Source organism: Rhinolophus sinicus, chromosome 4, assembly GCF_057876585.1.
Source record: "Rhinolophus sinicus isolate RSI-liver-muscle chromosome 4, RSI-T2T, whole genome shotgun sequence".
NCBI classification, from domain to species: domain Eukaryota; kingdom Metazoa; phylum Chordata; class Mammalia; order Chiroptera; family Rhinolophidae; genus Rhinolophus; species Rhinolophus sinicus.
This window is the reverse complement of record NC_142504.1, coordinates 28,913,306-29,183,579: the sequence shown is the minus strand read 5'-3', so window position 1 is coordinate 29,183,579 and position 270,274 is coordinate 28,913,306. Positions and strand designations below refer to the sequence as shown.

Genomic DNA, 270,274 nt, shown 5'->3' with positions numbered 1-270,274 from the left:
ACAAGAGTGGGGGTATGAAGATTTCTTGCTTTTCTGTGAATTTTCTTTTTAAACCAGAGGTTATAGTCTACCTTAATACTTAGTTCTAGCTAAGTTGGTCATAATTAGGACTAGAGTAGATGTTTACTAGTTTAAGAAATGAAATTGACAGCTAAGTTTTTTACGTGTTCTTTTTGCAAAATTTGACTCTGGTAATTGAAATTACTACCTAATTAATAGGTGAAGTATATGCTTCTATTTTGATGGAATGTCTAAAGATAGTCTTTATTAGCTGTTATAGGTTTCTTCTGTCTTTCCATAAGTAAGATGTAATGCTAAGTTCTAACATTTTCCTTTCCTATCTGGCCACCAAATAGAATTGGGAAAACTGGACTTCAGATTGATGCCTATGGCATCATTGGGGGTAGAGACTTTCTCTACTTTTTTCATCTTGTGAAGTTAAGGAAGATATGCTGGACATGGCGAAAAGTATTCTGTGAAAACCCAAAGCAAGCATTGGCGAAATGTCGAATGTCACAGCTGCCAGGGAAAATAGAGTTTTAGGAAAAGTCTTACTGAGAAGAAATTAAAGTTCTTATTGAGAAAAAAATCTAAAGTAAATTTAAGGAACAGAAATTGTTGCTTTTCACTATGGCCTAAGGTCATACAAAAGAAGAACATGTTTGGCTTGGTTTTTGTTTTTTCCTGTTTAATTTTTAAGATGATAAAAGTATGTTTTGACTGAGTGCAAGCGACAGGTTTAACTTTCAGATCAGTAGATATACAAAGACAGCATCTCAGTTCACAGTTCATTGCTAGATATGAAGGACCATGCTTGGTATTATTTTAAATGTGATTAAGCAGTTTTAGTGTGCATTTGGATTAGATAGTAAACTTTTGTGAACCCAAAAGTTGTAATTGTTGGGACAGAGTACTCACATCACTTTTCACTGCATTCAACCAGGAAAGTGAATTATCTGCTCTTGGGTTTTTAAACTTCAATAAGAGAGCACAACACATTCCTGGCCAGATATAATGATACATACAAGTAATATTTCTGTCATTAGTAGAGGCCAGCTTAAAGTAATTTAATAGAGCCGCCATCAGTTATTTTATCTGTATCCTCACTAGGAGCCAGCTTTTGGCAAAAAGGAGGCCTATTTTTTCTGTGTGACTCATAGTCACATTACCTAGAATTATATGGTTTATCCAGGAAATTTTAAAACAACTGAAATAATCCATGTTTTCTTCTTAGGGTTCTCCTTTAGATGTTCTTAAAGATGAAAGAGTTCAGTACTGGATTGAGAATTACAGAAATTTATTAGATGCCTGGAGGTTTTGGCACAAACGAGCTGAATTTGATATTCACAGGAGTAAATTGGATCCCAGTTCTAAGCCTTTAGCACAGGTAAGTACATTGTTTTGGAGAGAAATAAATTGTAACGTACCTAGTAGTCCAGCAAAAGTAGAAATGTTTACTGTATGTTATATAGGATAAATTTAGAGTTCAATTTAATAAATTGATATTAGTTGATTCTTTTGCTTATATTTAGCTCCCATTGATGTCTTTATCTATCCCAGTCTGCACTTTGTCCTTGATCTTCCTGATTTTTTTCTTTTTTTTTTTTTTTTTTGGTCCTGCCACTTCCTAACAATTGTCTCAGTGACTTGAGCTTTTCTCTGAGACACAGCACAACACAGCACCTAGAGCATCTTAGGCAAATCTAAGTGAATCCTGGGGCTGTGTGAGCTTTTCCAGTATATTCCAAGCCCTTTCAGAATCTAAACTATTATAGGGTCTTCACACATTCCACTTAGGTATCATTTTTCTGCACTGTTTATATGTAATAAGGCAGGATTTTTTAACAGTGTGTGTGTGTGTGTGTGTGTGTGTAGTATACATAAACATATACATATATGTCTGATTACACATGGAAATTTTAAATTTTTTCTTTCAGCATTAATTTAATGCTCATCCATCTCATAAAGCACATGATGTGTGATCATTGTCTAAGTTCAGATATTAAATACCAGGTATATCCTCAGTGTGAGCACTGGATGGTGCTATTTTCTTATTTTAGAAAGTGGAGATATTAGTCCTTCTATTAAAACAACCTGAATATTAGTAAAATAACATTACATTAATATTTGTTACTGATCTATATAAGTGTTTAAGAGCCTAGGAGTTTTCAAAGTAAAATGAACAGTGTCTATTACCATTCTAAAATTAATAACCATTGCAGGATACTTAACTCTTTTTATCTTAGGAAATGAGTGTTTTCTTTACAAGAAAATTTTGTTCAGGCGATTATACCATGGAAATTTGGATCAGAAGTCATATTAAGATATTTTTTAATGTCTCATGGTGAAGTCTAAAGTCCTTACTATTTCTAAAATGTTGGGAATCTGGTGTTACCAAGTTTATCCGTTGTATGTCAGTGATACTAGGAGGAATACAATTAAACAAAGGTGACAGAAATAATGTAACTGCTAAGTGGAAATAAAATGAGAACTAGTTAAATTTAGCAGATAACAAATTATTTTACAATTTAAAATAAGTTTAAAAATGATTTTAAAATAATTTGTTAGGATCAAACTTTGAATTATTTATTAATTTTATTTATAAAGTTTGCATTATATTTTAACTCATTTCATTTGTTTTATAGGTGTTTGTGAGTTGCAATTTCTGTGGCAAGTCTATCTCCTACAGCTGTTCAACTGTGCCTCATCAGGGCAGAGGTTTTAGTCAGTATGGTGTCAGTGGCTCACCAACAAAGTCGAAAGTCACGAGTTGCCCTGGCTGTCGAAAACCCCTTCCTCGGTGTGCACTTTGTCTCATTAATATGGGAACACCTGTCTCTAGCTGTCCTGGTATGACATAATTCTATAATACACTTTTCTGAGCTGAGATTGTTCCTACATAATTGATTTAATGTTGTAAATAAAAGGCATACTAGCTTGATTTTATATTATTTCTAAGAGTGAGCTACTTTGCTGGCTTGTGTTCCCTATAGTTTATAAAATTTACACATTAAAAGTAAATTTATATCCATGATATCTCAGGTAATCTCCCAAATTCAGGCCAATTGGAAGTTAGTGAGGAGAGCTTGAATATTAAGTAATCTTAAAATTTTACCATTTTTCAATATATACATTTCAGAGATTTTTCATTTTATACATTGCTTGAACAAGGACGCAAATTATAGCGTAAATAAGTTCTGTGTGAACTGAGATATGTTGAAATAGTTACATTTAATACATCTTTTGAACCATAAGCCTCAGGAAGCTCTAATGGCCCAAGTGCTATTCCCTTTTGCTAGATAATAGGTTTTCAATCTTTTCTATTTTTGAAATAGGTAAGAAAAGATAAAAACAATTTTCTAGAATTTGAAGAAAATTAAATCTTAAAACATTTTAAACTCTCTATTATGGAAACTTAATTTAATGAAAGTTCACTCAGGTTTATCAAATATTAACATTTGTTTCATATTTGCTTGAGAAATATTTTTCTAAATTTGCTTCAGAAATAATTTCTTTATATAATACATGTTTGAGCACTTGTTTAATACACTAAGATAAGGTTCGTGTGCTGAAATGAATCAAAATCTTAGTGGAGCTTAGGTTATACAATGAGCACGGATAACTTACATAAAAATGAGAAATGCTATGTTCTAGAAAATAAATACTACTCCAGTCTCCCTTATTTGTCTTTCCAAATCCCTGAAAAGATCTGAAAATCCAAGGTTTTTAAAATAAATTTACAATCTTATTTGGCACACAGACAAAAACCTGTTCAGAATTGATATGAGGCTATTACGGTCTTTATTTCTCTTATTTATTTGTGAATATTCATGTTTCACTGCAGAAATACTTATGTGAGATGACAGGATGATGCTTCAGACTGGAGGTGTTATATAATATTTGCTCATTATTTTTCTAAAATCCCAACACATTTTGAATTCTGAACCATATCTAGCTCCCTGAGGTGAATAAGGGATATTATATAAAGAAAGTGTTAGGAATTTTGAAAGTGGGAAACATTACTTCTATCTGAAGGATATGCAGAAAACTTCAGAAGGAAAGTACCATTTAAGCTAGTCCTTTAGAGTTTGATAGATTTAAATGGTGAAGATTTTAGAGGTTGTAGACAAGGAGTAAACAGCATGAACAAGGGTAAAGAGATTGGTGAGTATGGTAAGTACAGAGAGTGTATGGGAACTAGCATGTGCGTCATTGTGAAAGGACCTGGGAAGTGGACTGATAGGAAATAGTGTAAGAAAATTAGGGGAGCCTGAATATGATCTTTAAAGGCACTACTGAGCTGATTACAAAATACTAGTAAGTCTATTCTTTTTCGGTACGTAAAATGAGACGAATCTGAGTTCCAAAAATAAAACAGACCTAATTGAAATTGGTCTATGGGAGTTTAAAGATTCAGGTGTACAACACCTGCCCTACAGTTAGCATCCATTTCTCATGCTTCATGATCCTAATGGCCAGGATTTCCATAAGCTTAGTTTACCTGAGGGTTGCATATTTTTACATTGCACTCAGTTGTGCTTTGAAGATTGGAACTGTTGAAACTGTTTCAGTAGAATTCATAATTATAAATGTTTATAATTATGTGTCTGTAATTATAGTTGACCCTGGAACAACATGGTTTGAACTGCATAAGGTCCACTTATTCTCAGATTTTTTTTTTTAGTCAATATGCAGTTGGTCCTCCCCGTATCCCCGGGTTTCGCAACTACAAATTAAACCAACTGCGGATCAAAACAGTATTAAAAACAGCATTTTCAATCTGCAGTTGGGAATCTGTGGATGTGGAGGGCTGACTGCATTGTTCTATACCATTTTATGTAAGCGACTTGAGCATCCACGAATTTGCTAGAACCAATCTTCCATGGATACTGAGGGATAATTGTAGTTAAGATTTGGGCAGTCAAAAGTTATGCTTGGATTTTTTACTGCACTGGGTCAGCGCTTCTAACCTCCATAGTGTTCAAGGGTCAACTGTATTTATAAATATTTATAATTATAATGGTTATAAATTATAAGCATGATGAATTATAAATGTTATTTATTCAGTTGTTTATTTAGTACCTATGTTCTAATTGCCATTAATATTACATGAAACAAAATAGACAGAATCTGTCCTTACAGAGTTTAACTTCTAGGTATGATACATTTTTTTGAGTTAGATTATATGCTGGTTTTCTTCTTACTCTTCTGTTATTATTATTGTTGTTATTTAGTCCCTGAATGAAGCTATAGTTCCCTCAACTATTCTGTAGCATTTATCTTCATCATTCACTACAAATCTCTTAAAATTTAAAGTTATTTGATTTTAAAAAGCCTTTTCATAGCACAGCCAGCTTTATTCATGAAACAAGGAGGTAAAGGCTTACTTCTCTTAAAAAAAATAAAAAAAATAAACCTCCCTTTTAAATAAACCTCCCTTTTCATACAACAGGGAGGCAGACCTTAATATTTTTAGCTCTCATCAGAGAAACATAAGGATTAATCTGTTCTGGATTCAGTTTGTGTTCTGGATGTGTTAGAATTTACAGAAACAAAGTGAAAATCGCTAATGAGAGCTATACACAAAGGTATAAAATAATTTATCTTTAAAGGTCTGTATTTTTTCTTTTTCTCTTCCCTCATTCCTCTCCCCCTCCCTTCATTGTTAATTGTTTTCATGAAATTTTTAGGAAGAGTTTCAGTGTTTTACATCTTAAATCCTTGAACCACTTGTATATACCACCTTCATATCATTAGCAAAAGCAGATGGATATTTTTTAAAACTACTTGCAAGACTATCCCTGTGGTCATTAAAGTGTGACCAGCATTGGTCCAGGGGAAATTTTGAACTTGGTATCATGTCTTAAAAGGTGTACACACACGATTGCTTAATTAAGCTTAATATTTCTACTTACTCATTTTCTATTCTTATCTCTAATTATATAAGATCTTAAAATATTTTAATTTGATTTGTTGTTTTAGAACAAAAGAAAACATTAAGGTGGTCAAAATTAATAAAATGAGCATGTTTTTGAGCACTAAATGTTTTGTAAATATGTGTATGAAGCTGTACATGGATAACCATGCATGTGTAATGACACATTTTTCTTCACTTTCTTATGAACTGTTACACATAGGAATGTATATATCGTGAGTGTATATATCGAGTCCCCCACCCTGCTTAACATAACATTGTCTGTACTGATGCCTTTGCTCACTTCTCCTTGCCTGCTCTCACCTCTTTCCTTCTCCCCAGAGGTAACCACTGTCCTAAGTTGTGTGTTATCCAGTCTTTAACTTGTCTGTATAGTTTTATCACATGTTTAATTTTGTTTGTTCTTTAAATTCTATGCAAATGAATCTTATACAGTATATATTCTTTGCCTTACCTTTTTTGCTCAAAATTGGGGCTTGTTTTATTTTATTTTATTTTTTTCAGTTTCAATTATGCTAATGAATGTAGCAGTAGTTTATTCACTTTGCATTACTATTTAGTATTCCATTCATGATTGTAACAGTTTTTCCACTCTATTATTGATGGACACTTTGGTTGTTTCCAGATTTTTACTATTACGAACAATGCTGCTATGAATATTCCTGCAATGTCTCCTTTTAGCGTGTACAAAAATTCCTCTAGTGTATTTACATAGGAGTAGAATTGCTAAATCGTACTGTTTACTAATGCGTTACTTAGGAATTTTATGTGTCTGTTCAGGAAGGAGACTGGCCTGTAATCTTCCTTTCTCATACTGTGTTTGTCTGGTTGTATTAGCAAAGTTATGCCAGCTTCATGAAGTACTTTGGGAAATTGCCCTGTTTTTTCCTGTTCTTTCAAAGACTTTGTATAAATGAAAATAACCTGCTCCTTTACTGTTTGGTAGAACTCACCTGTAAACTGGGCTTGGTATTTTCTTTGTGGGAAGATTATTTCTCTAAAGTTGTTGATTCAGACTGCTTCTTAGTGGGTTTGATATTTATATTTTTCAATTTTTTATTGGCTATTAAAGATGTAAGGAAACTTCTGTTATTTGGTGTTTTTCAATCTAAACTAGATCCTAGCTTTAAAATTACTACTTCAGTATGATGCATGATTTATGTTTTGACATCATTTTAGAAATATCTTTAAGAAACCTGGAATAAAATAATGTAGTTAATGAAGATCATTTTCTTTAACTCATAGGAGGATCCAAATCAGATGAAAAAGTAGACTTGAGCAAGGACAAAAAATTAGCTCAATTTAACAACTGGTTTACATGGTGTCATAATTGCAGGCACGGTGGTCATGCTGGACATATGCTTAGTTGGTTCAGGTAATCAGCACATTTCTTCTTTAATAGGCTTGGAGTTAGAGGAGATACAACAAATGGCCTTTTAAAAAGTTCAGGTTTATACAGCCAAAGGATGAATTTCTTCTTTACTGTTGCCTGAGTTAACAAAAGTGGTGTCAGCATTTCTGTCATTAGATATCCTATGTAATCTTAAACTACAAAATTAAAACTTCGATAAGAAATAGTTTAAATATGATGTATGGGTTAAGTGTTTGAATAGCATCATTTAAATTTATTTGGGGACAGGATATGGTTACTTTTTTTACAACTGACTGAATATTCTGTCATATGTAATATGTAATTGAATTATAAATTAAAAATGATAGAGTACGTATCAAACTATTGCATCTCCTATCTTCTAAATAAGTTTGTTATGTAGCAAGCACCTAATGCAATGGGAGACTCTCAAGACCATATGTAACTTTTCCTTTGAACAGTGCCAGTGGCCCTGTCCTCCTAATTGCTGTTGGTTTTACACCCAGTTTGTCACACTGGCTTTCATTTGAACTCTTAAGCACTTCCCTGACACCTTCATAACTGTAAATGAGTGATCTTATTATATATTTAGAAAGTAAAGCTATTAATTTTTCAGTAACTTTCCAAGTTCAGCTTGGCAGTCATTTCTAATTTAATGCTTTTAATGCTTTTTGTCCTTGGGTTTTAATTCCTATATTTTTCCAAATGCCATTTTGAAAAATTGTATTATAGATATAGATAGGTATATAGATAAATAAATATAGTATGTATATGTATGTATAATTTAGATTTTTAACTGTTTCTTGACCTATCATTTTAGGGACCATGCAGAGTGTCCCGTGTCTGCATGCACGTGTAAATGTATGCAGTTGGATACCACAGGGAATCTGGTACCTGCAGAGACTGTCCAGCCATAAATGTTATCACCTAAAGAGAAACCTTCAAGTGTGGAGCTTTCTAATAGATGTCCTTCATAGCTCAAAAACATACCTCAGAACAAGTCACTCATGACTTTCCTGTAATGGGAAAATAAATCATTCTATCAAATCAGCAATTTGATGTTTGAGTGATTTTGATGTGCTTCACAGAGACAAATGCTGCTGAAATGAACATGAGACTGTGGGCATGGATTCTGTTCAGTTGGTTGATAAAGTTCATTTTGGAAGAATTTTGTAGGGTTTTGTTGAAATTATAAACACTGTGCAAGCAGAGTTTCTGGAATAGCCAAGAACAGACCTTAAATCTGTATCTTCCAAGCTGAAAGTGGATATCTTTCAGTAAAATCTGTACACTTTTAAAATAGAATAAAATGAGCAGTTCGGTGTTTCAGGTGATAGTTTAAGCTCATCCATGCTTACATTCCTTTCAGATAAAATTAAAACTATGGATTTTCACTTTGAATTGGAGAGCCCGTACCCCACAGAATAAATTTGATCAAGGTATGGTTGATATATATATTGTATATACATTTTTTTTTAAGGAGTCTTTTTGCCTCGTACACTTTCATTTTACGGTAAGAAGTCTTTTGGCACAGACCTTTACTGTCTTCCTAGAAAAAACAAAATTAAGATATCTTACAAATTTTCTCTTCTGAAGAGAAAAATATGGATCATTTCAGGGGAATGTGTTACAGAAATTTTAGTTTCAATGTCCTTATTTGTCTTCAAAGATTTCTCTCCCTGTTAATTCATCATCTGATGCTCATTTTCTGGGAGGATTTCACTGAACACAGAATCTATGCAAGATTATATGGGACCAGCCATTCAACATACTCCATGTCAATGTGTCCTACTGTCCAATTCCCTTCTGTTTTGAAATACCTTTTTTTCCCTAAGATAAACTAGGCGATGAAGGGGAAAACAGTCACTTTGGAGACAATTTCACTTTAAATGTAAATTTCTGAAAGTAAGTATATTTGTGCCAGTTCAGGGCCTTTACTTTAAATATTTATTTTTTTCCCTTTTCACAGGTAGATAGTTGGAAGAGAAATACAAAGGAATTGTAGCATGCTTCTCTGTCATCTGACGTGCAGAGGACTGAACTGAATTTCATAGTTGAAGTTGTATTCATAGATAAAGCATAAGCTTAAAAATTAATTTTATAGATTTTTTAAAGAAAGAAATATCTTAAACTAAAGAATTTTAAGAGCTTTCATGTTAGCACTTTTACCTGGTGAAACTAAGATAGATTAGTTTGAGGTGTGACCTAAATATTGAACAATAGTGGATTAAAATATTTTTTTACTTTGAGATGCGATACAAAAAATCCTTTTGTAGGCAAACATTGCATATTTACTCTAAACATCTCTCTTAGATGACAGTCTTCTTTCAAAATGAAAGAATTGGGAATAGATATAAATAGATAGACATCTATCTAAATACTTATAGATAGCTAGCTAGCTAGATTTTTTTTTTACAGAGATTGCTATTAAGGGTCTTTTCCAATGTTAAGTAAGTCTGATTTCATTTTGCTAAAACATAACCTTTACCTTTAAAAGTGCTTTAGTTGAAGTGTTCCTTTCAAATTTACTATGTCCTAATTATGAAACGTCAGCTTTAAGTAATATCAAACTATCTGATACATTTTCAATTTTTTTTAGCTAAAATAAGGTACAATTATTGAATGTATATTTAGAATAGAGGTATATCTAAAATATCATTTTTGGAAATATTTAATTAGGCACACATAAAGTCTATTATATAAATAATCTGCTTGTCTATAATCATAGAGTGACATTTTTAAGATTATTTATGCCTGTGTGTCAACTTCCTAATATTTTCTGTGAAGCCTAAATATTCATATGAGATGTCTATAATGTTTCGCATTTTAGTGTATGTGGACCATGACATGAAAATAGATTCAAATTATTTTTCTGTTTTTATTACTAGGTCATTGATGTTTGGGTTTATAAACTCAACAATATATTTTACCTAAACATGTTCAATCAAAGTGTTTAATAAAAGTGTTTTTATTACTTTTCTTAGAAAAATAAATCTGGGTTGAAGTCAACATGTCTAATCTACAAATTATGAATCCTCTACAAATAATTCAATAAAGTGACATTAGTACCTAATTTGATGGCAAATTCAGTACTTAATCTTAGAAGCAACTTTTTTTTAGACTTTGTTTTTCAGTTTAATATACTTTCCAGAGTGGTTATATGCTTTAAAATTGTCTATTCAAAAAATAGCTTTCCATTGTCAGTGCTACACATGGTAAGTATTAGAGTTATAATATAGTTTTGCATTTAAGAGCATGGCTAAATTTAATTTCACTCATTTGACTCCAAATATTTAAAGTATGGGCTTTGAGATTTAAATGATAATCCTAGCCTTTGTACTGTGGCCAACTGACGATCATTTTGAGCTTCAAATTCCTCATGTTAAAAGCAAGGTACAGAAATACGTACCTCATAGGGTGATGGGAGTGTTAGGTGATAAAAGAAGCATGGTAAAAGAAGTGTTAGGTGATGAAAGAAGTACTACTGTATCCCTGTCACATAGTAAATGCTCTATAAAAGGTAGTGATTAACAGTCATTGTTACCTTAATCTTTATGGGTTACTCATGTGTCAGTATCATTTAAGTGAAGGATCTACATTTGTCTGGAAATTTCACACTTGTTTTCCCAAATCTGAATCAAGTACGGCATTTTCTTTGGAGGTAGGACTTAGCTATTTTTGTTTATCCGGTATTTATTATGTTACTTTTTGCTGTATGAAGAAATGCTCTAAATAACCACCTAGGAGTTTAATGTTATATGTGAGTGAACCCAGGGATGAAAATTTTGGCAAATCTGGACAGTTGACCAGTAACTGTTAAAAACTTGAGGTTTTCATATCTGTATTCAACTCTTAAATCCTGGTCTTCATGGGAGAAAGTATCCAGTATTATCTTGGTATAATCCTTCCTTTTTTGCCATTCTACTACACTTGATGTACATTTAAGTTAAAATGTTGGGGTGGCAGTGGTAATAAAAAGGAAGTACCCTGTTAGATTTGCTCTCCCTTGGAATACCCATAATTAAAGCAAGTAGGTACTTGCTTTAATTTAAGAATAATTAGTTGTACATGACTAACAGCTGCTCAGGTCGAGGCATCAGAGAGGTGGGAGAGATGTGTTACATGTTAGTTCAGCACCCTCATATTGAGTGCTTGTGATGCACGTGGCCATGGCAGAAGTGGGCCAGCTGGACAGTGCTCTCCTATCTAGTACTCTAGCTCCTTCCATTACATGATCTGCTTATTTTCCCTCGTGCCTCTGAATTTTATAAGTTACCTTGCTGATTATAAAAGGCAGCAGTTTACAAAATATTATTTTTTATAAAATGTTAATTATTCCAGAGTATAGAGACAAAAGAAAGCTTCCCAAATGATTTTTAAAGTTAACATAACCCAGATGTCAAATTATCATAGATTACCAAAACGGAACCAATTTCACTTAGGGATATATATGATAAATTTATAAGTCAAAAAATATCAAATCTAACAGCATTTAATGAGAATAATAGTTACTGTTGGTGCTTATGATATGCAGGTTCCATGCACATTATCCTGTTTGACCCTCACTGTAGTCCGGTGAGGTGGGTATACTGTTACTGTTCCATTGTGTATGTGAGGCAATTAAGGTGTAGGGACAGTAGGTCACTTGTCCTAGGTTACACAGCTAGTAAGTTGCAGAACCAAGATTTAGACACCAGTAGTCTGACTTCCCCAATCTGCAGTTTTAATTCCTATTTTATATTCCTATGTAGTACTTTATGGGCTGTGTATAAGAGAATGCTATGACAAAGAAGGTATTATTATATTTAGTATGAATATGTCAAAATAAAAATGTCAATAGTCCTTGAGATGTAAAAGGCACTTGATAAAATTAAAAAATTGACTCCTAATTTATTTTTGAAATATAGTTTTTTCAAAAGGGAAATGTTTTTTCTTCATTTTTTCCAGCCACCTATTTTACTATGTAAAACAGCTGGCATCATGCCTAGTGGACCAATTTTAGAATCCTTCCCGTTGTAGACAGGAGTAAAACAAGAATCCACTTGTTACCTCCAGTTCTGCATAGAGTGGTGCAGAAGAGGAAGGTGAAAGGAGGCACACATTTGCTGCTTTTTCATCTCCTTAATGTTGGTATGGCAAAAATGCCATCAGCAGTTAAAAGGCAAGTAAGCTGATAGAGTACAACATGCAAGACAAATTTAATACCCTAAATTCACAAATCCAAATGCGTTCTGAAATCCATAAAGAAAAGACCCAACCAATTGATAGTGATCAAGGACTTGTACAGGCAAAATAAATTAAAATGGCCAATAAATGGAAATATTAAATCAGTAACGAAGTAATGCTGATTAAAACAATAGGACACCATTCACCTGAAAAAGAAGAATATTTTCATGGATGTAGGAAAGGAACATTATCTGGTAACAGCTGGTGAGAGTTTATATTAGTACAAGTGTTCTTGAGGACAGGTGAACAATATGTATCAAAAGCCTTAAAAAGATTTGTACCCTTTGACATATTGGGAATATTTTCTGAGGGATTGACTGGATATGTGCACAGAAATACATGTTTATTTGAAGTGATTATTCACAGTATTTATAATAACCTAGAAACCTAAATGTCCAGTAATGGAAGGAAAGAAATTGTTGTAGCCATATAGTGGAATACTAACAAACTATTCAGATAGAATATTTTTATTGACAAAAGAAGATTCATATGTTGATAAATGGAGAGAAAGGCAAGTTATAGGATTAAATGTATAGCATATAAGTATATTTGCATGGAACATGTGAAGTATATTTACAAAAATATTGGGATTTTAAATGACATTTTTCTTGCTTATCTATATCTTCTAGTTTTTCTACAATAATGATGAATGTGCATGTCACACACACACACACACACACACACACACACACGACTGGCTTATAAGTTACCCATGAAGTAGTATCTTGTTATTACCATAATGAACAGTCAGATATTGGAAATTATTCTGTGAGGTAAAGAAACTTGATTAAGATATTATGGAAATTAGTACTGAGAGCTAATTGGAAAGCATTTTTCTACATTTCATATTCTGTAGTAATATATAGAAATAAGAAAAGGATGTGGTCCTCTTCATCATCGCACTCAATGATATTTGAAAAGAGTGCATTTTGTTCTCCCATAAGCACATTGGTATATGGATCCGCAAAAGACTTCTGATTTCCCTGAGGTTAGTGGCATATACGAGTCATAATTAATGACTTTATTTTAATCTTCTCTGTTTTAGATCTTCTTCATGAGATTTCCTGACTCCTCTGTTTTGTCTCTGGGCCTGTGGTGGAAAACCTGTGCTCTGTGTTTAGAATTTAGTTGATTATTGTCCAGTCCAATCTAGAGTACATTTTACTTAACTCATTTCCAATAATGTAACAAGTTACTTCTGTTGAAGCACTGAATTCTAAACATGCAGGCATGTCCATGCTTCCAACAAAAAACCAACACTTGCATGCCTAGGTGGGCCAGGCACAGTTCAAGGTTATGATCTCAGAGAATGGATGGCACTAGAGTTGCCCTGGAGGAGTCATGTGTCTGTGGAAGACATAAACATAGTTTTCAGCAGACTTAAATCCATTCAGATTAATATCTATAATTGCTGCAAGTATCATTTTAGCATCTTGTCTCTGCAAGCCAAAAAAAAAAAGAAGTATTTTATTTCATTTTCTCATTTTGTACTTCTGAGCATTATTTTCTAATTAGAAATAATTTGAGGCAGTAGAGGCCCATACATTTTTCAAAAATGTAATTTTCTTACTGATCTACTGTTAATAGTATGGTGTTTGAGATGCTCTGCTAAAAAGGTAACTGGGATTAAAGGGTAATTTATGTAATGTCAGAAATAGCAGCAATAATAGTAATTCATGCAGTCCATCATTCAATTTATGAAAAGCATGTTGTCAACATAATTTCATAACTGTAAATTCAGATATAGGAATCTAATTATTTGGGTTCTTAAACTATAAAGTCATAAAGACAGGGTAGTCTGGAAGAACATTGGAAGGGATTAATGTCTCAAACTTGAAACAGGCATTTTTTGTAAGAATTCATGCAAAGTTTTGGTTTTACGTCTTTATTTGGGAAATATTAGCTCCCCTTATAGATACATACTTGGGGGTGGGTGCAAGAAAGTCTCGAGTTTGAAGTAGCAAATGTCAAAATTTATGCACATCCAGATTTCTGTCATATTGCAGTCACATATTTTGCTGATGACTGTTTAAGAAGTTGACACTGTCCAACATGTGGTAAAACTTAAGTATTCTTTTTAGCAGCAAGTGATTTGACAACTGATTATTTCAAAGTAAAAAATTGAACAGTACAAAGTTCCTGTGCTACATATATTAGGTATGTCAAAGAAAAAAATTTTCCCCATCAATTTGGAAATTTGTGTTATGCATTAAGCAGGTATACTTAATATTTTTACAACTATGGGTGTGCATCTTTATGGTGCATAAATATTCCCCAAATAAATGAAGATACATAATTTGTGGAGCAAGATATTCAGCAACTTGGTAAATGTGGGAGGGATTTCTCTTGCAAAAATACTACATTTTCTCATCTTAAATCTTCTGACCTTTTCCTCCCATTCCTCAAAAATAGAATGTAGCCTGAGTTGTGACTGTAAAAACAAATTACCATTTTTTGAGATAGATTTCTTAAATACATTAAATTCTTTTCGGAAAAGTGAACATAACTCAGTTATTGCTGGCTTCCAAAAGAGAATATTCCTCCCGACAGGAAACATTATTTTCCACTGGAAGGATGAGACACAAATTGGAGGTAACTACTCTTTTGGTTACATTGTTCACCTAATTTGATGAACAAATAATTTTTAAGTCTATTTTATTGAATTCTGTTATCTCTACAGAAAATGTTACATGAATTATAGACTGTGTCTGTTCCTTCTGGGGACCTGAGAAATTAAAAACATGTATCATCCTTGCTGGTAAAACGTATCTTGTGGGGGAAAATTAGCCTAAAAGTTATTCATTATTCAGTAACTTTCCTGGTTTGCCTCTTTATTCTTTCAGGATTCACTCCCAATATATGGAATTCTACAGATTTCTAAATAACTTTTCAAATATCTTATGCTAGCCTTTGAGTGGTATATGTTTGTTCAAGCAGAGACATCTGAGCAGAATAAAAACGAATTCTCATACAACAAATTGCCAAGCATATGTGACAGAACTATAGGGAAAAAGAGCATCACTTTAATCTTCAAAGATGCTTAAAAATAGCTCCACCATTATGCATGAGGCTTGACAATTGACATTTCTCATTTTGGCAGCATTCACCTACAGTCCCCTATCAGCAACTGAACTCATTCATCTCTGGGATAAATGATTACTGAGCTGCCTATCACTTCCAGTCCTTTCGTAGCAAATGGGGGAAGCTTCAGTTGATCATATTGCAGCCATTAGCATCATTACTGAAATTGATTCTGCCACCAGAAGGTTGTGGTAAGAAATTGAATAGCATTTAAATAAAAAAGTTATAGTATTAAAAATAACACAAAATAATCTCTTTTGAGTTGCTCTGTCACACCTGCTAAGGTTGTTTTGCTTATCAGCCAGCATCATAAAGCCTTAAATCGAGGAAGGACGAATGGAAGGCATGGAAGTGAAGTTGTTCTTGTTTTGAGTACAACCTACTAAGTTTTCCAAACTCCCCATTCTCTTCATTAATCACTGTTGTGTTGTATGAAATACAAATTTATGAAACTGCAACTTGCATGCAATGGTGAAAATGAAGTTGCCGAATTATTATTGCCTTTAGAGAAAAAAGGAAAGAATAGAGTTAGACATTTGCGATAGGCCAGAATTAATCCAGAAAGGAGAGAAGTTAGAGGATCTAGATTGACCAATGATACTCAGATACACTGAGATGAAACTTATCTTATTTTTCAGCAAGATGTGTCAATGAGATAAGAACATCATCATTTAGATGTGCTGGTGATGGGGACTGCATTTCTAAAACAGATGGCAGAGAATGAGGGTCTGCATAGGACTACAAAAAAGTGACAAATTGTAGTTTTGGTAGTGATACACCCAAGGACAATGATTAACTTCGAACTTGTGTTATAGCATCTCTCTCTGCTCATGGCGTTTCCGTCTGCCAGTTCTGTGTTACTGCACTAGAGTCATTCCTCATCTACTTTTGTCTTCCAGCATATGACACTTTTTTGTACATTCCCCTTACATTTTCTCGTCGTTTCCTGTCTCTGCTCTCTGAATCTGTGAGACCAACTGTTTAATTCACCTCGGAGGTAAGACAGCTACCTGACCTACGTGATATTGGTCACCCAGAGCCGAGACTTGGTATACGTACAATGAAATGGAGCCATCGTAGGTGTTTCTCAATCCAGCTGCTTCTGCCCTATATTTGATTAATATTCTTTCCAGAGTCTCGTAGTTAGGTTGTTAGTGATGGCATTATGAATTTTCATCTTTTCCTGGTTTGTGTGTATTTTAACAAGCTAGTAAAGACTGCTTTGAGGACTGCTAAGTAGAGGACATTTTTACCCAACAATGATTGATGTAGTAAATGAGACCTATATTTTGGAAAGTAGTCTGATAATGGTTAGAGTAAGAGGAAACACTGTGGTGATATAAAAAACAACAACACATGGGAACATGAGTTCTACAAGTGGACCAATAACAAATGTCCTTCATATGTTGACACTCTCCATTGACAAATAACTTTAGTCACCATGAGACGAACAGGTTAGGCCAAGGCGAGCTTGATCTGGTGGGAGTGAACAACCATACCCTTCCTTCCCCTGACACAGGCTGCATGTCAATCCCGAGGTTTCCCTCAGAACCCTTTTCAGTGTAGCATTCCAGGCAGCAACTACCAACTGGTCCACATTCGCCTGTTAGCCATTTTTAGCTAACCACTGATTTGGAAAATGACTCATGAAATATTTAAAATTATGAGTTGTTAGAACTGGAAGAAAGCTACAGGACCATTCAGGAAGTTACTCTGTGTAGTAAAGCTGGAATTAGATCTCAGGTCTCTTGATGGAAGTCTAGTGCTTTTCTGTTTCATAGATAAACTGGACCAGATGGATTTTTCGTTGTTAGTACAATGTATATTACATGACATTCAGTGATTATTTTTTAAAAAGCTGGTGGTTTATTATAAAAATAATCCAGGGTCATGGTTAAAAAAAAAAAAAGTTACAAAAAGTATGAAGTGGAAGTAAATGTCTCAGCCCTTTGCTTCAATATCCTCATGCTCTATGCTCCACTTCCCCAAATTGCAACTCTCACTTCCCAGGGGAAACTGCTTTAAAGTTGTGTACACATAAGGAAACGTTCTGTATGTAGAATACATCTCTCTGTGTCTCTGTCAGTCTTTGCCTTTCTACCTTTGTATGGATATGAGCATATAATACAAATTCCCCTTCAAATTGTTTTTTTTTTTTCACCTAAAATATATCTTATAAAGTTTTCCTCATTAGCCCACATACACCTACTTTAAAAAAAAAAGCTGGTATGTGACTATATGGCTATCTTCCTAGTGATGGAAATGTAGGGTATTTTAATTGTTTTTGCCAACAATGCTGCAGTGAACATTCTTGCATATACATCTTTAGGTACTTGTGAGAAAGCATATCTGTCAGGTAAGTTATAGAGGTGGAATTGTGGAGTCAAAAACTACAGTAGTCCGCTCCTTACCTGTGGTTTTGCTTTCTGCGGTTTCAGTTACCTACGGTCAGTCCTAATGGCTCCATCAAGGGTCACCTGAAGCAGATGATCGTCCTTCTGACGTATCATCAGAAGGTGAATAGTAGCGTAATGTTATGTCACAGTGCCTGCGTCATTCACCTCGTGTCATCTCATCACATAGACATTTTATCTCACTTTATCACAAGGGTGAGTACAGTAAGATATTTTGAGAGCGGGATAGACCACATTCGCATAACTTTTGTTACAGTGTATTGTTATAATTGTTCTATTAGTGACTGTTGATAACCTCTTACTGTGCCTAATTTATAAGTTAAATTTTATCATAGGTATGTATGTATAGGAAAAAGCAGTATATATAGGGTTCGGTACTATCCATATTTCAGACATCCACTGGGGTCTTGAAACATATTCTCCATGAATAAGGGAGGAACTACGGTGCCTGTGTTTTACATTTTGATACCCATTGCCAACTAGACCTCCCACCAAAGGTTGAACCAACTATTTCCCTATAAACTATATGAGCCTCAACATCTTCAACACCAGGCATTATACAAATTCTATGATGGCCCTCTGGGAGGTGAAAGTCATTAAAATGCCTTATTTTTATTTTGGTTTATTCAATTCTGAGTGAGGTTAAGCATAGATTTTGTTGGGCTAGCCACTGTTTGTATTTATTTTTGCCTATTCATTTCCATGCTCAATCATAGTATTTACCTTTGAGAAGAAAAAAAAAGAAAAGAAAACCAGTGTTGGAAAGCCCTGAATTAGATATAATTCTCTCCTTATTCATCTTTTCTGCTAAAATTTCAAAATTACCTTTGATGCATTTCTCCATTGTCAGCATTTTAATGTTCTTCCTCTGTATTGATCAGTCCTCTATGTCCCCCACCCCAAAGAGAAAAACAAAAACCCTCTGTTACCTTTTATTTTGCTTCAGTTAGGAAGATTCTAGCATTGGTCACACTAAAGTAGCTGTATAAACTACACCTTTGTCAAGGGATGAAAAGTATGTAATAATAGACATCATATTTTGAAGTCAAATAGAAGTGGTTTTGACTATGATTTAGTAGCTGTGCAACCTTAGCTAAATTAGGTAATAGTGTCCAGCTTTGATTTTTCTCACCTGGGAAAGGGGAGGGGTTTGATATGTTAAAGGGCAAACATAGCCCTAAGAAGCCTTCAAAAATGGTATCTATAGTCATTATTGTTAAGTAATATGGAGGATGTATTTCATATAATTTATTCAGTTCAAAATAAGAAACACAATATTCTCAGAGTGTTTTCAAGTTTAAGTATGTTGCTTTTAAGATAATCATTTCTCTTTCAAAGTTGAACCAGATTCTCCACACTTCTCCTGGGTTCATGAGACATTGATTGCAGTTAGGGTGAAGAGGACTAACAGTACTGCCAAAATCTCTGATGGTTCAGAGATCCTTTTTGTCAGAATGTTGCTCCTTAGCACATTGGACTCTATCATCTTGTTTGCCACCTAGTGTGGGTCCTTGATGTTCATCTTGTATCTCAGTGCTTTCCACTATAGGTAAGTCATGCATTCAGGGATAGCAAAATGTCTGGTTCCCTGTTTTGAGGATACCGTCATATACTGACAGGCCAAACTGATTGAACTTGGCAGATTTAGTTAGAGTAAAAAATAAATCCTGTTTACCTAAGGGCTAACTATTTAGGAACAAGTCTCTATTGTGAAGACTTTTTCATTAACTTTTGAATAGCAACTTTTATTCACATGATTCATTTGGTTTATTTCTCCCTCATCCACTATCTTTGAGTTTCCCCCACCCTATCCTTAGTCTCATGGAGTTAGCAGTACATTGGATAGGCAGACAAACAAGAAATTCTAGTAAAGTCCACACAAGGTCTTCTCATTATCAATGATTCTTGGTGAGGTTTCAGGGTTCTGGGAGGAGGGCATTTCAGAATACTCTCTGGGAAGCTTCAGTCATGAAATTTCAGTATTTATCAAAGGGAGGTTTTAAAAGATTGAGAAACACTCAGTTAAGGGAATAAAATGCTATAGACAAAGTAGTTCTTTGGCCTACTTCTTGGAATCTCTATTGCAATAATCACTCATGTGTGGCAACTTCCTAAGAGTTACTTATATGAAAATGTATTGTGAAATAGTCCAAATTTGGTATGCTCTGGCCATGTCTTAGTAAAATGTGTGGGTTAAAACTAACAGTATTACTTTTATCTGTGTACTGACTTCAGCTAAATAGAAATTATCCATTTTCAGGTTGTAATATATTGTATATTGTTACAATTATATATGTAGTATATTGTGGACTAAAAAGAGGCCATATACTAAACCTGATGCGCTCAGGGGAGGCCTGCAAACTCACAGACCGAAATTAACCACATGGTTAATCTTTACCTTAAGTGAGCCTGTCTGTTGTCTTTTTGCATCTAAGATAACATACACTTGGAATGTCAGCGTAGTCCCTTTTCTAGACCCTTCAGGGCACAACCCACTGCACTAGGAGACCATAGAACCCCTCATTATTATCTTATTCTCCAAATACCATCTCTATGTGCTGTAAATGTTAATTATTAACTATCTTGTACCCACCAGTGTAAAAGAAGTATGTCTTTCTGTTTTACTTTTTATCCAATCCCAGAGATTCCCCCCCCCCTTTACTTTTCCGACCCCCTTAATCTAACACCAGTGGATTTCACATAACCCTTCTTATGTCTCCTCCTTTGAGTCTAGTGTGTAAAATAAGTTTCAAAACTGCCAATTTTTGGAGCATTTTCTTAATCCATTGAGATTTTGCTTCCCAGCAGTAGTCATCAGTTTGGCTCAAATGAACTCGTTAAAATTCTCTGTAGGTTTGCATGTTTCTTACATGGACAAGATAAATGTAATACATTGTCTATAATATTCCATAAAGGCACAATATTTGTTATACAATATTATTGTGCAATGTATATTATAATGTTGTAATATATCAAAGGCCTACATAAATAAAACTCTTATTTGCATGCCTACATTATTATGAATATTGTGGAAATGAATAAATTCATTTCCTAGTAACATCAATTTTCATAGCCCATAAACTTAAATATCAGTATCTAAATTTTCTCATCAGTGCTTTATAAGTTTTCCCCTAAACAAAGTAATCTGCCTTTTTATTTTTCATGAAACTGTTTTTCTATTTTAGGATACATCCTTTTTTCATTTTAAAGTCTGTAATCTTCATTATATAACCTGCAGGCTATATGAGTGAGGTAATTTACTCTCTCCCGCTGCTGGAAGGGGGAATGTGCCACCATATAATTTGCTTTGCAACAATTATTGCTGTTTGTAACCAGATCTTGTGATCACAAGACACATGTAGCTGAATTTAGAATCTGTTGAGAACGCAGAAGGCATATGAGTTTCTAAATGTCATTGACTTAATGATTTTAACTCAGAAACATTTTTAAAGTTCAAATACATCAATCCAAATCATTCATTTCTGAAACGTACATTAGATAAAACCCTTAGTGTTCTGTTGTTGCAAATGGCTGTCTTTATGCGTCATACTTCCCCAAATCCCTGCAGTTTCCTAACCTCATTTATGAGATAATTTATCAAATGACTTATCTCTAGATCCCATTTTTTAAATTATAGAAGCCAAATGTCATGTATTCCAGACTGTTTAGGGAGTCATACCTGGAGGCATATGGTGCCTTATAATCCTTTCCAGCTTTGATTAAGAAATCATAGATGTAATGTTATTTGTATCTTTTACCAGTTATTGTAGATGAAATTGACAAATGTTTCTGTGGCTTTTTGGGGGTGGGGTGGGGAAGGCTATTTTTCCTTTAAATAAGTAGTGACAAAACAAACCTTGAATCACAGATTAAACAGGGAAGCATTACTTTTGTGTATGTTCTCTTAGGTGTAGTTTTTGAATTCTTATGTACTGATAATGTATTTTCCCTGTATTGCTTAAAATATGTTCTTAAATTTGTACTTTGAATAGGTTTAGGTTGTAAATTAGGAGATAAAGGAAGAAAAGCAACATAGAACATATTTTATTAATGTTGAAATGTTATTTGAAAGTTTCCCTTAAGAAGGAATAAAGCAGGATACTAGGGCCAGTTTGAGCCCATGAATGTTCCTGTGACAAATGACAGTAATCAATTGACTGTCCCATTCTACTACCTCCACTGGTAACTCAAGTTTACATTTGGAAAAGTCACATTGCATGAATTTATGATGAGAAAACATGAGAAAGGATAGAAGGCTTTGCAGCTGTCTTAAATTTTTTTTTTGGGGGGGGGCGGAACAAGTGAGATAGAAAGAAATATCATATCTCATCCTGAATTGTTTTCATGACTTAATCATACTGCTGAGAGTAGAGGAAATTGTCAAATGGGTCAATTCCTCTAGGTCAACAGGTTCCAAAAGGAAAAGAAGTCTACAAATAGTGCTGGTTTGGAGGCATTGATTTCTAATCCCTCGTTCCTCCCTTGGTCACAGTGTGTTCATCTGGAAAGCATTTAGTTATTTTTGAAGAGATTCCAAAATGACGCAGCCCCTGGTCCACTGTCTGCCTTTCATAAGAGGTCAAATACATGGCTAACTAAGGCATAATATTTCTGAGCCATATGGAAGAAATAATTGACTCAATGGAATCCTGATCACTTAGAAGAGATGCAGCTCTTAAAAAGAAATAAATGTACTTTCTCATTAAGCCCAATGTTTTCATAATACTTAAAGCTTCTCAAAACCTAAAGAACAGTTTAATGTTTAAGAGAAACATTATACTATTTCTGATTTTCTGTAGGGTTATGCTAAATTTATTTGATGCAGTTTGGCCTTGCATGTTTATTAAGTGGATCTGAATGAAAATTAATGTTAGGATGTAAGTAATACTTATTTCCCAAATGAATATCGATGGTAAAAATAATATTAAATTATCTAGATTTTTAATTAATTATTCAGTAGAATTTCAAGATTCAGGGTGACGTGATAGATACCATGGTCTTTCAATGAAATCATCTAATCCTATTATTATTAAATAAACTTTATTACCTTAACATGAAATTTTATGGTGAGAGATTCTTAACCGCCAAAATAATTGGCTTACTTTCCTGGGTAATATTTCAAACTCCTGTGAAAAACAGTGTTTTAAAAAGGGGGACTAATTAAATCACAATGTCATCTATGGCATTACCGAAAATTATTACGCTGATCATATATTTTTCTTTCCTCCAACTTAATGACATTCAATTTTTTGAGAAGTGCTTCAAAGTTTTGTCAATTTTTCATCATAAATACTACATTATATAGAATCCACAGATTGTTGTTCTTTAGCTGCCCACGTACAGAAATAATCATGTTGAAAAATATCTTTTTGTATGTGAAAGCCACTATATTTCAGTCTAAATCTTTAAAAAATAGGAGGAAATACTACAGAACATAGTGCACTGCTTCTGACATTCTATAATATGTAAAGAAGAAATAATGGAATGCTAATGACGAATTTAATCCTTGCAGTCAAGATGAATATATTACACTATAATTTGTTCACAGTCTATACCTCTGGTCTTAATTAGCCATCTCAAAACCCTATGCTGTATGTCAGATGGAGTCATAAAGAACATAAGTGGCTTACCTCAAACCAACATCACAATTAGAAAGTAACATAAAACATATGCTTTATTAGTATTCTAGATTTAGCATCAGCTTTTTAGGAAAAATAACCTGTGGTACCAGGATTATTAATTTTCTTTCAGCAACAGATCAGACTCAAATTCCATGTGAATTAAGTAAGTGAGGGAATCAAATTGGAGTTTTTCACTAAGTAGAACCTACAGAATTTGATTGTTCTTAATCATGGTGGATTTCTTTGAAACTTTAGACAAATTAATTATTAAATAAATCTAAATTGAGACATCTAAATCTCTTTAGAGATTATGTGAAACTGTCATAGATTGAGATTTCAGATAGCAGGGACTTTGTTTATATGTATGAACATATACATAATTATATGTTTATTTATTGATATACTTAAATAAAAATAATTAGCTCAGGACTTGATACAAAATGTTTGTTGAGTGACTTAATACGTATCAAATTAACACTATTAAAGACCTAAAAATTCCGTAAAGTTAGTAATACCAATTTATCACTTAAAGCATTTAACCAACCCTATGAAGAGATGCTTTCAGAGTTATCATAGTTTTGTCAGATGAAAATAAAAACAATCATTTGAAAAACATCTGTAAAATTACTACTGAAGACAACCATTTGGTAGTTCAACCTTCACGTTAGATTCTGTATGATACTGCTTTTAGAACTTAGTATTAGGGAAAGTTTGATTGTCCTAATGAATCTAAGGGTATTATAAGGCTATTATAATTCTATAGCCTATTGTTCTTTTTCCTAGCTTCCCAGGGACATGTGGAGTTAAATTTAATGCCTAATTATATTCCCTACTGAGTGTTTTTATAGTTGTCATCTCCTGTTTTCCACACATTTCCCTTTTCATTTTTGTAGCCCAGTCCTTTTTAGAAGTGTGATATATGTTAGGAATGTCTGTTTGATCCTCAATCCTTATCTTCAATTTGTCTCTGAGCTGTCAACATTATTGACTACTTTTTGAAACTCTACTTCCTTATCTTTCATAATCATTTATTTCTTTCAGTAAATAAATACTTATGGATTGCTTAACAAGTGTCAGGTGCTGTTGGGGTTCTTCTGACTCAGTCACTCTCTCACTGTTCCCTAAGTGCAGTTCCCCAGGTTTTAACATTGGTTCTGTGGTTTTCTTACCCTGTGTTTGTCCCTTGATTTAGGAAAACAATCCCTTACTTGAAGCTCTTGGGGCCAGATGTGCTTCAGAGTTCAGAATTTTTGGATTTTTATTAGTCATAGGTATATCTACTGTATATTCTGTAATGCCTTCCCCAGAGGGGCAGCATCCTCTAATCAAATATATTAATATTTCTGCAGTGAAGCATATCAGTATTGACACTAAGTGGGGTGAAGACTGTAAGTAGCTTCATTGTATTTCTTATCGGGTTTTGTTGCCAAATGAGTTTTGAAATTGCAGATAAAGAATTGGTACATCTCTTAAACTCTACTTTAAATATTTTAGGCAGGTTGTCTGTCAAATCTCCATCTGGCCCTACATTTCCAATACTTTCTGGATGTCTTCACTAAAGGGCCTATCAGCTACTTAAATTTGTATTGAAGCGAATTTATTGCCGCCTCACATTTTGTCCTCATCCTTGGTTCTTATTTTGTTTAGCTCCTGGCAACATTACGTGTGTCCTGTGGAATCCAGTATGATATATTCTGAAATCCTTGCCTCCTATCCTTTGTCACTGCACCTGTTATATAGTTCCGGCCTTCACCCCTCGGGTCGGCCTTATGGCTTCTCAAACCAGGCTGGATGGACTAATTTACTCATACAGTATGTTAGCCATTGGGAAATTCCAATACAACAGATTTTTAAACTACCGGCTCTTTATCTATAAGCACCTCTCCTTAGTGTGGAAGACTAATTAGAGGACTGGTTAAACAGATCAGGGAACATGGTGCAATGGATATTCTGCAACCATTAAAAAGGATGAGATAGTATATTGGGGTCCTATAGACAATTCTGGAAAGCAATCGTGCAGTTCATAGCACTGTCTCTGGGGAGACACCAGGAACTTTACTTTCTGACTTTTGTAGTGTTTAAATTAAAAAAAAAAAAAAAAAAATCTGAAACAAAAGGTTATCGCAAGTTAAGTGTGATGAGAGTTATAAAGAAAGGAACATAACAAAGTAACTGCTTGCTTAAGTTAGGGAAAGCTTAGAGAATATTTTCCTTGGGGCACAGAAACAGGCATTTCAATCAGAGCAAACACCAGATTCAGTGGCACCCAGATCTTAAAGGGTCTGGTGTGTCCTGGGATAGACAGCTCAGTGCTGGAGGGTAGCTTCAAAGGGAGAGTAGAATGTGGGACTAAGGTGAATATGGTCAGATTGTGAAAGCCTTCAACTACTAATTAGAAATACAGACCTGATCTAGTCAGTGGGGAGTCTCTGGGGGTTGTTAATTTCTTTTAAATATATTTTTCATTTTGGAGTAACTTTAGATTACTCCAAACGGAAAAATTACAAAGATAACGGAGTTCTTATATAACCCCTCACTGTTTCTCCTTTTGTGTTATCTTGCATTACTGTGGTACATTTGTCAAAACTAAGAAAACACTAGTTTCATTAACTAAACTCTGGTCTTTATTCTGATTTCACCAGTTTTTCCATCAATGTCCTTATTTTGTCATGTCTCCTAAGTCATCTCTGAGTTTTTTTTCTATGACCTTGACAATTCTAAGGGGTAGTGATCAGTTTGTTATATGTCCAGGAATTTGAGTTTGTCTGATGTTTTCTCATGATTAGACTGGTGTTAAGGGTTTTGAAAAAAATATCACAGAGGTATAGTGCCTTTCTTATCACAGCACACACGTCATTACTACCGTGTTACCCCGAAAATAAGACCTAGCCAGACAATCAGTTCTAATGCATCTTTTGGAGCAAAAATCAACATAAGACCTGGTCTTATTTTACTATAAGACCCGGTCTTATACAATATAATATAACATAAGACCGGGTCTTACATTAAGTTTTGCTCCAAAAGATGCATTAGAGCTGATTGTCCGGCTAGGTCTTATTTTCGGGGAAACACGGTAGTGTTTCTCTTTGTTAAGGTAACATTGACCAGGTTTCTCCACTGTAAGCTTCCTAGGAAGTTTTCCCCTTGCCACACTTCTCTGGTTTTTAAACTTTATAGTATAATGATTACAGCTGACGTTTGATGCAGCTTTGATGGCTGGGTGACAGGCACAAGCTGGAAACAGGTAGGCCAGTGACATAGTTAGGGCTGTGGCAGATGACAGCTGCCTGAACTTATAGTGGCAATGGCAGTGAGAAGGATTGGTGATACTCAAGCTTTCTGGGCAGTGAAGATGGCTTATGGTAGTTTTAAAAGACCATGATACCACTTCATGCCGATTATGATGGCTGTTAATCAAAAAGTCAAATATATGCTGGTGAGGACATGGAGAAATTAGAATTCTCAAACACTGCTGCTGGGAATGTAAAATGGTACAAACATTTTAGAAAACAGTTCAGCAGTTCCTCAAAAAGTTAAACATATTTACCATTTGATGCAGCAGTTCTACTCCTAGGTATATACCCAAGATAGATAAAAACATACATACACACAAAAACTTACACGTGAATGCTCATAACATTATTCATTGTAGCCAAATGATGGAAACTACTCAAATATCCAACAACTGATAGTTAGAGACGTGGCATATCCATACAATGGAATATTATTTGCCATTAAAAGGGAAGAAGCCCTGATATATGCTACAACACAGATGAACCTTGAAAACAGTATGCTAAGAGCAAGAAGTCAGTCACAAGACTACATTATGATTCTATTTATATGAAATGTCCAGAATAGGCAAATCTATAGACAGAAGGCAGATCTGTGGTTTCTTAGAGTTGACAGGGTGCTGGTGGTGGTGGAAGGATTTGGCCATGATACATAAATAGTGCAGGGTTTCTTCTGGGGTAGATGTTACTAAAATTGGTTGTGGTGGTGGTTGTATAACTCCATGAATATACTAAAAGTCACTGAATTTTACTTAAAATAGGTGAATTGAATATGTAAATTATATCTTAATAAAATTACCCCCAAATCAGGGAACATATTTGAGGGCAGCTATACTCATTCCACCTATACTTGCTCCGGCTAACGTGCTGGTGGTCCATCCACATGCAGATGCTGCAGATCCAGGTTGAGCACCTCAGGAGTGAGGTTGGGGCTAGAGATACGGCACCATAAATCATTAGTATAAAGGAGTCATTTGACGGAAAGTGAGATACCATATTCATTTAATCCAATTTATTGAACATAGTAGCTCAAGGGATGGTTTCAAGCCTTTAACATTTAATAGCACTGAGTTTTCAGAGATTAACACAATTGAGGATTAACCCTGTCTCTAGCACTCAAGACAACAGTTATTGAGATTTATGTCCCTCGATGTCAACTAAAATTCTTTTACTTCCTGTAATCCCTTATCAGAAGTGGCTATGGCAATGTCCCTTAACTAATTTGGGATAAAAGTAGAATACTTGGGGATAAAAGTTGAAATTGAAGATGATATCAAGTTAAAGTATTTTTGGTATAATTTATAATCCAAATAGATTTAGATTATTTCCTTAGTGAAGAGAATGGTTCAAGCCATGACTGACTGGTCATGTAAGTCACCAGTTATTCTGCATTACTTTCTATCCTACACTTGCCACACGCCTACTTCTCTACCCCCCAGTTACTTGGCGATACAAAATACAAGTAAACAGGAATTTCATACTAAAGATAATGACAGTTGAAAGGAAGCAAAAAATCATGATCCCACCAACTGTTTTAATGATCTGGTATCCCTTATTTTGCACTAATAAATGCTCAGTTTTAAAATCCTAAGAGGTACTGTGGTGGTGAATTTAGTGTTGACTGGGCTAAGGGATGCCCAGATAACTGGTGAAACATTTCTGGGTGTCTGTGAAGGTATTTATGGACGAGATTAACATCTGCATCAGTAGACTAAGTAAAGAAGATGGCCCTTACCAAAGTAGGTGGGCATCATCCAGTCCTTTGAGAGCCCAAACAGAACAGAAAGGCAGAGGAAGCGTGAATTTGCTCTTTTGAGCTGGGATGTCCATCTTCTTCTGCACTCAGACATTGGAGCTTTTGGTTCTTGGGCCTTTGGACTCTGGGGCTTACACCAGTGGCCTCCAGTTCTCAGGTCTTCAACCTTGGACTGTGAGTTACACCATCAAATCCGATTCTCAGGCCTTCGGACTTGGAGCACATTACTCTACTGGCTTTCCTAGTTCTCCAGCTTGCAGATGATGCATTGTAGGACTTCTCGGGCTCCATAACTATGTAAGCCATTCCTGTAACAAATCTCTATCTAATCCATCCATCCATCCATCCACCCACCCATCCACCCCCCCCACCCCCCCCACCCATCCACCCATCCATCTATGGGTTCTGATTCTCTGGAGAAAGCTTATATAGATTCTCACAAATTATAGAAGATGTAGGATTCTGTTTGCTCTTTTAATAAATCTAAAACATTTTTTTCAGTCTGTCAAGGAAATAATTAACATGGTATACTTCATGAGGTAGCAAGAAAATTCTTAACACAGTTGGCCCAGGGTTTCATTTGGTAGGTCTAATTTCTGTCTGACTTTACAGCTATGAAATTCCAAGTTTGTGCTTAAATACCTGACTAAAAGAAAAAAAATGAAACAACCAATAGTATGTAGCATTTAAACTTTTATTAATTAAACAGAAAACTAAACTCAGGCAGACAACTGCTCTGTTCTTTCATCTGATCTGACCATATGCCAGAGAAGTGATTCTATATGAGCATACAGGTGAGAACTTTCAATATACCAGTTCTATAAAAAATGGCATATTGGAATACCTAATAAAGTTAAGTAAATGAAATGAAAAAGAAAACAAATTAAATATTAAAAAATAACAGAACCTCTTCCTCAAATATCAGGGGCCTTAATAGTCTTCACTGTAGCTCATTTGTAATCAAGATCAATCATATTGCGCAACTCCCCAAGGAAAATACTGAGGGAACTCATGGATAATTTTCACAGCTTCATTGTAAAGTTCAAGATCTGAAAGAAACATTTTAGCAAACATTTAATTTACAGTGAAAAGTTGTAACATTAATTATCTAAAAGATTTCTACCTCTTTCTCTTTCCTCTCCCTTTTAGAGGTCAACTTATTTTCACAACCTATCTTCTAAAACTGAGATATGGATCATCATATTTATTTATTTTGTGGCTCCAACAAATAAAAGACATGGAGGTATAGGAGACTATTCATTGTATGGGCAGTTCTTGCCCGGTTGTGTTTTAGGTGTTATGCATTATTTGATGCCTTTAAACCATATAGTAAAACAAAACAAGATTAACACATTTTTGTTTGCCCTATTTTAAAATTTCTTTCCACAAATATTGATTAATGTCTACTGAGTTCCTCCATACGAGTATATACATACATGCACTACTTAGAAGCAGCCTAAAATGTCCTCCCATTTTCATTTGGGATCAGAAAATTCTACAGAAATTGAAAATATAGCAGGACTGAGATTCAAGACCAAGACATGTTGAGTTAAGAATAAAATTGTTTCCCTCCTAATACATGAAACTAGAATGCTTTATTTACCGAAAGGACAGATATCTTCTTTAAACTGGATATAAGATGCACACATAATGGTTGCCTTGGCTGTTACTCTTCCAACTACTTCCACGATTCCAGAGAGTTCTTCATCAAGCTAAAACAAAGAATGCAATGTCAACTTCATGTTACCACGTTTTCAATTGATAATTGTAAATTGTTATACAGCCTAGTATCATTTCATATAATTTTAAAATTTACCAATGCAAAAATTGAATTGTAATTTTAAAAAAAATGTTTGCATACTTACTATCAGCATGTCACAAGTCCTGTATCTGTAACACTAGCTTTAGGTCCACAGATACAATTAAAGTTTAAGATGAAGATAAAATCACTTAAAGATACTGAGAATGTCCAGCATTTCTACAGGAGTAATTCATTTAAAAGACCCATTGAAAGGAAACTTCTATTATGGATTTGTCTTAAAAGACCATGAAAATGTAAACATAAAATGTAAAAACAAATTGACAATTGAAAATGTATATAAACAAAAATAGAAAACAATTTAAAAATGTAAAACTCGTTAAGGAAAGTGATTTAAATGGGAGAATTTTCTTACGAAATAAGAATTGTCACCCAGTATCTAAGGGATATAATAAAATAAAAAAAATCACAGCCCAAAGAATCATTGGTTAGACACGTAAAGGGAAATACAATGTTAAGAAGAGAACAAAATTTAATTTTAGAGCCAGGGAAGTTTTATAAGCTGGTCCTTTATACATCCACTTCAAGAATCAGAAATACCAGCAACAAACCAAAACAATATCTAGAATTAACTATATTACACTTGAATTAATACTTAAACATACGGGCTCCATCAACTCAATGGTTCCACTTTTTCCTTCTCCGTCTGAAAGAATAAACATTTTTCCACTGGGATGAACCTAAAAAAACATTAAAAAATACCACAAAAACAAAACCTTAACATCTCATTAAACATATTAAAAGTTTGATAAAAGATGGGCAGATTGACCCGAACTTAGTAGATGCACACAAAGTAACTGTCTTTGAAGTTTATTTGGTTCAAATTACAATCTTGTGTTACTCTATCAAAGGACGCCCAGTTAAATTTCAATTTCAGAAAACTACTTTAGTACAAATATATATTTCTATTTGCTAAAGCTGCAACGCTACACTAAGAACAAATCAAAGGAGTCTATCTAAAAGTGAGATCTACTGGCACCTATGACTTAAATAGTACATATCCCCCTGAGGGTATGTTTTAGGAGTAAAAATTAGGCATGGTGAAGTAAAGAGAGATCTGGTTGTCAGAAGACCTGGGTTCTACTCCTGTGAGGCTGCTGCCAAGAGTACAGTCGAATCCGGTTTGAATGCCAGCTTTGTAACTTGCTGCGGCCTTGAGCATTTTAACCCTACGCCACTCCTACCCAGTTTTCTCACCCGTTAAGTCAGAATAAAAAACCAGTTTCACAAAGAGGATGTGTGGCTGAAATAACTACTAAATAAGCCTGTATGTAATACTTGTTTTTCTTTCAGCTTGCTCAGTGCAGTGATTACGAGGTTTTGTGCCTGTTTCTCACCAGTAGAATGAAGGGGCTGCACTCTAACACTGGGGCAAGATAAGTGACTGCTATGGGATCTGGAAGGGACAACTGAATGTTTTATGGAGAAGTGACTTCAACGAGAAAACGAGATTTGAGAAGAATTGCAGAAGAGAAGGAAAGAAGAGAAGACTAGCTGTCAAGTGTGGCGAACCTAAAATGTCAGGAGAGGAATGTGGGAGTCACGTCTACAATCTCTTCTACGTAAACACAAACAACGGAGGTGGGGGGACTAGAATTTAGAACGGAGAGCATTCGAAAACATTATTTCGCGCCATAAAAGAGGCGCCAAAACGGGGCTGCAATAGCTAAAGTGTGCAATTAGTCCCCTAGTACAAAATAAAACTATCGGGCGTGCAGTGATGCTATGAAAGCCTTCTGTCTTCCTTCAACCCTCAGTTACCCGCCCTGAGGCCTCAACCCAGGCGGTCACGGGGTCCCTCCACCCGGACCGGGGAGCCCCGGGAGGCAAGCTCGCGCACCTTTTCCAGCCTCCCTACGAAGCAGACAGGCCGGTCGATGTACTGAGCCAGCATGCTGGCGTTGATGCGGGACTTAGGCAAGTCCATCACCTCCACCATGATTGCGGTGTTAATTCTGAAGCCGGCGGAAAACAAGCAGAAGAGTGAAAATGAGCGCCCCGCGGGAGTCTATGGGACGGATTTCCCCGGCACCAATCGGCGGAGACTAGCACTCTGGCTCCACCAATCAAACGCGCGGAAATTTTGATGGCCATGCTCGGTGAAAGAAACCGCGAAAGAAGGGATGCGTCCGGAAGTGGAGATTTACTACTTGGTGACGCGCGGCGTCCCGGAAGTTGCCCGGGTCCTCCGCTAAGTGCCCAGTGGAGGCGGGGCTTGGATGGGGCGGGGCCTGAGGCTTCCTCTCCAGATTTTGGGCCTCCCCGCGGCGATTTGACCCCCGGAAGCTGGGTGTTGGATCCTGTGCAGATGCGGCGGGGGACTGCGGCCAGAGCCTCAGGTACCTCTTCTCGCGGGAGGCACCGCAGCCTTACTTTTTCCCCTTCTTCCCACCGACGGATGCTGAAGAGAGAGGCGGAAGTCGGTGCCTGGCCCGCCCTAGCATTCTCGGTGCTGTGTAACAGCTGTTCACATTTCTCTGCTTCCCCCTCTTCCAGTTTCTCCGTGGGAAGTGCGTGATTCTTGCTGAATGAAATCTAGGGATCGGTTTCTTTTTTTTTTTTGACACCCACTCTCCCGGAGACGGAAAGTGGGGTCGCCAGTGATCTTCACCGCCTTTGTCGGGTTCCTGATGCTGGGTGGCAGAGGGTTGGTGATTGACCGCCCAAGATGCGTCACTTTCCCTTGTCAGTTTCCCCACCTCTAGTAAGAGGAGTTACTCAACTTCTACGACCCTTTCTTACCCTGACACTCTGGCCTCACTGCGGAGGTGCGGGTTTTCTCACCTCTGTTAGCAACGAATTGAGGCGTTTGGGAGTGGGTGGGAGGAAGTACCACAGAGCTAGGGTAGGAGACGGATTTAAACAGATGTTAGATCCTGAGCAGGTGGGCTTCTCTCTTGAGACACAATTTCCCCATTCGCAAAATTTAAGAGGTTAAGTAAGTTAATGTTTAGCAAGGTCCCAACTGACTAACTTTTGTGCATATGATTCACGGACTCTTTTTAAATCCCCAGCGATCGTTCTTTCCCCCCATTGCTCTCCGCACCCCAGGACTGTGGAGGGGAAATCCGGAAGTGTGGAAGATAACCTGTTTCAGGGAAATTTGGGGGGATTCTCAAATCTGTCACTGGGTTACATGGCAGTTAATTTTCGGAGTTTTACCTCCCAGAATGAGTGCTCATAAAACTAACTGCCAGCGGTGCTGCGGAAATTGGAAAACACCTTTTATTGAGAGATTATTATATTGAAATGAATTTGCCTAAAACCACCTAGTTGTCACCGTTCAAATTCAAGTACCCGTGCCTTATGCCAATAAGATACTTTTGAGACTTCACGTGGCAACTTAAGGTGGAAGTCTGATGTACCATAATTAAATGATAGCTTCTCTCAGTGTTTACGTGGCACTTAATATATTTGTCTGAATGTTGCTGTCACTGAAACAAATGTAAAGGATCTCATTAACAGATGCAGGGTGCATGTCAGTTGGTGTGTAAAAAAATGGTTGTATTGGTGCAAGTCAATAAATAAAATCCATGTTGTATTTTTGTGCAAAATCTTAACATCTTTAGCACTTGAGTGTTGCTTTGGAAAACAAGTTGATGTGCGTTATATAGGGTAGTGTATGCATGAATATCTTCAATAGCAATTTTTTAAAAAAGCAGCCCTTAAAGTAACAGATGCTACTATCATTGTTTTATTGCAGTTAAAAGACCACTTTTATGTACCCATGACATTTTTTTAAACAGGAAGATGAGTAAGAAGATAATTTAAAACAGCTTTTTGGCTGTCTTTTGAGTCACCTAAAATTTATTATGTAATATATTAATACAAGGCACAGAGAGGAGTATATATAACTGATATTTACACAGTACTTTCCAGAGAGATTAAGTGAACCCATGTGGGCCTCTCATTCAGCTTAAGAAATGGAACTTTACCTATTAGTTGTACTTTCTCAATTAAGTCCTCCCTACCAGCCAGAAATAAACATCTTGAAATTTGTATTAGGCCCCCTAAGCTTTTCTAGTTTTACCACACATGTAGGCATTGCTAAGTGGTATGTTGTTTAATTTTGCCAATTTTGACCTTTATATCCTTTATATAAATGGAATCATACCATATATAGAGGGTGCCAAAAAATGCATACACATTTTAAGAAAGGAAAAAACTATATTAATTGTAATACTCAATGTACACCGATAACAAAAGGTGAATACCAGTCACATTTGACTTCTGCAATTATAATAGGTGCTCAAAGTGGTTACCATCAGCGTCCAGACACTTCTGATTATGGCAAACTACTGCTTGAGCATAGATAACATCTCTTAAAATGTGTATACATTGTTTTGGCAACCCGGTTTATGTTCTGACTTGTTTTTTTGCTTGTTTTTGAGATTGATCCATGTTGACGCATGTAGGCGGTGTTCATTCTTTTCACTGTTATTTTGCTGTTATTATTGATTGACATTTTGATTCTTTGCAGTTTTCTATTGTATACAGGGCTTCTGTGAATATTTTTGTCCCTATTTGTTGGTGCATGTGTGCAAAGATTTATCAGTAGAATTGCTGAAACATAGGGTGTGCATCTTCAGCTTTACTAGTAAAACCAAATTTTTCCCCAAAGAGTGGTACCAATTTATTCTCTTATCAGGAATGTGGGAGAGTTCCACATCTTTGGCAACTCTTTAATGTTTTTTCCCCCAAATTGGATGGATTTGAGATGATTTATTATTGTGGTCTTAATTTGCTTTCTCTGATTACTAATAAGGTTAAACAACTTTTAAAGTATTTATTGGTTAGTTGTGTTTACTATTTTTTGTTTTTTGCTGATTTTTCTTATTGATTTTTGAGAGCAATTTGTATTAGTATGGATAGTAATGCCGCATTTCTTAGTTTTTGGCCTATTTTTCCTTTCTTTTCATCTTCCTTTCTTTCCTTTTATTCTTTCTTTCTTTCATTGGAAAGAGCTCCTACTTTTAATATAGTTAAAATGTTTTTTCCTTAAGTTTAATAAAATTGAAAGGTCAATTAAAAAAATTAAGAGTCCTTTCTTAAAATAAACTCTTAAAGCCATTCTATTTTAAAATGTTTTGAATAGTTTTGTCTTTCATATTTAAAAAATATTCCATCATTTAGAATTGAGTTTTTATGTGTGTTGTCAGATAGGTATCCAATTCTTTGTTTTCATTTTAATTGTCCCAGCATCATTTATTGCTATATCATCATTTGCCACTGACCTTAAGTTTCCATATATGTGTGAGTCTGTTCCTGGCCTCTCAATTCTGTTCCATTGGTTTATTTTTCTGTTCCTGAACTAGTACCCACTGTCTTTAATACTGTGGCCTTATGAAAATTTTGGGTGTTTGGGGAACAAGTCCTTAGATCTTGCTATCTTCTTCAGGAATGTTGGCTCTTTGCTGTTCCATATAAAATTTAGCTTGTCAAGTTTCATGATAAAATGTGTTGGGATTTGATCACAGTTGCATTTGAATCCTTGGATTGATTTAAGGAGAAGTAACATCTTAATGACAACTCTTTATTCTTGAACTATTTTCGTCTTCTTAAAATCTTTTCAAAAATTTCTTAGTTTTTTTACGTAAAAGTTTTGACTTTTAGATTAGATTTATTCATAGGTGTCTTATTTTTGTTCCTACTATAAATGGTATGTTTTTTAATTAAAGATTTTTAACCAATTTTTGCTGATATCTAGAAATGCATTGACTTCTTTTTTTTTTTTTTTGCCGTCCTGCTAAACTCTTATTTATATTAATTTTCTGTAAGATTAATTTGGGTTTTCCATTCATATGTGAATAATTATAATTTTGTTTAACAATTCTTACATGTTTTATTTTTCTTGCCTTTGTACAGGTTAGACCTTCCAGTACCGTTTTGAATAGAAATGATGTTTCAGTTAAGATTGGTGTTTTACTGCATAAATAAAAGTGTCTTAAATATACAAAGGCTTAGTTTTACATGTCAAAGACATCCAGGGATGCAACTCAGCATGCAACTGTGTGGTAGTGTCTCCCCAGACATCAGGGACCCAGCTTCCTTCTTTCTCACTCTTCCTCTATGCTCACTATCTGTTTCCATCCGTACGATCACCTCGTAGGCCAGGATAAGAGCATCAGCCGAGAATCTAGTCCCCATTCCAGGCAGCAGAGATGTGGGCAGGCAAAAGGGTGGGCTTCGCGGGATTCAACTCCCTTTAAGGAGTCTTCCCAGAGGTCCTCACAACTTGAAGTTCTACTTGCTGGGTTAAGGGCCTTAGAGTTTTCTGAGTGGTTATTATTATTTTTCTTTAACCTTAATTAAGATGATTGATAAGACTATATTTTCCAGTATTGAACCATACTCGTATTCCTGGAAGAAACACAACTTGGTTATGATATGTTATCTTTTATTATATATTCCTGGATTTGATTTGCTATTGTTTTGCTTAGGATTTTTGCATCCATGTTCACAAGTAAGGTTGACCTGTAATTCTTCTTTCTTGTTAGGTTCTGGTATTATTAGGATTATACTAGTTTCATGAAATGAGTTGTGGAATGTTTCCTCTATTCTCTAGGATTCTGTGTAAAATTGAAATGATCTGTTCGTTTACTGTTGGGTAGTACTCACCTCGAAAACATCTCGGCCTGGTATATAGGCATACTGTGTTTTATTGTACTTGGCTTAATAGCACTTCATAGGTGTTGCATTTTTTACAAACTGAAGGCAAGACCCTCCACAAGCAAAAATATTATGACTTGCTTTATTGCAATACTTGATTTATTCCAGGGGTCTGGAAATGAACCCACAATATCTCCGAGGTATGCCTATAGTTACCTGTATCTACTGGTTTTTCACTCTTGTTATATTTACTTTTCTTTTAAATTGTGATTCTGTTGTAAGGTTTCAGGTCTCTTTATCTGCTTGATCCTCAACTTGTCTTTGGTGTTCTATAATTCTACTGGGTTTCTCGTATTTAGTTTGCCGATGAATATGTTGTGCTTTGTGAATCTGATAATTCTCATTTTTATCAGTATTGAGACATTTTCAATCATTATCCCTTTAAATATTGCCTTTGATAAGACAAAAATTCTGAGATGTCCTGAATTAAATTACAACAGGCTGCAGGGCAGGAGGAAGAGACAAGAGAAGTTAATCAGTTTACAGCCTAGGGCCAAAACCAACAGAAGACTGCTCACATTCCTGAATGTATGTTGAAACTTTGAATGAACTTCCAGGTCCGTTTCAGCTCTTACCTAGAAAGGATAGCCAACCACTGCACACCACAGAATATTGCTTAGGTATGAAGTTTTTGGACTGTTGCCCACAACAATCCAGAAGCATCAAATACTTCTTCCTTATGGACTATTCACCTATCCCAGAACTGTCCCTGCCTCACCTTTTCCCCCCACACCCTTTATCTACCACCAGTGTAATTCTTTCCTCTCCAAATCCGTAGTATACAATAGCCCTTTCAACCCACCCAGGTTTGTATTCTCCATCTGGCTGCTGCTGGTAATTTAGAGGGTGTGGTCCTTTTCTGGCTAGCATATGGCTCAATAAAGCTTTCAGCCTTGGAGGTTTTCTGTTTTTTGGGTTTTTTTTTAACTTTTATTTATTTAAGTGTGTTTTTCCAGGATCCATCAGCTCCAAATCACATAGTTGTTTCAATCTACCTTGTTTCCCCAAAAATAAGACCTAGACGGATAATCAGCTCTAATGTGTCTTTTGGAGCAAACATTAATATAAGACCCGGTCTTATATTATACTATATTATATAAGACCCAGTATTGTATTATATTGTATTGTATTGTATTATATTATATAATATTATAAAGATCAGGTCTTATATAAGACCTGGTATTATATTATATATTATGTTTATTATATTATATTATATTATATTATATTATATTATATTATATTATATCCGGTATTATATGTTATATTATATTATATTAATTATATTATATTATATTATATTATATTATATTATATTATATTATATTATACCGGGTCTTATAATAAAATAAGACCGGGTCTTATATTAATTTTTGCTCCAAAAGACACATTAGAGCTGATTGTCTGGCTAGGTCTTATTTCCAGGAAAACACTGTAGTTTTGGAGGGCGCAGCTCACAGTGGCCCATGCAGGGAAGAACCGGCAATCTTGTTAAGAGCACCGCCTTCTAACCAACTGAGCTAACCTGCCGCCGCCCCCCCCCCTTTTTTTTTTAAGCACCTCTCTCCTATTCTCTAACTCTCTCTGGAATTCTAATTAGATGTAAGAACCTTCTCATGTGCTCTTGACCTCTGTTTTATAATTCAATGATTTTCATTCTTTGTTCTGAATTCTAGATTATTTATATCTTTTAGTTTACTAATTCTTTATGCAGTTGTCACTCTGTTTCTAGAAGTTCTGTTTGGTTCTTTTTTACAAATCTTAGTAGTTGTTATATATATATATATATATATATATATATATATATATATATATATTCTCATAGTTTTAGGTTTCCCTTTGTCATGTTACAGAATATAAAGTATATTTATAGTCTAGTTTTGATACCCACATTGATACCCACAGTCTTTGTGGGTCTGATTCTGTACTGTTTTTTGATTTTGCTTACTCTTCCTTGTTGTGGCTCATTGCTTCATTTATGTAGTAAGTTTTGATTACCAATTCATTTTCTTGTTGTTGATTTCTCTGAGGTTTAGACTGGGAGTGCTTTGCCAGAGAAGATTGTGTTTTCTTCTCACCAAGATGTTAGGGCTCCATATTTGTCCTTGTTCCCTGTGAAATATGGATCATTAAAACCCAGGCTTTTAGCTATTAGAAATCAGCAGTGGCCACAGGGAAAATGTGAGCTCTAGTACTTGCATATACCCTTGTGGATTTGTAAACTTTTGTCCTTTCTGTGTTCTATAGAATTTCTTTATTACTGGCTTAGCCATACATAAAAAATAAAATAAAAGACTTTCATATTTAAGACATTGGCACAAATGCTCTTTTAGAGTGCCGGTGTGGGGATTTTGTTAGTTGTTGAGGATAACACGGTCTGGTGAAGGTATCGTAGGGTAGTGGCAAGAATGAAGGGTATAGCTTAGTAGAGACGAGAACTTGGAATATCTTCCTTATATGCCATCCCAAGGAGTTTAGTTTAATAGTGATTCTGGGGGAGAGCGTTGGATGGGGCGGGAAATGATCACTTGACATTTCAGGTAGAGGATTTAGGGTTCAGGATAAAGCATGGCTTGGGACATCCTAATCAAGGTTCTTTTGGTACAAGTGACATGACCACTTTAAACCAGCTTAAACTTTAGTTTGATTGGTTGATGTGGTAAACTATACTCACATACAATTTGCCATTTTAATAATTTTTGAGTGTACAACTCAGTGGCATTAGGTCCCTTCATATTGTTGTGCCACCATCACTACTATCCCTTTCTAGAATTTTGTCACCATCTCGTACTGACACTCTGCATGCATTAAACAAGCTATGAATTTGACTACTCTAGCTACCTCATAAGTAGATGCAAACGATATTTGTCCCTTTGTGTCTGGCTTATTTCACTTAGCATTATGTCTTTAACTTTCTTTCGTGTGGTAGCATGCATCAGAGTTTCATGCCTTTTTAATGTGGAATACTACCCCATTGTATGTATATACCACATCTTGTTTATTCATTCTTCCATTGATGTACGTCTGGGTTGTTTCCACCTTCCAGCTTAAACTTTTAAGTCAGGAGGAAACTGATTAGATCATTTTGGGTTAGCTTGACTAGCCCAAGGTTTACTGACCTCACGAGAGACCGGAGCCGTGAACAGGAAAGCCTTTAGAATCCAAAGCTGTCATTCTGTATTTCTGTGAGACCACCTTCTCTTCAGCTAAGCATCTGTTGCTTCATTGTTTACATAGACCTACGGGGTTATCCCAGGCTTTGTGATCAGCTCTTGGGAGAATCTAATTTGCCAGCTCTAGTCATTTGACCATACCTCTTCCAAACAGCTATGATGTGGAAAGGGACTTGGTGAGGATTGGGTACAAACATGGCTACTGGGAGTCCACTGTGTTGAAAAGGTGCCCAAGGAGGTTGTCATAAGCCATACCAAAAATCCAGGCAAGCTGAACTAGTGGTAGAATGAATAGAATGAAGCCAAAAGTTTCATGAGCTATCATGAGTTACAGGACTGAATGGTTGATGGACGGGGTGAAAGGGAGAGGGTGAAATCAAGGTAGCACTTAAGGTTCTATCTCTAGCAGCTGTTTGGAACATCATGCTTTTTTTTCTGAGATGGAAAATAGAGTAGGGACAGTTGTGCCGGGAAGATGAGTCAGGCTTGGACATTGAGGCAGTGGAGCACAGAGTGAAGAACGCAGACTTTGGAGCGGACAGCTTAGGCTAAATCCTGATACTTTCACTTCAGTGACTTTTAGACGTGTTATCCTTTCACAATTGCAATTTCTGTACTAACATGGGAGATAAGGTTAGCGGTAAGCATTAAGTAAGACTGTGTTTATACAGCCCTGAGTACAATGCCGTGTTATGCTATGCACTTAACTAATAATTTGCAACTTATAACTGTTACTGGCATGACCACATTTTCCTTAACTATCTGTTGGACATCTTAGTGGTGATGAATAGTGAGATAGAGAGAAGAGGGAAGAAAACCCCCGGTGCTTCCCCAGAAGGGAGGGAGGATGTGGGCTTGTCTGAGACTGGAGATCCCGGATCCACCTGGTTTTACCCAGCTCTGCTCAGGAGCCTGGATGTAAGTAAGTAAGAGCCTGGATGTAACCAAGATCCTTTCTCTACCTTTCAACAGTTACTTGTGGAAAATTACCATCAGAGAGCTCTTCTTCCTGTTAGTCTAAAGCAGGGGTGTCCAAACTTTTTTCAACGTTTTTCACCACGGGCCATATGCGGTAAAATACACAAACAGCCAGGCCACTCACTCGAGGTGCAGTACGTATTGCCTCACCTGGTTTATTTAAGCAAACTAAATATATTTTTGGAATTTGCTGCGGGCCAATAAAAAGTAGATTGCGGGCCGCAGTTGGCCCTCGGGCCGCAGTTTGGACACCCCTGGTCTAAAGGTCCATGTTTTCCCTTCTTTATGTTGTTCTTAGTCTGTTGATCTCTTACTGAAGGAGAGACTGGGGGGGGGGGGGGGGGTGAGATTACCTTAGTCTCCGACTTTCTTGCAGGCAACTTCTTGTTTCCTTCTGTGTCTAGTCCTGAAACACAAGATGGATGCACATACTCCACGGCTTGTGCAGTCCCCACCGGCTGACCAGCTCTCGTGTGCAGGGCTGCTGGCCTGAGATGGAGTGGCTCAGCCTAACTTAGTTAGAGAGGAGGAGCAGTGTGTAGTTCTTCAAACATGAAGACCTCCTTCCTCTGCTCTGCTCATGAAGCATTTTCTGTCTGGGACCCTGTTTTGCGAAGTCTTCTTGGGCCGTTACAAACCACTGACCTTCTCACCCCTCCCTATTGCTCACCCAGGCCAAAAGCTGTCCTCTCTGAATGGAGGTGGAAGGTCTCCAGGGAGTGGTGTTGGGGTGGGAGGGGTAGGGATAGGGGAGAGAATCTAGTTCTGCCAGATTTTAGAACAAGTTCCCATGCAGTGGATATCCAGCAGCCTATTTCTTCCAGTAGGTATAGGTCCTGAATTTTAGAATTATGTTTAGGCAATGGGAATGGATGAAATGCTTTCCCCATCTTTATGTTTCACTCTCCTGTTTCAGTTTGCTTGTTTATCTGCTTACTTATTCATTCATTCCTTGGATGGAAGATGTACCATGTGGCAGAAAGTACAGTAATGAACTCTTGGTCTATCTCCATGGAAATTTGACTCAGCTTTGGCATGTGGTTGACAGAGTTATTGCCAGTTTTTGTCTTGTGTATCTTATGTGCATTTTGATGAAACATTGGGAGGAGGTAAAACAGCCAGCTTTCATGTTTACTCTGGAGTCTAAAACAAGTTTTCTGACAGAGAGCAATACTTCTTGACTACAGTGTTAGCCACATGTTAGCTACTTGCATGGTGGGGCTGGGTTTACAGAGCACTCAGCGCGGTGCTTTGTGCCCGCTGGCATGTGAGTGGTGGTACAGAGCAGGCCAGGAGGCAGCAGATCGATTGGGTCGTTCCTTGAATTTGGAGAAAGTGCCTTGTCTGGTTTTGTTTCTCTAGGGCCTAGTACTGTGCCTGGCTGGTATTTGGCTTTCAAAACATGTTGGTTGAATGAATTAAAAATGAAGAAATGACTGATCTTAGTTTGTTTGTTTTTTCGAGGAGGAAGTAAAAACTTTTGATGTTACAGTTAGGTTGCGTTAAAAGTCAGTGATACAGATTTTTGGTGGGCAGTTTCGGGAGTGAGTCCTCTTGCAAGTTGAATGTGATGGTTCCTCTTGTGTTAAATGCATGTAAAAGTGAGCAAATAGAGCAACTGAAAGAACCACACTAAATAATGTTTTGTTTTTTCTTATTCATTCTAGGTTTCCCTGTGCTATAGAGAGTTGTAAAGAGGTGTGACCTCACATCGATGACTTCTTCTCCCTTAAGACATTATTTAAATGTGTTGACTCTCCTACGATATTTGTTTTATGTGAAGGGATGCTTTTTGTGAGAGATGTCTGGAGACTTTTTGGGGATTTTTTTTTCATTTCAGAGTTGCAACATTGAATGCAGGGGGTAAAAATTAGTATTGTATTGGTAGGTTCAGTGTTATTTAAGCCAAAATTTTTTTGGTGACATTTTTGTAGAATTATGTTTGTAACTGTTTTAAAGCATAAAAATACATGTATTGTTGCATCATTAGTTTAGAAGAATCAGGATAACACTAAAGTCTCTCAATTACCTACTTGGTCAGTGAATGAGACTTAAATGATATAAATTATAAGTACAGTTTGTTTATGAGCTCCCAAGTGGCAGCAACTTTATCTTCTAAATTTCTATATCTCCCCACATTATTTAGAAAAAAAAAAAAAAGTATGGTTTTCACATGTACTGCATTAAAAAGAGGGAAATTGTTGTTTTCGTTTTTTAAATAAAATTTCTTGAAATTAAGATGTCGTCTGACTACAGTGCATCGTATACTAGATTATCACACCCGACTACAGAGGAGTAGATTACAACAAAGAATTATGTGGACAAAATGCTAAGAATGAAGAGATTGGGAAACCTGGGTATTCTGTAACGGGACATTCCCCCTGCCCCAGATTAGTGGAATCAGAGGAGACTTTATTATACAGCTGTATTTTTCTTTTTATGAATAAGGAACAGTAGAGGGAAAAAGTAGTCAGTTGCTGTCACTGCCAGGCTGTCATCTTGATTCTGAAAATAATAGGGTAATTAAAAGGAAAACAAACAAACAAATTCCCCAAATCCAACAACAAAACTACACACAACTTCCTGATGATTCTAATAGAGACTTTGGAGGTCACATTTATTTACAAAGTAATGAAAGAGAGTAAAATTCTATGAGGTCTGTTTGACCTTAGTGAGACTTTCTGTATTCAGTGATGGAAATAGGATCTGAGAAGAAGGAAGCCTTTGTTCTAATATTTTCTTAGGTCAACTTGTGACTTTTCAAGATGACTATCATACACTTGAAAAGGAATTCTGCTGGAGAAAATTCCAGAAAATTAATAATTCCAGATAATGCAATGCTTCCATGATAGCAGGATTTTATTATTATAGTGATATGATAGCTAATGCTTGCAAACACTTCTTGGTGATAGGTATTTTACATGCTGGTGATGTGTAGCTGGCAGTTGAGATTATCAAATGAAGTCTCTGTGTTGCTCTCCATGGCAGATAAAGCCAACTGTTAAAATTCATCAAGTTGTAGTGATAAACTAGGATCCCCCCACACAGTATTCTTTTAACCTAGGATTTCCTATGTTGTGTTTAAGGATTTCATGTTTGAATCCTATGTGTCCTGTTTCTGAAAAGCTTTTCCTGCTTTTAATTAATATGAAGTAAAACAGGGAAGGATTTAAACTATAAGGATAAAAATAAAAGAACTATAAAATCAAGAAAAAAAGGCTCGGCTGGGCCCTGTTGAAATCTACACTGTGAAGTTCTTGAGAGCTCCTTTGCACTCTTCCAGAATCTTCCATTGCCTGATGAGTTACTATCATAAATGAGCTTGAGGCCTCTGACTTTCTAAGTATTTTAGATATTTTGTTGGGGCTAAAAATGATACGTGCTTAATTTCTCAATTTGCTAAAAGCAACTATACGGTCATATTAGGGAAGTGGGTCTTATTAAATCATGGAAGTTCAATTTTTAGTGGCTGTTACATATGTGCATTTTGTTGCTTTCCGATTAGGTGACAAGTGCAAGGTTAGGAGTGTTAAATTAGAGAAGAGGCTCTCTTAGAAATGAGGTTGCCACCACCACTTTATATTCATCTGGATTGTGGGAAAAGCTCCACTATTGTGTTCCCAGGGCATCTCCAAGCTGCTCCATACTCCAGACCAGTGGAAATGGAATGGAAGTAAGAATTCAAGGAGGAAAAAGAACAATGTGCAATTTCCTGCTGTTAGAAAAGAACTTGTTCATCTTTTTAAAAAAATGGTTGATGGTGGATATGAAGATGTTATGGTGCTTAGATTCCATTGAGTAAATGTGGAAGAATAATGTAATGGTTTTCTTTCAACATACAAATATTTATAGTATGCTAGAAACTAAATCCTTTATAATTTTCAATGGCAAATTTTAGATGTCAACTTAAAAAGTGCAATGAGGTGCATAATTTTTCAAAATTATCTTAGGAAGTATGTGAACCCAAAGTATGATTAGTGGCTTTGGAAACTTTTTGCTTGTAACCCAAACTAAGAAATACATTTCATATCATGACCTAGCATATGCACCCAAAAGCAAAAGTTCATAAAACATTACTTACCATATATGATGCTCTCTGAGAATGTTTTTGCTTCCCCTTCTCTTCTTTATTTCTCCTATTTCATTCTGTTAAAATCTGTGGTCATGACGTATTAAAATGAGTTTCTTTCCAATAAAGTATTGGGACCTACAGTTTGAAAACCAGCTATAGATCCAAGATTCAGTTCTTTATTGTGTTTCATGGGTGTTTTTTTCTTCCTTCCTTCCTTTCTTTTCTTTTTTTTTTTTTTTTTTTTGGTGGGGGTGGCTGAGCATAAGTCAGAGAGGCGGAAATAAAATTTATGTTCTGTGGAGCTCATTTGGGACATCAGTTTAAAGGTCTTTCCCTGCTCCCCTCTTGCTTACCCTTCCAGATATCTGGAATTACATCAATATCACAAGCCTTCAAAAATGAAAAAACCTAGGTTGGGTGGAAAAATGGGAGAATCTATAGGTAATCCTTACTGGTCGTCTAAAGTTATATAAATATATAATCTATCAAAGACTTTACTTGTTAATTAAGGAAGAAACTAGTAAGATATTATAAATGGTTCAAAAGATTACTCAAAGTATCATTTAAAGTATTATTTATAGTCAAATGAGGCAATGATGATTTTATAAATAGATGCAAAACTGGTCCCTCCCCTAGGACAGTAATTAATACATTCTACCAGATACATTTTTGTGGACCAGGGATTAACTGCAGGACTGTCAATTTTCTACGTATTATCTCCTACAGGGTTGTAATATAACCTAGTCAAAGATAAAAGATGGAGATAACCTGGATGAATGAGCTAAACCAGAATATCCACTAAATTCCAAAGTCTTTCACAATTTTTCTTTATGCTGATTAGATTTAGGCTATTAAACACATTCCTATCCTAAGTAAAATTTTGCCACCTGAAGGCCAAATCCAGTTTTTAGAGGATTTAGCCAATCTGCAGAGTATTTTTAAACAGTTTGAATGTGTTGCTATCATCTAAAAATTAGATTTTTACGTAACAGTTGGATTTCCAGATTGTCTCAAAATATCAGACTTGGTGACACTGGGCCCATATTCCTTCATAGAACAGTGGTTGGAGCTGTCAAAGGTGCCTTCTGTTTTTTGTTTTTCTTTCCAATTTTAAAAAGTCTTTATTTTTTATTGTAAAATAATGTATGGTATTTGGCTTAGAAAAAGCAAATACACAAAAGACCCATAAAGTGAATGACTATAAACCGGTCGTGCATCCTGCTCACAATAAGTATTAGGTTTGGGGTGTATGTTTCAATATTTTTTTTCTAAGGCTATGCAAACTTACTCTCTTTCACACACAAAATCAAAGTTACTTTTACGATTAGAAAGCCTTACTAGTTTCATTTGAAAAAAAACGAATTAGAAAAACTACTGGAAAGGATAAAATAGTATAAAAGAAATATGCCAACTAAAGGTCACCTCTCCAAAAGAACTGGGTGACAATAACAGCAGCAGTTCTGAGCCCAAGCTTCATAGTCCCACACACAGGCATTAAAGGGGAGAGACCTTCCCACACAGGCAGCTTCAGACCTCCAAGCTCCATGTCACAAAGGCTCTTCGATGCCTTTACCTTAGCTTCAGCCTGGGCCTGTTTTTTTGTTGTTGTTTTATTGTGGCCACAGCCTAAGTGCAAATATGACTCCAGGCCTTCCCAGATCAACATCTTCAAAAACTCTCACTGGCTCCTGAATCGACTTGTTTGGGGTGAGGGCTCCCTCTGTCGGCTCCGTGGGTGTCTCTGTCTTTCCCTAAAGATGCCTTTAAACCAGGCCTGCACTCTCCCTCACTCTTTCTGTTTCACACTCTGCTGGTGTCACCGAGTTTACCTGCCTGGCATTTGAATCTACCACCCCTGAATTCTGCTGCAAAGGTCACTTGTTTCTGAAGTTTTAAAATATGAAACTATAATGGAGTAAATAGTTTAGTCTTGGTACGGCAACCAAGTATAATGTTTCTGAAAATTTTGAAGAAATGGGAGTATACGTATCACTTTGGTGATATTTAAGGGGATGTATATATGTTTTCTGTGAAATACCACTGATGTTCATGATCTCATCTATCGCTTATATGCTAACAACTCCCAAATTCCAACTTACTCCTTTCAGTGGAGCACTAGCTTCTATTTTTCCAACTGTGTTTTACATATTTCCATTTGGACCAGTCGCTGTTTCTCTACATCTATCTTGTCTGAAATGGAATTCATTTTTTTTCTTCTCTTGAAATAAACTACCCTCCTTCCCTTTTCTAATTCATAATATCACTTTCTTTGGTCCCTTGGGCTTGAAACTTCAGCCATTTTTTATTCCTTTCATCAGTATTTTGTAGAGTTGAGAGTCACTAGATCCTACTCCCTATTTCTGTACATCCCTTCTTTTTCATTCAAACTTCTCCCATCTTAATCCAATCCCTTTCACCACCTTCTGACTTCTTGACTTCCTACTTTCAATCAACTTCTCCAGCATATTACTTTAAATTTTAATCTTTCTGAAACACTCCTCTCTTCAAGATGCCAGACTATACAATAATGTCAAACAAATTCTGATATGCCACTCTGGATATTCTAAGTTTCTTAACTTTTCAGCTCTTTCGATAATTTCTGTGTCTACCTTTCTTTTGCAGACTTACTTTCTCCTGCTTCTCTACATGCCTCTAGTGAGCTCAGCCCGGTGGCTGTCCTGTAAACACTGCTCTTCGTTCATACTGATCCTTTTTACAGGAAAGGCCTTCCTTCTCTTTTGTGTTTAGGTCTATACCCTACCCATCAGATGAAGTTAAACTCAAGATACCTATTTGTGAAGTCTACCAGGGCTCTTCTAATTCTCATTGATCCTTCTGGAATGTTTTATACTGTTTAATGCTGTTTTGGGTAATAAAATCTTGTCTCTGAAGATTAGAACTACCAAAAGCATGGACCATTGTCTGTTTGGGTATCTCTCAGAATAAGTTAGCAAACTTGTTATCTAAATTGGTATTATTCTTGCATAACTGTGTAATTCATAATCCACCATACAGAAGAAGAGGAGGAAGATTAAAACATTGTTCAGGATTTTAATTTTTCAGCAGCATGAAATTTACATATATATTGGATTTGGGCACAAATGTGAAGAAAAGATGTGTATATATATTATACTTACTGTAATTAAGTGGCTGCTGTTTGTGTATCACACATAGAAATTTCAGTTTATTTGATATATTTACATTATGTAGTAGTTTGTTGAAATTGAAAGAAGATAATCAAGTTGAGAAAAGCAGGTTGCCTTAATCATTTAATCCTTCTGTAATGGGTAACATTACGTAAAAGGTGAGCCTTAGAATAACAGGAAAAGAAGACTTATATTACTTGCCCTACACTTCTCTCCTTTAGAGCAATAGGATCTGCTCTGCTTAGCAATCAGCCTTCCCCTTTTATATGCTGCTCCTGGGAAGAAGCTGTCATTTTATTTTTCAGTTTTGTGTGAATGCTTACAGAAAAGAAGCATTTTGTTTTACATACAAAGACTCTATCTGTAACACACCCTAAACATGGTTTAAGATTTGAGATAATTTTCTGAATGATTGTGAACTAAAGCATTTGTACAACACAGCATCTAGAATATCGTGCTAATGAATTTTAAAAATAGCTTTACTGAGATATTATCAACATACGATAAATTACACATATTGAAAGTGTTCAATTTGATGAGTTTTGACGTGTGTTTATACTCCTGAAACCATCACCACAATCAAGATAATGAACGTATCCATCACCCCCACAAGTTTCCTGGCGCTCCTTTGTCATCCCTCCCTCCTCTCCTCCCTTTGCACTTCCCCATTCCCCAGGCAAACACTGATCTGCTTTCTGTCACTGTACATTAGTTTGCATTATCTAGAAGTTCATATAAATGGAATCATACAGTGTAAACTCTTTTTAGTCTGGCTTCTTTCACTCAGCTTAATTTTGTTGACATTCACGCATGTTGTAACATATCTTAGGACTTCGTTCCTTTTTCTTGCTGAATAGTATTATGGATATGCCACAGTTTGTTTATCCATTTTTCTGTTGTTGGACATTTGGCTTGTTTCCAGTTTGGGGCTATTACAAAAAAAGGCTGCATAACATTTGTGTAGAAGCGTGGACATATGCTTTCAGTTTTCTTAGGTAAATACCTAGAGGGAGAAGGTCTGGGTCATATAGTAGGTGTATGTTTTACGTTTTTAAGAAACTGCCAAACTGTTATCCAGAGTGGTTGTGCCACAGTGTACAAGAGTTCCAGTTGCTCCACATTTTTGCCAGCACTTTGCATGGCAAAGCCTTTTTAATTTTAAATATTTTAATAGGTATGTCGTGGAATTTTAATTTGCTAATGATGTTGAGCATCTTTTACATGTTATTTTTTTCCATTCATATGTCTTCTTTGGCAAAATGTCTGTTTATATCTTTTGCCCAGTTTTCATTTATTTGTTTTTTCGTTATTGAGTTTTAAGAGTTTTTCAATATATTTTATATACATGTCCTTTATTGGATATGTGAATTCTAAGTGTTTTCTCCCTGCCTGTGGCTTTGGCAGGTGAATTCTTCATCCTCCATCTATTATCAGGGCAGCTCCAGGATTCTCATATTTGAGAATTAGGAAATATTCCATGTTGGATCCCAGCTCAAACAGGCAAGAGCATTCCTGCTAGCTGATACTGTATGTTTAAGAATGAATTTTGGTATTTTTTTTTCTGTTTATAAATGTAAAATTTGCTCTTTGTAGGCAATGTTAAAAATTCTTAAAATTGTAGATAAGGAAACAAGACTGGAATATGCTTGAGAACTTCAAGCAGAAGAAGACCAACTGTCAAGGCCATGCACATCAGAAGCATGAGTGCTTGGGGCTTAGCATACACTAGGATTGGGGCAGCAGGACTATTATTTTAATAGGGCTCCTCCACTCTGGGTTTGGGGCTCCTCAGTTATTCTTAGTTTTTCTAAGGAATGCCTCAGCATTATGGGAGGCTCAGTTTGCAGTTTGTTCCCTCGAAATATAAGTCGAGTGCTGCATTTGCAGTGCTCAGTCACTAGCTGGCCTATGCACTTCATAAATGTTTATAAAATACAAGTATCAAATAAGTGAAGGTCTTGTTATAGAATTCACAAATGTTTTCAGAACCTACAGCTGAGCAAAGCTTGGAAAGTAGGGATTGATAAAGAGAAACATGAAATTAATCAACTGTATTTGACTAATATTGGGAAATAGTATATTAAAGTTCAACACAACTGTCTTAAGTGTCAAGGGCTCCTTTTCTCTGGTGCTTTGTTGATGAAAAGCATCCAGTTTTGGTGCCCAAAGGACCAGGTTTAAGATTCTAGCTCTGCTGTTCACCGGCCTCATGAATTTGGACCAATACTTCACCTACTTCAATTCTTTTGCTTACACATTGGGACTAATGTGTGCCTGACGGGTGATTGTAAGATCATAGGAGACAGTACATAAAGCATTTTGATATAGTGCCTGACACATTGTAGTGGGGTTTGCAGTTACTCTGCTTTTCCTTCCCAGTTTCTAGTCTGAGAGTAACCAAATCTGCCTGCTGCGGCGGTGACCTAACCATGCAGCTTTCCCACTGTGAGAAGTAGCTCCTAGCGGGGAGATGTTAGAATAGTGTTTACCAGCCCTGCCAGGATAAATTTTTCTACCACTGTGTTTTTCAGTGATATGAAAAAAAATATATATCATGGGATAAAGGTAATTTGATTATAGATTTTATTGCCTCAGGACATAGTCTTTTCATGCGTGGAGCAATTACTGTAAAGATATATGGTGAGACTGACTTGAGGTACCTGGCGGAATGAGTCTCTGATGTCGGCAGCAGGACTGATTGTACAAGGAAATCCTGAGACTTGTAAAATTGGAACCATGTTCCCATGGGAAAACGTCTTGAGGTGGACCACTGTGGAGGAAGGAGTTAAGGTGATGGGCAGATTGGCAGAATGCTCGAATGAGGGTGACTGGTACCAATTGTACCAATCGGTACCCAAATTGTACCAATTTTAGAGCTGTTTCCAATGGATATGGGTAGTAAACTTGTCCTTCCGAATTCTCTTATACTGTCTCTGCTACTTTTCTCTTATTCCTGACCTGTGTCTTCCATGCCTGCAAGTTTCTTGACTCTTAGAGCCTAAATTATCCCTCCTTCTCTAAATACGTCTGGAATTTTATGATGTTCTTACTGGCATTGCCAGTAAGTCATACTACCAACAAACTGCTGCAGCCTGTAGATTAAGTTTTATGTTTTAGGTCATGAAAAACTTACATGCATTGCTTAGTTACTTAAGTTATAAATTCTGTACAAAATACTTACATTAAGAAGAGATTCTTGCACGACAGCTACGTTTGGTCTGGCTTTTGTAACAACATATCTAAAAGATTGGAGCTTGATAATGACGTATCAGAACCACTTTATGATTTCCATGTTTGTTCCATTTCTGTTTTGTGGCCAGACATGAAAAGATATTGGAAATTCGAGTCCTTCTATTAAAAGGCTTTTCTTTATATGTTAGAACAGGAACCACTGTTTTTTGTTTTTTGTTTAAATTTTATTGGGGAAGGGGAACAGGACTTTATTGGGGAATAGTGTGTACTTCCAGGACTTTTTTTTTTCCAAGTCAAGTTGTTGTCCTTTCAATCTTAGTTGTGGAGGGTGCCGTTCAGCTTCAAGTTGTTGTCCTTTCAGTCTTAGTTGTGGAGGGCGCAGCTCAGCTCCAGGTCCAGTTGCCGATGCTAGTTGCAGGGGGCACAGCCCACCAACCCTTGCGGGAGTCGAGGAGTTGAACCGGCAGTCTTGTGGTTGAGAGCCCACTGGCCCATGTGGGAATCGAACCGGCAGCCTTCGGAGTTAGGAGCACGGAGCTCCAACCGCCTGAGCCACCAGGCCAGCCCAGGAACCACTTTTTAAAGGGCCTCTTTTTCTCTGTGTCCACAAGGCTCCTTGTTATAGCATTCTAATGGCATGTGACACAGTGAATTAAGTAAGCCACATGGCCATACCTACCTCATGGGGGTAAACAGCTGCAGTCCTGATGTGTCTCTATAAGGCAGAGTGCCAGAGAGCAGTCCTCATGATTCCATGATTTTCGTTCATGGTCACCATAGACTCAGCTCTCTTCCTGCTGTAGGCAAAAATGACTCATGCCTCCTCAAGAGCAATAACCCAAATTGCCCCATTCAGCTATAGCATCACGTTCCAAGTTCAGTATCTCTTCATCAGGTTTCAGATGTGTTATCTCTTGGTCTGGAGACTTCAAGTAGTCTTTCCCTTCTGTCCACTCCTGCCCTAGTGGAGTTGGGAAAGATAACTGACAAAACCATTCCCACTCAGAATGGGAAGGACTGGGAGCTAGCTAGCAGTCACTGAGTGGTAGCAATTCTGAAATCCCACTGAGCAGGCATTTTGGGGGACCCTCACCTTGGGTTGGAAAATGTTTATTCCCAGAGCCTGCTTCCTGGAAGAAGCCCCCCAATCTGTTGTTCTCCATGTCCATTGGCTCTACCCTCTTGGAGTTCCTTCCTTTTCCAGTAACTTTCTTGGCTACCACTGAAGTGGGCGTTGGAGAACAGGCCTTCTGAACAGTTTTCTCTGGCAGCTTCCTGTCTGTAGGGTGGTTTTTCATATCTGACACTCGTAATCCTCTTAATCTAGGCTGGTAGTTATTTTGGTTAGTACAACTCTTCAAAAATTTTGTTGACTTCTTATCTGATTGTAGTCAGCTTCATGTATCAATAGCCAGATCTACAATTTTGGATAGGTGTAACTCTTAGATTTGCTGTATTTCTCATCTTTTTCACCCCTACCTGTGCCCCCTCTCTCTTTATTTATTTGAGGGTATCTTTTCTCTATCAGGCTTCATTCAGCTGGAGGCCTACCTCCTTTGTCTTTTTTTTCCTGAACCATTTTATCCGAAGTGAAAGAATTTACCGAGTGCCACATTAATGCATGCTGAGGTTTTAATATCAGGTGTGATGGCTATTCCCCTGGTTTGAGCCTTACCTGAGGCTGAGTTTTAATCAGCTTTTGTTCTTTCAAAGGCCTTCTCCATTTTACTTTTAACCGTTTGGGCTTGAGAAGTTAGTTGCCTCTTTCAATCTTTTAAGTCTTTGAACTTGAACTTTATTTTCTTACATTGCTTCTTATACACCAACCATTTTTTTTTTTTTATATTTCTTTCTTGCATGGGTTTCTGTTTATCTGATTCAGTAATAATAATAATAATATTATTATTTTGTCTCGTTCTTTGTCCTTTTGTATTTTCCTTTTGCTTTTTTACCTAAACTTGTTTTTCACCAGTTTCACAGAGCCTGTGTCTTCTGTACTCTATCCAGTGTGCCAAACTATTTCCACATTTTTCTTTTGGATCCATCACTACGTCCTGTAAATTCTTTCTTTGAGAATTTCAGAGGCTATTCCTTTCCTTTATTGGAATATTTTCTTTTTTACATGGCTTGTGTTTTTCTTCATTTTTCATTCCTTTAAAAAGTGAAATCTGCCAGATTGTATTTATCAATAAATAGGCTCTTTTACCATCCACTGGGATCTACAGATCAGGGCAGGTTGACCTACACAAATCCCAGGTCAGTTCTCAGTTTCTAGAAGGCTTTTTACTCAGGTAGAATTTTTACTTACCCTCCCCGCTTGATTTTCTGGTACGGGTGGAATATATTAAATAAAAAATATGGAGCTCTAGCTGCCGCCAGGAGTTTTCCTTTTTTTGCTGTCTCTTACATTGCTTTGCTTATAGGGACTGTCCCCAGAATGTAATGTGCTCTTGCAAGTTCACTCCAACTTCCTTCCCAGCTATTTTCTAGGAGTTGTTGCCCTGCGTGAATGTACAAAGATGGGAGGAGAAAGAGGGTGTGTGTGTGTGTGTGTGTGTGTGTGTGTGTGGTTTGGCGGAAGTATATAATAATCTCACCAACACAAAGATCTGCACTGAGGGGAATTTAAAGTTGGCTGCAATTTTACAATGGATACAGTTCTTAAGAGTCTGAATCAGATAACCAACTGCAGAGAATGTTTGAAGTGCCTTCTTTTTTCAGATGGCGTCATGCGGAGCGGCCTGCGGGGCCTCTGGTCCCGCTCCCCACATAAGAAAGCAGGATATGGCTAGGCCAAAAAGGACCACCCCCAACCATAGATAAGGGAGTCATACCACTATATTCTCTCTGGTGGCCCTTTGCGACACACGCAGTAGTAGCCACATGATCCGCAGTCCGCCATTCACCTCTCTGCCTGCCAACCAACCAACCAATCAACCCAGCCCCACAGTTACATCAGTAGCCAGTTGGCTAACCAGTTACAGTTGATGGCCAACCAATCACAGTTGATGGTCATTCACTACCTGAGCCAGCACCTCCCCACGCTAGGCTGAGAGCCTGGAAACCACACTCCTGGCTCTGTCCCCACAGATGGTCTCAGTTTTATGAGGCATAAGCTAGTTATGGCATGACAGGTCTTTCTGTTTTTTGGTTTTATTTTCGTTTCCTCCATTGAGTGTCTGATTTACCGTTAGCGAGATCCTTCCAGGTTCTTGGATTATATGTTGATTTTAGTGTTACATGCAGTGATTTCTTGGGTTATTCCTGCATGTTCAGAAATCAAGAGGTTGCATGATTCAAGGCACACATGATTTTCAGCTGGAAGTCCATGTCCACTAGCTTCTGGCTTTGTCTTCTGACCCTTAGAGAGAAAAGCTCATGTTTTTAAGTCTGGTTATAGAATTCCTATTATAATAAAAAGTAATTCTTGTGATATCTTTATATTCGGCTTTTTACTAGAAAGGGTAAGAGTTTTATAGTTTCATTTGACATTATGTGGTATTTCTATTTCAGATCACAGCAGCAGCAATGTTTCACTTCTTCAGAAAACCCCCGGAATCAAAAAAGCCCTCGGTACCAGAGAAAGAAGCAGATGGATTTGTCCTTTTAGGTGAGTCTTTGTAAGCAAGAAAATCATAATTAGATGAATTATTTTTCTTTTAAAAAATTACTTGAAATATGATTGATTTTTAAATTATTTCCTACCAATGCCACAATTTACGTATATGAAATCTATAAAAATAAAGTTCATCGATCACTTAGAATATTGTCATCAAGTTGGACTCTTATATAGTGGTGTGGCTATGTTTTTCAAATTAAATTTGTAAAACCATCCCATTTTTTGAAATCTCCGCTATGCTAGTCAGTGTTTTTAATTGTGAAAAACCAAAAGTCTTGAAGAATCCTTGATAATTTCACATTCTGTTTTATAAATAGCACCAAGCCTTGTTTCTTAAATTAGCATCTGAAATTAAATGAGGCATCCAATACATATTTGCTAAAGGAATACACTTTTAAATCTAAATAATGTTAAATAGTGTCTCCTAAATGTTTAAGCCCAGTTTATTTCCTATTATAAAATTAATACTGCCAATTATTAAGATCTTAGTGGTTTTAAAAAATATTGCTTTCATCCAAATACTGTGCTTTTCCCCAAGGGGAAATCTGAAAAATAGCATTTTCTTCAAGTCACTGTGTCTTTCCCTGAGGAAGAGATTTACAGTCTGGTGAGGAGGAGCCAAAACCCATTGTCCCCTTGTGGTACAAATCATCTTCCACCCTGGACTTCCCCCGCCAAATTCGGACTCTTTCTCCAAGGGGATTTGTATGAATTCATAGGATGTTTCCTCCCTGGGATGTTTCTCAGATGTCATCCCTTCCAGAGTCTGGTTTCATACCTCTTCCTTTACCTTGGCCCAGTCAGACTGGCATGGGTAGGCTTTAATGATAATCCTGAATTTTCAGCGTCGGCCCTCTCCGAGCCAGGGCTCACTCCATGCCTCTGACCCCACACATTCAGAAGTATGGTGGGTGGGTCTGCCTCTTCAGCCTTTCTCTTTAAAATCTGGTCTCTTGCAAAAAGGACACAGGGCTTTTACCTCTCTAGCCCTCTTCCACTTCCTGGCCTTAATCTCTGGGACATCAGAGTAGAGGTTTTCTCATAGCCAAACGTGACTGTAGAATATGCCATCTTTTCCACAGTCAAGTTCTGGCCGGCCTATGTGTTTTCTGAATCTGCTTCATGTGGCCTTGGACAAGGGCAGTGGCTGCGGTAGTCAGAGTTGTCTTCTCTCTGACCAGATCTTCTACCACTCAGGCAAAATGGTGGGGCATAGTCTGGTGAGGGCTGGTGATTTTTTCGGGAGCTGTCTGTCCGGGATAAAGTGGGGTGCTGTGGACATGACCGCTTATCTGGTCTTTCTTACCGTGTGTGAGGAATTTGTACCTTGGTTTCTAAGTCAGAACTGGCTGTCAACCCCAACTTCTGTTCTTTGAAAGCTGCCAGTGTTGCTTCCCTCTCAAAATTATTCTTTCTATTAGCAAATAGCTGTTTAAAGGATGTGAGTTTAGTGTACAGATAATTAAATAGACATAGGCAGATTAACAGGAAAAAAGCATGCAGATTTTTAAATGTATATGGGAATCCTCATAGAAAATAAAGACCAAAACAAGTGGCAAAGCCTAAGTGCTTATAGACCCGGTTGAATAAAGAGGCAATTGTGGAAAAGTAACTGAAACATGTGGGGAGACTAATGGAAGATAAGAGTTATTTTAACAAGGTCTGCTTGTATAGTTTCTTGGCTTCCACTCTGCATCTCTGGTGATAAGCATGTTTCTTTCCTCCTGATATCTTTCATATGGGGGTTTTTATCTCCTGCTTTCAGCTCAAAATAATCTTATGCCAAAGTGGCATATTTTAAGGGTGGTATATGTGCCACCCTTCACCATTTTGGGCAAATTATATAATCTCCCGGGTGTCATTTAGCTTATCTAGAAAATAAACATGCTAACAGTACCAACCCCATAGGGTTACTGAGAGGATTAAATGCGTTAATGTGTGTAAAATGCTTCGAACAACGCTGTGAGTGAAGTGGTGCTATTACATCTCCATATACAGGTAAGGACTTAACTTGTCTAAGTTTCTCCAGCTAACAACACAGAGCACATCTGGAATCAGCCCCGGCAGTCTGACTGCAGAGCTGTCCCCTTAACCACTATGCTAACCATTTTTAAATGTCATTATCATTTTTAATTTTGAGACATCAGTGACATTTTAATCTCTTTTTAAAAAATTTAAATTGTGGTCCTTATTTGTTTAAACGAGAAAGTTTTGAGTTTATTTTTAATAAAAGAGGGTTGGTTGTTATATGACTGTTCATAAAGTTTGGCTTTAATTTTGGCTACTCCAAACTTTTCACTATTTAATATATTAAATATTTAAAAATATTGCATAAAACTGTAATCTCCTTAATGAAGTTGAGATTGGAAGATGGTATACATTGTTTAGTTGGTAAAAAAAAAAAATCCTTCAACAGTTAAGTACTTAACTGAATTGACTGGTAAAAGTCAGAACAGATTATTAGGAATATAATTAATCTCATTTAAAAATAAGATGGTAACCTCTTTTTTAAAAAACTGATTTTGTTCTGCTGAGTTGCTCTTTCTAGCATATGGTTCTATAGTGACGTATATAATATCTACTTTAGTCTCAGAGCATACTGTGTAAAATATTTTGGAAAATGTCAAATAGGTCAAATGGTAGATATGAAAAGCCATTACTAACATGGCCCCATACTTGCACACATGTACTTTGGTTATCATGTATACACATAACTTTCTTTGTCCTCATGCGCAATTGATACATTGCAGGAAAATAAATGTATATGATTGTGTGTTTATTAACCTCTAAATGATACAACGAACTAAAAACTTAGAAACGTGATTATATTTATGGCAACAACTTCTTGTTCATATATATTTCACAGAATTTTTTAGATGACCATCTTATGCCTCTGTAACTTGTTTCTAATTAAAGGTATAAATTATCAATTTTTTCCCCACTTGAGAATACCTTTTCCCCGAGTCCAGCCTTCCCACTTAACACAAATAGGCTTTAGGTCACATTTATTAGATGGCATTACTGAGTTGCTAAAGTAAGCTCCTCGTGACTTGAAATTCAGGGTCCAGGCAGAGCCTAAGCACTTTTGTTGATGATAAGAATATCTGGGCTGTTCATGTACAATCAGCTCACTTTTGATCGGACAACTTTTTCCGTGTTAAGGTTTCCAAAACATTTAGCCTTTGTAAAATGTTGAGTGTGTTGAATAGGAGTAAGGAGGGGATGAAGGCCGAGTAGAAAAACATCCTTTCTCTTGTATCCAGTTCCTATTCACATAAGAAGGTAATAGCTATTCATTCATTCAGTAATGAAGTTGAAGTAATCCTCCAGGGTACTCATTTTACACAAAAACAAATTGCAGTTTTCATTTGCATCACTGGGTGGCGAGTTTTCTTAGCCTTTTACTGCTGTTTGAAAATCCCCAGCAAGCATGGTACTATTTGTAATTACCAAGGTTTCCTTCTGTTATGACATATTTAATTGTACTTTTAAGACATTATCTTTAAATTGATTACCAATTTGCTGTAGTGTGCAACCTCATAGTTATTTTAAATTAGGAAAAAGGGTATCTGTTGCTTGTATGTTAGCATATAATTCCTTCCAAAACTAAGACAAAGGCATGGATTAGTTTATTATGCTATAGCAAAAAGAAAGAAAAATAACAACAACAAAAAAACCCCACAGAATAGAAAATGAAAAGGAATAATTTATATTACTGTATAGACCAGATATTAAACATAACTCTGGAGCAGGCAGAATGAATTGGGCAAGCGCTATTTCAGAGATTAAAGGAATTGGGTTACATCATGTTTTTCAGACTATGCAGGTGCTTCTTAAAGTAGGGCATAAGAACTTCTAGTTTCCATTAAGCTAATTATTTTGTAAAACTCGTTGAATTTAGAATCAGAGCTTAATAATTCACAGCAGCTTAGATGTCATCTTTTAAGTATTGCTATTGAAATGTGTAATTTAGTCTCCCGTTTTCCAGTTTAAATGATAAATCAGATTTTGAAAAGTAGTGGGTTATTTTTAAGATTGTCTCCAACTGAATTCCTCATACTGGGAATTATTCAAACCATGTGCACACACTAAAGGTAAACTACCACATTTTTATATGGAGCTAAATTTAGGTCATTTCTTCCTCTCTGTATTCTTTCCTTTATTTAAAAGTGGAAATTTGCTGTGTATAATAAAATTTTATATTCCAAGGAATAAGGGACAGTAAGTCATTTTGATAATGTCTAGGATTGAAGGGTTAATTAGAACAATGACAAAAACCAAACAGATTTTCAGCACGTGCTTCCTATTTTTACTCCGTTCTTATAACAGAATTATACCAAATCTTAAAAAGAAAAATAGTGTTTATGGATTTTAAAAGCGACTTACCCTATTAATATCTCTTTACCCATGTGTGGTGATATCCAGAAAGAATCCAAGAATAATTAATTTACTTGGCAATCCTCGTGTGTTTACTCTTGACCTTTCAATTCTAAAGCAAAGTGAGCCAGGATTTTTCAACCAACTTCATTATTCAATTGCTTGTTTTCCCATTAGGAAATGCGGAGTTGTACGTCTGTGATAGAATTAACGGAACTTGCATACTCGTTGGTTCGTAATTCTGGTTCACCTGTTGACCTCGTGGCACTTCAGAGGTGAAAACGTTCAGGCCACACTGTCCCATGAGGGGCGTACCTGCCTTATCTCCTTGAATGTGCAGAGAGAAGGGAACTTCATGGGCAGAGAGAGGTGCCAACTGTACGGAGAGGCAGAACTGAGCCCTCTGTTTCATGCAATTAATTATGAGAAAGTCATTCATTCTTACAGGGGCTGAGTGGACTTAGCTGACTCAAACGTAAGTTAGGGCTGTGTCTCCCTAACTCCAGGGCTCTAACCTTCTTGAGCAGTAGGGGGCGCTTTGAATATATACTGGTACTGGGGCCTCATCCCTAAATTCTGATTAGATGGGCCTGGAGGTTGGCTTGGATTTTCTTTTTTTTTTTTTCTCAGAGTTTGGTTCTATTGTGCATGGAGGGCTGAGAAACTCTGTAGTTCACTCTCTATAATTTTGTAATTGAACACCATCCAATAATGTGTTACTTTGAAAAAGACCTCATAAAAATACAAAGTTATAGTTTTTCTTCCACTGTTGTTGAGCCATAAACAAACAAAAAGCAAATAAAACCACAGAATTCTAGGTTAAACATACTTCCTCTCGGACATTAAATAGACAAAGAATAGAAAGCTTCAAAATTCTAAGAAATGAAATCCGTTTGTAAGAGCAATATATTCAGAACCTTAAGTGTGTGTTTGTGTGTGTTTAAATCAGTTACAGCAATTAGGAAGTATTTTATTAAATTAATTATACGATTGTGAATTCCAAGTAGCCTATGACTTTTTGTCTTAGCAATAGTACATCTGTTAGGTTGGTGCAAAAGTAATTGCAGTTTAAAAGGTTAAAAATAATTGTGAAAAACGCAATTACTTTTGCACCAACCTAAGAGATTGACTTGAGGTAAAACTATTTGACAGATGAACACCCATAAACTTTTCAGAGGAACTCTGACATTCTTTTTCTTTGAACTAAAACCTTCAGGCAGTCATATTTTTAATATAGCTATTTAGGGGTAATTGACTGGTTTACTATGGTGCTGTTTCCCTTAGTAGAGAAAAAATTGAAGTATGCACACAATATTACCTAAATGGAGTTTCCTTTAGTATTTCCTTAGAGGCTTGCATAATGCTGTATCTTCTACATCTGAGACTATTTTACTGAAAAATTGTGATGCATAGCTTTTATAGTTTAACAAAGTTTATTCTTATTTCCTTCTGTTGAGGAAATAAATGATGAGGATGAGAATCTGAGTAAAGCGTACACAGTGTGAGCGTTGTACTTCGTACTAGTAATTCAGAGAGCGTAGGGAGACCTAAATATTGTCTTTCTGGTCATCTTAATACTACAGTATTGTTTTATATTTAAGTGGTCATGTTATTAACCTTCTGTTTTTGTTTGTTTGTTTGTTTGTTTGTTTCCCTTTGAGTGCAACCAAAGCATTTTATGAAGGGAAGAATCCTTACTGGGGTTCTAATCTTTACGTACTAATCTAATCACATACTAATCTTTATAAATGTGAACTTATAAAAATCTAAGCATCTTCTTTATTATATCATGATACAGTTATGATGTTAGACCAGAATAGCATTATCTAGTAAACTAAGCCAGAAGGAAAACATCTTGAATTAGTGTGATGCAGTCTTTTCTTATTGTAGAAATTCATCATCAAGGGAACATTCTAGATGTTTACCTTCTCTGTCCCAGGCGCTCTGCTCCTTGTTAAAGAAGCTACAGGTTCCTGGGCCTGGCCCATACCTAGTGAAGTAGCAGAAGTGATGGAGCTATAGCTTGAGAATTAGCATTTTTGAAAAAAAAAACAGCAATGCACGTGATTCTTATGTGTGCTGGTATTTGGGAATTGTTGGAATAATTATATTATAATGTGGTAGAAGAAAAGCTTCCAGGTGGTGACAGACTCGATAAAATATGTAGATTCAGAAGGATTGGGGACATTTAAGCCACTTGTAGAAAGGCTTCTGTTACTTGTAGGAAAATGTCTAGACTGATGTTTGATAGGTATGCTTGTAATGCTACATCTTCCTGGATAATCTTTTCTTGGCAAAGACCCTTTTAGTTTTTAATATCCAGACTTCATGGAATATCTATCTATCTATCTATCTATCTATCTATCTATCTATCTATCTATCTATCTATCATCTATCAGCTGTCTATCTCAATAAAGTTCTTCAGTTGATGTTTGTATAGGGAAAGTTTATTTTATGTCCTCTAAAACTCAATTTTTAACAAACAATGTATGGAGATAGTTACACTTCAAATGAAATGAATAGATTGTCAGAATCACATGGGAACATTTTGAAAGGTGTGCCTGGTGGCATCGAAAAGGATGTGAAAGGGGATCAAGTATATGGTGATGGAAGGAGAACTGACTCTAGGTGGTGAACACACTATGGGATTTATAGATGATGTAGTACAGAATCATACACCTGAAATCTATGTAACTTTACTAACAATTGTCACCCCAGTAAACTTTAATTAAAAAAAGAAAAGAAAAGGATGTGCATCTTGGCTCTTGCTGGCACCGAGGGAGGCCATGTCACTGCTGCAAAGCAACCGGTGGTGAAGAACCATATTAGTTGTTGGGTGATCAACATACTAACAGAATAGTTTGCTACTTGTACACAGGCATTTTACTGTGTTACAAGAAATTGGTGGGTAGGTTTAGATTGATGTACAACACATTGTAATTTTTCCCATCTTAAGTAATGGGAAATAGGCTCCTGCTGCATTTTTCTAAATGTCCAATTTTCGTGCATGGATTACTGATGTTAAGCAAGAGATTCCTCTACTAATCTCAACCAGCTATTTTATTAAGTTAACAATCCTGCTACCGCTAATATAGTGTTACACTTAATACAGTTTTAAGATAATATAGTCTTAAAGCAACTCACCAATTTGATTCATATGTCTTTATGAGTTACATATTTAGAAATGTACCATTTCCAAAAATGCTGAAGGCAAATTATAATCCTTTTTTTAAACATGGAAATTTGGGAGAAAAATTGAAATGTATATGTTTACCTTTATCATCCCCAATGTATAGCTCTAAAATCCCTTTTTAAAGTTCAAAACCAATTATATTTTATGTTTTTGTTTTAATTGCATGTTAATCATGCTCAATATGTCAAATTTTAAAGAAGAGTTTTTAAAGGCCATGATAAAAATTACATTAATCTCTTTGTTAAATGTTTACAATTTTTATTATAAATTGAACTATGATTCATAACATTCTGCCATTAAAGGGTGGGAGTAATACAGTATACAGTTTTTAGGGCTGGAAGGACATCTTAGGGATAATTCTAAACAGCTTCATATGTGTCTATTTCTGATTGAGAGTTGTATATATTCAGAATACAGTGTGTAAATTCTTTTGTTTGCTAAGGAGAGAATGAAAGGTATATATAGTATAGAAGCTACGTTGTGTAAAATACCAAGTTATGGTATGAGCCAATTATATTAAAAGCATTCCCTTTGCAGTGAGATATAAATGCCTTTCTAGCCTGTGGGCATCTTTTTATTGCTAAAGTTGGGTTAAATTTACCACCACAAAAATTCAATTATGATTTCTGCCTGTTATGAAAATATGCTAATGCACCCACATATATTTTGATATTCTCAGGTCAGATATACATAAACGTTTCCATTCCCTAAAGGAATGTAATTTCTTTCAGGTCTCTGTAGGTCTCTAAGGTTATAGGACCTTGGAGCATGTAGAGCTCAGTGAGATACAGACCTGTGTTTCTCAAGTTATGTTCTATGTGTACTTTCCTAGAACTGGGCAGAGGTGTTACACTGCCAAAATTGAGTAATAGTGGTGTTTTCACACTTTGTAGGAAAAAATAAGCTTATGGAATTTCAGGCTTTTCCTTCTGAAATTTCCCTTAAATTCTAGAGAAAGCCAACATTAATTTTACAAGCAGGTATTAGGTAGGTAACATATATGAATGAGGAGCAAATGGTTAGTTAAGGAACAGCTTGTAGACAGACAATCACATTTACTTGTATGGCTGTTTTGTTCTTTGAAAGTTTGTAGTCATAGTCCTGATTTTATGTTCTATTTTGTAACCTGTAAAATAAAATAAATTGAACATTAAAAGCAATTTAAACTTAGAATAACAAAACATACAATTTTATCTAAAATTATAGTTTGTATGACAGAATTTAAAATACCAGTATTTCATAATGTTCTGCAAAGAGCATTTTGACTTCCAGGCACTTGATGACATTCACTGTGTGATGAGATTACATTTTGAGGAAGATGGAGTCTCCGTTGCTTATTTTTTTTCTCATTTTCTACAGCTCAAATCACTTTACTGGGGCACAGAGTCCTCATTTGGTGAATGAGAGATTAAATTAGATTTTTATTTCTAAGATTTGGTTTGTTTTTATAGCTGAACATTTTAGTAATACTATTTTTGTTCTAGATATTTAAAAATATGGACAGATCGCTCAATTTATTCTAATCTCTATTGGAATAAATTGATGGTACTAATGTGTTTTCTGTTACACTGAGTTCTTTTTCAGGAGGGCAAGAAATCTGTCTACCGGCTGCCAAACAAAAGTCAGTTTGAAGATTTTTTTAGTTAAAATTTTATCTGGCTTGTAGCCTCAGTTTAGCTCTAACTAATCCTTTATTAAAATACTCGTGATAACAGAGGGAAACTTTTGTAACCATACCAAAACTTAAGTGTGATAGCTTACTGCCAGAATCAGCGGTGCAGTTAGACTGAGGAAAAACGCACTCATCTGCGCATGGTACAGTAGGGATGTTGAGGGTTCCATCTTAAACACCTAGAACTTGGCAGCACTCCCTCTCTACCCCTGGGGTTCTGTTCTGTGAAGGGAGCACAGGACTTTGTTTCCTATTCCTGTACTGCCCTCACATACTTCACCATGTTTCTCCATTTTGGAAAATTGCTGGTCAGCAAATAGACGAGGGACCGGTGGTGATGGAGGACCCATGAGGGAGGCGTAGCTCCCGCCCGTAAAACAATGTAGGCGGGACCAGAGATAAAACGGGTGGTAGTACCAGTAACTTGGGACATTTTTATTTTAGCTTTTAATATACTCTGGAGGAAAAGGTGGTAGCAAGGAAAGGAAAAAGACGTCCCAGAGAGAAGAGTTACACTGGGTGAACGCCTAGGAAAGACAAATGGATTGAGTGCTCCCTGCAGCAGCCTGCCTCCAGCTGGTGGGGATTTTTTTTTAAAATGGAAGTATGTATTAGATCTGAATAACTGAGCAAAGTAAACAGAAATAGTCTCAGAAATATAGAGGAAAAACTGATGGTTGCTAGAAGAGAAGAGGGTGGGGATAAGGAAGAAAGGGAAGGGATTAGACAGCATAAATTGGTAACTACAATATTGCCATGGGGATATGAAAGTCAGTTTGGGGAATATAATCAATAATGTTGTAAAGATTTTGTAGGGTGTCAGGTGGGAACATGTCTTATTAGAGAGACCACTTCAGGGACGGTGTAGATGCTTGACCACTGCGCTGTACAGCTGAAGGTGAAGTTGAATAATATTGTATGTCAACTATAATTTAATATATATAGTCGTGGGATATGGAGTATAGCATAGGGCATAGAGTCAATGGAATTATAATGTCTACCATGTCAGAGGAGCAATAGATTGGGGAGGGCGGTTATCACTTTGTGAGGGGTGAAATGTCTATTGCATTGTTTTGTATACCTGAAACTAATAAAAAACAAAATTTCAGGTATAAAACAAATAAGTCATGAGGATGTAATATGTAGCATGGGTCAATAATATCATAGTCAATAATATCGTGATAACGTGGTATGGTGTCAGATGGTTACTAAACTTATCATGGTGACCACTTCTTTAGTTGGGTGTTGAATAACTATCTGTACACCTGAAACTAATATAATATTGTATGTTAGCTATACGTTTTTTTTTTAAAAGGGAACAGGACTTTATTGAGGAACAATATGTACTTCCAGGATTTTTTCCAAGTCAAGTTGTTGTCCTTTGAATCATAGTTGTGGAGGGCGCATTTCAGCTCCAGGTCCCGTTGTCATTGTTAGTTGTAGGGGATGGAGCCCACCATCCCTTGCGGGACTCGAGGAATTGAACCAGCAACCTTGTGGTTGAGAGCCCACTGGCCCATGTGGGAATCGAACCGGCAGCCTTAGGCGTTAGGAGCAGGGAGCTCTAACCGCCTGAGCCACTGGGCCAGCCCCATGTTAGCTATATTTTAATAAAAATCTTTAAAAAAACTGAAGTATAATTATCATATAATATCCTGTTAGTTTCAGGTGTACTTCATAGGGACTCAATATGTATATACATTATGAAATGGTCACCACAGTAAGTCTAGTTACCATCTGTCACCATATAAAGTTATTATAATATTATTGACTATATTCCCTATAGTATATATTACATTCCCATGACTTACTTATTTTGTAACTAGAAGTTTGTACCTCCGCCAGTTGGAATTTATATTTACACAATCTGTTTGGAAGATAAATTGGTATTTTATAAATCAGAAACTTTAAAGAAGTAGATCCTTTTTGCCTTATAAATTCTACTTTTAATAATTTATCATCAAAATATAAACACATGCAGTTTATAAGATGGTATGTTTAGCAAGAACCTTTTTGTTATATATATTTTATATGCTTAAAAGTCTCTGAAAGGAAAACCACTTATTTACCTATAGAGCTTACGATTACAGATGATTTGATTTTTTCTTCCTTTTGGAGAGGGAGAAATATTTACCTAATTTGATTAGTTATACTTACTGTAATGAACGTGTAGTACATGTGTAATCCCAAGGCCAAAAGGAGCCCCAAAAAGATATGTCCCCAAACCCTTGATTCTCTCATGAACACTGTAGTTCTTCCAAAAGCAGAAGTGCATTTTACTTTTACTACCGAATTTGCATTGTACTTCCTGTTTTCCGCATGTAGTTCAGTTCACCAAACATTTATTGAGTAAATATAAATACTGTTAGTTTCTCTTAAATACTGGGGGTGCCCAAAGAATGTATACAAGTGGACACTTTGGTCAAGGTTGCTCAAGCAGCAGTTCACCGTAATCAGAAGTGTCTGGACGCTGATGGTAACCACTTTGAGCACCTTTTGTAATTGCAGAAGTCACACGTGACTTGTATTCATCTTTTGTTGTCAGTGTATATTGAATATTATAATTTTAATACAGTTTTCCTTTCTTAAAATGTGTATACATTTGTTTGGCACCCTTTGTATTTATATTCATAATTATAAATATTGATAGATTCCAGGCTCAAGTATATAACACAGGAAAATCTCATCTTAAACTTTTCATTCATTTTGCAATAACTTTAATAATTTATAGCATTTTTCAGAGGAAAAAATGGCTTGGGGAAAGAAGTTAACCAACTCTTCCTTAAGTTTCTCTGTCATTTTTTCCTGGATGTTGACAATCTTTTTATTCCGTAAATACCTAGAACTTCCAGTATATCAGGAGGCATCCTGTAAATATTAAGGCCAATTTTAAGAGGAAAGTTCACTGTATTTAAGAAACTGTTTATGTAAACTATCATTTTTAATGGATTACACAAGTGTGTATCCTGTTTACTATAGTCTATCTACTTCTTAGCAATTTTAGTAATATGAATGTGGTTTTATATTCCTCTTAAATTACTTTGCATGATGTTTCTTTTGAAATTTTAAGTTTAAAATTTTAAACTCTAATCATACTGTGAATATACTCATATATAAAAATTTTTCCTCTACAGTGGGTTTTTGCATTGATTGTTTAGTTAAGAAAGTTAAAAATCACATGTTATTTTAAATGGCGATTATTTAAAAAAAGGTCTTTCTGAGGAATGAGATCTCTTTTTGTTACCATTGTTGTCAGTTGATCTGGAATGTCTGTGGCTGAAGGCAACTGAGTTTTTATTTCAATTGAGTGATTATCTACTTAAAGCAAATATATCAGAAACTTTAAAAAAAAACAAAAAACCAAAGCACCAAACCTTTGGTTTTTCTCTATACATATAGAGGGGCTATTAAGTACCTTATTAAGTAGTTGGAAGTTTATCTCTAAGTTCTATTTGAACATTTGGAAGAAGGAATTAAGCTATTTTCCAAGTAGAGGAAAGCACCATTGCTCCCCACCAGGTAGGTAAGCATACAAAAGTTTGTTTACTTGCCATCAACGTTTTCCCCACCATAGTTTATCTCAGACAAAATTTTCAAGCCCAGCCAACTTTAGGATTTGATTTATAATAATGGTTATGTTCTATTAGATAAGAAAGGATAGGGAGAGAGAAAAATCCGCTAACTTTGTCCCTCCATCTTTTTCTAGATCTAGTAAGTTGATTTTTACTCTGATTCTTTAATTTTTGTTACATGTGCTTCTCCACCATGCACTTTCCTTGCTGCTTTGAGGCATAGAACTTCCTAAATATTTAGTCTCAGCGCAAGAACACTCAGGCTTTTCATGTTCTTTGGCATTAGCGGCTGTAACACATTGAATTTTTGGCAGTGGAATTTCTCCTGACAGAATCTGACCCCTTGCACTATGGCCCTGAATAAAGAAACCTTGCTTCTGAGCATGTGTACCTCAGCACGGACCTTCAACTCTTGTGCTAAGTAGACCCAGCATCTTTTATGTCTATGCGTGTTGGGAATTATCAGTCAAGTATCGCTTTTAGGTTCTTTATTTTTCCGTATCTGTCTTCTCACATGATTATAAATGTTGATTACAAATTAAGCAGCATTATTCACATTATATTTTATGCACTCAGAGTTGGATTTAGTAAGGTGTGGGTGTGAAAGAGATGGATTATCAACCTTTATCTACACGAGGCTCTTTTAAACGCTACTGTATCTCCATGTGTTTCTAACAAAACTATTAGCAGTAAAATTTCTTTTCTGCCTGAGTGTATGTGAGACTCATTCTTTTAGAGCCGAAACGGATAGGAATAATTTGGTAGGTTAAAAAAATATATGGTCTGATTGGTGAAGTATCATCATAATTTGGAAAACTACATGGAATCATATTAGATGTGTCTTAGTATAAACCTTTATTTTCTAGAAAAAATATTTTTTAGAAGACCCGAGTTTAGCCACTGAAATTTTCAGGCCATGAGTCCTACTGAGGAATTGCAAAACTTGTGGTATGAATTTGGTAAGTATAATTGTGGAAATTCACATCCCATTTGATCATGGGGAAGAGTATTTTTCTCCAGCTATTAACTGATGTCAACTGCCTGAAATTTATCGATCTCAAGGCTCTTCCTCATTTGTTGCCAGTAACTCTCCCTCATACAGAACAGATGACTCACAAATTCAAGCTAAATAAAACACTCTGTAAAGATTTTCTGCTTCTCAAACTGCTCAAAGTGGGCATTGAGTTGTGGGCACTGATCCTTGCCAACTGGTTTACCCTTAATAATTCCATGGGTAGGGCCCTGTCAGACCAGACTCAGATGTAGACACTCCCATTTTTTTTTTTTTTAAACTGCCTTTTTCAGACATTCCATCTGAAATCTGTTAAGAACAACATAAGACTGGTCACAGATTTATTGATTTTTCCTGGTCATTTGACTATGTGAAGTGGAACCAGCTATGACCTAAGCTTAGTGAGCTCAGTAAACACCCACTACTTGCTCCAAGTTCTATAGAAGTTCAGTTTTACTAAGTGTTCCAAGCAGAGTCAGTAGGAATGGTCTTGTGGTAGATCAGATCATTTTTAGTAACAGTAAATTGAACTGTTTTGCTCTTCCTTTTATTTTTAAAAATTCTCCTTTTTTCACCCATTAAAATCTTGATGAACAGATGGCTCTTCTCAGTGAACTGGGTACCTGACTGAAGAGAGAGATTGACATCTACAACAATGTTGATTGCGTAATTTTTTTGACAGGTCCTTCACTGTCTCGTGCTTCTGTCTGATTTTTCTCTAAAAGAAGTGCCTAATAGTTATTGCTTTCACATCAGAATCATCAGGTTTGCCAGACAAGTTGCAATATTTAATTTGCTTATCTCTAAAAGACCTATGGAACAGATAACTTATCCATTTCATCTTTTTAAAATTAAATTTATCGGGTTAACATTGGTTAATAACATTATATAAATTTCACGTGTACAGCTTTATAATACAACTCTGTATACTACTTTGGGCGCTCACCACCCAAAGTCCAGTCTTCTTCTGTCACCATATATTTGACCCCCTTTAAGTGTTCCTTGAAGTTATCTGCTTAAAACATATCTTATGGGTACCTTTTAGAGACTTTAAGAAATGGCTAACATAAAATACAATTTTAAAAAGTATTGTGGCCTCTCTGTAGCAGTTCTACTCAAACTTTTCTTTCAAAGTACCCCAGTGATGAAGGAGCATAAACATATACCCCCTAAAAGCCTTTGGGTCAGGCACTTGGCTTCGAGAAAAAAGTTTTTCCCCCCGGAGCTGGTGTTATCTTAAACTCATCTGAATTTTTCACTCAGTGCCTAATGTAGCTGTGATTATTTTAACACAAAATGCTTTAAATTATGTAGCATCAAACAGTAAACTAGATGCTAGTAGATTACTGTGTTTTCCCTTTGTCATCATGTATCTTCTCACCTGCTGCATATACTCCTGGGGTACCCGTCTTCCAATGGGAGAGTTTACATCAGAGTTCCTCAGTTGCTTAAATGACTCTGTTTAATGAGACCTGAAGTGTTTTCGGGGGCAATTTTGGTATCCCTTCAGCCCACTTCATAAGGGCTGTTAAGTGACCTTTTCTTTGGGGGAGTTGCTTGGAGTAGATTCCTTGTCAGGCTGACCCTCTGCTCATTCAACTGTCAGAGTGTACAATTCTGCTTTTAATCAGCGGTAGAGAATTTCTGCATGTCAGGGTCTAGCCAGAAAATATGTTATCTGGATCTTTTTATTGTCAAATTCTTATCAAAATCTCAGTAACAAGCAATATTAATAGTAGACTGCCTGAAAGATAACTAATTCATCCATTACTCAAAATATGTCTTGTCCTTTTTTGAATATGGACTGTATGAGAATCTGATGAAAAATGCTATGTACCCATGGGCCAAGTATTTTGCCTCTAAGTTTAGGAGACTTATAGAATCCTTATGAACCATTCATGGACTTCCAGTAAGTTAATCATTTATTCAGTAAGTATTTATTGAGTGCCCTTGGGTTAGACACCGTGCTGGTAAGTACTAAAAATTAAACATCTCTGTTTCTGAAGGGATTTTACTTACTAGGAATTGCTGGGAGCTTCATCAATTTTTGTGTGTATGTGTGTGAAATTAATGAAGTAGGATAGAGGTGGGTCAAATTTCTGTGAGAATGTTGCAAAATATAACAATTGTCACTTTTAACGTAGCTGTGGAGCATTTTCTTTAGTGTTTTTTTGTGTGTGTGTTATATGAGTGCATTTCCCCCCTCACCTCTGCCATCAATTTCATCCCACTTGGCAGAAGTTTTGATTAAGTGAGAAATGACCGTAAGGTGACTGGCTTTCAGTGTTTTTAGAACTTTGCCTTTTCCTTCGAAATCACTTCTTGAACCAGACCCACCTGACTTAACAAAAAGTGTTTGAGTTTGAGTCATTGCAGACTTGATTCTGTCTGAATATTTTTCCTATTTTGGGGTATATCATATGCCTGGAGATCCTGTTAGGGCTATTCAGTCCAAACTTTTGACTATCAAGTAACCAAGATTTACTATGGGTGGTGCAGCTTTAACTTCTCAAGTCCTGTTTCACCTTTCCTTCTCCAGCCCTCTTTAGTATTGCCAACCCCTCTTCCTTAATAATTGTTGAACAGTAAAGGGAATGAGAATCTTGTCTTAAAACGAACTCATCTCAAGGTAATTTGGAGCCCAAGATCCTGATTTTTCTTGCAGCATATAAATAATGGGTTCTGTGGATATCGGTTTCCCCAACATACCAGCACTGACTTCACCGATTATGGGAACAGCAGATCTTGCTTGGAATGGTTTTGTGTTTTTCCATCTTAGGTAATTTTTTAAAGATAATAGAATGAGATTTTTTTTTAAGGCAATAGAATGAGATTTTAGGTCTCTCAGGTCCCTTTTTCCAATTGATGATTTGAAAATTAAGTATGTTTATTCTTTCACCATTCATAAACTTGGGTCTCAAGTTAAAGTTTTAATTTCCTTAGTTCCTTAGAATTTTATAAGAATTTATGATTTAGAAGTAAGTGCGGATTTATTTTATTTTTCTTACATTAAAATAGAAATCATTAAACTGTTTAAAAATAGTGGCACCAGGCTGAAAACTAAACAGGAGTACTGGAAAGTTTCCCTTTAGAAACTCTGTTAAGAGAAGCAAATCCCTAGGGTGGTCCAAGATGTGATGTTCCAATCTGTAAGGTCATCTTGGAAATAGATTTAGTTCTAAGTTTAGGACCAGAAAAACTACTTCCTTCCTCCAGGCTTTTCACATTTAGCCCCAAAGTTATATTCAGTGAGGGCAGATACATTTTTAATTCCACAACTGCTGGGGATTACAAAGCTTATGAGGCTTTGTAATCTTAGTGCTCATATAATGCCTTACAAACATTATTAGGTGGTCAGTAAATATTTGTTGAGTGGGAGAGAGTGGATGAATTTGCATGGTAAGACCTCTAAACTGAGCTCTGGGTTATAAATAATACTGTTTATGTGAGTGGAAATAAGTCTTTTGTTTATTTGTAGTCAGATTATACTCAGAAAACAATATTTAAAAATAGGGGAAGTTCTGAAGAAAAGTGAAACTAAAAAGTAGTAAAGTATTTTCTTCTCATGAAGTGTGGTGATATTTTACCCACTTATAACCCATTTAAATATTTAGAGATGCTCACGCAAGTAACTAATTTTTTTTGGGAGGGGAGGGCCCAAATTCAAAAATTTATGGTAAGAAAAAATCATTTAAGTATAATTCACATTTGGATTTCTACAGAGATTTGGTTAATATTTCAGTTGTGTATCACGCATTCAACAAGCATGTTCTGTATCCTCAGAGAAAAATGTGTGAGTTAGAATGGAACCTATTGGTACCCTTTTAATATACTCATATACATCTACCTTTAAAGGGATGAACCATATAGTTTCCTCACTAACTGTTGGAGTTAGGGCCCTGAAAACTCTTGTAAAGATGAAATTGTAGCCGACAACTGAAAACCTTAAGGGGAAACTAAGGTTGGGGCCTTATTTGGACGTGTTTCTGTGACAGTTTTTGTGTTTGCTAAAGGAAAACAGTAAAGCAACTAAACTAAAAACAATCTACATGACATTTTTCACATGTTAAATTAGAGATACTGGAAACTATCCTGAGCGATTCCACTTACCATTCCTTTGTTTGCTAGAGACTTTCCCAGAACTCTCTCCCACACTTGTAAATTTGTGTTGAGAAAAAAATATTTATAAAGAAGCATTTTTCTGAGCCTCCCCTTTCAAATAAATGTGCTGCATCTTTCTGCTTTTCTGATTCAAAGTTGACTTTCGTCCCCTGCCGTACAGGTCCTGCCTAGTCGTGGTCTTAGAGAAGTATGATAAGATGCTGATTAATTATTAGGATGATTAAGGGAACAAGTGTGGGTGTTTACCTGTGGTTACTGCCCTATCTGTTCATCTGCTCCCTTCATTATCTCTCGGTTTTGCAGTTGTAGGCTTTTCCCCATGTTTATTTAACGATAAAGCCTTTTACCACTTCTCTGATCCTTTGCTCTTAGAGGATACCTGAGTGTATTACTTCCTGCTATCTCTCTGTAGCTTTTCTATGATTTCACTGTAACCATTTCTGCTCTTTTGGCCGTCAGCTATACTTTTCTTTTCTATTTCTGACCTCTTTAATCTTCTTTTATGAATTTTCCCAACAAAAGGGGGTCATGATTTATAAAAGGTAGAACTGAAATTCTTATTGAAATTTAGGCAGAAAAGATACATGGAAATACAGAGGGTGCCAAAAAAATGTCTACACATTTTAAGAAAGGAAAAAAAAAAAACATTAAAATTGTAATACTCAATATGTACTGATAACAAAAGATGAATACATGTCACGTGTATACATTTTTTTGGGCACCCTTGGTATAATTACATATAGTTGAATTCTGTGGAAAGGATCTCAAGGTAGAGAAGTGATTACTATATAGATGTCTAATCATCTCCCTTTTTCCATTATTTTTGTGATTGAAATGTAGATTTTATAGAATTATTCATAGCTTGGCTTTAAAGATAAGGCATTTGATAATATCAGTACAGTAATAGCAGGCTATTTCACATTTTAAAATTCTAAATCTCTATTAACTAGCTCTTTCACAAGTTGGTAATATATTTGATATTTTCCTTCAGGGCCTGGAGTTCCCATGCTTCCCAAACTGACTTTACAAGGAAGAAATAGTTCAGAACAGTTTTAATGTGATATATTTTATTAGATTTTATTTTGAAAACATATTTTATTTATGAAGTAAGATAGAGAGAATTCTGGTCTGGGAAACAGGAAGCCTGGCTTTCAGTCACACTTAAGTGGCTTCTAGATAAAACTTGGGTGTTCTTTTCTGTAATACTGTATTCTCATTTAAATTCTTATTCCCTGTCTTTTTCTTGATGCTTTTAAACTTTTGTTTCATTTCCAAATGAACAGCCCTCAAGGATGAAAATAAAAGCAACTATTTCTTAATACATTAAGCAAATACTTCTAAATAAATTATTTTAAGTGATTTTCCTTAAATTGAGTCTTATTTTTTTTCCACTGACCTCTATTATAAGCTCTGAAATGTGTTCCCAGGAGTAAAATATGATCATAAGTCAAGCTGCTCGGTACCCTTTTTCATTTTTGTAAAAAATGCTGTGAAATAAGCCAACTAGTTTGTGTATTGAGAAACAGATGCTATGCCCACCTGTACAACTTCATTGTCCTAACTTTTACTTCTATCATTCTTCAGTCCCATTATAATATGAATTTATTATGTGTTCTTTGAAACCATAAGACCAGCCACAACAGAATTTCATAGAGAAAACCATCAGCCAGTCTTCTGGAAGCAGTAGGCTCACTGAATTTACTTCCTGCTTTTAAAATTCCTGCTTGCCAAACTTTCACTGAATGGCTCTTCATGTAATTGAGTACAGCTATAGTTTTGTTTTGTTTTGTTTTTTTGCCAAAAATAATTACTGTTGCCCACTAAAATGGCGATAAAATCCTCTAGATGTTTGTAACTCTTTTTGCTAAGATTTTGAAAATGTGCTTAAAATGTGACTTCTACAATAACAATCATGTCAGTTTCTTGAGTTATTGAATTTGTATGTTTTTGTTTACAGCTGCTGTTTAAACTGATCTTTTATCAAAATTTACAGTGAAGAATAAATTCATTCCCATTTATTTTAACTATAGAATTTTAACCTTTTTTTAATATGGAGTACCATTTTGATATTACTCTGATTTTTTTCATTTATTAAATAAAAATAAAAAGAAACTCTGTCCGTTGTGTAGCTGTAACAGCACACATGGCAGGAGTATCTTATTAATTTAGAAAACATTTTTTCTAACCTATATTGAATCCCAGAGGCCCTGACTCAGGTGTTAAACCACCTCTGAATACAAGTGCCTACAATGCAGGGGATACCAACAATTTGTCCTAATCAGCTCAGAGGCTGAAGTTGAGTCCCTGCGTTTTTTCACTTCTTTCTTCTTTGGCCAGTGAGATGTTTTAATTGTGAAATACCTTAGAGCGGCAGTTCTTAAAGAGATGCTTTCATGGGGTCCATGAAGTCTTCCCTTTCCAACTACATATCTCTGTGACCCTGGGTTTTCTTTGATATACTTCAACCACACAACATGTCACAACAGCCTGAATGTAGAAGCAGCAAGGAGAACCTAGCTGCCCACGCCTAAGTGAAAAATTAAGGGAGATTTATGAAAATAATGCAAATGAGACAATGCCTCTCTATTCAGTACATGTTTGTGTTTTTAAATATAGCTATTTTTCATAAAACATGATATTTATGTTAACATTTAAAACAATTTTAAATGAATTACTAAGTAGATTTAAAACTTCTCAGTTTTGATTTCTACTATGATAAAGTATGAATAGATATAACTGATATAAATAAAAGCCCTTTGAGGTCCTCAATCATTTTTGAGAGTGGAAGTTAGCTCACAAAGAACTGCTGCCTTAGAGAATCGCTTCTGTACCAAAATGTCAGTTTGACTTACAGTTTTGAATCACAAAAGGCTTATCAACAGGAAAAGATTATGATGTGTTTTATTTGGGTGGAAGTAAAAAGGCAGAGAAGATGGGGCAGATCGTAAATACTATTCATTATCTGGAAAGGGATTCTGGAGTAACTCAGCATGTACAGAAGACGAGTGACACACAGGGCCCATGATGCTCCTTGGCATCTGTGAGTGACACGGCTGCCGAAGCTCTTGCTGATATGGTCATTATTCTCAATTCTCACATGTTGTGAACCAGCCTTTGTTTTTTAAAACTTTTTATGCTCTGGTGAAAAGAGAATTCACCTTAGATCCGCTCAGCTCTTACTGAACTGCATAGCATGAGAAATGAATATAGGAACGAACTTCCAAGGTGATTGTAATGAAGTTTGTATAACTGATGCACTACAGTTTAGTTTTTGTCATTATTGAGACTGTGTTTGAAAAAATAACTGGTTTATAAAAACAGAATTTTCACAGTTTTTAATTATAATAACCACTTACATTATTAGAGTGTTTTGAAGTACTCCAATGAATGAAAAGTAACTAAGTAACTTTATGTGTTCTAAGAAGGTACTCAGATGTAATGTCAGCATAATAAAGTAACTATGTAGGACTAGGTAAGTATAAGAGGATTGGATATAAATGCTCTGTGTAGCCTACACCCAGTGTTTGTATTCAGTGTGATATCATAAAATGCTTAATACATATTTTAAATAATCATCTGACTCTAAGTACTATACTTACCTAATCCATTATTTTGATAATCATTTGATTATTTCCATTATAAGGTGATGAATTACAATTCTGGCTGAAACTGTTGAACGTATTTAAAAACAGAAATGTATATGTGATCCATAATCTATTGTTAGAAATCTTTGTTGCTATTTTTGTGTGGAGAAAAACAAATGAAATCACTCTTCCCTAGAATAAGCTATAAGAGTCACCAACCAAAGTTATCAGGGAGTTTGGGTATTGAAAAGAAAGTAGATGATGCTCTGTGGTGTTTGAGTGTATTGAGTGATTTGGGGAAGAGAAAGAGTAGAGATTAGTTAAAATATGTGAAATCCATATTGAATCAGAACAAAGTGGATAAATGTATTTTGAAAAGAAAATCATCAAAAAAAGTCTGAAAAAATAATTATTGACATAGGGTTGGGGAAAATCTAGAAGAGGTGGGACAGTGAGGCTAACAATGTTCTCACACTGGTCTAGCTTTGCTGGTTAGAGTATGTATGATTGGAGAAGAGAGGGACAAGCTCCGGAAATAACAGCAGAACACAGGAACTGCCTTCAGAGATTCTAATAAAATTCAAAACTAATAAGCTAGCAATGCTAACAATATAAATGACATATTTGGTCATTTTAAGCACTTTCCAAAGCCTCAATTAAATTGTGCCTAAAACAATTAGGTATTGTTAGTTTTTAGAGTTGGGGAAAAGTAAGTACACAAAGCTTAAGTAACCCATCCAAAGACACACACCAGCAGGTAATAAAAATAGCAGTGATGATAACTAATATTAACTCATTTAATCCTCATAGCAGCTCGAAGAATTTAGTACCACTATCCCAAATCACGGATGGGGAAGCCAGTTGTGAGGGAACTTGAATAACTTGCCCAAGATTGCACAGTTACTAAGTGCCGGAGCTGGGATTTTAAACTAGACTCTCTGAGTCTATGCTCTTAACCAGTGTGTTCTATGTCCTATCTGTTGTGTCTGTTATTTTTGGATAGACTGTCTTGACTTAGATTTTAAAAATAATTCAGGACATTACAAACGTTTGCAATGGTGCCTAATCAGATCCTGACAGTGGCCTAGGAAAATGATGACAAATCGTTCTTATATTCTTCTCCCTTCTTACCTTTGAAATCAAAACATTTTCAGTCAGTCCCTAGAAACAGTAACATGACTGTGTTAGGGCATTCGTTAATTTAGTAGTGAGGAGTTGTTTTCTCATTATAAATACATGACTAGCCTTCTTTGGATAGTAGGATTACTATTTGTGCATGTATTTGAATAGTTGGGACAAATAGGTTAAAATCAGTTTTCTCAGCCCTGTGTGAATATTGGTCTCTGCAGGAAAAACTGTATCTGTTATAGTAGTAATCTCGCTGACGTGCCTGTAATGTTAATATGGAATGAATTTTATCATCAAATAAGTGTAGCTTAGAAGACTTGTGAAAATAGCCTTATGAGTATCAAATTTGTGACTACAGCATTTCACTTGCTTGAATGGCTTTCTTAGAAGCCAGAAGCCTTGTGTTCCATTTCTAACACCATCATGAAAGTTGCCTTTGGTAAATCATTTAAACATGTTAAACGTATGTTTCACTTGGCAGTGGGATGCCATATGCCTTAGTGCAATTTTGCAAAAGTGACATTGATTTTAAAATATGGATATGTAAAGTGATTCCATCACTTATTAAGTAGTATGCATTGTATGCTTCATGAATCTAACCAATAATAAAAGAATAGTTGATGTTTTAAAAAAAAAATGCTTTAGGTTTGTATGCCTCAAAATTCAGCTCAGTTTTGCCTTAAAACTATCCTTAGTGTTAACATCTAGTGCTTTTAAAAAATTCAGCCAAGATAGTCTTGATATTTAAATTCCTTTTTGTTCAGAAATGTCATTAACTTGAAATATAAAGATGCTTTCTAAGGAAACTGGTTTGCCTAGCTAGATCTTTTAATGTACTTATTTTGTGATGTGAGCTGTAAAACCCAAACATTGAGGCTACTTTCCACAATGCCTTGTTGCCCAGACAGTGATGTCATGTTTTAAGCATGTTTAGTTTGCAAAGGTCCTGCTTTTGATCCTTTAGTTGTCACTTTTTTTATGCAGCTCCTCCTAAATTACAAAGGTATTGAAGTAATTTGCTTCATTAAGGTCTGTTGCTGACAGTGTTGTATTTCATTCGTCATTCTTCTGTAGCCTCCTTCATTAAGACCTTATTCAAATTTGGATCATGGTTCTACTGCGACATCCATGTCATTATCATCTAAATAGCAATTACATATTCAAAAACAACAGCTTCTCCTTAACTGTCTGTAACTTAACATTTTACATAGATTCAAGTGGGAATTAAGAAGAAAATGAATCTTTGTGATTTACAACCCTCCCTTTCACCCTTGATTTTCTAGTAGAAGTTGAATAAGCTACTTGCAGACGAAGGAAGACAAAATTATTGACTGCTCAGCTTTAGTTTTGTAGAGGTATATATAGTACATATTGTATTTAACAGTTACCCGAGTGACAGTGACTCTGATTTAATCACCCGTTTATTTATTAGACAGCATTTACCATTTTGGATATAATGGAACCCGGTTTAATGCTCTATTGAGAAATTAATAGTATCTTTTATAAAAGTAGCAGTGCTTTATAACTTGAAACATATAAAGGAAACCTTTTAAAATGATTCAATGTATTTGTCCTTTGTAGTATAAACCTTAAAAAATAGAAGCAAATTCTACTATTAAGATAATATACTTTTCAAACTACTTTGTTTTGGCCATCTTAAAATTATGTTTTATAAACAGTAAATACTAAGCTGATTTGACAGTAATAAACAGCTATGGTTATTGAAGACAAAGGGTTTCAACAGATACAGTAGTCATAAATATTAGTACTTTTTTATTACATTAATATGTTATTTAAAGGAATATGTCAGTACCAGATTCCAAGCACATGTGTATATTGTGTATGTAAAATGTAGACAATTATATTGTATGGGTCTCTTTTGAGAATATTTTAACCAGTAATAGTGTGTGTGTTTGTGTGTAGGAGGGAGGGAGGGAGAGGAAAGAGGAATGCAAGGGAGAAAAGAGGAGAGAAGAGGGTCCTAAAGAACTGAAATGCTAATTACCTATTCAATACCCGGTCTTTTGACGCCATGCATAATAATTTCATACATATTTTACAAATTTCTTATGGTTAAAGAATTTTATTCTTCGCTTGAGATGAACTTCTGTTTTTTTCTTTTTATATCCATATTCTCAAATGTATCAGAATTAGGTATGTGTGAACAATTATATAACACAGTTATTTCCAGTGTAGATTTAAATGAGATTTTAGGCTAATTTTTATACATGTGAATATTAGAAACGTGTTCAATTGTGTGGGTCCTCACCACTGAGAGTCAGAAAGACTCATTCTTTGTCATCTCATCATCTTTTGTGAAGGTGAGTCCTGAGGAGACTCTCAGAGGTCAGATGTTGTTCTTTTCAAGCAGCACCAACTGAAGAGCTCTGAATGCTCTAAAACAAAGTAGAAGAGTCTCAACAGAGGTGAGCCGTTGGGAAACTGAGGAGTTGAAAGGAAAGTCAGGCCCTGAGCCTACAAGGACTAAGTGAGGCTTGAGGGATGCGTAGGGTCTTTTCAGAAGTCATCGGTCCCAAACAAGTGTCTGTTTGACGTGTCCCTTTATTACGTTTTGTAATATTGTCTTGTGACCAGCTGGGACATAGAGGACACAATGTCATAGGTCATAAAAACCTAAAATTGATCTAAAATCTTTCATATTAGGAGAGAATAAGAGAAGACCTTGTAATCATTCAGTTAAATTGGAGACATTAACACTTACTAGTTTTATGGGGGATGTTAACAGTTGGTAAAAAAGGAGAATCACGTTTAAGTTAAGCTTGCGAAATGGTTGGCTTAAAATGATTAAAAATATATCCCAAGAACTCTTTAGCCTTTAATATATTACTGTGCCTTGAAAATATCTAACTTGGGTGTATAGTATTCAACATTTCCCAAACTGCCTAAAGATTTCTTTTTTCATTGAGGATCTTGTAAAACTGAGTATTTTACTACACCTCATGTATTAAAATACTACTTAGGACAACTTTCAGAAAGTTATCATTAATTGTTTAACATTTCAGAAAATCCTCAAATTACAGATTTGGAGATCTTTAATTAAAAAGTCATTAAAATTAATTAACTTGTATTAATTAATAACAGTGCTTAATCTTTGCCCAGTGCCTTAAAGATTTCAGAGCACAATGACATATCTGATTTCATTTTGTCTTTGAAACAGCCCACTGTTGTGGGCAGGCTGCGTGTGTCCATCTGGATTCATTAAAGCCTCAAGTTAAACACGTCCTGTAAATATTGCTAGAAATTCCATTCAGGAATTCTGAACTTTGTTGCTAAAATTCTTTCCATCTTCATTATTGATTCATTGAAGTAATACATTAGTGGAAAACAGTAATCCAATTAATTAAAACTTATATCAGTTTATGTTATCATTTTCTGGTTCTATGTGACTTATAACTTTGTGATGGTCAACCTTAGCAATTTTAGCTTGACTAGTAGAATTCTGATTGTCTGACTTCACTATTACTGAAAACACAATATTATCTATATCAAGGTGGAAAAAAATACATCCATTGTTTGTTCTATTTGAAAAATGAGTTCTGTTTCACTAAGAAAAAATTTAGATTTAAAACTTCTCTGATTGATTGACATTTAATTATGTATACACCAATCAAATTTCTTTGGAAAACTTTATTAAAAAATACAATGATAATAGTATATTATCAAAATAAGAATTAGGCTGGTCCTTGACAAAGATTTGGAGAGTAAATATTTATTTTTCCTTAATATCCCCCAAATACTATTGCTTACTTTTTGCTGCCTCTTTTATCCATTACTTTGAGAAAGCGGGGTCCCGTTTTTTTCTCAAAAGTGTACAAGGGAAATCTTAACTGACCTTCAGTTTAAGTGGCTTTGCAGATTGACGGATATTCTTCACTTTTCTATGAAGTCCTGAATGTTTGCAGCATGTTCTCTGGTGAACAGGCATGCTTCTGCTCCTCTAGAAGAGTCGTGTTCTGTCCAAGTGACATACTCTTTGCTCCTAAGCATGTGTACTGGTTAACTGTAATTGCACAATTTAAAAATATATGAGTATAAAAAAGGCGTAATTATTTCTACAAAAAAGAAAAAAAGGAATCTAGGAATCTGCATCAGACTGATTTGTAACTGTCTTTGTCATCTGCTTAAAGAGATTGGAGATTGTGTACAATTAATTAAATTTTGAGCTTACGTAAGAAAGGCTCGGAACTCTCTAATCAAGAGGCTCTACTGCTCAGAAAGGCCTCGGCCCAAAATGTTTAGTCATCAGTTGGGTTAAGGTAGTTCAAGTGATAGATCTTATCAGAAATTATTTTGAGCTCTTGCTTATGCTGCCTTTTCATTGATAATGACAATTTTATTGCAGTCAGTTATGCTGTGTAGTTGAAACAGTTCTGCAGAATGTTGACATAGAGGCAATAGAGTAAAAAAAATAAAGTTAAACAAAAAAGTTTTTTTTTAAAAAAAGATGGAATTACAGTTGCCTTAGGCAGCCGTGCAACTAGAACTAACAAATTACAGGTTTTTGTTATAGGCAAATCTGCAAATCTTAGAACTTTAGAAAAATGCACATTATACACGTTTTAGTTTTTTTACCAGATGGACTCTAAATTATTTATAGGATTTTTGCCCATTAATATGTACCTTCAGGATAGGAACACTTGAAAATAAACTTACCTGAAACGACTGTGCTCCCTGTTCTGAGAACCTTAGAGAAACTGTTCGAAAAGGCATAGTTTTGCCATTGAATGTAATGTCCTTGCTCTACCCTTTGAATCAGAAGATTTTGGAGTTTTAATTTGGGGAAAAAGTATAAGATAGAACTAGCTGTCATATAAAATAGATAACATCAAATATTGAAAAAAATAGGATAGTGATAGCATCAAGCAAAATTTTGACAATGAGCATTTAGTAAACTTTGGTGAAAACTATGACTTAAGAATATTCTGAATTACAAGGAGATACTGAAAAATGTAGTTTGTTGTTGTGTTTGTGTTTTTCATTATCTCAGACAAACTGAAGACTTTTATCAATTAGTAAGAGTAATGTATGGTAAACTAATAGTCACAGTTTTGTTTTTTTAAATGAAATTATGGATGATACAGAAACTATACAGGTTGTGACAGAAAAGGATGGATCTATATGAAGAGGAGTAGAGCAATCCAGAGCCAAAACTTACTCATGTCGTAGTTATAAATGCCCTAGAAATAGTTTTATGTTGTGTTGAATAATAGCCTGAATCCGCATTCAGTAATATTATAATATGGGATGGAACAGTGCTGGGAAAAATTGTATTTCTTCTAATTAAGTTCAATTTATGCACTTTATTAAGTTGATACAATTTATTTGTTTTGAATTAAAATGTTTAAGGTCTGCATTTTTTAAATGATTTCCTGTTAAACTGGATTTTTATTAAATGAAGAAATGGTTTCAATCACATTGGATAAGATGGCCTCTACTGTATTTCATTCATCTATTTTTTTCCACTTTAGGATATGAACAAAATGGAGTGTTTGTAGAACCACTTGTATTTTAAACAAATAAAATAAATGTTAAATAACAAAGAAATTAATTTGTAATTGTAGCGATCAGGAACTGTGGTCTGGATGTGAGATTGAGATTGAAATTTTGACCTCAAGATTTTGCTTAAATCTCACCACTACTATCTATGCGTAAGTTTATAGCCATAAATAACTGTCAGATTAACATTTCTGTCATATGAAAGCCTTTTTGGAGAGTTGCCTGTTAATTAGACTTGATGTTTAATGGTTATTTTAGAATATTAAGTAGAGTATCTGAAATGTCCGTAGATTCTATTTATCATAGTTGTATAGCTTTTCGATGTTAGGAAAATCCAGTTTTTAGAATTGACAGTGATTCATTATTTGAGCAGAGTGTTGAAGAACCTGTTGTAGCAGAATGTTTGTTAATTTTGTATTTTTGTATAAAAAACAATATACGTTTTGGATCAGATAATGAAGTAAAACTGGCATCGTTCATTTAGGAAGGAGAAATAATTGCAGAGTGATTTTTCCAAATAATGCGTTGACTATAACTTGAATGTGTTATTTTTATCCCCAAAGGCATTTTGAAATATACTAATGTGAATTTCTTATACTACATTTTACTTTGACCATAGAACTATTTTAATATTTTAAATTTTTTTATGATGTTATACATGATGCTAGATGTGTGGTGAGGGCATGGGTTATCTGTTGTTGTTTATCACTGTATTCCCAGCACTTGTGTAAAATGAATGAATTATTAAGAAACAGGAGAGTAGAAATACATAATCTAAATTTTAAAATGTATACCTTCAAATTCATACTTTAAAGTTATTGTGGAGAAAGTTATTTTGAAGACAAAACTATATGCCTCCAAGAAATTGAAATAGAGGCTTATAAAAGTGAGGCTATATAGAAATGTGTGTTTTACTTCTCTTCATTATTGTTTACATTCAAAAACATCCTCTTGGAACCTGTTTTCTGATTAGCCTCTGTGGCGCTGATGATGCTAGGGTTTTATTTCTTCCTTTGTTTTAAAAATTCTTATAATTTGCCTCATCTGTTTGTATATATATCATTCTTGACATAAGGTATTTATTAAATATGGACAGTAATGGGCAGTAAAAAGACTACCTGAGATAGGCAGAAACCTGTTTCTTTCTGACTCTTAGAAGCAATACCAGCATAAACTTTATTTTAATGTGTAGATTAATTTTAAAAGAAACCTCTTTAAATTATGACTCATTAAATGTAATGTGAAGCTGGAGAAGTCTACGATTTTTTTCCAAAACCTCTTGGATGATTTTGATCATCAGTCAAGTTTAGAAAGCACTGAATATGATTACTTTCCTTAGAATTTCCTAGTATGTTTAATTCCAGGCAGGGAGAAAATGGAAAAAAAAAAAAATTTTTTTAACATATAAATAAAATTTTTCTAGAGGACCTAACTTTTTTTTTATTAAAAAAATTTTTTTTTTTTTTTTTAAGAACTGTTTTTCTTCTGTCTTTTTTGTTGATAAGATTCAGTGGTGGCTTAGAGAGCTAAAAACACCTTTGGGATGGATTCAGGAGATCCAAAAGATACAGTGATGAAATGTGATTAGCAAGCTCTAGGAGAGGGTCACAAATGTGTGATTTTGAATTCTCTCCTATTTGAAACCCATTTTCAGAGTCTTGAATTTGATCCAGTATACAGTATGCTGCAAATGGAAAGCTTAAACTGGAGCAGTATAATTAGGGTAAGCCATTGCATCTGCACTTGTATCACAGCAACTGAATTTGAAACCAGCTGCAAAATGGTGACTAATCTCTCTGACAAACCCACATGAGAGTGGAGCACAATAAGCCAGCTTCAGCCTCATGAGCACATGTTTCCTCAGCTCGCCTCTGAGCAGGTGATGGTGCTGATGCCATCTGATTATACTTTTGAATTCTAACCACAGTCAACAGTTGAGTCTCACAAGGGATTTCACAAAAGACTCCAAACCGACTATGTGTTCTCTCAGATAGTTTCAACTATAGAAGCCTATGACAACTAATATATATTTTTCACCTTAGTGACTGGAGGACTTTATAGCCCCTTGTAATCTTAACTTTGGGAGGTCTTAATTAATTTTTGCATGTGAAACGAAGACAAGAAAAATAATGTGGAAAGAAGAAAGTACTTGAACTTGAGCTCTTATTCAGCATTGTCCATGACTGCTTGTACGGATCAATTAAAATAATTAAACTTCCCAGATTGTTTAATTCTGTACAGACAAGAGATGGTGAAATCAGTGGGCTGGGAAGTGTTTCCATGGTACACTAACCTTTTCCATATTCAGAGATGTACCTCCCCAGATATATACGCTGTCCTGATGAGGTGACGTTTAACAGTGTACTGAACATTAAAGGTGTTTAATAAATACTCAGTTTGACTTGGCCTTGAGCCTTTGTTTTCCATCTTTGAAGGGAATAATAGTTTCTTCTTCCAGTGTAGCACAGAGGGATATAGTGAGGATGAATAAAGCCATCTGTTTAAGAATGTATGTCATTTTTTGGGGGGAAAAAGTTGACAGGACCTGAAATATAGTTACCAGTCTTCCAGTAATCTGAATTTATAGAAATGTAGTTTTAGATTACCTGGAGGAATGAGTGGTTAGCATGTGTTATGGGTTGACTTGTGTCCCCCAAAAAGATGTGTTTAAGACCTGCGAATGTGACCTTGTTAGGAAGTATAGTCTTCACAGATGTGATCAAGTTAAGACGAGGTCATTCTCATTTGAGTGAGTCTTCATCCAGTGATGCGTCCTTATGAGAAGAGGGAAATTTGAACACAAATATACACACATAGAAGCGAAGGTCATCTCATGACAGAGGCAGAGATTGGAGCAATGCCGCTATAAGCCAAAGAACACCAAGTATTGGCAGCAACTACCAGAAGCTAGGAGGAAGCAAGGGAGGATCCTTCCCTAGAGACTTCCGAGCTCATGGTCCTGCTGACACCTGATTTAAGACTTCTAGCCTTCATATTTGTGAGAGAATAAATTTCTGTTATTTTAATCCAATAAGTTGGTGGTACATTTTTTATGGTAGTCCTAGGAAACTAACACAGATGTAAGTGTCTCTTCTCTTATTTGGATTTTTGACCAAAATTAGATAGGAGAAAGATGTTAATGTTTCTTTTCACACATATTCTATATGTGTATAGAGGTTTAGGTGCTTTGGACCTGCCCTGTGGGCAAGTTGGAATTCTGTTTGCAGTGTCCAGCTAGTCTGGAAGGGTTACCAAATGAAATCTCTCTAACTCTGCGTGCTTGCAAGCCATAGGGGTTCCCGCCCTTAGCACCCAGTTGTTTCTTAAAAAGAAGCTCGTGTGTTTGAATGAATATTAAATGGTGATGTCTGAGTTTGACTACAGGATACGGAAGAGACTTTTGTCATTAGTAGGAACTGCTCTCCTTCACGGGCTCCCATTGCAATGAAAATTCCCTCCCGTCTCAGGGAAGATCCACAGAGTGAATGAATCAACCTTTGTGCTGCTGCTCCCTCTTGTCTCTGGTCTCTTGTGCCGGCCCAGGAAGATTTGGGCTACTGTTTTCTCCATGATTTTATTGAGCTCCCCGTCCAAGCCTATTCTCCTGCATTGACTCAGTTTCCAACTTTTGGGACCACCATTCTGTTATAAAACGTCATGGTGAAGAGCAGCGGCTTGAAGCCAGTCACACTGGTGTGTGTTCCCATATGTGTGCGCATCTGGGGTTGGTTTTCTGAGGAATATGTGGCTTTAACAGTACGTATCTGTATGGCCACCTCTACCAAGGGATAGAGTACCTCTACTTGGGTAAACCTTGGCTCTGCTACTTATCTGGTGGAGGACCATAGGTAAGTCATTGAATCTCTCCAAGTGTCAATTTCCTTATTTATAAAATTGGGATGATAAAACCTACCTTAGAGGTTCATTCAGGGATTAAATAAGTGGTCCTATCTGGTCTATAAGAACTGCTTGAGAAATGGTATCTCTGGCTACTATAAGAATAATACCAAGATTCCATCAGCCTTTTCACTGTGTTCACATATGTATCCATTCATATATTCATTCATTCATTCACAGCATTTATAGTGGGCCTTGCCAGTCGCTTTGGTAGGCATTGGGAATAAGTGGTGATTGTGATAGATACAGTCTGTGCCTTCACTGAAGTGACAGTCCAATTGGAGCGACAGACATTAATTATACGATCACCCAAGTAAGTGTAAAACTACAGCATTGATATGTGCAATGAGAGCAGATGACCAGTGCGGAATCTTCCCTAAGTAAGTAATATTTGAACTGAGAGTGGAAACATGTATACGAGTTAACTGAATGGAGAGCAGCGGGAGGTGAGAGGGTTCCAGACTGAGGGAACTGCAAATCATAATGTCACTTTCGGTGAATTGGAAAAAGGCCCTTAGGCTCTTGGGCAGGGAGTTGGGAGGGAGAGTGGAACACGATGAGGCTGGGGAGTTAGGCAGCCCCAGGTCATGTAGACTTTTGGGGTCTGGTAATGTCTTTATCTTAAGAGAATTGGAAGCCATCTACAAACATTAAGTTGTGGGTGAGGCTGACAAGAACAAATACGGGTTTGAAAAGATCCTTCTCCATTGTCTTCCTTTAGTAGAGAGGGTTCAGCCCTCTCAGACAGATGCTGCGCATTTTTTCATACACTTGAAACTTCTGTGATCAGGGTTGTCATTCTCCTGCTGCCACCCTGCCACATCAGTTCATTTCTTTTCTACTTATTAATAATAAGGACACCACCTTCTGAGCTTCACACCACCTGCCATCCTCTACTCACTCTAGAATGTGCCTCAGACTTCATAGGCCCTTTGACGTGGCTTTTTCCCCTTCCCAGCTGCGATAGCCTGGGTAGCCCTAGCTACCACTCTAACCTCAATCTCTTGTCCTCCAAAGACTTCTTTGCACTGACTCTTACCTTTTCTACTCTAGCAGTTCTCTGCTGTGGCCTTGCTCTAGATTATATAATCACTCAGAATGATGCCTCCTCGGAAATCTTTCATCTTTAACCCAGAAATCCTATTCTCAGATGTCAAGTTCTCTCTTTCATGCCACTACTCCTGCCCGTTCAACTAACTCATTAACAACTGTTGTTTGTTCAGTCTCTCACCACTTCCCGACTTCTTTTCTTATCCATTCCGGGGCCTGTGGTCAATCATTGCAGTATTGTGAGATCAGGTCTCTCGGTTATTTTGATCCCTGCCAGTTTTCAACTGTGGATAAACCCATCCTTTCCCTTTTACGCCCCTGTTCCCAGGCCACTAAGCATTCCTGGAGAAAATCATAATTATGTTTATGGGCACTGTAATGAGCTGTCAACTCTCTTCTTCAGTCCTCTCTCATCGGCTCTGTCTTAACACAGTGGCGGTCAACTCTGACTGCACATTGGAATCATCTGGGGGTGTTCTAAAAAATACCGATGCCTTGGTTCCACCCCTAGAGATTATGAGGTAATTGGCCTGGAATTACATCATAACTCCAGGGAGTGTTAGATACTCCCCTGGTGATTCTAACTGTGCAGCCAAGGTTGAGAAGCACTGTGTTAGGATGCCCACAGAGGCTGTGTCCCCTTCTTTTGGAGCTTTCTGCTAGCCCTCACTTTAAGCAGATGATCTTGTCTTCTCTGACTTCTCTTCCTTTTCTACCTTTAGACGTACTTACTTTTAATTGCATCCATACATCCTTTTTCAGAGAAAAAAATAAATCGTCTGCATCCTAATATTGAACCCCTTTAAAAGTACACCAGGTGTCAGTCTCTTTCTCCTCCTCCACTCCTGATCCGAGCGGGGTGTTCTGAATGGTTAGGCTTAAAAAGCAGGCATGTACTGATAAGCACGCATTTTCTCTCAAAAATAAAACTTGGGGAAATAAAGCAATCAAACCCAAGTTTAAGCAGTATTAAGCAGAATATTGAAAGATGAGAATTTCCAAAGTGAATAATATTTGATGAAATATAGTAAGAAGTGATACCTGAAAGATGGTTGGGACTGCACGGGGTAGCAGTGGGACTGGGAGTGGGGCTGTGCATATTATCCTAAAATTGTTGAACTTTGATTTTCAAATACTTTGAAAGTTTTTCTTCTGAGTGGAAGAAAATGGTCAAATATATGTTTTAAGGATAGAACTATGGTAGCAGTATGGGGCATGGTCTGTAGAGGAAACGGGTTTGAGACACGAAAGACATTTGGGAGCCAACTGTCATGGTGGAGACAAGAAATGATGGTGTCCTGGACTAAAGTAGTAGAAGAAGAAAGGGGAAAAAGCTTCTAGAGATATTTTTAGAGGTAAAATCAGGAGGATTGGGTCATTTTATATTTTAGAATATTATTTACGTCCAAGACTTACAGGTATATTAATGTGCTCCTAGTAATTAACCCAAAAGATTCTTTGCTAACTTGCCTATTTATTTTTAAACTACCTTTCTTAGTCTGTTTGGGTGCTATAACAAAATTACCTGAACTAGGTGGCTTATAAACAACAAATATATTTCTCACTGTTCTGGAAGCTACGAAGTCCATGATCAAGGTGCTGTCAGATTGGTGTCTGGTGACAACTTACTTTCTGGTTCACAGATGGTACTCTAGCTGTGTCCTTACATGGCGGAAGGGGTGAGGGATCTCTTTTATAAAGGCATTATCCCATACATGAAGGCCCAATGACCCCTTATGATCCAGTCACCTTCAGGGTTAGGGTTTCAACATGAATTTTGGGAGGACACAAACATTTAGTCTATAGCATTGCCCCAATAAAAGAGACTTTTCATAAAACATTTTTTAAAAGAATATAAATCTTATCTCTGGAATGTAGTGTTAGACCAAATTTGAGATTTGCTAATTTGATTAGTGTTACAGAATGTCATTTTATGGTCTATTAAAATGTATGAAAGAAGCCTTAAGTATAAAAGCATCATAATTAGGAGAAGTGTAGTGCAAGGGTTTGGATAGTGTATACAAACTGGATTTGAAGCTTGGCTCCTGCCCTAACTGACCTGGTGACCTTGGGAAAGTTGCTTAACGTTGCTACGCTTCATTTTTCTTATCTGTAAAATGGAGAAAGTAAGAGGATCCACCTCAGAGGATTGAGAGGGATATCTGAGATAAATGTTAGCTAGTATTATTTTGTATTATATAGTCAATTCTAGATAAATATTCTTACGGTTTCTGCTTGGATTAATTGCTCTAGCTATCAGTATTCACTAAAATATTATTTAGTAAGCAAATGCAATGAGTAATTCACGTCCCTTTTAAGAAAATATTTATTGTCTGAGCATTTGTGAACCGATACGTTTGACTCTTGGTAAGTGTAAAAAAGTTGATTCTCCCATGAAGTTCCAGTTGAGCATTTTTTCCTGAAATTTGCTTATTGTCCTTAACTGCTTTAGTCCATAAATTCTGTGAAGAGAAAACAGGTAGGCAGAATAGTAAAGTGAAAAGGGAAACAATTATTATCATTTTTTTGGATCTTCTATTTTCTAGGCCTTTTATTTCCAACACTTCCATGAATATATCTGAGCAGTAGCTTCCTTTTTGTTGACAAGTGGTGTCTAGTTATCTTTTGCTGTGTAACAAACTACACAAACTTAGTGGCATAAAACAATGATTTGTTATTGTCTCTCATATTTCTGTGGGTTAACTGGGCTTAGCTGGGCAGTTCTTGGTTGAGCTTTTTCATGTGGTTGTAATCAGGTGTTGGCTGGGGTTGGTGTCATTACAAAACTTGACTGGGCTTGATGTCAAGAGTAGCTTACTCACATGACTGCCAGTTGATACTGGCTCATGCTAAGTCTGTGAAGAAGAATACCTCTACAGCCCCTCCATATTGCTTGGGTTTCTCATAAAATGGTGGCTGGGTTTTAAGAGTCAGCAGCCAGAGAGGCAGGAAGTAGAAGCGGCTAGGCCAGTTAAAAGCTACACCCAGCAGTGGTACAGCATCACTTCCACCACGTTTCATTGGTCAAAGTAGCGGCAGGGTGTTCCCAGATTTAAGGGTATAGAGAATTAAATACCAGCTCTTGATGGAGAAATGCTGCTAAAGAACCCATATGATGGGAGATGTTGTGGCCAACTTTGGAAAATAAAATTTGTCACCATCAGTGAGAAGAGGGAAGGTAGAGAAGAAAGTAAGTACAGAAGCTACCAGTAGTCTCATCACATTAAAAAATAACAAACTTTTATTTTGGAATAATTTTAGATTCACAGAAGAGTTGCAAAGATATCACAGAGTTTTTTTTTTGTTTGTTTGTTTTTATCCTTCCTTCACATCTTACACAGTCATGGTAGATTTGTCAGAATTAAGAAATTAGCATTGGTATAATACCATTAACTAAACTCCAGACTTTATCTGTATTTTACCAGTTTTTCCACTATGGTCCTTTTTCTATTCCAGGATCTAATTCAGGATACTACACAGTATCTAGCCACTTTCTGTTTTATAAACCAATCTCTGTCTCATACAGATTTTTCTTCTTTCACAACCCATTAGGAAATGGTTTACTTATGACTATGTATCTTTATAAATAGTAATATTTAAAAACTATATTGTTTAAGTCAATTGGAGAATCAGTGATCTCTAAAATATATGTTAAACTTTTTAAGATACTATAAAATATTTTCTAATGAGTTGCTGTTAGTCTCCTAACATGGGAAAAATAATAAAATTTCTAATAGAAATATAAACAGCATAGCCATTTTGGGAGCTTTTAAAATTTCCATGTTAACTTTAAACTTTAATCTTTGTTGTATTTGTGAAAGAAAAAATTAAAATGACTTAAATCAGTGTGAATAAGACTTTAACATTGCCATTTAAATTTATAGACTTCAACATAATCACCATTTTTTGGTGATCCAACTTTCAGTCTGATTTTCCACCTCATTGAAAACATTCTCCAGCTGCTGCCGAGTGATTTCATAAATTGCATTCATGATCCTGGCTTGAAGTTCCTTTAAAGAATGTGGTCTGGATGAATACACAGCAGTTTTAACAGAGTCCCATAAAATATAGTTCAGTGGGATAGGTCAAGTTTAAAGTTGCACAAGGATTTCATAAACACCCCGAGTAGATGGGCACTAAAACTTTGAATGTGTTATATGGAAAATCCTTATAAAGGATGGCAGTGTTCCAAACCTAGATTAAGTTGGTCATCTATGAAACAATTCCTACTACTGATGGTTCTTAATAGTGCCACCTGCTAGTTCTTTCATATTAAATTGCGTGAAATAACACATTCTGTAAACTGATGAACTGCTTATTTATTTAATAAATCCATCAATGAAAGAAACTTCTGTCATAAGAAATGGAGTTATTTATGAGACCCACAAGGTCTTAAGCCAGAAATGTCAGGGATTTTTGTGGACAGAGAGTGTTGTAATATGGCATTGTTTTTTAAAACAGCAGCAAGGAGCACATCATACCCAGTTGGTATGTTAGTCCTTTATCTGGCAGGACGCTCAGAATCTCTGGGTAGTCAGCCGAATGCCAAGTTAAACCTCAGAAAGACACCCCTGGTCTTGGTGTATAGATCCGAAGATAACACTGGGCTATAAGTGCGCACTGAAGACTGACATTTTGGTTCTTCACTGATGCATTTCCTTTGTCAATTTTATTTATTGGTTTAGTGGGAATGTCTTGCACAATTGTCGTCCTAGAAAACAAAGCAAACAAATATAAAGTTCATATTCCTAAATCGAAATGGTGGTCCCCTTGTTACAATAGACATTGCTCATGTTTTGAAATTAATATGATCACGTGAAATGGATGATAACGCAGAAAATATTAGCAATATGTGCTAATTGTGCCTACACAGGCTGTTATGTTGCCAGGCATTGTGCAGAATTAGTCCCAGGCGTTTTTACTACTCATCAGTCATGTCACTTGAAGTTAGTTTTCAACTCTGTCTCACTAGTTTTCAACTCTAATGCCTCACTAGTTTTCAACTCTGTCACCGAACCTTTCTTTAAATGTTTAGTAACACGTGAGTTGTTTATGCTTATGTATTTTATATGCTTAATATGCTCCATTTGTATTAGTAGCTTGGAGCTATCTTGATTCTAGATACCACATGGCAAAATAGATTTCCCATTTGTTAATAAAATTGTGTATTTCTATCATACATAATATGAACATCTTTCTTTAGAGAAGAAAATGACTATAATTTATATATATATATATATATATATATATATATATATATATATATATATATTAGATAATCCTGGACTTTTAATTTGCTTACATTTTCAAAGAATTGCAATTACCATTTTCTTCCTTCCTTTCTTCCTTCCTTCCTTCCTTCCTTCCTTCCTTCCTTCCTTCCTTCCTTCCTTCCTTCCTTTCTTTCTTTTTCTTGTTATATTAATAGTTAAGAATTAGTGTGGGCTTTAATTCCAAAGTACAGGGTTATTTTCCCCCACCTTTTAAAAAAAATTTGATCCATGTTATTATCAAAGTTATAAAGTTATTTGTAGGCCTATAAGCTTACATTAGAGCATTCCTTCTGAGATAGCATCCCTAGTTCTGTCATTGCCCCAGTTCTGTAATCCGTTAGCTCATGCAGTCTCAGAGCTGAGTCCGTTAGTGTGATTTCAGGAATGCTAGGCCAAATTAAACTGTTAGGTTTACCCTGGTGTGGATGTGAGTCTTCTCTCAGTTCCCAGAAATTCTCTGGTTCCCGTACGTTGGGGTTATAACTAACCTTAATTTATTATTGTTAAGATTTTTAATTTTAGCTAAACAACCCTTAAGAAGAAGTTCATGAATGTGGGGAGCTTATGCTTTTGAAATTGTCTGCTCTACTTGAGCTATATTTTGGTACTTTTACTTTCTAGAATAAAATATCTCTCCTTATTCAGCTTTCACCTAAGTAAATTAGAAAGATTTGTTATTCTTCACTTTATGGAAAAGTATATACATGTTCCTGTACATTTGAAGTTTCATCATAAATACTCAAGATCATGAAGACTATGGATAAAAAGGAGCTCTTCATCACACCATGTTGAAACCAAATGCCTATCCTAAAAGGCTTTTATGATCTCACTTTTTTTCATTCTTTGTCTTAACATGAAATAGTTATTATTTTCATTAGTTTGCATTGATGGAGAAACAGACCTTAAAATGGTTCCCTGCCACGTGGAACTGACCTAAAATGGTGGCCTGAGTGGAGAGAGACGTCCCCAACCTAAGCCCCAGCCGGTTCCGCATAACCCCCTCCAAGCCACACCCCGAGCCAATCATCAGGTGACACCTACCCCTTCCCCAACTCAAGGAAGTCCCCAACCCATAAAATCTTGCTCAAAACCTTGCTAGGAGCTCAGTCTTTGGGAAGGATCCCGCTGAGCCCGCCGGGTAATAAAGCTGACTCTCCTAACTCTGAGGCCGCTTGGCTTCTTTCCAGTCTTGGATTCTGCTACAGCATCACCACCTTATGATATATCTTTTAGTCTTTGAAGCCAAATTAAATACCAACTAAATTTTTTTCATTTATAAAGCAGTGTTTTTAATCCCAAATGTATCAACTAAAAATCCTTTGTAATCTGCCACAATGTTCTGGAAACATCTAAGACCTAAGGCTGATACCCAAAAGCATTTTCATTTGATTTTAATTGTATTGTGTAGTGAATATAATATTATAAAATGTTTTGCTTATGCTTCTAAAAGTGTGCTTAATGAATATATTGTGAATAGGGTGGTGTTATTTTGGTAGTTTCTATCATGGAACACTTGGGTTTCATAAAAACCAATGGTGTAAAACAATTTCCAGGAACACATCAAATAAATTGCTATTTAATAGACAATGATTAGCCCATGAACGGTGATTAGGCCTTAAGTGAATATTGTTGCAAAGTAAGTCAAAGAGAAAAGTTGGCATTGGGTGATTTATAGCGTACTACTCTTGAGGGCACAGATATTATAGCTAGAAATAACCCATATTGTGTGTGTGTGAGTGTGTGTGTGTGTGTACTGCAGACTTCTGCAAATATTTAGTCCAAGTCCACTTTTAGTTTGTTATAAACATTTATTTCTTGGAGAACCACTGGGGGTCCCACAGCCTTGTCTCGCCTCCAGATATTAATTCCTATAAAGGAAGTTTTAATTATGTTGATCTAAAAGTTTTACTCTTTGTTTCCCCAAAGTCTGCCTCATTCAATTCAGGAGGACTTGGGAACACCCATCGAGTATCTCCCATAGAATTTTTGTAATAGTGGTTGTGTTCCTGGAAGTCATCATTAAAGATGGGTCTCTCATTTGTCCCTGATGGGAGAATTGCTTTCTCTGATAAAATCTTTGTATGTCCTGGTAAAGAGGAAGCTAAGCTGTGGCATTTATTACAAAGAGCTTTGCCATTTGTTGAGAGACAGGGTTGTCTTTTGGCAGTAAAACGTGTCACGTGGTTTTTTGTGCTGTCCTTCCCAGTGACTGCAGCACATTCTCCTGGGACGAAGACTTCCTGATTGCTGTTGGGGTTTTCAGTGTTCTAAGTACTTAGTTCGGGCTGCATTTAAGTCCTAGATATAAATGAGTCATTTCTCTCCTCAGTTCCCAGTATGAATGTTACTTGAAAAACTTGGTTATTTGGAGATATCTGCTGGTGAGGTAATCTTCCTGAGACTGAACCCTTTGGATTTTTGCCTCTCAGTTTTGAGATCGCTACATTGCTTCCTCTTAAATTCCAATTCTTGGGCTAAACCATGGATCCTTAGGACCCAGCTCCATTTTTCCACCTCCTAGTGTGATGAAAGTGGATGTAAATGCTTCTTCATGTACCGCATTTCTATCTCTGCCTTTAGATGTTGGAGTTCTGCTTAGTTAGATTGCATATGTTCTTGCAACTCTTTCACATATTCAGGTGTCTTTATTCATTTTATTCCAGTGTGCTCTTCAAATTGTCTGTTGATACAGGCCTTCTGAGGTGCATGATAGCCCTTCTTTACTTATTTTCATTTCACAGAACATGTTTTTCTTCTTCTAATGGCATTCCTATAAATGTTTCTTCCAAAAATCATATTATTTTCTATAAAAAAGAGTTTTCTCTCTTCATGTAGAACAACAGGGCAAAATATGAAGCAATAGACTCATTTCTCAATGTGTTCAGATGGGAGTTGCTGTGTCTACAGAGTTTTTCCACAGTTCAGAAGGCAAATGTCATTCTCTGCCAGTTTGTCCAGGACAGCTGACCACTTTCCACTCCCTCATGGTTGGAAACACACCGAAAACAACCAAGGTGGCCGGAGGTCACCAGGCCTCTGGATTCCCCACAGACCCTTCTGTTACTCCAGCCACAGTTGCTGCCTGGCTCCGTGAGGGCCTTCCTTTCCTTGGGTTGGGCCACGCAACTTCCTACCGTCTTCTCTAAAGTTACATTTTAAGAATCAAGTTGTTTTGGAGAGAAAGGAGTTAAGCTAACAAAAAATATATGATTTATTGTTATATGTTAATTTAGGGGAAAACCCTATTGTCTAAGCGAGTCAGACATTTGGATCTGAGTCTCAGCTCCGTTACTTGCCAGCTGGGACGTTGGTGACTAATTAACCTCTCTGGGCTTCAGTTTCCTCTGCTGTGAAGGGAGGATGATGACATGGTCTCAGTAGGGCTGTTGTGATGTTTAGATCGGATAACTTACGTCAAGTACGAGCCCAGTGCTCGGCCCAGAATGAGTGCTCACTCAACAGCAGTTTCTCCTTCTCCCCAGCACAAAGCTGAGGTTTCTGCCCAAGCCCACCGCCAGTTCTGAAATTTGCATTTTGTTTTGTTCATTATTGATTTAATTTCCAGAGCAAATAATGTTTAGTCATGTTGCGGGATCAAAAACCTGGAGAAAACCAACTACCACCACAATATAGGTGAAACACAAAATCAATAAGAAATACTCAGTATTGTTTATTGCACCTATAACAGTTTTATTTATTTATTTTGGTGACACACCAGTGGCTGTACTATTCTTTTAATGTATGCATTGAGATGTATAAAATTTTAATTGCACCTGTATTTTCATCTATCAGAAAATGATTGTTTTTGCTTTAGTTACCTGTAAGGTTTTGCTAGCTAAATTGGTCTCCTTGAAGCTTGGCATATTATCTTTTTTATATATAGTAACTTAAAAAAGAGTATGGCATATGAGCAGGTAGTATACTTTTAAATTTTTTTTAAATTATTTTTAAAATTAAAGTTTATTGGGGTGACAATTGTTAGTCAATTTACATAGATTTCAGGTGTACAATTCTGTAATACATCATCTATATATCACATTGTGTTTTTGCCACCCAGAGTCAGCTTTCCTTCCATCACCATATATTTGATCCCCTTTACCCTCATCTACCACCTTTTCCTCCCCCTTACTCTCTGGTAACCACTGAACTATTGTTTGTGTCTATGAGTTTTTGTTTCTTCATTTATTTGTCTTGTTCTTTGTTGTTTTCAGTTTTATATACCACATATCAGTGAAATTATATGGTTCTCTGCTTTTTCTGCCAGACTTATTTCACTTAGCATTACGATCTCAAGTACCATTTGTTGTCACAGACAGTACTATTTCATTTTGTCTCATGGCAGAATAGTATTCCATTGTGTATATATACCACAACTTCTTTATCCATTCATCTATCAAAGGACACTTCGGTTGTTTCCATGTCTTGACCACTGTAAATAAAGCTGCAATGAACATTGGAGAACATATGTCTTTATGGATAAATGTTTTCAGATTTTTGTGTAGATACCCCGGAGAGGGATTGCTGGGTCATATGGTAATTCTATTCGTAATTTTTTGAGGAACCTCCATACTGCCTTCCATAGCGGCTGCACCAGTCTGCATTTCCACCAACAGTGTATGAGGGTTCCTTTTTCTCCACAGCCTCTCCAACACTTGTTACTATTTGTCTTGTTGATGAGGTAGTATACTTTCTTATTAGCCAAATTTTAAGATGAAATGTAGAAACACCATAATACCAGGTTGGCACATTTGCTTCTTTTTAACTAATCCTGAATATTTTTTTCTTCTTGAAATGAAATCTGTTTCCTTGGCTTTGCCTCTCATCTCTTTTGCATGCTGTCAATAAGCATCTATAGATTCAGCTTACAGAACTCACCTTGGGGTTTAATCTAGACTCTCCTTGCTGAAGGGTGCTTCATGCTGGGTAGGGGAGTAGTCTGAGTGATCCCTTTGGTGCATTGAACCAAATCATCTACGGCAAGTAGCCTGTGGTGGGAGATCCCAGTGCGAGACAGTCTACCCTAGTGGCGAGGGGCTTGGCTTCAGGAGCTCTTTAGACCTGAGTCAAATGTGGTTTGCATAACACTGATTAGCTGTTGGGCTTTGGACATCCCTTCCTAGCTTTATGCCTCAGTTTCCCCATCTGTAAAATGTAATAATAATGCCTAATTTATCAGATAGTTCTAAAGATTCAGTGAGGTAATACTTATCAGAGGTTCAGCCTGACACTTCCTTGCACTGTCTTTGATAAACATTCGCCATTATTATGTAATGGAAAATTCAGTGTTAATAAAGCTGTCTGATTAGTCACCTTAAAATAAAGCAACAGTATCATCAGGTTTTTCACGTTATCAATTGAGAAAATGGATTCTAAAGACAAGCTAATAGAAAAAAGTCATTTTGATACATATAGGATTATAATTATTTTGAATTGATAAAAAGGTCTATAGAATATTGAACAGTAGCTAACTATTGAAAGAATCCAGTTTCTTAAAGATATTTAACATATCACCAAGGCCTAGTAGTGTAGGCATTGGAAGACTTTACTATGCTTTATGAAATTTTCCTGCTATGGTATCCAACTCACTGAACTTGAAAATGAAACAAACAAAACAGAAGCTTGCCCATAGTGCCAACAAGTAAATAATTGTTGTATTTATCAAATCATAAAAGTTAAATCATCTCTATTTGAGTTGGACACCTCAGGGTGGTTGACGCTAAACCACTGGTTCAAGGAGGACCTGGTGATTTTTAATGGACTATTGTTCAAGGTCAATTGACACTAGGTTGTTCCATCAATATTAAAACCGTGCACAATAATATGGATGTGTAAAACCCTCCATGAAACAGTGAATATAAATGAACTTTATTTGTCTTTGTAACCAAATATGCTATGGCTTACAGTTATGTAACCAAATGCTATACATCAGAACATTTTCTTCCTTTAGGTTTACTAATAATTTGCCCTTTTTCTGAACTAAGGGCTGTGGCTACCTAATGATCACACATGTAGGCATTTCTTTATGTATTTCTCCTGCTTTCATATTTTCTGCCGGCCAGAACCCCCAGCCTTTATCCTCTCAGGATGATGCTGATGCTCAAAAATGGCAGTCTTTACCCTGGACAGTAAAGTGCCAGCGTTTCTTTTACATCTGCCGTGTGCAGTTACCTTGACGCGGCTGCATTTGGAATTAGAAGGTAGCTGGAGAAGGTCGAGCCACTGGCCTCAGGGTCAGTGTTCCCAAGTGAGACAGATAATGGGAAAAGGAAATCAAAGGAGAGAGGGCATAGGGGATGAAATCCTGATGTTTGGGTTTCCTGAAAGAACTGGCAGAAATTTTAGGGGAAAGGGTAAGAAATGATTTTTACTTTTTGGCACTATTACTCAGGCACAATATCTGAATAGCTATAAACGTATAAAATAAATAAAGTATTTCAGATGTTGCTTAATTGTTACACAAGTATGCCTGGAGTAACTTAGGTTAATGTACTTTTAAAGTAGGCAATTATAGTTTGTTAAAATACCAAGTTTTTAATTTGGCAGATCACAGATGGGACCATATAAATACTTAGTAATGAACTGTGGCATCAGCATCCATTTAAAGTTTAGTCACACAGTCAATTTGTATCTCACTATCTTTACCTTGCTTGGTCCCTGTGAAAGTCACCATATTGTCAGTAACCTCAGGTGAAATTTGGCATTTTTTCCCATTCCTAAAACCCACACTGTTCATGTAGTGCTCAGCAAAATACAGTTGACCCTGGAACAACATGGGTTTGAAGTGCACAGGTCCAGTGATACGCCGGTACTTCTCAGTAAATATACAGTCGGCCCCCCGCATTCCCAGGTTTTGCATTTGTGGATTCAACCAACGTCTGATCGAAAACAGTTTTTTTGATTTGTGGTTGGGAATCCACGAATGTGGAGGGCTGACTGTAAGCCTTATTCTACACCATTTTCTATAAGGGACTTGAGCATCTGTGGATTTCGGTTTGCTTGGGGGTCCTGAAACCAGTCCTGGTTGTATCCGAGGGACAACTGTAGTTAAGCTTTTGGGTAGTCAAACGTTATACACAAATTTTTGACTGTGTGGGGGTGGGCGCCCCTAAGTTAACGCTGGCCTTGTTCACGGGTCAACTGTAAAACAGTTCTTTGTAAGAAGCATCAGTAGCTCAACCAGCGTCTCTTTGGAGTAACTGATTATTTACTCTTGTGTAGTATGGTTTGAACCTCAGCACCTTCACTGGCTAAAAATGATCAGAAATATTTTCAAAATTTAAAATCTTCACGATCTGTTTTTCTCGAGAGCTGATTCGTGTTCCTAATGACATAGCAAACCAAGGAATAACTTAAAAAAATCCTGGATATTTATATTAGGGTCAAAAGCACTTAGAATTTCTTGAAATACGTATGTGAAACTAGAAACTGTGCGTTTATACTAATCAAGGTATTTCATGATCTTCAGAGAAATTGTAGGATTTTTAAAATATTTAGAATGATGAATTCATGCAGAGGAGAAGAAATGACCCAGCTTGCCATTGGTTAGTAAGAGAGGCTTATAAAGATGTTCACATTCTATGTATTAATATTTGTCTCTATGAAGAGGAGCACGAGACGGTTAGCCAGGACTGGCCTGAAGAGAAATAAGGAAGCTTCACAGTTTCTGAGTCAGTGGGGACAATAGAAAGCATCTCATTACTATATGGTGAATCCATCTTTTTCCTTAAATAGAAGCATAATTGTTAAAAGTTCTTGAAACCCTGGAATTGCTGCTACTTTCAAGGCATGAAGCAAATTTGAAATTCTGAGCAGCACGTTAAAACTTTATTTGAAAACTGGTCAGTAGCAAATATTAATATGAAGCAAAAAAATGTATTATTTGCTTCAGACGTACATATTTTTTGCATCCAACACAAAGGGTTTGGGAGAATTCATGACTATGCTTTGTAATAACAACCTTATAAAGTTAATTATTCTCTATCCCCACCCAAATATATTTGCAAGATTATGTTTAAATCTACAAAATCCATAAAAACCACCTCAATTCTTCAAACTATTATAAGTTTAGCTTTACACCTCTTATAAAATTGCTTTCGATCCATAGCTTAAAATAATATTTGCCCTAAATTATTTCACATTTTAAGTTGGTATTGCCTTTGTTGTAGAAATCTGAAATTGTAGATTTTTGGAATTTGATGAACAAGTTCAAGTAGGACATACTTTTCATAACAGTTCATCACACTGTGTACTCTTAAAACGGCTTTTTGCATTTCCCTTTCCGCTCTGAAGAGTCACAACCCTTTTTATAGTTTACCACCTATAGCAATCAATAGTTTCCATAATTATTTTAGTTTCTTTGGACCTTATCCAGCGTCCATTTATGTCTTGACATGTAACTGCCAGAATTAAAGACAATTTGAGAGCAGAAATATGCTTAAAGTCTTCCTTACCTAATATTGAAATCAGGAATTCATTATTTCTCTGAATCCTCATTAAACCCTAACTTTTAAGCCTAATTTTTTTTTTTTTTTTTTTTGCACTCCATTCATTTGATGGAAACATTAATTAAGCTAATAGCATGGCTGTATCTCCCAGTGCCACTGTGAGTCCCTGAGCAATAACGCACATTACATTAACTACTTTCAGGTTTTAAAGCCCCTATTTTGCACGATGAAGCAGTAATTTCAGGGAATTCCACTTAATGAAGTTTCCCCGGTGTTGAACTTACTAGAACTCTGAATTCATTTTAAGTGCAAGGAAAAAATAAAGAAGTAGGTTAAAAACAAAAATACAATCAAAGAGATTTAATGTAATGAATTAAAATACAATAAGGATGAGAGTCCTTTATGCTGATTGAGCCAACAATAGACATGAAACCACTGGCTTGCTGAAAAACAACTGGAGACTTTTCAGTTAACTACAATTCATACGATAAAAGACTGAGCAAAACCTGCATTTCTTTGTCCTCTGAAAATGGGACTAGTAAGTATAAGGCTTTAAATCAACTTATTAAAAATGTAACACCTTTGTAAAATGACAAAATTAAGTTATTTTTCTACTCCTACATCAAATGTTTAAATTTTTTGATGTAATAAAATTAACCATTTTATAATTACAGTTTTATTGAAGAAATCTTTCCTACCAACTTGCTGTTAAAACTTACCCTAGTGATCAAATGCTATCGTTAAGCCATTACTGATGGGAGCCACCTCCACTGTATAGCACAGGAAGTGGTACATAATAGATGCTCAACAAATGTTTATTGATATGTTGAAGATTTACATAGTTGTGGCCTCTTTCTGTGTGACATACTTTTTATAGTCAAATTCATAGTAGTTTTTACTCTCTTTTAATTATCTAGGCCCTACTTCTATTTAGTTTTCTTTCTAAAACTATTTTTATTAGATTTAATTCAAAGGTAAACATTTGTACGAGGAAACATACTAAAATAAGTTCATCTTTGAGCTGTTTACCTTTTAAACATATGTTTTGATATCTGGAAAGATCAAAGAGAAACTGTTAACAATGGTTGCTTTCAGGGCCTGGGAATGGGGTGTTGGTGGAGAAGGGGGCTTTTCACTAAATAATTAATTCAGTCAGTGTTTATAAAGCACCTATTATGTGCCAGATGCTATGCAGAGTGTTGGCTATGCAGGGGTGACCAAGACAGACATGGTCCTTGTCTTTATAAATTTTACAAGCTAGTGGAAGAACCAGGCGTTTAACACACATATGTGCACACACATGTGCGTGCGCACACACGTTTATTTACTTACAAATTGTAGTGAGTGATATGAAAGAAAGAAATGGATGCCATGAGAGAGATTTGACACGAGGGAACTAATTTAATTTTGGGGGGCAGTTTAGGGAAACCCCTCAAAGGAAGTGGTAGTTGAATTTAAACTTGAAGAACGAATCAGAGTTAGCTAGGCAAGAAGTGGAGGAACGTCTTCCAGGTAGAGGAACGAGCGTGTGCAAAAGTCCTGAGGCAGTAAGAGTTTTGGCTTAGTGGAAGAAGTGAAAGAAGACCAGCACTGCTGAAGGGCAGAGAGGGGAGCAAAGACCAGGGGATGAAGATGGAGAATAATGGGCAGGTCAGAACGTACAAGATTTGGTAGTTTGAATTTTGCTCTCAAGTACAAGGGGGAATTATGGAAGTCATTTTAAGCAGAGGAATGATAGTGTCTGCTTTTTGGTTTTTGTTTGTTGGTTTGGATTTAGTGACCTCACTGGTTGTTGAAGAGGAGAATAGGTAGGAAGTGGCCTAAAGCAATAATAACTTGTCCAGGGGAGAGATAGGGGTGACTTGGACGAGGGTAGTGACAATAGGAATGGAGAGAAGTGGACACAGTTGGCATATACTTTGGTGATGGAATAAATATGAGGACAAGCAAGTACTCTAGAACTAATCTCAGTGTCTGGTGGCCTGAGCCACAGGGTGGAGGAAAGAAAAGTCTAGAGAAGGAGCAGGTTTGAGGGGAAGATCAAGACTGCAGTTTTTGGACAAAGAAACTTTTATGTAGTAGTGGACATTTTTAGCAGAGGTTTGGGCTTATAGTATAAATTTGAGGATTCAGAATACAGATGGTATTTACATCTTTGTGAATGGATAGGATCACCTAGGGAGGGAATGTTGAGAAAGAGAACCCAGGACCTAACCCTCGGGAACTCTAAAATTTAGAGCTTGCACAGAGTAGGAGAAGCTCATGAAAGAGACAGAGAAGGAACACTAGAGAGTCGAGAGGAAAATAATGAGGAGAATGGGTGCTATGTAGGAGAGCTCAAAGAAGTGTTTCAGTAAGAAGTAGACCGATCCTTGTGTAGTGGAAGCTTGTATTAGTTTTATAATTGCATGTGTATATACATACATGCATATATTTTTCCCTCTAAAATGCCTTTTTATGTATTGGTATCCAAAGAACAAAGTACACTGTAACTAAAAATGAAGTCAGCCAGTCAGATGACCTAGGGTGATCTCTCTTTTAGACTAATTTTCTTAACATACAACTCTAAAAGACATGTTCAAAGTCACATACAAGATGCAGAGTGGAAAATATACAACACGCAGAATCCAGGTAGAAATGGTTTTTATAAAACCAACATCCTATTTTCTATGTGTTACCATTAAATTGCCTTTGCTGGTTGGATTAGAACTTTAAGAAATATAAATGTTAAGGTTGCATTTACTTTAGTTTTGATTGTATATTTGTTCTGGTATCTCAAAACTTGGAAAATTCGGGATTGTTATGCATAAGTGTTTTATTTTTTCTTCCTAGCTGGGAAATATATTAATAACTGAACAAGTCAGACTCCAGGAATATGTCTGGTATTCCCGAGTCCTTTTACAGTTGCAGTAACTGAGGCTGCCGAATTATCTTGCTAAATGATAGACTGTTTGCTACTGGAAGGAAGAATGGTCTAATGGAAAGAGCATGGACTTAGACTCAATCCCAACTCTAATACTTCTGCAAATGTGCACAGGCTACAGAATCTCTTCACCCTCAAGTTTTCTCATGTATGAAATGCTTATACATAATGAGACCTACCTCACAAAATTCTAGTGAAGATTAAATGCAATTAAGTACGTAAAATGCTAAAGAAAATATCTTTTACAAAGTATGCACTTAATGATTGTAGTGGTTTTTAAAATTTTATAACAATATAGTTTCTGGTGCCTCCTAGCCCTTGCATCTAATGTTGATCAGTATTATTTTTCTTATCTAAAAAGATTACATTCCTTTTTTATCACAGAAACTGAGATTTCATCATACTTGATATTTTTGCGTGTATATGTTTATATTTTATTAAGGCACAAATTATGTCACTATTTGTTGCTCAGTTTTGCAAGGTGTCTTTTCCAAGTCACAACTTCTTAGAAGGATCAATTCTGCTAATTAATGAGACTAACACTTAGAACCCAAATTTTCAGGTAAAGTGATTTCCAGAATTGTCAGATGAAAAGAAAATAAATGTGAATAATCACAGATTTGAAATTCTGTATTCATTTATCTAAAAGAAGCTTGATTGATGAGAAAGGTACTGTTGTTTGACATTTAAATGTTTCTGGCTTCTGATGTTAATACTTTATTTTGTATAAAATAACACCATGGTGGAATATTTACTCATCTTTTTGCCATAATAGACTTGCTTTAAGCTAAACCCATCAAAGTGCTATACATTCAAATATAATCATGTTAAAGTAAGAATTCTCAGTGTAGTAGAAAAGACTTGTAGAAAAATATTTATTGTAAAGCACATGGATTTTACACTACGTGCACTAGGGTGGTATTCCTTGATTTACACATACCGTGTTACCCCAAAAATAAGACCTAACCGATAAATAAGCCCTAGCATGATTTTTCAGGAGGACATCCCCTGAACATAAGCCCTAATTCGTCTTTTGGAGCAAAAATTAATATAAGACCTGATCTTATTTTGGGGGAAACACGGTATATGTGTGTGTGTTTACATTTAAGTTGAAACCTGAAAGAGATGCTATATATTTAAATATCTTATTTTTAGTTTATCCACATCAATGTGCATTTCTGTGTAAGTATTTGTCTAGAACTGGTTTAGAAGCAACACAATCAGATTTGGTCTGGTGAGTCAAAATGAAATGTGTACAAATTGACATTCTTACAAATAAGTTGCTCTAAAATCAAAGTAGGAGAATAAATGTAGTGTGAAATGTTACGCAGAATCCAGGCACAGCATAATTAGCAAAGGGGAATAGAAATGCTATTTGTTAAAACCTGAATTGTAACAGTCAATTAATTTCCTCACAACAGGAAATAGCAAAGCAGTTAACAAACATCATCTGTCAAAAACAGTGTGAAGGCAGGTTAAAGAACCACAAATACGACGTTTATAATTTATAAAATTGAAAACAGAATGTTCAATAGCATTTGATTTTGATATCCTTTACAGATTTTTTTTTATGCTCTACTGATTGAGTCATTTCAATCAACTTTCCAAAAGCATGGTAATACTTTTCATATATATGGGCTTTTAAAGTCTTTTAGATGTGGGATTTTCCTACTTTGGACAAAGCAAGTCTATTGGAGAAAGATGTTACTAATAAATTAAAGCCGAGGAAAATAAGTTAATTTTTTTTTCCATTCTGCATTGGTTTTAAAATTATTTTATTGTGGTAAAATATGTATAACATAAAAATTCCCATTTTAAGCATTGTAAGTGTACAATTTAGTGATACTAATTACATTGACAATGAATGTGAAATCATCACCACTGTTTATTTCCAAAATTTTGCATCACCCCAAACGGCAACACCCATATATTTTTATTTTTTTAAAATATTTTTTAGTTTTTCAATTACAGTTGACATATAATATTATATTAGTTTCAGGTGTACAACATAGTGATTAGACATTTATATTACCTACGAAGTGATCACCCTGATAAATCTAGTACCCTTCCAACACTGTTCATAGTTATGACAATATTATTGTTTATATCCCCATGACTATTTTGTAACTACCAATTTATACATGTTAATCCTTTCCCCCTTTTTGCCCGTCCCTCCGACAGCCCTCGCATCTGACAACCATCAGAAAGTTCTCTGTATCTATGAGTTTGTTTCTGTTTGGTTTGGTCATTTATTTTGTTTTTTAGATTCCACACATAAGTGAAATCATATGGTATTTGTCTTTCTCTGTCTGACTTACTCCGTTCAGGACAACACCCTCTAGGTTCATCCATGTTGTTGCAGATGGCAAGATTCCATTCTTTTTCATGGCTGAGTAATATTCCATTATATATATGTACCACTTTTTATCCATTCATCTATTGACGGGCAGTTAGGTTGCATCCATATCTTGGTTATTGTAAATAATACTTAAGTGAACATAGAGGTGCATATATCTTTTCTAATTAGTGTTTTGGGTTTCTTTGGATAAATACCAAGAAGTGGGACTATTGGATCTTTCTTTGTCCCTTATAACAGCCTTTGTTTTCAAGTCCATTTTGTCTGGTGTAAGAATTGCTACATCAGATTTTTGTTTTCCGTTTCCATTTTCATGAAATATTTTTTTCCATCCCTTTACTTTTAGTTTGCGTGTGTCTTTCAATCTGAAGTCTTTTGATTGGAGCACTTAATCCATTTACATTTAAAGTAATTGTTGACAGATATGTAGTTATTGCCATTTTATTATTCATATTTTTAATCTTTTTTTTCTTCTTGAAGAAGCCCCTTTAACATTTTTTGTATTACTGCTTTGGTGGTGATGAATTCCTTTAGCTTTTTCTTGTCTGGGAAATTCTTTATCTGTCCTTTGATTCTAAACCATAGTTTTGCTGGGAGTAATCTTGGGCATAGATCCTTACTTTATATCGCTTTGAATATTTTATGCCAATCCCTTCTGGCCTGCAAAGTTTCTGTTGAGAAATCAGTTTGACAGTCTTATGGGAGCTCCCTTGTAGGTCGCTAAGTGTTTTTCTCTTGCTGCGTTTAAGATTTATCTCTTTGTCTTTAACCTTTGGCATTTTAATTATGATGTACCTGGATTTGGGCCTTTTTGGGTTCTTCGTGTTTGGGACTCTCTGTGCTTCCTGGGTTTGTATGTCTATTTCTTTCACCAGGTTAGGGAAGTTTTCAGTCATTATTTCTTCAGATAGGTTTTCAATTCCTTTTGGTAATTTGATAATTTCTCTTTTCTCCTTTTGGTAACTCTATGATGCAAATGTTGATATGCTTGATGTTGTCCCAAAGGCCCCTTAAACTGTCCTCACTTTTTTAGATTCTTTTTTCTTTTTGCTGTTCTGATTGTTTTCTGATACCTTATCTTCCAAATCACTGAATCAATCTTTTGCTTCATCTGCTTCAATCTACTGTTCATTCCCTCTAATGTATTCTTCATTTCAGTTATTGTTCTTTATTTCTGACTGCTTCTACTTATATTTTCTATCTCCATTTTTATGTTTACTATCTCTTTGTTGAAGTTCTCCCTGAGATCACTGAGCAGCCTTGTAACCAGTGTTTTGAACTCTGCATTTGGTAGATTGCTTGTGTCCATTTTGTTTAGTTCTTTTACAGGGGCTTTGTTCTGTTCTTTCATTTCCAGTATTTTCCTTTGTCTCCTTATTCTGGCTGCCTCCCTTCATTTGCTTCTATATATGAGGTAGGGCTGCTATGTCTCCCAGTCTTAGTAGAGTGGACTGTGGGGCCTAATGGCACAGTGTCCCTGGTCTTCTAAGTCAGGTGCTCCAGGTGTGTCCCTTGTGTGGGTTGTATGTGCCTTACTGTTGTAGTTGAGCCTTGGTTGCTATTGGCACATCAATGAGAGGGATTGACCCTGGTGCAGGCCACGGTCAGCTGATGCCTGTGCCCTGTCTGGAGCCACTTGGTATGAGCTACAAAGTGATCTGCAGATGGGTTGCCACTTGTGCTGGGCTTGGAGGTGCTTGGGAGAGCCTAAGCTGTAAACTGAGGCTAGTTGCCACTAGTGCAAGGCTTGGGGCTACTCAGCAAGATGTATGAGACACACTGAGGCTAGATGTTGCTTGTCTGGGGTTTGTAAACCTTTGAGAGATTTTAGGAAACTCCACAACATGAGCCAAGACAGGCCGTTTGTATGGAAAAGCCACTGGACGTGGCTTGGGTGTGCCCATAAGTTGGGTGGGGCTGCCCTTTAAGAGGAATGTCTGGGACTCCATCTGCCCTCTGTCTCACTCAGCCACAATTTCTGTTAGTTTTCACAGTCAGAAGTTGTGGGGACTTCTCTTCCTCACCGTGGAACTCTGGTATGTGGCAGGGACGCCTTGTTCCTCAGGGGTGACCAGTGCAGCCAAGATATCCTTCCCAGTTTTTAACTACCACATGTGGTGTGGGACCAGCCTGTTCTGTGTTTCCTCCCCTCCTACCAGTCTGGAGGTAGCTTCTGTATATCCTTAGTTATAGGGAATCTGTTCAGCTAGACATCAGATGATTTCTTAAAGACGACCTATAATGCAGGGACTCAGCTCCTGCTTCCCACACAAGAACACAAGACATGGTGAGGCCAAAAAGGAACACCCATGGAGCCACGGGGGTTCATACCACTATAGTCTCGATGGCGGCTGACCGAGACACAAAAGCAAACATCCGCCAGTACCCCAACAAGGGGTCTTCCTGCACCCCCATCTCGCTGGCGGCCGAAAGAGACACAGGAAGCAGGATCAACATGATTCACAATGTAATCTGCTCGCTAACCGCACTTGCTAGCTGCAGTTAGCTGTCTGCTTCTCTGCCAACCAACCACCCCCTAGTGTAGCCATGGCAGTTATATTAGTGGCCAATGGCTAACTGGTAACAGCTGATGGCCACCTACTACCCGAGCCAGCACTGTTCCATGTGAGGCCGAGAGCCTGGAAACTGCTCTCTGGGACTCTGTCCCCACACGATTGTTCTGTAGTTTAGTTGTAATTTTGATGTGGTCATGAGAGAAGGTAAGTACAGTGTTTACCTACAGCACCATCTTGATCAGAACCCCCAGAAACTATACTTTTAAAATAAAATTTTTATTGAGATATAATTCACATACCATAACATTAACTTACTTACAGTGTACAATTCAGTGGCTTTTATCATAACCACGGAGTTGTGGCAACTACTTATCGCAGTCAATTCTAAAGCATATTCATCACCCCAAAAAGAAACCCTGTACTCTTCAGCAGTCAATTTCCATTTTCCCCCAAATTTCTGTCTCTACAGATTTGCCTATTATGGATATTTTATGTAAATGAAATAATAAAATATGCAATTGTGACTGGCTTCTTTTACTTTTATGTTTTTGAGTTTCATTCATGTTGGAACATGCAGCATTACTGCATTTCTTTTCATTGCTGAGTAGTATGCCTTTATACGGCTACATCACGTTTTATTTATCTCTTCATCAGTTGATAGACATTTGGGTTGTTTCTACATTTTTGGCTATTGAATAATGCTGCTATGAGTATTTGTGTACTGGTTTTTCTTTAGACATGTTTTCATTTCTCTTGGGTATATACCTAGGAGTAGAATTCCTGGCTCATATGGTAACTATATGTTTAATCATTTGAGGAATTGTCAGACTAGTTTGCAAAGAGGCTGGTCAATTTTACAATCCTATTAGCAGTGTATGAAGGTTCCAGTTTCTCCACATCATGGCCAATACTAATTGTTACTTTTTTTCTCCTTATAATCATCCTAGTTGGTGTGAAGTGGTATCTGTCATGGTTTTGATTTGCATTTACCTGCTGGCTAATGATGTTGAGCATCTTTTATGTTGTTTATTGGCTATTTGTATTATATATTTTCAATGGACAAATATCTATTCCAATCCTTTGCTCATTCTTAAATAGGGTATTTGTCTTTTTATTATTGAGTTGTAAGAGTTTTCTTTATATATTTGTGTGGGGACAGAGCCCCAGAAAGCAGTTTCCAGTCTCTCGGCCTCACATAGAAAGGTGCTGGCTCAGGTAGTAAATGGCCATCAACTGTGATTGCATGGCCATCAGCTGTGGCTAGTTGGCCATCAGCTGTAACCAGTGAGCCATTGGCCACTAATATAACTGCTGTGGCTACGCTAGCAGAAAAACTGGGGGCTGGCAAGAAGATGGTGGCTGAACTAGCAAGGGCGGATTGCAGAGAGGCAGATGCCGCCAGCGAGAATATAGTGGTATGACTCCCCTATCTATGGCTCCGTGGGTGTTCCTTTTTGGCTTCACAATATCCTGCGTTCTTGTGCAGGGAGTGGGAGCAGAGACCCCCGCATGACACCCTGCATGACAATTCGAGATACAAGTCTCTTATCAAATATATGATTTGCAAATATTATTTCTCATTCTGCAGGTTGTCTTTCATAAAATTTCCTTTCTAAGACTATTATTTTTTCTCTCCAATTTGTAATTACATTGTGACTTTATTTTGGGAAACTCTGAACTCCTTATAGGGTATGCATATCAGTAACAAACAGAAAGGTTATGCTTCCATTTCTCTGTAACAACAAAGTCCATTTCCTAAACATGCACTCTGTGCTGTAGCATTCAGGAAACATTTTGGTACCTACTAATGTGGTAGACACTGGGACCAACTTCTAGGGGTACAAGATAGAACCCATTGTCAGCTTACAGTCTAGTGGACAGGTCCCAAAAAGCTTTATTTATTAGCAAAAGCACTGTATCTTTACAAACCAAAGAGATACTATTTTATTAGATTTATGACCTAGACTTGCAAGTAGTTGAGGGAGACTTGAATATCACTAGGTATATTTTACTTCATGGTGTGTAAAATCTAGTCTAGTTCAGTGATTTTCAACAAATGGTCTGTTTCCCCATATTTCCCACTGTCCTTCATCAGAGCTCTTTGCCCTGTCTCTCTGGACTCTGGAAGCTTATCATGATGGGTCATTTATTTTTGTCGTTTTATTTTCCCAGGTTGTTTCTTCTCCCCATTTAACCAAGTCTTATCTTGTATCTTACCTGGCCAAGACCTATCTTCAGGCCTCTTATGACTGGTGTCTTTCTGATAACTGATAATCTTTTATTTCTCTAAGACACCTTAATTATGTCTTAACTAATAGTTTCATATTTAAATGTTTAGTTGCCCTCATAGCTTGCATGTACCATAGAGTTCAGACCATTTACTTACTTCTTTGGGACACTACTCATGGAACTCGTAGAATGGAAGAAACACGAAAAAAAGCAAGGGATTCTGTTCTCACTTTGCAAAATCATTTGGAAAAGTGATGGAGGGAAACCATACTCTGGGCAAAATCAGATAGCAATGGGCTAGCAGATGCAGGAGTTGACATAGTTAATTAAACAAGCTGTTATGTAGAGTTGAAGGCAAAGAAAATATACAAATTCAGTTATAATTTAGGCTATTTGCATGTTCCTTCCAGATTTTTCATGGGATATGCAGTTTTAGTAGGCTAACTTGGAACTCGCATATGTTTAAAGTTTTCTATTTCACACATGTTGTCTAAATATGTGCACGTAGTTTTTGCTTTAGCTACCGACCTAATGAAAGCCTCTTGTGAATGCTTATCACCTTGTAAAGTAGTTACCAGAGCTGCAGTAAAATTTGCCTGCAAGTGAAAAGGCTTTGACTTCCCTAGAGGGAGAATAAAAAACATATGAGACAAACAGCAGCAACCGAAATTACCTGGTGTGGAAAGTGGCAGAATGCCAACCAAACGCTCTGTCCCTAAAATGTTTTAAACCTTTATCTCAACTCACTAAAAGGCCACCTTGTTTAAAGAACTTCAAACACGAACTTGGAAATGTCTCATTTTGTTACAATTTACACAAAGAATCCCCTTTTCTATTGCTATCTTGAGGTATTAAGGTCCTATAGATTTAAAAGTAGTTTTAAAATTGTTTATATTCCTTTTAAAAAGTAGTATGTGTGTGTAAATTGTTACTGAAAGTTATTGCCATGTTTATTTCATATATCTAATTCGAAATGATGTTGATTGTTAAGTAGGCAAATTGGGCTTCAAGGGCACAGTGAGAAATAGTAACCAGATACCTTCATTAGCCAGTAGGCCACGAGGACTTTTTTTTCTAAATCATAGAGATGGAAGGGGTTGATTAATCCTACTATTGTTGAGGAGTTGCCATGGGAGAGGAGACCATATTATGTAGTAATGGGTTGATGCCTGTCCTAGGGCAGGGGACAACTTTAGCCTTGTTTTGCTCAGAAATAGTGGTATTTTTTTCGAGTTACCTTCTGGAAAGGTCACTCGGCCCTTTTCCTTTATAATTCTCAAAATTCTTGAAACCAGAGAGTCGTAGAAGGCCCAATTATAGTTAAATACGTTTTATTTCATTAATAATCTATTATTTTGCTACTATCATTAATACCGCTTTATTAAACACTTCCTGTCTTGTAGAATCTTTCATGCATGCTGCTTTATTTGATCCTTGTAGAAATTCCTAGAACAAGGCAGGGCAAATGCTTTTATCCTGGTTTGTGGAGAAGGAAAACTGAGGCTCAGACATCGCCAGTGACTTGGTAAAGTTCACAAGATGGTAGTAGAGGATGGTTTTCTTTCCACTTCTCTCCAGTGCCACTCAGCTTCAAACCTTAGGTGATTGTGAGTCTCAGCAATTATGAAATATATTTTTGCCAAGAAATAATAAACCTTTTAACCAATTGAAACTGCCAGAAAGGCTGCCAAGGTAGTGAGTGACTCAAAACAGAGCAGAGATGGAGGTTTGGGGTCCTTTCATCTCAAGCGCTGAGCCCACTAGGTCAAGGTTTCGGGAAATTGTCATTGTTACTTGCTGAGTAGCCCTGTTTCTCTGTATAATGGAAAACTTGGCCTTCATTATTTTCAGTTAAAAAAATAATTTTCCTTAAAGGAAAAGGAAGGTTTGCCTGTGTTTTTTCGAAGAAAATATAGAAATTAAATCTAAACCATTGAGTTATTAGTGAATATGCTGTTTCTGGGCCAAAAAAATTAGGAAAATGAAGTACATCATTTCATAAAGCATCATATGTTTTCTTGTGTGCATTATGTTTTATATATCAAATTAAACTTTTTATTTGTTTCATTATATATATTTAGATCATAAAGTTAAATGATGCGAAAATTCCTTAAACCAAATTTTATTCCATGGATTAGAACCTATTATAAATCCAGGACTTATTCATAAAGCAAAGATGTGTAGAAATAATACGAAACTAACGTTGACATGTTGACACAGTTGCTGTTACAGAACCAGATGACCAATCCCAGAATTGCAATATGAATTAATAATTCTGATGGTTAGCACTGCTGTATTTTTGGGGTAGGCTGATGAGATGGGACTTATTTTTGCCTTGGATTTCCATGCAGAGCAAAGTAACCAACACCGTGCTGTCATCAGCAGCGCCGAAATGGTGCTGATACATTAATATGTACTAATAATGCTGATGCATCCAGTTACCAAATGTGGTGAACTCTCTAATACCTTTTCATACCTATTTAAATACTCCATATCATGTTGCTCTTTAGAGACTAGTAGTACATTTTAATTTATAAACTGATTTTTTTTTCTGTTAGTTTTAGAAGCAAAAACTTTGGGAAAGGAATATAATATTTATGACAATAATACTTTGGGATTTAACTCTATCAGCCTAGAACCAGGTCTGATAATCAGTAAGTCTAGGAACCACCAAACTTCCCACACTCCTAACATCCCTTTTTCATCCCCGTTTACCACTGTGCGAGAGACATGGATCACACAAGATTTTCCTCTACCCTGGGTTCCCCCTCACCTAGATCAATGTAATTGCATTGATTTCTACTTTTGCGATTTGTTTTTTTTTCTTTAGTCCCCAAATCTCCCTTGCTAGTGCTTTTAAAAGTTCTAGCCTGTAACCTTTCCATACTTGGTATTTTTCTTTCCATACTGGTATTTTACAAGAGATTTGAAGAAAAATTGCGTGGGATGCCACAGCAGACTCAATTGATCAGTTACTCTCTTTTTGAAGTTAAAATGAATAGCTAACAGTTCCATAATAAAGACGGTGAAATTTAATGTGCTAATTAATGTAAAGGGTTCTGACATTCTTTCCTTGAAGGACTCTTTTCTGGCTTTTTATAATCTCACTTAAGTGAGGATACAAGATGATTTAATTACTTTCCAGCAGTGCACGGCCCGTTCTAACAGCCAGCATTCCAACTTAAAGCTATGTGTCTTCTTGGGGTTGGAACTGTTTCCACCTAATCCAAGGAAAAATATTTGAGGGGCACTATTTAATGCATTTTCCAGGAATGGGAGTGGGTAAGCATTTTTTTTTCATAGCTTATAGAATATTTAGCAATTTGAGCCTCTAATATTTAATTTTATAGCATTCCCAGTACTGATGGCAAGGGCTTCCTCTAGAAATGTGAGAAATTTTGTGAATTCCCTTCTTGGTATGTTTAGGAAGGCAAGTCATGAATCTTTAGTCTCATAGTTTTCTAAAATAAAACCGGGCATTGATTTTGCTGTGATCTAATATGCAGATATGATGAAAAGATTCATAAAGTAGTATGATTTTTGGGAGTCCTCACAAAAGGTGGTCTAACTGAAACTATTATGCAGAAAACATCTAAGCTATAATTATTCTTTTCTGTGATAGTTTATCTGAATTCTATAAAAACTTTCATAACGTTAAGTGCTAATGAAAGGACCTTGTGTGTCACATTTGCATTCATAAATATCCATGAAGGATCTCTTTCACCAATGTTATTCAATCTTAGTCCAGGACAAGGTCAGACATTGATTATGTTTGACAGTCTTAACAAAAGTGAATAGGGAAGATAGATTTTCTTAATTACACTGCTAGAATGGTGAGGGGCAACAATCTTTATTATACAGTGTAATATGTAGAGAGGAATATTAACAGACTTGAATGATAATGGTTAATTGCAACTATAATAACTACTATTTATTGAGCATCTGCTAGATGCCAGGCCACACAATACCTCTTTATGTATGTTTCATATAATGTAATTTTAGCACCTATCTTGAGAAGTTCAGGTAGTATTATACCCAAATGTGGAAACTGAGGTTCCAAGAAGTTAAATGAGCTGCCTGAGCTGCCCATTTTGCATACATCAGATTCCCCTAGACCAAGCTGCTCGTCATTGTTTGTCTACCTCATGAGCAGAGCTAGATAAGGTGTTGATAAAGGACAAATTGCTTATTTGGCTTAGAAATGTGTTTATGCTTTTAAGTTTGAATGAACTGTTTTAGCAGTTTGGAATTTACAACATTATAGGAAATAGTAAAACAACTCATTAGTATGACTATTTTGACTTGAGCTTCTCTGATCATTCCCAGTGATATTACGTACAGATACATATTTTTCTCATATTTAACAAACATACATAGCTTAGTGTGTGTCAGCTGCTGCTCTCAGTATTTATGAATATGAATTCTTTTAATTTTCACAGCATCCTTGTGCAGTAGGTATTATTTCATCCCCATTTTACAGATAAGATAACCGAGGCACAGAGAGCTTAAGTGACTTGCCCAAAATCACAGTGGCTGAGCTGGGCTTTGAACCCAGTTTGGCTCCAGAGTTTGTGCTCTTAACTGTACTTTCCAGGTTTTACAGAATTTGGTAAAGATGATAATTGTTTGAAACCTATTGCTGGATTTACAAGGGAGAGAGGGTAATAGAGAAAGTAAATAATATCAATAAAATATTTAATAAGAAGTAATGACCCCTAAAAAGACCTTGGAATTCTCTATATTAAAAATAAAAGATGAATTAATTACAAAGAGAAACTGAAAACAGCTTTAATTGTGTTAAAAGCCAGTTGGGACTCCTACTTTATAGATCTGTTTGATGTTGTGCAGGCTTCTCTTTGTGTATATAGCTGAGCAGTGTGAATATAATGTCATCGTTATTGTTTCCTGTGTTGTACCACTAGTTATATGACTTCCATTAATGAAGTATTGAGGTCTGGGATGACTATTTGCCGCCCCAGTTACATGTATCATGGCTTTAGCCCATATGTTGTAAAGGAGAGATATTTTTTATGGATTTGTGGGGCAAATGAGACTTTAAGAGTTGTTATGTTAAAACAGGGCTGCTGTTTCCAGAGCTTTAGAGAGACGGAAAGGCTGGACTCGTCACTCAAAACAATGGATTGGTGAAACTGAAGCTGAGGAAGTTTCTGAAAAAGAGTTAGACATTTTTGGTTAATTAAGATTTCAACTTGTGTGAATCTCAGTTTTGGCAAAAACTAAGATTAAGCAATTCTAGCTGTGCATTGTGGGGAATGAAGTTAGAGTTTGCAGGAAGACTTCCTAGAAGTATATACTTCAGCCTGAAATTGAATATTCTGTGCGGGGGTGGAGGGACAGGTGAGGAGAAACACCCAGCTCCCTTGGGGGTAGAGCTAAGGACCTTTGGCTTAAGCTACATCTTCTAACTACTCTGTTTACCTGTAATCAGAGGCAAGTTTACTGGGAGCTAATTTACTGGGATTTAGGTTTCAGGGCCTCTTCCTTACATGGGCCTCCAATGCCCTGGGAGGATCTCTGAGCTGTGTGTTCACATGGCCATATGGGTTTGCAAAATTTGAAAAAATATTAAGATATTTCAATCACAATTGGTTAAGACTGCTGTCTCTTTTCTACCCTGACCTTCCTTCCATCACATTTCCTCACATGTTGGATTGCACTGGAGTGTTCACAGGCATTTTTCAGATCTGGCTGGAGGGAAGTTGAACTGGGAATTTGGGGAACATTTCAGTAAGATGACTAAGAAATTAGATTCCTACTTAGACATATATGAAGAGTTCATTTTTTTTTTTGGACACTTACCTTTATCTATTAAAGAACTAAGAAATTTCAGATAATGGAACATAAAACTAAAGCAATAAAGATAAATGATGAAATAAATAGAAATTATTGTGATAACAAGTATATTGTAAAAAATAAAAAATAAAATAAAATAAAGATTATCTCCAAAGCCATAATTCATGTGAGACAAAGGTATACATTTCAAATAGAAGTAATAAATATGCTTGATGGATTGTTTGAAAATCTAGTTAATGAAGAGGAGTGAATCATATGAAATGCTCATTCATTAAGAAAAGAGTTATGTTTCTTGTTGATTTGAGCACAAAATACTAATATGGAGGAAGATAACATAAAACTTCATAAATGTGATTACAATGAGCTTTATAGTTAATGAGTATCTTCAAATTGAAGACTATTTGGGATTAGTCAGCACATGAGAAACTGAAATGCCCTGAAATCTTGGAGCTCATGTATGAAAGAAACTTTATGGAAGTTTCCCCAAATTTGATGGTGATCTTAACATGACATGATTTGTTAAAAGAAGCTAAAAGCCACTTTCATAAAGCAATTATGTTTCTATGTCATCATTAGAAGAAACATCAAATTAGTCCTCAATTTTAAATATGGGAATTTACAAAGTTGTCATTGTCAAAATGTTAAGTCAAAATTGTTATAAAAAACAGTATAGAGGTTTGCCACATGATTAATTAATAAAAATAGGGTGGTATTTTTCTGGATTTTGTGATGTTAGTGGTATTTTCAACTTTCAAATTTGTAAATATTGGTCACTTTTCTTCTAAATGTATTTTCACTTTCTTGTATAATTTTGTATTCTTCTTCTATAAAAGGATCTATAAGTTGTATAAGCTTCAGACCCTACATGTAAGCTACAACCTGCATGTAATTAATACGTTTCAATGTGCAAAAGTATGTTTACTACATGGCATACAAATTCCAGAAGGTATAATGTGAGAAGATCCCTCCCCCACCCCGTTTCTAAGGCTCAGAGGAAAACAGGTTTAACATTTCCTATGTATTTTCTACAGTTGTTTCCATCTGCTTTGTCCAATAAAGTAGACGCTAGTCACACGTAGCAATAGAGCACTTGAAATGTGACTAAGGTCCTGAATTTTTAACTTCATCTAAATTGTTTAATTTCATTAAAATCTAGTGTTAATGAATTTAAGTTTAAAACCAATACTCGATTCGTTCATTGGAAAACTTTTAAGTATGTTTAGAACACCTTGGGTATGTGAATCTACTTCAGCTGTAAATTTTGTGAAATCTAAAGTATGGCACTGGTGCGTGCGTGTGTGTGTGTGTGTGTGTGTGTGTACACTCTTTTTTCCACAAACAGTATCATACTCTGCAGATACTGTTCTGCATGTTAGCTTTTTAACTTAACTACGTGTTTTGCACATCTTTCCATAGAAACTTCCAGATTCATCTCATTCATTTATTAGCTGCATAATCTATTTGTATAGCCTTTTATTTTTCACATAGATGCTGGAGTTATTTTTTGAAGTATAAGTGAGATCACTCCGGTGTTCAAAACCCTCCCATGGCTTCCAATCTATCTTGAAATAAACTCCCAAGTCTTTAGTATTTCTCTAAGGCCTGACGAGGTCTGTTCCCTCACTGCTGTTCTGCTCATTCACGGTGACTAACATTGTGCAACTGTTAGTCCGCAATGTGGGGCTTGAACACAGGTCCTGCGTTCTTTTTAAGAATTGTCAGAAATATTACCAGGAAAGCAAAGTCTCTTTTTATAAAATTTAAAGTCTTATTTAGTTTCTCACTTATCAGACCACCACCGGCTCCTTTTAAAGCAAAGAAATCCTATTTTTCCACACCAGTGGTGCTCACCGAAGTAAAATAAACTTTACTAACCAAAGTAAAAAATGTTGCAGGGCTCTTTCTAATCAAGAGTGCATTTCAAGGAGGAAATGGTGTTATGGCAGATAGCTGAAGTGCACTGTGTCTTAAGAATTTGGTGCTTCTTTATTGCGAGATTAAATTTCAGAATTCAGAGTATAAATTTTCCCTTTCACATCTGGTGGTACTTTTTTGTAATCAGTTGTGCAAAAAGGAGAAAAATCTGTCTCCCTCCTCTCCATGCCTCTCACGATAGTCTAGTCTATGCCAGGCTGAAGGAACACCCTTTTGTGTTGGCAAGGAAACTCCAAAATGGTTTCCAAGCCTATTAAAAGCAAAGGAAGAGTTTTGCAGAAACATTTAAGAATTCTTTTTTTAATTGGAGTGGTGGAAAATAAACAATTAAAAGTACTAAACAATGAAAAGTAAAAACGTATTGCCTCAGGGTGTCTAACGTTAGTGTCCTAGTGCAACCAGCGTAAGGCAGATTCCTGTGGCCTGTTTACACTTAATTAAATTTAAGAATGCAGAATTTTGGAGGATTTCTGCTTATTGATAGCTATAGGGGTTATGATGCAAATTATGGTGATAATTATAAGTATGCGGACGGGCGCACATTTATCATTGAATGAATGTGTTGGATGAACAAATGAATAAACAGGGACCATGTTGCTCTCAATGAGTAGTGTTTGTAAGAGCATCGGTGCCCTGGGAGCTGGGGATTAAAACCAGGGAGGAATTAAGCAGAAAGAAAGGAATGTGAAGTGAAGGCAGAGAAGCAGTGAACTCTAAAACTGGGGATAGTATGAAGTAGGACTCCAAAGGGTGAAGGATGATTGAGAAATGACAAGATAGCCTGGTATGTGTAAAATTAGGCAAGTGACAACCCCAGTTGGAATTATCGACTTGAAGACTAACATTTTAATGAAATAAAGAATAAGGACATGTGGTGGATTTACGCCTGGCGAATGGACCAAAAGCGAGCTTGTCAGTGTGTTCAGAGTTGAGAATTAAAGTGTAAGTGGGTCTGTCTGAACTGTCATTAGAGACTATTTATGAAGTGACAGAAAAGTCCATCTTACCCTGGCTTAAATGAAAAAGGGCATCTATGGGCTCATATAAGCAAATAGTCCATGGGTCGGGCTGCCTGTGGGCAGGCCCTGATTGAAGGTTCAAAAGATGGCCTGAGATCTTTGGCTTTGCACTTTTCCTGTGGAGGCCTGGTCTTCAGAGCAGCTGCCCCCCTCTGGAGGCAGGATGGCTACAGCAGCCCCAAACCGGTCAGACTGTTCTTCAATGTATATGATGACCACTATCACCTCTCACACTGTGTGGGTTGCCTTCCCACTCTGTAGGGTATCTTTTAATAAACAAGTTTTTAATTTTAATGCTGAATGTATTGGTCTTTTTCTTTTTCAGTTAGCTCTTTCTGGGTCCTGTGCAAATAATCTTTGCCTACCCCAAAATGAAGAAAATACTCCCGTATGTTTTCTTCTGGACACTCCTGTATTACCAGTCCCATTGAGAGTTACAGTCTGCTCAGCATTCTTTTAGAATTTCAGGGTGATTCTGCTGTGCAGCCAGGATCGGGGACCACTGATCCTGAGATCTTCCCAAGGGTGTCCCCAAGACTCGTGGATACTGACTGCCACAGTCCAGGGTACCGACTCACCCCAGAAGAAATGACCAGTTTGATAGAACACCTGCATGTTGGCCTACTTTGTGGCAAACTAATATGCATTTAACATTTTTTGTTTCGAATTCATAGGATTTGGCCTTTCTTTGAGAGATGAGTGACTGATTTTATTAAGAGATGAATGATGTGAATGCGTTTGTGGTTAGTACAAGGAGAAAAATCTGGAGAGGGTATCTATTCATAAGCAGTGATCAATTATATTATACGTATAATCAAGGTATCATCTTAGATTCTGAGATCTTGAGACTCTGCAACTTCAGGACCCCTTGATCCTTTATTTTTGACATTGTTACACATATGAGGTAGCCAAGATGTGAGAAAAGAAAATTATTCCAGATGGTGGTCCTTTTGCATTTTTAAGAATGTTTTCATCTAATTGTCTCCCACTAAAGCAAAATTCCCCTTGGAATTGCTTCCGTTATTATTTGTATTCGTTTTTAAACCTTGACAACCATGCGGACATAAGGACAGGCAGTGTCGTAAGAGAGTGACCTGTAAAGTTCTTCGTGCTGCAGAAGGAGAAATACTTAAATTACCAAAGCAGAGCTGCTTGAAAGTAATTAACCAAGTTTTGGAACCAGATGTTAATGAGGTAACTTTTTTTGAAGTTGAGCTGATTTACAGATATTTGGTAACTATAATTTTGGATAGACAGCAAGGCAGAATGACACTGATTATGTGTCAGGCTCTGGCTCGGATCCTGATTCCACCACTTGCCAGCTGTGTGGCCTTGGCAAATCCTTTAGCCTCTCTGAAACAAACATGACAGTAATTCCCACCTCGTATTGTGTGGATTAGACAGAGAATGCAGAGAACGCAGATAAAGCTCGAAACTATCAATGCCTAGTACCTAATGTGTGCTCACTAAATTTCAGTTAATGCTGTTGGTTCTGCTTCTGCCACCACACCAGAAGCTGCAGCAGGGTGTGTGTTGTGTTTGATCCTATCTCCTTATGGTCTACCCCAAGTGGGGGCTGGACGGGATGGGGTCCCTCTTAAAATCAAGATACAAAAGTTGAGGGAAGGATCTGAAGTGTGATTTGTTTAAAAATTTAAAATCTGTGTTTGCTTAGTTGGTTTTTTTGGTCTGTTTTTGTTATCATATTTTGGGAAGCAGAGACTTCTTTGCTTCCTTTCTATTACATAGCCTATCTCAGTGGTCTTGAGCCCTTCAGCACGTAGACTGCCTAATCATTACTTCTCTCTGCGCTGAATTTTTATGGTACCTCAAAGACAAAAACATAACAGATGATTTTACGAATCTTTCTTTGTCTTGAAATTGTATTATACAGCAATTAAGCTTTAAAAAATTATAAAATAGAACAAGCACCCACATGGCTACTAGTAGCGTTAGAAATAAAACATGGATACCATGGAAGCTTCCTGTGTATTGCCCCCATAGAAGTACCCACTCATTCCCACGCCATTTTTTTTTTTGTACTCCTACCACATACTGTGTATAATTCCAAACTATATATAGTATTGTTTTGCTTGTTCTAAAATTTATATAAGTGCTGTCATTTTCCTTGTTTTCTGCTACAATTTGATTTCTTTATTCAATGTTGTGTTTGTTGGATACATCCATGTTGATATTTGTAACTGTAGTTCATTCATTTGAACAGTTGTATAGTATTTCTTTTCATAAAGATACCATAATTTACTTATCCCTTCTCTTGGTAGTGGGCACTTGCAGTCCATCTCTCGTAGACAATGCTGCCACCAGTATTTCTACTCGTGGAGTCTTTGTGGCTTTGGTTTTATTTTGTTTGTTTTTAATACAGGAAATGAATTACTTTTAGTCCATTCACATTTCATGGGTTTCAGTCTTTTCATCAAAATAATAAGATTGAACTACGTCTTTTATATCTTTTCTAGCTCAAAATTGCACTTTTTATAGCTTTTGTCAACTGGATAGTTTGAATTATTGGATTTTGTTACTAGTATAATTTCACAGTCCCATTAGTGTATCTCTTCAGTATATTCTGTACGATATGGATTTTACTTTTTCAAGGGAAAGTTCCAGTTTGAACATTTTTGAGAACAAAAATATTTGGAATATTAGAAATGATCATTATGCATAATGACATAAGATACTGAACACCCCCGACCCCCATTTTGTTTACCTTTTCTGGAATCTATAGTAATTACACATGCTAATAGTTTAGAATAAACATAATCATATACATAGGTAAAGAATGTTGTCTGCCTGTGATGGATCAGCCTCATCCAGCATCAGCCCAGATATAGACCTCAGTCCCTCTACTTGACTCCAGTCACGTTGAGTATTTGTCCTCTTTCAACTTGAATGAAAAGGGTCACAGCATTCAACTGCTCCCTTTGCCTTTCTCTTTCACTTCTTACGTGAATGAAAACCTAATGTAAGCTTATGAGTAGCAAAAATACAATAATGAAGAAAAAAGTACTAGAGAATCTGAAGCAATGAGAGATTAAACCTGGCTGAAGGACCTAAAAAAGACTCTTGGAAGAAGGGGAATTAAAGCTGGTCCTTAAAGAATGAAGAGCGTAAAGGTCTGTGACCAGAGGGAGGAATGGGGAACCTCCAGACTAACCCGTCTATGAGCTGAATACCAGGACCAGAATGACCTTGAATGTGATTGCACAGCACAGAAGAAATGCTCTATTCTGTCCAAATTTCTGGCCCACACATTTGTGAGGTATAATAAAAATAGTCATTGTTTTAAATCATAAATTTGGAGTAGCTTGTTATATACCAATTGATAACAGAAATGCCAACCAAAGCCAAGGAGGAGAATTTTTTTTTTTTTCCAGATGCTTGCTGAAGACAGTATTTAGTCTAAAACCTCTCCTCAAAATATAGTACTGAATGTAATTTAGAACTTCTAGCAGGAAGATTGTTTGGAGAGAATTCTGGGCAGAGGAAATGACATGAATAAAGATAGCAAGGTAGGGAAGGACAGGATATGTATGTCAGGCCGACAGTAATTTGATGTGACTGGGAGTAGGGCATTTTGGGGATTAGTGAAAGATGACTAGAAAAGAAGGTTAAGGACATGGTGTAATGGGCCTTGAATGTGCATTTGAAGAAACTCACAACTGGACCACAGGAGAGATTTTGGAAGGATAAGTTATACTAGTGGAACTCCTCCTTAGGACACTTTTCAGATATTTGTGGGATGGATTCAGGTGTGGAGAAAGTAGGGGATCAGTTTGGAAGCTATTTCAAGATGTGATGTGAGTCTGATTTGTTTTGGCTGCAGCCAGAACGAAGACTAGAAGACAGATGGGAAACATTTTGGGCAGGACCACCACTAAGCCACTCAGTGCATTCTGGGCATTAAAATGGTGCCCCTTCTTCAAGACATTGTACGAGGTGTGAAAAAATGCAGTGAGTGTTTAAATTTTTAAAAAATTGTATTATAGTAAAAGACACAATGCCCCTTGCTTAATCCCCCTCAAAGTACTCCCCCTCGCTTCAAACACACTTATCCCATCATTCTTGCCACTTTCTGAAGCAGTTCTGGAAGTCCTCTTTCATGAGTGTCTTTAATTGCACTGACGTGGCTCCCTCGATGTCCTGAATCGATTCAAAACATTTACCTTTCATGGTCATTTTGACTTTGGGGAAGACCCAGAAGTTGCATGTTGCCAGATCCGGTGAATAAGTTGGGTGAGGACACACCGTAATGTTTTTGTTTGACAGAAATTGCCATATACCAGAAGTGATGTGTGACATGGAGAGTTGTCTTGATGGGGATGATTTACGGCACACTTTTAAACATACCTTAAGGCTCTCAACCGTAGCTCACACCCGACTGACTGCACCAACCAAGTTGAAACTTGTCTCACACTGTTACTAAGGTTCGACGTGCTGCTTCCCGTATTGAAGGTCCCTGCCTTTCTGTTGGATGGCACTCCAGCAGCATTCACCATATTTTGTGATCACACCTTGTACTTCTATCTGTTAAAAAATTGTTGTAATATATTTATATAATTAGAATAAGACACTTGACTGCCATCTACTGGAAAATTGTTAAAATAAACATACACATTTATGATATGAATGCTTCTCCCCTTAGAGGTGGCACTCTTGTGTAGTACACAACCTGAACTACCATACCTGTGACTATAATCATGTGGGGGTGAGTGATATGACTTGGTAACTGATTGCATTAGTTATCAGAGGGAAAAAGAAGAAATTTCAAGTCTAGGTGTGTCACGTGGGGTGGCCGGCAGGGTCTCTAGTCCCGCTCCCTGCATAAGAATGCAGGACATGGTGAGGCCAAAAAGGAACACCCACGGAGCCATAGATAGGGGAGTCATACCACTATAGTCTCACTGGCGGCTGGGTTGGAGAGACAGGAGGCAGGAGCCACACGATCCGCAACCCTCTGTCTGCTTCTCTGCCAACCAACCTCACTCGCTTGCTGCAATCCTCCTCTCTGCAATCCATAATCCACACTCCACCACGCCACAGCTACACCACCACTACACCATCCTTTGCTAGCATAGCCGCGGCAGTTATATCAGTGGTAATGGCTAACCAGTAACAGCCGATGGCCAACTAATCACAGCTGATGGCCATCTACTACCTGAGCCAGCACCTTCCATGTGAGGCCGAGAGCCTGGACACTGCTCTCCTGGCTCTGTTCCCACAAGGTGGTAGGAAAGTTGGTAACAACATTAAAAGAACTGAAATATATTCTTAGGGAATAGGTTCACAAAACAGAATTATTTTAAATATGGAAAATTCAAGAAATTCACCATTTTGTTCATTGATCCCAGTAGTTTCATTTACTCACTAAGAATTTATTGTCTTTAGAGTTTCACTTTTCCACCCTTTGTGACATCTGAGAATGTTGACCAATCCCTCTTCTCTTTTGGGTTCCATATACTTCTCTTCTGTATCTGTCCCTTCTTCCCTAATCATTGCTTCTTCTCAATCTCCTTTGCAGGCCCCTTCTTCCCCCCAGGTTTTCATTCTTGTGCCTTTGCATGTCGTGGGTGCACAATAAATATTTGTTGAATTGAACCACGTTGCCTTTGAAAGATCGGTTTCAGGTTTACCCAGCCAGGAGCCTGACTCATAGGCGTTAGGCACTAAGGGCATGCCAGAATTCAGAAAGTAGAAACCTATCCTAAATACAGTTCCTTGTTTTAGAATCTATGTTCTCCACAATGGGTCACTCTTTATTGGGGGAATTCTTGTACTGTTGATCTGTTCATCATTGTTCAGCAGTGGCAGCACCAGGAGAACAAATTGTTTACATTGGCTGTGTCATACGGGTGTGTCTAATTCAGAAAATACTTTCAAACAAAATAATCAAGCTTCCCAAGCTTCTCACTTGAGAGGAATGAAAAGTTCCTTTTTTTTTTTTTTTTAAGTCTCAACTGTGTTCAAGTACATTAGTGAGGGGTTAACTAAGATCATATTTAAATATTTTCATTGGAGATTACTTGCTAACATTCTGAGCACCACCTCCCGTCCCCCATTCACTTAGGTACTTTTGCTTTCATTTTTCATGGGGCTTGTGTATCAGGGCAAACCCAAGAACACTGCTCTTCTGACATAAAACTTCTCAAACATTTATTGTGTGGCTGCTTCGTGCAAAGTGCAATGGGAGGCCTCATGGAAGATACAAAGGTTTCAGATTGCTTCTGCCCTTCAGGAAAGATTGTCTTAATGGGAGAAGTAGGCACACATGTAACTGCTCCAGCGCAGGTGATGACAAGGGTCATAATATAGTGCAGGCAGAGCCAGGATTCCCTGTGTAAACATCACTCTAAGACTGAGCCACATACATGGACCTGCCATATTTCTTTTCTAAACTCACATGTTTAACTCTTAATTTGCCTGAGTTGGATTAGAATGTGTTTTCTTAAAGATTCTTGAGTCAAAAACGTACTATGATAATGAAGATTTAATGGAATTCAACTAAAAATGCATTGAATAACATTAATTTTAGCAGATTTGATTTTTAAAATGCTTTTAAAATACACTATCAAAAGAAGTTAGGGAAAACTAGAGTGATATTAAATAAAGGATATAAAACAAGAGTTTTATGTTTATGTAAGCACAGTATTTAGGAAATAAGTATCCTGAAATTCCCTAGCCAAATTATATTTTAAAATATGTTTTGAGCACAGGAAAAAAGTTATAAACAGCATAGTAGGAAAAAAATAAATATAACTCTCATAAATACAATGAGGCATTATTTAAAATATTGAATGGATCACTGCTGTTTAATTAAGTGCCTTTTATTTAATTAAAACTAATGACATTCTTACAGTTACTGGAAACCCAAAGACATTTGGATTTCAAAATTTTAAATATATTTTACATTTGAAGTTTTAACAAAAATTTTACTTTTGCTTCTTTTAAAATAGTCATTACCTTGACATTCATTAACTCAATCTCAAAAAAAAAGTGAGTGAAATGGAGCCAAGTACACACATAATGCAAAAATAAATGCTACTGAAAATCATTTTAACTTTTGTTTAAAGCTAGTCACATAAGTTAGAGTGTATAGTCTGTGTAATAAGTACACAATTCTGGTTTATTTACTTAATAACACGATGATGTGCAACTCTTACTACAGAAATTTATTTTTCTTACTAAGATGAAATACAACTCTGTCCCGAAGGCATAGTACCTAGTTTTCCTTCACATTTTCATTAAAAATCTAAAATTGGAAATGTATAGTGTGTCAACCAATTCTACAAATGATAGGAAATTGGGAAGCATCTCAAATAGCGAAATAAGAGAAGTATCACCAAGATACCTAAAAAGGTTTAGAAGTATCACAGGAAATAGTAAGTGAGATTCAGCCTCAGAAAATGCAAGCTAATACATCTAAGAGCAACTAATCTGAAATAGATATTCGATGGGAGAAAATGCTTAGTAATGCTGAAAGGGAGCCAAGGTGATATCAGACAGCAAAGTAGGTATGAGGTTGCAATGGGATATGGCAGACACAAAGAGCCATTGCCATTTGGGGAGTCATCTTGCAAAGTCATTACAATAAAGAAAGGAAGCAGAAACCTCTTACAAAATAGACAGTATTAAGAGCACATTTGCTTTATATCAACCCAAGAACTTCCAAACCAGTAGCCATCAATATTTTGAGTAATTTGGAAAATAGATATTATGATGCTTAGAATAGGGAAGAACTGACCTAATTAAAAAAATATTTAAAAAATAAAATGTCTTCTCTTTGGTTAAGTAATAAAACAATATGAAGTTATATGATGGATATAAGCAACTCGTTGGAAGACAATTTTGTTTAGATTAAACTGAGACTGTGGAAGCTTGGAGTAATGCGAACACTTTCATAGGCAGTTCTCAACATATAGGCCAGCTATGCAGATTGCACAAGAGTATCTGCGAAAAGAAGTGATGGATGGGAGTTGGGTCACTTGAGGGAAGTATAGAGTTCATGAAGAACCCCGTTAGTGGTCTTCCCAAATCCAACCAATACACAGCTTTCCACTTACGCCAGTGAGGACAGCATGTCACTGATCAAAAAGCCCCAACTCCTATCTCACTCATATCCTGTCTCTCACCACTTTTCTCTTTATGTATCTGTCCCTTTTCTTCCAGTAGCCAAACTCTTACTCTGGTCTTGAGATCTTTCTCTCAAAATATTCCTTTTGTTTCTTGCACAATACCGCATTGCTGAATTGATTGGAAACAGCTTGTTATAACAATGAGGTCGTATTTCTAATGTTGTCTGTACTGATCAGACTTCTCGGCCTCATCGTTTACCATCTATGGCTCAGAGTTTATACCCCAGGACTATTCGGATGTCTTTGCCCGAGTACCTGGCCCTTTCTCTTAGCACCCTTTGTGATCTTGTCTTCTAGAATTTCTTTGCCTGGTTTACATCTTATCTCTGCAACTGGCCTTCTGTCTCCTTTGAAAACACTTCCTTCCCTGGATGTACCGGCTCTCCTGTCTTAGCCCTGATCGTATTTGTACTTGAGCTGTCACTGCCTACTGCTGATGACACCTCTTTGCTCTGATTCTCACTATCAGTAATGTTTTTAAAGGGCTCATCAAATCAGATGTTGTCTTGGCTTCTCACACTTAAATTATTGATGTGCTCTTCCTAGTCTTCCCTTCACCATCCAACCAATACACAGCTTTCCACTTAACGCCAGTGAGGACAGATCTCACTGATCAAAAATCCTGAACTCCTACCTCTCACTCGTATCCTGTCTCAAACCAATCTTCTCTTTATGTATCTGTCCCTGTTCTTTCAGTAGCCAAACTCTTACTCTGGTCTTGAGAGCTTTCTCTCAAAATATCCCTTTTGTTTCTTGCACAATACCCCAGTGCCTGAATAATAATAGTACTATTTAATAAAATCATGCCGTTGTCTCAGAAACTACTGGTGACTCACAAAAATATCTAATTTCGATTAAATTTCTATTTTTGATACTTTCTTGATTAAAATCATCTGATAAAGAAATCAGTCATATTAAGCAAACTTAGTATTTGTAGCTTAATGTTAAAGCCCTAAAAGTTGCCTTTTAAAATTGAAAATCATTTAGGTTATTGAGTTGTTATCTTTTCTTGAGTTCTGTCTTTGTGTCAGAGATGGCGGTAGGCTTGTACTGAGGATTATGAGTGAGGCATGGTTTCTGGCCTTAAAAAGCTCACATTCGTGTTATGGACAATAATTTTGGTTGAGTGAATGAGGAATCGTTCATATGTGCCATAAATATTTATTGCGCTCTGACCCTGTGCTAGGCAGTGTGCTGGGAGCCTAGGGATGCAGTGTGGTGAGCAAGACACATAAGATCACTGCTCACATGGCTTTCATTCAGCTGGGGAGACAGATCGTTCAACAGTTTAATAAAGTCGAGAGGGGCTGTATACTCGGGCACTTAACCTAATAGATGAGTGAGCAGGACCTGTAGGAAGATGGAAGTCGGAAGTGACATTGGGGAAGAACACTGCAGAACACAAGGTTCTTGTAGAGCCAAAAGAAGGTTGATGTGCATTTACTGCAGATTCAGTTGGGGAAGGGTGAGTTCGACTGTTAAAGAGAGAAGAGTGCTGGTAGCTAAAGGGAGACCTGGGATCCTTACAGGCTCATTTAATAAACACACGTGTATCTGTCTGAAGTTTTAGTACTAAAATGTCTTACCCAAAGTTTTAGCAATAATTACCTTCCTCCCATTTAGTAACTTTGGGATATTTTTCTGAATACTTAATTACTTTCTTAACTAAGAAAGTAGTGTGTGTATAATATATATGTACTTCATATGTATTACATATATTACATATAAAATATATTACATATATGTAATATACATATAAAATTAGTGATAGAACACTTCTCAGTTACAAGTTATTTAATAATGGAATAATAATTTTAATCAGAATGTCTTCTGGTCATTTTTGGGGATAGACTCATGTTAGAATCTAAATATGGCAGGTAGCACCCCAAAGTAGGAATTTTCTCATTTTAATAAAATTGTCATTGTGCCAGGACATTAGATTGTAATAGATCAACCTTGCAATAAACAGCAAAACTTACTTGTCTGTTTTTTCTCCCAGAGTACATATGTAGTTAAATTCAATCAATTTTTTAAAATATTTTTTCACTGCAAGTTATTGCTTATCGCAGACAAGCCGAGCGACATAGTATTTGTTACTTATATCTGCAGGCCAACAATTTATATTAGGAAGTAAAACTTTTACTGTTGAACATTCAAGTTTATCTGATTAATAAATTGATTACTGCCTAAGATTTCAAACTTAGTCGTGAATAAAATAAGTCCTCATGCAGTTTAAAAATAGTGCACCAGCTGCACGTCCAGAAAACACTTTTACTCACAATAAAAGAACCCCAAAGCCTTATAATTTATAGATTCATAACTGCTTCTTGTTGAATTTATTCTTCTAAATGGCGCAGGTGTTGCTTTGGTTTGAAACATACAACCCATCCAAGGTGCTTAATTTTTTTCCTTCTTAGTGTATTGTGAGCTGGTTGGTGTTGAGGGTAAACTTAGCACTTCATTTAAAACTCAAAGGTGTGATTGTTTGAAAACTTGCCTAATATTCCCTTTTTTCATCATTTAAATATAGATTTAATTTCCTACAGATGTGTAATTGATCATTCATTTAAGATTGGGACAGTTCATTTTAAACCATATTATTCATTTACTCAAAACTATTATGCTTCTGCCATGTTCCAGCACAGGTTTAGATACGTTGGTGAATACAGCAAAAGTCCCTGCCCTCATGGAAACCTATAGTCTAGTGGAATTTATATTCTAGACTCCACAAGCATTCTTGCCTGTTCTGCTTTTACAGAACCTCTGGTCTGGTGAAATCGAGGCAACTTTTTCAATCCTTTCACCTTAAAATCATGGCATGAGTATATTGAGTCAGAGATGGCTGTTACTACTAATTGTCAATAGGGAACATTCCAAGAAATTAAGCTCTTAAGCAAATGTAGGATTAAACAGTTTGCATTGCTAAGCATGCTTATTTTAGGTTTCACCTCTAGAGTATTAGTAGCTGGAATTACTTCATTAATATAGCAGCATTTTTGCATAGTTTAATAAGACGATTAACAATTTTCCAGGAATCAACAGCAGCTAATATGGACTCTACAGTGAAGTACTCATCTCCAAATCATAAAAGTAATAACCCCCCCACCCCACCCCACACAATAACAGTTTATCCTTAGATGCCAAGTACCATTTTAAGAGGTTTACATGTGTTTGCTAGTCTGACCCTCAGAATAATTCTTTGAGATAGATACTATTATTCCACCTCCATAGTCCATAGGAAGAAGCTCAGACTAAAGAATTCATCCAAGGTTACAAACCTAGCAAGAGGCCAGGCCGACATGAGATCCCAGGCAGCTGCCTCCCAGCTTTTATGCTCTACTCACTTAAATACATGCTTTCTTATTTCCCTTCTTGGTGTTCCGTGATGTAGTAATTTGCTTTCTCTTAGACACGTAAATATTAATTTGTGTAGCACACACTTTGTACTCTGAATGGGAACGTGAACTACTGGCTTTTTTATTATGATTTTTTTGTTTTCCATTGGAAGTCCAACAGATATTAACCTGGAACTTCATTTGTTGTTTTGGTTCTTAATTGTGTTTGCTTGCTTATTTGTTGATTACTATTTTTCTTTGTTTCTTTATACCTCGTACCCTGGCAGATATATCAAAATGAAATGAAAATGAAGTCAAGTTCATTGCATACAAAATTTTCTTTTTCTGTACCTCTGGTAAACAATGGAAACAGAAAAGCAGCTTTTATTTTCCCATAAAGAGAAAGCCTAATTTTGCCAGGCTTCGCGTTTGGAGCGGGATTTCCTCATTTCTCACTGCAGTATTTCTGGTTGCTTTTCCCCCTTTGGATTTCTTGCTGGAGTGAGTCTTTCTGTTCTTGTGTCTCCACACCCCGTTCTCTCACATGCCTGCGCTCTTTGCTTCCTGGATGGACCACCTCCTCTGCTGCCCTTACCTTTTCTGTTCATTCTCCAAGGTCAGCGGATGGCAGCTTCTGGAACAAGGCCTGTGCTCTCAGCTCCGGCAGGAGGACTTACTGCCTTCTTTGTCAGCTTTATTTCCTTGGCCATTTGTTCATTAAACTCCTTTAGGATAACTTTTTTTTTTTTCCTTTGTCTGTGTTTTCTTGTTTCTTTCACTGCTAAGTCCCCAGCACCTAAAGTAGTGCCAGGTCTGTATTAGGTGATTGATGTTTGTTGAATAAAGGCATACCTACAAGCTAGCACTTACTATATTATATTTAATAATTTATACATGTTTTTCTCGTCCCCCAGATTGTAAGCTTCTCATTTTATTCATCTTTATCTTTTCTCCAATGCCCGTAATATATTAGGTAGTCAGTAAATGTTTACTGAATTAATGAATGAGTGACTAATTAGTACATTTACATCTCTCTGGTATTGCCTGGAGATGATTAAAAGGAGGGGGCACGAATGGGTAGTGACTAAAAGGACCAGTGAATTGTGAATTTCTGAACTCTGAATCAAGAAAGGGGGAGTAGAAACACCAGGACCAGATGTCCCTTTTCATTCATCTGTCCAGAAGTGTCGCTTTTGCGTGCTTGTAATTTGCACATTTGGGCATACCAGTCAAAATGAGTCCCAGATACTCATTTGTCCTTCCAAGTTACATGCTAAAAAATAGTTCTAGAGATAGAAAGCCTCAGTGAAAACTCCATCAATTTGCTTCTGTCAATTAGGGAGACTTAAGTGGCATTAACTTCTACAAAAATCTCAAAAAACAAGTGACTTCCAATGTCTGCTTTTTTTTTTTTTTTTGGTTTTTGGTTTGTTTGCTTGTTTGTTTTTTTAGGATGTAGAGCACTTTATTGAATTTTAAGTTTTAGAATGAATCAGTTATGGAAGAAGAACCTCAGAAATGTTATACAAGTTCATTGCATGGGGTGGGGAGGGAGATACTTAAATATACCAGCTATTCCCTTTTCTTCACATGCTTGAGAGGACCTGCCTCCCTCATACGGTGGGTTTTCCGTACATGTCATATGATCCCTTCACAAATCAAATGCTTGTAGAATGCTCACTGTCTACCCAGCTAATTGTCTTGGTGGCCTGCTGTCCTTGGCCAATCAAATTTATTTTGGAATGTTTTTGTTCATTTGTTGTTTATTTCCATAAATAGTGGAGGGAATGAGAGCAGGGTAGAGGGAAGCACATTAATATAGAGGAAGCAGCATGTCCTAAAACAGAGTTCTGACAGCATGGCATGTTCTAGAAATGGTACAGAATGTTCATTATGGTTGGAACACAGTTCCCAGGAGAGGAACAGGAGTGAAATGGCACTGGCCTGGGGAAACTGAGCTCAGGGGATGAAGGTGGGTGTTGAGAGCTGTAGGTGAGTTCAAACCAGCTAGCACCATAATGACACTCTTCTCCCATCTCCTGCCCACCACTGTTGCCACCAGCTTTCTTCTTACTGTGTTGACTTGGATACAGATTTATGATTTCCAGCCTTAGCTCAATGCTCATGATGACTTGCCTCTCTTCAATTTTTTCAAACTTATTCCTAATCTCCTACTTTTTAAATCATCCAGTGAACTGGATACATCTCAGCTCTCATGACCCCCTCCTTTAAAAGTAATCATCTATACCCCTCATCAGTTTCCTAAGGAAATAGGTAATACCTGGCATATGTTCCCTCCGCTTGCCTCTCTCCCCAACCAGACTTCCCTCCTCCACCTCCAGCCACCGTTAGAACCTTTCTTTCTGCCTCAGAGAGAAGTGTGTCTTCATGTTTTTCACAGCTGACTCTCTTTCGGGGCCCTTGAGCTTTCCTGATGCTCTGCGACTTTGCTCTATGTTTCATCTCTTCCTATTCCTTCCTTATTATAGGCTCTTTCCTTTCAGCTTATAAAATTCTCAAATCTCTCCTGGCCTTAAAAGTCTGTTCTTTGACTTTTCTTTTTCCTCAAGATGTCCTCTGTTTCTCTTTATTTAAGCAAGGGAAATGGTCTGAGTATTTAGAAAGATGACTCTGGCTGTGACGTGGAGCAGGAAGTCCAGGAGGGCAGACATTTGAGGGAAAAGCTCTATCGGGGGTGTTGGATTCAAGTGACGGTGGCCACGCACGGCTTTGAGAGGCATCAAGAAGGAAGAACTGGCCAGACTTTGAAATGGATGGAAATGAGATTTGAGAGAGAGAGGGAGGAATCCATGATGACTCCCGTGAGTTGAAAGCATAAATACAGGCAGAGGAGCAAGTTTTAAGGGTCAGATGATGAGTTCCCTTTGGAAGTGTTGAGGTGAACTGCTCATCCAGTTGAAACAGCCAAATAACATTTGGAAGTATGGGAAGTGTGGTCTGTAGCTCAAGGAAATATTTGTTCTTTAGAAATAACTGGTAGTCAGACATGTTGGTCCATCTTGAGTTAGAGTGTTGGATAAGGTCCCCTAGAGGTGCAGTGAGAAGAGAATACAGGCACACTTCAGATACATGGCGGGTTCCGTTCCAGACCTCCATGAGAAAGAGAGTCGTCATTTTTTTGTTGCTGGAAGGTCTTGCCTCCAGTTTGTAAAAAAAGGCAATACCTGTGGAATGCAATAAAGCGGAGCGTTATAAAACGAGGTATGCCTTGTAACCTACGGTGATTCCCCCAAAATAAGACCTAACTGGAAAATAAGCCCTAGTATGATTTTTCAGGATGACATCCCCTAACCATAAGCCGTAATGCGTCTTTTGGAGCAAGAATTAATATAAAACCCGGTCTTATTTTCGGGGAAACACAGTAGGTGAATCACGGGGAAGGTAGAATAAGAAGAACCTGTGAAGGAGACGGAGCACAAATGGCCAGAGAGAAAGAAGGCAGGCAAGTAAGAGGTACGTCTGTGTGCGTATGTAATTTTCGTTAGATTATTTTTTCCTAGCGCCTTGAGGAAAAGGATAATTGTATGATCACCTTCTAGCAAAACCTGGCAAAGTTGTGTAGACTCAATAAATACCTAATATATGCCGTTATTGATGCCACTCAGTGAAAACAGAGTCATCACTTGGTGAGAACCTAAAATCACATATTGTAGGGTTTCTGGAAAGAATGGGCTTGTAAATCAGATCGTTTGGAAAGGTATACAAGTAGTATCACTAGGAGACATGGAAAGGCGGGTGACCGGCATGGTTAGGGCTGCCGTCAACTGCGGCAGCCACAGGATGTTGTTTGCAATGGAAACTTGTTCATGGCTGTAGGCGATATTGACTGCCATCTTGTGTTAGAGAGGGATCATTGGGAGCTTCCTCCCAACGGTTTTGCCACCAACGTGGAGGTTCACAAATCTGAATATTTTCTTTGTTTTCTCCATAACATTTGATCACATTTAGGTTGCACTGCAACACTTTAGTCATGAGTCAGAATTAAAAACTCTTCGTAACTAGATTATATCCTATGTTTCCACAATCATCTTGGGGGGCAGAGGTGAAATTTACAGCAATCAAACAATTCATCCAAAGCCACTAACAGCTTAGTGTGGCCTCACATTCGCCATGGCCCACTTAGGGTCTCTGTGGAGGGTGGGGAGGAGATGGGCAGTGCGTGCTCCGTGTTTGTAAATAAGTAAATTATACCTTTACATAAATATAGGGGAGGTGTGATCAAACATATTTTAATTTATGTGTTTGAGAATGTATTTCGGAGACCTCAAGTATAAACCATAGACATTGATTGAGCAAGTCAGTAAATTAGGAACATTTAGAAGTTTCTTAACAAAATTCTGTCAATAACTTTAGCTAATATCAGATTCCAAGTGTTTTAGTTGAAAATGCAGATGTGTGCCTTGACCTTATTTCCACAGTATGGATTTTAACTGAGACCATTAAAACTCAAGTTCAAAACCATTTGTTGCCGTTCTTGTGAACACTGCGTCTTTCTCATGAACTACCTAAAGCCTGCCCCCCCACATACGGTATGTTCTTTACAGTCTTCCTTTAGTCACAGGCAGTTTAAGCTCTTAAATAGTATCTTGCTTTAAAAGGTAGGCTGATGGCGTTTCTATCTTCTGGTACATCTGGTAAGTTAATATATACAGTCTCTGTGAGTATCCTGCAGGGACCTGTTTTTACATGCATACAGGGACGTTTATGTAGAAACCAAAGGCCATGAATCAGAAAGACACAACTCTTGTTTCTAGTGTACTGGAGGCTTTAAAAAATTGGCTTTGAAAAATTGAAAGTAGTGTGGTTTGTTTTTATTGTGGAACCGATCAGGAAGAACAATTTACAGTCATTGCCATTCTTCACAGCTGAATGGAGTGGAGGTGCCTGCCTCGTGAAATGGAGCAGCTGCACCGTTTTCTCTGGGCTCACAAAAACATTTGCTTTTTCATCAAGAACTTTGGATGGTGGGGTACAGTTTGTTTTCATGACGGAAGTGGTCAGTTGTGCCTTACCAGACAGCTGTAGTGTAATTAAGAAAAACTGTGTGAAAGTGGATTAAATATAACAGAAGAAGCCCTTAGAAAAGGGGATGGGGGGGTCACCTTAAATTTAGACTTTTTTCTTTAATACTTAAAGGCAGAAATACCACTGTAATTCTGGTCTGCAAGATTTTGCTGTTTCACAATATTGTTCAGCTCTAGGAAATATAAGATGCTCTACTGCAGAATAATTATTTTTGTAACCAATGCAAAAAAGTACAAGTTTTAGGATGATTTAGCTTGTGAGAGAGCTGCTTTCAAAATAAGGAACTGCACAGTTATATTTATGTTAACTTGAATGCATTTAAAAAATTTTGTGATCTTTTGTAGAAAAACAAAATTGTAGCTGCTTTGCATATAATTTGCAACATTAGAATTATCTGTTTTTTAAGACCAGAAACTATGAAATTTACATTTTTTTCTTGATAAATTTTTAAATGAATTAGTTAAATAATAATGAAATAAACCGGCGAAGTGTTGATTTGTTGTAGTTAAATGTGGAGCATTAGGCTGTCAATTGCTTTGAAAAGCATACACTTATTTTATGCAGCAGACTTTGAAATAAGAATAGACAGGCCTTAATTTGCATGACAGTCTACAGTAGCAAACTAACTTAAGGTCAGAGGGAGCTGAATTTTTAAAATAACTATTGTGTTCACAAGTAACGAATATTTGTACCAGACACTCACCCATGGTAAGATTTTATACTGATTGTCCAACACACTAAAAAGCAAAGATTTCACCCTAGACAAAATACAGGTGCCAGGTTTAGATTTGCTCTAAGAGTTTATCATATACTGATGATTTTCTAGGGAAGACTCTTGGGCTTTATTTCAGTTAGGGGAATTTGGAAAGCTGGAGGGAGGGAGGGGTTGTGCAGAGAATAATAATATCAAAGCTCTAGCTGTTTCCAGCCTTGCAGCTCTATGTTAGGTGTTTTCCAGAAACCCCAACTGTCATTTCCCTCCCTTTATCTGGTGGCTGCTCTCTCCTCATTCCTTGTATCTTTCCTCACTAGAGGCCCTAAGAAAACAGAAGCAGGCCTGAGTTCACTAAATGGCAAACATGGCTGCAGCTTGAGCATTGGTATTTCTGTTTGTGGACTGAGCCCTCAGGTGCACGAGACTCTTCTGCAGACGCCTTCCTCTACAGAGCATGAGCACAGTGGGTTTGGAAAGGTGAATAGAGGAGTGTGTCCGGTGGATTGGCAAGGTAGAATAGCAATTAAGAAACTGTCCAAGGCCAGGTTTTAAGGTAAGAATGGACATGAGAGCATTAAAGGTAGACTGCAACATGATGCAGTGGAAATTACTGGAAATTCTGATTACTGGAATTAGAATCAAAAGATCTGGATTCAAGTCCTAGCTAACCAAGCATTTGGGGAAAGCCATTCTCTCAGCTTCTTTTTCTTCATGTATAAAGTGGAACTGCAATACCTGTTCTACGTACCAAACAGGCTGTGAGTCCTAGAAGAGAAAGAGGGAAAGAGAAGAAAAGTGTTGCGAGATAGTGAAGTCCGATAGTGTAGTTATGGAACCACTCAACCCATTTGTCTTTCTTTTTGGAACTCTTGGTAGCCAAGGAAAGGGAACGCAGCAAATACTAAATTGTACAAACAGATTCTTCCTCTGTGAGTGCTCAGAGATCCTTGATAATCCCATTGTTTATCTCTGTTTGATCCCCAACCCCCCACTCCCCCCACAATACCAATTCCAAACTCTTTCACCCTTCTCAAGCCCCACCCCACCCCCAGCCCCACCTTTCTTAATCTCAGTAGATCAATTCCTCTCATACTTTTCCAGGAAGGTTGAATAAGGTCCTTGAGCTTCCCTGGCCACCACCTCTCAACGTCTGTTTTTACCCAGTTTCCTTATCACTTTCTATCTCTGTCTTGAAAAAGGTAAACTGTGGTCTTGACACATTCTTGTCCCACCTCATCTCATACTTTGCTTCATCAGTTATCTCATTTCCTGTTCTTTTAATCTTTCTCTACCTGGTCCTTCTCCATAGTCAATAAATTCTTTTGAGTTCAATATCATATGTGTCGCTTTCATTTTCATGGCTGAAATTTTCAAAAGAGTGATTTGAAGCTCCTCTTCACCATTCTTGCTTTCTTTTGATCCAGTCTAGCTTTGGTCTGTCATTGTATTGAAACTCCTGTCTCAAAGACCATTGTGTCTCCTTAAATCTAGTGACCATTACTCTATGTTTGTTTCTATTGGTCTCCATGGAACGTTCTATGCAGACTGTCAGCTTTAACTCTCCTTTGTTTGCAGCCATTTCCCTCTTTGTCTTCTGTGTGTCAGTACATTGCTTGTTCTCTTCCAACTGCTGTTCTCTTTGCTTCAGCTCCTAAGAGCAGATGTTCCCTAGGATTCTGCACAAGGCTCACACAATATATAAAAATTAATTCAAATTGAATAATAGACCTAAATATAAAATCTGAATCTACAAAACTGATAAAAGAAAATATAGGGGAAAATCTTTGTGACTTTGGACAAAGATTTCTTAGATATAACATAAAACATGATCCATAAAAAAAGTGACTATCAAAATTAAATTTTCTGCTTTTGGAAAGAATATGGAGAAAGCCTCAGATTGGTAGAAAATATTTACAAAACCTGTATCTGATAAATGACTTTTATCTGGAGTATAAAGAACTCTCAAAACTCAATAATAAGAAACAAACAGCCTCATTTTAAAAAATGGGCGAAAGATTTGAATAGACACTTCATCAAAGAAGATATATGGATAGCAAATAAGGACACAGAAAGATGGTCAACATCATTAGTTACTAGGGAAATGTAAATTAACACCACAGTGAGATACTACTGCACCCACCAGAATGGCTAAAATCACAACTGATCATACCAGGTGTTGGTGAGGGTGTGGATGCATTGGAACCTGCATGTATTGCTGGTGAGAATGTAAAATACCACAGCCATTTTGAAAGTTTTGCAATTTTTTAAATACAATTTATAGCTACTATATGACCCAGACATTCTACTCCTATATACTTACTCAAGAGAAATGAAAGGACATGCTATATGATTCCCTTTATATAAAAATCTAGAAAATGCAAAAGTGTGGGGATGGAAAGCAAAGCAATTGCTTGGAGATGGGAGTGTGATGTGGGAGGAATGGGTTACAAAGGACCATGAGGAAAACTTTTCAGGGTGATGGATGTATTCCTTATGTTGATTGTGATGATGCTTTCACAAATGTATATATATGTCAAGACCAATCAAATCTGACACTTGAAAATGTGCAGTTTGTTATACATTAATTATCTACAGTAAAACTATAAAAACTTATACAACTGCACACTGAAAAGGATAAATATTACAACATGTAAATTATCCCTCAACCACCCTGACTTAAAAAGAGCATATTGGGGGCAGCCGGGTGGCTCAGTTGGTTAGAGCGCGAGCTCTGAGCGGCGGGGTGGCTGTTTCAATTCCCACATGGGATGGTGGGCTGTGCCCCCTGCAACTAAAGGTTGAAAACGGCGACTAGACTTGGAGCTGAGCTGTGCCCTTCACAAATAGATTGAAGGATGACGACTTGGAGCTGATGGGCCCTGGAGAAACACACTGTTCCCCAATTAAAAAAAAAGAAAAAAGCATATGGGAAGATAAAATATGGGGATAGAGGTTGCAAAAAATTATTAAAAGCCAATCTCAAAAGATTACATACAGTATGATTTTATTTGTATAATATCCCATTATATAACCTCAAATGAAAAAGTTATAGAGATGGAGAGCAGATTAGTGGTTGCTGGGGTTGGGGATTGTAATCATGGGGAAAACTAGGTGAAGGCTACACTACTATTTTTGCAATGATATAATATATAACTAATCTATAATTATCTCATAATCAAAAGTTTCTTTTAAAAATGGCTTTTAGATATTATTGTGTTCTCTAATGTGAAACAAAGATAGCATGGCAAAAAAAATCGTCATTTTTTTATATCGTAAATCAATAATAATGGTTACCATGCAAACGCTAGAAAGTATGCTGTCATGGAGATGATTACAACTTAACATTCAGTGTTGCAGATAAAAGAAAAAGCAAGAATCATTTTCCAATTTATGGTTCCCCATCTGAACATTTAGTATCTTAATTTTTCTTCCCAGAGGTTTTCACTTAAAATTTTCTGACCAGATAATACATACAATTGGTTCACACATACATAAAAATGGATACACTGAAAAGTCTTTTTCTAACATCTGTCTTCCACACAGTTCATACTCCCCCCAAATTAAACAACTAATATTAATTTCTTGCATATTGTTCCAGAATTTCTTTATGTATATATAAACAAATGCAAATATGCATTTTTACCCTTCTCCCTGCTTTTACACAAAAGGTAGTTTGCTATACCGAATATTTTGTACCGTGCGTTTTTCTCTTAACAGTATATCCTCAGAAATTTCCCAGGTGGTACATAGAGAGCTTTTTAATTCTTTTTCTTTTGACAGTTGCATAATATTCCATTATATGGTCATGCTACACTTTATTTACTCGTCCCCTATCTGTTGACATTTAGGATATTTCCACACTTCCACTTTTGTAAACAACACTGCAGTGAATATCCTTATACATACGTGATTTTCCCACTTGAACAAATATATGTGAATATATGAAATTGCCAATATTGACTTCTTTTTAGTCTAGATACAATTTTATGTGGTTCCATCTAAAATCTGGAGGATATATTTTCAAATGTGTAATTTCTTGAGACAAAGTGCTTTGTGTCCTTTGGATTTTCTAACCCACCACCAGATATGCACAGTAACTTGGGTGCTTTAAAAAGGGAGTGGAGGACCTTCATTTAAATGTTCTCTCTGGTGTAGCTGTAGGGAAAAGACCTGTGCACACACAGGGATGTTTCGCCATTCAGTAACAGGTTTAACTCGAGCCGTCATCCAAGTCTGCCAGGCTTCCTTGCCTGTTAGTGAAAGCCTTTGCTTTCTCCTTATTAACAGACGTAAGAACAGAGCTCTGAGACCCTTTATCTTTCCCAGGGGGGGCATTGAAAAAATATTTTTATCTACTATCAGTTGTATTCTCCACTGGTCCTCGCAATTACTGCAGCTTTAATATTACTACATAACATGCATTGTGCAATCTACTAGGTTCACTGAAAAAGGCTGACTTTTTGTACACATGGCAAATAGATGGAATATATTCTTCTACACAGTGAACTAACTAATGAGTCTTGGATTCTCCAGTACTGGCCGTGTGTGTGTGTGTGTGTGTGTGTGAGAGAGAGAGAGAGAGAGAGAGAGAGACAGAGAGAGAGAGAGAGAGAGACAGAGAGACAGAGAGACAGAGACAGAGAAACAGAGAGAGAAACGTGGGAGGAGGGCGAGGAGGGAGAGTAACTATGGCAAAATTTAACAATTGGTGAATGTAGGTGAAGGTGAATAATCTAAGATGTTCTCTTAACAGTTTTCAAAATAAGAAGTAGAGAGAAAGCATATTCTTTGCCGAGATTACTTTGAATTAGGGTCTATTATTTCGTTACCTATTATATTCTTGCTTTTTGTTTTGCTATTTGTAGATCAAAAGACACCTTAGAAACTCTGCCCCCAGATTAAACACAAAATGAAGATAGCAGTTTATAATTTTTGAGGGTTTCTTCTGTGCCATATGTTGGGCTAAGCATTTTATGTGGATGATCTCATTTCAGCCTCTTATCAACCTTTTATCATCTTCATTATTGTTTAGATGTGGCCACTCAGGCACAGCGTCACTAAATTACTTGCCTTCAAGTCACACAGCATGTATAGAAATGCTACTTTCCACCAGACCTGCTGTTATTATGCTTGACCTGGTCTTTATTTTGGCCTGAAGTATTGCATTTTTAAATGGAGAGGTTATCGTTTGGCTAAAACTCTTACATCAATTACCTGATCCAGATAATGTGATCATCTGAAGGCCTCATGAAAGAGTACAAATGGGTGTATACAGAGAGGAAAGTAGACAAGTTCCTTGTCACATTAATTTGCAAAGCTCTATGAAAAAGAACTGCTTTGTATATATATTGTGTTCAAAACCTTCCTGTCCCTTTTTGAGTTGCTTATTTTTGTATACACTTACGAGCCTGCTAAGGGGCATTATTGTTCTTTTTCAGTATATTTCCTGTACTTTTCTCTCTCTACTGACTCCTTTCCATCAGAACTTAAATAGGTTCAAGCTTTCCCTGTCCTAAAACCATGCCCCTTTACTCCACACCCTCAAGCCACCGCCATCTCCTCTTCAAACCAAGCTTTACTAACAAATTACTCTTATAAGATATTAGGCGCTCTTTTCCTGTCTCCTGCTAGCTCACTTTAATTCTCCCCAACTCCCAAACCCACATCTCCAACTACCTGTTTTCCTTCTAGCTATTTTTCTATGCTATTCCTGTATTCACAAAACAAACTATATTTTATGTACAGTTTTGTAGCTTGATTTTTTTTCCATTTTAATGTTATGGATATTTTTCTCCTGTCATTAATTTTGAAAAACTTTTTTCTGATGAATAACATACATACAGAAACATGTATAAGTGGTAAGTCAGTGACTTTTCTTAAAATGTCACTGGCATCCTGATCAAGAAATAGAAATGATAGAATCATAGACTCTACCCCCAACACTCCCCTTTCAGTCACTTCACCCAACTCCCCAAAGATATTCTGACTTCTGATGGCATAGATTGTTTTATGTGTATGACATGTATGTAAATGGAATCATAAAGCATGTACATTTTGTGTCTTGCTCTTGCACTATAAATACTGTTTGTGAGATTTCACCCATACTGTTGTGTGCAGTTACAGTTCATTATTCTCCTTGTTATAGAATACTCTATTGTGTGAATGTATATTAATAAATTTTAAACATAATGTTAATGACTGTATATTATTCCATTGTGTGGATTTGCCATTATTAGTTCTATTACCTTTGTCAAGTTTTCACTATTTAGAAATAACACTATAATGAACATCTTTGTATAAATACTTAAAATAATTTCTGACCTCAGAGTAAATTCTAGAAGTGCATTTGCTGGCAAAAATGATATATGAACTCTTTAGAACTTCTTAATACATATTGCCTGATTGCTTTCTAGAAAGATTATACCAGTTTACTTTCCTATTAACCAATACCTGACACAAAGGTATTCAATAATTTTGTTGACTTGCACTGAATGTACAAGTCTTTTTATGTCCTAGAATCCATTTCTGAGTTTTTTGAGTCATTGATCTGTCTTCTTTCTAGTTCATTATTGTTTTAATTAACTTGGTGTTTTTTTTAACTTGTATTTTTGAAAATTTAATAATGTATATGGCACAAATTTACCCCCTTTATTCTTTTTCAAAATTACGTGATTGTTCCTTTTAAATTTTTACTAGTAGAACTTTAAAATAGGTTGCCAAATTCAGGGGGAAAAAGTGGGGATTTTAATGGAATTACCTTCCTGGTATTTCTATAAATTTATGTGGGGAGAATTGACATATTTATATGTACATAATTCTATCCAGGAATGATTCTACATTTATTCAAGTATTTTTATTAAATTACCCTTAGTAAAGTTTTATAGGTTTATTCATATAGGACCTGGTTGTTTAAAAATAAATAAATAATAGAAAAAATTATTTCCAAATATTTTATATTTTGTGCCTATTGGGAATTGGATAATTTCTTTCCATTATATTTTATAACTAGTTATTTGAAAGCTATTGAATTTTATATGTTAAATCCTTCATATTGAACTCTTATTAATGCTAACAGTTTTTTGTTTGGGTTTGGAAACATTAATGATTTGGGGCTTGGGACCATTTACTTTCTAAATTGAGAAAGGGAGAAACTGATACCTAGACTAAAGAAATAGGAAAACAGTAACCTGGAAAACTATTTTAAAAATATAGAATTCTGATCATTTGCAAAACTCCATTGTTTTTATGCATTGAGGTACTATCTTTGTCAAATCCAAACCATTTTCTCTAACTTTACATTTAGAATGAAGAAGTAAGTCACAGAATTAAACATAAAATTAATAAAGTAATTTCAAAATGCGAAAGTAACCTATCGTTACATTAAGCAAATTACTCATACAATGGAAAACCACATTAGTTACCATTTGTGTTACTTTAAATTTATTTTCCATTCGCTCATCTTTTAAACTTCTGTTTTCTTATCTGTTCTCTATTTTGCTTCTCTATTTCTTTTTAGGTATACAATAATTTGGAAATATATATATTTTTTAATAATAATAGAAAATAAACTTCAGAGTAAATAGGGAAAATGAAAATCAGTTTTGTTTTCTGTTTTTTTTCCCCCCCTGTATTCTCATATACCTTTCTGTTCTTCTGGATATTTCTCATGATTCTTTGTCTCCTCATGCCATTTATTTATCTGAAACCTTTACACTTAGGCATGTGAGATACACATTTGTGTTTCTGTCACATAATGTGTTATGTATCACCAGGGATAAGAAAATATGTCTAGGTCGTGTACATACATGTTATTGGATATAAAATAAAAGTAATTTTTTTCTTAGTTTACTTTTAATTAAAAAATTTTAAATTTGTGGTTTCATTATTTTTTATTCATTTTAAATTGTAGGGAATTTTTGTTTTGTTTAATCTTAAGAATAGTTTTAATACCTAGATACTTGAGCCATGAATGTAATCAGAATAATACTTTAATCCTAGTTAATCCACATTATTGACTTTCTGTGCCTACATCAGCAACAATAGCAGAATGTCTGGTACAAAATCTCTTGTGTGGATACACATACTCACTGGCCAAGTCTGATCTAGAAATGAACTATACTCTTTTGAGATGGTAGTTTTGCTGAAGAGACTATCTAGGGTCTTGCTTGATCCTTATAAGAGCAGTCTGGTTGCACTGTCTCTCATCTAATTTGTAAAATGAAACTAGGTCAGATCAATTACAGATAGTTGTAACTCCCTCTAAGTGGTCTGTAAGCCAGGACTGGTGTTATTACAATACATAGTTCCTCTGTCAAAATAACAAGAATTCACTGTCTCTATAATGGCAGTAGAATTAGAGTATGAGAATTTAGGAATCCTATCTTCTGTAGAATAGAAATTATAGTTTTAAAAAGGTAGATACTATAGGGTGTGTGTCTGTGGGTGTTTGTTAAGCTTTGGGGCAGGGAGGTGAGAGTGAGAATTAACAGTAAGGACACCGTGTTCCAGATCTCAGTTATAAAATGGGGTTGGGAGCAGGGATGGAGAACAGCAGTCAAGATAAGCTCAACATTTGCTTCCCTGTTTAACTACCAAGAGTTTTCGTTTAAAAAATGAACTGTTGGAAATTGAAAAGGTAAATTGATGTGCTTTCATTAGAAAGATGTAAAATGAGTCCCAATTCCTTAAGAGAAGATAGAAATGAAACATCAGAGCCAGAAATAATTACACCAGTGGAATACTTAACCAATAACAAAATTGCTTCAAGAGGTGCCCTGTTACATGTGGTATTCAGTTTGTTTTGCCCAGTGTTATAAAATGTCTCATGTACTTCTGGGAAAGCAAAACAAAACCAGAACTGGGCAGTGTACTCTCTCTACTCTAATTGAATACACTCACAAAAAAGAGGCAAAATACTGAAGAAATTGAAGACGATCAATGAATCCATTTGCCTATGATAGTAAGCCATTCTGAAGGTGGATATGGTTCATGGAGAGAATTCAGAGTGAACTGTTTCCTTTTATAATTATATTAGAAAGAATATAGATCTTGGGCTAGACAAAGTTTAGTTTGAGTACTGGCTGTACCACTTAGACATTTTGTGAGGTTGGGAACTTTAAAATCTTCTTTTTTTGTTTTGTTAGTTTCTCCACCTGTTGAATAACCAAAATTATTCCTTCTTCATAAAGTTATTGTACAGAGATTCCTTTCTTGAAGTTGTCACAATTTCCTTGAAAAGTAGAAAACAATATTTGCTTAAAATCTTTGGAGAAGAAGTGCCATATAAAGAAAATAAACAGGACCAGCCTGGTTACACATTACTGTATCCTCTGAATGCATTTTAAAATTAATTTCTGCCTCTCCTTCTTGAAAGGTTCCCTAATTATGTGAACTGCGTTAGAGTTTTTGTTGCATGTGAAACACCCCTGGATAACTGCACATACTCCTTTCCTGTAGAATCATTTACAAGTGAAAATGAAAAGGTGAAAGTAAAGGATGAGTTCTATTTGGTTGGTGGTTAGAAGATTCATTGAGGTCTCTATCGCTACCTCTACCTCTGTCTCTGTCTCTGTCTCTTTATATTATGTCTGTGTATTCTCACCACCTTAACTTACTTATTTTCTGTTTATTTTGAAATAATTCAAACTTACAGAAAAGTTGCAAAAATAGTACAAAGAGCTTTTTGTTTTACCATTTGAGAGTAAATCAGCAATATGATGTGTCATTACTTCCAAATACTTCAGTGCATATTTCCTAAAAGCTGTGTATATCCCCTATATCACTCATCAAAATCAGGAAATTCACCATCAAAGCCATAGACCCCCATTTACATTTTGTCCAAATGATGTACTTTATAGCAAAAAGATCCAGTTCAGATCACATGTTGCATTTAGTGTTCATGTCTCTTTAATCTCCTTCAATCTGGAATAGTTCCTCAGTCTTTCCTTTCAACATGTAGGCACATTTGAGGATTACCGATCAGTTATTTTATATAATATCCCTTAGTTTGGGCTTGTCTGACCTGTCCTTGAAATTACATTTAGGTTATGCATTTTTGTTAGGAATATCACAGAAGTGATGTGTTCTTCTCATTGCATCCTCTAGGGTACTGCACGATTCCTATTTGTTATATTATAGAGATGTTAACCATGATCACTTAAGGTCATATCTGTCAGATTTTGCTACTGTAAAATTACTCATTCTCTCTTTGTAAATCAGTATTTGGGGGGTGGGGCTTTGAGACTGTAATATCCTGTTCCTTATCAACCTCCCACCCACTGGTTCTAGCATCTATGTTTGTTTCTTGGCTGAATTAACTATTACTATGATAGTTGCCAGTAATTTTCTAATTCCTTCATTCCTTCTCCATTCATCAGTTGGTGTTCCACTACCAGGAAAAGCTTCCTCTTCTCCTTATTTATTAATTCTTTTATTTATATCAGTATCTGTACATGGATTTTGAAAATTATTATTTGTGGATATTGTTAATGGACATTGAATGGATATTTTAATATGTTATTGTAATTATTTATTTTGATACTTAAAATATTCCAGTTTGGGCAGTGGGAGTACCTTCCAATTGTCCTCCTCATTCTTTAAGTGCTTTAGGGCACAGGGAGATGACCCAGGCCCATCTTTACCTGCCTTTACTTCAGTTGTCCGAACCAGCCCAGTGCTGTCACAGCCTGCCCACATCCTCCTCTCCTCACTTGGGCTGCAACATCCTGACACTGCCTATTGCTGGGGACTCAGTTATTCAGGAAGAGAGAGAGGAGGAAAAATTGGGAAATAAAAATACTAGCTCACCAGTCCTGTAGAGGAACAGATATTTGGGTAATTGGAAATGATGGATAAGCCCCAACTAATTTATTTATTTTACTTTTGGAAGATGTCTTAGTCCATTCGGGCCTCTGTAATAAAATGCCAGAGAATGGGTAGCTTATAAACAACAGAAATTTATTTCTCACAATTCTGGAAGCTGGAAGTCTCAGATCAGGACTCCGGCATGGTCGCCTTCCTGGGAGGGTCCTCTTCCTGGTTCAGAGCAGGTGACCTCTTGCCAAGTCCTCACATGATGGAAGGGGGCTAGGGAATCTGTGTGGGGTCTCTCTATAAGGGCACTAATCCCATTCAGGAGGGCTCCACCCTCATTCCTAATCTCCTCCCAAAGCACCCCATCCCCTTCTAATACCATCATTTTAGGGGTTAGCAGTTCAACATAAGGATTTTGAAGGGATGTTTTCAAACCATAGTAGAAAGTTTTTGTTTTCTACTGATATTTGAATATAGGTCCATTTACTGTCTTTGAGAACTTGGCCTAAACCAACCAAAGTTCTCCAGCTGTTTATCTCATTACATGTGTGTACTGTCTCACAACCTGGGAAACTTCTTATCAAGCACACTGTTTGCTCTAATCTTAGAATCAGGCTTAACAAAGAACCCTGTATTTGATGCTTTTCTTCCTGACTTGTTTTGCTATGAGATGGGTAGATGCATGGTGTACAGAGCAGTTGGCACTGTATAGAGAAGTAAGCATTCAGTATTTTCCTCCTCAGGAAGCCTTGTTGGGAGAGCTACTTCTTGCTCTTTCCTAAAATTGTGAGGCTCTGCCAGTTGCCACTGTGCTGTTTCCAGGGGCTTCACTAGGGTGAGTGTGCGTTCTCCTAGGGTGAAGAGGGAGAATTTGACAGCTATAGGAGAGAGGCCTGCTGTATTACGTCTGGAGGTGGTTAAAGTGGGCAACTGGGAGAAGAAAAGGAATTTGATTGAGACAGGTTGATTTGAAGGAAGCAACAACTCTCAGACAACTTTGTATAACAGCTGATTGGTTAGATGTTTCTCTTTTCCATTTAAGCCTTACAAAAATGTTACTGGAGATTGGAACTTTTTTTTTTTTTTATGTGTTGCAGTTAGGCACATGTCCAAATGAATTCTAATTTCACTTAACCAGTCCCTGGAAGACTACTGAATTTATTTGAAATCATTAGTCATGAGGATATAAATATATAGTGGATATTTAATAAATGAATCCTAATTTTAGAATATCAAATTTATGAATCTGAGCAATTCTGTGTAATTTGGTGGTAATGAATGAGAGATACAAATTTAAACTTGATAAACCATATACAATTTTCATAACTCTAAAACGACAAGTGCTTTTACTATTTAACCAGTCTTGAAGTTAGTGATTCCTTCTTAACAAATGAAAAGACTGCAAATTTTTCTGAATATTACAACTATTTTTAGAGGAATTTTTAAAATATCACAAATATGTCAGTCTATATTTCTAAGGTAGTACTATGATTTTAAAGAAGGTATTTTTAAATTTGTCAAATACATATCAATAATAAACTTAAAACTACAGCATTAAATACAATAAAATAAAAATACTTTATCAGAATTGCTTTGGAATCTCAGCACCGCTTATATTTCATGCAATTACCTCAAACTCACTGTAACTACACAACCTGGTGAAATCTCTTCTCTGGTTTCAAAGTCACTGTTGACCCTTTGTCCTTGTTCTTCTATCCTTACAAACTGCTGGGAAGTGTTTCCAAGTCTCTTCGAGCTGGACTACCTTGTCCTTCGTTATTGCAGAAATCCTGTCCAAACTTCACATTAGAGCTGTGATTATTGATCTCTCCTTAAGCCTTTTGTTCAGCCTCTATCGTTCACCCACTTCTAAGAGCTATTAATAAACATATTTTTTACCAATCATAGGGCATCCCCTTCAACTTCCTTTATATATCCCGTAGTTTCATCAGAAACTTTTATTTTTCTGAGCTTATCTCTCACCCTCCTCTCGACAATGCCACGTTTGCTGTAATGCCTCAGTCAGAAAATAGCCATTTCATAGGACCTAGTGTGTGCATACTTGGTGCCAAACTCTGTACTAGATGCTGAGAACATTGTGGCAAATAAAATAAGCACGTCCTGGTGGAACTGGCAGTCTAGTGGGAACAACAGCTATTAAACAAGTGAGTGCATATAATTAAATGATTGCAAATGTGTCAGGTGCTTTGGAGAAGATTGTAGGGGGGCATGGGTTCTCTTGGGGGAGTTTTGAGACAGTGAGGTTGGAGCTGAGATGTGAAAATTGAGTACATAATAGCTAGTTGAGGAACATTTCAAAGAATGGGCCTTGCTCTTTCCATCATCACTTCTACACTGTGATCAAGCAAATTCTCCTGCTTTTTAGCCATGCCACCGGCTCACTCTCACCAGGATGCTTCTTCCTTCAGTGGGCGTTTGCCGTGTAACACCTTTCAGATTTTGTGCCATCGACCTGTTTTGGAGCTCCAGAGGTCAATATCCCCCAGCTGTTAGATTAGGATCTACCAGTATCTGGCCCTCAGAGTCTGATTTGTGCACTGCCTCCTACCCTGTTACTCTCTTTTCTTTTTTCCCTTAACTCTTCCGATTTGGTGGGATTTCTATGGGAAAAAGAAGGACCAGCCAGCAGTGGGGACCTCAGTTTATTTGTTGATTTGAACCCCTTCCCCCAAACACCTGGATTTCATTGTCAGCTTCCCTCTGCATCCTAGTGACATCAGGGCTTAAGGGGATTGAAAAATGTCTCTTCTTCAGAGGAAGTTTAGGTATTTTGCTTTCAATCATTAAAGGACACACATATTAGCTGTGAAGTTCTGCATAATCTATAATTGTGCTTTATCAGTTTTTCCAGTACTTCATATTTCAGATTTCTTGTTTCAAGTTATTCAAAAATGTCAGTTTTTATAGCCAGTAGTTGAGATTTTTATAAAGCATAGCATATTGACATTCAGTATTACTACTGTCATTACCTGAGAAGGTAAATGCAAACCAGCTTGCAGGTACAGGCCACAGAAACAGCTTGATGTACTAGTACAGAGTGATCAAGTGTGTTCTCCTGGTATATTGGTTATCATTTTTTGTGTGCATTGTATCATTTTAAAGTTCATTGTAACGGGACAGCCGGTCAAACCATTTCTTACAGCTGGGCACTTTAGTAAGCCCTCACCTACCCTGGAGCAGAGAGAAAGAAAACACACAATTTCTTTATCTTGATTTTTCCTTTTTTCTTTATATATAGATTTATTAAAATGATAACATGAATATGGGATAAAAACTAAATATAACAGCTGTATATAAACACTTATTAGAACAAAACTAAAATGGAAAATACACTATCGACCAGTAGTAGACTTATCTTTAACTTATACCATTTTATTGCTCTAAATAGAGGATAACACATCTTATTTTTAACATGTTTATATTTAATTGTTGTAAAGTACACATAAGTTTTATCATCTTAACCATTTTTAAGTGTACAGTTCAGTATTGTTACGTATACGCAGTGTTGTAAACCAGTCTCCAGATCTCTCTTCATCTTGAAAACTCAAACTGTACCTGTTAAACAACTGTTTATCTGCCCCTCCCTCCTGCCCCTGGTAACAAGCCTTCTGCTTCCTGTCTCTATGAGCTTGACCGTTCTGGGCACCTCATGTAAATGGAATCATACAGTATTTGTCTTTTTGTCGCTGACTTGTTTTACTAGGCATAATGTCTTCAAGGCTCATCCATATTGTACCATATCCTTTTAAGGCTAATAATTTTCCATTGTATGTATACAGTACTTTTGTTTATCCACCTTTTGTTTATCCTCTGGGTTGCTTTTGGCTCTTGTGAATAATGCTGCTATGAACATGGAGGTACAAATATTTCTTCAAGACCCTGCTTTCAGTTCTTTGGGAGCTTACTGAGCCCCAACCTAAGCACTGAGATGCATCCTCTCTAAATATTTAAACAATGTGGGAGGGAAGGAGAGAAGGAGGAAGGGAATAGTTATTTCAAAAATTAGGCGCATGGTAATGTGTCAGCCATGTAAGGTTATCTCAAGTCGGCCTCAGTGTTTCTCAGTGTTGTCCATGAACCCCCTGCGTTAGAACCTCTTGGAATGCTTGCTAGAATTTTAGATTCTTAGGCCCTTCACCAAACTTTGCAAGTTTGAATCTCTTGTGAGACGCAGGAATTTGCACCCCAGGTGATTCTTACACACACTGAAATGTGAGCTGCACTGCCCCACTGCAAGCAGATGTCCCAGAAATTTCCTCTGTTTATGCATATGAAGGCCCTGCTCTCTGTTAACTTTCAGCCCCTGCTTTCCTTTGGGGCACACTCATCCCAGGCTAGCCCATGATTCCCTTTCTTTCCCACTCTGTCTGTATATTGTAGCCCAATTAAAAGTTCCCTAAATTTAGCAAAGACTGGCCAGGCCTGAGTTTGCAACCCTAAACTTTGATCCAGGCCCTTTCAGGGTCCTTCCTCAGGATGGTAATTGGTGATTCACTGTTGCTGTCTGCCTGCTCCTAGTCAGTGGACCAGTGAAGGGGTTAGGACTTCCTCCCTCAGGCCTCGCTGCTCCTGAGTTCTTAAAGGGACCAAATCTCTTTTCTTACACGAACACTTTAAATATGGCATAGTAGCCTGTGACCCTCAGGACGAATGGAACACATTTATATCTTATAACCGATGACAAGTGCGCTATCTATAGCTTCAGTGAAACCAACCAGCTTCTTTTGCATTTTGAAATCAAGCTCTCTGAATTCACCTAGTTATCATCACATCCTGCCACCTCGTCATGTCTGCCATGTGTGGCTTTGCTTCTAATTGTCATCTGTAATTTGCGAGTGATGCATTTGTCTAACATCAACTTTTCTTCAAATAATGTTGGTGCCTTTTCAGAAGTATTCTCTTCAGACTTTTGTGTGACACAAGAGCAGGTTTAATATTTGACTTCCATTAAAAGTAATAATATTGGCTAATATACTTTTTATTTTTTTAATGAAGGGAACAAGGGCAAAAAAAAAAAAAAGCCCTCATAAGGAAACTTGTTTTGTTATAGTTGGCCACTTGTTTTCATAGTGTGCTCCATACAAGTTTCTATTCCTTAACTGACTTGGTACTCTCATAATTTTTAGTTTTTAGCTCATTTTTACATCCAAATTTCATGATTTTCATTTCCTTGTTTGAAATCCAGTTTGTAAATGCTGTGAGGGCAGAGATGGTATTGCTCTGGTTCACATGGTGCCCAACGTGATATATGGCACATAGTAGGTGCTTCACAAATGTTTGTGGAGTGAGTGAAATTTAACTTGAAGCTGATGGCAATATATTTCATATACTGCTAAACATTTTCTTTGCAGTTTTCTGTTGTACTACAACTCTTTCATCAATCTATGAACTAAATTTCCTTTTTTTTTAATTAAAGTTTATTGGGGTGACAATGGTTAGTAAAGTTACATAAGTTTCAGGTGTACAATTCTGTAATATATCCTCTAGATAGCACACTGTGTGTAATGAACTAAATTTCAAGAGAATGAGAAGCTTACCTACCTAATATCTCTGGTTGGACCAATTGATGCTGCAGGTGAAAACACAACATTTGATCTCCTGGGGTCACTTCTTTCTCTGTTGAAAACTGACTGAGCAGAACTCCTAACGCCAACCATTAATTTCACAAGTTTATTCTATTGTTTGGAAAGGAGACTGAACCCGCGTAGTGTGAGTGACTTGATGCCAATAGATTTCCAACCTCGCTTTGCATTATTGGTGATGGATCAGTGCCATCATCTTCACCCACAACAGACAGCACATTTGAGTCTTTGTTTCAAGATGCCAGATGACCTGGTAGAGTGAGCCTTATTTTTTTTCCTCTTTACAAATTGAGGCTTCAAGCTGTGCGCACTGAAAATCCTTCCCGTGTCAGTTCTGTTTGTTTTCAGCAGAGCCTGTAGAACCTGTCGTCAGGGGACCGCTCAGAGCAGTCCTCGTAGAGAGTTCTTTCAGAAGCATTTTGGGATCTAGGGTCAGGAATGGTTGGCCCACCTCACTCTCGCAGTATATAAATTTACTCTGATTTAGGAAAGATTAACAAAAAAACTTTTGACGGCAGATTTGTACAGCACGATACAGGATTGTACAAACGTACAGGGACAAAATGAACTCAGCCTTTTGTGTTGCTAGTCTCCAGCCTACAAGTAAGAATGCCTAGACTTAACTGCTTAATATAGTGTTAAATGCTTAAATGATGTTTTTGGATTGCTTTAAGATCTTCCAGGAAAATTATTACCCATAGCTACAAAGTAACAAGACTCAGACCTAAAGACATCTGTGGAATTCCAGGACAAGTTAATTAAGAGCAGGCCCGTAGGACTATAAGTGTGTCTGACCTCAGTTAGATTCGCTGGTATTCTTACTTCCCTGAGTAAAATGCTTTTAGGTATTCAGTGTGACCCTAACGTTTTAAAGTAGCCAGCATGGTTTTTACCTCTGTGATTTTAATAGCAGTCATAAGGTAAAACTCTAACATGATGCCTAAAAGTTGTATATAACTATGTATTAAAATTAAGATTTCCACTAATAGCTCATAAAATAGATTGCCTATTCTATTGAACTCTTAAATTTTTCTTCATATTTTAACAAACATTTATCATTTTTCTAGAAGCCCTTATTGGGGGTGATAAGGGGGAGAGAGAGAGAGAGAGAGAGAGAGAGAGAGAGAGAGAGAGAGAGAGAGAGAGAGAAGAATTATATTTCTTATTGCCCCTTCCTGCCATACTGTCAAATCAACAGATGTTTATCAGGAGTATTCACTTCATTATCAGAATGATGCCAGTGTATTAGTTGTATTCTATTCTTAGCGAATTTTGTGTGTAGAAATTTTGGAATGCTAAATTAATAGGCTCTTGGTGCCATTTTAATTTGCTTTTCTTTGATTCCTAGTCAGCTTGAACCTTTTCTCCTACATTTGTTTGCTAACTGCATTCCTCCCTGTATGGTTTAGCTGTTCCTACTCTGGCTCATTGTGTGTGTGTGTGTGTGTGTGTGTGTGTGTGTGTGTGTGTGTGGGGTTATAACAGTTGTCATCAGAATCCTGTCCTGACAGCAGCAGCTCTTGGGCAGGACACATCTTCAGCAAGCAGCACTTTTGCTCTATTCCTCCTTTATTATGGTGGGAGTAAGTGGACAGTATTAGGAAAAGTGGAAGAGCAAACTAAAGTGAGCTGGGGAAGACTTAAATATAAAGTGTATCAAGCTAAGTTGGATAAATTAACTGAAGTTTTAATAAGTAATGGGAAGCCCCATATTAGTAATGATTTGGTATTGTCAGTAGACTTGGATTTTAACACCAAGTCTGACATTCCTTTTTTTTTTTTTTAAGATTTTATTGGGGAAGGGGGACAGGACTTTATTGGGGAACAGTGTGTACTTCCAGGCCTTTTTTCCAAGTCAAGTTGTTGTCCTTTCAATCTTAGTTGTGGAGGGCGCAGCTCAGCTCCAGGTCCAGTTGCCGTTGTTAGTTGCAGGGGGCACAGCCCACCATCCCTTGCGGGAGTCGAGGAGTCGAACCGCCAACCTTGTGGTTGAGAGGACGCGCTCCAACCAACTGTGCCATTCTTAAGTGGATACAATAAAGCCAACTTCACAGCACAGCCGTGAGCACTAAATGAGATTACACGGGAGGGCCCCTCCTAGCACCTCTGAGATAGTGACAACAGCTACATGACAAAGGTACAACAGCAGTTGACACCAACACAAAACCTCTGTCTTTCCCCAACTCCTATCCCTTCTTCTCTGCAATTAGGGTTTAACATGTTTTCTCATTTAGCCTTTATAACAACCTTATTGTTTATTATTATTCCCATTTTTTAGATGAGGAAATTGAGACTCTGAGAAGTTAAGTAACTTGCACAAGGTCATGGACTGGGTAAAGGATTTGGGTCGAGATCTGTCAGATTCCAAAGCCATTCTCTGGCCAAAGTGCCAGGCTACCTAGTGTAATGAGTGTGTGACTGAAGGATGAAAAGGAGTTAATGGGGTGACCATCCCACCATTCTTTCCACTACTTCACTTGGTGAATGACTAATAAGCAAACACTCCCAGAGGGTATTTGAATTTTCAAAGAGGAGCTCATTAACTCTAATGAATCTCTCTAATTGGTGAAATTTGTGGGGGAGATATTTCTGAGCACTGGGGTTTTCTCCTGTCTTCAAGGTGCTTGGCTATCCTTTTCTCCTCTGTAGATTATCAACTGTTCTGGCGTCAAGAATTGTGTAGTAGAATAGTCACATGATGCTGATCTGGCCCAAATGCAACTGAATGGATGAACAGGGAGTTGTGAAAAGAATCATCTAAAGGAAAGTAACTGTGGGGTAGTATTGTGTAAAATGAATGTGCAAGAGTTAAGTAACAAATTTGGCGATGTTGAGGGTCTTCTAAAGAGTCAGGTAAAAATAATACATTTCATAATCAAATCTAACTTTGGAAATGTTATATCAGCATTTTCCATAGTATGTTCCTAGACCTCTTCAAGGTGTTCATTAGGTGAATAAAATGACTTCTTAGTCAAACATGTTATAAAAAAAAATTTTTTTTTAAAATTTCTTTGCTAAAGAATTTCTCAGCGCCTTTAATATGTTAAAGTGCATTGGGCTTTCAGCTTCTGGCCTGGGAGACCACGGTGAAGCTTTCTTTGGTCATCCTGAGCCCTGTTCATCCAACACCAGCAGCCTCCACCACGCCGCCAAAGTTCCAAGGACATCAAAGTCGTATACCTGAGGTGCACCGGTGGGGAAAGTGCCACGTCTGCCCTAGACCCCAAGATCGGCACCCTGGGTCTGTCTCCAAAAAAGTGATGACTCGCCAAAGCAACCAGTGACTCTGAGAATTACGGTGAAGCTGACCATGCAGAACAGATCGGCCCAGATTGAGGTGGTACCTTCTGCCTCCGCCCCGGTCATCAAAGCCCTCAAAGAACCTCCAAGAGACAGAAAGAAGCAAAAAAAGAGAAAAAAAGAAAACCAATAAGCACAGTGGAAATATCACTTTTGATGAGATTGTCAACATTGCTCAACAGATGTGACACCAATGTTTAGCTAGAGAACTCTCAGGAACCACTAAAGAGATGTTGGGGACCGCCCAGTGTGGGCTGCAATGTTGATGTCCGCCACCCTCATGACATCACAGATGACATCATCCGTGGTGCCTGCCATGGAATGCCCAGCTAGTTAAGAACTACAGAGAAAACATTTCCATTAAAAATCATTTGACAACAAAAATAAAATGCATTGGAAATCAACTGAAGGGGAACACATTCTAGGTTCTTCACATAATTTTGACTGAAAAAAATATTTAGAAATATTTTTTCCAGGTGAACCCCTTGAAACTAGTGTTTTGTAGACTGCATTCTCAGATAGGGATTTCTAGATAATTCCTCTCTAATCAAAGAAAATAGTTTTCTGTATTAACAACTTTTCGTTGCAGGCAGTATGCAACCCTGTCCACACCAGCCCATTTCCAGTCTTGTTGGACTCTAGGGCAGTCCAAGAATAACACCTCTTTTCCCCAGATAAGATCTGAGCAATTTACAAGCAAAAACAAAGAAAAAAAGATGGAGACCCAATTCTCATCTTTATTGCCTATAAAGCTAGTGTTGAAGAATGTGACTTCTATCAAGGAGCAAATAGGTTTCCTAATCCCAATCCCAGAATCACATTGAGCTCCATCCAGTTACAGGATATGCGAGGCTGGGGCAGCCTCCCCCAAGGTCCCTGTGGGAGGTCATTTCAGACAGTCCTGTGTTCTATGTTATCCTCCCATTCTCGGAGGGAAGAGGAAGAGGCAGAACCATGCAGCCACATCCTCCCAAATCACCAGCCCATGGACGGGAGAGTGGAGGGAGGCCTGGTGTGGGTGTTACCTGAGCTTCCTCCATCCTGAAGGAGACCTAACGAGTGAGGTCACTTCCTCCCTCATCCACTACCAACCCCTCCACCGAAACAAGTCTCCTATGGCTGACCCAAATAGGCATCTAGGTTCCCTCCAGTCACTGGGGAGTTCTTTCTATCTTTCCTTACTCCTAGTGCTCACCCCTACACTACCGTTTCTCCTCTCCCTCAGCCCACTTCACACAGGAGAATGGGATCATGATGATGTTCTAATCACTGTCCCTTTCTCATCTCCTTGTAGAATTCAAACATGACTCAGCTTTTTATCCCTGGAAAGGTGGAGTACATATATTCTCTAAAACAGGGCTCCGGAAACTACAGCCTGACACCTGTTTTGGTAAATGAATTTTATGGGCACCCAGGAACACTCATTGATTTTTATATTGTCTGTGGCTGCTCTCAACGACGATGGTAGAGTCCAAAACTTGTGACCGAGACCACATGGCGCACAAGGCCTAAAATAGTTACTATCTACGCGACCTTTACAGAAAAAAGTTGCCAATCCCTAATCTAAAATATAGATGAATTTCCCTTCAGTCTAAGTTCTGAAAGAGCTTCATTAATGTGTATATGTAGCTTTTATCATTTACTCACTCTAAATAAAAACTACATTTTAAACCAAGAAAATCACATGGTTGTAGTATAAGAGAGATTTTTACCTCTTCTAAAATTGTGTCTATCCTTACAATCTTCTGGAAAAGTATCAAAGGGCTTGTGTGTTTGCTTTGAAGGGCCAGAAGGAAGGACAGAGGCTTGCCCTGGCCAGCCATATGTGGTATCATCAGCAGAAAGAAAGATCAGATAATGGATGGGGCCTATGGGAGAAAAAGGGAGTAGAGAGGTGTGCAGGGGCCCAGGGAGTTGGACCAGCACAAGATCCTGTCTTCAGAGAGTGGGAGCCCTGGGCTCTTCTCTTCATAGCCTGTTCCCTAACTCAGAGATCTGATTCCTCCCACCTTAGCCCCCACCCCTCAGAACCTTCCACAGAATCCCAGGAGATGTCAGGAGACTGGGTGCTGCTCCCACTGAGACTGCCTTCTACCTGGGAGACCTTGGACATGTCACTGAATGCTCCGCCCCTTAGAGTTCACTCACCTGTAAACTGGGGGGTTGGAAGTGAAGGATGTCTTACTGAGCCACAGTGAGAATCAAATATTGTATAAAAAAGGCTTTATGAAATGTAAAGTACTGTGAAAATGTTGGTTGTTTCTATTTTTTTTTTAAATAGCTGACTTGCACGTGAAATTTTCGACTCTATCCAGATATAAATTAGAATTAACTGATGTTTGAAAACCGAAGTACCTTATTTCACATTGGTCACATGCATCTTTATTTATTATTCAAGTATCTAATTTTCATGTGGGTTATAAAAAATAGGTAAAGTAACTGAATTTTTACCATGATAGAATGATTCTTCAATGGGAGAAAAAAAAAACTTCAAAAATCGTATTTCTCTGTGACCTGTTTTTGGTCTTTTTTCTGTTTGTCATTTGTGTAGTTTTCATTTTGTGCCTTTGTTTATACAGAATAATCTTGCAGATGGCATTTTTCCTTGTAATCAGTCCTATCTGAGTCATCGACAGACATGGCATTTCAGTAAATAGTGATTCGACAATCGCTTCCAGGCAGATGTGTTGTGTGATATCAGCAACACTGGCTAATAACCTTTCTGGTTATTCAGGCAGTAGGGAGAGATAAAGTTTTGTATAAATACCTCGGAATCAGAAAATGGCAAAAGAAACCCATTAAATGCTTTTAGCCAAATACAGTGTGTGGCTATGGGATGGAACAATAATCATTTTAAAAGGTAAAAAAAAAAAATCTTTCATATTGAGTGATACATAATTTTCTTACGAACATCATGCGTGGGAATCATGAAACACACCTCGACCTCATTTTTACAGACTTGAATCCTTGGTTGTTCATGCTGCCATGGTCTCCACCTCTAAACTCCTTATGCCTTGATTTTGCCACCTCTAAATTGGGGGTTGATTATCTGATCCCTAACTTTCAGAGAGAAGCTGGATTTCTAAAAATCAGCCTCTTTTCGATATGCAAATAAATGGTCAGTTTAAATAATTGCTTAAAAAAATCACTCAAAATGGTTTTGTGAGAGTCTAGGTCACAAGAATAGGTTGTTGGTTTTTTTTGTTTTTTTTTTTTCACTTAACGATTATTAACTTTATAATCCTATAGCTATAACACAAAAGTTCCTACTGCTTTTGTTTCAATATGATTTTTTAAGTCATTAACTGTTTTTAAAATTTAGTAAGTTATACCACAATTATGGATCACTAGTAACAATACATTATAGTGGTATTTAATGAATTTGCCATTTAAGTTTTACAAATATGTTTTAGAAGAAAGAGACTAAATATATGCTCAAATACAGTTTTTATTACATACCATTTATATTCATCACAGTTTTATAGACTGGAAGCTATAAAGTGAAGTTCACTAATTTATTCTGCTAGTATTTGTTGAACACCTATTATGTGCTGGGTCCTGCCTAGCAATTATGTTACACATAGCTAAGAACAAAGTTTATAGGCTGGAATAAACATTTTGGGGAGTTAACTTAAAGTAAAATACCTATCTTAAGTAAGTAAACTACCAATTTAATTCTTCATGATTTTAGAATTGAACAGAATTTTCCTTTATAATTTTCATGAGGCTCTTCCTTGATTATAGCCATTGTAAACTAAACTTTTGTGTTTCATATGGAAAAGTTAAGCTCAGCCAAGACTTTCATACTTTATCTCCAGTCAAGACTTGGGACCTTCCTTATGTTAACAAATTCCTAACCTTTAGTGTCAGCCACGTCATCATCTGTGAATTTTGTAACCTCACCCGTTGTAGAAATTCCTGAGCTGGCTTAAATTTATGGGAAGTGCAGTTTACAATTTACTAAGTTAACCTCTCATTGTGCTTTAAAGAAGGAGGATAATTGTTTCTTTACTTACCATGTGTTAATCACAGATCATTTGTGCTAATAATATAGGTCATTAATAAATTAAATTATGCTTATACTTATCTGACTATGTTTATGGTTATCCTATGTCTCTGGAGCCAGTCTAGTCACCAACTTCACTGAGTAATATAATCCACCCAGGTACCAGCCTTAGGAATCAAAATATTAACTGAAGGCTAATTTATGAATTTGTTTATAGTTCTTTCCTGCTGTAAAGTTTGTTTGACATTGGTTAATTATTACATACAACATATCTACCTACGCTAAAGCAAATCCGCAGAGACACAAAAACTTACAGAGTAATCCTTATTATAAAACTAATTTGGGGGACAGTTATTTATATTATAAATACTTTTATTTGAAAATAATTTGCCTTATTTTTAAGTTGTAAGCCTTCCTAGTTTACTTCACATATGACTTGATTTACAAATGTGAATTCACTTGATTTTTGCAGAGTAAACCTGTATAAAGCAGGATACATTTCTGGTTTAGGTTGTATGTATATATATTTATGGATGATTTATGGGACCTCTATAAAATTACTGCTGTTAAAAACCAACTTATTTTCTTTGTAACAAAGGAAATAGTAGTCGACTCCATAATGTGAAACATATAATAACAAAAGATATTTCAAATAAATAGATCATTGGGCCTTAATAGTATAGTAAAAAAAAAAAAAATTTTTGTTTTGTTTTTTCTTTTGCTTCTCAGGAGAGACAGCAAATGAGCGAAGAATGGAAGCAAGAGGTGAAACTTCAGATGTAGAAGGCAGTCAACCTTTGGAGGTAAGTGAAACTCAGTGAGTCCACTTTGGGCTAAAGCTGAACAAGTCATGAAGATTATATATTTCTCTGAGGATAAATAGTAACTTCCACTCTTGCCATGCAGACAGGTGTCTCGATACCAAGGAACAGGTGACCTACTCAAAGTCAGGGGATGACAGTAGAGGGAGTGACTTCCCAAGTGCTAAGCTTTTCCTTGTGCTGGAAATGGAAACTTTATGTTGGGGGGGGGGGGGAAGAGGAGTAGAACACTCAAGTTAAAACATTTGAATTATTTTTAAGTGATTATTTTCTAATACATTTGACTAAATAGATAAGATATGAGCATATAAAGAAAGGTTTAAAAATAATCTATTCAGAACTATATTACATTACCATTTCCAACATCAAAATGCAGTGCTTGACATTGTTTAGTAGAAAGATTAGGGTTCTTTTCCACGTGGGACAACTATTTGCTCTTTGAGGGTACTTGAAAATGTCGTTAAGGTACTTTCATATACTGGGAAGAAAAATACTAACATTCTGTAATCGCTAAAATGATCATTTAAAATTTAGGGAGAGTGTTAATTGTTAGAGTAGAAGGGATAACCATGAATTTTGAGACTTTCTACCCCTCTACTTGTAGCACTGAGGGTATTAGTGTTTACAGCTGAAGTGGGGTCCGGGACCTGGCCTGTTCGGTTCATCACCACATCGCCAAAGCCTAGGACAAGTAGACAGTCAAAATGTTTGGTTGAATGAATGAATGAATATAATCATGAACTGTAAATAGAAAGTAATTTGTATTTTAAGAAGAGCGATCTTTATTTTTTTATATTCAGATTTTCCACAATGAGCAAATACTTTATAACCAAGAAAAAAACTTATTTAAAGAGGTGATGTAGGAAGTAAATTGGTGTAGAGGAAGAAAGAGTCATCTTTCCCATAAAACTGTATGTTCATTTTAAATGTGTGCATGCAACACATTTATTAAGCACTGACTGTATTCGAGGTGCTGTGTATATAGTGGGGACAAAAAGAGATACAAGGACAAAGAAATATATCCAGTCTCCACATTGAAGCAACGTGACCTTTTTTATTTATTCAAACATTTAGTGAGTGCTGACACTTGTAGCATCTTGGATAGGGAATAAAGGTTGATGTATTTGAAGTCTGGGAAAGAACCAGCAGGATGGTTTAGAAACCATCCAGGATTACTGAATTTAATTGCTTAGTTATGTGATTCACAGGAAATGTCTGTGGTACTCTGTTATTGTTCAAAGTTGATTCATTGATAGAAACACTTCCAAGATTAATTCTTAGGGAAAGAAGCTTCTGAGCTTATGATTCTCCCATATTTCAAACTAGCTCATTATTGTGCTGCTTTCTAGTCTCTCCATTATACAATCCATTCTTATTCATAAAGAGTAGATTTACTCATATAAACTCCTGCTATAACAGGTATTTGAAAAATGCCTTCTATTCGAATAGGTGCTGGGCACTCAGAGGGCAGTGTTTACTATGAAAGAGCTTACTTATGTGGCAAAAAAGAAATAAGGAGACTGCAAATGAGACCACAGGTTTAAATCACAGCACAAGAGGATAATAATAAAATACTTTTAGAGGCTATGTATGATTTGCCACAGAAAAGCCAAATAATCATTTACCTCAATCTTAAATGTCTAAAATGGAATTCATTATTCTTCTTTCAAGATCAAAAGCTAAAATATTGCTGCTTGTTCCCCACCTTACCCTCACCCCCTAGTCTACCTCGATTAGTCAAGGTGAGTCTGATCCAGTCTTATGAAAATGTCCATTGATAGATAATTGAATACAGAAGATGTAGTACATACAAACAATGGAATATTACTCGGCCATAAGAAAAGATGAAATACTGCCATTTGCGACAACATGGATGGATCTTGAGATTATCATGCTGAGCAAAATAAGTGAGTCAGAAAAAGTCAAGAACCATATGATTTCACTCATATGTGGAATATAAATCTTGAAAGAAACAAACAAATAAGACAAACAAAAACTCGTAGACGCAGACAACAGTTTAGTGGTTACCAGAGGGAAAGGGAGGAGGGGGAATGGTAGAAAAGGAAAAAGGGGGTCAAATATATGGTGATGGAAGGAGAACTGACTCCTGATGACGAACACATAATGCAATATATAGATGATGTATTACAGAATTATACACCTGAAACCTATGTAACTTTACTAACCAATGTCATCCCAGTAAATTAATTTAATGAAAATTAAAAAAAAATCGATGCAGAGGCTGATGACTCCCAAAGTATGTCTCCCCCTAGACTCATGCCCTGAGCTCTAGCCTATGCTAGACTGCTTATGTACCGTTTCACTTACAAGTTTCTAGATGGTTCAGCCTTTACTTAACAAAGGAGAACTATTGATTCCCAGCCCCACCACCCTGCAGTTTCTCTCTGCTTAACTTTCCATTCTCTCTGTTGAATGTCACCATCATATAGTCATTTCGAATCAAAACCTCTGAGGTGCCCCCAGCTCCTTTCTTTTCCTCACTTTCCACATCCAGCCCATGAGTAAGTCCTGTCACCTTTCCCTCTCTGCCCAGAATTTGACCTTTCTCAACATCAGCACTGTTGGAACCCAAATATAAGCCACCACTTTCACCAGGTCTCTCTTCCTCCTTTAAGACCCCCTTAAGTCCACTCTCCACACAAAGACAAAAATATAAATCTGACCACATCACTCTTTGGCTTGAAATCTGCTGGCTACCCACTGTAATTCAAATAAACACTAGGCTCCTGACAGTGGAGGAGCCTAGGAGCTCCAAGGGGCTGCAAGGAGCTCTGTGTGCTTTCCAGTTTTTCTCCACCTCCGTCAAACCCCATCCCATCCGCAGCTGCCTTTCTGCCCCTTGATCATGTGAAGCTCTGTTCCACCTCAGCCTTTGCATTTGCTCTCTGTTCTTTACCAGAGCTTCACTTGGCTGCCTCCTTATTATTCAGGTCTTAGTTCAAGTGTCACTTTTCATGACTACCTCAGCTAAAGTATCCTTCCCTCAGCCACTGTTACATAACCCTGTTTTATTTTCTCCAGCATGTTTACCACTATCTCAGATTATTCATTTGTTTACTGTTTGCCTCCCCTGACTAGAATGAAAACAGACCTTGTTTGCCTAGACTAGTGCCTGGTACATAGAAGGTGCTCAATAAATACATGTTAACTGGTAATTTAGATTTCATTTAATGTCATCTCTGTCTGCCAAGTTAAAGGCCCAAAATTCCCATTTTGATTCATTCTTCTCACCCTCTTAATCAAATCTATCAAGTCCTATTGATTCTACCTCTCAAACATCTTCCATATCCGGTTCCTTACACTCCAACTAGGTCCTCATCTGTTCACTAGACTGTTATTAAACGAGGAGTTTCTTTCCCAAATGTCTTTCTAAAAGAAGAGCAAGTTTTGTTACTTCAGGCCACAGTCTTGAAATCTGCAGAATAAAACTTGAACTCCAAACCCTGTTCAAATGTCACCGCTTTCATGAACTCTTTTCCCTTCTTCCACATCCAGACAGAACTGCAAAGTCCTCTTACTACTACTTGTGTTGTCTGTAAGGAGGAGAGTACACCTTAATCAGACAGTATGTGTGAAATACTGTCACACACGTCGTGTGCCAGAGAGGCCATGTCAATGATTTCTGGATGGATAAATGAATAGATAAGTGGTCCTCTGCAAATGCTGATTTATGAGTAAAGCTCTTCATTAAATTCTGTTTTCCTTCTTATAAGCAGTTATTTTTTTTCCTCTCTGTTAAAAAAATATATATTTCTTAGGAGTTACCCATTTAAAAAATCTGTTAATTTACATTATTTTTGGCACTCTTACAACATTAGCAAGGAAATGTGTAATGATTTCAGTTAGTTTTAAAAAACAGACATACATCTGATTACAAAGTTGTAATTATACCCAGCAGGAAAGACTTTCATTATTTTAATTTTTAATGGCTATACAAGAAATGTTGAAATATTCTTTATAATGAGAACACATTTGGTAAATAAGTACGGGGTTCCGTAAGGATTAAAAGTAATACTCTTAGTTGCCAAAATATAACTCATTTTTCTAAGGACCCTTTGGAGGTGGCTTTTAATATAACAAAATAGGTTTTTTGGTGAATTCAGATAAACATATGGAGGCCTACTACTTTTAAGGAATTGTTGGACAGTCCAATTGGAGGACTAGCCACCTCATTCTGTTCCTTTTTTCCTGTTGCCTTTCTGGGTAAATTTTGGCAGTGAGTGGTCATGACACTGCAGCTACTTAGACCCTTTTGCTTAGGCTAGGAGCCTGTTACATACAGCTCAAGGGGGATAAACCACTGGATTCAAGGGGGGCCTGGTTTTGAGTTTTTGCCTTTATGAATTATCTCTGTAGGAAATAAACATTACAAGTAAGCCAGTAGGTAGACATTCTTTTCTAATCTTAAGTTGTGGAAAGTGTTTCATATTGTGAAAACTTGGAACCATATTAGTTACTAATTTACTAGTGGACCTATTCATGTTTGATTTTGTAGGTATATTTTCAGAGCTATGAATATGTAAATTTCAGGGGTTTTTAATATAATTTCCAATTTTAGTGACTACTAATTTTTTCCTAATTTTAACAGACACTTTTAGATTAAGTGTTTGTTGAACTTAAATTTCTTTTATATTTGCATTATAAAAATTATTTTTAAATTTGCATTTATTTTTAGTCTCTAAGACTGAGAATATGTTTATTTATTTAGCCACTGGCCTAAGATAGCAAAATACAAAAACACGCCAATAAAAAACTCCCCACAAAACCACAGTTCTATTTGTATATTTGTCTTGAGTGACAACTAATTCATATATGCATATAGAGCCACATATAAAATAATAACTAACAGATGGTATAGCTGCAAAGTAGGATTTATAAAGATTATATCAGCTGGTGGTATTGAGATGCTCTTGTGGTTATACTGACAGAAGACAGAAAAATTATTTATAATAATAAACTATGACACTAATATCCCCCCAACTTCTGTTAACTGAAGTAGCTTATTGCATATTTAATATAAATTTCTTAATGAAGACCTAAAACAATCTTACAGCCAATTTGTAGTAGGAAATTTAATAGACAGCAATTGCAAAAACAGTAATTAAGGTACTAGAACCAACAACAAAATGTTTGCTAAAATTAAGTGCATAATATTAGAATCCCTGGAAAGTAAAGTCAGGATTTGGGGGAGTGTGTTTATTCAGGTCATTTCAAGCGCACTCCCCAATCTAGTACACAGTATTTGTAATTTTGTATTTGTGTATTTGTAAATAGTTGAGTTATATGGGGAATTCACAGTTCAGTAATTTAGGGAACAAAAGTTAGTTTTTTTGAAAAGGTATGGAATGCATATATTAATGAAACATTCATTTTTTTCTTCTAAAGTGTTTTCATACTTCCCTTATGCCTTTTAACAGAGCTATGGAGGCTTTAGACTCTGTAGGGACTAATTTCCTTACTGCAAGTATTTCAGATAGTCATTCAAATGAATGAAAATGTCCTTGAGCTTTTTGAATACCATATGATATAGACTTGGGTTACCACTCCTTGAAAAGGGGAGTAAGATTATTCCATTAAAAACTGAGTTCTGTGTAGAAAAGAATTGGGATTGCCTGGTGTAGGAAAAAGGAGACTGGAGGGAACAATTTTTAAGAATATGTAGTTGCAAGAATAGCAAACATTCATCTACTGGATGTCAGGATTTCGGTTTTAAGAATTTATTAGTATAACGTGGTATATAAGTTTATAAATTTAAAGTTTGGGGCTTATAAAGATGATAATGAAACTGTTTATTCTCACAATGTATTCATAGTCCAAATATAGGTATAGTGGGTATTGATATTGAAGGCAGTTTAAATTGGTACAACTATTTTTGGAAAGCATTTTGGCAATAAGTATCAAGAACCATAAAGATGTTAATATACTTTGACAGTAATTCCGCTTTTAGGATTCTAAGAAAATAACCTTTTAAATTCACATGAAGTTATATGTGCAAAAAGATGGCCATCTACTCAATGGAATATTTTTCACTTTTTATAAATGAAATTTATGATTCGTTTTCAATAAAATATGAAGACTCTTGGTTTCATAATTTCAGTTAAAAATATGAGATACAAAATTGTATGTACAGTATGGTTGCTGCTATGTAAAAACTGTGCAGGAAAAGATGATGTAATGCATGAAAACATAAGGTGTAGTTGCCTTTGGGATGATAGATACGTGGGTTAAATCATTCTTTCCACTGTTCTGATTTTCCAACTTGTCTATAATGAGTATATCTTATATTTTAAATGATAATAAGGTTGGTGGTGAGGAAACAGTGTATTCACTCAAGGGCAGCTTTTAACTTAATAGAAGAACTATTTTGTATGGCGATAACCATGGAGCAATCTATTGAGGTTGATCTTTAGGAGATGTGTTGCAACTTCCCGCCTTGGTTCATTTAGATTTAAGATCCCTTAATTAGTTGATCACAGAGCACCACATCTGATCACAGCTTGTCCAGACATCTGTCCTCTCACCCAGGGGCGTTTTCAGCAGTGAGAAGCGTAAGGTGACTTGGGGGTTATTCTTCACAGCTCATTGGATGTCACATGACCCCAACTTTTCTCATTGATCAACCTGACTATCAATGTCATTATATCCATTATAAAGTCAGATTTCCCAAAAAAAGTTGTAGCTACTAGTTTGAACATGTATTTGTCTTAAAATCTTGCTTTTTCCTTTATACGTATTTAAGATGCCGAGCCTCTTAGTTTGAAGATACTAATTTTTCCCTCTATAATGATTAGTTTATGAGAATATAATTTTGTCAGATGAGTGTGAAGTTCTTTGTTTTTTGTTTCTCTTAATGTAAAACCCTTTCAAATTTCTGATTTACTGGGAAGTAAAGCACAGTTAGATTAGTGTGCTGTTTATAGCATTTAAATGGTAAACTTAATTCTTTGATGTGTTTATCCTCCTATGCAAGATACTTTTTGGGAAGAAGATTTTGTGGAGTGCATTTCACCAAACTTTATTTTCATTTGAATTACTGGGCCATATAATATAGTAGAAGGTATAGTTTTCCTGGACTCCTCTCCTTATGAAATATCTGATCTGGGACAAGTTGCCAAGCTTCCATTTCAATTCTTAGTCAGTTGAAGTAGGTTGATTAAATGCGGTGTCTGAGATCTTTTCCTCCTCAGAAGTCCTGGTTCTTTCTTTACCTCTTTGAACAGTGAGTTGGGATTTTGCCACCAAATGCCCACCTTTATATTACTACTTTGACTGGGGTGGGGGAAAGGGGGGATCTGCTCAGAATGAAGATTTTAGGCATTGATTAATCACACTCATGCTTCTTAGGAAGGAATAGTCCAACAGTCCTTGCAGGTAAAGTGTCAGACTGCAAAAACCACTTCTGAGTTCTTTGCTCTTGCTTACAAAGTCTGTCGTGGGAAATTGTAAATTTGGCCACTTTAAATCTATAAATTCTTAACTTTTATATTTGACAATTGAATTAGCATAGGTTGTTGATTGCTCAAAACATCGACAAAATGAATTAATTTGAGGAGTGTGTAAAGCTTACCGGAGTGTGTAAAGATGTTTGCTGTAACTTCCAATTTGTATATGTTTGTTACCACTACATGTTTGGTCCTAATTTTTTTGCTGGAAAAAAATTATAATTGAACAGTCATAATTCTGGTATTTTCTGGCTTTCACTGGGGTTAACTAGCACACTGAAACATAATGTTCATTCATCCCAGCCAGTAAGGCCAAACTATGAGGTGTATGAGAGCTGCCCCTGTTTCCATCCAAAATGCACATATGGTGTGGGTAAGCCAGTAATGTGAGTTTTACGCAATGTTTCTTGCTGCTGTACACAGTCTGTTGCTCAGCACCAATTATTCCTTGCCAGAAACCCGCTAACCTGCTGCTTTGTGGTTCTGCTTGATGAAGCCAGGTAGCTTAAAGGGACCACGGCGATATTTATTTAACTTTAGCAATCTTAGTTTGTTGAAGTTCTTCTCTAACTTTAACCTCCTACCTCATCTGTTGATTCATTGCAATTACTGCAATTAGAATCAGAACTGGAACCTTGTTACTATATTGCATGGGGTACATTAGGTCCAGTATGTGTGCTTATTATGTATGTGTGGAAAGGAGAGACCATAATGTGTGCAAATCGTAGTTTTTTGCTTAACAAATGTAGTTTACTATCTCCAATTTAAATTATTATTTAAAAATCATACAGGATATTCTATTTATGTTTTGGTTGTCATTTTGTTGTCATGTTTCCAGCTTTCACTCTTGTAGTTTTAAAAACCACAAAACCAGCAGGGTGAGAGGTCCATGTTGGGAGAACAGCTGTTCCCTATTCCCCACACCATCTTTTTCTAATCCCCCGTTTTTTAATTAGTAGCAAATGGTCCTTATTTTTTCCTCCTTTGGATCATGTTACAGTCGTAACTTCTTGCAGCTCTATAGAGTTAAAATTAAAGCGCAACCATATTTACTCTTTCTTCACACAGCTAGAGATTCTTTTATTTTTTTGATGGATAAATTCCATCTGACTCTTTATGCAGTGGAAAGGTAGCATGCAGGTATGTACTTGGTATAACTGATGTTTTTTGGATATTCCACTTTGTACCTTATTGAGGATTCTTTTTGTGAATATGCCCATGAGAGTGCACCAATATGAATAAACAGAAAATAATTATTTTAGTTCAGCTCAGCTAAATTCACATAGATTTTACATGTCTTTCCAGATCTAGCAGGCCCCATTCCTTACTGTGTGTCAGTTATTTTGTTTTTCTTTTTCCATGAACTTCTGTGTTCTTCCTATCCTGCTCAATAACTAACATTAATTTCTACCCATTCAAGGACTGTTTAATGTCCACTTTGGGATGTCATATTCTTAGGGACATGCCTTTCACACATTGCCTTTTAAATGAATTAAGAAATCATTATGGGTGTGAATTCATAAATTTTCTCTAACACCAATTATATAATGGAAAATATGTGGACCTCCTAACGTAAAAGCTGAAAGCCATAATTTAAGTAATAGCAACCCACATTTTTTCTGCTGTTTTATGCCTCTTGGAGAAGGAGAAAGACTGGCGTATACTATACCTAAGAGCATGGTGATGGTGGACTAAGGTACCAGGTACATAGTAATCAGAAGCCCATGAAAACTTTCTCAGAACTTCTGAACTGAAAAGAGTCAGTAAATTGTTACATAATCCTACTTAAGTTGATTTCGATTGGAGAATAATTTGATGAACATGCTGTTTGTTCATCTCGATATTCTGGGATTTATTACTAGATCAAGCCAGCCCAGCAGAGAGCTGTATAATTTTCTCTCATGGCTTTAGCCCTACACCGATTGCCTTCCCTGAACTGGTATTTTAGCTTTGATAGAATAACTCTATGAGAAACTGTTGTATGGCATGCTCTGTGACATTTATTATGAGGGAATTTTCACCAAGACGTCGTCTGCTACATGACATAGTTTATCCTGTGTGAAGTCCCTGTTAGGTCTTCTGATTTCTTAATAGCTTTTACAGTAATAGAAAATACTTTATTTCTATTGAGATGGTAATATACTTTTTTTCATGGCCGTTGTGAATTTTGTACCAAATCATTTATTCCATTTTCCTTTGGCAAGAAGAAGCTCAGACCTAAATTTACAGTTCAATTCTAGTAATTATTTACAACCCTATAGGATATGTATCTACATACTTAAATTTCCTCTTATCTCGTGCTCCTCTTCTGTATTTTTCCTGGACATGATTTTCAGATTTATTGTGAATCGTCCTTAGCTGCTTCTGATTCACTGTGTAAAGAGTTAAAATGTGTACACATATAAGTATATTTCTGTAATACTTATATAAAATAAGTCTGTATTTAAAGTGTGCATTTTATTTTAATTGGTTATGAGAGATATACGTAACTCCCACTTTTAATGTTCTTTCAGTCCTCTTTCTTTGAAAAACAATCCTATTTGACAAAATTATACGTGAGTTTTTTATTTACTATGAGAATGTGTGACATTGGGCACCTTATCCAACCCCTCTCTCCCATGCCTCAGGCTCACACACTGATCTCCAGTCTAATGTGATTTCTTCAGGGTCTTTGTTGACTGGAGGACACAGGTGAAAGGAGCCTCCTTTCCAGATCACCTTTGTCTAACTGCTCTCAGGCACCTGAAACTCGCACCACTTGCCACATCAACCACTACGTGGCCTTCTTCTCTGCACACTTTTTTTTCCACGCTCTGTATCTACCTTTTAGATGGTTTACCAGCTGAATTTTAGCTATCAGTGTGGAGGACCTAGGAAAAGTGGCTTCCTAATTTAGAGCTACATTGTCATGCGAGTAATGGTTCCTCACAGTGGTGAGTTCACAGAACACAGACCCCCTGCCAGAACATGAACTTGACCATCATACAGACCTGAAGCTCAGACCTTGGCTGTGCCCTGCAGTAGTATGGCACCTTTGATAAAATACTTAGCCTCATAAATCTTCATGACTTTTGCTATGAAATGGGAATGGCACTACTTACATTGTAGGGTGACTGTAAGAATTAAATGAGAATTAATATTCATATGTCTATACACACAGTGTCTGACATATACTGGACACTCAATAAATGTTCATTTCTTTTTAACTTGGAAGGAAATTATGGTTGATGCCTCGAAAATCATGTCAAAGTACAGTTGGAGGGATTAAGTTAGTTAGAAATTACGCTCAGATGAGGCTTTTATCTTTCCCGGTGATGAGAAGTCTGGTGGAAGGATTGTTTCAGGAGCTCACGTATGTCAAGGCCGATGTCCTGTGAGTCTTGATCTTTGCCCCATAGTTACCTGATGCTTTTGCAGCTCCATCCATTGTATCCACTTTGTAGGAAGTTGGAAGGAGGAAGAGAGCAAAGGGAGAATAAAAGTACCTGCCTATGACCAGAAACTTTCCAAAAACTTCTCTAACAGAGTTCTACTGGCCCCATTGTGTCACATGGCCGCCCATAGAGGCAAGGGAGCCTGGGAAATGTTTTCAGCTTTGTATTTTACTGCTACCAGCAGAATGAGAGTCCAGTAATATGGACGAAAGGCAAGATGAATATCGGATAGACTGAAAGCTGTCTGTGATACAGATATCATCCTGTTTTGCTTTTAGAAGCTTCATTTTTCTAATATAGACATCAGTGGGGTGGGCAGGGTGAATAGAGAGAAACACCCATTGGTGATAACTTCATTCTCTCTGGCCGCAGGAAGTCTTTGAGTTGTCAAAGGGGAATGGGAAAGAAGGATATTTAGTTCATTATCGTATTTTGAATCTATGGTAAGTTAGGTATGGTGCTGGTAGGAACTTTACATATATTATCTCATTAATTTTTACAGATGAGGTAGGCTACACTATCTGTTTATTTTATGAAGGAGGCAACTGAGGCTCAAGAATAACAGTTTCCCAAGGCTACATAACCAGTAACGGTAATGGAGCCGGAATTCAGACTCGCACTTGACTGATCCCAAAACCTTTGCTTTGCCCTGGATTGCTTTTCTGCATAACTCAGCCAGAAGCCTGCTATTGCACTTGGCTTTTATTTTCCATTGTCCCTTGTACTACTGGGGTCCACAGTAACTACATGTTGACTTTATTTGCACACAGAATGAAACTGAGCATCATCTAAAGGGCTGATGCCGCTGCTTGCTGTAGGTTGTAGAGATGAAACTGGGACAGGCACAGGTGGTGCTTCCCTCCGGTCACCAACACTCAGAGCTGGTGGCCATCTCCATATTTCTGCCTTTAGAGTCATTAGCACTTAAGAACTTTCTTTAGGGCAAAGGGAATGTGGCAAAGCAGCAATGACCAATCTCAGGGAGCCAGAATCCCAAATTGAAAGCTGATAGAATGCCGTGGCATGGAGACAGGTATCTTCTCAAGTCAGAAGCCAGGGAATGGATCTTGACTCCTTCCTCTTCTTCTGCTCTAACCCAGTTGATCACCAAGTCACTCTGTTCCCACCTCACTTACCTGTCCTTTCCTCTCCCTCCTCACTGCAGTTGCAGTAGTTGAGGCCTTATTATCTCTCACATGGACTATTGCAAAGAGTTTCTGAAATGGCCTCCCGACCCCTAGTCTGACTTTCATTCCCTCCATTCACCCACAGATCCGACCATCAGGTTGCCTGACTTGATGACATCAGGGGCTCTTCACCTGCCTATAGGATAAAATCCAGTGACTTTTGTCTGATGTGCCTGTCAAGTCATGATCTTCCCCTGACCCCTGTATAGATATGCAGGTCTGTTCTGTGTCACCATACAGAGGTCCTTACTATGCTGTGAGCACATTTCTTTCTCTTGGAGTTTACACGTGCAATTCCCTTTTTCTGGAGAGCTTTCTTTACTCCTTACCCCTCACGTTCACTTGGAAAATTCCTATTCATCCTTCAGACGTCTGCATTGAATACCTTTCATCCTGGATGCCATCTTTGTGCCCCTCGGTCAGCGTCCTCTCTTCTCCCTCATCACCTTTGCATACCTGTGTTCTAGCTGCTTGTATCCTGACCGGGAGCGTCGTGAAGTGGGGATCCTGGTTGATTGGGCGTTTCAGATGTTCTGGGCTTTCAACTTAAAGAATTGTAGTTTTGCTCTGGAGAAGAAAAAAACAAAAACATTCATATTATGGTAGGAGGCTATTTAGTCACCAAAAGATCCAATGAGTAACTAGCATTTGCATTTTTCTTGTTGCCTAACTAAAAGCTGATTAGCCTGGTTAATAAATTATAATTCTTTAGCTTCTTATCCAAGTGCATTTTTGAACTATCTGACCATTTCATTTATTTCAATAAATATATCTCAGTCACTTACTTTGGGCAATGCTCTGTTAAACATTGTTCTCCCCGTCTGAAAATTTCAAGGTTATTATTCTGTTGAAAATTTGTGGTAAAAAAATTCTTGTACTTCTAAAACCTCATCATTGCTAGATTATACAGGACAGTTGACCATAACTGAACTCCAGGATTGGATGCCATAACTATGTCTTTCAGAGGTAGTCGTCACTCAAGCAAATTTTAGGGTATCACAATTGTCAGTCAAGTCAAAATCCATACTTGAAATTAAAATTTTCTAACAATAAATTAGAAGAAACAAAATAAACTAACGTTTATGTTTTAACAACATTGTATCTTTTAAATTTTGAATATTCAGATTTGAGGATTTATACTGGCACCTCTCTGTCCTTTATTTTTCTGCTAATGACCATCCCTGCTTCAGCTCTTTGGAATGGTTTGTTGGGTTTCATTTTAGCAGGCACACCCTTACACTGTCTTTTGTAGTTTCATAAGCGCCAAAGAGCTATTAGCCTGGAATTTAGTGTATTTTGGTACTAATTTGTTTTCAGTTATTCTTTTCTTGATGTTTTGGATCTCTTTTCATGAGGAAACTCTATGATTCTTACGAATTAGTCATAAACCAGTTTGGATTTAGGAATTACGTAATTTCCTACTTTGGAACAATACTATGTTATTCAGATAACAAATGGTAAAGATGTGAATATCTCACAATCTTAGGTGACGTGGCTGATAATTATCCTCAGAGAAAAACTAAAACTCCTTAAGTTTGTGGCAAGATGAGAAATGTGGCCAGGGAAGAAAGCAGTTTAATACGTAAATACTTGTTATTAATGAAAATTAAGCATGACCTTCTTAGGATTCAATCCCTATTTTTAGTGGTATAGCTTTTTGTGTTTTTCCTGTGTTCATTAACACAAAGAACAGGTAACCCACCCTCATTAGTGGCTTGAGATTTGACTCACAGGAAAACATTAGGTAGTAATTAAGGATAAGGTTGTTTTTTTGTGTGTTTTTTTCAGTTTGTGAAATTTTAACTATACTGCCTGACCTGGTCGCTACTTGCCACATGTAGCTATTGACCACTTGACATGTGACTAGTTTGAATTCAGATGTGCTATACGTGTACATACTGGGTTTCAAAGACTTGGTATAGGAAAAGATTGTATATTTTTGGTAGAGTTGATTACATGTTGCCATGATAATATTCTGGATATGTTGGGTTTAAAAAATGAGTATTGAAATTAATCTCACCTATTTCTTTTATCTTTCTTACTATGTCCACCAGAAAATGTCAAATTACACATGTGGTTCGGCTTAGAGTTTTATTGGACAATGCCAGTCTAATAGGTAAATATTAGTTATTAACAACATATTTGATTCAGCTTTTTTAACCTCTTGAATAGTGGATCTTTTTGAAAGCTGGGAAGCCCAGTTATTCTGTTCTCTCCAAGGGCTGCAGGTTAAAGCAGCTGATCTTTGGAACTGCCAACCCCGACTCGGCTGACTGATACCAATCGATAGATAAGCTTTGGAAGGAAAAAGTGCCTCTTTGTTGTCGTGCAGCCCAAATGAATGAGCTGTACCTACTGCTTCTCTACTTTCCACCTCGTCCCCTGATGGTTTTTACCTGGTTGTCAATCATTGGCTGATATTTATAGTAACATAAATCTAAATAACGCAGGTTTGCAAAGACCCAATTCATACATTACAGTATGTAAGTAATTTACCATGAATTACAGTATGTCATAAATGATCATGGCTTATCATCTTATTTACAATCGTTGAATAATATTCTGTCACTTGTTATATTATTACAGATAATATTCATAACCAAAAATGAGTTTTTGATATTGTGCTTTTATAAGAAACCAGCCAAAGCAGAACCTACATGTTGTTGGAGCTAGGAAGCAATCATTTATTAATACTCAGCCTCTCTTTTCCAGTGAGGTTTAACTATTGTGAAAAAAAATCATAAATTCTGTGAGTACTTTATTTTAAATTATTTCATTTATGAACTGTTTGACTCCAACTTAAAGGGTTTTGGAGCACTAAGATTAGGAGAACGAAGTCACATTATGTTAGGCAGAGAGGCAGTTGAATACACATTGATAATACGCGTAAAGGTTCTTCTGTGAAGATAAATGTAATACTTGAATTAGTCAGTCATTTACTTTGTCTAAAAAAGTTAATAGGTTCATCTTGTTCCAAAAAAGTCCTCTGAGATTGGTAGTTTTCTTTTTAACGCCTTTTGTCTTAGGCAATCTTTTGTATATCATGCAAAGGACCATACAACTAGCATGAAATGAGAGAGCACTTTTTAAATTTGATGAATAAGGGCTCTTTTTCTCCAGCTGATATGCACATGCAAGGTGGAGGTCTGTATCTCACCAGCAGACAGGGTATTTGGTATCTACCCAATAAGTAGTTCCCAGTTTATATCTGTGCCTTAATGAGGAAAGAGGTCTGGAAGTAACAAAAGTGAGCTTAGAGTGTATAAAAAATACCCACAACGCTGTAGTGTAAATGCTGCACAATTCTCAGATTTGGACAGTTGGGCTTTTCACCTAGCTCTCAATTCCAAAGATGGCCCTCTCTTTCTGGCAGTCAACTGAGGACATATTACTTGTAAGATCTCTGTGACCATGAAAACCTTTTTTTGGGGGAAGAGGGGGCAGGTTGTCTTTTTCTGTCATTTATCACAACAGTATGCTTTGTTAAAATATTTGTTTTCTAAATTTTATCCCTTTAGAAAAGTTCATTTTGTCTCTATATTCTTGTGTGCTGTTTGCTTTTTAGAAATACCTGTCTTTGAGGTTGTAGTACATAATAATATTGCAATGAACATTATTCTTTCTTTTTTTTACAATTAAATTTGTTTATTGAAATAGAACTGTGAGTAATACAGATTGTTTTCAGCATAACATAAGTGTCACACATTTCTGCCCTAAAAATTTGTACAGTGGAGATGCCAGCTTCTCTGGTTCTTAGTTTCCTCTTCTGTTAATGGGGTTTGCTGATCTCTAGGGAGACTTCCAGTAATAACATTTATTATTCTAGATTATTCTAGAAGAAACTATTGTGTTTCTTCTGGCTATTTATCTGTTATCTTTTTTTTTTTTCCTTAAAGATGTGTTAATACACTGTTTTATCAATTAGGAGTGTCCTGCCACCCGGCTGTTTCAAACAGGACACAGTTTTTAAAAGATGTGATTCCCAATATTGTTGGGAAAGTTTTATAACTTAGTCATTTATGCTCACATTTTTATATTGTTCTATAATTCATTCATATGTAGCAAAAACATTTCCCATTGCATAAAAGAAAACAAAATGCCACAAATAAGATAATGAGGTCATTCATTGAGCCAACTTTTCCTCCTTAAGGTACTACCATAGCGAGACTTCCAGATTTAGCAAATAAGAACACTGGATGCTCAGTTAAAATTGAATTTCAAATAAACAGATAATTTTTTTAGTATAAATTTGTCCCATGCAATATTTAGGTCATACTTAGACTTAAAAAAATCATCTGTATTGGATCTGGCAAACAACCATAACTCAGCTCTCTTAACTCAGAGAACTCCTGGAGTCAGGTAAGTTCTAGGCTTAGCCATTCTGCACAATGCTGTTTGCTTAGAGATACCGTGTTTCTCCAAAAATAAGACCTCGCCAGACCATCAGCTCTAATGTGTCTTTTGGAACAACAATTAATATAAGACCTGGTGTTATTTTATATCATATAAGACACGGTCTTATATCACAGTAAAATAAGACCGGGTCATATATTAATTTTTGCTCCAAAAAAATGCATTAGAGCTGATGGTCTGGCGAGGTCTTATTTTCTGGGAAACAGGGTATGATAATACAGGTACAATTCTTTGAAGGTCAAAGTGCTTCAAGTATATTTTGTCATTTATCCACATATTTTGAGGGAGATACGAAGGGCCACACTGTTCTCATCTTGGCCGCTTCTCATTTTAAAAAAGAAGAAAATGCTGCCTTATAAAATGGCAGTACTGATTCTGAAAGCTAGGATGACACCTACAGCAGAATTGGGATTCTCCTTCTCACCCCCTTCTATTTTTGATTCATTTAGTATGAAATCTCTAGCAGTATAAGTACAGATAAACAATCTTTAAAAGAGAATTCAGAGAGAGCATGCATTTCCTGTTTTGTAAATGTGGAAGGCAGGTGGGTGAAAAGTGACTTCCAAAATGAACACTGCCATCCAGGTGAAAGATTTTAATTTCCCTTCCCTCTCCCTTCTTCCCCCCCACTCACCTCCCCACCCCCCACCCCCAGATAACAGATCCTGAGAAGAACCATTCAGCATGCACAGCCTCAGCCCTTGTGATTTGCATTATTACTAAGGTCTCCCAGGTATTCCAGCCTCACACTCTTCCAAATAGACAGCCAGCAGTGAAGCGGCCATGCCACTAGCTCATCTTCAGTGACTAACTTATCAGATAAAACCCACACTGCTTAGCATGAGAGTCAGTGCCCTTTTTGATCGGCTCTACTTAATTCCCATTCTTTTCCTTGGTGCTCCAACACAAATATTTGTAGTGCCTCAAACATATGCTTCTTCATATCTTCAGCTTTTTGTGCATTGTTCCCTCAGACTGGACAGCGTACCCCCTTTTATCTCCCTAGCAAAATCCTCTTCATCCTTGAAAATCCTGTATAAGCATCATTTGCTCTGTGAGGCTTTCCCTGACCTCCTTTCATGCTCCTTAGAGGGAATTCTTCTCTCCTATGTCAGCTCTCATATACACGTGTGGCATCACATACATCACAGCATATTGTAATGAGTTTATTTGCATGTCTATCTCCTGTAGAAGGGTACATGTTTTTTTGAAGACAAGATATTATCATCATCATCATTTCCAAATCTCTAGTTTCTAGCACAGAGCCTACGAAATAACAAACCCTTGAGAAGTATTTGAGTGCCTGAATGGATCAACTAACTGTCCGCTCGCTAGGGAAAACTTTAGGTAAATCCAATCCTGTTGAACGAATCCTGTGCTGTAACTGCTCACTACCACAATTTTGTCTTTTCTTTCACATCAGTTAGTGAATAGAAAAGAGACTCAGTGTTGAACTGGACAGGTGGTCTACCAGAGCTGTTTATTAGTTAGCTAAGGAATATTTTTGTAAATAAAGTACTTCCATATAAAAGGGTGGTCACGGGCAGCCTTATGTAATAAAGAGACATTAGTTTGCCTTTGGCACCTTTTCACTTCAGGCTCTATATCTCGCCTTTCGTTTTTGTACCTTCTACGTCTAAGGCTGCCCATCAATCTCTTTGGGGTGGGGTGGAGTCAGGTTTGGGAGTGGCATGTGGAGGGGGGCCGGAGAAGGGAGGGAGAGATTCTTACTATAGTAGCCTCACATTGCTCCTTTCCTGAATAGTGTTCCTACAGGAAAACTTACCTGTCTTGTGTTCCATCCCCTCAAGGCCTACCCAATTATGGAAATTTATTAATAAATTAATTTACAATTATATTGATAGCTTAAAGTGTAACTCTTCAGACATTTGCATTTTCACAGATGCTTTCAATCCCAATCTCCAAAGAATGAATAATATTGGCAGGATAAATTTCATAGCAGATATAAACTTTATAATACCAAGGAAAAGTGTTTTTGAAAAGTCTGGGGAACTTTTAGTTACCCCCCAATTAGTATTACCTAGGTGCTTCCTTTAATGTGGACGTATATGAGTGAATCACGAATTACATTTGATTGCGAACAATAGGCAATCTTAAACAAATCAGGGGGGTTATTTTTCTTCATCTATTCTAAAACATCCTGAGTTAGGCAATTGAGGGCCAGTGTAATGGCTCCATGATACCATCAATATCCTAGACGGCTATCTTTCTGCTCCACATCTTTAATGTGTAGCTTCCATATATCAGTTTGCCTCTTGATTACAAGATGGCTGCTGCATCTCCAACCAGAGAAGAAGAAGATTGAGGCAAAAGCAAGCCCCATTTAAATAACTTTGCCAAATGCCCTGTCCAATAGCTTTCAGTTTACCAACAATGATGTCTGGGAAATGCTATTAGCAGGGCACATTTCCGTTCTTACCACCCAGAGTCAGTTCTCCTTTCATCATCATATGTTTGATCCTGTTTACCCTCTTCTACCCCCCTTACCCTCTGGTAACCACTAAACTGTTGTCTGTGTCTATGAGTTTTTATTTCTTTGTCTTGTTCCTTTGTTGCTTTCAGTTTTATATCCCACATAGGAGTGAAGTCATATGGTTCTCGACTTTTTCTGTCTGATTTATTTCACTTAGCATGATAATCTCCAGGTCCATCCGTGTTGTCGCAAATGGCAATATGCCATCTTTTCTTATGGCCGAGTAATATTCCATTGTGTATATATATACACGTCTTCTCTATCCAATCATCTATCAAAGGACACTTAGATTGTCTTAAACAACGTGTCATTGAGCCAAATGTCCCTTTACCACTGACTGATCACAGAATGTTCCACTTTCCCCTCTAAAAAACTTAATTTGATTTGGGTTTACTATTACTCCTACTTTATTACGTATTTTAAAATTTTAGTATCACCATTTTCTTAAGTTACCTTTTAGTTGGCAAGTAAAATTGACTTTACATTTATGATACTGGTCTGAAATTTTCTCTTTGAATATATGTATTAAGTTAAAATGGGTCCGTTTTAAAAACATTTGTGTTAAAGGGACGTTTGGCTCAATGGCATGTTGTTTAAGACAAACATGAGATTCTATATCCTCTAAGACAATTCTGGTTCTTAGTGTTAATATTAACCAGCAGCAAAAATTCCAATTCACATGTACATAAAGTTGGAATTATGTAAGTATATTTAACACTGTCTTTCATAGGTTGTTTGTCGAATTAGTTTTTAACCAGAATAGTGTAGATGACTTTTTTTGGATACATATTTCTTTCAGGAAGCCATTTTCAGACTCTCTTCTTTTGAATGTGTCAGATTATTGGATAATGTTTCAAAAGTAGTGGAACAAAAGTGTTCTTTTGCCATTCACCACTGCCATCTTGTTTGGGAAAATACTTACAAAAACCTTTTATCAAATTCAAAGCATTGTCATTGAATCCTTCATTTGAGTTTACAACCCAGTGTTTTAGGAACCAAAGGGGTTTTTGATAGTTGCTGGTTAGTTAAATGGATGAATAAGGTTGGAAGCCTGAGTCTCGGAGCTCCTGTGTTCTGGATCGGCGTTCCGTAATAATAATAAAAACTATTCTTTACTGCTGTTATACTATGCTTAGGTACTCTGCCGAGTGCAGTGTATGCACATATGTCATTTAGTTCTTCCCATTTTTTTAGAAATGTGAAAACTGACATTCAGAAACATGGAATGACTTGCCCAGGTCACTTGGCAAACATGTGGCTCAAACTTGAACTCAGATGTATTGGACTCAGTCCAGACACCTGATTGCCAAGTCACTGAGTCAGAATCAGGGGCTACACTTCTGCCTCAGGCTTCCCAGAGCCCCTAGTTCTGAGTTCACTAGGTCAATCCCCAGGGACCCACCACCCCCATCCCTGCTGACCTCTGTGTGTACACACACATGCTCGCACGTGCAGGGGTTCAGGGATTGCCACTAAAGGCTCTGACAGAAGAGAAAGGAGACTGCCCCGACCTGTCTTGCCCTCCACCGTGCTGCCTTCTTGCCCATGAAGCCCTCCCGAACGAACCCCAGCCTCCTGGTACCCTTCTTCCCCAGCACTTGCACAACCAGTGGTACAAACCCTCCCTCCGCAGCCATCACTTACCAGGTATTGTAGGGAATTATGACTAGAAGTTAACTGGTCCAGATCATCTAGGGCTTTGAACGTCAAATGCAAAAGTTTGACCTTCATTCTGTATCTGATTAGGAGGTCACTGACAATAATGTTATCTTTAGGGTAGATAAAAATCACTGATTTTCCTTCAAAACACAAAGGTGGAACACTATTATCAGGGGTAAAATTTCTAATTCTATAATATTGACCTCCCAGTCGTGTCACTTTCTAAAGAAACGTTACATTGCATTGCAATATCTCCCACACATTTTCGTGTTCTATCTGTTCGTGTAGCAATTCTTAGCATCAGCACTAATGAGGACTTGGCTTTGGTACAGCAGCTAGCAATTTTTCATAACAACAAATTTGGTGATCAGGGTAAATTATTTAGGAAATAGATTATTTCTGATGAAATTTTTAAATTGTCATTTAATGAACATCCCTTACCCACCTGCATTTAACAAGTAGTGTAACACTAACAGCAATAACTGTCTACAGGTTTGGGGAACAGCTGATTTCTATTTGACTTCAATTTTTAAATTTATTCATTCAGCAAGTAATTCTCAAGCATCTACTTTGATCATAGTTTTGCATTATTCCTGGCCATGTGGAAGGGGGATGCAAAGACACTTGGTGAATGCAAGTCATATGAATCTCGGGGGGGAAAATTAAAACTCATTTTCTTTTTTATAAATGTAAATGAACGGAAAAAGGAAAATGCTGAAACCTGAGCTAGAAATACAACCACAGTCTCATACCTTGAGTCTGGCTGACATAGCACATTTTATTTTTATTTTAAAGAAAGATACATTTCATATTATGATATTAAAAAAAAACAATTTTGCATTCTTTTCATTGTTGAAAAATATCTAAAAGCATTCTAAAAATATTATAAAAGTAATCTAAAAATATCTAATATTTATGATCTATTTATGTTAATTTTATTGACACGAGCCCTAATAAAACGCTAGAGAAAACACGCTGGCCACATCAGCCTTCTCGATATCCTTGGTCAGGAAGGATTTAGGGGCCCGAGTCATGTGTGGCTCATCCTTTTCCTCACATTTAATTATTCACTAAGTCCTGTCAGAGAGTCTCTTGTTTGTCCTCTCCTTTACCTCATCCTATGCCAGGACCAGTGAGCAGACCCTTATCGTCCCCCATCTGATTTATTATAGAGCCTCCTGACAGATCTTTCTTCCTCCTGACTTTTGCCTTTCTGGTCTATTCTTTACATGGTGTCAGAGTTTTGTACTTAAAAAAAAAAAGAAAAGAAAAAAAGAAAAAGTTCTATTCCCACTCCCAACCTAATGTTACCTATTACCTAATAGAAACATGCGAAGCTTAGCATGGCATTTGCCTGTGGCCCTGCAGCTCTTGCCTGGTCCGTCTAGGACTGCATTCCACCTCACACTCTGTGTTAGAATCTACTTGCACTTCCCAAACACGCTGCGTGCTTACCCAGCTCTCTTCATTCCTGGGTATGGAATGTCCTTTCTGCAGCAGCCACTGGAGTTCAGCTCTGACCTTCAAACCCAGTCCAGAACGTGATTGACTGTTTCCCCGGATTCCCTCGTGGGAAGTCAGTTCTCCGTTTTAGGCACTCCCACCCTACATTGATTTTTACCTCTGTTCAGCATTAAAAAAAAATGTAGTTTTATGGTCTAGTCCCTCTCTTTTCCCACTTTCCTTATTTTTTAAAATTTTGTTTTTTGTAACATGTGTGCCTTTCTTTTTTGCTCTGGGTGCCCAGTAACTTTGAGCCAACGTTGAAGTGTAGAACCACAGTCCTGCTGAGTATCGTCAGCATGTTTTGTTTCTATTTTCCTTGTCCCTGACTTTCTATTTCAGTGTTTTATTTTTTCTTTTATTGGCTATTACCTCAAACCTTCTGCACGAAGAGTTATAGTAGGGCTTGAGTGAATATAAAGAAATGCGTGGACCATACGTCTGTGAAAGCAGGAACACGCCTGCTCATCTTTGTACTTTGCAGTGTGTGTTTTCACCAGTAAGGTGAATTGAATTGAAGCATATTTGTATCTCCACACCTTTATAAGTATCTGCATGGAGGAGCTAGCAGCAGTTTTGATGAATAAGCAAATCACCCAAACAAGTTTACGATGAGGCTACGAGAAAATTTTTGAATTATAAAAAAATCAGTCTTTAAAAATAGATATTTTGTTGTTGAAAGTGAACCCTCAGATCTCTCTCATTCTGAAAGAAGATGTTAAGGTTAGACAAATACTAATGATGTAGCACTTAAGCATTTCTTAGGGAATTTATTTGTATTAAATTAGATATTCTGGGCTAGTGTACATTGGAGGCTCCTGACTAGCAATTTGACATGAATTCACAACAGTCAGAATTAAGGTAATATTAATTTTAATTTGTTTCAGTCCCTTACCTCATGTCTGCATGTCCTCATCTCATAGCTGCTATAACCAGAATATTCCGTCTCTTGTAGAAACTTATTCCTGTTACATACTTTTGAAAGTACCATTCATTGGGGATGCATTGTATGATTCTCTGTACTTTTTTTTTTTCTGAAATATTTGATCATAAAATGAAAACAAGGAACAAAAACAGTTCCACTTGTTAGCTCCATTCTTGATGTTCTCTGTGTTCCTTTGAATAAAAGAAGTAAAAGTAGTTTCTAAATCACAGGCCAGTTTTTACTCTTCTGAAATTTGATTACTTATTTTTGGTTTGATTTTAGGCTCATTTTTGCCGATTATGTGAACCAGATTCCCCCTTGAACCTCCCTGGTAACCTGGGCCAGTGTTTGGAGCCGGGGGGGCTGGGAACTTCACTTCCCTCTGTGGCTTTTGACAATTACCTAACTTTCCTGTATTTCCTCATTGACACCGTTGGGGTAATCGCCTTTCATACCTCATAGGAGTATTGTGAGATTAATTAATGTTTGTGAAGTGTTTTCAGGATCACGATGAAAGGTATTCATTTGTAAGCATGTGGTATTATTATAATTATTAGTAGTAATAGGGATGGTTGTTTAATGCAAATTTTCATCTAAGTGTAGTGTCATATTTTCAAAGGACAATCTCTTTCTTTGTGGCCAGATGTGGATACAATTAACCCTTTACCCTTTATTTTGAAGCTACAATTAGCCAATTGTGTACGCAATTAGATGTGTATGCAGTTTTTGCGAGAACAACTAATTACAGCCTTAGTAAAAGTCCTTTTGAAAATGCTGGCCCTTTGAATCTGGACTGTCCCTCTCTGTGTAATAAGCAGTTTGTGCTAAGCATATTTGGGGGCCATGGAGGCTCCTAAATATTGAAGAATTGCTTTTGCGGTTACTGAGGAAAGATTTTACTTTCTTGAAGACATCGCCTTGTATTTTGCCATCAAGCCTAAAAAGCCTTTCACATAGTTCTGGTTTCAAAGGTTTTATTGATTTTTCTTAATCTTGACATTCAGCTGAAAGATTTTCCACAGACTGCATTTTGTGAAACAGGTTTTTCTTTTGTAATTTTTTTTCTCCCTTGAAAACTCCATTTCCTTTCTGTCTCCAATCCAAACATTATCATCTCGTATTCCCCTTACTAAATAGTGAGTAAGGAACGGATTAGTACTGATCCTCTCTTTCCAGATAACGGCCTCCTGACACCATTTTACAGAGGACTTTTAGTCACTATAATGTAAATTCTACTTATCTATACAGAAGACTAGAGAGAACACTGAAGAGACCAGGAAGATACTGTTATATCCCTTTGTCTCCACTGATATCCTGTTATTATGTGAAAGGGGAATGTTCATGGCTTTTAATAGTAAGTTGAAGCACAGCCTTTTTGAAGACGTCTGCCCCTTAATACTACGCGGCACTGATAGTCCTTGAACTCGACGTTGTGTAAGGCACCAGCCTGCCATGGGAGATTGAGAGAGGAGCAAAGCACACTTGTCATCTTCTAGGAGCTTAGAATGAAGTGTTGGAGATAAGAAAGACGCTCAGGTCTGCAGACTGCAGTAAACGCTGTACAAACGGAGTGCTGAGGTGGGGTTGGGGGTTCAGTGGAGGTGGTGATCACTGATCAGGGGCATCAACAGAAGCTTCTCCTAAGCTGCCTTTGAGATAGGACATGAAGGATAGGTCAACTTTTGATAGACAAGACGGAACGTTTTTTTGTGTGAGTAAAGGCCCTGAAGCTGCTAAAATGGAGGCAGGTTCAGGGAAGAGTGATTGGTTTTCCTAGAGTTGTAGTGACTTTGAAAAGGAAGTGGTAAGTGATCAGGCTGGAAAGGCAGCTTGAGGCCACATTGTGGAGGGCCCTGAAAGGTAGGTAGGAAAATGTATACTTCATTCAGCTGCCAACATGAAGCTAGTATATGGTTTTGATAGAGTGATGTGATCACAGCCGGGCTTTAAAATTAAGCAGGCCCTCGCATGCCAGATGAAGTGCAGTGGGGACAGACTAGAGGAGCGGAGATAAAGTCAGAGATGTTGCCTAAATGAAGACCACAGCCATCTCTGGACTGTTAGCACTGGGGTGAAAAAGAATTATTATACACATGAGGCCTACTAAGGAATTAGTATTTCTTGATATTGGCAAGTGTCCTGGCATAGAGGTGAGGGACAGGAGCTGGGTCAGGATGACTGGGAAAAAAGAGAGAAGTACCTTTCATCAAAACAGGGATATTGGAGGTGCGACAGGGGGCAGATACAAGAGAACTAACTCTTGTGAATTACCACACTCTGGCATGTTTCTACAAATAGAAAAAGATAGAAGGATAGAAGAAGATGAATTCTAGATATCCAATGTGTAATGTTTTCAATAAGAATAGTGAAAAGAATTATATTTTCTCTCAACAACAAAATCAACTTATATTGCTAGGGCATCTTATTAATATGGCAAATGAGAGAATATAAACAGAAAGCTTGAAGGAATTAAATACATTTCTTAGAGCCTATTAACCTTTATAGTATGTAAAACTAATTGGAAAGCTATATATATATATATATATATATATATATATATATATATATATATATATATATGCTCAATGTCCAAACACAGCTCTGTGTATAGGCTTAAAAAATATCTTTGGTGGTTACTTTTTCAAGTTTGTGTTTGAAATACTTCAAATGAAGAAGCCAGAGCAAAACAGTATTCTCATATCTAATCTTAGGAAAGTCTGTTCTCTATCTCACTCTGTCAAACACTGGTTTCCAAGGAGGTTCTATGGATAATTTATCATGCCATCAGCCTCAAGAATGTGGAAATCTACCCAAGTATCCCTACCATCCTTAAATAACCTGATATGATTCTGTCATCCATAAATTTCCTATCCTCTTTGCAGCCTGTTAACATTTTCAGGTTTCACCATGTCACTGAACAATAAATCTCGTAATTCAGAGAGACATTACCAATTATTAAAAGAAAATGTCTTCTCAACCTTCATTTGTAAAATTTAAAGTCTGTAATCCATATGGTAGATGCTCTGCACATAATTTTGGTTGCCTTTCTTTTTCAAGTAATGAGGCATTGTGGGAAGACAATAGCTTTGGAATAATATCTAGTTAACTTTTCTGTAAAATGGAAATAATGACAATTTATCCAGTTGCTGAGACTGAATCTTTGGAGTTATGCTGACCTCTTACTCTCATTTACACCAGTCTACCAGCAAATCCTGTTGGCTGTACCTTCAGATACATCAAGAATCCATTTCTTCCTAACCCTTTCACGGTCCAAGCACCCATTATCTAGCTCCTCCTGGATTACTGTGGTAGCTTCCTAACTCCCTTCTTCCATCATTGCTGCTCAGCGGTGTCAACATAAGAACCTCCAAACCTGCAGATAATTTTTTTAAAAATTCATTTGAGCCAAACAGAAGATATGCCTGGAAGCAAGATCTCAACAGATTGAGAAAAACACTTCCTAAAATAGCAGTTTGCAGGAACCATAAGGAAAGATACATGGAGGTGGGAGAAAGCAAGGTAGGGATTGGATTACAGGATAGTTAACAAGATTATGTGCTCTCTCAAGGGTGGTTTTGCTTGAGAGATCTGAAAAGAGGCATTTCAAAGGTGTATTGGTTTAGGTGTTTTGCTTCTGAGGGGTCTGAAAAGAGGCTTTTCAAAGGCCTGTTAACCTAGGTGCACAGAAACAATGGACAGGGCTTGCTTAAGGGAAAGATAAACCTTTTACTAAAAAACTATATGCCTGGGGCGTGTCTACCCACCATGACCTGCCGAGCTAGGAATTTATGATCAGATCACCCTGTGAGATTACTTTCCATAGAACTGCTTTTCCGTCCATGTCTATTCTCAGCTACACAAAGGACATAGTGATTGATTTCTTTTCAAACATAAGCCAGATCACTTTCAAGTTCAAGTTGAAACTCAAGGCCCTACACAGTCTGGTCTGCCAGTAGCCCTTTCTCCTGCTCTCATTTCCATTGTTCATGCTGCTCCACCCTCGCTTGCCTCCTGGCTGTTCATACTCCTGCCTCAGAGCCTTTGCGCTGGCTGTGCTAGCCTGGAACACCCTTCCCTCATCTCCTCCAAGTGTTTGTCAGTTATCATCTTCTCAGGAAAGCCTTTCCATAGTAACTTTATTTAAAATTGTAACTCCCCACACCAACAACTCTTCATCCCTCCTTTTTTGCTTTATTTTTCCTCATAGTACCTGTCACCAACTACTTTTATACGATATGTTTCACCTAATTTTACTATATGTCCTTCCCAGTGTTGATAACAATGCCTGGCATAGTGGGGGTGCTTGGCAAATATTTGCTGAATGAATGAAAATAGCCATACTTTTAAGCACTGATTATTAACTGCAATTGCATATCAGAACAACGTAAGTTGCTCAATAAATGTCACCTTCATTCTTCCTCTTTCGTTTCTTAAAGCATAGCATGTAGAATTGCATACAGTGTTCTTACATTTAACGTAGTTTTTGTGCAGAAAAAATTATTTTACGTGTGGCTATAGTACTGTACTACACTAGTGCCTTCAGAAAGTATTCTTCCATCTTCCTGGCCGCTCCTTCAGGCTTATGAGATTTTCCTGCAATTTATTTGTCTGTTTGAGTGTATGACTTAGAAGGTATTAGATAAATCTGACATTTATAAAAATGTTAGTCCAGTCTTCATAAATGGTTTCCAGACACTTAGACTTAAAAATTTTTTCCACCTAGATAAATTTATATCTATTCCAAATTTTTATTTCAGTCCCACAAATTGTTTTTGTAACAGTTATTGGGGAAGAAAGCTTGTCAAAAGCTTTCTTCCCTATGGAATCGAATAAGTACTTTTTAGTATTGATTGTTTTCTGACTGAACAATATATGTCTACTTAGAAAATAGTTGGTGGGTACAAAATAATTTATATGCATATAAAATACACACACATATACATTCAAGGGGGTAAATTATTTAAATACTTTATGTTCTTATTTACATTTTATCCATCCAATCTATCAAAGACTATTAGAAGTATATTAGTTTTTCATAATCATTGTAATTCTCTCATTTTCTGTCTGTATTTCTCTTTTGTGTTGTATATGTTGATCCTGTTATTTGATTTAACAACTTTTGTGACTTTTAAATTTCATTATGGATTTTGTCTTTGGTAACAACAGAAATATCTTCTATATATTTTTTCAGTATTTTGCTGTTACTTTTAAATGACATTTTAATTGTAACCTCAGCTTTCTTTTTGTTTGGCTTTTATATTTAATCTGTCTGTGATTTGTAGAATTCATTCATTCACTCATTCACTGATTGCTAGGACCGACACGCCTATTTATTGAGCTCCTTGCAATGCTGGTGTGAACAAGACACCATGGTCCTTTCTTACGGAGCTTATATTCTAGTGGAGAGAATGGAGCAATAAACAAAATAATTCTACTAGTGTTAAGTGCTATGAAGACAATAAATTAGAATTGTGTGCTAGCATGACAGGCAGCATGCTAAAGTAAAATTCTTATCATTTACGTAATGAAGGAGATTATTTGACCTTCAATAAAGGGACTTAAAACACATTTATTGAAATAGCTGATCTGTGTGATCTTATTATGTTAGTTATTTTAGGTTTTCTGGCGGATTTTGTTACCTTTCAGTAATTTTTATTCTTTTCATTCTTATGGATAATACCTCGTATTGTTTGGAGAAACAATGATATGGAAGATGTTAATTGTTTTTATTTATATGTGGTTATTTTTACATTCTCTGAAAACATTCTCTAATCCAAATTTTGCTTAACTGTCAAATCCAAGAATTATATCTTTTGTTTTCCTCTTTGTAACATAATCTTCTATACTCCTTACCTATAGTCTTTATTAATATAGTTTTAAGGGATTAATATAATCTTTATTAATATCATCTTAAGTCTATATTAACTAAATCTTAAGGATTTAATTAATTGTATTAAATAACTGTTCTTAATCTGCTTTCATATCCACAACAATTATACTGATTTATCTCTATATTTAACTGCTTTTAATGCTTACCATCAATACAATAATTTTATCTTCCCAAATTTCTTAATTTTCATGTTAAACATCTTTGAATAATTACTTTAAAAATGGCATGGATATAGTTTCAAGTTCTTGTAGATATAAAGCTGCTTTGCTGTTGTCTTCACACATGAAACGTGTGTGTGTGTGTGTGTGTGTGTGTGTGTGTATAAATTTTACTCAGCCATAAAAAAGGAGGAAATCCTGCCATTGGCGACAACATGGATGAATCTTGAAGGCATTATACTAAGTGAAATATGTCAGACAGAGAAAGACAAATACTTTATGACCTCATTTATATGTGAAATGTGAAAAAAAACAAACTTATGGAAACAAAGACTAGATTGGTGGTTGCCAGGGAGTGGTGGAAAGGAGGAGATGTTTGCCAAAGGTATAAACTCCCATTAGAAGATGAGTAAGTTCTGAGGATCTAACTTATACTATGGGGACTAAAGTCAGCAATGCTGTATTATATACTTGATGGTTGCTAAGAAAGTAGATCTTAAATGCTCTCTCTCTCTCTCTCTCTCTCTCTCTCTCATACACACACACGCACACACTACGTGAGGTAATTAAGGTGTAACTGTATTGTAATCATTTCACAAAATATATGTATACCAAATCATCATTTTGTACACCTTGAACTTATATAATATTATATGTGAATAATAATTCAATAAAACTGGGGAAAAGAGAATAGCATTTACTTCACAGTGAGCAAGGGAAAGGACTAGATAAAGGGGACACAGAGTCACCTTCAGAGTTCCCAGCGATGCTCTGTTCCTTAAACTGAGTGGTGAAATGCACGTGCTTGTATTTTGTTCTTTATGCCTTGTACATATTTTAATCTATTCTCTTTGTTTCAGCAATGAAATACAATACACAGTGGGGGTGGGGTAAGGAAACAGCCCGGATGGACACTTTTTTGAGGCCTTTTACTATACAGAGCAGAGCAATACAGCAATAGGAGGAGGCAGATACAAATAAAAAGATTTCTTTTAGAAAAATAAGAGATATTATACCATGTTGGATGTTAACAGGAGTGATCTACTAGAGCAGTGAAAAGTCATAATGAGGAGAAAGAAGGGATAGTTTCAAGAACAAAGTTGTGGAGAAGTGATGCAGTGTACAAATGAACGGCTTGGCCTTTCATCCAGTTTAATGGAGGTGGGAGGAAGTAGATGGTACAGTTGCAAGTAGGTTGGTAGACTTGTTGATGGGAAGTTGAAAGTGACCTCTGGAGATTTTTGTGCTCACCTTTTACACTCTTACTTCCTTTCCCCCCCTAAAGAAAGAGTGTTATTAGTCAGGGTAAACAGTACTGTTTAAAGCTAATGTGTACTTGTACGTACTTTAGTGACTCCCCAAGAGGTAGTCTCACTAAACGATTCAAGGAATTCCACTGGGTACAAACTATCAACGTAACATAAATAACCTTTTTTTTTGTGTTATTGCATACAATAGCATGTTTCATATAGATTCACTGGATCGCTGGGAAAGCTGGCAGGCAAATATCTTAGAAAAAATAGTGTCAAAGAAAGAATTGGGAAATATTCCCATCTGAAACATTTCAAATGAGTTCTCTTCTAGTTTGAAGAAGAATGAGATACATATATCTCTCTTTATATCCAACCAGAGTTTAGTTTGCCGTAAAGAGATACAACATCCCTTATGTTTTGTCCCAATCCTCTCTGTCTTCCATGATAGTTCTTGCCCGCTTGTATTAGAAATGAATAAAAGAGCTAATTAAAAAACCTATCATCTGATACAGAAGGCATACGCTTTCCTCCATGACCCTGTATAAAACGAAAATAATGATGACAAGGCTTGATAATGATACTTGACAGTAAAGAATGTAATTTCTATATAGTGTCTCTGTTTGGTATGTTAGGTAAGCAAGAACAATAAACTAAGGTTTATGTTTTACAAACCAATCATCTTTCAAATACTTTCAACTGTGTTTCTGTCTTCTTTTCACACTTGAAATTCCCAAGTATTCATTTACTAAGGACATGACACTGAGTGACTTAGCTCTGTGAGCTCTAGTTCTGCCTCTGTAACATGAGGGTAACTCTCTCTCTCTCTCTCTCTCTGCATTCTTCACGGGGAGGGAGGGTGTTAAAAACAAATGAGGTTATAGATGTGGAAATACTTCATAAATTAGAAATTGCTACATGTAATGGTTTTTGTAGTTCTTGTTACTCATTTTTTGTCATTGCTATAGTTCTCATTTAAAAGGTGGATCTTAACTTATTTTGATAAGAGAACCAGACCTACACAGGCTTCAAACCTGATCTGGCATTACTAATATGAGCACAAGAATGCAGGACATTTACAAGTTTTTATTGTGCTGCATCAGAAATTGAGAATGACTTACTAAAGTCTAAAAGAAAAATAGCATTATATTTTCTGATAACCTGTGGGCATTTCCCCGATGGTGCTGAGTAAATTATAGGAAGGCAATTCAAGTTGTCTTTTTATTTTTTGGACTGCTGTTGTATGACTGTTGCACTGAGAAGAGAGTTCAGTATCTGAAGAAAGCTATAATTACCCTAGGGAAAAAATAAAGAGTGTATCTCCTATTCGATTCATATTCTTCAGAAATCTAGGTCGCTGGCGGTCCATTGTTATTTCTTTTAGTGTCTCCAGAGAAAATACATTTTTCCCCCATTCAACAAATATTTTCTAAGCCAGGCATGGTTCTCAGGGATGGAGAGAGAATACAGCTATGAACAAGACAGACATGGCCCAGCCCTCCAGAGCTCTCAGTCTGTGAGGCATAAAGGTAGTTAAAAATATCCAGGACATTCTGTCCTGTGATAGTGAAGGGGGACGCCAGGCTTTGTCATCTGCAAAATGGAGAATCTCACCATTTCTTAAATATGATTCTGTTTAAGATGGCCCATCTCATACAGCCAGCCCTTCAAACAGCAGTATGGATGCACAAATGAAAAAAATCTATATAGTGAATCTATTTTGCAGAAACTAAATTAAGTCTTGTCACTTTAAGAAGGAAAAAACGCAAGATGCCATTTTGAGGCGTCCTGCTTTTAAAGTTGGGCACTGGATTGCAAAGTTTGTAAAAGGTCAATTGCTTTGGCATGTAGGTGTCCTGTCAGGGCCCACACTTGTCTGTTCTTGAGATTCACTGCCAAGACGAACCTTTTTCTTGGCTCAATCAATTGCTCATTGGGTGCTTTTAGAACTGAAATGATTGCTAAAAACTGGCAGGTTCTTCTGTGAGGAGTGGTGAACCTTATTTTAAAATGAAAGATCCTCAGAACTGCTGACTGTGTCTAGAGCTTTATGTGCACCCCTATTTCTTTGAACTAGTCTCTGTATGGATTGGCAATGAGGAATACTATTCTTATTTTTACACATAGAAAGTAAACGAAAGGAGATCAAGTAAACTACCTGTAGTGGTGGGATTTAATATTATCGAACATTTTCCTGTGCCGGGTACTTAAATTGAGTTCAAACCTGTGCGTAAATATGGGACTAGTAGTCTGGAGAGCCTGAAGAGCCTACATAAAGGAAGATGGAATAAAAATAGTTTCTGTACTTTCTGCAACGGGGATTCCTTACCACCTCATGATTCTCAGATAAAATTCTTTCCATCTAGGAAAAAAGGTCCGGCTTTGGAGCCAGACCCACCTAGGTTAACAATCCCACTTCCACAGTTTCCTTAATTGACATTACTTGAACAGCTAACATGCCACAGGCCCAGTAATGGCAATTCCATAACCCCCCAAAACCTTTCCTGCGCCCAACCTCAAAAACTAGCAGGGTGTCTCTCCCTCACACAAACACATAAAAATTTATAAGTTTAAAATTGAGGTTTGCTCATAAGAGTAAACTGAGTGAGATAATAATTCTTGGTTTATGACAAATTGGTCCTTTCCTGGTTGCCGTGGGAAGAAATGAACACTTTCATGTAATTCATGAAATGCTTATCCTAAATTCATCCACCTGACTGAATAAAAATGCATGGCTGAGGTTGCTTTGGTGACCACTCTGGTTCTCTCTCTTTTTTTCCTCTTTATGAGAGGCTGGCATGGCCTTCCCACCTGCGGGAAGGATTATGCAAAACCTTCATCTGAATCTCAAAGTGGGAACTGGTTGCTAAGAGGGCACAAATTACACATAGTCCAGATGTTTGCCTTCAACAAACTCCATGCCACAATCTTAGTATTTCTCCACTCATGGTACAGCTCAAGATTTGAATTTCATCTGTTATTTAGGATGTGGTTGTTGTAAAGTGACTTGCTTATCAATGCTTCTGTTAATAACTTTTAATGTGTTTTGTTAATACCTCTTCTTAGAGGAACCCAGGTGCATTATACCACCAGTGACTTGCCAGTGTTAATTCCTTTCCTGACCTCACTCTGTCACAGCTGTCATTAATTTATGTTTAGGTCAAAAATGACAGCCCTTCTGTTGGTGTGACTTCATCTGGCATGTGATTATCTGGATTTTTAATCCTTTTTCCATTTTTCAGTTCAGACTATAAGTTCCCTTTAAAGTTACACTATATGAATGCAAGGCTGAATCATAAGTAGGTAAATATTTTCTTAGGTATCTGCCTTCCACAGATATCTCATTCTTACTCCCCAAAGTCATGTAACATGCTAGTGATCCAAGTGCTACAATAAGATAAATTCAAACTCATTCACATCAAGTGTTAAGGACCCTTTAATTTACTATTTATTGCCCGTATCTTCCAAAAAAGATCTTCAGTGTGCACTAAGAGCTTAACTTGCCAATTTGTTGTCTTTCTACAATTTACATTTTAAGTCATTGAAAAACATCGGTGGTTTCTGTTTTCTACAAAGGAATGCCATCTCAGAGATAGATTTTCAGGCTTCTGTAGTCGAGGGCCTTCTTAGTGCTGTTATTAAACCTCACTGTGTAGACAGCTCCTTTTATTAAACCTAATTTCTGCTGGTGTGTCTTCCATTTAATAAGGAATATTCCTAAAACATTTTATATAAATTATCGGAGAAGAGACTTCTGGAGATTCACTATCCAATATGGTAGCCAGGCAACTGAGCACTTGATATATGAGTAGTTGGAATTGTGCTGTAAGTGTAAAATATGCAATAGATTTCATAGACTTAGTGTGGAAAAAAGGAACCAATAATTTTTTATTTTTTGAACTAACATTTTAAGTATATTGGGTTAAATAAAATATATTGCTAAAAATTAATTCCAGCTGTTTCCTTTTTCTTATGGTGGCTAATGGAAAATTTTAAATCATATATGTGGTTCTCATTAATTTCTATTTAACAGGACTGATCCTTTCATATAGCCCCTTCATTTCAGAGATAAGAAAACCAAGTAGAATTCAGAAATAAGAAGTGCCTGACTGTAAGTCACATAGCATCTTAGTATAATAGTAAAGCCTGAGTGATGTACTGTGTTGTACTAACCGTGACCTTGCACCAGTTATTTAATGTCTCTGGGCCTCACTTTTCTGTCTGTAAATTAGGGATAATATTGCTACTTGTCTGTAGGGTGGTTGTGTAGATTTGAAAGACACATATATAAAGCATATTTGGATGGCATAGTATTCTGTAGTATATCACGGTATCAATTTTATCTTAGTACAAAGGAAAGGTAACAAGAGCAAGTATTTGTTATTATCTTTAAGATACGTTTAGTCTCCTCCGTCTTTCCCAGAAATCTTCCACCATTAAAGTAAGAGTTCTTGGTCAAACCTGGTTTTTAGGACATTTTATTTTCCACAGAGATATAAAAATTCTTCATTATTATCTGAAAGATTGCACAATCTTTACAACACATATAGCTGGCTATGCTCTCATTATAAATACAATATCCATAAAATACCACATTTATGTAATAAAGGTAATGAGATCAGACTATGTTAAAAAGCTCATCCAAATAGTAGTATTTTTTTTCCAAGTGCATCAGAAAGAATAAAATACCTAGGAGTAAATTAAACCAAAGAAGTGAAAGACTGTACACTGAAAACTATAAGACATTGATGAAAAAAATTGAAGAAGACACAAATAAATGGAAAGATATACCATGCTCATTGATTGGAAGAGTTAACATTGTTAAAATGTCCATTATACCCAAAGAAATCTATAGATTCAATGCCATCCCTATCAAAATTCCAATGACATTTTTCACAGAAATAGACAACAATCCTAAAGTATATATAGAACTACAAAATACCTGGAATAGCCAAAACGTCTTGACAAAGAACAACAAAGCTGGAAGCATCATGCTCCCTGATTTCAAAGTATACTACAAAGCTGTGGCAGTCAAAACAGTGTGGTATTGACATAAAAACAGACACATAGGTCAATGGAACAGCATAGAGAGCCCAGAAATAAACCCATACATATATGACCAATTAATTTATGACAAAGGAGTCAAGAATAAGCAATGGTGAAAGGACAGTCTCTTTAATAAATGGTGTTGGGAAAACTGGACTGTCTTATGTAAAAGAATGAAACTGGGCCACTATCTTATACCATACACAAAAATTAACTCCAAATGTATTAAAGACTTGGACATAGACCTGAAACCATAAAACTCCTATAAGAAAACATAGGCGGTAAGCTCCATGATATCGGTCTTGGCAATTTTTTGGATTTGACACCAAAAGTAAAGGTAACAAAAGCAAAAATAAACATATGGGACTACATCAAACTAAAAAGCTTCTGTGGAATGGGAGAAAATATTTGCAAACCATATATCTGATAGGGGTTAATATCCAAAATGTATAAAGAACTCAAAACTCAATAGCAAAAAATCAAACAATCCAATTTAAAAATGGGCAGAAGACCTGAATTGACATTTTTCCAAAGAAGACATTCAGATAGATGGGCAACAGGTACATGCAAAGGTGTTCAACATCACTAATCATCAGTGAAATGCAAATCAAAACCACAATCAGACATTACCTCACATCTGTTATTAATAGAATGGCTATTATCAAAAAGACAAGAGAGAACAAATGTAGGTGAGGATGAGGAGAAAAAGGAACCCTTGTGCACTGTTGGTGGGAATGTCAATTGGTAAAGCCACTATGGAAAACAGTATGGTGTTTCCCCAAAAATGTAAAAATAGAACTACCATAGGATCCAGCAATTCCACTTCTGGGCATTTAAAGAAACCCAAAACACTAATTCAAAAAGATATATGCATCCCTGTGTTCATTGCAGCATTATTTACAATAGCCAAGACATGAAAGCATATATATATGCATATATATAGATATATAGATAGATAGATAGATAGATAGATATATTTACATATATATATCTATATAGATATATAGATATATAGATATATATAGTTAAAATTAATGACATCATGTCATTGGTGGCAACATGGATGGATCTTGAAGACATTATGCCAAGTGAAATAAGTCAAACAGAGAAAGACAAATACCATATGATCTCATTTATACGTGGAATCTAAAAAGAAAAAGCAAAAATACCAAAGTCGTGGATACAGAGAACAGTTCAGTGGTGCAAGAGGTGAGGGGAGAAGGGGTAAGAGAAATGGGTGAAGGTGGTCAAAAGGTACAGACTTCCCATTATAAAGTAAATAAGTTCTGGGGATGTGACGGACACATTGATGACTGTGGGGACTATAATTAATAATACTGTATTATACATTCAAAAGTTGCTAAGAGAGTAGATCTTAAAAGTTCCCTTTGCAAGAAAAACAATTTTTATAACTACGTGTGATAATGGATGTTAACTAGACCTATTGTGGTGATCATTTTGCAATATATACAAACATTGAATCCTTATGGTGTACACCTGAAACTAATATAAAATATTGAATGTCAACTGTATTTGAAAAAAAAACACACCTCATTTTAGCAGTTTTTAATGCATTCCAGTGAATTTTGTAATTGAGTTGAAGTTACACAAATGTGTGGTTTCATTGCAGGAAGTCTCTAGTTCCTACATCAACAGTTGGTCTGGTGTCTAAAATGTTCACAGTTTGGTTAAAATTATATTCAGTAACAAATATCATACTTCTACCAAGATAGGTAGAGTCAGATGACACTTCTGGTAGTCTCAGAAATGACAATAGAGGATATGTTCAATAAAACTCACTGTTACTGAAATGCTTGTTAGAAGAAGTTATTTCTCTGAGCACTGTTAAAGAAAGGGAAAGGGAGAAATTTGTGAAATCTTGACTGGAATGCTGCCTTGATCCATACCACTTGGGTTTGGAAGCCAATTATAATTGGCTCTTTTATTATTTAGTCATCAAACTTAATGGAAAAGACAACTAGAAAGTCCAGTCTCCTTTTAGAAAATGATTAGGTCAATTATCAGTATTTTGGAAGGAAAATTCTTTTAAGCAGCTATATATATACTGTGGCAATCCAGTCATATTTTACTGCCAGCTTTATTTAAACTACTTTCTGAATTTGTAAGGAAATAAAATAATTTCCTTGTTCTTTAAAAAACTCTGTATGCTTAGATTCTTAATAATGATACTAGTCTACCTATTATTTAAGTTATGATTAATTTTATATTACTTGCATTTCTTAGAATAAAGCATGTTCCTTATGCAGAAATGTAGGATAATACTGAATGTGGCAGGCTTAATTGACATTTTCAAATTTCATTATAGTCAGCAAGGAAATAATAACATTTACTGAGTACTTACTGCATTCCAGAAGCTGTGTTAAGGAGCTTTACCAGTGTTCTCATTCATTCATTCATCACATCTTACTAAGTAGGTTCAATTATTCCCAATTACAGATAAGGAAACTGAGGCATATGAGGATTAAGTAACCAAGGTGCAGAAACATAAGGTAACTTTTCCAAGATCACATAGTTGGGGATTTTGATATGGATTGCATTGATTTCTTTTTTTATAGATAAGAGTATTGCCATACTATTGTCTTGTGATTCATGAACATGGGATGTTTTCCATTTATTTAGATTTTCTTTAATTTCAACAATGTTTTGTAGTTTTCAGAGTATAAGTTTTATACTTCTTGCATTAAATTTATTCCTAAATAGTTTATTCTTTTTGATGCTATTATAAGTGGAATTGTTTTAATTTCATTTTTGAATTGTTTATTACAAGAGTTTAGCTATACAACTTGTATATTAATCTTGTATCCTGCAACCTTGCTGAATTTATTAGTTCTTATTTTAGTGGATTTCTTAGATTTTTTTATACACAGTACCATGTCATCTTTGCATAGAGACAGTTTTACTTCTTCCTTTCCAATCTGGATACTACTACCTATCTCTATCTATCTGTCTGTTATTTATTATTGATTGATTGATTGCACAATTGCCCTGGCTAAAGCCTCTAAAAACTTGTTAAACAGAAGTGGCAAGAACAGGCATTCTTTTCTTGTTCCTAATCTTAGGGGGAAAGCATCTAGTCTTTCACCATTCAGTATGATGTTAGCTTGGGTTTCCTGTAGATGTCTTTTATCAAGTTGAGGAAGTTTCCCTCAATTCCTGATTTGTTCAGTCTTTTTATCATAAAGGGTATTAGACTTTTTCTTTTTTTTTCTGAGTCCATTGAGATGATCATGTGGTTTTATTCTATTGATGTCATAGTTTTTATTCTATCGCGTGATTACAAACGTTGACTTTTCTTAAACTCATCTAAACCATACTGGGGGACAGTATAAACCTCATACTACGAAAAATTATATACTTTACATATATTGTCCATACAGGTCTCTTTTTCAAGAACAAACTAACTTTTTGGGTTGTAAGAAAGAAACTGAAGGAATAGCATCAACTGGGTAAATTTTTGTGCAAGTGAAAATATTTTTGTGTTTTCCTCTCAGTGATTATATACTCAGAATTTTAAAATTGTTTTCAAACTTGTGATTTGCTTTACTTTTTCTAGTTGAGGATACAGATATTTTTATCTTTTTAAGCATTCACCATAAAAGTTCCATTTTGAACTACCTCACTTTAATCAATTTTTGTTTAGGTTTTAGTTCAAAGCAATTAAACAAATAGGAAGTAAAATACACTCATGGGTCTTTTTTAAAGCAACTGTACCCTTTGAGCATGAAAGCACTATTTTTATTTGTGCTACTTTGGGCATAAATAGTGATGATGTACTTCCCCTTTTCTTTCACATTTTAAGGGTCCACCCAGAAGTTTGCGACTATATTGAGTCCCGGAAATGTTCTCATACTCTTTTCTTGCCTGTGATATAATCTCTTAGCATAGTTGGTCCAAGAATCATGTTAAATGGGCCCAGATCATGTGTTTGAGCCTGTAAAAGGCAAGGTATCTTCTCTTTTTCCTAAGAACAGGTTGCAGCCCAGGTCGCAGCCACCTAACACCTTTTGTCCTTGCTTACCAAGTGCCATGGACTGCAGAATATGGGCTGTTGAATGCATCCAGTCCCTGTGTCACTGGACAATTGGCCACAGAGGGCTTGTCTTAGAAAGAGTCATCTTCATTGAATAAATTCTAGTTAAATTTAACTAGAATATATTTGGTTAAGGTAAAAAGGTTATTTTAAAAATACTACATTATTCAGGCGTCACAGCAGTGTTTTAGGGATTAAAATACTCTAAACAGTCTGTAATTTCAGGGTTTCTAAGATCCACACAGAATTAGCATATGCAGCTGGATGTAAAAATGAGACATAATACAACACCCGATGTTTTTTTTTTATATTTTTTTCAAAAAACTTGGTATCCTCCACATTCCATGTGTTTTTGTTTACTTGATTTGTTTTGAGAGAAAAAGTATGATCATTAGGAAAGTATTCTACAATCCTTTCTGAAGGAGAAGATGCTTTTCAGTCTTTGAAACAACTGCACTGCATTTAAAAAGGCTTGGAATTAAGTTCCCCTAGACTGTGTTGGGTTTGGGAGGCAGCATAGAATAGTGACTAAGAAAGCAATTTCAGAGTTAGACTGAATTCTCTGTGTCTCAGCATTTCCCACCAGTTAAGTGGAGATGAAAGCAGTACCTACATCATAAAGGAAAAATTAAATGAGATAACATAGGTAAAGAGCTTAGAACAGCGACTGGCAAATAAATGATCATTAAATGTGAACTGATATCTGTGGTAGTAGAAATAAGTTCACTATATTAGAACCTTAAAACTGACTCAAAATGAAGTTAATGAAATTAGAATCAGTAATAACTAATGTAATTTACTTATTAGTATACATCAGGGCTCAAAATGTAAACCCTTATTTCCACCCTCCGGAATGAACCATAACTTACCTAGTTTCTTCAGAGAGACTTCCTGATATATAACTAGCCTGCAAAGAAGGCATGGGAGGAAAAACAAGCTCCGTGGGATTCTTGAGTGTAGCTGCTATACATTTTAAGAACACTTTTGGAAATTATAAGTGTTCGTTTTTAAGCCACTTTGGCTGTTGAAGCCTGTTGAAGCCATAGCACTTATTTCCAGAAGACCAAAGGAAAATTTGTACTAGGCTCAGAAAATCCATTGCCTAGAAACTGTTGAAATACCAGACCTTTGAAAACTAGCGCTCAGACTATCAAGAACCGCCATGCAAACAGTTGGTCCCTAGAGAGCTACCTACTTCCTCCCACCTTTCATGAGGCCTCCGTGCTCCCTGGTTTGTCCATCATGAAACCCAAGGGGACCCAGGGTGAAGTCACCGGGTGGCCAAAAAGGAACTATGTGTGGCTTTTCCCCATCACATCCCATCTTCCCTTTCTGTCAGTTAGGTGATGGATTATGCTGAGACTTTCACTTCTGATAACCAGTCATGCCCCACGCCAGAGAACAGCTTTCTTTCATACACATAAACATCTGTCTTAATCCCCTCCTCTTTACCAGATTTTGCCACTAACCTCAGGAAAATTTTCCTCTGTCACTTTACTGTTTATGGGATGAAACAAAAAAATGTCTAAGAACACAACTCTCCAAATTTCCTGGAGATATTTCTAATGAAAATAATCACACAACAAACCTAGACCAGCAGTTTTAAAAGTACTCTGAAGTATCTTTGATATTTTCTACCAATGTTCAGCTCCTACAACTAAATTTGCATTTTTCAAGCACTGACATTCAAGATAATTTTAATATGCTTAATTTAATTTGTTATTCTGATTGTAATACTACTATTATAATTTTCCTACATTTAGTTACTGCAAATATATAGGATTTCATCTCTATTGTGGACTCATTGGCCTGAGAAAATACATTCTGAGTTCTTAATAATTATAATGGTGATTTTTAGACCATACCCTGTTAGAAGATTGACAGCTGCCTATATTTTTATTTAGTTCCTACATCCTTATTTTGTTTCTTATCATAATCAAGAGCAGTGAGAAGTTAGGTATTCTTCCATGATAGGAATCCTTTTCAAACCTTGGGACTATCCTTTTGAGTTATGAGTTTCTTCTCAAGATGTATACCCATCAGTTGATACTTTCTTGTAATTGCTATCATTTATATTGATTTCAGTGGTATTCCCTTAAGAATTTTTACTAGTGCAGAAGATATGGGGTCTAAATCTACGTGGGATCATGGCACTTTAGAAATGGTTCATCTGGTCCAATTTATCTCACATTCAGAGGAGTTAATTGAAACAGAAAAGTTAAATGATTTGTTTAAGGTTATATGGTTTAGGTAGAGGCAGGGATCATTGGGACTTGGATCTAGTATTCTTTCTACTAATTAATCTGACAGATTAATTTTCATCTTGATGTGCAACTAACAGTATATATTCTGATAATTATCTTCTTTCTCCCTAAAAACTTAGAAATCTTGAAAAAGAAAAAGGATGACCCTAAGAATCGATTATACATTAATCAACTTTTCTGTTATTGATCTGAAAACATTTTTCAAGCACACTATGTTGTGTTTTGTTTTGTTTTGTTGAGAAATTCCAAGGTCACTTACTAAGTGGCATTTAAAATTGTTTTCATTAAATTTTAAAAATGTATTAAGCTATGTGAATTTAAATTTTTCCTCTCATTATTTTTCTTGGACATGATTGTGGCTTTTCATTTTTAGTCATTTCTTAGCATTATTCACTCTCCATTTTGTTGGGTAGACTTTCCACAACAGCAGATAACGACCTCTTGTACCCTTATAATTACAGATAAAATAATTATAGTGTTTGTGGAAGGTCTTATAGATTATGGAGCTGTTTCAAATAGGATTGAAATACCATCAGTTATACTCAGATTTTAATTCATAAAATATTAAGTTGGCAAAGCCTATTTTAATTTATATGATTTTTTAAAGCCAAGCAAAGTATGTGTTACAAAAGTGTACAAATTTATTACACCTAAAAAAATTACAATTCAAAATAAGCAGGAACCATGGTTTCTTTCCCTCACTTCAGGCTCTTGCTAACTTTCCTCCACATACTTAAATATTCTTTATTCCTGTACTCATTGAATCTTGACAGCCCTTTTATAATTATTTCCTAGATTTTCCACTTGGTTGATTTTACTCTAGCTTAAAAATATGATCCTACAATAGCCAAAAGGTAGAAACAACCCAAATGTCTATCATCAGATGAATGGATAAACAAAATATGGTATATACATACAATAGAATATTCAGTCTTAAAAAGGAATGACGTTCTGATACATGATACAACATATATGATCCTTGCAAACATTATACTATTGAAATAAGCCAGACACTAAAAGCATAAACATTGTATGATTCCATTCATATGAGGTACCTAGAATAGGCAAATTGATAGGAAGTGTAACGATAGAGATAACCAGGGACTGGGGTAAAGGAGGATTGGAAAGTTGTTCATTGGGTGCAGAGTTTCTGTTTAGGACGATGCAAAAGTTCTAGTGACGGATAGTGGTGATAGTTACACAACATTGTGAATGTACTTAATGCCACTGAAATTTCACGTTGTATATATTTTACCACAATAAAAATAAAATTAGCCCGAGTTAGCCATTAAGTGAAATAATAGCACTGTTCTTTGGGCTCTGAGTGTGTACTCAGAAGGGACGCAGCCTCCTGCCATTCATTCTCACTCCGGGGTGGAGAAAACACAGCTGTATTTACTTTTCCAACCCCATCTTCTATTTTGAAATACAACCTTTTTGCAAATGAAAGCCAATGGCAAGGGACACAGCTTTCTGCTCACCTCTTCAGTTTACCAAACGCTGCTTTTCTAGTGGAGTTCCGGGTTAGGTGCTGTGAGTGGGTGATACTGTTACTCATGTGCTCTCTGAGTGGAATTTCACTAGCTTCCCTTCTTAATTTACTATGATGCATTTTCTTCCACTTTGTATATGAAAATATACAGTTGTGTATTCACCATCATTAGTATTTCCAAATGTGTGGATTATTCCATACATTAAATTCAAATTGCAAAGAACATAAGGCTTTTTTTTTACCCAATCTTTTCCTGTTTCTTAAAGAATTATTTGTTTCCTCAGATTAGAAACATATTTATATGCAGGGTGAATATGAGATCCTACTGATTCATCTTTAAATTCTGGATATGGACATGACAATTCTAAGTACATACTAAAAATTATATATTTATGTTTTTGAATAATGGTGGAAACAGTGAAAAAATAAACTTTTCAATATAGATTAAGAGCAACAAAAACATTTGAGCTTTCTGTCTTCAATAACAACCTTAACATGAAATAATTATTTTTATTTTTTATAATACATTAAATATCATTAAAAATATGTATTATACTTAGGTTATGAATTTGTCAAATGTTCATGCCATCAAAGCACACACGAAAAAAAACCAGCATGTAGCTACCACTTCATATTTTTAGATTTACTTTATTTCTGTATTTCCTACTAGTATCCTATGCTCTTGATTTGCATTCAACCAATATCACAAAAATGATGTCTATCAAATTATATAAAAATAAATGAGTATAATATAAATATTTATATTTTCTTTCCAGCTTTAAAAATAGAAAGTATTTCATTTTCTTTCTTATTACATATGCAGACAGTTGAAGTAATTTATTGTTTTACAAAATGAAAATTAATCATTTGAGTGAAATTAATATTCAGTGTACTGAGGAGATGTGCAAGATCATTTTTCATTGTTTTCCTTTGAAATTATCGGGAAAAAATACGATCTTGTTGCATTGCATTTTGAAGAAGTTGAATAGATATTTTAAATAAAGCTATATAAATAAAGCAAAATAAATGGGAAGTAGAATCTAGTGTGACTGATAAGGGATATCAAATTCATCAAACCTGTGGTGTATATAATAAGCTTGAAGAATTCACACACAAAAGCTTAAGCAATTGTGTAACCTTGACTGTGATCAGATGCTACACTTTTCTAAGCTATTACATATTGTATCCTGCATGGTAGATTTAACCTAGTAATAACACGCTTAGTTGAACCATTACTTTAAACTCAGTTTCTAGCGGAGCTGTCTTTATTTTTGGACCTTCATCCTCTACCCTGGGTAACCCTTGTCCATAGAGAAATTGCTAACTATGAGCCCTTGGGGGGCAGTGGGGGGGAAGCAAGCTTTAAAATGATTTCCCTCGATGGCCTTTACATCAGAAGGGGGGCACTGGATTGTAAATAAGACCCAGGATATAAGTTTCTGCCAGTTAGTAGTGGTGTGACCTTAGATAATCACGAAGCTTTGAGCCTCAGAAGATAAGAGGAGAAACAATAGCTTCCCTATCAAATTTTGTGGGTTGTGAGGCTCAAATGAAATAACGTATGTGAAACTACTTCGAAAACTGTGTAAAGCACTAAACAAATGTTAGTTGTCATTTCCCCAAGATTCAGATTAGAACCTTGCTGCTCCCACAGATTTACCTGAATGATGAACGTAATAAAAATCATACTCATAAGTTTTATAGAGCATGATACGGCATTATAACTTTTGAAAACTGTTAGTTTTGTTGTGTGTTTATCTTTCAGATCTTTTGACATCTGCGTGACTTTGTTGTTTGGTGTGGTTAATAGGCCTCTCGTTCTGGTGTAACTGGAGTTGCTTTGGGAAGTAGCAATTGGTGAGGGTCTTAATGTCCTAATAAAGAGCACCCCCTCTTCACCTGCACCCTGAGCCAATGGAGAAATAAGACGAAAGAGGCAGCAAACAGATAAACAGGATGGCCCCTTTTGGACCGAGGCAACCTAGGTTGGAGGATGCAGCTAAAATGGACTTCCAAGGTCTCAGTAACCCATATCTAGACGTGTGTGGAAAGTTTCAGTCAGTACAGCAGATGTTCTGTTTACTTGTCTCCCATGGTCCACATAGAGAGAAGAGGAGAAAGAGACTTTGCCCAGGCCTGAGGACCTTGGATGGTTTAGCTTCCCTCATCTAGAAACACGGACCTATGGCTGTCATGCACCAACCAGGCAATTCACTCTTGGGAGGAATAGGGGGCTGGAGCCGGAGGCAAACATGCTTAGAGAAAAATCCCTCTTTATGGAAACCGGAGAAGAAAGGAAGGCTTTTTTTTTCCTCTTTAACAGAGGTGAACGGAAATTAAATCAATGGGATTTACTTACCCATCCCCTCCTCTACCCTCCTTTTCAGCTCTCATCTCTGAGCCTTACAAGGCTCACCTAGTTCACCATCCTGTTGCTGGCCCTGCCCCCATCTCCCTGCCCCCAAACGCAGGCTCCCCTGCAGCTCCTTCAGACTGTACTGCAGAGTTGTGGAGAAACACTGGTTCCTGGGAGAGAAGAGCTGTGTATGGCAGGCTGATGCTACAGACTGAATGTGCCCTTCCCCCCATTCTTATGTTGAAATTAATCTCCAGGATGGGGGTATTTGGAGGAGGAGCCTTTGGGAGGTGATTAGGTCATGAGGGTAGAGCCTTCATAGATGGGATTAGTACCCTTATAAAAGATGCCTGGCCCCTTCTCCCAGGTGATGTCATAGCAAAAAGCAGTCTAGGAACCAGGAAGCGGCCCCTCTCTAGACACTGAATCTGCTGGTTCCTTGATCTTGAACTTCCCAGCCTCCAGAACTGTGAGAAATAAATTTCTGTTGTTTATAAGCAACCCAGTCTACAGTTTTTAAAAATAACAGCCTGAATGGACCAAGACAGTATTTCAAGGGGAATTTGGAGAACATAAGGTTAGCTTCTTTCCCTCTCTCAGTGAAAGTGGGTCTGTGGTAAAACTATTTCCCAAACAGTTTCATCTACCTTGTAGCAGGACTTCACTGAACTTCCTTTGGGAGTCATATTTGTGAATCTGTTCATTTGGCAAGTCAAAAATAAACCATCTCATTCTTCAGGAAATGGGTGTAGCTGGGGTCTCAAACTAGTTTCAGTTCTGTCTGTATTTAATACCATCCATGGTTCACCATGTTGGTGATAATGTAAAACAACAGTTGGTAAAATCTCATTAGAGGAAAAACAAACAAATGCAGAAATCCAGAATCAACATAATAATTTAGCTTATTCTGAATAAATGTGAATACAAAGTTTATGAAGAAATTTAAATTTTTTAGTGGTTCAATAAACATGTATTGATCACCTATTATGAGCCTGGCATTGCTCTGATTGCTAGGGAAATGGAGAGAAAAGCTATTGTTCCTGATTTTAAGCTGCCCACAGTTTCATGAGAGTGACAAAGGATTCTATTCCAGTATGATGTATACTGTTAGAGAGGTGATACATAACACATACTGTTAGAGAGGTGATATATGACATATACTGTTAGAGAGGTAATATATGACATGTACTGTTATAGAGGTGCTATATGACATGTACTGTTACAAGAGGTGATATATGACATGTACTGTTAGAGAGCTAATATATGACATGAACTGTTAGAGAGGTGATATATGACATACTATAAGAGACGCGATGTATGATATAGGCTGTATGGGAACACAAAGGCAGGCACTGGGCCCAGGTTTGAGGAGTTACTTGGGGAAATGTTTCTAAAAGAGTGTTGATGTGCACCTTGAAGGGCAAGTTGAAATAAGCAAGATGAAAGGAGTAGAAGAAGAGAGCAAGGTGTCTTAATTTAGGCCAAGGTGATTGAATAAGCCAAGGCTCAGAGCTGAAGAGAGAGCCTGGCATGTTTAGATACTAGCCAATACCTTGCTAGAGATGGCGTAAAGAGTTTAATAAAAGAAACTAGAAGGATAAGCAAGGCCAGCTCACACACACCTTATGTAGGAGATTATTCTTTCCTTATAAGGAGATTATTCTTTTCTCTGAAGGCATTGAGGAGTTTTAAGAAAGGAAAAGCCTGCGTTTCAGGTACCCCCGGTGATCGGGACACTGTGATAGGGACACATAGTGTAGGGAGGAATGCCACATGTGGGAAACTCTTGCGACATCCAAGGCAGGAGACCACAATGGCCTGCAAGAAGAGAGTGACGGCGGACCTGCAAAGAAACATGAAATTCGGGGAGACATTAAAAACAGCAAAGTCAGTAGGGCTTGGTTATGTGCTGGATGGAGTGGATGGAGGAAGTGACAGGGAGAGAGAAGTCAAGGATAATTCAGGTTTGTGTGTTGGGCACCCATGTTGGTAACCTTCACTGACACAGAAAATATTAAAAGAACATTAACTTGAGGGTACAGTTGGGAAGGAGATGAGAGCCAGGATTACAACATGTTGAGTTTAAGATTCCTATGGAATATAAAAAAAAAAAAAAGTCTATAATGGGAGTTGAACATATGGGTTAGGAGCTCTAGATAGAAACCTGGGTTAGAGATCGGTGTGTGTGTGTGTGTGTGTGTGTGTGTGTGTGTGTGTGCGCGCGTGCGCGCATGTGCATGTATCCGTATACTTACTTACGTTTGAGGAGTGGAGGAGTAAGCCACTAGGCAGCGTGGATATGGATAAGCTCATCCAGGGAAGTGCGCTGAGACGAAGAAGAATAAAGGAACAGAAACGAGGCCTGGAGAAGACCATCAAGTCAGAAATAGGCAAAAGAATAGACACATAGAAGGCAAAACTAAGAGGTGGCATAGAAGCCAAGAAATGAAACCCCAGAGTCACCAATCTTCAGTGCCACAAAGTGGTCATGTAAGATGAGCACTTCAAAACCTCTTCTGAGTTTAGCAAAAGAGTGATTATTAGTAACCTTGGAAAAGGCAGTGTCAGAGGGACAGAGACAGGAGGCACATTGCAGGGGTGAAGAGTGGAGCAGAAAGCCACTGTCCACAGTGGTGTCAGCCTGGTTGTGAAGAAAAGTGCAAAGACAGTGTGGGAGCTCCAAGTTGCATGAGTGAGACAGACTTAAGGAGAATTTTCCGTGAATGGCGAATTGATTATAAGAAAGATTAGCCATTGGGAGAAGGCTTCTAATTGATGCAGCCATGTCCTTGAAGAATGGGGGCCAGACCAGGGTGGAGCACCAGGCGAGAGGGCAAGCGGGTAGGAGGAGGGCAGCTTGCCCAAAGCACAGATGGGTACAAACACAAATACAATTTGGTGGGTGGAGAAGGTAGAGGAGAGCCTCACACACTGGTTCCTGTTTTTTCTGTTAGGTAGGAGTCTGGCCCACCTGCTGACAGCGAGGAGGAAGGTGTCATGTAGGGCTAGAGAAGCGAAAGGGTGAAATGTGTCCTGTGAAGAATGAGGTGGGGAGGCCTACTGGGAAAACAGGAGATTTCTGGTCAGTTTAAGGTTAGAGATACGAATTTCTATAAACTAATTTTTTTAATTTTTTTTTTTTAAATCACTGGAACAGCCTTTTATATTTTCAAAACCAGTATAAACAGGATCCTGCATTGAACACACTGTTTCTTGCTGGTTCCTTTCCTTAAATGCTTCTTTCCTCTTTCCACTGCTCCCCCACTCGAGTTGGCTTGCACAGATTTTCCGGCTGCAGTCAAGCCACTTTTCCAAGAATTCATGGAACAGATTACAGAAGCAAGTGACAGCCGGCTTCCTTCCCCTTCTTCACTTGTATATATTCAGCTGGAGTCCTGAAAAGAGGAAGTCAGGAGAGCTTTATTTTCTTTCTTTCTTAATTTCTTTCTTTCTTTCTTTCTTTCTTTCTTTCTTTCTTTCTTTCTTTCTTTCTTTCTTTCTTTCTTTCTTTCTTTCTCTTTCTTTTTTAAGAAAGATGGGAGAAGCAGGCAGCACAAGAAGGTGGAAATACTGAGGAAAAAAGAAAGAAGAGGAAAGAGAACAAACTGCTGGGAAAAAATTATGAGCCAAAATTGAACCTGAAATGATGTCGGAGATCAGAAAGGAATGGGAATAAAGAAAATCTCTTTCTAATCTAGCCTCTTAGTTTGCTACTCAAATATATAGCATTCTGGAATTAGAAGCCCAGGTCACGTGGTACACACAGGTTTTCAGTCAATTCAGCTTTCTCCCCCTCACTGGTAAAGTGTTCTGGGCTCTTTGTATCTTTGGTCTAATCCCGCAATTTACAAATCAGGTCTGGGTGCCTAACGTATCTGAAAAATGAGTGGACCAGATTCAGTGCCACTTGTCACGTGCAGGTACTCCTGTGCTGGGTAGTGGGGATTTGCAGAAAAATCAGAAACAGTCTCTATCTTTTCAATATAATTTCTCCCAAGTGAGAGACTATTGCTTAGGACTTACATAGGTGTAAGAGACCAACCCTCTGGCTTTTATCAGCTAGCCAAACATTTATTAGCAACCAGCTTTTTAGAAAAAATAAGAAGCTTGAGTACTGCCTTAATTATGCCATTGCTTGTATCACCTTCTCTTGTGCCCTGATGTTTCGGATTCAGATTTACCCCCCACCCCACTCCCATCAAGAAGCTGATGTAATGCAAGCAGATACCAGCTGAAGCCAGAATAGAATGGATAGTTATCTGGGGAGATAAAGTGACAGTGTTGCCTACTCAGGCTATTGTTCAAAGAAACATGTCTTTTATTTATAGACATTAGAATTTAACGGCATAGACAGCCAGAGCTTGCTATTACTTCTCACTATAACTCGTTTTCTAGAAATATGCTTGTTATAGCTCCCTTCTTTGCATGTAAATGGAATATGTTAGGTGGGTGTTTTATACCTGGTTTCATGTTCTTTTAATAGGTTCTGTAACTGTTTTTGCTTAAGTTTGGTTTCTAAATGTGAATGCTTCAATATTTTGCTTTTATAGGATACTATTTTATCTCTCCTTATCTGAGGCATGGGTTGCAGAAAAAAAGCAGGAGGTTATAAAAGATGCCAAATATGGGTGATGTTCATATTAATAAAATATTCACCCATTAGGCGGGTATGGCCAAGTCGATGAAATCTCCAAATTGTTAGTGGGTTTTCAAAGTTGGCACCCCTTCCTAGATTTCAGGGTGGTTATTGGGGTTTTTGTGCCAGAAAAAAAATGTAGTTGTCCTTAAGCCTGCATTTTCTGCTTTCAACACTTAGGAGTGAGGTTCATGAGGGTGCACTAGCCTTCTGCTCCAGGGAAATGACTTGGTTTTTCAGAGGCTTTACTAAAAAGTATGCTCTGCCTGGTATTCTTGGAGTGTGTTTTCCCCTAAGTTCTGAAAAGATTTTACAGATTGAACCTCATGAGTTTTTTACAGCCCCTCTGCAAGAAAGGGAGGAATAATGCTTAGAAACCTTTTGGAATTATTTGAAACACAGATAACACAATGTGAGGAACACAAGATAAACTTGCTCAGTCCACTTTTAACAGGTTAACTGATGAACAAGAAACGCTTTTTATGCAAACATGGAAACAGCTAATTAACTGTAAACATTGTTGTAATGATCTTGATAGGGAAATTTATTTTCTCCCTAAGATTAAAAAAAAAAAAATTAGACACTATAACATGGTACGCTCACACTTAAACTACATAAGGGAAAACACTCATTTGAAAAAGAAGTATTAAAGCTAGATTATACCAAGGAATTTATACTCAGGAATATTATCATAGCAGCACTTCTGTGAACAGGATTAATCACAAAAATAAAGAATGTGTTTTGGAGAACTGGTCAAGATGGTGGAGTAGGTAAATGATATGCTTACAACTGTATCAAAATTGCAACTAAACTACAGAAAAAGCGTCATTGAGAATCGCCTGAAGTCTTGCTGAACCAAAGCCCTACAAATATGGACACACAGAAAAAGCCACCTCAAGACTGGTAGGAGAAGAAGAGACACAGAACGGGCTGGTCCTACACTTGCGTGTGACCAGGAGGGATATCTCAACTGCGGAGGTGCCTCCCTCCCCCAGAGGAGCAAGGGGTCGAAGCTTCACACCAGTCTCCCCAGCTCAGGGTTCCAGTGCCAGGGAGAGAAGTCACCATAACTTCTGGCCGTGAAAACCAGCAGAGATCGTTGCTGAGTGAGACAAGGGCAGCTAGAGTCCCAGATGATCCTCTTAAAGGGATTGTACTTGGGCTTATATACAGATTCACTGGCTGTGAGCTCCAGTGCTGGAGCAGCAGCTCAAAAGGCGCCAGGGACATATGGGGAGGATCCGAATGGTCTGGCTTCAAGGCGAGGGCTAGAGAGTGCCGCTTTCTCCCGGAAAGAAGACTTGGAGGAAGCCATTGTCCCTGAGTCCTCCCCACTCCCGGCATGTAGATGCAGGAGGCCACCATATCTGAGTCTCCATCAACCTGGCTAACACTGTTCATTCGCTGTGATTCCCTGAGATCCCACTCCATCCAACTTGTGGGCCCACCCAAGTCATTTCCAGTGACTTTTCCGTATAAATGGCTTGCTTGGCTCACGCTACAGACTTTCCTAAAAATCTTTCAAAGGTTCACAAAACCCAAACAAGCAGCATCTGGCTTTGGTGTGCCCCATAAGCCCAGCACTAGTGACAGGCAGCCTTGGTTCACAGCTTGGCCTCTCGGGACACCTCCACACCCAGCATGAGTGGTGGCCATCTGTGCATTGCTTTGTAGCTCATGCCAGGTGGCTCCAGGCAGGAAACAGGCTGCAGATGAATTTGGCCTGCAATGGGGCCCCTCCCAGGAGGCCCCACGGCTGGCACACCTGGTGTCCAGCTTCCAACCCAGCCAGAGCATCACCCAGCCGCCTCTGGGGATGACACACCCAAAGGGCATACTGGGTCCTGCTAAAGTGAACACTGCTCTGTGTGGTCAGCCCCTACACAACAGCTCCTCCACTGTGGTCATGCCCAGTCCTCACAACCAATCAGCCTAAGGATGTTCAAACAGCAACCAAGGCTCAACTACAACAGGAGGGTACACACAACCCACACAAGGGACTCACTTGGAGAACCTAGCTTAGATGACCAGGGAGACTGTGCCCCTGGGCCCACAGAACACCCACTACATAAGGCCACTCTACTAAGAGCAGGAGATATAGGAGCCCTACTAATACATAGAAGCAGACACAGGGAGGCAGCCAAAATAGGGACACAAAGACACATGTCTAAAACAAAAGAATAAAACAAAGCTCCAGAAAAAGAATTAAGCAAAATGGAGACAAACAATCTACCAGACACAGAGTTCACAACACTGATTATAAGGATGCCCAGAGATCTCAGAGAGAACTTCAACAAAGAGATAGGAAACATAAAAATGGTGATAGAAAACATAAAAAAGAACCAGTCATAAATAAATAATACAGTAACTGAAATGAATATGTTAGCGGGAACCAACAGTAGATTAGATGAAGCAGAAGATCAAATCATCGGTTTAGAAGACAAGGCAGAAAACACCAAAACAGAACATCAAAAAGAAAAAAGAATCCAAAGAAATGAGGATAGTTTAAGGGGCCTCTGGGACAAAATCAAGCATACTAACATTCACATCATAGGGGTACCAGAAGGAGCAAGGAACTGAAAACCTATTTGATGAAATAATGACTGAAAATGTCCCTAACCTGGTGAAGGAAATATACATACAAGCCCAGGATGCACAAGTGTCCCAAACAAGATGAACCCAAAGAGTCCCACACCAAGCAAGACACATCATAATAAAAATGCCAAAGCTTAAAGACAAAGAATCTTAAAAACAGCAAGAAAAAAGTAGTTAGTTACCTACCCATAAGACTGTCAGTTGATTTCTTAACAGAAACTTTGCAGGCCAAAAGGGATTGGCAGGGAATGTTCAAAGTGATGAAAAGCAAGGACATATAACCAAGAGTACTCTCCCCAGGAAAACGATCATTTAGAATTGAAGGACAAATAAAGAACTTCCCAGATAAGAAAAAGCGAAAGGATTTCACCAACACTGAACCAGAATTACAAGGAATCTTTAAGACCCAAAAAACAAAACAAAAAAAAGATCAGAAATATGAATAACAAAATAGCAGTAACTACATATTTATCAACAGTTACTTTACATGTAAATGGATTAAATGCTCCAATCAAGATAGGGTGGCTGAATGGATAGGAAAACAAGACCCTTACATATGCTGCCTGCAAGAGACTCACTTCAGATCAAGACACACACACAGACTGACAGTAAGGCAAACAGATATTTCATGAAAATGGAAACAAACAAACAAAAAATCTGGGGTAGCAATACTTATACCAGACAAAATAGACTTTAAAACAAAGGCTATAACAAGAGACAAGAAGGACCCAGTAATCCCACTTCCTGGTATTTATCCGAAGAAACTCAAACTGCTATTTCGAGGATATGTGTGCATCCATATGTTCATTGCAGCATTATTTACAATGGCCAAGATGTGGAGGCAGTCTGGGTGTCCATCAATGCATGAATGGATAAAGAATAGGAGGTCCATATATACAATGAAATATTCCTCTGTCAGGGAAGGGAATGGGTTATTGCCGTTGGCGGCTGTATAGATGGACCTGGAGGGTATTGTGCTAAGTGGAATGTGTCAGACAGAGAAAGATAAATGTCATAGTATTTCACTTATTTGTGGGATCTAGAGAACAAAATAAATGAACAAACAAAATAGAAACAAATTCATAGATACAGAGAACATTTTGACGGTTGCCAGATGGGAGGGGGTTTAGAAGTGGGTGAAAAAGGGGAAGGGATTAAGAAGTACAAATTGGTTGTTATACAGTAGCCATGGGGATGTAGGGTTTAGCATAAATAATATAGTCAGTAATACAGTAATAACTATGCATAGTGCCAGGTGGGTACTAGACTATTCGGGGGGATCACTTCTTAAATTATACAAATGTCCAACCACTATGCTGTATGCCTGAAATTAATACAAAATAATATTGAATGACAGCTGTAATTGAAAAACTTTTAAAGTAGAGGGGAAAAATGAAGGGGAATGAGAGGTTCAAACTTCCAGGTATAAAACAAGTCACGGGGCTGTAATTTACAGCATAGAGAATACAGTCAGCAATATTGTGATAGCGTAGGACAGTGTCAGAAGGTTGCTGGACTTATCATGGTGATCACTTCTTTAGGTATATAAATGTTGAATTACTATTGTGTATTCCTGAAGCATAATATTGTGTGTTAGTAATATTTTCATAAAAATGTACATAGGAGGAAAAACAAAAAAAAACCTGAAAACGTATGGTTATAAATAGCAAAACAAAACAAAAACTCAAACTAGTCATGGAGATAGAAAGTATAGCATAAGAAATATAGTCAATAATATGGTAATAACTATGTGTGGTGTCAGGTGGGTACTAGATTTATCCGGGTGATCACTTTGTAAGTTATATAAATATCTAATCACTGTGTTGTGCACTTGAAACTAATGTAATTTTGTGTATCCACTGTAATTGAAAAATAAAAACTGTTTTAAAAAAGGAATGTTTTACAAATGTAATATTTGAAGTAATTTTTTAAAATTTGGTTATTAACCATAAGGTTAATTGATTCTTTTCTTCTTGCTCTATTGTGGTTAACATAGTTATTGTTCCCTTTAAAGACCCGTTTTATTATGCAGATGAAAAAAATGGGAGGACTGTGTCTAAGAGGGGGCTGCTTTTTGCAGGGGAACCCATGCACCTGTTTCAGCCCTCAGCCCCCACCTCTCCTTCCACTGGCTGCCAAACTGGAGACTTAGCGATCCGGTTTAGTGGGTGTGGGGTCCTTGAATTTTGACTCACATTTTCTGTGGGACGTATTCTTGTTTGCCTTATAATTTTCTCCTCTCCCGGCTTCCAGCGTGCCAACAGCAGCTGCATCATGGCGCTCACCCTGCTGCCAAGGGGGCAGGCCGCCTCCTTGGAGACTGTAACATTGCACTCTAGCCAACTGTTAGGAGGTAGATGCTGGAGTAGCACGCGCAGCACCACGGAAACTCAGATCCTTTTAGGAGGCATTTGGTGGAACCCTTTGTCCATGGTATTTTTAAAGTTCATTTAATTTGGGTAACTTTTTATTACGGAAAGTTGTCAAACATATACAGAGGTAGAAAGAATACTGTCGTGTGTTCCCATGTACCTTCCTATTCTCTCCGTCGCAATAATGGTCATCTCACATACAGTCTTGTTTCTCTGTCCATGGGGTTTTCCCCTCCCAGACTTCTGGTAGAGTCATTGCCAGGGATACATATCCCTTTAAATTACAGTTGCTTTTCAACCTTCCTCCAGTCTAAGATTTGGTACCTTAATGAGTTCTTAGTCTTTTCTTCCTAAAAGTAAAAGGTATTAGAGTCCTTTTTTCCTTCTCAGTTAAGCCCAGATATGCTATGTTAGTAACTGCCATATTATCTAACACTGTCCCCTACATTTTCGCAGCTTTGTTCATTCACTCAGCCAGTCTATCCAACGCACGTCTGACGTGTGCAGGATCTTAGCATGTATTAGAGCATTAGACATCACTGGGTTTGATTCTCAGTTTCACCACAGACAAGCTGTGTCACCTGGAACAACTTCCTTCACCTTTCTGTGCCTTAGTCCCCTCTTGTTTTTAACATGGGACTAATACTAGTACACAGCCCACAGAGCTGTTTTAAGACTTAAGTGAGTGAATGCATTTCAGATACCTAGATGGACTCGAGCACAAAATAAGTGTTCATCATATGCCCGTTACTGTCGTCGTCATCATCATCATTTTTTGTCCCTCACCAGTCATTTTACAGAAGAGAGAACTGGAGCCCAGGTGGGTGAAGTAACCCCCTTCTGGTCATGTGGCAGTTTTATCAGAACTTGAAAAAGAAACCACATCTCAATTCATTTATTGTTTTAAATACAGTTTGACATAGTCTTGTCCTCAAGGAATTACATTCTGGCAGACAGAGTGACTTGGAAAAGGGATGAGGATTCATAAAAGCATGAACAAAGAAATAAATATTGCTGCTGGAGAGGGAAACCCTAGAAGCTTTGTGTTTAGAGAGCAAAGTGCTTTAGTGGAGGTGAGATTTCAAGAATGCTTTTCTTTAAGAAGGGAATTGATTTGGCTAATTAAACTGGAGAACATTCTGTACACAAGAAAGAAAAAAGGAAGTTCAAGTATAGGACGCGACTAACAGATCTAGGGAAGCTTTGCACCTGAGATTAAAAGAGAAGGCAAGATGGAACCAGAGAGGGGAAGGGAAGATTCCTCGAACCACTAGTGAATGTCAAAAGCAAAAGAGATGGATGGAGCCTAGACTTTATCTGAAGCCAAATGGGAGCTGATATTTCTAAAAATTTTATTTATTCACTTTAACTTATGAACATTATTTGATCTGCATATAATCCTATGAAATAGGTACTATTATTGATCTCATTATACAGCTAAGGAAACTGAGGCACAGAGAAACGAAGTAACTTGTCCGAGGCCATTTGCTTATTGATAAGCAGGAGATCTTAGATTTGCATCCAAGCTGTGTGGCCCTAGAATCTATGCTCTTAAATACCCGGCCGGCCCTGCTGCTCCATCATGACCAAAGCCCTTGGCGCATACTTAATCTTGAAGAAACCAGCACATGGTGAAGCTCTTTACAGAGGCTGAAGTTGTGGCATCATTGCGACCTGAGCTCTCGGCTGACCCCCAGACACCAGTTAGGTTTCAGGAGGCAGGTTCTGTCCACTGCATGTTGGATCTTTCGAATAAGCTTTGTCATAACAGGGTATCATTCCTTTTGTTCTATTTGCAGTCCTAAGAAAGTACTCTGGTGTTTTATTTTCACATAAAGTTATAAGACCACTCTTGATACGGATGTGTTTGGGAACTTTGTTAATTTGAAGTCATTCACTAAGCAAATATTTCTTGAGGGTCTCTGTTTTATGTGTTGGGTGACGCCTGTGAAGAGAGCAGCTTCTCCCCTCCAGACTCTCCATGATGTTTCCTTTCTTGTGAGCTTCTCATTAGCATACAGACTGCCATTATTTCAGCCTACTTACAAAACAGAAAATAAAATGAAGAGACACCTCACTTGACTCCACATCTCTTTCCAGCTATTGGCCCATATCTCTTTCCATTTATGGCATAATGTCTAGAAAAATAGCCTGTTCTCAAATTTGTCTTCACTTTCTTCCCTCTCATCCTCTTTTTAAACACACACCAGTCAGCGTTTCCCAACCAGATATCACCCAGCTCCAACTCAAATTATATCCCTCTGCCTACGAACACCCCCACTTGGGTGTCTGTTACGTACCTGGAACATCCAAACCCGAACTCAATAGCCCTGTTCAACCCTGCTCCCCTGACACGCTTTTCACTCAGGTCAAAAGCTTGGGCTTCATCCTGACTGAGTCCACTCTTGCTCTTGTACCCCACATCCATTCTGTCAGCATATCCTGTTGGCCTTACCCTTAATCTATCCAAAATCCAACTGTTTCCTCTCACATTTACCGTCACAACCCTAATCCACGTCACAATCATCTCGTTCCCAGCTGGCCTTCCTGCTTCCTTCCCTGGCCACTGCACTCCCCATGCCTACTGCCAACACAGCAACAAAGTGATCCTTCCAAGACAGTCTGAATATATCTCCTTTGCCACGATGTGTTGTTTTTATCCCACATGTAACGATGTGGATAAATCTCCTACATACAATGTTGCACGGAAGAAGCCAGAAACAAAAGCGTTCCTACTGTATGATTACTTTCACATAAAATACAAAAATAGGTAAAACCAACCTATACTGTCAGAAATCTGGATGGTGACGGGAGGTGGGGACATGGAGTTGTGACTGAAAGAGAGCCCCATTGGGGCTCCTGGGGGAGCGGGCCATTTCTGTGCCTTGGTCTGGGTGCCAGTTGCTTATAGGGGTTTAAGTTGGTTAAAATTTAGCAAGCTGTGAACTTACAATGTACCCTTTCCTCTGTGTATTTTACACTTTCATAAAAAGTTTTTAAAAAATTGTTATTTCTTACACAAAATATCATTCTCCTGTAGAGTTAGAGATTTATAAGCATTATAATGTACACCCCTCACAGGCAAAAATCCTGTCTGCTTTCATCCAGTCAGCAAATATTTATTGAGCACCAGACACTGATCTGGGCATTTGGGATACAGTAGTGAACACGAGAGACAAAAACTCCTTAAGCTTCTAAGGGAAGATAATCAGAATAAATTCGATAATATATAACAAGGTACTAATGACTCTGGAGAGGAAAAAAGCAGGCGAGGGAGAGAGAGGATGCTGGAGTGGAGGACGGGGAGGTGGGCAGGACAGGACACCGTTTAAGTAAACTGGGCCAACGCTTGGAAGGGGATGAGGGAAAGCCCAGTGTGTCTGTGGGAGAAGAGCCTCCTGGGCAGCAGGAAAGGAAAGCAAAGGACTGAGGCAGCAGTGGGCTGCTGTCATGAGCGCAGGCAAGGAGGCGGTGGGGCTGAGAGGAGGGAGCCAGGCACATCAGCTGGGGATGAGTTCGGACAGGCCCCCAGGGCCTCCTAGGCCTCTGTAAAGACTCTGAAGGGTTTTCTGCACGAAACCAGGTGGGATAGGGGAGCAAATTTTTGCCTGAACTGATTTTAGTTAGGTTTGAGCCACTTTGGGGCTTGCATAGAGTGCTGCTATGCAAGCACACGTCTTTTGGCAAACGACTGTATGCATGGTACACTGACTTTAAAGAAATTGAATAAGACATATCAATCCTTATTGGAATAACTTACATAACAAGTTAGTTCCAGTGAAAGTCAGGCAATCAGTCTATACTCATGGTACACAGTCGAGGTAAATTCTTAAGTATCTATTAGGGTAAGGCAGTGAAGTAGGCAAGGCAGAGAATCCAAAGAAAGGTCAAACACACTGCTTGTCCTCAAAGATGCTGAAGTCTAGTTGGGGACATGATGAGTGCATCTGAAACAGCAACTAGCAAGGACACGAAGGAAATGCCAAATAATATACTAGGCGATTTGCCCTATAATCATTCTGACATGGGCAAAGTCCCTTTGGGCTGTTGATATAAGATTTCACAGGGAATCTGGTAATCCTGTGGAACCTGAAAGGACACATCAGATTAAGCAAAGCTGAGGCAGATTTTGTAGACATTATCTGGGCTAGGGAAATAGCCAGAATGCCAGTCTGTATTTAAGGGGGCCTGAGAGAGGGTCGGGTTTAGGACTCATAGGAAAGCCTAGTAGAGCTTTCGATGTATTTCTTAAGTAAAGCAAATAGCTGCATTCTAATCTGAGAAATGGGGGAGGATATAAAATATTCCCAATCATTTTGATATATCCGCGTCACATTTACCATTACTAAACCTCCAAGTCCATAAGGTCTAAATGATTTAAATATATATGTATTTTTAGACTGGCCAAGAAAACGCATCCAGTGTGACTGTAGCAGGCTCCGAGGCGGAAAATAAGGCAGGCCAGACTCTGGAAAACAGCTCGTTAATGGCCGAGCTTCTGAACGACGTGCCTTTCACCTTGGCGCCACATGTGCTGGCGGTGCAGGGTACCGTCAGTGACCTTCCTGACCATTTACTCTCCTATGATGTCAGCGAAAACTTATCGCGGTTCTGGTATGATTTCAGTCTTGAAAATTCAGTACTTTGTGATTCGTAATTTGTATGTTTGTTTGCACCGTCATAGCTTTAAGACAAAAAGTTTGCCTGTTTTCTTTAACCTGTTTGGTGTTCTTTGCCATGTCACGGTTTGGAGGCCCTCGGGAGAGCAAGGATCATAAAGCAAAGAAAATAACATTATGTGCATCGCTCTATGTTTTTAGAATTAAGTATATTTGTATAAAAATTGAACTTAAATTATACTTCCTTTCCCTCACATAATAAATATAAAAATTAGGCAATCAGGGTTTTAGGAAAGGAGGCGATTCCTTCAACTGGGTTCTCAGAATGTAACACCTCCAATTTAATCTCCGAAGCACTGTGAAAAAGAACTGGGGCATTTTTCTTAGTTACTGCCAAGTCTGAAGTCTGCCCTCAGCCTGAGTAGGAATTCTCTTCTCTGGTTTGGAGGAAGCTTGAATTAATGTAATTCTCTTTCTTCTTCCAAAGTGCATATGAATGAATTCAGATAAGAAATTGTTGCCGGTTAGCTTAATGTCTTCACTCTTGATTTACACATTGACGTGGAAATTGAAAACTCTTCCTAAGAAGTAGGGGGAGTTTGCTGACATAAGGAGGCTGTAACACTGCTCTGGATGCTGTTTCTCTGAGTGACACATTTCAGTTTCCCTACACCCATGGCGGTCCTTCCCCCCGGAAGGATCCTGCGTCCCTGCCTTTGTTTTCTGCCTTGCTGCTACTTCAGCGTGAGCTTGCTCATGAGCTTTCCAAAGAACTTCCCCACTCCTGCCTCAGTTGGCATTTGCTCTCCTTCCCACATACGTTCCAGTGTATGCAGAGATCCACATTTCCTTTCAACATCTCTGCCTCCTGAAGAAAAGCATCTCATGATGACACATATTATTGCTGATAATACCGTTATTTAGAAATTTGTGGGCCACAATACAGATGGAAATGTTTTATTGCTAGAAAAACTGAAATCAACTAATTTCTCATCAGACTGTAGGCAGAATACCTAAATATGACTTTCAGTTCTTGAATATCCAGTATTTATTCCAACTAAAACAGAAAAGAACTGCCATTGGTCAATAAACTGCAAAGGGAAGAGGTAAACTGAGTATTTTCTGTGCCATGTAAAATTTAAATTACATTTGTTCTGAATAGTAACAATACGATTTATTAACTGTGCCAAATTTTAAGTATATGTTTCACAAAGATAGAGTGCTATAGCAAAACTAAACACTGTGCATAAGGGTACATAAATTATTCAAGTTTTAATGTGTTATGCATGTTTGTTTAATAAATGTGACATGGTGTTGAAAAAAATGCTACATTATTTAAAAGATAAAGGAACATTTCTATTAACAAAAACATGCTTCATTTACAAATAATGTTACTATATGAGGTGAATGATTAAATTAGACCGCTACAGTTTTCGTAAAACGTCAGTCTAGCAAATATGACTTATTACTGACACAAATGTGAACATTTTATATCAGTTTTTGTGAAAGCACATCTTTTTCAATATCCATGTTAATGTACCTTAAACCTAAATGTAAGCATGTCATCAATTTACCTAATATATGTTAAATTTTGTCTTAAATAGTTATACATTTCATTTATATTTATGTCTACCATGTTATAAATATGCTTATATGTATTTTCATTTGCCTACAAAAATTGTTATATTTAAATAAATGTAAATTAAAATAAACTGACATTTTGATTAATTTCAGATCCAGAAAAATGGTTTTCTTTGCATTATTCATGTCTGAATGCAAGTTATTGATTCTTTGGGAGGCAAATATTTAAGTAAATAGTTTGCGTAGTGCAGAGAAAAGTATGAAATTTCTTATATGTATGTTTTAAGAAATAACCTTGGCAATGGTAAGATTGCTCACTAGCTCTGGCTTAGTAGGACTGGAGAGATTTGGGAGAAGGTACATGAACATGTCTCTATAGAGCCCATCACAAAATTTAGTAATCACCAGTGTTAATAACCTATTTTTAATAAAAATATTGTGAACATGGCCATTTTCATTTTCTTATTATGTATGTAAATCGATGTTACCATTTTAAAACTGGAAGAAACATTAGAAATCAACTAGCTAACTCCATTTTACCCAAGAGAAACTTGAAGCCTAGAATGGTTAAATGACTTAAGTTACCTAATTAATGATATATAAATGTTTAATACTGTTGATAATGATGATATAAATTATAACAAAGCTGAACGCTCTGGGAGGAAAGGGTTCAGGCATTTGAGGCAGACAGACGTGTGTCATGGCCGCCTCACTTACAAGCTGTGGGACTTTGAGTCAGTCCCCTAACTGCTGGTGCCCTTAGTTTCCTCGCTTGTTAAATAGTAATTGTATGCACCTTGCAGGCCTGTGTTAGGTTTTTAGGTGGTGTGTGTCAAATGCCTAGCAGTATAAAGTTTGACACATCAGAGGTGTTCTGGGAAAGGGAACCGTTGTTGTAATTCTCATTACTAACCACACACATACAATAGTCTAATGAAATGCAAAATATATATTAACTGAACTGCTTAAAGGGTAATATAAAAAATAGCTACCCGCATTTATTGTAGATCCCTCCTGCCCCATTATTTTTTTCCATATTAAGTGCCTCACTGTGAAAAATATTCCTAAAACATGTTGCTTGACTCTTCTGCAATTCCTTAGTTAAGAATTCCATAGGGAACACTTTTTATCCCTATTAGTAAGCATCATGGTTTTTTCCTTAATATAAGTTATCATTATAAAGTACTATAGGTATAGAATGTACAAATGATTTTACTGAATCTTATTTTTATCCCTAAAATATATGCAGGAAGTTGCATGTATTTTTTTTCCCTTCAGCTTTTTAGAATGGTATTTGCATCCTTTCCTAAAAACAGAATTAGAGAGGCAATTCTGACCAATGTATTATTCTGGTTAATTAAATTTTGATTAACTGAACTTTTAAAATTATAATTATTAAATGTTAACAAAAGCACGTTTCTTGTTAACAAATCTAAAAACCCCACAATCTTTTTTTTTAAAGTAAACATTCATTGACACTAACACTTTTTTTCCTTTCTCAGAATAAAATGATAAATTGAACACAGTAGGAAAGAAAAATCTTCTAAAATTCTGAGAGACCTGATTTCTTATCATTGGAAAGGACAGCTATAGATTCTCAAAGAAATAATCTCATCCTTGTTCTAACACAGTGGTACATCAGACCTTACTCCCTTACCTCTCATCATAAAAATTGATCAATAAATGTATGCTGCCCTCAGGAATCTAACAAAGAGTATGTTACCTTCAGAGATTAAGACATTGATAACATTAATAACATTCACATGAAATTGAAGTGTACTGGATAGGTGGGTGAAGGAATTTACATCTTTTAAAGCCATTGAGAAATACGGGTTTGTGGACACTGTCTTTTGAGCATTTGTGTTTTATTACTAAGACCACGACCTAAGTATTATTGGGAAATCCAAAGCTCTCAGAATAGGTCTGACTCCATTCGTACTACAGTGGCCGGAAAGATAAAGTATTCTTATGTGTCAGGGAAGTGACGCTATGCCATATGGTGTGGTGGATGGGTGTGGGTGAAAGAGAGAAAGAAAGATATGTTATTGATTGATACAGAGGAACTCTGCCACAGTCAATCTAGCAATATGTGAATCATCTTTTTTCATTTAAATAAATAAACAATTATTTAAATAAATAATTTTAGAGTAGTTTTAGATTTATAGAAAAGTTACAAAGTAGTGAAGAGTTTCTGTATACCTCTCACGCAGTTTCCCCTCTGTGCTACAACTAAGGAACCAGCGTTGGGACTAAAGTCCACACTCCATCCACGTTTCAACTTTTCCTTCCCCTCATGTCTTTTTTCTCTTCCAGCATCCTCTTCAGTATGACACATTGTATTTAGTCATCATGTCTCCTTAGGGTCCGGTCCTTCAGGCTGTGACATTCCCTCAGACTATTTTTGTTTTTGGTGACCATAACAGTTTTGGAGCTAGAGGATGGTCAGATATTTTGTAGATGTCCCTCAACCGGGGTTATCGGATGTTTACACATGGATAACCATGGTTATGGGTTTTGAGAGTAAGAATACAAGGGTGAAGTGCCCTTCGATGAGGTCACGTCATATCAAGGGTACATGCTCTCAACCTGACATTACTGCTGATATTAACCTTTATCACCTGGTCGAGGGAGTGTCCACCTGGTTTGTCCACTGTAAAGTAACTCTCCCCCACCCCTTTTGTATACCCTCTTCTTTGGAATTAAATCACAAAGCCCATATTCAAAGAGTTGGGAATTAAGCTCTACCTCCTTGAAGGGTAAGTAGCTACATAAATGATTTGGAATTCTTCTATAGGAGTCATATGGCTCTTCTCCCCAGTTTAGTTATTATCACTTACTAAATTATACTGGGACTCCAAATCTAAAATCAATGGGGACCAAACAAGAGACATATTTACATTTTTATAAAAGTTAATAAAGAAAATGTAAAACATTTTACAGGATGAATACCATTTGATGTTGGATATGATAATATATTCTATAATTTTCTCCAAATGTATCTTCCTGTAAACATCACCTATATTTCTCCTTAACTTGCCATGAGGACAATTGTATGCACAGTAGACCTTTCCTGTAGGGCTGTGTGTGTTGCATGCTACGTGGGGCCCTCTTATATACTTGGTTTTTCCCTACCTCATTCCCATAACGATTGCCCTTTACACGTAATGTCATTCATCAACAAGTGGTATACAGGCAGGGTTATAGTGTGATCATTTTCCTCTTTAAAGAACCAAGACAACTCATGATACAAAGAGCTGTTCTCTACAATAGACGAGACTTTTTTAGTAATAGCAAAAACAAAGTTGTAGCTCCTTAAGTTTCTAAAGAAAGAAATGTTTCATTTTCAGCCGCTAAGAAACAGTTTTAAGAAGCAGCAATAAGGAAACTCAGTCTTCTTTCAGAGGGGGGAAGTGCCCAAGAAACTCTTCTTCATACTTTTGAATAACCGAAACTCAACTGTGTGTTAAAACATGAAGCTGATCTTATCCAATTTCAGTTGGGGGTGTGGGGGACGGGGAAGCAAAAAGCATATTATTTTGTCCTTGGAAGTAACCTGAATATAGTTTTTTGTCAAGAATTTTCCCAGTCCCAATTTTTACCCCTACGAAGGGAATAAATTCCTTACAATCAGAGGTAAGGCAAAAGATAATTGCATCCAGAACAACCCATCAGTACACTCACTCTGAACCAGCGTACAGACAGCTTGTTAGTTACAACCCAGGCTAGAGAGGGAGTCAGACAATAGGCCATTTCAGAGGTCAGTTAAGGAGACGACCCCCCACTTAGGACTGCTGCCAGGGACGCACAATCCAGTGTCTGACATCTGGGGGCTGCAGCTGCCAAGTCTGCCCCTTGTGTGGCCACAGGTGTTGGCTATAACTCTGAGACACATGGAGGAAGGAACAGGGTAACGTCAGTTTCATTGTGCGTATGTGTGTTTATGTGTATGGTTTCTCTTTTGTTTTTTGAAAAAGTGCATAATTTATTTTGTTTCAAAATTAATGTATTTCTGCATAATGGCAAGGAGAGTTTGGGAGGCCAACAAAAAGAAGCTTTTGTTCATGACCAAGAGCAAAACAAAGCCAAGTTTTTATACCTACAGGATATGGTATACTATACACGAACGTCCGTGTGTGGTATTGTTAGCTTAGTCATTTGAATAGGCCTTCTCAGGACCAAAAAGAAAGAAATGGATGCCACAAAGCACACAGGCAGTTGGTCTAAGATAAAGCCTAAATCCTCGTCCTCTCCCTATACGATCTCTCCCCATTCCCTCATCCTTGTTTTAGAACTTAATGAGAATTTGTGTTTAGCAATATGTATTTCTGAGCATGGAACAGACTGTCTAGTTTTCTATCTCACACTACGCCGGCTTTAACCATCAGCTAACACAACTTGAAAGAGTTAACACTAAGCTCTCCTCTTCCCCTTGCAGGAGACTTAGCTCCTGTTCGTGAGGCAAATTGAGACGTTTCTACCTCAGATAGGTATTTGACATTCCTAACCCTAAAGGTATGGGCGGCTGTGGAAAGGAAAATGATTAAGAGATGAGATTAACACTGGTATGAACTAGAAGGAGACAAAAGTCAATAGCATTTTTTAAAAAATACATGTCTATACCTCCATAATTAAATGCATACTTCTTCCTTGTTTTACCTACCTCATAGCCTGAAATTAGAAATTGAATTTAATGGCAGAGAAAGGACTCTTCAGATTTCATCTTCTTACTGAATCTCTTCTAAGGAGAAATGCTTGACTAATTAGGCCAATATTTCTCCACCTTTTAAAGCCTGTGTGCCCGATGATGCTTTTTTCACTGTGTGCTCTATATATTCCTCCAGTCGAGAAGATTTTTGACAGGTTTTACTTTGTATATTCGATAACAAAGGCAAAAGGTACATCAAATATGCTTTTTCAGCACACAGCCACCACCAGTTTCCCTTAAGAATCTACGCTCTCTTGGTGTTCTATCAGACTTATGCTTAGCACATAATAAATCCTCAATCAAGATCTGTTGAATGAGTGAATGACCAATGAAATAAATCATTAAATTATAAATGAGACTCCAAAAGCAAAGGAATAGAATTTCAAAATGTTGGTAGTTTTTCGGGCCCCAGTAAGTTCCCCAAATTACCGTACTGTGTTTACGCGGCTGAAAATAATGCTTAGCTTACCAAGCCTCTACAAATTGTGCCTTGGGTCTGTTTTGGGTATTCTCTATGTTTTTTAGGTTGTGTTTTCCTCTGCCCATAATGACTACGTATGTCCTCATGATGAGTGAGAACGGATTCTAGCCAATACAGTATATTTTGGTGCTGTGGATGAACTCATTTGAGGTTTTCTCAAGCTGCCAATGTTCCCTTGTGTGTTCTTGGTTCTGTTTGCATATAGTCCTGTCCCCGAATTTATTAATCCTATTTGGCCTGTCCTTGAAAAATGTTTTCCTTTTTCTTATGCTTTCCTTCAAGCACAGTTGGGTATTTTAAAGGACTTTATTTCAGAAAAAGACATTGTTTTTCTAGGAGCAGTAGTGCCACCTTTCTACTAGTGGCACTAGTATCTATTAGCTCTGTCTTCCGTTTCCTACTCAACCAAGGCTCTTCCCTGGTCATAGAAACGTGTTTAGAGCTTTCCCCTCCAACTCCAACTATAAGCTGTTTCCTTCTTTTTAGAGTCAAGCTTCTTGAGACAGTGGTCTATATTTGTATCTCCACTTTTTTTATTTTCTATACACTCCTCCACCTTCTGTGATCTGATTTCCCATCCCTGGTTAGAACCTACACTGAACTGGTTCATATGGGAGCCACCTCCAACCTGCCAAATGCCTTATCTCGATTTCTTTGAGGCAGTTACCGCTATTGATTATTTCCACTCTCCTGAAATTGTCTTCGTCTTTGATTGCTGTGACACTGCTTTTCTGGTTTTCATTCCATCTCAGACTATTGGGGACTTCTTTTCCTTACTCTACTCCTAAAATGTTGGTGTTCCCCCAAATTCTAGAGTCTTTAGCTTTCTTCCCTTTCTGTCTTCTCCCTGAACAAGCACATTCATGCCTATCTGCCACAGTTGATGCCGAACTCTATCTCTAGCCTAGAACTCTCTCAAGGGCCATATCCATAATTCGTTGTCAGACATCTCTCCGGACTCTTACGCTTAGCTCCTCTAATAGATCATGGTGGCTCTTGTTTTTATTTGCTTCTCACTCTTCCTCATCCCCCCTCCTTCGTTCCCCTTTTCTTTGGGGAATTCCTCCTTCACTCCTGGAAATACGGTCCTGATGGGAAATAGCATACTTGTTACCATTCCTGCACACCAAGGAACAGAGACATAATCTGACCTGGTTCCCTCAGCATCCCTCAATCAGCTGGTACTTGATAATAAGGAGAAAACAGTGCCTCTTTTGCTGCTGTACTGCCCACAGCCACCATTCCCTCCATGTTTAAAGTCCTGCCCATATCATTTGAAGCCCTGGATTACCCAAGCAGGAAATCTAGTTTATCCATTCTTCCTTTACTCACCTCCATACTCAACTGATGATAAACTTCGGTTAATGATATATCTTAAAGGCTTGTCTATTAAGTGTGTACTCTCTTCTCCATACCTGCTGCCCCTTCTTCAGTCCAGCATTTATCATTTCTCCTAATCGCCCTGTCTCCAGGTTAGCCACCGTCCCATCCATCCTCTACGCTAAAGCCAGAAGACCTTGTTAAAAAAAAAACACTTGACTCCTTCCATAGCTCTCTGCTATCTTCTAGAGAACTGAAGACAGATAGGGGCCCCCACCTGCTCTCTAGCTTCACCTCATGATATTTCTACTCACATCCTCTGTGTTCTTGCCCTATTGAGTCATGCCCGGCACTACGGAACGTGCCACACCTTCTTGCAGCATTTTTACATTCTGATCTTTGTGCCTGGAATGCACTGGCATTCCCTTCTTTTACTTTCTTCCTTTTTTGGTTTGTTTGCTTTTTCTGGTTGTTTCAGGGAATATAATGACTATGACATTTACAATGTGAAGCAATTTCAATCCTCTCCAAAGTCAGCCCAGCCTTCAATGCTCTGCAGATGTAAACCCACCGGTGAGACTCACGAAAGGCAGTTTGACTAGTACACACAAGGCTTGTCGTGAACCTTTACAACTCGCGCATCTGAATACCTTCGGTGCAAAACCACACACGTGACGTGTGCAGCAACAGTGCATTCATACTAGTCTCATGAGTCATCGGTAGTCAACTTGCATGAAACACCAGAATAAAAGCAGAATGGAGCTCACAAAAGGGGCTAAAAAATGAACCTATCCTTGCAAACTGCACATCGTAATGGAAGAAGAGATCATTTTTTAAAGTATTAAGTGCACTACGGAAGCTGCGTTCATTCCAGCCATCTCAAGTGACCCGATCTGAGGCTGAATTCTTTCTCGAGGTTTCCTTCGGGTATCGCCTCCTCTCGGAAGCTTTCCTTATTCCTCCTAAGCTGACTGATGTCCTTCCCTGTTCTGAGTATCCTGTGCTCTCCTCTTTCCCTGGACCCACACTATTATAATTGTTTGCTTACCTGAATGGATCCTAACACACACCGGCATGTTTAACATGATGCTTGACACAGGGTGTGGGCTCAGTAAAAATGTGTTGAATGGGCAAATGATTGAGTCACCATGGATTCAAGGAAATGTATGAGGGTTCTTGTCCCTTCTACATTGGAGTTTGCCCTTGAGTCTGTGTTGGTAACCTTGAGGCAACCTTTTAGACGTTCACACTAGAATATGCTACCTTTCCTAAATGCTCCCAAACATCTTGTAGCCTAAATAATTTAGTGTCTTAAAATTTTTGAAAGTAGCAGTGTACCTTTTGTTTGGTTACCTGTACCAGTCCTAATAAACGATATTTTGTATTTATTATAACCTTGTAGACAGAGTGAAGTCTTTAGATTAAATTTTGGGGGCCTAAGTGATTATGAATCTATCTAGTGTTACTTGAGTTTTATTTTTTGTTTTCCTTAATGTACACATAGAGGGAACTGTCTTCTGCCTTCTATTAAATCAACATTGATTAATGCTAATTAAATTACATGGCTCTTTTTAAATTGTGGATTTGTATAGATTTAAACATATACCATAAAATGGAATGCCTGATGTTTTAATGGGATGTGGCATTTTGTTTTTATGTAACCTAACCTTACTGAAAGGTTTGGAAATATTAACCATTTTGGTAGTGAGCCACATTTTTGAAGAATAAGCTCATTTTACTTTTGAGGGGAAAAAATAATTATTTGAGGAAAGAAGACCATCATGTTGATTTTTTTCATGCAATCAAAGCAGGTCCTAAAATAGTCTTTAATTGGTCCATTCATTTAGTTGCCAGTTTGCTTCATGAATTCAACTTTTTAATTTCTGTAATGGATTATGATTTTGTACAATATTAGTCAATCGAATTTCTAACCAGTATGGTCACCACATGAATTATTGCCCCCTCTAAAGTTCCCCATTTTCATGGGTACTATCTTCCCCCAGATGCAAAAATGTAGATATACTACAGTTTCAACAAATGAGGAAACAATAGTACCCAATCTCTTAAAACATTCAGTCTATTAAAAAAAGAAAAAAAAATTCCTGTTTTATGGGTTAACAAAATTCTGCATTTCTGTTGCCTGAATAACAACTTGCAAATGCTTTATAACATCGAGAAGTAATAAAACCTTTCATTAGACAAGGTATTCAGCAAAAAGAGTCTCCAGAACTCAACTTGAAAAGACGTTCTTAAGCTTTATTACCTTCCTCTTCTTGAGTAAAACACTGTGTTAAATGAGTATCAAGGGTCAATAGTTTTTTGGGTTTTCCTCCCTAATCGAAAGACTATCTGCTGAAACTCTCTCTGCTCATCTTAGGTTTACCACCCTAGTAATTTTAAGTGATTCTAAGTCTCTACACTTGGCCATGTACACCTATGGGATAGTGATTGTAGGAAGAACACCCTCGTTAAGCAGAGCAGTTGGTCTCCTGGGTGTAGGTTATTTTCATTCAGGCTTTTCTAGCATTCTAGGAGATACACTGGAGGCACGAATTCTCTTTTCATGTAGATTGTGCCAAGGGTATAATTTTCTCATCTATCACCGCCCTGCACGTGGGAGACCACTGGGCTGGCTCCTTCCTTGTGCTGGAGGACAGCAGAGGCCCTGTCCTTCAACCTGGGCCTGCTTTGTTAAGCGCGTCAAATACAAAGTGCCAGGAATGTACCCGGCCTTTGACAAAATATGAAACTCAAAAGGGCTCTATCCTTTCCACTTCTTATTCCAGAATTAAAAATAGCAGGCAGCAGTAACAATATCAGGTTGACTACCAAAGACAGGTTTGATCCTTATGAAATGCCAGGTAAGTGAGCCCGTTCAAATGGAAATCATGTAGCAGGGTGAGTGGGAGGGCACGTGGCGGTTATTCCGAGGAGCTCCATGAAATTTGTTGGGAGATAATACATGGTTTTTGAAAAATGAACATATATTCACGTTGCCTAGAATGTGTGACGTGAAACACAACAAGAGACGAAAAACTTGGGCAGGGGTGGGAGGAGCGGAACAGAATGAGAATCTAGAAATGAAGCCATATTCTCTTGTGACTAGCCTGGAAGTAATAAGCTACTTACTCCCTTTCTGGCAGCACTCTCACTGTTGTTGAACTTGATTTCCCATGGGGGCCCGGTCAGGCCAACTTCTTTATTATGTACTTAGTCCCCACCGTCTTTCTAGGGCCATGTAATTCCTCCGTGGATGGTATTTCTCTTTCTTTCAGTCTTCTGTTCTGCCTGTACACATTCCACCCACTGCCCAGTGCAGTTGTTTCCAGTGCCCTCCCAACGTTCTCTGAGCATGGAGGTCACGTACCATCTCAGAACCCCCAACAACCTTCTGATGTTCGATAGTTTCTTCCACTGGTTTTCTGAAGAAATTGTGTAGTGAATCTTGACTCTCTAAGGTACATCAGGGCAAGCTGGTAATTATTGTATGATCTAAAACACACTGCACACAGCAGATGCCCCTTGAATACCCGACTTCCAAACATTATTCCCATTGTGGATCTGAGATGATTGACCATCCACACTCGTCTACAAGATCTCCAGTGCTAAAGTAAGGTTTGCTATCACCACTGTCATCCGAGCTTTATCCCCCTTCCCTCGTCCTTCTCTCCTGCTCCCTGTTTTAATGTGTCCCTCAGTATATGCACCTCCCTGCACCAGGTCCTCTACCAAAAACGCGTCTCCCACCAGCTACGAAGTTGGCCTGCTGGGCTCCTCTGCTGTGGGCACACCGCTTACCTCTGCTCTCTGCCTAACCTTCCCTGTTCCTTGGAGGCAGAAGTTTATTTTTCTCACTTAGAAAACGGCACTCTTCCTGGCACCGGCCACGAGTCACTATAGGGAGCTTTTGTTTTGTACCTTTGTGAATGAAACGTTAGGTGCAAAGGATGAAAGTCAACACTATTTATGAAGCTAAGTACTCCTACACCTTGGGAGAAATCACACAGCCCAGTCCTAGAGAAATTTCTGATTTGATTGTACAACTATTTCATCATCACCAGAAATGCTTATTAAGCACCTCCTTTTCTTCTTTGTTATTTTCAACAATTCAATCATGTGTCACTTAGGCTGAGGTTTGAAGCATAGTATTTCTCCCCTAGGCGGTACGTGATCAATTCTGAGTGGATGCATGGAAGGATGGATGCACAAATGAAAATGGGGTGTTGTCCATCACGCTTGCAGATGCTCGTGAACCCAAGCGAGTATTGTTGGATTTGAATGGTTCAGTAGGTCCCGACCATGGTGTTATGCCTGGATACCCACATAGGACCACATTCCTCCTTGGAACAAAAGCCAGTTGATGGGGTGAATGTGATGGGATGGTACTTAGTGATAGCAGTCATAGTTTTAGCTTACATTTGCTGAGTTCTTCTTACGTACCAAACACTGTCCTATGTGACTTAATTATATTATTTCATTTTACCTTTGAAAACCCTATTATTGCCAAAAGGCGGAAACAACTCAACTGTCCATCAACAGGCGAATAGGTCAACAAACAGAGGAATATACAATGGACACAACAAAATGGAATGAAGTTCTGATACATGCTAATATATCCATGAACCTTGAAAACATTATAATAAATGAAATAAGCCAGACACAAAAAAGCAAATATTATATTACTCCACTTGTGTGAAATATCTATAATAGGCAATTATAGAGACAACAAGTAGATTAGAAGTTACCAGGGACTTTGAGGGGTGTGATGGAGGGAGAAGGGATAGCAATTATTGCTTAATGACTAGAGTGTTTGTTTGGGGTGATGAAAAATTTTGGAAATAGTGGTAATGGTTGCACAGCATTATGAATATAATTGATGCCACTGAATTGTACACTTAAAAATGGTTAAAATTGCAAATTTTATGTTTTATATAGTTTACCGCAATAAAAAAAATAAACGGAGGAAACCCTATTAACTTAATTTGAAATGTGAGTATACAAGGAATGTTTAAACAAATAGGAGTTATCCATTCTAACAACGAGAAGTCTAGGAGGGTGACATGGCATTGGTTCATAGTCTCAGCCATATCTAAGCCATCTTCTCTTTGACTCTCTTGGCTTTCCCTAATGATAACAAGATGGCTGGTGCAACTCTACATGTTCCATGTTCAAGGTGGTAAGGAGAGAAGAATGGGATGATATCAGCCTGATGTTTTTCTTGTATTAGGAAAAAACAAAAGCTTTCCTCACATCCCTAATACATTTCCAGCTAGATCACTGGGCAGAACAGTGCCTCAGGTATCTCTAGCTGCAAGGCAAGGGAGGCAGATGACATGAGTAGTTAGCTTTTCCAGCCTCTAGAGTGGAGGCAGCAAGGGGAGGGGCTGGAAGTGTCTGTGAAAAGAATGAACACTGTCTGGCACAATGACAAAAATGAGGAAGAGAAAGGTTAAATCAGAGTTTCTCAACCTGGCAGTTGATATTTTGGACTGGATAATCCTTTCCTGCAAGGGGCTGTCCTGTGTATTGAGGATATTTAGAGCATCCCTGGCTTGTACCGATTAGATGCCAGACGTCTCCCACTTCCCAGTTGTGACACTCAAAAATGTCTCTGGTCACTGTCAAATGTTTGGGGAGGGAGTGGCAAAATCACCCCCAGTTGAGAACCACTGGGTTAGATGTTGGCCAAAGTCATTGCTGAAAGGGGTGGAGCTGAATTTGGAACCCAGGACATCTGACTTTAGAGCCTTTCCTCTTAGCCATTCTGACTGGCTTATGCAGTTGAACGAATGGCCTTGTAGTTAACACGGGCTATGGATCAACTGAACTAACTTGCCATAGAACGACTTAATGAGACACAGGAGATGCTATGCTGACTATCCACGTCTTTCCCGAGCATGTGTTACTTATCCATTACCCTTTTCAATTGAAAAGTAATAGCCGGAATGTAATGGAGGAATAGGGATCAAGTAGTTAGAACCCAGACATTCTCAACAGGGCAAATTGCTTCTTGGGACCTCAAAAGTGTCTTAGATATTAAATGGTCTGTGGCCCTCCAGAACTCAGCACTACCCAACAGTTCGGATCTCGGTATTTAATTTCTCTGTAAGGTAGTATTTAATTTATTTTTCTCTTTGAGGAAGCAATAAAAATTTTAAAAAGTTGAGAAACACTGTTGTAGCCCAAGGAACCAGGTGGAGCAAGCAGTATATTTCAGAAAAGGTGGGAAATCCTATTACCTAAAATGAGATGGCAGATCTCTAGCATGTGGATGGTGAGTGGATTTTAGGGGTCCTCTTGAGTGTTTTCATCAGCTATTGCTCCCATCACTCATCATCCCAGTTAATACACTTTCATGTCTCTCTGTTCATGAATATGTTTTTACATTTGTCTCTTTTTTATCATCTCATTAGTTTCACTGGTGTACGCCTTTCAATTTACTTGTTGAAATTCGTTCATGTCTTCCTTATTCAGAGGCATCTCTCTAATGCTTTCTTTAAGAAATAGAAGTGTCTGGAAATACACTCACAGTATTCAAATGTCTTTGGATCAGCAGCTGATAGCTTACATCATGGAATAATAAGTAAATAGAGGGAGGCAAACAAGTTTAAAAGCCATACAATTCAATATATCTAGGTTTAATTCCTTAACTTTGGGCAAGTTATATAATCTCACTGAGCCTCCATTTACTTTTCTTTGAAATGGGCACAATGTTTACTTCATAGTACTGAGATAACAATGAAAGGAGATATTACAAGTCAACGGCTTAGCAGAGAGCCTAGCGCAAAGTAAGCTGCCAATATGTAGCGACTACTGGTGACAGTATTTGTAAATAGTATTTCGTAAGGCCAATTTTTGAAGAAAAAAAAATAGCTAGTAATATGAGAATGAACTGACTCAACTCAAAGTGATAAAAAACGTTCCTCTTCAATCAGTGGTTGGCTCAGGAGAGTAGGCCAGGATTGACTGTACACAAAAGGAACCAAGCCCTGGTTCTTGCCAAGCACAAAGCCAAGATGCCCAAAGTCCATCCAGGACACAGGCAGCAGTGGCCCGTCTCCCTGATATTCCTCCCTAGAGAGGATGCTGTCCACCACTTTTGGCAAATCACTTAACATCCATTTATCAATATACTCCTTTAGGAAGATGGGATCTGCCTTTCTCTCCTCGTGAAACTGTTTGTGGAGATCAAATCAATTCATTCATTTATTATATATCTATTCCATGCAAGACGGAATAAGGTATGGTTCCTAGCCACACAGAGTTTATATTTGATCCACTGACCATAGGATCTTTCTTATTTCTTTAAAACCCTTTGCTTAGTGCTTGACACACAGTAACCACTCAGAAGGTAACAACTGCTTATTTGTTACATTATTCTCCAAAACATATCCATTTAAAAGGCAACTTAACAATGTAATGCTGGCTGATGGCCTTAGGAAAGTGGGTACCCATTGTTGCCTGGGTACCTGAAATAGGTGGTCTGGATGAAGAACTAGCTATACCCCTGGGCACAATTCAGTTGTCTATTGATTCTGGATTATAAAGTGTTCAGAGAATACTTGCTTTTATAATGGATCAGGTAGAGATGAAAATTAGAGGGCTTCTGAAAGTAACTGTTGTTTCTATTTTTATATCTCTTACCTGAAAAGTACGATTTAGCTAGTATTTCTTCTTTGAGCTACTAAAGCTGTAGATGGGGGTTGAGAGAGAGGGGATACGTAATTCTTTCTGAATCCTACATTTTTGACACTTTTTCCAAGCTGTTAAAATATATGTGAAATAGTAGCATTAAGAAGATACAAGAAAATAATCCATCGCTGTATTTTATATTTATGGATTCATCTGGCTGCAAAGCAAATGGCCATGGAATAAAGCACTTTAATACTGACCATACTAGTTTAAAACCACTGTAATAACCACTAACAATGGCTGTATTTGCTAGAAAGTCACCTATTCTAGACTAAATTTTGGCCTAGAGATCTGCTAGTAATTCCTGTACATGAAGAGTCACAGGATAACCTTACAAAATAATCATAGCAAAGCACTGCATTTTGTCTTCTCTGACACTGTCCCAGCTTTCTTCAAGAATTCCTTCTTGCGTACATGTGGCTGGTACAAATCCTCCCAGCATTCGGCTTGAAATTGTTGCTAGTCCTGTTTGACTTGCAACTCTTACTACTTTTAGCCATTATCTCAGAAATGTTACTGTATATCATATTCATCTCTTCTGGAACATCAGTTTCCTTCAAATCAACTTAATGGACCTCTTCTCCCACCCCCTGTAGTATTAACTTTATTATTATTATTTTTTTAACTGCAGGAATGGAATCATCTGACTATAAAGTTGGAAGCACAAAAGTCATGAAATGTTAGGCCCACGTGCTCCCTACAACAATAAGTCCTCTTATGGCCCCTTTTGCATATTCTAGTATTCATTAAAAGCCAACTAGTCATTTTCCATTCTTTACAGGAAAACATTAATTTTTGGATTCCTGGCTTTTTGCATGATTGTGTTCAAGTGTTTCTTTTACTTTGAAATTTCTGGTTCATTTTCTTTTTTCTTTCTATCTTATCCTCTTCATTCTAAGGCAGGGGAGGATTGCAGATGATTTACATTGAAGAAAAATATACAGCCCCAAATTGAAATTCCATGGGCTTGAGGTAAGTTTCTTTAGACCTTGGGGTGACATTCTTTATCTATCCCTTTTGGTTTCTTGGATTTGGTAAGGAATTCTCACATCTCTGCTACTGTCCTTTGGGATCCAGTAGAATGAATAGAGATGCTCAGGAAATGTGTCTTAGTTAATGTAATAGTAAATGCTCCTTAACGTGTTTATTTTATTCCCACGTCTTATCTCATTTGATGCACTATGCAGTGTGAGTTCTGCCTGGTGGATGCCAGTGCGTGGGTCGTATCTTCCTGGTTAGGACTCTCTATAGGCACGGTATCAACTAAGCCAAGGGCAATTATTATTTTCTCCTATAAAGCAGAACTTTAATGTAGCTCATAAGTCAAATACAAAGGAACATTCTGTTTCATTAAAAGTCACATAATAAAATAAACTTATAATCCACATTTTAAACACACATTTTAAAAAGTCGCATATAGAGCTAGGACTGAAGAAATCCATATCTCTAGGTACAGTTAAATTCCTCACTAACATTTAGCTAGTCTCAGTCACTGTATTCCAAACTCAGTATTTCCCTGGGCTTCAGTAGATCCCAAACTTCAATATATAGACTAGCCTTCTAGGGCGTGTCCATCTGAAGCTTTTTGTGGATATTTCTAGACAGCCTTAATTTCTCTCTAGTAAAAATGATCTTTGCCTGCTAGTTCTCAGGTTAAAAGAGTGGAGAAGCTTATTTGCCAAGTAGATAGATTCATTTGCTTTCCTAAGTTTCTACTATCTCATTTAATCTAAAACATACAGACAGAGAAAGTCCAAAAAAATCGTGCTAACCACTAAACCTAATCAAAAGGAATTTCACTCACTTCTCCAATCCCCAACTAGAGTATCTACTCTAGTTCCAGTCTGCCACATTTGAAAGATGAATCTCTTTCCTCAGAACCTTTAAAAAAAAGCAACAAAAAAACAACAACTCAATCATACACAGCATTAATAGTATTGAAGTCGAAATAAAGATTTTCTCACCCTTTCTTGCTGCGTTTGTAGTGTGTTTTATCTACCAAAGTTGTTTAACAATTGATTAAACTTTGTAAGGACATGAAAAAAACCTACTTAGTAAGCCCTTCCTAAGGAAATAACAGAAAAATTCCCCCAAATGTTGCCTGCTTGGAAAGTCAACGAAAAGTTTCGTGCGGAGGAAGTGACACTGAATGTTTGGCAGCTTGGAATGTGCTCCTCTTGAGAGTCTGCCCATGTGCACAGTTGGCAGAGAGGGGGCCTGGATGGGCATCAGAAGCTCCACCAGCCACTCAGAATTGCAGGTTTTGATGGGATGGAGGAGCAGGAAGAAGAGAAAGCAGAAACTGCGGTTGATTTCATGCTCCTCTGGCTTGCCTCTTATACTGTAGGCACAGCCAAGAGATGCTCTGGCAGGAGTGGCAGCAGCTGGATAGATTAAGAAAGGCCTTTTGGCCCTGCCATTCACTAATAGTCCAGAGTGGGGGTGACAGATGCAAAATAGACAGGCAGGATTCAGGCAGGTCCAGAACGATCTTAATATTCTGAAGCTTATTCTTGATTAGCAAACTTGAGGTTTTGTTTGGAATTTATTAGACAGAATTTTTCCTCCTATGGATGTTTTGAAGAGAGCTTCACCCCTCCTCCCAATAAAATAACTTTCATTATTTTATGACATAAAATAATATATGACACCAAACACATTTTCCTTTCCCTTTAAAGATCATCATTAAGAACGTTTACAATGAAATCATGGGACATCAACCTCTCTCAAAATCTATTTTTATGTGCTATTACTAGAAACAAACACATAGTTTCTTTTTCTCAGTCATTCCAGAAAAAAAAAAAAATCGTGACCAAGGATGATGTGGAAAACTACAGCATTAAAAATAATAGCATAAGTAATCCAAAAGGGACATTAATCTTCACTTGGAAGGTGTTCACTGTCACAAACACTAAAATAATGAGTAAACTGGATCTCCTGAGACAATGCCACCTGTCACCTGCTGCGTGCCCTGGGCTCCAGGTGGAACAAACCTTCCTCGCTGCCCTAACTTCTGACTCTGTGGGAGGAGACTCAAGAGGGCTATCTCTTCAAGCAATTAGAAACAATCCATTGTGTTATTAGACACCAACTTCTCCCATTAAGTCACTCAGAACTGGCCGATTTCTATAACAAGTGACACTGTTGTTGCTATTGAAAAATAAAAAGAGTAATAATACAAGGCAACTTCAAGTGCAAAGTATGTTTAAGTTGACGGTATCTCATTTTGCAGCCCTTTAGGGACAGCTGATGTGGTGGAATACCCATTTATACCCAGACACAGAGACTGGTCCCCTAGGGATGGCTCTGAGGGAAATTTCAGGGCAATGAAACGTATCAAGAATTTCACTCAACTTTATAGCATATTTGAAAATAGGTATAGTATGAATAATTTAAATTCATCTTCGATAATGTTCCATGTTATTATATAAAAGGTGGAAGTTCAAAAGAAGAAACAAAGGTCCTGAGCAATCCAATGAATGATCATTTACTGGAAAGTTAGAAATTAACTCTGGGGATGCCTGTTACAGACTTGGCTTGTTGAAATCATTTTCTTCTGTGTCCACTTCCCTCCAAATGGGCTTATCTTCGTGTCTCTTACTATTTTAGGGGTGATACAGGCTCTGCCACTCCAAGCTCCATACCTCAGCGCTCACCCATGAAATTCACAAATGTCTTCATCTGTTAGTGTTTTTCAAGAATAGTAGCAGATGTGGACCACGCTGTGAACAATCTTAGCAATACGGATTTTTTAAAGGTTTGCAGTCCCCCCAAAAGAAAACATCTCAGCATAACCATATGCAAACTAGTGTCACATTTGACTAAAACAACACCTACTTCTGACAAGTGGAGCTATATGCCAGAGGTTTGGGGGAAGGGAGGAGAATCAAAACCTGAATGGGAGAGAAAAATCAAAGGAGGAAAAAAAAAAAAAGCTTGTAAGTACATTATCTTCTCTTGCAGTGGTAACATGGAAATAAAAATTAAAGACACTAAAATGCCCTTGGGGGAAAAATATATGAAAACGTTTAAAAAGGGATATATAATGATTTATACGCCAAGACATCTATAAAGAACTTGAAGAAACATCTCTCTCCACCCTGACCTTCAAAATATCTAAAAAGAAGTTTAGGACATTATCTCAATTATTTTAACTTTAAAAATACTTCTTCTAAACAAAACGAATAAAACAGAAACTATCAGACCGGATTTAAGAAATCTCAAGGTCACTTCCAGCTGCTATTCATAACTTTGTTGGAATGCTGGTATATCAGAGGGTGTGTTTCTAATCCTTTCTCTCAGGTTCCCTGATAGCAGGCTTCCCTAAATTGAAATGACTCCTTCACAGATTGCGTCTAGTTTCTCCTCTTGCTCTCCCTGAACTGTATTATTAATTTTGTGCTATGCTAGTGACTGTTTATGTTGACAAGTTTCCTGAGGACTGTTGAGCACTGCCCACAACGAATCCCACCTTTTCTCTACATTGGTGGATTCGTGTAATTTATCATTTTAACCTATGAGTTAATGCACTGGAGAGATTATTTAAAAGACTATTTGAGACATACCCTGTTTCCCCGAAAATAAGATCTAGCCGGACAATCAGCTCTAATGCGTCTTTTGGAGCAAAAATTAATATAAGACCTGGTATTATATTATGTTATGTTATGTTACGTTACATTACATTACATTACGTTACATTACATTACATTACGTTATACCTTATAGTATAGTAAAATAAGATCTGATATTATATTATATTATATTATACTATATTATATTATAAAGACCCGGTCTTATATTATAGTAAAATAAGACTAGGTCTTATATTAATTTTTGCTCCAAAAGATGCATTAGAGCTGATTGTCTGGCTAGGTCTTATTTTCGGGGAAACATGGTAGTGTAATATGGATTAACATAGCTAATTCAAATCATTAGATCTTTACCAGAAATTATTTGCTTTTGTGTGCAAGTAAAACCAAATGTCCTATGTGTACAATTATTTTGATTTTAAAGGCCATGCTTATTAGAGAAAGAGAAGATTAGGACTCTGTAGTTCCCTTTAGTGCTCCCTAAGCATCTTGCTTATAGTCATGCCTGCCTATGTATTAAGTTGTAGTTATCATAGTTTCTGTATAGGTTTGAGTTATTTATGTATATATATAAATGACTATACAGGGATATGTGTATCTAGATTTTGGTATGCACAGATATAAAAATAACTTTATAAACCTTGTTGTAATACAAATAATTACAGATAGAATTTAATATCACATGTCTTAAAAGCAGGCCCAAAGAGTAGTAGGATTTATTGAAAAGACTACTGAATTAGACATAAAACATGGTTTCTAGTCCCCCCTTTATCACAGATTAGGTAAGTCGCTTAGACTTTTAGGCCCCAGTTTCCTTATTTGTATATTGAACATACAAAAATAATTGTAAATACTTGACTCTTTAAATCATAATAGGGAACCTTCTACTGGGAAAACTGAGACAGAAATTTCAGCATGTGTGTTTTATTTATTGAACTTCACAGATTAAGAATAGAACTGCCACTTCCAGTAGCAGTGCCAGACAAGACACTCTGCTGGAAACCAATCAAATGCCATGTAAAACATTTGGGGTTGTTGCTGGACTCCCTGGAGGTGGGCAAAATAATTTCCAGGTTCTAGCCTCCTCTCTCCCACTCCCCAAATAAAAAGGAACAAGCTGAGTCAACACTGGAGCTTGGAGCAGTGAACAGATAATTGTGCTGAGCAAGAAGCAAAGGAGAGAAATGGTGTTATAATCAGGAAAATGCCAATAATGTAAATTCAATGGATACTGAACCTAGGGTCAACAGCAAAGAAGGGGAACTAAACCTGAGGTTCTGCATTAAGGCCGGACTCATGGAGAGCTAATGTGGCCCCAGGTTGGTAGTCTCCTCAGCTCCTTGCCAAAACACCCCAAATTTCCATAGGAAAGTATCCTACCGTATATCCCATCAGATTCCCACAATTTATCATCAGGCAAATAAAATATTAGTGCACAAAAACCATCAAGCACACAAGGAGGTAAGCCATCTATATCTGAACTGATACAGAGCAGCTGCTTATGAAGTATTTAAGAAATAAAATACAGAATCAAAAGAATGAGCAAGCAACAGAAAGCTCTTAGGAATGATCAGGCAGTTCTGAAGAATAATAAATGGAATCTCTAAATATAAAATATGTAAATGTTGAAAGAAAAAAAAAAACATGTTAAAAAGCACATTAGTCACATCTGAAAGAGAATTAATGAACTTGAAGATAGAAATGAATAAATTAACGAAAATACAATCCAGAAAGAAAAATGACTGGAAAATAGAAGAATGATTTAAAATATTGAGGATAAAATAATGTCAAATCAGAGCCACAGAAGGAGAGAGAAAAAACGAAATCAAGGAGTGATAATAGCCGAGAAATTTCCAGAAATGCTGAAAGCTATTAAACCACAATTTCACAAAGCACAATATTCCTAAGCATGATAAATAAAATCAGTGCCTAGATATCACTGAGTAGTGACTCTGTAGAGCAACAAAGACACCTTTTTAAGGCAGCTAGAAAGATATCACAAAGCAATGATCAGTTTATAGACTACAGACCGTGCAACAGTAATAACAGAAAACAGAAGGCAATGAATTAATGCATCCAGTATTGAAAGGAAATAACTATTAACTATCAAACTTTAAAGTGAAATACAGGCATTTATAGTTAAACAAAACAGAGTTTGTCATCAATAGACACTCACTAAAGGAACTTTGAACCTAAAGTTTATTTTTTAGGAAGTAGTATTCTCCATTGCCAATTGAATTAATATACAAGTCAATAGCAAAAAGATATTTTTAAAGTTCTCACATCTTTGGAAATAGAATAATCATTCCTTTACCAATTATGAAATTATAATGAAGTTTTTAGATACTTGAATCTAAATTGTAATGAAAATAAAACATAAAAAAACCCTAATATTTTTGAGGGAAACCTATCAGCCATAATGCTTATATTAGAAAAGAAAGAACTCTGAAAATGAACTAAGCACCCATATTAAGTATTTAGAAAAGAACAAGAAAATAAATGGGAACAAACAATGAAAATAAGAGCAGAATTCCATGAAACCAAAAACAAAAGTACAACAGGAAGATCAGTAAAGATAAAAGCTTTTTGAAAAGACTAATCAAATAGGCTTTCCTTTGGCAAGACCGATTGGATACAAAAAGAAAGTGCAAACAATATTAGAACTAAAAAGGAAATGTAAATAGAGACACAGCACAGATTAAAAAGAAAATATGATGAGCAGTTTTATGCCAATGAATTTAAAAACCTAGATAAAATTAAATAATTCTTAGAAAAATTTAACTTACCAAGACTTACTTAAGAATTACAAAACTTGAATAGTATTAGAACTATTAAAGCAATTGAATCAATAGCTTAAAATCTTCTTCCTACCAGGAAAGACTAGGCCCATGTAACTTTATAGGTGAAATTACTAAACACACAACAGTTAATTTTTATATTCTTTTGTAGAATTATGCAGCAAATAGAAAAATAATAAATACTCCCTAAATCATTCTGCATAACCTGGACACCAAAAAGAGACGTGTACAACTTGAGAATAGGAATTACAGATCAATCTCACTCAAGACCCTCAAAAAATCATTACCAAATATCACTCAAGAACCTAAACAAAATATTACAAAATACCAAATCCAGTGGGGTTAAACAAAAAAGTTATTTACCGTGACCTAGTTGGGTTTATCCCAAGAATGCTGGAGTAGTTTAACATTAGAAAATCTAGAATTGTGATCCACCATAATAGAATAAAACAGAAAACCTATATATAATCTCAATAGAAACAGGAAAAGCATTGGATAAAGTTAACCATTGATTCAATTTAAACAGTCTTAGTAAACTTTGAGTAAGGTAGAATTTTCTTTACACGAATGAAAGTTATCTACCAAAGCCTCCCTAACACATCAATCTTGATGAAAAGTTAAAAGCATCCCATTTGGAATCAGAAACAGGACAAGTTAGCCCACTATCACATTTTGATCCCCAACAAAGCTGGTGGCTCTAGCCAGACAATAAGTTAAGAAAAGCAAGTAAAGGCATACAGATTAGAAAGGAACAAACCCCTCATTAGTTGCAGATACTATGATTAAATATATAGAAAACCACAAACAATCTAAAAACAACTTATGAGTAATAATAAGAGAGTTTAGTAAAGTGGCTGGCTCTAAGACCAATCTACAAAACTCAATTGCCTTTCTAAACAATGTTCATAAACATTTTAAAAATGTAATATAAAACAGGTACAATGTATAATTGCAACAAAAGCATAAGGTATCTAGGAATAAATCTAACAAAGGTTTACAAGATGTTTACAGAGAAAATAATGAAACAATTGAAAGTCAATAGAGAATTAAATAAATAAGGTGTACAATGTTTATGGATACCAATATTTAATATTGTAAAGATATATGTTCTGTTGAGTTGACCTAGAGATTTAAAATCCCAGCAGGATTTTTCATGGAATTGGCAAGCTAAGTTGAAAATTGGTATGGAAGAGCAAAGGGCTAAGAAAAACTGAGACTCCTAAAGAATGGAGTATGACAATTTGTCCCAGGTATGAAGACTTTTTTTTTTTTTTTTTATAAAACTGTAATAATGAAGGCAGTGTAATTTTGGCAGAGAGTTAGATCAGAGGAGGAGCTGGGGAGTGGCTGCAAATGGCTAAGAGGTTTCTTTAGGGGGTGGTGAGAATACTCTAAAATTAGAAGATGGTGATGATAGTACAACTTTGTAAATATACTAAAAGCTATTGAACTATGTATATACTTTCAATGGGTGACCCTTATGGTATATAAATTATATATCAATAAAGCTATTAAAAATAAGTGCTCTATAGTAACACAAAACAACAGTGATGAATCTTTAAAAATCTAACGTTGAATGAAAAAAAAAAACCGTATCCTCCTCCTCATCTGCCAGGGATACATTCCAAGACCCGCAGTGGATGCTTGAAATCATGAATAATACCAAACCCCGATATACACTGTGTTTTTTCTATACATGCATACCTATGATAAAGTTTAATTTATCAATTAGACAGTGTAAGAGTTAACAATAACTAATAATAAAAAATACAATAATTACAACAAAATACTGTAATAAAAGTTATATGAATATAATAAAAGTTTTGTATATATATATATATATATATACAAGTGTATATATATACAAGTATATATATATATATATATATAGAGAGAGAGAGAGAGAGAGAGAGAGAGAGAGAGAGAAAGAGAGAGAGAGAGAGAGAGAAAGAGAGAGAGGAAGTGAGGGAGGGGGAAGAGAGAGAGGAAAGAAAGAAGCGTGAAAATGAACTAAACACCCATATGTATCTGGTAACTGATCTAGAACCTATGTGGCTACTAAATACCTAATGGTATACAGCGCAAATACACTGAACAAAGTGATGATTCACGTCCTAATGGGATGGAGCAACGCGGTGTGGGATTTCATCATGCTACTCAGAAGAGCACGCATTTTAAGACTTAGGAATTGTTGAATTCTGGAATTTTCCATTTAACATTTCAGGCTGCAGTTGATTGTGGGTAATTGAAACCTCAGAAAAAGAAACCGTGGATAAGGGTGCACCGCTGTATATAGTATGATATCATTTTTACATAACAAAAAAAAAAACAAGCAAAAAGAAGTAATATAATATTTATGGATATATACATACATGATAAAACTATTTGGAATACTGCAAAGGCAGGATTAACATGCAGGAGATTGCTCCCTCAGGGGGGGAGAGAGGGAAATGGAAGAGGGAAGGAAAGTGTTAACTAGATGCAATGTTATTGGTAATTCTTTTAGTTCTTGAGTTGCGTGATTACTTACAAGTTTTTATTTTATTATTTATAGTTTACATATTTTCTATTTAATCTTTTGAATGTATCAAATGTTGCATTAAACAGATAATTTAAAAAAATGCCTTTAAAATGATAATAATGTAGGTATACCAGCAAACAGTAAGTCCCTTATAAAGGAGGAAACAGATACTCCAGACTTCCCTACATCACCCTCAAAACCAAAGACAGTGCAGCAATGTCTACAGAGTTCTGAGGAAAAGAATGCATGACATGAAAATGTTAAGCCCAGTCAAATTATCTCCCAGGATAAATAGCAAACATGAAAGAACATAAAGAAATAAAAATCCATGGGCTTTTCTTTGAATAAAAAACAAACTAATTAAAAACTATTGTATGATGAAATCTAGGCAACCAAGGAGATGAATTAAAGCTAAGAGTGCAGAAGTGGAGAAGCCACAGCACGAAAAGGTCTTGTGGTGAGTACCAAATCATTTAAAAGAGAACCAAGAGTAAACAACGGCATTAATTATGGTTTCAGAACAGAGTATTAATGTTATAATCTCAAGCATTGTAAAGAATAATGTAACTAACAAAAAAATGGGGTTAGGACAGAGGCAGAAGAGAGTGAAATGGTGTCTGTTTTCTCAAATTTCCTAAGGAATTCAATAGATCCTATGCAAAGCTGAAACATAATTTTAAAAAGATATTGACTCTACCTCAGTGTTTGTCACTGGGGAAACTAGTGACATTTGGGGTGGGCATGTCTTTGATATTTGGAAAGTCCTGTGCATTATAAAATGTTTGGCATCCCTGGAGCCCAGGCACTAAATGCCAGGATATCTCAGTTATTGTTACCACCAAAAATGCGTCCAAGCATTTCTAAACGCTTCTTCCTAAGGACTTGGCACTGATGTGGACTGACAAACACTGCTCTGACTTCAAGTTTTTCATAGTCCTTTTCCTCTTAAATTTAGAGCAATGCTAGAGAATTAACATCTCTTGATTTAAAAGCACAAACATATCATTTTACTTGAAATACATTTAATTTCATGTTGGTACCTTCTATCAAATTAAAATAAAAATAAATTTAATACAGAATAAGCCTGCTTATTTAATGCAACATTTCTGTTAACAAAAAGTACTTGTTAAAACAAGGAATCTGAAAAATTATACATAATTTTATTTTTTATTGTGATAAAATATAGATAACAAAGTTTACCAGTTTAACCATTTTTAAGTATACAGTTCTGTGACATTAATATATGCACATTGTTATGCAACTATCACCACTTTCCATCTGCAGAACTTTTTCATCTTCCCCAGCTGCATATTTTAACATAAACCATGTAAAGAGTCATTTGCCAATCTTTTGATTTGAGGCCAAGAACTTTTCTTTGAGAGTGGTCCCCTGATTGGAATTCCCCCTGGCTATCTTCTTTGCATTAATTACACCAATAATGAGCTCTCTAGGATTTCCGGTTTCGATTTCTTTAAAATGAAACAAGAACTGAAAGACATTTGGGAAAGAATCTGAGATCAGAATCCTCCTAGATCCCCAACCCCCACCTCCCAGTATTTTGTTGTCACCCTCATGTATAAGTTGAAAGCAAATTTTGAATTACCTTACATCTATCCATCTTCCTAATGCACTCAGCCTAGTCTTTATGGAAACAATTCATTCTTTTTTCATTGATATTTTATCTGTTTTCATAAAATTTAAGTTATGTGATTTTAAAGATTTGGGTTCAAACATAATTGACTCATGGAAAGTATCCAACTGAACTGTACGGGCATTTAGAGAGCTGTCTGCTTACTGTGAACATTTTATGTGAAAGGTGTCACTTATGAAATGATCTGGCAAGTTGGATATTATATTAAATTTAAAATAGTGTGTATACCTGTGATGGTTAATTTTGTGTGTCAACTTGACAAGGCTGTGGGGTACCCAGACTTTGGGTTAAACATTCTGTGTGTGTGTGTGTGTGTGTGTGTGTGTGTGTGTGTGTGTGTGAAATTAACATTTGAATGGGTAGACTGAGTAAAGCAGATTACCCTCCCCAATGTGGGTGGGCCTCATTCAATCAATTGAAGACGTGAATAAGACAAAAAGGCTACGTCAGGAGGGACTCCTATTGCCTGCCTGCTTTGAGCTAGACGTTATTTTTTTTCCATTCTTTGGCCTTGAACTGAAACATCAGTTCTTCTTGGGTCTCCAGCCTGCTGGCTTTCAGAGTGGAACTGTATACATCGGCTCACCTGGGTCTCTAGCTTGCTGGCTGCAAATCTTGGAATACTTAGTCTCCCAAATCATGTGAGCCAATTCCTTATACTAAATATATCTAGATAGATAGATAGATAGATAGATAGATAGATAGATAGATAGATAGATAGATAGACAGACAGATAATCTCCATTGGTTCTGCTTCTCTGGAGAATCTTGACTAATATAATACCTGACAGTTAAATGCAAGGTGAATCTTGGGACACAAAGAGGACATTATTGGCAAAACTGGTGAAATTCAAACAAAGTCTTGAATTTAGTTAATAGTCATGTACCAGTGTTGGTTTTGTAGTTGTGTTAAATGTAGCATGGTAATAATGTAAGATGTTAACAGTAAAGGAAACTGGGTGAGGGATATACGAGAATACTCTATATTCTTTGCAATGTCTCCATAAACCTAAAATTATTCCAAAACAAAAACTTTCTTTTAAAAAATAGCATGTACCATAGGATCCATTATCTCTCCTTTATTTGTATTTATACATTCATTCACCAAATGTTGGTAATCAGTACTTTGGGAAATTACTTCTTTCTTTGAACTTTTCTGTATTGCTTGAATTTTTTTTTTTTTAACCATAATAGCCATAAATATTATTTCACTAAAACTATAAAGTCATTCTTTAAAACACTTGAGTCTGTTTGACAAGGTGACTTCTAGAAATCACCCAGACTTGAAAAGCAATATGATGTTTGATTTGGTGGTAGTTTTTAATAACATGGTTTCATCTATGACACTTTCCTTGTGGACCCAAAGATGATTTTAAGATTAGGCTCTAAGATTAATACTATGCCACAGAACTAGAAAAAAGAGCAGGTCACGTGAGTAGAAAAATATGTTGATTCGACCCATACCATAGCTTAATGGTTTATTTCTCTGTGTTACTTTTGCTTTTTGTCAACTATAACAGTCACAAGGGAAGGAAGGTTCTTGGCTGTGGTTCTGTGATTCTGTTCAGTGGAGCCGTGGGGGAATAAAGACCTGTCAGAGATCTAAATCTCCCTGTCAAAAACTTGCCACTGGGGAACTGGAGGGATTAAAAGGACAGAAACCTAGATATCCTAATACTATTAATAACATTATTCAATGCTTACTCTCTTTACCTTATTTCTCCTCTTTTATCTTTGTTCTCTTCATCCTGTCTCCACTATCTCTCCTTCCGTCCAATTCCTCCCTTCAACTTTGATTATTAGGTATTCATAAATGCTCAAGGGAGTCCTTTCTTTTCTTTTTCTTTACTCCAAGATGGTGAACTCTTTGCAGAGAGGGAGAGGACTGTCTTCATTTCCATTCCCCATCACCTAGCACAGTCCCACCCATCAGTCATGGTGAGGGTTGCTGAATGAATGCCTTGGAGATTGGAGATTGGTGATGTCTACAAGCTTAGCCGCAGCTATAAATGGAACCTTCAGTCTTCTAGTTCCTTCTTCTTGAAATATATAGCTGGAGGCTTATTGCCTTTATTCTGTACCTTCTGAATGTGCAAACTCAAGGGTCATTATGCTCTTTGAGTGAGGTCAGTTCTTCCCTTTAACTGTGTTTCTAAAAAGTAATCGTCAACAGGTACGTCCTCACTGAACATCATGGATAGGTTCTGTGACTTTAAGTGAAATGACAGAATGAAACCAATTTTACCACAGACTAATTCAGCTCCTGCGGCATCTTACCACGGTTATACTGAAACAGCATTGCATGAAATGACGTTATTCTCGGATGTGCTGTATACCAGTGCTTCTCAAACTTTATCAGGCATCAGAGTCACCAGGAGGACTTGTTAAAACATAGACTGCTGGGCCTGACTGCCAGTTCCTCGTACAGTAGGTCTGGGGTAGGGCGTTTCTAACAAGTTCCCAGGCGATGATGCTATTCTGATGCTGCTGGTCCAGAGGCCACACTTTGACAATCACTGATCTGTACCCCACAGAAGTACTACTAACCAGTAATTCTCTAACCCCCTCTGCCAGGGAGAAAAGAAGGAGCTAGAAGTGTTCACTGACTAGAACTTAACTGCGAGATACAAGTAACAGGAAGAATATGCGTGGTTTGTTTTAAACCCTAAAAGGAGAAAGGTTTTTTTCCTTTATAATCGTCATTCTCTAATTCAAATCATTCCATAGACAATAAGTAAAGTTAAAACTGCTAACAGTGAAAAGACTATGGATATTTCTATCAGAAGATAAAAAGGTTAATTATAGTGTGCACATATTAAAGATATTGCCATGTGAGGCATCTCCAGAAATACTTGCCATAGAACTGAAATAGAAATGATTATATGAGTAAATTATCACCCACACTCCTTGCCTGCATCATTTCATCCTGCAAGCCTTTTCTCTTTTCAAGGAATAATGGTTTTTACATTTTACTTTGTGACGGCGCTCTAATTGCTCAGTGTAATAGGGGCATTATGCTACAAAGTTAAAAAGATTCCAAGTGAAAAGATAAGTCAAATACAGTAATCTCATCTAGCCAATGATTCTTTAGCGTGTGCTCCTCTTTTTCTTCCAGCTGTCTCCCAATTCTGAACTCTCACAGAGTGTGATTAAAACCGAATATGATGGGAGGGAGCCTGGAGCCAAAAGAGCAAAAAATAAAATAAAATAAACTGAATATGATGGCAGAAAAGAGCTAAAAGGGATCCTGGACTTCATCTAGTCCAGGCATCTGCAACAATGAGCCACTGGCCAAAGCTGGCCTCCTGCCTGTTTTTGTGTAAGTAAAATGTTACTGGGAAACAGGCATGCCTGGTTGCTAGTGTGTATTTCTAGGGCAGATTTCACACTACAATGACAGAGTTAGGTGGTGGCAACATGCCATGTGATCCAAAGCCGAAATATTTACCATTTCACCCTTTACCAAAAAAGTCTGCTGACCTCTCTCTCTAGTCCAACCTGCTCATTTGACAGTTGAGAAAAATTATCCCACGAGAGAGAAAGAGGTAGCTCAGGGTTACACGCGCCGACGCAGAACTGGAGAGTACCAGGCACTGTCCTCAGGGGTTCCCGAAAGAGCCTCGGTCCCCAAAAGGCACAGCCATCCTTCATGTATTAGTAGAGAAGGGGATAATGCAGTAAGTTTGCATCTCATTACAATTTTCAAAGAGCCCTCCATATGACAAACCCAAAAAGAACAGTGTGACAGAAGTGTGCTTTGATGTTCGTCCAAAATGAATAAATGGCATTATTTTTTCACACGTGTACGAAACATAAGAGCAGCCTAACATGGGGGGCCTGTTTCTAATCACGAAAACGTCCTTTTTCATTGATGAGAGGAGCGTAAGCATCATCTTGTCTTACAGAAAATATACTAATGTTGTTTCATGGAATGTGCTTCACAGGATCCAGAGCTTTCAGAGCCGGTGACTGACCGTGGGAGTTCTTATTGTCACAAGTTATTAGATGCACCAACGTGACAAAACCATGTGGGTGAGTGTGCATGTGTGTTTACGTAAGTGTTTTTATGTCCTTCATATATCTGTGTCTAAAACAAAATGATACAATGATGTTAGGTGTCATTGGTCCCCCAATCTCTTATTTGTACATTCAGGAAAATATGTCTCTCCTGTAAATGAACCCACATTCTATGGTTTCAGGTAAGTGCACAGAGCTGTACAATGAATACAACAGGATTTGGAAGGTGAAATAAAACTTCACCTCTGTATGCAGACTGGCACCCAGGCAGTCTGCATACAGAGCCCACATGTCTCCATGATTAACTCTGCTTCAGTGAAGCCATAAACCCCACACGGGCAGGGCTGTACCTTGTAGCTTTAGAGCCTAGCACAGGGTTGACGCATAGTAGGGCCAACTAGCAGTGACCATCATTTATTGTTCATTCATCAGTATCTCCTCTGTGCCAAGAACCCACTGTGCTGAGATTGATGCATAAAGAGACTAAGAGCACCTCACTGTCTGATGGGGGAGGCTACCATCTAAAGACAAGCGGTACAATATCTCTGCCAGTTCTGCCAGGGAGAGAGCACTGAAGAGACGTGAGCAGAGCCCTAAAAGATTGGTAGGGGCTTGCCATGCAGATATACACATCCCAGGGAAGTGAAATCTATTTTAATGTTACCTCCCTTGGGAGACTTTCTTGACTCATCAGTCTTATTTAGAAATCTGTCCTTTGTGTTCCTATCGCCGACATCTATCATAGAACTTTTCTCTATGCTTAGCCTTCAGTAGGTATTCTGCAAGTGAATGAATGAGTGAGTGAGTTAGTGAGCATACAGAAGGCACAGGTGTGAACCACTATGGCCTATTCAGGGAACCATTTACAGGGCTAGAAGACTGGGCATGGGGAAGAGGGGGCAGGCCTAGGGGAAGAAAAGGCTGGAGAGGTAGGTCAGGGTAAGATTATGGAGGACCCCATATATCACACTAGGAATTTAGATGGTATTCCTTATTTCAGCAACTCCTTGTGGGCCCCTACCATGTGTCAACCCTGTGTTAGGCTTTGGAGCTACAAGCTATGGCCCTGCCCGTGTGGAGTTTACTGCTTCACTGAAGCAGAATTAACCATGGAGATGTATGGGTTCTGGATGCAGCCTGCCTGGGTTCCACTTTTAACTTACCCTTCAATAGCTATGTGGTCTTCAGTTTCTCAGTGCTTCAGTTTCCTTATATGTGTAAAACTAGAGTAATACTAGAACCTACCTCATACTTGTTAGGATGATTCAAATGAGATAACGTAGATAAAACTGCCTTGCACATAGGAAGTACTCAATAAATATTAGGCACACTTACCGGGGAAAAGAGACATTGAACAAAGAATGTGAAGTATGTTGGAGAGCTACGGAAGGTGAGGCCCAGACTGCAATGAGAATATGATGGTGGTGGATGGTGGTGAGCACGGGGCAGCCAGTACAATCTGGAGACTCAAGGAAGGCCTGTCTAGGGGAAGAATGGGTGGAAAGATGTTCCAGGATGAGGGACACTCTGTGAAAAGGGCAGAGTCCGCTGTGAGAGTGAAGTAAGAAGAACACCAGTCTGGCTACAGCTTATGTACTGAGAGGAGCAAGGAGAGAAGAGTGGCTGGAATTGAGGCTGGAGAGGCGGGCAGAAGCCAGCTCATGGAGGGTCTTATAAACCATGCTGAGATTTTTGTCTTTGTCCCAAGTTAGTGGGAACCACTGAAGGGATTAAGGGAATAACAAAACCTGAATTGTGTTTTTAAAAGATGGAGAAAAGTAGACACACTCAAGAGAATAGGAATTGAGTTAATTGCTGATTGACTGGATATAAGATGTGAGAGAAAGTAAAATGTAAGATGTCTCCTAGATTTCTGGATTGAGTTGTTGAATGGATAGGGTACCATATACTCAGATAGGAATGTGAGAGGAAGAGCAAAAGACGACAGCAGTAAAAATTGAAGTGCCAGCATGGACCGTGATGGAGTTCAGTGTATAAATGAGCATAGGAACCTGGGTGTAGACAGATTGCTAAAGAAAGTATATAAAGTGAGACGACAACCAAGATGGAACTCTGGGAAAAGAGGAATCCGAAGGAAACTGAACAGAAGCGATCAAAGAGAGCAGTCAAAAACTAGGAGATGCTGGTATCACAGAAACCAAGGGTGGAGACAGGAGGATATAGTCAACATTATCAAATATTGTCTCATTTTTAATCAGAACTAAAAATGGTCACTGGATTTGGCAATTAGGATATTTCTGAATAGGGTTATCTGAAACTCTCCTAAACCCTGAACACATTGATTTTTGGAGATCCCATCACATATTATAGCAAACATAAAATGTACCAAATTCCACATTAAATTTATCTCTTTAAAAAAATTAGGAAATTACAGTTTTTTCCCCTTTGAAATTAGTACTAATTAAAATTAGTTTTAATTTTTGTATTTAAACCAATTGATTTTCCTGTATATGTGCTGCCAAAGCGAGCACCATTGATTTTCATGTAGATCTCAAACATGTTATCAGTTCTTGAAAACCCAGAGGATCTAGGATCAAATCAATGATGACCACATTCAGAGAAGGCTACACTGGGTTATAGAGCGAATGACAAGGCGAAGACAATAAGTATGGCCTTCTCTTTGACAAGCATAACTAGGAAAGAAAGGGAGAGAGAGCCAAAGAAAGGAATAAAGTCCAAGGAGGGTATGACTTATTTAAGATTAGAGCTTTTCACACAGTTTGAAAGAAAAAAAAAGAAAAAAAAAAAAAAAAAGGTTGGTTAATGATGCAGGAGAGACCAGGACCTTTTGATCAAAATACTACTGGAGGAGACAGCAGATCAGAAGGGATCCAGAACATAAGTAGGACCCACCTTCTTGACAGTCCCTCTTCCTCTGAGTCCAGATGGAAGGAAAGAATGATAAGTGAGGGGACAGATGTTCACACCCTATAGCTATTATTAATAATAAAAATGTTGCAATCAAGACTTTCGAATAACTCTAATACCATCATTCAGCATTGTTCTTCTAAAGATCAGAAAACAAGAGTGACACAGGGAGGTTACAGCAGTTTACAGCTCTGTGTTTCATACACAATCCCAAAGTACTCTATGATGCAGAGTGCTATATAGATGCCTGTTGGGGTTTGGCTCTGGTTCTTTTATGAGCCAAGAAGAGGGAAGTACTGTAGGAGTAAAGTGCCCACACGTGTCAAACAAATTGACTTGTCAAAAGCACCATCTGATAGATGAGTTGATTCACACAGAGAAAGCAGGAGGTATACAGAAAGTGCGTTAACTCTTTGGGACCACGGGGGCAACAGGAGTAAATCATTGCTACAGTACTAAAAGGTACCCCTAATGGGCCCAAAGTCTCAGATGGTCCCAGGTGGTCATTTGCCCTCTAAGACTCGGAGTGATTACAAGCGCTTTACAAGCACTAGGTCAGCGGCCCAATTCCTGCTTTACAGATAAGGAAACTAAAGTTTATTCTAGGCCACTTGGCCAGTTAATGACAGAGCTTAGATTAGATATTAGCCAGCTAAAATGGTTAGCTAATAATTGGCACTGCTTCCCAGTGATCATCACAGTAAATGTTTGTCATCAAAATGTAATTGTTCAGCGTGAAATACTCCACAATTTTTTTTTTCCTCATGGAGTAGACAAATGGTTCCAGTAAGATGGAATCGAATGGTCTTTTGCAAAAATGTTTTAGTTGTGGCATTTTGTTGTTGTTAGATGGTTGCCAGTTGCAGAAATAGAAATGAAAACTCAGTTAATAAAGAAGGTAGGAAGTTGTTTCGTAATAGAAGTGGCGAGTCGGCCCCCAAGTTTTACGAGTGTGTTTATCAGGCTCGTGCATTGAATGAACTGGATCATCTTTGAAGGTGTTGCTTGACGAGCTATGAGTGTTTCAGAGCTATGAGAGATCCTTGACTCAAGGGCACTTATTTGACAAACGAAAAAAATGGCCCCAGAATGACCGAGCCAGACTTGAAGCTTACAAAGTGAGAAAGCCCAGTTACTTGAAGGCAACAAGAAGTAGGGGCCATGAACAAGTCTAGAAGCCACTCTTAGAGAGGTGGAGAAAGACAGCATTGCGCGTGGCCATTATTATAACTCAGGTTTATTGTAAAAAAAAAAAGTTACCAGTTCTTTACAAAACATACATTCAGTTACTAGGCCTTCTCCCTTTCCAAGGAAATGACAAAGTATGGAGGGGGGGGGGGGGGAAGCAAGAAAAATTAGTCACCAAATAATGAGCATGTAAAATTTGATTCAAGAAAGTTCCATTCTAGGACTTACGTATACCTCTACATTTCAAAGCTAACTTGCATGTTCAAGGGCTTCCAGGAATTTAGTGACCAGATGCCCAATTGTGAAATTTCTAGAAGAAGAAAAATAAAAGCTGCAACAATAAATTGTGCTCTGTGAGCACAATTGAATATTATTTTTATGATGTTTCTAGTATAGTATGAATGTGTTATTGTAAAGCTCACATAGAAGGCAGTGGCCTGTATAATTTTCACCTAACATGGTAGCTGTTTGGTCAGTGGACCAAGAATGAGGGCAGCTTAGGGTTCTGGGGTTGCCAGGAATGGGACATTGCATGGTTTTGTTTTGTCTTGTCTTTGGTGATTAGATTTAGGACTTAAGCGCCAAAATAGCCTGTTTTAATCAAGAGTAGGACTTTCCTGTAATGTCTTGGCTAAGATCAGTGAGTTTTGTAAACACAGAAAAAGCAGACTTGAATAAAGGCAGAAGGGTGGACCAAAAAGGACATTTAGTGTTCTTGTCTAAAAAAGAGATGCATGAGATTATTAATCAAAATAAATATAAGGGTCACATAATTACAATCACATTAATCTCTTTGGGGACTTGGGACTTCTCTAATATCTATAAATTAAGAATTGTTATTAATGAATTCATTAATTAATAATAACCCCTTGCAATTCATATGTCATCTTACAAGTTACAAAGTGCTTTCACCTATTGTGACTCGGATGTTTATGTGGGCAGGGCAAGTGTTATTATGTCCATTTAACAGATGAGCAAGTTGAAGCTGCAAAGGGTCCAGGGCTCTCTCCGTAGACAACTCTAAGGTCCTGTTAACAGTCCCTCTGTGATGAATAATTACTTCTTCATTCAAGTAAGGCCTGAGCCTTTAAGCATGACTGTCACTTAATATAAATGTTGACTGAAGATTTACCCATCCTGCCCTGGACACATACGAAGAGTGCCATCGACATGTCTTTATGAAATTCGAGGAGGCTACCTTTTGCTAGCAGTAAGGCTTTAAATAAGTGAAGAGAGTACAGATTAAACATATGTTTTCAGTTGATGGTAGGAATGTAGAGAGGATCCTAATTAACGAATTTGTGAGGGGCTCTTCCCACTCTGCTGCATGCCCAGTTATCAGTGCCAATCAGTTGGACTTTGGCCACAACATTTATCTGTTTCTCCAAAAGCCATTTTCATTTATACTCAAGTTAAGTTTACCCAAGTGGTACAGTGCACTTTTGCCAGGGTGGTGGAGGTTCTGAATGCCTCCACACTAGTGCTCCCTAAGAACCTGTAAACTATTCTTTGCATGTCAGCTGTTGTACTCCTTTGACCTCCCCTATTTGCATATGGTACATTACTCAACAAGAGAGTTTTTCTTTCTGTTCCCCCAAACGCAGGTGCACAGTCATTCCATGAGAGCTCTCATAATCGTCCATGTAAATTACCCGCAAGGTCCAAGGTCTGAAAAGATTAGTTTTTCAGAAAGACAGTGAAAAACCACAGTATTTGTACTATTTTTTTTTCCAATCTTCTGAAAAAGCCTTCTTCCTGCCTGTAGCGACCTCACAAATGGCACCAGTCACTGTGGGAAGGATTTTTTAACTAGTGTAGGTTTGTAGAAAAAAAAAAATTTTCCCCAAACCACAAGTAATGAAATGAAATATATTGGCTCACTTTGCTTTCTGAAAAATCCCACCAAATTCCTTTTTTTAATATATATATTTACTTTTAAAATCTTCCTAGATACTTAAGAATTCTTGGACTCTATATCTTCTCAAGCATTATTCTTTTCTTCTGCAGCCATTTTCTATAAAATATACTCATCTCACACCAAGAACACCAAACTGAAATACCCAGGTGGAAATTTTCTTTCTTCCTCAGTTACATTTATGTGCATAGATGCGAACTAGGGTAGAATAAATGGACTATGAACCTTTATACATTATAGAAAATTTGGGCTTATTAAAATATGCAGTGTCTTTAGCCTTAATCCAGTGTTACTGTAACCAGAAGTCCTAAGGATATATAAAACACCTATGTGCAAACCAGACCCCAATAATAATAGTTTATCCTGTAGCTCTTTTAAAGTGTCAAAAATTATACCACATCTCATAAAAGAAAAAAATATGTGATTTTCATGCAAACTAAGAATTTCATTAATAATTCAGATTTCACTTACCATCAAATATAAGATAATTTTGAACTTATTGTCTCTCAATAAATATCAACTTTCATCGATATGAATTATTGCTCTATTCAAAATTTGCAAAATCATTAAATAAAAATACAAAGAGGAACACACATTTTCTTCACATGACTCCTTGCATTCTTAAGCTTTGTTCAAAGCTTGAGCAAACACTATGAAAGACAAAAAAAGAAAAATCCTTCTCTGCTCTTCCGTTTAACTTAGTTTCTAAGTCAAATTTTATAATCACATTTAGGGTCACTGAACTTTTAATGTTTAGATTTTATAGAAAGAAAAAAGTATTATAATTGGTATCCTTTGTACTCCGAATAAGGCATAGTAGAGCCTTAAATTGCTTGCAATAATAATTAGATGAGAAGGAAATACATCCTTTTAGGTTAGACAGTATTGTGTTGGCTAAGCTCAGCTAACTGGGTGGGGCACTTCTCTGGATGTTAGGTAAGTAACCTGTGTTGTAAGAGACAAGTGAACTCAAACACCATCTTCAAGGTCAGACAGACTCTAGTCCCAATGGGCTTTGTAGAAAAGAAGAATTTTGTGCCATAAACATGGGCAGTTTGTCCAAATTCTTCCTTCTTAAATATACCTTCTGGTCAACCCCCTTTACTTTCTATTGATCAGGCCATTGGGAGAAATAAAAGGATTTTTTGCAAAGTATGGTCCTTCAAGCAGACTGACTTCTGTATATGAAAATATATAACTCCCATACCCTTTCCTAAGAGCCACCAGCCATCTTCCCTCACCCGTCTGTGCCTGGAGCTCAAGTCCCATGGTCCTTTTATTCATGGGACTGGTTTCTCATCCACTTGAGATTGTGCCAACTTGCTTTCTTCAGGAGATTGTTGCTGCAAATAAATGGCATGATTTGTAGTAATAATGGTGATGCTAATGAATCTTAAAACACCTTCCTAATCCCAGCAAACTCTCTTGTGGTGTTAAGGCTGTGGACTGCATGGTTGGCTAACAGTGAGAATGACTGAAAACAAGGTGATGAATTACTATGCAGATTGCTGATGGCCTATGATTGTCTCAAAAGGAGGACCTTTCATAACAGACCAATCCTATTTAAACACAAATACTTGTCTGTGTAGTATTGTAGACATCTGGGACTGTATCTGTACAGTTTTGACAATAACTTGCTCCATAAAATACAGACACCAAACAAGTTGGACAAACATTTCTGAGGTCAACGGTCACGGGAGGTGAGAATTAAGGTTGTTTTAGCTCTTCCTTGAATGTCTCATTGTTCCTAGATCTGTAAGCATAACTTTAGAGACTCCACCAATATAAACACAAAACTACCTAGTTATGAGCCTGTGTTTACACAGTCCGGATCAAAAGCACAGACACTCAACGAGGGTTCATTTGCATTTGCTGCCAAAAATGTCCTGATTCTTCTTTTGAAAAGTAGTAATAATTCATATTTTGATGCCATTTACTCTCAAGGTTAATGTATATTTACAAATTTTATAAAAGGCCTCGTATTCTTGACCATGTTGCCAGTACTTTCTCTCCTTTTGAGTAGCATTGTTCTTTTCTAAGGCACTGATTGTGTGGCAGATCATCGGATCATTACAGGGAGCACAGATGAAAAGCCTGTTATTCCAAAGGATTAAATTACAATTCTTAGTGAACCATGGCCAAGCTATTTTTTTTTCAATCCCGGGGAGGATTGGAAATAGGAAATGTTATGCCTTGAAAAGGGGTGGGAACAGTTGAGTGGATGAGAAAGAATAATCATCCTAGTAAATGTTATTAAATTCTCCTCAAGTAAAATCATGAAGCAAATAAAAGATGATAAAGCCTGGAAAATATCCAAGTGATCAGGCTGAGTTTGCAAGAACTAATAATATCATGGGATGGAGTTTTATTGAATTAGGAAAAGGAATAAAGAAAAGGACCTAATAGGTCTAGCATATATACGTGAATACACAAAAACAATTAAGATGCCAGCTTCACTTCAGCATCTGTGGTGTTCAAGGAATATGGGGGCAGAGGACTAAGATTTGCAAATCACTGACCACTTGCATATGTGCTCTCTTGGGAAGGAGGATAAAATGCAATGGGAAGACAAAACGAAAGGGAGTGTCTACCAAGGGTACTTGGGGCAGCATAAGCAAGCACTTTCCTAAAAGTCTGACCTTCTAAAACCAGGAGGAGAAATCAGTGCTGTTTGAGATTCCAAACACCAGGGAGGTATATAACCTGTGAGGGAAAGGGATAAATACACTTGGGAAAGAAAACACTATACAGAGAAGAGATGTTTTGCAATTCAATTCTAAAACATATTAATGCAGGGACCGGCCCGGTGGCTAAGGCGGTTAGAGCTCCATGCTCCTAACTCCGAAGGCTGCCGGTTCGATTCCCACATGGGCCAGTGGGCTCTCAACCACAAGGTTGCCAGTTCAACTCCTTGAGTCCCCCAAGGAATAGTGGGCTCTGCCCCCTGCAACTAAGATTGAACACGGCACCTTGAGCTGAGCTGCCACTGAGCTCCCAGATGGCTCAGTTGGTTGGAGTGTGTCCTCTCAACCACAAGGTTGCTGGTTCAACTCCCGCAAGGGATGGTGGGCTGCGCCCCCTGCAACTAGCAACAGCAACTAGACCTGGAGCTGAGCTGCGCCCTCCACAACTAAGACTGAAAGAACAACTTGAAGCTGAATGGCACCCTCCACAACTAAGATTGAAAGGACAACAATTTGACTTGGAAAAAAAAGTCCTGGAAGTACACACTGTTCCCCAATAAAGTCCTGTTCCCCTTCCCCAATAAAAAATATTGAAAAAAAAAAAAACAACAACAATATTAATGCATGTGGAAGGAGATAAAGGACTTATGTGCCCAGTGGCATGGAGAGCCTGAAGGAGAAAAGAAAATGACAATTTAGCTCTGTGCCGTCATTATAACAAGGAGTCTATAGGATGCCATTGTGATTTCTGCTAGTGTGTCGCTATAAGAATAACTCCCCATGAAATACTGTAATAAAAAGTTCAAAAATATGCAGAGGGTTTCCCATGTTTCAGTCACATGTCAAGTATGATGGTAGGTGCTTGGGATGAAAAGAAGGATGACATACAATCTGTGCTCATTATGAGTTCACAGTATTTTGGAGAAAAAAGAGACATTCAAGCAGATGATCCCAGTAAAAACAAAACAAAACAATAAACAAAATGGAGCAAATGCAACAAAGATACGTAGTACAAAGCAAGCTGAAGAGTTACAACTTGCTTTGCCTGGAGAGGGGGTAGTCAAGAAATGCTTTGGAAAGGGGGTAATGTTTGAATTGGCTCTTGAAGGATGAGTAAGAGTTCTCTAGGCACAAAGAAAATAGATGCAAAGAATAAGGTGCAGACAGTGTGATGAGTTCAGGGTGGGTGAGCTGAAGGAAGCCAGCAGATGAGGTTGGAGGATGGTGGGGTCAGACGAGGAAGGGCTTTCTGTACTGTGCTGAGGGGTTTGGCCTTAACCATGTAAGTGAAAGAGAGCATTGCTAGCTTTAAAACAGGGAAATGACTTGATCTAATATGTATCTCAGAACGGAAGCTTTGGCTATAAGGGTTAGGGTAAGGCTCAAGTCTGCAGGTGGCAGTCTGGAGGTCATCGTAATGGCCACAGACGGGAGATAAGAGGATGGATTCCATGGATATTTCGGAGATGGTATGAATAGAGCTAGTAGATATTAGGGGTGAGGACAAGGGAAAAGTTTAAGGGGACCCCGATTCTTATGATGGTGATGCCATTAATTGAGGTAGCGAGTACCATGAAAGGAATACACCATTTATGCCTATAGCAGAGTGACGTGGAGGGTCGGGGGTGGGAAAGGTTGGCAAATCTGTTCTTGAAATCCTCGTATAGTGGAGGAGACTGCAATTCACAGAGAATCAGCCAGAAATATATCCTCCCTCTGCCCTACCCTACTGTGTTCTTGATGAGACTCAAAAAACAGAAAGAATTCCATTGGCATTTTACTGAATTTTTACAAAACAATATTTTAAAAGACAGGCACATTCAAGTGTGTGACATACCAAATGTTATTGCAGTAGAGGTCATCAATGACATGCTTACTTGTCTCACCAAGTTCACTGTCTTGGTGCAGACCTCAGAACAAATGAAGTTCCCTCTCATTACTTAGAATGGTATCCTGAGAATGCCAGGTAACTTGTTTAAAAACTACACACACACACACACACACACACACACACACACACACACACACACAGAGGGTGCCAAAAAATATATCCACATTTTAAGAAAGGAAAAAACTGTATTAAAATTACACTGATGGTAACCACTTTGAGCACATCTTGTAATTGCAGAAGTCAAACGTAACTTGTATTCATTTGTCTTTTCTTATTGGTATACATTGAGTATTACAATTTTAATGCAGTTTTTTCCTTTCTTAAAATGTGTATACATTTTTTTGAAACCCTATGTATGTATGTATGTGTGTGTGTGTTTGTGTGTGTGTGTGTGTGTATTTTTTATTTTTTAACCATTTCCAACAGCTTATCTTTGTAAGAGATAAGGAAATCAGGATAGTATGCAACCAATAAGAAATCACAAAGATAAATTGGCTGCTGAGGCTCATGTAAGGTGATAATTGTCATCTAAGCCCTGAATTTTAATTTTAATTTTGGTGTCCATCAAAACAGCCTTGTTTTTGTCATTGAATAAATATGATGAATTTGAAATGTGTACTAAAAATATTCTTATCTATTTTATATATTCTGTTTTATATATTATGATTCTTCATAAGATTCCTTCTAAAAGGGGATTCCACCTCTAAAAAAGTTTTCCAAAAAACAGAATGTAGTTGTATTATACTACATCTATTTCTACTGACTTTTATCTTGAGATTGTTAAGCAAGTCTTCAATTTGTTAGATGCATTTAAAATTATAAAACCATCCTTTCACTCTGTTCACACACATGCATATTTTTCTCCCTGCTCCCCACTTCTCCCCAAGCTTGGTATTTACATCAGGCAGTAACAGGAACAATCTGATTTGGCAGGATAATAATAATCAACCAAAATGTGTCTCCCCTGGTTTTCATTTTGCTTGATTATGACATTAAAATACAAGAATGGGTGAATTATTTTGAAGTCTGGGCTTTGAAAACACCTGTTTACTGATGTGGATGTGTGTGTGTTTCCCTATTTAACAATAATAGCAGCATACTCTGTCTTTTTCCACACTTTCATTGCAAAAACAGCAGCCTGGATATATCTTGGCAAAATACATTCAAATGTTACGGTAAAAGCTAAAATTTTCATGGAAGAATAAAAAAATGTACATTAATATAATATACACTTATTAATTTCTACAATCTTATGTAAGCGACAATCAACTCCTCTGTCATATATAACTTTTTAATGTGTTATTTGAACTTCATCAACAGCTTCTTGATTGGGTCTCAAGCACTAATCAGGCCCCCCACAAGTACTAACAGAGGTTTAAACATCTTATATCCATCATGAAGAGTGGGATCATAATGACTAATCACATTAGCATAGTTTAAAAATGTAGAGCATGAATAGCTCTTTCCCCAAGATTTACAGTAAAAACATATGCACAATAAGACAGCAATGATTCATTACACCATTGGCTTGTTTATATTATAACATATTTATGTGCCCAGCAGAATGAAACCATAAAAGCTCCATTAATGAGTAGAGGAAGGATTTTTTTTAACTGAATTACATGAATTCGGGATGAATATACATACGTGTGTATATATATATATATCAAGGATGGGAAATTGCTATCTTCTTATGTCCTCTTAGCCCAGTCTCACTATAGTTTTTTGTTGCTGTTTTTTTTTTTTTTTTTTAGTAATCTACATTTTGTACTTTCCACTAGGAGCCAGTTTCTGGCCAAACAAGAGCTGCAGGTGAAATCACTGCACATCACAGAAGCACAACATTAAGGGGGAAACAAAACAAAACAAACCACCTTTTTGCATCTTGCCACCCAAATGGATATAAATTCACCAGCTCCCTGTCTGGACTTTGGTGTGTCTGCTTTAGCACTGAATTGGTCTCTAAATAGGAGGTACCGAACCAGACCCTGAGCATGGTACTTTAGATGCAACTATGAAAAACGACAAACACAGTCCTGCCTTCACAGGGCTTACCATCTAGCGAGGAAAACAGAAAAGGAAACAGACATCTAAGTTACAGTATCAAGCTAAGCAGGAATTCGCCAGGTGAAAGGACATGAGAGAATAGACAAAAGTACTCCAGGCAAAGAAGAGCAGTTTATGTGGAATGTTTAAGGAACTGAGCATAGTTCATTATCAGATAATTGTCAAATAAATGTTGACTTCACACATCTATAGATTGCAAGGGAAAGTGGCAAAAGATGAAGTTAGGGATACAGGGGCCCAGGTTTTTTCAATTATCAGATATTCAGGGGCCAGGGGACCTCAGTGCACTAGACAAACATGGCATTTGCCCTCAGGGAGCTTATAGTTTGATAAGGGAAGCATAAAAACATAATCAACATAATCATGTCAAATTGTGATCAATAAAGGAAAAAAGGTGCTAGGAGACAATAACAAGAAGAACCTACTTTAGATGGAATCCAGGGTGACATCTCTGAGGAGGTGAGATTTGAAGAATGAGAAATGGTCAGATCGTGAAAGGCCTGGTGAACTCACTAGCGAGCTGGGGTTTTATCTTGACGATTATCCATGTTTTAAGGTTTTAAGCAGGGAAGAGATGTGATCGACTTGCGTTTTTGAGGGCTAATCATTCTGATGGCTATGGGAAATTGAGATGAATGAGGCAGGAGGCAGGGAGATCAGTCGGATGGCTTTTCCAGTAACCTGGATGAGAGACAATTTCCTCGTGCTGGGATATCTTAGTAATGGTGCTATTAGGCAGTGGCATATTAAATGGATGCTACCCCAGCAGTGAGCAGGGTCTGCGGGCCTCTGCTGGGCCAGGCCAGACGGGACAGCTGGATCCCAGAGGTGGGGCCAGCACGACGGGGATGTAAGCCAGCAGCCTCTTTACAATCAGTGTGGAAGTATTTCAATATTGTAGCAACAGATGCAGCTGTACCAGCCTGGGAATTAAGTATGGAGAGCCAGGGAAAGATCCAGGAGGTGATTAGGAAAGAGAAGATTTGGGTGATACATGAGGTGAGCAAAAGGGAGGAGTCAGAGATGAGGCTGTGCTTGGGCAGCCAGGTAAACTCATTTACGTATTCAAGCACATTTATTCAGCATGTTATGTTTAAGACACCTGAGAGACTTGAAATGTCAAGTGGGCAATAGGGTATGTGAAGAAGGAACTGGGAGAAGATTTGGGCTAAAGAAATACACTGGGGAGTTTTCAGCCTAAGGACGTCATTGAAAGCTACAGAATGGCTGAGGTCCCCTAAGGAGAGAGTAGGATGAGAAGCAGAACGACTCAGGACGGAACCCTGAGAAACTCCAGCATTTACGGCTGGTGAAGAGGAGAGGGGCCTTTGGTGACTGAGAAGGAGGGTCTCCTGCTGTCAGAGGAAAACCAACTGTGTGAGGTTTCAGAAGCTAAGAGTGGAGAGTGTTCCCAGACGAAGGAGGAAGGAGTGGTTGGCTGTGTTGAAAATTGAAGAGGTTGAGTAAGAAAAAGAGGACTGGAGTCTCTAAAGCATTTAGCAACATGGAGATGGTTGGTGACCTCGATAAGGGCAACTTCAGTGGGTGGTGACCACAGAGGTCGGACGGTCTAGCACTGAAGATACACGAGGGGTGGAGAAGTAGAGGTGGTGAGTACAAGGCAAGTCTTTGCAGTGATGTGGGACTTTTGATTTTTTTTTTAGGAAGAGACTTGAGCAAGTTGAGTGGCTAGTCGGGGAGATAGGAAGTAAGGTATTTCGATAAGCGTCCAGGTGTCAACAAACCAGGGCTCTTACCAGTTTTTTTGTAAATAAAGTTGTATTGGAAAACAGCCACTCCCATTCATTTACGTATTATCTATGACTGTTCTTGTGCTACAACAGCTTCCTTAGTTTAATAGTTAAAACAGAGACCCTAGGGCCCACGAAACCAAAAATATCTCCCCTCTGACCCCTTAGAGAAAAAGTTTGCTGGTCCCTGCATTAAACTAACGTATCACGTGCCCTAGCCCATTTAATTTCCACAGGATCTCAAATAAATACATACATATGTAAATGCATACATGAACACATAACTAACAAAATTTCCCAAGTCAAAGGGGCTATGAAAACTCTCCCTAGTCAGTTGACCAATTGATCAACAAAAAACACAAAAAGGCTTAGCTATTTCTCTTCTGTTGATAATACAGTAAGTTCTCACTTAATGTAGTAGATAGTTTCTGCTACTTTATGTATAACGAAACCAATTTTACCCATAAGCTAATTGATATAAACAAGAGTTAAGTGCCTGTGGTATCTCATCATTACAACAAAATGACACCGAATGAAACAATGGTATTCCAGGACCTGCTGTAATATTATACCTGCTGTATATATTATGTTGTTGACCACATAAATACATTTTACTCACTACTACATACCTAGTACATGGTACTGAGCCTGACACATCGTACGTACCCAGTAAGTATTCGCTAAGAGAGGAAAACAACTAGGTGCTGTACTTGACATTCACAGGGGCAAGAGGTAGGGGGTCTTTTTTAGATTTGGGGAGATAGCAGAGGTGCTCTGGGTCAATGAACTTATATGGAACCATCGCAGTGAGGTGTGTGGAGCCTGGAATAAATCATATCCCCCTAGAATTAGCCTGGGAAATGAGGGGGAATGGGTTGGGGAGATCTGGCTAAAGTTAGAGAGTATCCTCGATGTGAAAACAAAGTCATAAAGTGGCAGTTTGTAGTTTGGCAGCAGGAAAGGGCAGTCTCGACAGTTCTTTATTTGTTGTGATGAAACAGAGATGAACTGAATTTATGTCCAGTCCAAGCCAACTCATCCCTCAGGAGTAGGACCAGGAGTTGGTCTGTTAAAAAGTAGGTTAAAGCAACAAATCAAAAAATATTTTCCACAAACTTGTTTAACTGACAACAAATAAGTATATATGAATTAACTAATCTTTTGACACAAGGACAAGCAAGGCCTTTTATTTTCACACAGGGCATCACTCTTGAAGAAAACACACCTATAACATATTAACTGAGATTTAAAGTATGGATGTCTTTAAAGGAGAGTGAAAACAGAAAAATGGGAAGCAAACTGAGTGCAGAATTTTTCTAGATATTTTTCCCCACACTCTTTTGCAGCTACATCACTCACACTTTATGAAGCTTTCAACTTGTTTTCATAGAAACAGCTCTTCTCTTTGTCTTGAAATTTCATCTATTTATGTAATGTTTAATAAAATCACATCATTACAATAACAAAATATAACTGTCATAAACGGATGTAGGAAGCAACTGCCTCTCAGGGATCATACAATTCACATCAGAGAGAAACCTACTAACTTGGTTCTCTGTGTGGGAGTGTTAGGATACAAAGTGAATAGTCAGTGATTGTGGCAAGTCCAAGGAGGAAAGTTAAGAGTGTGTCTCTGTGAGGGTGGCACAAGCACGGTACGGGGCCCCAGCCAGTACTCCTTGAGTCCCTGACAAGCTGCCCGCGTAGCTGAGTCCCCTGATACTGACTGCGGACAGCTGTCCCAAGTCCTCACACTCTAGGGACCGTGGAGTATTGTTGGAAAGCACACATTACACACTTGCTTGAACTTCTCCTGGAATGTAGTATGTGGAATTACAGATGACTGCTCTCAACCATGCAACTTGCAGAGAATTACAACTGATGAGAAACCAGCCTTATATCTCTCCGATTTAGCTCTGCAAGGCATATGTAACATTCTCAAGTTGCTGA

At 37.1% G+C, this 270,274-nt stretch overlaps 3 protein-coding genes across 5 annotated transcripts in view; 2 read left to right on the top strand and 1 right to left on the bottom strand.

Moving 5' to 3' along the window:
• The window catches only part of MIOS (meiosis regulator for oocyte development), a 29,517-nt gene extending 20,884 nt beyond the window's left edge, over positions 1-8,633 (top strand). For all 3 annotated transcript variants that reach the window (XM_019729775.3, XM_074340765.2, XM_019729777.3), the window contains exons 8-11: positions 1,235-1,387; positions 2,646-2,850; positions 7,181-7,310; positions 8,125-8,633. In XM_019729775.3, the coding sequence (XP_019585334.1) occupies positions 1,235-1,387; positions 2,646-2,850; positions 7,181-7,310; positions 8,125-8,221 (585 nt within the window). In that variant the 3' untranslated portion in view covers positions 8,222-8,633. The remainder of the gene's footprint in view (positions 1-1,234; positions 1,388-2,645; positions 2,851-7,180; positions 7,311-8,124) is intronic.
• Positions 8,634-29,372: 20,739 nt separating this feature from the next.
• RPA3 (replication protein A3) lies at positions 29,373-32,671 on the bottom strand. The gene is made up of 4 exons (XM_019729781.3): positions 32,352-32,671; positions 31,117-31,191; positions 30,296-30,404; positions 29,373-29,741 (listed from the first exon to the last, which is right to left on the bottom strand). Exons 1-4 carry the CDS (start codon positions 32,448-32,450, stop codon positions 29,659-29,661), a joined length of 366 nt encoding a protein of 121 aa, XP_019585340.1. The 5' UTR covers positions 32,451-32,671; the 3' UTR covers positions 29,373-29,658.
• A 35-nt stretch (positions 32,672-32,706) lies between these two features.
• On the top strand, positions 32,707-224,318 carry UMAD1 (UBAP1-MVB12-associated (UMA) domain containing 1). Its single transcript, XM_019729780.3, has 4 exons — positions 32,707-32,850; positions 55,255-55,351; positions 162,687-162,760; positions 222,366-224,318. Exons 2-4 carry the CDS (start codon positions 55,270-55,272, stop codon positions 222,621-222,623), a joined length of 414 nt encoding a protein of 137 aa, XP_019585339.1. The 5' UTR covers positions 32,707-32,850; positions 55,255-55,269; the 3' UTR covers positions 222,624-224,318.
• The last annotated feature ends 45,956 nt before the right edge of the window (positions 224,319-270,274 follow it).

What these genes read in the sequence shown, in the direction of transcription:
- RPA3 (XM_019729781.3), bottom strand. Translation starts at nt 32,450, where the DNA reads ATGGTGGAGGTGATGGACTTGCCTAAGTCCCGCATCAACGCCAGCATG. An exon ending in CCATTGAGTTGATGGAGCCC is followed by an intron (nt 30,405 to 31,116) that starts GTATGTTTAAGT and finishes TCTTTGTTTTAG; the next exon opens with CTTGATGAAGAACTCTCTGG. An exon ending in AGAAGATATCTGTCCTTTCG is followed by an intron (nt 29,742 to 30,295) that starts GTAAATAAAGCA and finishes TGTTTCTTTCAG; the next exon opens with ATCTTGAACTTTACAATGAA.
- UMAD1 (XM_019729780.3), top strand. Translation starts at nt 55,270, where the DNA reads ATGTTTCACTTCTTCAGAAAACCCCCGGAATCAAAAAAGCCCTCGGTA. An exon ending in AGATGGATTTGTCCTTTTAG is followed by an intron (nt 55,352 to 162,686) that starts GTGAGTCTTTGT and finishes TTTGCTTCTCAG; the next exon opens with GAGAGACAGCAAATGAGCGA. An exon ending in AAGGCAGTCAACCTTTGGAG is followed by an intron (nt 162,761 to 222,365) that starts GTAAGTGAAACT and finishes ATGTATTTTTAG; the next exon opens with ACTGGCCAAGAAAACGCATC.